The sequence below is a fragment of the Somniosus microcephalus genome, chromosome 9, assembly GCF_052327205.1.
Source record: "Somniosus microcephalus isolate GS21.2 chromosome 9, FLI_Smic_1.0, whole genome shotgun sequence".
NCBI lineage: Eukaryota > Metazoa > Chordata > Chondrichthyes > Squaliformes > Somniosidae > Somniosus > Somniosus microcephalus.
This window is the reverse complement of record NC_140995.1, coordinates 153,044,523-153,332,880: the sequence shown is the minus strand read 5'-3', so window position 1 is coordinate 153,332,880 and position 288,358 is coordinate 153,044,523. Positions and strand designations below refer to the sequence as shown.

Below are 288,358 nucleotides of genomic sequence, written 5' to 3'. Positions count from 1 at the left end.
ATGGAGTCCGGAGTCAATGTTGACGACTCCCTCCTGACTGTATACCACTGTGCCACCACCTCTGGGATGGTGATAGAGTCTGGGACATTGGCTGATGTAGGGTTCGAAAATCCACAACCACGTTTTACCAAAAATTGGATTGCCCTATACAGTTTAAAACCAACATTTTCGGCCAAGGCAGAGGTCCCAACAAGCAGGTTGGGATATGCCTGGGACATCCGAATACAGGGGACTGTGGCTCAGAGGCGAGCCATAGATGTCGGCCAATTGAAGCAGAGTGCATTCTCAAAGGCCAATCAGGGGACCGAGTCAGACCTGAAGTGAGGAAACCCCCGGCCAATGGGGACCACCCGGTCCGGGTTTGAATATGTGACTCACCCCTAATCGGGCTATGAATACAAGCCATCATCACCTTAATCAACTCGGACTAGGGACAATAGTCTTGGGATCACTACAGTTAAGCGGTGGCCCAAACTAATCAAGTCCCAGGACTGACACAATGGAGCAGCAGACTTGGAGGAGCCGATGTGCACTCAAAACAATACCCCTGTCCTCACACCTACCTGTATAAATATGGAACACGAAGGACCAACGCTGAGAGAGAACTATTACCAGAAGAACGAACAGGAGAGCGAGTTAAGATGCTGAGGGAAAAGACGAGCCCGGGAGGGACGAGCTGGGGCGAACTAACATCTAAAGAACTCCAGCCGCGCTGAGAAGATCCACCATCAGGCCCCAGGCTCAATCGGTATACTGAAGGTTTACTCTGCTACCAGACGGCGCAACATCGCCGCAAGAAGCCGTACCGTATACCGACTCCCGTTCCGGGGACCTCGACAAGAAGACACCAACGACCGAAGTGGCTGTGGAAGACGGTATTCACTCCAGTCATTTCGGGAACCTTTTCCATCAAGCACAAACCAACCAACGACAACCAACTGAAAGCGCAATCAACAAAACCAAACTTCGAGAAAACCCGACCAGACGCAGCAAGGCCCTCTCCGAGGTTCGGGGTACGGCAAACCCCGAGGCACAGGTCGAATTCCGACGATGACAGCAACAACAACAACCCAACAACCGCACTCAAAATTCCATCTGTCAAGGGAGGAGGCTGTGAGTATAATCCAAGGGCCTGCAACTGTCAGTCTAGTTTATGTAGGAAAGTGGGTTGGTGGGATTGGACTTGGTAAAGATAAAACTGTGTAAACATTCTCGTTGTGTCCGTTCTCTCTCATATTTTATTTATAGTTATAAATGTGTGCGTGTGTTTATTACGTTTGTGGTAGAACTTACCTTGGCAAATAAAATTGGTTGTCACCTGTTCTTTTTCCAAGGACTACTTGTCTCCGAGTGTCTATTTAAAGTGCATCATTCTCCACCCAAATTCTGGAGTTAGAACCAGATAGGGGCATTAGGGCGCTTCGAACCCGCCAAACAAGGGAACAGCAGACTAGGGAAAAGAGAGAGGACTCCAGGAGCACTTGGGCTCAGGAGTACCCCACAGATTAGGTATAAACTGTGCGGGTCGCCACCATATTTTAGTCCTCCTCTATAAGCTGTTGTTCTCTATCTCCTTAGAGGGTGTTTAGTGACACCCGACCTGCAGGCTAACATAAGCTGCAAGGGTATAAAGGAGATCGAGGCCCAATACATCAACAGGCACTAAAGACCCCTGCAATTGGGCAGAGCAGAGCCCCATCCCCCTACACTGATAGATATGATTCAGTGAGTATGATTATGTCAGGCTGTTGCTTGATTAGCCTGTGGGATAGCTCTCCCAATTTTGGCACAAGTCACCAGAGGAGGACTTTGCAGGGTCCACTGGGCTGGATGTGCCTTTGCCCTGTCCGAATCCGATGCCTAGGTTGATGATGGGTGGTCCGTCCAGTTTTATTCTTATTGTAACTTTTTGTAGCGGGTTGATACAACTGAGTGGATTGCTAATAAAAACTAAAAATGCTGGAAATACTCAGCAGGTCAGGTAGCATCTGTGGAGAGAAAACAGAGTTAACGTTTCAGGTCAATGACCCTTCGTCCAAACTGGAAAAAGTTAGAGATAAGAGATTTTAAGCAAGTGCAGTGGCAGGGAAAGGGGAGGAAAGAACAAAATGGAAGTTCTGTGATACGGTGGAAGCCAGGAGTGATTAAATGACAAAAGGGATGATTGTAGAAAGCAAAAGGAGATGGTAATGAACAAGAAATAAATGATGGGTCTAGAAGAGGCGTTCATGGGTATAGCAGAATCATTAACAGCTCTAGAGATCATCTCTCCATGGCCGCCACCCTCATAGTCCCCCAACCCCGCACAGCCCGCTTCTACATCGTTTCCAAGATCCACAAACAGGACTGCCCTAGTAGACCCATTGTTTCAGCCTATTCTTGCCCAACAGAAATAATTTCTTCCTATCTTGACTCTAACTTCTCCTTTGACTCCACTCACTGGTTGATTGGGTGAACGTTTTGTGGAACGCCTCCAATCAGTCCGCAAGCATGACCTCAAGCTTCTGGTTGCCTGTCACTTTAATTCTCTGCTCCACTCCCACTCTGACCTCTCTGTCCTTAGCCTCTTGCACGGTTCCAATGAAGCTCAACGTAAACTTGAGGAACAGCACCTTATCTTTCTATTAGGCACTGTACAGCCTTCTGGACTCAACATCGAGTTCAACAATTTCAGACCATAACCTCTGCTACTATTTTTTCAGATGGCAGCTGTTGATGATTATGCTCTGTTAAGTCTGTGTGTTATAGTGAGAATTACTACACAGACCACAAGAGTAAATTTTAACAGGTCTTTACTAGTCGAAGGTCAGGGCTGAACTACTCAATAAATCATTACACAGCACTTATATACCGGTGTGGTCACCACCGGTATTACAGTATACAGCAGCCAAGATAAAGTAGTGCATCTCTTAAAATAGTTCCCTTAAAAGTGGAACGGTTACATACACCACATGCTCTACCCATTTACACCTCTTCTAGGCCCATCTTTTGTTTCTTTACTTGTCCCATTACCATCTCCTTTTCCTTTGTACAATCATACCTTTCGTCATTTAATCACTCCTGGCTTCCACCCTCTCACAGACTTTCCCTTTTGTTCTTTCTCCCCTTCCTCCCCCCTTTTCCCTGCCCCTGTACTAGCTTAAAATCTCTTGGCCTAGAAATTCAGTATAGCCACTTTTGGGGCGGTAAAGTCGGACGGCCGCTAAAGTTTGCGCCCGGCGCAAAGTCGCGCCCCATTCGGCGATATTCAGTCGCATCACCCCAAGAGGTTGTTGCTGCGCTAAAACAGGCGATGCACGACTATCTTTAGGCGCTAAGCCGGCGGTGCTGAGCGATACCCCCGAGGCCGGGCGCAGCGCAGGTGCAGCGAGTTGTTGATTGATGGCAGACACTCTGGCGCCGGTCAGCTCTTAAAGGGGGAGGGTGGATTTGTTTGCCTGCCACGCCCTGCACCCCTCAACCTAGGCCTGACCACTTCAGCTTCACCTGCACAACGCCCAGGGCTATGGAGAAGGCCAGGGAGAGAGCGCAGCGCTTCAGCGACGGTGACCTGAGGCTGCTGGTTGGCGGAGTGGAGCGCAGGCGCCATGTTCTTTTCCCAGAAGGTGGCAAGAGGCCGCTGCCCAGCGCCTACCGGAAAGCCTGGAGGGAGGTCTCCAACAGGGTGTCTTCCAACAGCGTGGTTGCCAGGACTCCTGTGCAATGCCGGAAGAAGTTCAACGACCTCACTCGGGTTGTCAGGGTGAGTACCCTTTTCAGTGTCCTCCTCATCCCTGCATGTGCACCTCACTTTATGGGCAAAGGGACCTCAAAGCCCTAATGGTCAGCCCTCATCCAGCAGCTATGGGACTGGCATGAAAATCACTTGCACATTCAGGACTTTACACACTGTACAAGCTATTCCACCATGGGAGGCATTGCAGACAAGATCAGGGCTTCACACTGTTCAAGCTATTCGACCATGGGAGGCAGTGCAGACAAGATCAGGGCTTCACACTGTTCAAGCTATTCGACCATGGGAGGCAGTGCAGACAAGATCAGGGCTTCACACTGTTCAAGCTATTCGACCATGGGAGGCAGTGCAGACAAGATCAGGGCTTCACACTGTACTTAGAGGCCGTCCTTTCTCTTGCAGGCCAAGGTGGCGCACAACCGGCGCCAACAAATTGACACCGGCGGAGGCCGTCCTGACGTCAAAGAGCTCTCCGACCTCGACCAGCGTGTGGAGCGCATTATGGCAGTCCGGCTGATTGGACCCGTCGCCAGTGGAGATGCCGACCCTGTTCTGGGCACCAAAGGTAAGGGCATCACCTTTTTGACTTCGCTCGTTCCACTGGCGCCTCAGATCAGCATCCTTTGCCACTGTCCGACCAATGCAGTGAATGGCACCACTCATGCCTCCCTCGCTGCCGCCCTGTCCTCACTCTAAAGCTACTCTTGTGCCTTCCTGCTTTCAGATGGCGAATCGCCAGGTGAGGAGGCGGGCCCGCAAGCTGCCACTGTCAGCGATTCGGAAGACGAGGAGGAGGAAGAGGAAGCTGGCCCATCAGTGCCACCCTCAGCCGCGCCAGCCCATGGCGATGTAGGGGACACGTCTTCCCTGGAGGGGAGCCGGGGGGAAGGGTCGGAGGAGAGTGAAGCTCCGGGGCCCAGCGGCCTGCAGCAACGCGGGAGGGGTGGGGAAGCTCGGCGGACTTCTCCCCAGAGGGTGAGTGCGGCCTCCAGTCCTGCGACGGTGAGCGCAGAGGAGGTGCGCCTCCTAGAGGAAATGGCCGTCCAGGCTGAGCGCAGGCACACTGAGCTCATGGCTGTAGTGGCAAGGATGCCTGACTCCATAGAGTCTCTGTCAAGGAGTGTGCAGGAATTCGGAGCAGCACAGGCCAGGAGTCTGCAACAATTCAGTGCAGCACAGGCCAGGAGTCTGGAACAATTCAGTGCAGCACAGGCCAGGAGTCTGCAGGACTTCGCGGCAGCACAGTCGGCTTCTAGCCAAGTGCTCAGTCGTGCCGTCCATTCACTGGCTGGTGTCATGCGGACACAGACCAGGGCCACCCGGGCACTAACTGCTGCCACCCTCGCTGGATCAGCCAAGCATCGCCAGGGCACTCGCCGCGCAGCAGCAGCCCAGCAGTCTGTTCTTCAGCTGTTTGCTGCGCATGCTGCAGTGCTGGCCCGTGCGAGTGCCAATGTCTCAGGCGACCAGCGAGCACCTGCGATCTGCCAGGTTGGCACCATTCCTGCAGCCGACACTGCCACTCTGCCATTGCAGCTGCCACGAGCCGCTGGACAGACTGCTGCCGCCCAGCCAGAGTTGGAGCAGTCAGCAGCCGGCCACTCCAAGGCCAGAGCTGGTGCAGGCCGACCCCCAAGGGCATCTGCCGTCTCGCCATCTGCCCCTCAGCAGCCTTCCCCCAGCCTTGCTGCAGCCACTGGGCTCCCATTGAGGAGGAGCTGCAGGGCGGGCAGGGGCCAGGCAAGGATGCGCAAGGCATCGCCCTCGCAGGGCAAAAAGTAGAGGTATGCACAAATGCCTGGTGCTTGTTGTAAGGCCGAGACTGGTGCAGTTGTGTTTGTGTAAGGCCGAGACTGGTGTCTTTCTTTCTTTTTGTAAGGCCGAGACTGGTGTCTTTCTTTCTTTTTGTAAGGCCGAGACTGGTAGTTTTGTGTTTTTGGAGGGGGCTTCTCCACATGAGGATGTAATGTGGGAAGGGCAGAGGTTTGCAATAAATTATTGTTGTTAAATTGCAGTGTGCATGGTTTTTTTGTCAAGTCCTGGTTGCCCTGCTCGGCTGAGGGCTTGTGGAGCGGCTACATTCATCTGCTGACATTGGCACAAGCCATTCCCTGAGAGGGGGCCTAGAAGCGACGTTCAATAAGCCGGCGACGGGCGGCCCTTGCACTTTCTGCCTCCCTCCTGTGCTGGTCCTCCTCCTCCTCCTCCTGAGGTGGTCCTCCAATCTCTGGTGGCAGTGCCTGAGTCCTGCGGATAGCCAGGTTGTGCAGCATGCAGCAGACGACCATGAAATGGGAGACTCGCTCCGGCGAATACTGTAGGGCTCCACCGGAACGATCCAGACAGCAGAACCGTTGCTTCAGGACGCCGATTGTTTGTTCAATGATGTTCCTGGTCGCTTGATGGCTCTCATTGTATCCCTCTTCAGCAGGGGTGCTGGGCGCACGGAGCGGGGTCATCAGCCAGGTACACAAAGGATAGCCTTTGTCCCCGATAAGCCATCCTCGTGGGTGAGGCTGTGCCTGGAACATGTCTGCCACAGAAGTCTGTCGCAGGATGAAGGCATCGTGGCTGCTGCCTGGAAAGCGGGCATTGACAGCTCGGATGAGCTGCCTGTGGTCACACACCAGCTGGACGTTGAGCGAATGGTAGCCCTTCCGGTTGCGGTAATCCTCGGCATTCTCCAGAGGTGCCCGCAAAGCCACATGCGTGCAGTCAATGGCGCCCTGCACCATGGGGAAGCCCACGAATGCTGCAAAGCCCATTGCACGCTGTTGCTGCTTGGCAAGGGCCATGGAGAAGGAGATGAACTGACGTCTCCTTTTGAAAAGGGCATTGGTCACCTGGCGGATGCAGCAATGCACGGCGAACTGGGAGATGTTGGCAATGTCCCCAGTAGCGGATTGGAAGGAGCCGGTGGCATAGAAGCTGAGAGCCACCGTCACCTTCACTGCCACCGACAGAGACGTCCTGCTCCTCAGCTGTGGCATCAGATCACCGCCAAGCAGGTGGCAGATCTCTGTGACCACCTCCCTTCTGAATCGCAGCCTCCGAACACACTGCTCGTCAGACATGTTGAGATAGGAGAACTGCTGGCGGTATACCCTGGGTGGGTAAGGCCTCCTTTCCCGACGCCTGTTGCCCCCTCTCTGTCTAGCCAGGGCTGCCACTCTCTCACGGCGTCTGTGAGCCCTTTGGATGTAATTGAGAAAGCCAGCGTTGACACCCATTGCAGCCCCCATAATATGCTGGCAAACAATGAGATGTCAATGAAGGCAAAGACTAGTGGAAAGCTGTGGCCTGAAGCCAGAAGTACCTGTCCGAGTGTTGGGCCAAAGCAGAAAGCTCTCTACCTTGGTCTCTCTCCAAAGATCCGTTTCTCAAGAAGGAGTGCTGCGAAATGGCAGCAAATTAAAGAGGAGTGCCCTTTAATTTGCGCCCCCCCGCATCGGCTGAGCACCGTTCCACTCTAACAGTCGCTAGGGGCACCAGGCGCACAATGGGGCGGCGCGACTGAAGTTTCGGTTGGGGGCGCACAAAGGGCGTTGCACGAGGAAATGACGTCATGATCTGCGCGCGCAGCTGAGCGCGCGCAAAGACTTTGCGCCGCCGCTAAATCTCTAGTGAAGTTGGGGCGAGGCGCAGATCGCGCTGCGCCCGGGCGCTAGCCGCCTAGCGCCCGACATCTACTCCTCCTAAGGCGCTAACGGCTGGCGCAACCAACTGAATTTCTAGGCCCATATCTCTTTAACTTCTTCCAGTTCTGACAAAAGGTCATCGACCTGAAACGTTAACTCTGTTTTCCCTCCACAGATGCTACCTGACCTGCTGAGTATTTCCAGCATTTTCTGTTTTTATTTCAGATTTCCAGCATCTGCAGTATTTTGCTTATGTATGAGTGGCTTGCTAGGCCATTTCTGAGGACAGTTAAGAGTAAACCAAATTTTTGTGGGTCTGGAGTAACATATAGGCCAGACTGGGTAAGGACGGCAGATTTCCTTCCCTAAAGGACATCAGTGAACCAGTTGGGTTTTTACGACAATCTGATAGCTTCACGGTCACCATACTAGCTTTTTATTCCAGATTTATTCAGTTAACTGAATTCAAGTTCACAAACCGTCATGGTAGGATTTGAACTTACATCTCTGGATTAGTAGTCCAGGCCTCTGGATTATTAGTCCAGTAACATAACCACTATGTTACTGCACCCATAACAGATTTTTTGGTACTGATGTTTCTCTATTTTGCATTGAGTGGCTGCTTGGTGGAGTGGAAAACTGTAATGCCGGGTCTACGCCCTCTGCATTGGCCAGCAATTTCCTAAGGAGTGGTCAGCGTTATACCTCGATCAGGTGCAACCATACTAATGAGACAGAGGGAGGTAAAGGGGCCTCATTTTCCTGTTGTCTCTTTGGGTAAGCACCCATTTGCACTGAGAAGAATTGATATTTAGGCCTTGTGCCCAGCTCCACTCAGGATCTGAAAGAGGCAGGCAGAAAAGTCCTACAGGCCTTTTGTTTTGCAATGACAACAAGATGGTATCAAGGATGGAGGTCTTTGAGCTGTAGCTTTTGATAGCAAGCAAAAGACCCTAAGCTGGCAGTCATGCAGCGACACCTACATTTCCATCCCCTTTCCATTTGTAACACCTTGCCAAGGGGTTGCCCTATGCCTATGGTCTGGTCTGATAAATTATCCAATGTTCTTCTGTATCCTTCTCTTGTCCCTGATATAGTTAAAGATTACTTTGTTTTTAGCCTTTATATTGTCCGCTATATTCTTGTTTTGCTCCCTCTTTGCACCTCTTATCAGTTTTTTGACATTCATTTGCTTGATTTTATAGTTCATCCTATTCTGTGCTTGCTGTACAGTTCAGATCTTTATATTCCCTTTTTTTAGTCTTTAATGTCAGCCATTACTTCCCTTTTCATTTAATGCTCTATCTTTCTAGAATATAATGAACCCAGCAAATGGCAAGGAAATACCTAGTTGCACACCATTCTGAAATGGCTGACAATAACATGCAGGCTTACTGAAACTTTTCCTGTGACTGAACAGATTTCAAATACCGATGAAGGAGAACCTTAATCTAGATGCTGGTGGTGTTCAATAATCATGCCACCACATGAAAAAATTCTAGCTCTTGATGTGCAATATGACCTCCACCCCACCAGCTGCAAGAACAAGTCCTATCTGTGAGGTACATAAATACTGGTTCTGTTGATTGCTAAGATCTTCAAGAGTTATGGCTCACATTTGGGCACACCATTTTAGAAATGTACAGGAGTACAACTCTCTTGAACTTCTCTGGCTTCAAAATGAGATGAAGAGCAAAAATGGAACAGGAGTTTTCATCTGCTGCTTGGAGGGACCACACTTACTTTGGATGTTTAAATCGCGAACACAAGATCATGTAAATAGTCTGAGCATACTATCCCAAAAAGGGTGGAATCGCATCTGTTTTGTTTCCTCAGTTTTGACTATTTGACCACAGAAGAAGTCTGGTGTAATTTATATTAAAATGTTACTATTAAATTAAATTTAGCTCACAAGGGATTAAGTGCACAGACCAGCCCTGTGTGCTGGAGGATATGAAATGGATCTAGACGAACCAATTGGTGGAATTGTGCTTCTCATATACCACTTCAATGCAAGTTGATTTAGACATTCCAATGAACATTCATGCCCATGATGTTTGAATGGCCCTTTTTATTTCTGCTCAGGTTACAACACAGGGTATAGTCAACTAGGAGGGTTTAATTACCAGCTCAATGAATAATCCCAGGACAAGCCCTTGTCTTCCTGCCCCTATATGAGACACATAGGACAAATAAACATGCACATTTGCACAGTGAAGGTAATTGCTGAACTACATATTGTGCAGTCCAGGATAATTGGTAAGGAAGCGAGATCTAGAGGGCGAAATATTTTTTTTATTATTCGTTCCTGGGATGTGGGTGTCACTGTCAAGGCCAGCATTTATTGCCCATCCCTAATTGCGCTTGAGAAGGTGGTGGTGAGCCGCCTTCTTGAACCGCTGCAGTCTGTGTAGTGAAGGTACTCCCACAGTGCTGCTAGGGAGGGCGTTCCAGGATTTTGACCCAGCAACGGTGAAGAAACGGCAATATATTTCCAATTCAGGATGGTGTATAACTTTGAGGGGAACTTTGAGGTGGTGGTGTCCCCATGTGCCTGCTGCCCTTGTCCTACTAGGTGGTAGAGGTCACGGGTTTGGGAGGTGCTGCCAAAGAAGCCATGGAGAGTTGCTGCAGTGCATCTTGTAGATGGTACACACTGGTAGTGGATGGGGTGGTGGATGGGGTACCAATCAAGCAGGCTGTTTTGTCCTGGATGGTGTCGAGCTTCTTGAGTGTTGTTGGAGCTACACTGATCCAGGCAGGTGGAGAGTATTCCATCACACTCCTGACTTGTGCCTTGTAGATGGTGGAAAGGCTTTGGGGAGTTAGAAGGTGAGTCACTCGCTGTAGAATGCCCAGCCTCTGACCTGCTTTTGCAGCCACATTATTTAGGTTTCTGATCAATGGTGACCCCCAGGATGTTGATGGAGGGGGATTGATGGTAATGCCGTTGAATGTCAAGAGGTGGTGGTTAGACTCTCGCTTGTTGGAGATAGTCATTGCCTAGCACTTGTATGATGCAAATGTTACTTGCCACTTATCAGCCCAAGTCTGAATGTTGTCCAGGTCTTGCTACATGTGGGCATGGACTGCTTCATTATCTGAGGAGTTGCGAATGGAACTAAACACTGTGCAGTCATCTCAAGTTCAGGGTGAATCAGTTTCAGAAATTCTCTGGCCGGAAATATGCATTTAGCCTGCTAACAGGGACAGTGTGGCAGTGTTATGGAATCAAGTGGAAGGAAGATAAGATTTACTATAAATGTTACTCTGTCCGATTACTGTTTGTATAATAAAATGGCTTGATGATTTATATTTAGCCTCGTCTCACTGAAGCATTAATCAATTTTCTATCAGAAGATTGGAGAAGCATAGATGATGGCACACGTGGAATTACAATATTCAGTTCACATAACAGAAGTTTCTTTGTTAATTGTAAGACTAGATATTGCATAGTGAATGCAATTGTTGGACTAGATATTGCATAGTGAATGCAATTGTTGGACTCGGTATTGTATAGTGAACACAATTGTTGGACTAGATATTGCACAGTGAACATAATTGTTGGACTAGATATTGTATAGTGAACACAATTGTTGGACTAGATATTGCATAGTGAATGCAATTGTTGGACTAGATATTGCATAGTGAATGCAATTGTTGGACTAGATATTGCATAGTGAACGCAATTGTTGGACTAGATATTGCACAGTGAACGTAATTGTTGGACTCAGTATTGTATAGTGAACACAATTGTTGGACTAGATATTGCACAGTGAACACAATTGTTGGACTAGATATTGCATAGTGAATGCAATTGTTGGACTAGATATTGCACAGTGAACATAATTGTTGGACTAGATATTGCACAGTGAACACAATTGTTGGACTAGATATTGCATAGTGAATGCAATTGTTGGACTAGATATTGCATAGTGAATGCAATTGTTGGACTCAGTATTGTATAGTGAACACAATTGTTGGACTAGATATTGCATAGTGAACGTAATTGTTGGACTAGATATTGTATAGTGAACACAATTGTTGGACTAGATATTGCATAGTGAACACAATTGTTGGACTAGATATTGCATAGTGAATGCAATTGTTGGACTAGATATTGCATAGTGAACACAATTGTTGGACTAGATATTGCATAGTGAATGCAATTGTTGGACTAGATATTGCATAGTGAATGCAATTGTTGGACTAGATATTGCACAGTGAATGTAATTGTTGGACTCAGTATTGTATAGTGAACACAATTGTTGGACTAGATATTGCACAGTGAACACAATTGTTGGACTAGATATTGCACAGTGAACACAATTGTTGGACTAGATATTGCATAGTGAATGCAATTGTTGGACTAGATATTGCACAGTGAATGTAATTGTTGGACTCAGTATTGTATAGTGAACACAATTGTTGGACTAGATATTGCACAGTGAACACAATTGTTGGACTAGATATTGCATAGTGAATGCAATTGTTGGACTAGATATTGCATAGTGAATGCAATTGTTGGACTCAGTGTTGTATAGTGAACACAATTGTTGGACTAGATATTGCACAGTGAACATAATTGTTGGACTAGATATTGCATAGTGAATGCAATTGTTGGACTAGATATTGTATAGTGAACACAATTGTTGGACTAGATATTGCATAGTGAACGTAATTGTAGGACTAGATATTGTATAGTGAACACAATTGTTGGACTAGATATTGCATAGTGAACGTAATTGTAGGACTAGATATTGTGCCGTGAAAGTAATTGTTGGTCAAGTATTGCACAGTAAAGGTAAATTTCTGATCATAAAGGACTTGAGGTCTGCTTACAGGATGACCAGCAATGCTGAGCCTAAGAGAATATTTTGGCACAGACCTGAAATTCGTTACAATGTCCTTGATTTGAAGAGGTTACCCTTGGATGACTCGAGATAATTTCTCCCCATGCTGCTGAAAAATGTTGTAGGTCAGCTGTGGGCTGGGATGTCCTGCTGGATCAATGATGGCAGGCTGCCGAGAGAATGGATTCCTGAACAGACCTAGGGCTTGCCTTCCCATTCAGGTGGATGTAAAATAAATCCGTGACACATTTTTGAAGAAGGGCAGGAAGTTCTCTGGGTGTCCAGGCAACATCCCTCGATCAACACCACTTACTGCTCACAAATTGGCTACCATGTTTGCCTATAAAACAGCAGTGACTACAATTCAAAAGTAATTCATTTACCATGAAAAGCTTTAGAATGTTCTGAGGATTTGAAAGATGATATCTAAATGCAGGTTCTTTCTTTACACCAAAGGGGCAGGAGTAAGATCCTGAGAATTATAGTACTGCAAGCTTGGCAACTTGAGAAGGAAAACACTGAAGTCCTTTATGGATTTGCTAACATTCTTGCTAATAAAACATAAGGGGACTGAAATTCCATGGGGATTCTGCCAGACCCGAGCTGGGGTTACAACGGGAAATTGGTGGAAGCTCAACAGAATTTCAGTACCATGATAAATTGCCATTATATCAAGTCAAGTCTTATTTTTATAGTTACTATTTCAAATGAATTTTAAATTCATGTGTTAACTGACAAATTTGGTATAATTGAAACCAAGCTTTATTTTCCTCTGTTTACTAATTCTAGCAAAAAAAGTAGATGCAATTATCAAGTGAGGAATATTGCTTTATATCCATGTCTGCTTTTTCACCAAATTAGCAAATGGAGAATAATAAATGCTCATTTATTGTCCTTTGAAGGACATGGAAATAACATGTAATCTATTTGTTACGACAATGATTTTTTTCTTTGAAAGTAAACTTATTTTCAATATGACTTACTTTCGAAAGTCAGGTGATCTACTGATTACATTTTCAAACTGTACAAATGACAACATGCCGTCATTATTTAAATCTCCTTCATCTAAGATCTGTTAGGGATTTAAAAAAAATACAGTTACAAATGATATCTTTCTGAATTATTTGGCTTGCATACACAATGTGATTATCCTTAAAGCTTGGTACAGTAGATAAGGTAAAATATAAGAAAAGATATTTGAAGATTGTAATAATTTATACCATGATGAATGGCAGTTACATTTTATTTATTTGTTTTTTGACCAATTAAAAGATAAACTGGAACTCAAATTTATCTTTTAATCATTGGACCTATTTTCAATTTGGCAAAGCAGTGGGTCTAACATTTTGATCATTAGAGTCTAATTGTAGTCCGAGTTTAAAATTGGGATTAGACCAATGACATTTTATTGACAAAGTTCATCCCTTTAGTACCCAAACTCTCTTATTACAGTATTCAACCTCATTAATGCAGTTCTGCCCCTCTTTTGCTTTGTAGAGTTCTTAATTTTTTATTCATATTTTAGTCGCTCTATTCATCCATCTTGGAGACTGCTTATGTAATTCACATTTGATTTTTGGGGTATATATTTATCTTGCATGTTCAATATTATATTTTCAAAAGTGTTCACTTTTTCCTCAATAGTGATGCACTTCAATATTTCCTATTTAATTTCTGTTAGTTTATCCTTCATACCTCTGATGTTTGCTTTATACTGAAGGCTCAAAGTGGAAGTGAATCTGGATCTGGTTTTATGTAAGAAGTTTTGGTTAGGAGATACTTTGGAAACAGTGACCATAATATAATGGAGTTTGGTGTCAGCTTCATGTATAAGAGTGTAATGAAGACTCTTAAATTTTAGGATTGATTGAACGAGTACACATTTAATAGACATAGACTGGAATAGCTTGGCAAAGTGATATACGTCTAAATGCACAGTGCAGGATTTACAAGGTCAATTTATATTGTAGCACCAGCTTTCTGGCCATTTTTCTGAATCATATTTTATATCCAAAACCCCAAGAAAGAACTGTACTGTTGGGCAAGCTTGAAAGAGTGGCTTAGGGAATAAGATTGCAAGCCAGGCTAACCTGACTGAGGTGCATTCATATGCAAACGGCCATCTCACACTGACAGGCTGGGTGGAAGGGAACCCAGGCCGATTGATGACATCACCATCTAACATGATTACTGGGAACAATACCCCGAGGGGTAACTCAGAGACACTATGCCCTCACATTAATGAAGCACAGTCCCAACCGAAACTGGTGGAAGGCATGAGATGGCCAGGCCATTGTCTTCCAGGAGATAAGCCAGTTGAGCAATTTTGGTTTGAGATTGAAACCCATTACCTGCTAATGGGGGCATCAACTCAGGAAATGACAAGACATCCAGTAATCAGCACCCATAGGGCTGGATTTTGTCAGTGTGGGCGGGCTAGGGCTTGTCAGGTGGAAATCGTGTCAGGACCCCCGACTCCTAAGTGATGTGTTGAAAAAGTGGGATTTTCCCTTAATTGGGCAATTGATTTCCTGCATGTGGGAACCACTGGCCCAATGAGTCTTTTCATACAGAAAGTCGCCTCCGATGACGTCATCAATGCTGCTGGATTTAAGACTGCAAGCAGCTTTGCTTCCTCTGGAGACTGCAAAGGCTCTGCAAATTGTATGCCTTCCACCAGTTTCGGTTGGGACTGTGCTTCATTGATGTGAGGGCATAGTGTCTCTGAGTTACCTCTCGGGGTATTGTTCCCAGTAATCATGTTAGATGGTGATGACGTCAATCGGCCTGTCAGTGTGAGATGGCCATTTGCATATGAATGCACCTTAGTCAGGTTAGCCTGGCTTGCAATCCTATTCCACATGCAGGAAATCAATTGCCCAATTAAGGGAAAATCCCACTTTTTCAACACATCACTTAGGAGTCGGGGGTCCTGACACGATTTCCACCTGACAAGCCCTGATTTCCTGACAATGTCCACGATCAAGCAAAAGTATGCACCTCGGTTTGATGAGCCCTCCCTCCAAGCTCTGGTGCACGGAGCCAGCTGTAATAAGGAGGTGCTGTTCCCTTCCTCAGGGAGAAAAATGCCACCCCAGCAGATAAAAAGCTGTGTGGCTGCAAGTGGCCCAGGAGGTCAACTCCATTTCACTGAGCCGCAGAACCTGGCTGCAATGCAGGAAGAGGTTTCATGATCTTCTCTGCACAGGAAAAGTGAGTATGACTTTCCCATCACCCGCAATCTGATCCCCATCGCCTCTCCTCACCAGCACTCTGCTTTGCCAACCTCTTCCTCCACATGCCACTTGACACTTACATGCCTGCACCCTTGCCCATTCCCTCTCTCTCTCGAAGGTCACATTCACTTAACTATTTGACCATGCAGCCCTCACACTACCTATCACTGTGATGCCATGACAACAACAACTTTCAACACACAGGGATGGTCCTTTGTATCCTTCTAAGCATCTATGCTATGGTCCTCTACACTCACTCCTTCATTCTCACTCAAACTCCACTTGTGTCCCTCATTGCAGGAAAAGAGAGCCCACAATAAGAGGGAAAGAGCCATGACAGGAGGAGAGCCACCCTCAGTAGCCCAGCTCACCGCCTGGGAGGAGGCGGCCCTGGAAATTGCTGAGATCGAGGAGGATTCCCAAGTGCGGGATGGACAGATGGGCACATCGCAGCAAGCTGGTGACAGAATAGTTTGGCATCTCTCTCATTTAAGAAATCACACAACACCAGGTTATAGTCCAACAGCTTTATTTGAAATCACAAGCTTTCGGAGTGCTGCTCCTTCGTCAGGTGACGAAGGAGCAGCACTCCGAAAGCTTGTGATTTCAAATAAAGCTGTTGGACTATAACCTGGTGTTGTGTGATTTCTTACATTTGTCCACCCCAGTCCAATACCGACATCTCCACACCATCTCTCTCATTGACATTGTATGGGTCACTGATAATGAATCTGATGCTCTAACAGATTGACTTATGATCATCTGCACTATTCAATGTTCATGCAACCTTGACCTCACATCTCTAACTCTTTCCTTTACTCCCCCACAGGACCATCGAATACCCCTGTCCCCACTGTCCAGGAGGAAGAGCCTGAGCTTCCAGACTCCTCAGAGGAAGCTGCAACCTCTGAGGACGCAGCCTCAGCAGAATTCAGCGCACCCAGCACCAGCGCAGACACTCACACCTTGGTGGGACCTTCGCGAGATAGAGTAGTGTTGGCACCTGGTGTATCACAGCTCACAAGTGAGCATCAGCAGATGGTGGAGACAGGGACAGCAGTGGAGAGTCCTCGTCGGAGGGCGCAGGACTTTGTCAGCTCGGCTCAGCTGCATGTCGACCCTGTGCCTCCGGGTCCATCCAGAACGAGAGCGGTGCTGGAACTCCAGGAACAGGTGCAGAAGTCTCTGGCAGGTTTTGTCTCCAGGGTCGCTACGAGTGTCAAGCGAATGGAGGAGTCCATCGTGAACATGAGCAGAGCCTTTGTGGAGACATTGGCGCATGAACGCATCACCACGGAAAGGATGGCAACCTCTGTGGAAAGGATGGCTACAGTACAGGAGAGGATGGCTACGGCCATGGAGGAGCTAAGTCGCCAGACTGTAGAAAACATGGTCATTGTTCAGAAATAGACTGGCATCTCTTGAGGAGCGATGGTCAGCTACTCTGGAGTAGGACTTCCAGTGCAGAAAAGGGTCCTCATGGCCACCCTGAAGTGCAGCAAAGTGCCGTCAAGCCACTTGCTAGCTCTGAAGTGGGGCTGACCCATGAGAGGAATGTTGGTGGCAGACAATAAGGAAGTGGGGACGCCTCTCCAAGTGCTCAAACGACCATGCCACTGCAAAGCCCTCGGTCAGTGCCCCACCAGAGTCCTCACACAACTGAGATGGGCGTCTCATTCCCCTGCACAGCCGCAGGAGCAGCAGACTGTTGCCAAACCCTCACAGGTTCGCAAACCCAGAGGACGGTCGCCAACGGTGTCGAGACAGGAGCAGCAAGAAAGTAAGCAAGGGGCCTTCACATCTGCTGAAGCCACAGGGGAAGCACCATGCGTAAGAGGAAGATAATGCACAAGTAGTCACAAGGGTAGTCACTTGGGTGTTATGTTGTGTTTATTTTTGAAATGCCACCAGTTGCTTGTTGTGATAAAAAATTCTGATGGCAAACTGTTGAAGTGGTGGCCTGTGTCATTTCGCAAATGGGACTTCGACATTGAGGGCTTAGAGCGACTTGCAATTGTCAGTATGGTGGTCAGAGTGATAGGAATCCGTAGGTTCTTGTCCATTGTCAATGCTCTGGTAAGAAGGTGCGAGGCAAAATTGTTTGATTGTACAGGTTAAGCAAATGTGACCAACATGAGTGCATCCCTTGCAGCAATATGGTCGCGCTCTGGCGACTTCTGGCCTGTGCATCTTCAGGTGGGTGACTAGCAGCTTGGTGCTCCGGTTGATGCTCCTGCTGTTGCTCATGGTTCTGCTGCTGCCGCGGCTGGTCTTCATCTGAATCTGATGTCCAGGAGGAAAGGAATTAAATGGTCGCCATGCTTCTGGTATATGCCTCAGCTGAGGAAGCGCTTAGTCAAGGTGGGGAAGAGGGGTTTCCCAGGAGGTCACACTGGAGATGGGTGTCAGGCTCCAAACTTCCACAACACTGAGTATGTCTGCTAAAAGTTTCCCCAGACCTGAAACAACAAAGTTCTGCCACCTGCAAATGATCATTGGTGAAAACTCCTTTGTAATGGTGGAGCTGCAGCTGTTTGTAAACAATCCACTTGTGAGGCCGCCAGCATTACCTGGCGTGTTCCAGAGGAGGTGTGAGGGATGGGGGGAGTGACTAAAAATCAGAAAGGCCTCTCAAAATGGGATTATAGAGGCTGTTAAGGTTGTTAAGGGCCTATCTCACCTCTTGGAGGCGGAATGGAAAGGGGTCAGAAAACATGCTTTTGGGAAAATTGCTTGGAGGCGGGATTGGGCTCGCCCGCCACTTTTGGCAATTTTAACAACTCACACACCTCCATTCCCGCCTCCTCCGACCTGGCAAAATCGAGCCCATAGTCTCTCCAGGTGCCAGGCCTGGGAGCGGGGAAAGGGAATATAATTTTTCACAAAGATTTCAAAGGTCATGAGCCACTCCAGGCCACAGGGGGGTCCAGACAGATCACCTGAGTCAATACATCGATCAGTATTGGCGGGAGAAAAAGATGATGGGTTTTGGGTATATAAGGAGCCGTTCAGGGGCTGCTCTCTCTCTTCTCGGCGTCAATCTACAGTGAGTCTCCCGAGTGGGGCTCGGCTCGACGGAACACCGCCAGAAGCTGAGCGCTGCTCTTCATCCCTCACCAACGGACCTTGACTCAAACTGGAACTTGGATATCACGTCGGCGGTACGGAACCAGGAGCGAGACGTACAGGAAGAAGCTGCAAGCAAGACAACGGGCAATCGGGGTGAGCATATTGCCTGCGCCTACACATCCACAAGACCATTTAGCTGTGTGAGGGGGTGATTGTAAGTCCCAACCAAACCTTAGAGGGGTTTAGTGCTGGGGTCCTGTGTTAGTTTATTTCACGGGAAGGTTCTTTTATTAGACCGTGGTAATTTAGCATGGTATGGCTTGTTGGACAAGCCAGGGTTGTATTGTTTTGTACTGTTACAAGTGTTATTGTTAATCCTATTAAACACAATGCGGTTGAGCTCAAATGGGTGTCCAAGTCTGATCTGTCCATATAATCCCCATCGTCCAGAACTTGTAGTAAGAGGTGTGTTTTTGGTGCGCCCGAGAAAACCACTTACAAATATCATTAGGTAAGAAACACAAGGGGAATAAGAGGAAACCAATGCAAACAACAAATGATGAGGGCAAAAAGTGTTGGGTGGATACCAGTCCATCACAATGTCGGCAGCGTGGCAAGAAGGTAGTTAAGATGGAGGGGGCGTCGAATGACAGTGGACCATGGTGGTTTTGTGGATCATGAAGGAAATTGCCTTTGGGATCCTTTTCGGCCGAACCGCCAGCTGATACTGATCGGAGGGTGCATGGTGCATGCTCTGCCAAGTTCACACCAAAAATGGCAATTGGAGTGCTGTGTACGTCATAGCTTTTCAAATGGGCCTAGCACCTGAATTGGGGAGCACTCCGGCCTGGGTGAACATTGCCATGGCCATAGTGAGAGCGGCAATGGTCTACCATTTTTAAGATGCTACTACCCTGTTTCCATTGGGCAGGAGGCCTGAAAATTCAGCCTGGTGTTTCTCAAAGAGAAGGGTCAATATTTGTGTGTAGCATAGATTGGGCGGCAGTTCGTCTGATCTGCCCGCCCGATGCAGTCAGCGGGAAACCCAAGCTATTTTTCTGGTCGGGCCTCATTTAAATGTAACGGGTGAATTGTCACCACTAATCACACTCCTTATAGGCAGCTTGCAAATTGGGAGTGCAGGAAATCTGGCGGGGCGGCAGATACTAAAGGCAGCCTGCAGCCGTTAAAGGGCTGCTGCACTTTTCAATGGTGGTTAGTGGAAAACAATTTTATGATACAGCATGCAGCGTAACTTCATCCAGGGCCCCCAGATTTTCCGATGCAGCTGTGTAGGTGCTCATAGAGCAAGTGAGTATCAGAAAGAACATCTTCCATCCCTCTGATGGTGACATGGTACGTAAACAAATTAGTCAGCAGTAATGGAGAGAGTTGCCAGAGCCAATCAAGGCCACCAGCAGTGTTCCCAGGGCCTGGCTGCAATGCAGGAAGAAATTTAACAACCTCAGCAGGACTGTCAAGGGAAAACTTGTTTTCATATCTCTCTTACTCTCTGCACAGCATTGAACCACCCTATTTTAGCCCCAGCTATCAATCCTCCCATTGCCCACTTCCCCTCCCTCTTGTCTGATCACAATGGGAAATGTCATTACATTTTCTTCAGCTTGTACTGATACATTCAAGACCTGCTATTGTTTTCTCAACTACCTACCCCCCTCATCATCAACATTGTTGTCAGAGAGTGTGATGGAATACTCTCCACTTGCCTGGATGAGTACAGCTCCAACAACATTCAAGAAGCTTAACACCATCCAAGGCAAAGCAGCCCGCTTGATTGGCACCCCATCCACCACCTTAAACATTCACTCCCTCCACCACTGGCATACCGTGGCTGCAGTGTGTACCATCTACAAGATGCACTGCAGCAACTCGCCAAGGCTTCTTCGGCAGCACCTCCCAAACCCACGACCTCTACCACCTAGAAGGACAAGGGCAGCAGGCGCATGGGAACACCACCACCTCCAAGTTCCCTCCAAGTCACACATCATTCTGACTTGGAAGTATATTGGCATTCCTTCATCGTCGCTGGGTCAAAATCCTGGAACTCCCTCCCTAATAGCTCTGTGGGAGTGCCTTCACCACACGACAGCAGCGGTTCAAGGCGGCCGCTCACCACCACCACCTCAAGGGCAACTAGGGATGGGTAATAAATGCTGGCCTTGCCAGCGACGCCCACATCCCATGAACGAATAAAAAAAAAAAGAAATGGCATGCAAGATTGTAGATAGCCAGGGTGAAGGTCATGCACAGCAGGATGTTTGGGCACCTTCTCTTCCTTTTCTCTTTATATATAGCTCTCTCACTCATAGGGTCGATTTTCATAAAGTTGTCGGGAAGGAGGCGGGACTACAACTTTCGGGTTTTAGTCCCGCCTACATCGACGTTCGGCCAATCCACGCGATTTTCCCTTGATTGACCTTGTTAAGCCCGCCCAGCGGGCTCAGCAGGCCAATTAAGGGCCACCCGGCAACAGGTGACATCACAGACTGAAATTTCATCTGTCAAGAGGTCTTGGCAGATGAAATATCAGTGTTTCACAGCTGTTTGAAGTTGTCAAACACTGACAGTCTGACTTCTAACCTGAGTCCTTCTACACAGACTCAGTTAGAAGTCTCACCGGCAATGAAAGCTGAAAGCTGTCACTTTTGACAGCTCGCAGCCATTTTGCTTTCAGTGCCGGCTGAGTGAAGGACTCCCGAAACCTAGAGGAAGAAAGGCTGTTAAGGTAAGTACAGGTAATTTAAGCTTCTTTAGACACACCAAACACACTTACCTTTGCACTCATGCACCCATCACTCACCTATCACTCACCTGAACACCGATATCTCGACCCCTCCAAGTCCTTCAACCCGGCGGCCCGCCTGTTCTAACCTGGCGTGGTTTGGAGCCATCAGGAATCCCACACGACACCCCTGTTAACAGGCATTTAATTGGCACTAATCCCTTCCCGCCTTGGGTCGGCGGGTCCCAGTGCGGAGCGGGTACCCGCCTCCCCTGAAACTTACGTGGAGGCGGGTTTTGGGCGGGATGGTGTCAGGACCCCCGAAATCAGGATTTTCCCCCCACACACGCCTGAAACCCCGCCTGACGGCTCCAGGAAAATCGACCCCATACTCTCAGCATGACAACCTGGTAGTGCAAGAAACTGCCACTCGTGCTACTGCTTACCCTTGTCACTATGTGCTAACACTTGTTGGCCCCTTTTCTAGGTTCATCAGACAACTTGGGCCTTTCAGGAGCATAGACTGAGGGAGAGAACCCTCTCGAAGATGCACCATCATGTGTTCTTACCCATCCAAGTTGCAACACAGCAATCAGCAGCTGGCAGATAGTGATTTAGAGGGGTCTGCACTGGGGGATTCACTGAGTATTAGAGAGTAGGAGCAAGTGCAAGTGGAAAGATGCTCCTGGAAGTAGCTCACCACAGGACAAGCCCACGTCCTAACTCTGCTGAAGAAGACAAAGATGCAGACTTTAGGGGCCCAGTCTTTAAAAAGAAAGATGCTTTCTGTGCACCATTAATTACTTAATGCATTGGACTGCCTGCCAGGAAACCTCTGCTACATGTCACAAAGTGTGGAGGAGTCCACTTCCAACTGTGGGGATTTTGGTGTATGCCATTAACACTGCAGGCAATCATGGAACATGTGGTCACCTCACTATATACTGCAGCTGGGAGCTCCCTGCAGGAGTCTGTGGCACCAATAATAGCATCACTCAAGAATGCTTATATTGGGGCCATGTAGGCTCTGGACTTAACTAGCTCCTCTGCCTTGGACAGGTTGGGAGACCAAATGAATAGGGTTTTCCATTGGATCACAGATCTCCTACATTCTGCTCTTCCACAGATCAGTGAGAGTGCCGATTGGTAGTTCAATAACAGAGGCAGTCATGTAATGGGAAGGGAACATGTTGACCTCTCTCAAGGTGACAGCATGTTTGAATCCTCAATCAATGCCCATCCTGGTGCCAGAAAGCCAACTGTGCCAATTTCCCCAGCAGTTGTTGAGTTGTTGCTGCCTGCAGCCAAGCCCGAGATCCTAGAGGTCACAGACCACAAGCATCTCAAGACCTCTTGACTGAGCCACAGCAGCCTTCCTTTAGGGTGCACCAATTAAGAGCACTAGACTTAAGATAGGCACTAGGATCTCTCAACAGGGTGATAAAAAGGGTTAGGCATTTAGGAACATAGCAACAGGAATACGCCATTTAGCCATGCAATGAGATCATGGCTGATCTGTGACCTAACTCCACATACCCACCTTTGGCCCATATCCCTTAATACCTTTGGTTAACAGAAATCTATCAATCGCAGATTTAAAATGAACAATTGACCGCGCATCAATTGCCACTTGCAGAAGAGAGTGCCAAACTTCTACCACCCTTTGCGTGTAGAAGTGTTTCCTAACTTCACTCCTAAAAGGCCTGGCCTTAATTTTTAGACTATGCCCCCCTAGTCCTAGACTCCCCAACCAGTGGAAATCGTTTCTCTCTATCTACCCTAAAAGTTCCCCTTAATATCTTGAAAACTTGGATCAAATCACCCTTTAACCTTCTAAATTCCAGGGAATACAACCCTAGTTTATGTAGGCCTAGAAATTGGGTTGGTAGCGCCGGCGCTGAGCGCCTAAAGAGACCTAGAATTGAGGCGAAGCCTTATGTTGGGGCGGACGCTATGAAGATAGCGCCAACTCAGAAATTGACTATACATTTAGTGCCTGCGCTAAGTGTTTGCGCGCGCCCGCGAGCGCAAGCAGCTCATGATGTCATTTCAGCGTGCAACGCCTTTTAGGAGCGCCTGAGCGCATATTGGGTGGCGCCCGGAGCCTTAGCGCCCAGCGCTATTAGTGACAGTTCGAGGGAGGGCTAACAGGCCCTTCTCGGAGTAGGGGGGCGCTATTTAAAGGGGACAGCTCTAGTGCAGAATCTTCTGCCACTTGGCCTGCTCATTGCGATCGCTGCTAGAGAGAGTTGGCGAGCTAATGTGGAGCGGAGTTCTGGGATTTGAGCTTCACAGTACTTGGGACCCTCAACCCTGTCCGAAGCACTTGCAGCACTACACCTAAAAGCATTTTGACCAACTGGCATCGGAATGGGAGCTTGTTCGGAGGGCGACGGCCTCATCGCCCAACACTGTAAAGGGGCAGAGAGACGGCGGGAGAGAGGGCAGGGATTGGCCAGAAGGAGGAGGGGCAATCGAGGTCGGCCAATCCGACAGGATGCTGTGAGGGTCTTTAGGCAGCAGGTGACAAGCCTTGACATGTCGGAGGAGCAGTGTTTGGGAAGGCTCCGAATCTGGAGGGACATTGTTACTGATCTGTGCCACCTGCTTGGTCAGGATCTGCAGCCGCGTGAACGCTGCAGAACCTCTCTGTTCGTGATGGCTACACTGACTGATTGCCTCCATTTTTATGCCAATGGATCCTTTCAGTCAGCCATTGGGGACAATGCGACTGACGCTCAGGCTGCAGTCCGCTGTTGCATCCGGCAAGTGACAGAGGCCCTTATAGGCGAACGCGTCCATTCATTACCTTCCCTCGGACCCTGCACAAGCAGGCGGAGGAGGAGGAGTATGAGGAGGAGGAGGAGGAGGAGGAAGAGCAGGCGGAGGAGGAGGAGGAGGAAGATGGAAGGGCTGCTGAAAGTGGAAGGTCCATACGTCAGAGGCTCCTCTGGACTCGTCTCGACACCCCTGTGGCGCAATGATGAGAGTCTTACCTCATGCGCACTTTGGATGTTTGAGGGCCTCTGCATGCCAGCATCACTGAAAGTAGTCACATGCACCAAGCAACATTGAAACTTCTGTTTATTGACACAAAAGTCTTTCATTACAGCTAAACAAAGTAAAGTGAGCAGAAACCATAACTTACAAAATAAATTTGACCTGTTCGGCCAAGCCGCAAAACTCAACAAAAATCTGCAACTATAACAGCAGCTGAGGGTGTCCTTCAATTTGGACAAACAAACGTCTCAGCACCTCCCTCTACAACTGGCCCCTTGAGGGAGAACGACTTCTCTTTCGCGCCCGGCCCCTTCCCTCCCTGCTGCTCCTACGTAATTGCACCCCAGTGGCGGGCCTTTCAAGGCTGGGGGACGCTTGCTGACTGTCTGGACGCGCAGAAGCCCCTGAGGTACGGCCTGGCCGACCTCTGGGCTTGGAGGGTGCGGACGCAGGATGCTTGCTTTGAGCATGGCTGGAAGCAGTGTGGGCTGCAGGTGGTGGCAGCTGCAATGCAGGCGTCCCAGCGCTGGCATGTGCAATGGTCTCCTGACGAGAGAGGACACCTGCACCATGGTCGGACGACACACTGGCTATCTGAGGGGAGCGGCTCGGCTCATCCGCCACAATCGCAGGCTCCACGAATTCCTGGCATTGTACGGGAGAGGAAGGGCCCGGGGTGATCCTATCTGATGCAGAGAGGGTGGCTGCAGTCAGACATCGTGTTGTGTCAATCTGGCTGTGGAGGAGCCCAGCAAGTGACTGCGTGGCAACAGTGAGGACCTGTGTGCCAGGTGCCAGTGCTTCGGAGAACGCCTGGACAGTTCTTCCCATGGCTTCGGACAAGGCAGGAGCTGACCGCTCCACTGCCTCGGACAAGCCCTGCACAGACCTTTCCAGGGATTGTCCGAAGCCCTGAACAGTCCTTTCCATTGCCGACTCAAAGCCGTGGACAGTCCTCTCCATTGTTGGGCCGAAGCCCTGGATAGTCCTGTCCATTGTGGCCCCGAAGCCCTGTCTATTGTTTCCCCAAACACCTGGAGAGACCTCTCCATTTTTGCACCAAAGCCCTGCAGAGTCCTCTCCATTGTTGCCCCGAAGTCCAGCATACTCCTAGCCAATGAATCTATTGACTCAGGCATCTTCTCCACTGCAGCCATCAGCTCCGTGTGTCTGACCCGGGCCTGTTTGCTCATCTCTGCCAGGCGACGGACCACATCTGCACTCTGTGCAGCAGTCATGACGACCTGCCTTGCCCTGCGGGGAGACGGTGGGCGAACTTGCCTATCCCCCCTGCGTTGCTGCATGCCGCTTGGTCCGGCAACTGGTTCATCCTCAGAGCCACCCCCCCTCCCCTCCAGGGGACTACTATCCCCAGTCTGCAGATGTCTCAGCTCCCCGGATTCTGCAGCGGCTGGTCCGGATTCCTCCTGGTCCTCGCCTCCGGTGGCACTGGCACTGGCAGCTTCAGCGCGTTGAGCCCGAGTTGGTGCTGCTTCATCTGAAAGTGGGAGGTGGAAGAGTGGCTTTAGCAGAAGGACAGGTTTGCTGAAAGGCATGCCAGATTGCGGCAAGGCTCTGACATGGCTGCACACTGAGGATGCATGCTGGCGGGGGGACCAAGTGGAAGGCAACAGGTGGAAAAGGTGAGAGTTTTACCCTCGCTGTCGGTAATGGGGTCGGCAGATGCAGTGGTGACTGGACCAGACAGACGTTCTCCAAGTATCTGGTGCACTCTCTCCTCCAGATCCGTTAGAGTGACCACTTGTGCAGGTCCGCCACCGGTTCGACGCTGCTCCTTCCGAATCTGCGCCATCTTGGACTGCAGGGGAAAGAAGGGGAGGTTCTTTTACATGAGGCCTTGAGACCTCCTCGCATGCCCCCATTGTGCAAGAGCCCTTACATGAGGTCTTGAGACCTTCTTGTATGCCCCCCATGGTGCAAGAGCCCTTACATGAGGCCTTGAGACATCTGTCCATGTGTGTGCCCAGAAAGGGCCATGGGTGCATACTGACAGATGACCATTGGCGCATCATTGCAGCAGGGTGCCCGAAGTCAGCTGCAGATGGAGGGAAGCACAAGTTTGGTAAACCATCACTCACCCTAACGATCCGTGTGAGGTCGTTGAATTTCTTCCTGCACTGAACAGGGGTCCTGGTCGCCATGCTGCTGGAGTTCACCCTCACAGCAACCTCCCTCCAAGATCGTCGGTAAGCCTTCTGATTTGGCCTCTTGCCATTATCCGGGTACAGGACCTCTCAACGGTGTTCAACTGCAGCCACCAAGTGGTCCAGAGCCTCAGTGCTGAAGCGCTCTGCTCTCTGCCTAACCTTCTCCATAATGATCACCTTGTACCGCCAGACAAGGGCGAGCGCCGAATCTGAGGCCTGCAGAGCGTTGGGTGTTGAAGCTCAGTCTGACTGACCCACCCCTTTAAGAGCCGGCCGGCGCCTGTAGGTCTCGTGCTTTCCCGTAATTGAGTTCACCTGCGCTGCGCCCGTCCGCGTCGATATTGAGTAGCGCCTGACCTTTTGCGCCTTAAGAGCACCGTGCAACGGCTGATTTAGCGCCTCAATCCCCTTTGGGGGCGAATCAACCAAATATCGCGCCAGGCGCAGATAAGTCTCGTCTGGCTATAAACTTTGCGCATCGTCAGTTCTAACGCCTCAACCGGGGCTATACCCAATTTCTAGGCCGTAATCTCGCCTTGTAATTTAACCCTTGGAGTCCAGGAATCATTCTGGTAAATCTACGCTGCACTCCCTCCATAGCCAATATATCCTTCCTAAGGCGTGGTGCCCAGAACTGCTCACAGAACTCCAGATGTGGTCTAACTAGGGCTCTGTATAGCTGTAGCATAACTTCTACCCCCTTGTATTTCAGTCCTCCAGATATAAAGGCCAACATTCCATTAGCCTTTTTGATTATTTTCAGTACCTGTACATGACACTTTAATGATCTATGTAGATAGATCCCCAAGTTTCTTTGGACCTAGCTTTCACCATTTAGAAAATACTCTGTTCCATCCCAGCTGTCGTGCTGAAGACTCGTGCTCCAGAATTAGCTGCACCTCTAGCCAAACTGTTCTAGTACAGCTACAACACTGGCATCTACCCAACAATATGGAAAATTGCCCAGATATGTCCTGTCCACAAAAAGCAGGACAAATCCAATCCGGCCAATTACGCCCCATTAGTCTACTCTCAACCTTCAGCAAAGTGATGGAAGGTGTCGTCGACAGCGCTATCAAGCAGCACTTACTCACCAATAACCTGCTCACCGATGCTCAGTTTGGGTTCTGCCATGATCACTCAGCTCCAGACTTCGCTACAGCCTTGGTCCAAACATGGACAAAAGCAGTAAATTCCAGAGGTGAGGGGAGAGTGACTGCCCTTGACATCAAGGCAGCATTTGACCTTCTGTACCATCAAGGAGCCCTAATTAAGTTGAAGTCAATGGGAATTAGGGGGAAAACTCTCCACTGGCTGGAGGCATACCTAGCACAAATGAAGATGGCTGTGGTTGTTAGAGGCTAATCGCAGTTCCTCAGGGCAGTGTCCTAGGCCCAGCCATCTTCAGCTGCTTCATCAATGACCTTCCCTCGATCATAAGGTCGGAAGTGGGGATGTACGCTGATGATTGCACAGTGTTCAGTTCCATTCAAAACTCCTCAGATAATGAAGCAGTCCATGCCCACATGCAGCAAGACCTGGATGACATTCAGGCTTGGGATGATAAGTGGCAACTAACATTTGCGCCACACAAGTGCCAGACAATGACTATCTCCAACAAGAGTGTGTCTAATTTCCGCCCCTTGACATTCAACGGCATTACCATCACCAAATCCCCCCCACCATCAACATCCTAGAGGGCACTGCTGACCGGAAACTTAACTGGACCAGCCACATAAATACTGTGGCAACAAGAGCAGATCAGAGGCTGGGTATTCTGCGGCGAGTGTTTCACCTCCTGACTCCCCAAAACCTATCCACCATTTACAAGGCACAAGTCAAGAGTGTGATGGAATACTCTTCACTTGCCTTGATGAGTGCAGCTCCAACAACACTCAAGAAGCTCGACATCATCCAGGACAAAGCAGCCAACTTGATTGGTGCCCCATCCACCACCTTAAACATTCACTCCCTCCACCACTGGTGCACTGTGGCTGCAGTGTGTACCATCTACAAGATGCACTGCAGCAATTCGCCAAGGCTTCTTCAACAGCACCTTCCTAACCCATGATCTCTATTACCTAGAAGGACAAGGGCAGCAGGCGCATGGGAACATCATCACCTCCAAGTTCACCTTCAAGTTACACACCATTCTGACTTGGAAATATATTGCCGTTCCTTCATCGTCACTGGGTCAAAATCCTGGAACTCCCTCCCTAACTGTACTATGGGAGTACCTTCACCACAGGGACTGTAGTGGTTCAAGAAGGCAGCTCACCACCACCTTCTCAAGGGCAATTAGGGATGGGCAATAAATGCTGGCCTTGCCAGCGATGCCCACATCCCTGGAACGAATAAAAAATCACTTTGTCTACATTAAAGTCCATTTGCCACAGTTTTGCCCATTCACTGAATCTATTAATATCTCTTTTTAATTTTATGTTTCCATCTACACTGCTTACAATGCCACCTATCTTTGTGTCATTGGCAAACCTGGACATGCGGCTTTCTATCCCATCATCTAAGTCGTTAATAAATACAGTGAATAGTTGAGGCCCCAACACAGATCCTTGCGGGGACACCACTAGTCACATCCTGCCAATTAGAGTACCTGCTCATTATCCCTACTCTGTTTCCTGCTGCTCAGCCAATTTCCTAACCAGGTCAATAATTTGCCCTCAATTCCATGAGCTTCAACTTTAGCTAACAGTCTCCTATGTGGGAGTTTATCAAATGTCTTCTGAAAGTCCATATAAATAACATTCAGACATTTCCCCTATCCACTGCTTTAGTCACCTCTTCAAAAATTTCAATCAGGTTCGTCAGGCATGACCCACCTTTCACAAATCCATGCTGGCTCTCTCTGATCAACTGAAAATTTTCACAGTGTTCAGTCACTCTATCCTTACTTATATACTGTAGTAATTTCCCGACAACAGATGTTAGGCTAAGTGGTCTATAATTCCATGATTTTCCTCTCCCCTTTCTTAAATAGCGGAGTGACATATGCAATTTTCCAATCTAAAGGAACAGTTCCCGAATTAAGAGAACTTTGGAAGGTTATAGTTAGGGCACCTGTAATGTTCTCACCTACTTTCTCTAAAAACCTGGGATGGAAACCAACTGTCCTGGGGGTTTGTCACTCTTTATTGCCATTATTTTCTTCATTACTGTTATTTTGCTTACGTTAATTTTGGTGAGTCTCTGCCCCTGATTCAATATTGGTTTCCTTGGGATGTCAGGCATGCTATCCTCTTCCTCTACAGTAAATACTTATGCAAAGTAATTATTCAACATGTCCACCATTTCCTTATCTTCATTTACAATAATCACCATTATCAGTTATCAAGGGGCCTACATTGCTCATAAACACCCTTTTTCCTGATATAATTGTAAAAAAATGTTGTGTTGATTTTGATATCCCTTGCAAGTTTCTTTTTATACTCCCTTTTTGTAGCTCTTACTATTTGTTTTGTTACCTTTTATTGTTCTTTGTATCTCTCCCTGTCGCCAGGATCTGCGCTATGTTTTGCATTTTTGTACGCTTTTTCTTTTAGTTTTATGTTGTCCCTTACCTCTTTAGTCATCCATGGCTTTTCTTTTTGGTAAGTAGAGCTCCTGCTCCTTAGGGTTAAATGTGGGAAGTCACACAACACCAGGTTATAGTCCAACAGCTTTATTTCAAATCACAAGCTTTCGGAGCGCTGCTCCTTCGTCAGGTGAAGTGAAGAGATGCATATAGGCACAGCATATATAGTCAGAGAACACTGCCAGATGATTACAGGTAATCTTTCTAACTGCCCTTTATCACACCTCGGCAGAGAGATAATCACAGCAATCAAAGGTGTGAATGGTGTCCAAACAGGTCAGTCAGGAAAACATTACATCAAAGAACAATGAGGTGGGGTCAGAAGGGGTCAAATGTTGCAGATGCTGGGGTCTGTATGAAAAACAGAAAAAACCCAAAAAACTTTGCTGGAAATCACAGCAGGTCCGGCCGCATCTGTGCAGAGAGAACAAGCCAACGACGACTCGAGTCTGGATGACTCTATGTCAGGTGAGGAGGAACGCGATGGACACCTACAGACACTGAAAGGCGCCCTCGTAAGAACGGGATATGGCGCTCGACTCGTCGATCGACAGTTCCGACGGGCCACAGCGAAAAATTGCATAGACCTCCTCAGAAGACAATCATGGGACACAACCAACAGAGTACCCTTCGTCGTCCAGTACTTCCCCGGAGCGGAGAAACTACGCCATGTTCTCCGCAGCCTTCAACATGTCATCGACGACGACGAACACCTCGCTAAGGCCATCCCCACGCCTCCACTACTCGCCTTCAAACAGCCGCCTAACCTCAAACAGACCATCGTTCGCAGCAAATTACCCAGCTTTCAGGAGAACAGCGACCACGCCACCACACAACCCTGCCACGGCAACCTCTGCAAGACATGCCAGATCATCAACACAGATACCATCATCACATGTGAGGACACCACCCACCAGGTACATGGTACATACTCATGTGACTCGGCCAATGTTGTCTACCTCATGCGTTGCAGGAAAGGATGCCCCGGAGCATGGTACATCGGCGAGACCATGCAGACACTGCAACAACAGATGAACGGACACCGCACAACAATCGCCAGGCAGGAGTGTTCCCTCCCAGTCGGGGAACACTTCAGCAGTCAAGGACATTCAGCCTCCGATCTTCATGTAAGCACTCTCCAAGGCGGCCTTCAAGACACACGACAACGCAAAATCGTCGAGCAGAAACTGATAGCCAAGTTCCGCACTCATGAGGACAGCCTCAACCGGGATCTTGGGTTCATGTCACGCTACATGTAACCCCACCTGACGTAGAGTCATCCAGACTCGAGTCGTCGTTGGCTTGTTCTCTGCACAGGTGCGACCGGACCTGCTGTGATTTCCAGCAAAATTTTTTGGGTTTTTTTCTGTTTTTCATACAGACCCCAGCATCTGCAACATTTGACCCCTTGTGACCCCACCTCATTGTTCTTTGATGTAATGTTTTCCTGACTGACCTGTTTGGACACCATTCATACCTTTGATTGCTGTGATTATCTCTCTGCCGAGGTGTGATATAGGGCAGTTAGAAAGATTACCTGTAATCATCTGGTAGTGTTCTCTGACTATATATGCTGTGCCTATATGCATCTCTTCACTTCACCTGACGAAGGAGCAGTGCTCCGAAAGCTCGAAAGCTTGTGATTTCAAATAAAGCTGTTGGACTACAACTTGGTGTTGTGTGACTTCCCACATTTGTCCACCCCAGTCCAACACCGGCATCTCCACATCATCCTTAGGGTTATACACTGGTTCTGTATCACAATAAATGATTTTTTGGTCACCTCCCACTGATCTTCTGTCGTTTTACCCATTAACAGATTTGCTCAGTTTACCGTTGACAGTCTCTGTCTCATCCCATTGAAGTCAGCCTTACCTAAATCTAGAATTTTAGTAGCTTTTTCACATTTTTTCCTATCAAACACGACGTTGAACTCAATCATATTATAATTGCTGTTGATGTAATTTATCTAGATTTTCAAAAGGCCTTCAATAAGATACCCCATAATAAACTGATGAACAAGGTCAGAGAATGCAGAATCAGGGGACAAGTGGCAGAGTGGATCGCTAGCTGGCTTCAAGACATAAAGCAGAGAGTAGGAGTAAAAGGTAGCTATTCACAGTGGCAGAAGGTGGGTAGTAGTGTTCCACAAGGATCAGTGCTGGGACCACTGTTGCTCACAATTTATATTAACTATTTAGACTTTGGAATCAAAAACACAATTTCTAAATTTGCGGATGACACCAAATTGGCAGGGATGGTTTGTATAACGCTTATTTGGCCCACACACCCTAACCTGTCCTTCTGCTCTTAATGATTTACTCACACATTTCTTATTACTCTCTCCTGGTTTAATTACTTTACATCTTTTAGTCTACCCTTTATCTTTAGTGCCTAAAGCACAATTTCTGACTATTACTCTACTCTCTTCCCTTTTGTTTGTTTTCAAACTATTATTTATACTACCTGTTCCACCTGGGCCGTCCCCTCCCACCCATTTCCTAGTTTAAAGTCCTTGTGAGTGCCCTATTTATCCTTTCCGCTGGGACCCTGGTCCCAGCTCGGTTCAGATGGAGCTCATCCCAATGGCACAGTTCCTTCCTGTCCCAATACTGGTGCCAGTGTCCCATGAAATGGAACCCCCCTTTCCCGCACCACTCCTTCAGCCACGCGTTTACCTCCATAATCTGCTTATCCCTACGCCAGCTTGCACATGGCTCGGCTAATAATACAGAGATTATAACCCTTGAGGTCCTGTCGAATTCTCTGCCACAGAGGGCGGTGGAGGCCAGTTCATTAAGTATATTCAAGAAAGAGTTGGATATATTTCTTAAGGCTAAAGGGATCAAGGGATATGGGGAGAAGGCAGGGACAGGGTACTGAATTTGGATGATCTGCCATGATCTCATTGAATGGCGGAGCAGGCTCGAATGGCCGAATGGCCTACTCTTGCTCCTATCTTCTATGTTTCTATGTTCTTTAATTTGGCTCCTAGCTCCTGGTATTCTCCAAACAGGTCCTCGCCTACTCTTTCCGGTGTTATTGGTCCCAATATGGACCACACGACTTGAGCCTCCCCCTCCCCCTCTCCAATAGCCTTTCAAGCCAGTTCAAGATGTCCCTTACCCTGGCACCAGGTAGGCAACATACTATGTGTGACTCTTGATCCTGCTTACAAAGGATGCTATCATCCCCTACAACTACCACATTATGCTTCCCCTCCTCCTCCTTCTCCCCCCCTTTGGACAGCCTCCTGCAAGGTGCCATGGTCAGCATTCTGGCTGTCCTTCCGACAGCCTTATCCTCACAGGTAGAAAGTACATTGTGCCTGTTGGATAGGATCAGTTTCTGGGGATCCTTGTTCTCTATCTCACATGGGTTCCCCTTACTCTGTACACTATCGGCCACACCAACCCCATTCTGATCCTGCACCTCTCTACGAGGTGTGACCGAGGTCTGGAGCAAACTGTCCAGATACTCCTCCCCCTCTCTTATGTGTCGGTGTATCTCCAACTCACACACCAGCTCAATGACTCTGAGCCGGAGGGATTTGAGATGGAGACATCTACTGCAGACGTGTTCGTTCAGGACAGTCTTGCTGTCCACAAACTCCCACATACTGGAGTCCAGACACACAACCTGCTCTGACATAGCTTGGTCTATAATATTTATATCTATTTTTTAGTCTGTTGTAAGGTTTTTTTTAAACACACTAACTTGCACTAAGCAGTGAAACACTGGACAAAATTTTAAATACTGCCTCAAGCTTACACGAACCACTACAAGTATTAGAAGCAAAAAACAGCACCTCCTTCACCCTCTGCACCGAATTCCCACTCTCTTCTCAAATTATCAACTTTTATACTTCGTGATGCACTCCGTTTATGACAACTCTGTGCTCAGCAGATAACTCAGATTGGTATAAAGTTGTAAAACTATAATCCTTTTTGAAATCTTTCATCTTTCGGGTAGAAATTCCTTAGTGCTGGTTTCAGGCGTGAATTCGGCAATGAGGCTAGAATGCGCGCCCAAAACAGGAGGCCAGAGGCCAGCCTGAAATTGGGTTGGGGGCTCATCTAATCTGGGCAAGCTGCCAGTGCCTGTCGCTCCGCCACAGGCAGCTTGCCTACTGCATCAATGAATTTCAGGCCACCTGTCTCACTGGCAATGGGCACAGGTGAGTGCTGGAAGCGGGAAGGGGGAAAGAACGGCACGAGGGGCACCAGTTGTAACCAGCAGCAGCCAGCAGGACAGCTGTGGAACTGGGAGGAGCACTCCTGCTCCTCCTGGCTGCAAATTAATTTTTTAAAAAGTTACTCACCTTTTCATTGGCGGAAAGTTTCTAGGCTGCATCCAAGACAGATGAAGCTGAGCAGAGTGGGTCTGGCACCTGCTCCGCTCCTCAGGACGCATGTTTCCTGAGGAATCCTAAAATAGGCAGTGGGTGCTTCATTTACGTTTGTAAGTGCATGGTGTAAAACGGGCTGCCGATTCGCTGTGAGCCCATTTTACACTACTGGGGAAGACCTATTTGATAGTAAATGGGGGTGAGTGTATTGAAAGTGGAGCTGAGGGAGCGGTCAAGTAAATCAATAGCTGCAGAGGTATTGTGGTGAATGGAGGACCACAATCTAAATAGTTTGAGGGTGTAGTTGAAAATTACTTGGGGGAGAAGGAAGTTAAAATGAGATATGTGGGTCGTGAGAATTACAAAGAAGTGGTCAGAGATGGTCTTGTTGAAGATTGAGACTATACGAATGGAGAGACCACAGGAGATGTTGAGGTCGTGGTGGTGAATATGGGTAAGAAAGTTTATACAGAGGGAAAGGTTTAGGGAGGACAGGAGATGGGTGAATTAAGAGGAGAGAGGGCATGGCAAGGGGAACTGAGATGAAAATTGCTTGTTGCAGAGGTTGAAGGATGAAAGGAGAGTGTATAACTAAGGGAGAAACTTGGGGTGAGGCTTGAAGGGGCAATAGTTAATGAGGATTTTAAAAGAAAGATGAGAGGGGTGAAACAAGGTGAGATGCTCGAAGGAGTAGATGCCAGAAGAGTAGGGGAGGGCATGCTTTAACTTAGTGATAAGGGGCACGCTGTCAACTTGATGGTTTGGGTAGGTTTGGTGGTGGGGGAGAGGGGTGACAGGGAACATGACATCTATCTTTAAAAAGGACAAAATGACTCCCCTGGAAATCTCTGAGATTGGAACTAGCAAAAGGAATGCATGAAATTTTATGAAACCTAAAATTGTACCAGTTTGGTGTTTTTTTTTTTGCATGACTTGAACTTTGTATTATTGTGTTAAATTATGACAAATTTAAATTATACAATTACTTACATATTGAGTCAAATCTACTATGTTTGCTTCATCCATCATCCCATTAGTTAAGCGAAGTATGATGTTCCGTATGTCTTCTTGATCAATGTAGTTATTTCCATTTAAATCTATGTGCACAAGCAAAGGAGATTATTACAATTTAGTCTGCTAAACAAAAAAACAATTACAGCAGATAATATATACTAATTAGGCTTTACAAGAATTACATTTGCAAAAGTAGAATACAATGGGTATATAGGAATATGTCCCAGTGACAATACCAATAAAAAAAATTGAAATTAGCAAACCAAAAACTAAAGAAAATAGTTTACAATCCCAATCCTGTAGTGCTTGCTGGAACAGACTCATCTGTAATTAAGAAATCTGAACTGATAAATCTAGCCGAGGTTTTGATACCTCCTGGCAATAGCATTGCCACACTATACGTATCATTAACTATCAAAACTTATTTACAGCAAAAACAATAAAAAGTACACTAGTAACACTACATATTAGCCTGACTCCCTGTGCTCCACTATCTACAGCTCCATGGAAATTGATGTTCTATCTGTTTTCAAATTATCATGTTACAGGAAGCTTCATATACTGTAGTGAAAATCTTAGGGTGTTACCCGTGCCTCACCTGTGAATCAGAAGGGTGTGGGTTCAAGTTCCACTCCTGAGACTTGAGCATAAAATCTAGGCTGACACTCCAGTGCAGTACTGAGGGAGTGTTGCACTGTCAGAGGTGCTGTCGCACTGTCAGAGGTGCTGTCTTTTGGATGAGAGGTGAAACCAAAGCAACGCCTTTCCTCTCAGGTGGATGCAAAAAATTCAATGGCACTATTCGAAGAAAAATAGGGGAGTTCTCCCCAGTGTTCTTCAACCAACATCACTAAAATAGAGCCTCATTTCCTACATTACAACAGTGACCACACTACAAAAGTACCTCATTGGCTTTGAAGAGTTTTGGGACATCCTGAGTTCATGAAAGGGGCTATATAAATGCAAGCCCAACCACCTCCTTAAAAAACACCTCCTTGACCCCTCTGTCTTTATAAACTACCTCCCTATCTCCAATCTTCCTTTCCAAAGACTGGGTAAATAGTTGTTGGGAGAGTGTTAACCTCTGCAGCCTTGGCTACTGAGTCTGCTGAGAAACCCTTGACCATGGCAGATCAGAGATACAGTGAGGCACATGCTTCACCCAGTATTATAGTAGAACACATTAAGGAATTGAACCATTCTGCTGGAGTGCTTCTTTGTAACTCAGAAAAAGTCTGTGTGACAAAAATACACCTTTGGTCTGTTGAATTTTTAGTTTATATTTTGCATTGCTAGAAACAGCATGTAAGGGGTTAACACCCAAGATCACACAAAGCATTTTTCAACAGAAAAGTCATCAGCGTAGATCAAATAATTTGGCTCCATGGATTCCCCAAGGGGCAACTTTCTACAACCAACAGAATGGGTTGTTTGAGGTGTTAACTTTGAATTTAGAACAAAATCATAAATATTTTTACATTGACAAAGGTTGACTATCCATTCAATATTTGTGGCAGCACATGAGGCATTGCAATAGCAGGTGTACAGATTAAGGGTTCTCTGTTATGATCCCTGGGTCTCACTGCTGTTAGTTAGATATTGGGCAGAAAAAGGGATCTTGTGTCAAAAACTTCGGGGAAAGATCAGCAGAAACCCCAGAGAAATGGTTATAAGGGTAGATTTTACTCTTTGTTGTGCGTGAAAAACACTCCGTTCACAGGCACAAATGGATTGGCATAAATGGCTCTGCACCTCAATAGGCAGAGGCCTAGCTTAAACATTCTAAATCCCAGCCCTCCTGCCTCACTTTTGTCTGTGTGCATACGTGATGCATCCAAATGGAGGGCTGGATCAAAAAAGCTGTCAGTGGCACTCGCACCAGAGGGTTTGTGGGGCTCCAAGTGCACCCTGACAATTCCTGGAAGCCAGAGGCAAATCTGATGTTCATCCCGCACCTCCTACAGCATGATCTTTGGGTCTGTGCCAAGAGAGTTGGGTCATATAATTAACCCAGGCCAAGAAAATTTGGTGGACTCCTTCCTTTACATGTGCAGCATATCTGTGATATGCTGCACCTATCGGGAACCAGCCAGAGCTTGAGAATATATTTACTCCACTATGAATTAAGGTTGACATAGTCCTTCTTCCTCAATCATAATACAGGAAACTTTGATATATCCGGCACCGACGGGACCGAGCTGTTGCCGATCTATCAAAACTGCCGGACATACAAAGTTAATGTTGAAGCATACGAAGATTTTCATCTCCGTATCTGACAACAAATACTGTTGCTTAGCAACAGCTTCAAACAGTCGGCCCGTACCTTGGAAGCGTCTCTGTAGCTTAGCAACAGCTTCAGAGAGACTTTCCAAAGCCTGACTGTTGGAAAAAAAAAGCCAAGAGAAGAAAAACAACCTAACAGAACGGCTCCTGATTTCTGCCAGTAGATCGAGGTTTCCGGACATACAACCTCCGGATTGATTTCCAACCAGGTATTAACTTATAAAAAAAAAAGGTTGAACTTTTATGGTTATTATTGTCTATACTTAATTTAAAACAAAAATGCATTTTTAACAGTGAAAACGTACCATAAATTTGAAATGCATAGTATATTTTTACAGCAAGTGATGCATTTTCACTAAAGGCTGACATCATTTCCAGGAAGTCATCAAATGAAAATAATCCATCTTGATTAGTACTAAACACCTTACAGATTTGGTCTCCAAATGGATTCACCTGTTTCAAATCATATATGATAGAAGTCAACAATTAATATGGGTTAAATACTAAAATTTTGCTCAAGACTAATCAGATTACTAATGGCTATGTTTTCTTTTTTCAGGAATGCCAAACTCCCCAAATTTTCTTTAATTTTAATGACAACCAAATAAATTGTGACTCATCTCCACTTGGTGAGGTTGTGGTAAATAAATTTGCAATTATAAACAATCAGTCTTTTCAAACCCAATGCACTTGGCTACTCTTTGTTAGGTCACTTGTTTACTTTGAGATGTTGCACCATAGGAAGCAATCAACTATCAGGACATGCCTATTCTTATAATATTGATATCTTGGCTGCTGGTAGGGCAATCTGGCCCAGCTGAATTCCTGGAACCATGTTGGGTATTGAGAGGGTGGTGAAGGAGCAGACCTGCCAAACCATACCACTCCCATTGCACCACTGCCACTCACATGGGGCTGGGGCTCATCACTTCTACTAGCCTACGATCATCACCCACCTTTTGTGGGGGACCGGCTGCAGTGTCCTGCATGTGGCCGCACGCTCCCAAGGTAGACTGCAGAGTGCGGACCTTGCGAGCTGAGGCCACACAGGCTAGAAGCAGAATCCTCCATACTCAGCCATAGTGCTGAAGCTCCTTGGCAGGCTATCAAGTACATTATATAACTCCTTGTGTGATGCCATCAGTTTTCTTTTCATGACTGGGCCCCTGTACTCCACATCAGTGTCCTCCTCAGCAGACCCTTCCGTCTCACTATTTAACCCATTTGGAGTGCCAGTGTCTGAGCTGGTTTCGACAGCGTGACAGTGAATCCTCAGGACTGTCCTCCTCCGAGGTGTCTTCTGTAGAAAACTCTTGCTGCTGAGAAGGACCTAAAAAGGAGAAAAGAGAAAATAGTTAGGATGGCAGATAGAAGCTGGACATTTGCAGGTGATAGTTTTGAGAATTGAGCTTGAAGTTCTGAAGCTTGCTTTATACTTGACGAGGTGATGAATGGTTACAAGTAATATACAAATATTCTGCTGAGGTAAGCCACCAGCCTCGCCTTCCCCAATGCTGCTGGCTCTTCCTGGGCTACTGATCTGCAGAATGTCCTGCTCTGCTTGAGTGAGGACGATAAACTTGCCAATTCCTCCACCGTCTTGTTTTTCCTCTTCATTTTATGTACGATCTTGTTCTGCAGGAAGAGAGGGTGCGAGTTGGTGAATGGCTGTTCAAAAGGTAAGTGGAGATATGGAAGGCTTTTGCATATAGTGTATGGGCTGAGAGATGGAGAAAGATGCAAGATGAAAGATGCAAGATGAAAGCAAGATGGAAGGAGGATGGGGAGATGATGAATGTAAAGCCAAGTGTGTGGAATGTAGTGAGAAGGTGGTGAGAGGAGTTAGTGATTATGCAAGTGGTAGTATGTGAGAAGAGAATGGTGTGTGTGTGTGTGTGTGTGTGTGGTGTGAACAGAGAAAACAAAGAAGTGAGTTTGGTTGGAATCAGAAAGAAGTGTTGCAGTTTGTCTTGCGATTGTATGCTGAAGGATGTGATGGAGGGGAGGAACTGCTGAGAGTGGTGGGGTTGGAGGTGACAGGATTTTGTGAGGTGCTGTTGAGAGGGTGGAGTGGTGAAAGAGTTGTACTCACCCTTGCAGCTCTTGCGAGGTCACTGAATCTCTTCCTGCATTGAATCCAGGTCCTGGAGGTGATGCTGGTGGCAATGACTTTTTCAGCCACGGCTGTCCAGGCCAGTTTCATTGTGGCCTTGGGGATGCTCTTGTGGCTTTTGGCAAACAGTTTCTCCCTCCTTGCCCACATATCCTTCATCAGGACTTTCAGCGAAGCATCAGAAAAATGGAGGACAGCCCTTCAACTCATCTCTGTAGGCAAATGTTCATGAGGGGCTGGATTTTCATTGAGGAGGCGGGACTGCAACATTTGGGGTTGTAGTCCCGCCTCCATCGAGTTCTAGCCAACCCACGTGATTTTGACTTGATTGACCTTGTTGAGCCCGCCCTGTGGGCTCAGCAGGCAATTAAGGGCCACCCGGCAACAGGTGACATCACAGATTGACATTTCATCTGTCAAGACCTTTTGACAGATGAAATATCAGCGTTTCACAGCTGTTTGAAGCTGTCAAACACTGACAATCTGTACTCTAATTTAATTCCTTCCTCTCAGGATGATTTAGAGATCTCCCCAGAACAGAAAGCTGAATGCTGCAATTTTTGACAGATCGCAGCCATTCTGCTTTCTGTGCCGGTGAGATGAGGGACTCCCAAGACCTGAAGGAAGGAAGGCTGTAAAGGTAAGTACATGTAAGTAAAACTTCTTTAAACACTTTAAACACACCAAACACACTTACCTCTGCACTCATGCACCCATCACTCACCTGAACACTGACATCTCGACCCCTCCAAGCCCTTCAGCCCGACGGCCCGCCTCGCTAACTTGGCGTGGTTTGGAGCAGTCGGGAATCCCACATTTCACCAATGAAAATAGGGATTAGGCTAAAAACTGCCTGTTAACTACCTGTTAACAGGCAGTTAATTGGCACTAATCCCCTTCCCGCCTCGGGGAGGCGGGTCCCAGTGCGGGTGGGTTACCCGCCTCCTTTGAAACTGGCATGGAGGCAGGTTGTGTAGTGTATGTAACCTGTACCACCTTAAGAGGATACCTTAAGGTGATGGACTACTTTTTGATGGCTCCTGTACATTGTAGTACCGGTGGTGACCACACCGGTATATAAACCCTGCGGAGCAAGTGTATCCCAGTTCAGCCCTGACCCTCAATCACTAAAGACCTGGTTACTTACTTCTGTAGTCTGTGTCCTGTTATTCAGTATAACTGCAATTGAAACCACAGACTCAACAGTGGCGACGAGTTTGATCTTAACTTGCGGCAGTTTTGCATCAAAGGAAGCTTCGTCCTCAGAAACGGGCGTCGAAAAAGGGCATCCGCCCTCAACATCCTGCATCGCACAGGAGGCCATCGGAAACCCGGGTTGGTTTGCTGACCACGAAGTCAAGCATCAGTGAGCATCCCTTCTACGACAGCGGCGGGTAAGCCCGATCGAGCGGCATGGGGAGGGGGGAAGTCGGCCGAGTTGTCAGTGGGAGAAGGGGAGGGAAAACGATGAAAAGGGCGGAGAACACGACCGCAGCCGGTGTCAGGGGCCGGACTGCAATCGGGCAGAGATGCGCAGCAGCTAGAAAAGCGTTTATGGCCACAAGGACCGCGGGAGCGGCGGGGGGAACAAGAGCAGCAACGCAGGGGAAAATAAAGGACCGCTGGGAGGCGTGGACGGCAACAGCGCGGAAATCGCCATTTTGAGTGGGCGGGGGAAGAAGACAAGCGCGGGAAAAGCCGACATCTTGAAAAAAAATAATAATAATAATATCCAAAGGGGAAGGAGAAACTCAGCAAGGATGCCAAAAACGGGTAACATCACTGCTTTTGATAATGATGTGGAAGATTGGGCCACTTATGTGGAACGCATCGAAGTTTACTGTACAACGAATGAGGTACCGGATGATAAGAAAGCACTAACCCTATTAAACTCAATGGGTGCGAAGACGTACGGGTTATTAAGGAACCTTGTAACACCAGACAAACCGGTAGGAAAGAGTTTCGCGGATATTGTTACTATCCTGCAGGAGCATTTAAACCCCACGCCGCTGCTGATAGCGGAACGATTTAAATTCTACAAAAGAATTCAACTGAAAGCAGAAAGCAACGCTGAATTCCTAACAGAACTGCGCAAGTTATCAAAGTACTGCCAGTTCGGAACAGGACTAGCAGATGCACCGAGAGATAAGTTTGTGTGTGGGCTCCTCAGGGAAGGAACCCAGAAGCGACTGCTAGAGGAAAAAGACCTTACACTGGACAAAGCTTTCAGCATTGCAGCATCCCACGAGGCAGCAGCACGGGGCGCTGCAGAGATGCAGCAAAGGCCATTGGAATTCAGCACCAATGAAATGGCATTGGGCACAGTAAAATGCTATCGTTGTGGAAGGACAACGCATGACCAGAACCAGTGCTGGTTCAAAGATAAAGAATGCAGGCAATGTGGCAAACTTGGTCACATAGCGAGAGTATGCCGGTCCGGAAAGAAGACCAGCAGCAAGAAGTCACCGCAGGAGAAGTACAAAAAAGTACACAAGGTGACAGAGAACAGTTCGGATGAACAGAAGACGGATTCAGACTCCAGCAGTAAGCAACTGGGTTGTCTGAAAATACATAATGTGGGTAACACAGCAGACCACCAAACTATCTGGGTCATGCTTCGGATTGCAGGAGTCCAAGTGAAGATGGACTTGGACACTGGGTCGGCATTAACGGTCATGAATAAGCTTGATTACAAAAGGTTATTCTCGCACATTCCCCTGAGGGATACGGAGATTGTATTGAAAACATACACGGGGCAAATAGTATACCCCAAAGGAAAGATAAAAGTAAACGTGGTCTACAATGGTAAAGAAAGTCAGAAAATGGACTTGTATGTGTTACCTGATGGAGGTCCGCCACTACTGGGACGGGAATGGATCCGGAGAATAAATGTGGACTGGCATTCCATACAAGCACTGACTGTAGATGCCTGTAAGGAGGACGACGTCAAACCTAAATGACTGTCCAAAATCTTAGACGATGCTAAGGAGGTGTTCCAACAGGGACTTGGAACACTGAAAGGAATTACGGCAACCATCAAGGTTGAAGAACACGCAAACCCAACATTTTTCAAGGCCAGACCGGTGCCTTATGCGATACGACCTGCTGTGGAAGCAGAGCTGGAAGGGCTAGAATGTTCAGGGGTACTGTCCAAGGTGGACTGGAGCGAATGGGCTACACCCATTGTTCCTGTCATGAAGCGTTCGTTGAGCAACAAGCCGGGGGAACCTGGGAAGGTTCGCATCTGTGGCGATTTCAAGATCACTGTTAATCCGGTTCTTCGCACGGTGCAATATCCGCTTCCGCGGATTGAAGGTATCTTCGCTTCGCTGTCTGGCGGGAAACACTTCACTAAGATAGACCTGGCGCAGGCGTACCTACAGATGGAAGTTGAAGCGTCACATCAGTATCTCACGATCAACACGCATAAGGGCTTATATCGGTATAATAGACTGGTTTTTGGAGTGGCATCAGCTCCAGCGATTTGGCAAAGGGCCATGGAGCAGGTATTGCAGGGAATTCCAGGCACACAATGCTACCTGGATGACATCCTGATTACAGGAGATAACGATAAGGATCACCTCGTGAATTTGGAGCAGGTGCTCATCAGATTGAAAGAATATGGGCTCAGAGTTAATCGCCAGAAATGCGAGTTCTTTCAAAAGCGAATCTCGTACTGCGGCCACGTCATTGACTGGGAGAGGCTCCATAAGTCACCTGACAAGATCGAAGCTGTTGTAAAAGCTCCTGCACCGGAAAATGTATTCCAGTTGAGGTTGTTCCTCGGGTTGGTTAACTATTACCACAAGTTTCTTCCAAATGTATCCATGGCGTTACACCCGCTAAACACTCTTTTGCAAATGGGAATACCATGGAAGTGGAGCGATGATTGTAAGCGGGCTTTTCAAAAGAGCAAGGCACTGATCACCTCTAAGGAAGTGTTGGCTCACTTTAACCCAACGCTGCCTATTCGCTTAGCTTGTGATGCTTCTCCATATGGTATCGGGGCAGTGCTCTCACATAAGTTTCCAGATGGCTCGGAAAGGCCAGTCGCTTTCGCATCCAGATCATTGACCTCCGCTGAGCGCAACTATGCTCAGATAGATAGGGAGGCTCTCAGCCTCGTGTGGGGAGTTAAGAAATTTAACCATTACCTGCAAGGCCAAAAGTTTACGCTGCTGACAGATCACCAGCCGTTGGTTTCCACTTTCAACCCTAAGAAGGGTGTTCCGGTAATGATGGCGCAGAGGCTTCAGAGATGGTCCCTTTTCCTAGGGGCACATCAATATGATATTGAATTCAAAGGTACAAAGCAACATGGTAATGCTGATGGGCTGTCGCGCCTGCCACTACCTACAGCGGAAGAGGCACCGGCAGTTGACCCTGTCGAGATATTTCACTCGACCATCATCGAATGCTTACCAGTCACCAATGCGGGTATTGAGAGAGAGACCTGAAATGACCCGACACTGTCTCGGGTCTACGACTTGACAGTGAAGGGATGGCCAGCACATGGCGAACCACTGTTACCAGCATTCTCAGCCAGACGAGAAGAGCTGTCCGTATGTCAAGGAACATTGATGTATGGAACAAGGGTGATTATTCCTCCGAAATTAAGAGAGTTCTGAAAGAATTGCACGAAGGTCATCTGGGGGGAGTCAAGATGAAAAGCCTTGCTAGGGTTTATGTGTGGTGGCCAGGTATCGACAAACAAATAGAGGATCTGACTAAAAGCTGCTCAGGGTGCCAAAAAGTTCAAAATGCACCTCCAATTGCACCGCTGCATCCGTGGGAATGGCCTTCAGCCCCATGGCAACGTGTGCATATCAACTTTGCAGGTCCATTCATGGATTCCATGTTTTTGATAGCAGTAGACGCACATTCTAAATGGCCAGAAGTGATTAAGATGTCGACCACTACCTCTGAGAAGACGATCGCAGTTCTAAGAACCATATTTGCAAGGAATGGGTTGCCGGAGCAAATATGTTCAGACAACGGACCACAGTTCGTGTCAGAAGAATTCCAGAAATTCATGAAAAAGAATGGGGTGAAACACTATACATCTGCCCCATATCATCCGGCTACAAATGGGTTGGCCGAGAGATTTGTACAAACGTTCAAAAAGGCGATAAAGGCCATGAGTGAAGACCATATTCCACTACAACACAAGGTGGACAATTTCCTGATGGCGTATCGAAACGCCACGCATGCAGTGACAAATCAAAGCCCTGCCATAATGTTCTATAACAGAAGGTTGCGGTCCCGGTTGGATTTGTTAAAACCCAATGTGCGAAGGGAAGTCGAAAACAAGCAATTCCACCATGTAAATAACAAGGCCACTCGTAGTTTCGAAATAGGACAACCAGTGCTGGCCAGGGACTACAGGGATGATAAATGGCAACCTGGAACAATTCGTGCACGGCAAGGACCCATGATGTACACGGTAGACGTTGGAGAGAACGTAATACGACGTCATGCTGACCAACTTGTGGAATCGAGAACAAGGGTCGACCCCATGTCTACGGCAGAGACACCAGTTGAAGAACTTATTGAGCCTGTAGCATCTACCTCAGACTCGAACGTACCTGATGATGTTCAATCCATAGGAGATCAAATGGATGAGTCACCCCAGCAAGGAGAACCAGAGACCCCTGAAAGGCGTTATCTGGCCCGGATCAGGAGGCCTCCTCAGAGACTGAATCTTTGAACAGTTTTGTGCGTAAATTGTATATATGTTATCCATGTAATATTTAATTTGGGGTGTACACTGTTAAGCTAAAAGGGGAGGAATTGTTGTGTATGTAACCTGTACCACCTTAAGAGGATACCTTAAGTTGATGGACTACTTTTTGATGGCTCCTGTACATTGTAGTACCGATGGTGACCACACCGGTATATAAGCCCTGCGGGGCAAAGTGTATCCCAGTTCAGCCCTGACCCTCAATCACTAAAGACCTGGTTACTTACTTCTGTAGTCTGTGTCCGGTTATTCAGTATAACTGCAATTGAAACCACAGACTCAACAGGTTGGGGGCGGGATGGGTTCGTGCCCCCTGATTTCGGGATTTTAACCCCCCACATGCCTCCAATCCCGCCTCCATGGCCCAATGAAAATCCTGCCCGAGATGTCCAAAGAAAAATCCAAGCAGGGGATACAACCTTGGTTTAAGAGGTACATCCTGTTTTAAGTGGGCCTTGGGATTCGTGCCAGCAATTGTGCGCGTCACTTCTCTACGACACTGTGGAGTTGTACAGGGGTCCTATAAGACATCGCAGCACCATGCAACCCATGTTACCTAGTGGTAAACCATTCATCTTTCCTGCTCTTGAGAAGATTGCATTAGAATGCAAGTATCATGTATGATCTCTGGGAAGCATGCATTAACCTGGGTCCTTTTTTTGCTGGAGGTCATGTACCATTTGTGCAAGAAATAGAATTGTTGGTACAGGCACAAGTGGCCACATCGGCCGGAATTTTCCGGGGGGTCAGCGGGCGTGATCAGTGGTGGGTCTGGTGGAAAATTTGATTTTTTTGACAGTGGGGCAGGGCGTGTGTTATCTCCAATCCAACCCACAGAGGTGGGCGACTGAATTGACAGATCATTAATAATGCGTTTAACCTTACCTTTTAACTTTAACTGCTCTCCCACGGGGTCCACGCTGCTCGGGGACCACGTCTGTGAACTGAAGTGGGAGTTGAATGGCCATTGCTCCAGCTGATTACTTGACAGCTTCAAATGTACAGTAAAAGTTCCCACCTGACAGATCATCACTTTCCTCAGCCACACGCTGTTGCTCAGTCCATTTCCAGCACAGATTCTGCAGGCTTTCCACTTTCCACTCTTCGTCCACTCTCTCACCATTGACAGAATGCTTCTGTCATCTCTACTTCACCTGCCATCTATTCCATCAACATGGGTGCCCTTTATACTGTCTCACCTTGGTCCTCAGAATCCGACCACGATCAGCCCGAACACCAGCAGCACCAGGCAAACCAGCAGCACCAACAACACAAACCTTCTCTGCAATCACCTGATGCTGCACAAGATAGAAAGCACCAGCATCCGAGTACATTGCTGCCCAGGAAGCCAGGGATGGCCTCACCATAGCCAGATTTACTTCACTTGACGCTGTACACCCTGTCTGCCACATGATGCGCCAGGTTGGCACCACCCCACACCAGCACCATAAAGCATCCCTACAATGTCCAAGCCATTCATTTCACACTCACCACCATTGCGGGGGGTACTGTTATGTCTCACCATTCACTGCAACTCACTAAGCCACTTCCAAAGGCAGCGGGATGAAGCCAGCAGCGGGGCTGCAACCCACCATCGACATCGCCTGCACTGGACCCGCCGAGGTGAGCAAAATCCCGGCCATAGATACAGTAAATTATGCCTTGCACCGTGGGAAATTTGGCAATTAAAAAAAATGATGCTGAACCTTGCTGAACATGATGCACTTATGATTGTTATTTATGGTGAAACAGTATATCAGTGACATCCTTATTTAGTGGTGAATGCTTACCAGTTGACACATGTGATATCTCCTTTGGATGCCTGGAAATTTCCTGTGGTATAGAATTTGAGAGCAGGGGATCTTACTGTCACAGAAAGTGGTATGCAAGGCTCGATTGCACTTGCAGGGCTCAAGTGTGCTCTAAATGACACAATTCAGTCACAGCTAACTTTGTGTGGCTGAGTCTCAATATGCATTGCTCCTCTGTGAGGTCAAAGTAGCTGCATCCACCCCCATAGATTAACTTTATTGGGCAGTTTGTGTTCTTTGGTTATACTTCAATAAAGTCTGAGCTGCTATTCGCTTCCATTGGTGATACACAGTGAAACAGCCTAAAGGCAGCCTATAGCCCATTTTCCAAGTCGACAGATCACTCTGTCTGATACCTGCTGTCTACTATTAAGTTAATTTTGGCTCAGCACTTGAGCTAATTGTTATTTCATTGTTAACATTTCATCCACCAAAAAATACATCATTCATTAGTGTTGTATCATTAACATTAAAATGTCACCAATAATTTAATGATTGGCAGAACACTATTGTAGGCATTTAAGCACAATATAGCAGTAATAGTATTCGCTTATGTCCTTTTTGTGATAGAAATAAAATATTAAGATGAAGGCCCTGATTTTACGTCCCACTGCCTGGCGGAAACCAGGTGGAGGGAGGGCAGTTAGAGTGGGGAACTTACCCCCTCCTTTGCAGCCCCCATTCGACCGACTGCAATTTTAAATGGGGTCCTCTCTAAATGTGCAGATCGGGCTCTTATTATGTCATCGGGCCCAATCTGTTATTTTAACTGGAAGCCTGAGTGGGGGAGCAGTGATGGCTTCCCTGTCAGGCCAAACCTGCTGGAAGCTGGATTGTGGGCCAGAAGAGACCCAGGTAAATAAGTTTTTTTTTTAATGTAAGTTTCTTTGTGGATGTGGCTGCAGCACCAGAAGAGCCAGTACAGGGGAAGAATTGCCCCAAAGATTGGAGGCAATGTCCTACTGAAGGCTTCAATTGAGACAAAGGGCCTTCAGAAGTTAAGTGCTGGGAGCGTAATTGAAGACAGGAGGCCGCTAAAAGGCCACCACCCTCCATGGGAGCACCTCAATGACATTACCACTGCTACCCAGGACCTACCAGCACCTTCCCCATGGCGGTCCTAGGAAGCAGCTATAATACAGACATACGGGAGGAAAATCTGACCTAGGTTTTGCCCACTTACTGCCATTTATATGCTCTGGATGGGAGGAGAGCCCTGCAGCAGTCCTGGTGGGAGCCAGTGGAGGGAAATACAGCTTGGGTAGTAAGGTGGCTATAGGCCTCACCCCCTGCATGCTCCATCATTTTCTGCAGCTATCCTACCCAAGTTTGGGCAGGATCATGGGGGGAAATCCCATCCAAGTCGCAACTGTATTATTGCACTCCAGTTCAAAATAGCTGCTATATTCCATGCCTTATATAAAGAGCAGACTGTCCTATCACTGTTTACTAGCATTAAACATTTCAGTGGTAAATGCACTGCATAGTGATCCTGAGCCATGCAGACAAGAACAGTTTCAGGCTCTCTCAGTTGGTCACTACTGAGTTGGTTGGTTACAGGCAAAGTCAGCAGTTGGGTGCTACAATTGATCTCAATGTCCCTAAACTTGGGAGCTGAAAAACCTGCCAGAGTTCTTGCGTCTGATCACAGTCCATTAACCATTGCTGGAACGTGCTCATGTATGGATGTTGAGTAATAATACGATCAGGCTTAGTTGTAATGAAAACAGAAAATGCTGGAAATACACAGTAGGTCAGTCAGCATCTGTGAGGAAAAAAGACAGGTTATGGTGTTTTGGGTATATACCCTTCTTCAGATCTGAAGATTGAAAGACATTTGAGTAAGGTAGGAAAAAAAATGGAAAATAAATGGATAACAGAATCAACAGATAAACACAAAGGTGGAGTGGGCTAAATGATGGACAAATTGTTTAATAGGAAACATACAATATAAAAGATCATCAGTGATGGCCTCCACAATAAAATAGCCTGTTAACAATCTTTATCTGGGCTCACACATGGAAAATGGCCCCTTGGGTGCGTTACTGCTATGGCCACTAGCACAGTATCCTAGGAAGAGTTAATGCCTGCAAGGGAGAAAATTGAGAAGAAAACAGTTGAGGTGCAGTTCTCAAAATGATCTGTGCAGGTTAGATATCTGTTGTGATAAATAGGGATTTTTTTTTGTCTTTGCTAGTTGATCTCCTGTGGTGCTGCACATCAGGTACCAGGGCCTTCTCACAAGCAGCATTGTAAGCCACACAACTCAACATAAAATATGTAAATGTACTGCCATCATGACTGTAACTACAACAGGGACACATATCTGACATTATCTCTCCAGTCCAGCAACCCTCCATATTATATACAAAAAGACAGCTTGAATAACAAGATAGGAACTACAGTGTTGGACACTTTACAGTTAACAGATCCTTCCACATGCACCTTTATTGCTGGAATACTGTGGACCTGTTCCGATGTGAGATATTGTGCTTCACGAGCCAAATCAAGAAATGTCTGGTGAACACTAAAACATAAAATACATTTTTATGATAAAGTTGTTATCTGGAGTGTAAGAATATAATCACAATTTATTTTTCTCCCAATTCTCTCCCAACGAGACATTTGCCTATATTACAACAGTAACTACACTACATAAGTAATCCGTTGGGTGTAAAGCACTTTGGCAGATCATGAGGTTGTGAAAGGCACTATATAAAAGCAAGTTCTTTATTTCTTGCTAGGGTACAATTTCAAGAACACCATCAGTCCTCTGGCATCTCACTTAATGTAGCTATTCTTCACAAAGTAGCCAAGACAGTGAGTATCAGTGTGTTATTTGACCAGAGAGGTATCATAGCTGAGTCCAATCCTATCCTCACTTGACATTCACACACACAGGCATTTTTCATCAGGAAATCAGGAGACAGTGATCAATAGTCTGATTTTCCTTTCCTAGCCTATAGGTCTGCGGCTAATTATAGAACTCTATCTGCTACCCTGACTGATTTCAACTAACTCAGCATAGATCTGGAATCAAACCGGAGATCTTCTGGTGCGTATATCATAGTGCTACAGTGTCTTTACCTATCTGGAGAGCTTTTAGAACAGTGGGCAAGAATTTGATATGAAATTTAAATACAACCATTTAATTTTGATAAAGTTGGTAAACAAATAACATTCCATATGAAAGGCTGCTACATAAGCTCAAAGCAAAGGATATTATAAATTAAACTTGAAGGTGAATAAGGAATTGACTGACAATAAATATTAGCTATGGCAGTGCTGTCGGGCTGAAGGGGTACACTGAGTACAATGTCCCAGTGATTAGTGCTTGCGGCTCTTACCATTTCTGATCCATATCGAATCATAAAATGTTACAGCACAGAAACAGGCTATTCAGTGCATCAATTGTGTGCTGGCTATTTTATTCAAATAATCCCAGTCTTCTGCTCACCCCATATATCCTTTACTATTCCTCTTTTTCAAGCAACTAATTCCCTGTTAAAATTATTTATGGACTCAGCCGCAACAACAGTTGCAGCAGTGAGCTGTCCAGTGCAGATGGGAATAGGGGAATCTTGCTGGGTACCCACCAATAAAAACTGAAATAAACTGAGCCTGGAATTTTCACCAGGGTCAGCGGTGGGTCACTTGGACAAGTAGAAGTCTTGTCCATCACTCTTCCAACAGAAAATTCCAGCATGGTACCTTGCCAACAACTGAAGTAGGGCAAACAGGCCAATAATTTCCTGTCAAACCCTGTGGATCTGGGCTATCAATCAATAAGTTTGGATAGCTTATTAGAAAGGACAAACAATTACAAGCATTTGGGATATTATGATGTTTGTTACGGCATTGGAACAGGAGGTCATTTTTCAGAACCAACAGTTACATGATACAAATTAACACAGCATACATACCAATCATTAATAATTCAATTGAAGTGATAGCTTCTTAGCAGTTCTCAAGAAAAATTATCTTTTTTCACTGGAATTGGAGATTGCTCGTATCAATCAATCAGCTCACATAGAAGGTAGGACTGTACGCTATCAGAACCAATCAAATCAATTGGAAAGCAGGAATGAAGTATGTTAGAACCAATCAGATGAGTTGGAGAGCAGGGCTGGACCATATTAAAAAACAACTTGATTATAATTTCTCCCGCTGTTAGTTTCACATGAATTCAATTCAGAAAAGTTTTAAAATAGACTGATGGTTTTGAGAGTCAGTTACAGATTTATTGATTTAGGACTGTCACCAAAGAAGTTATAAGTAATAAAAAACATGCTAAAATACAACTGTAAAGGCCGGGAAATTCGATAAGGCCTGAAAATGGGTAGGGGCACTGTGAGGCGAGATTTGCTCGTGCCCGTTTAGAAAACGCAGGCAGCATGTTAATTTGGTGCTGCCTGCTAATTTAAATGATTTTAGCGCATAGCCCAGTGACTATCACGCCGCTGACAGGCTGTGCGCTCAGCAGAAGGCCCAAGGTCGCGTCACTGGATCGATGCTGTACTTTCTTAAAGCAAGGCTGTCAGTTTTGAAGGCAGTCTCTAGCCCTTAAAGCTGAACTGCCTTCTGCACATAAAAATGGTAAAAGTGCTTCATCACTAACACAAATGGCTCAACAGGACAGGGAAAGGGCACCCAGGTCTCGGACGCAACACTCCAGCTTTGAGCAGGGGATCAACACTGGAAGAAAGGTCCTCTACCCACAGGGGGTCAGGAGGCCCTCCAGAAAGAAGGATGTGGGACCAGGTCGTCAAGGCTGTCACTGCCAGCTGTGTTGCCCCCCAAGACCTGGCTCCAGTGCCCAAAGAAGTTTCATGAACTCAGATGAGTGGTCAAAGTCAGTGAATGCATCTTCAAAAGCTGTCTCCTATTAACTGCACCACTAGTCTCACACACTGCTCATTTCACGACACCTCCCCATCACTCACCGACCAACAATCTGTACCAAACACAAGGCACACCTCACATTCCTAGCTTTACCTCACCCCATTGGAGGAGACGGTGCTGGCCATTCTTGGCAGGGGCATGGCTGAGCCCTTGGCCAGCGGTGGGGCTGAAAGAATAGAAGATTCTGGTATCCTCATATGTTATCCTACTTCTCACATCCCACTTTAAGTGAATGGTAGCATTGTGATAATGTCATTGGGCTAGTAATCCAGAGGCCTGGACTAATGATCCAGAGATGTGAGTTCAAATCCCACCACGGCAGCTGGGGAATTTAAATTCAATTAAATAAATCTGGAATAAAAAAGCTAGTATCAGTAATGGTAACCATGAAACTACTGGATTGTCGTTAAAAACCCATCTGGTTCACTAATTCCTTTAGGGAAGGAAATCTGCCGTCCTTACCTGGTCTGGCCTATATATGACTCCTGACCCACAGCAATGTGGTTGACTCTTAACTGCCCTCTGAAATGACCTAGCAAGTCACTCAGTTGTAACTAACCGCTACAAAACATAATAAGAATGAAACCGGATGGACCACCTGGCATTGACCTCGGCACCAGCTATGGACACAGCAACGGCACAGCCAGCCCAGTCAACCCTGCAAAGTCCTCCTCACCAACATCTGGGGACTGATGCTAAAATTGGGAGAGCTGTCCCATGGACTAGTGAAGCAACAGCCTGACATAGTCATACTCACAGAATCATACCTTTCAGCCCATGTCCCAAACTCCTCCATCACCATCCCTGTGTATGTCCTGTCCCACCGGTAGGACAGACCCACCAGGGGTGGCGGCACAGTGGTATACAGTTGGGAAGCAGTGGCCCTGGGAGTCCTCAACATTGACTCCGGACCCCATGAAGTCTCATGGCTTCAGGTCAAGCATGGGCGAGGAAACCTCCTGCTGATTACCACCTACCGCCCTCCCTCAGCTGATGAATCAGTACTCCTCCATGTTGAACACCACTTGGAAGAAGCACTAAGAGTAGCAAGGGCACAGAATGTACTCTGGGTGGGGGACTTCAATGTCCATCACCAAGAGTGGCTCGGTAGCACCATTACTGACCGAGCTGACTGAGTCCTGAAGGATATAACTGCCAGTCTGGACCTGCGACAAGTGGTGAGAGAACCAACACGAGGGAAAAACCTACTTGCCCTCGTCCTCACCAATCTACCTGCCGCTGATGCATCTGTCCATGACAGTATTAGTAGCAGTGACCACCGCACAGTCATTGTGGAGACGAAGTCCCATCTTCACACTGAGGACACCCTCCATCGTGTTGTGTGGCACTACCACCGTGCTAAATGAGATAAATTCAGAACAGATTTAGCAACTCAAAACTGGGCATCCATGAGGCGCTTTGGCCATCATCAGCAGCAGAATTGTATTCCACCACAATCTGTAACCTCATGGCCTGGCATATCCCTCACTCTACCATTACCACCAAGCCAGGGGACCAACCCTGGTTCAATATGGAGTGTAGAAGAGCATGCCAGGAGCAGCACCAGGCGTACCTAAAAATGAGTTGCCAACCTGGGGAAGCTGCAACACAGGACTACATGCATGCTAAAAAGCGGAAGCAGCATGCTATAGACAGGGCTAAGCGATCCCACAATCAACGGATCAGATCAAAGCTCTGCAGTCCTGCCACATCCAGTCGTGAATGGTGGCGGACCATTAAATAACTAACGGGAGGAGGAGGCTCCATGAATATCTCCATCCTCAATGATGATGGAGCCTAGCACATGAGTGCAAAAGACAAGGCTGAAGCGTTTGCAACCATATTCAGCCAAAAGTGCCGAGTGGATGATCCATATCGGCCTACTCCTGAGGACCCCACCATCACAGAAGCCAGTCTTCAGCCAATTCGATTCACTCCACGAGACATCAAGAAACGGCTGAGAGCACTGGATACAGCAAAGGCTACGGGGCCCCGACAACATCCCGGCTATCGTGCTGAAGACTTGTGCTCCAGAAATAGCCGCGCCTCTATACAAGCTATTCCATTTCAGCTACAACACTGGCATCTATCCGACAATGTGTAAAACTGCCCAGTCCTGTCCACAAAAAGCAGGTCGAATCCAAACCGGCCAATTACCATCCCATCAGTCTACTCTCAATCATCAGCAAAGTGATGGAAGGTGTCATTGACAGTGCTATCAAGTGGCACTTACTCACCAAAAACCTGCTCACTGATGCCCAGTTTGAGTTCCACCCAGACCACTCGAATCCTGACCTCATTACAGCCTTGGTCCAAACATGAACAAAGGAGCTGAATTCCAGAGGTGAGGTGAGAGTGACTGCCCTTGACATCAAGGCAGCATTTGATCGAGTGTGGCATCAAGGAGCCCTCGTAAAACTGAAGTCAATGGGAATCGGGAGGAAAACGCTCCACTGGCTGGAGTCATATCTAGCACAAAGGAAGATGGTTGTGGTGGTTGAAGGTCAATCATCAAAGCCCCATGACATTGCTGCAGGAGTTCCTCAGGGCAGTGTCCTAGGCCCAACCATCTTCAGCTGCTTCATCAATGACCTTCCCTCCAACATAAGGCCAGAAATGGGGATGTTCGCTGATGACTGTACAGTGTTCAGCGCCATTCACAACTCCTCAGATAATGAAGCAGTCCATGCCCACATGCAACAAGGCCTGGACGATGTTCAGGCTTGGGCTGATAAGGGGAAGGTAACATTCACGCCAAAGAAGAGGGAGGAGAGTGAAGAAGAAGAAATACCGTCACTCAATTTCACACTCCCAGTCACCAGTTCCTTGAGGTCGTCCTTTCTGGCACATGTCTGACAGTTTTATGTAAAATTTTCTTTAATAAGAATTGCAGGTTCTTTTTTAAAGAAATGTTTCCAGCTATGAATGGTTTATTTGAACATTTCTATCACTGCATTTGCAGAATTACCTGGGCTTGGGAGTAAAATATGGAATGAGATTGAAATGGTCATGATTTACTCAATTCAAAAATGACACAGAAGTTTCCATATTTGAAGTTTAGTACAATTACTACTATAATGTGTGATGCAGACAATTTGCCTATTTGCAGGCGAGTTGTAGCACCTGGTTAAGCTCTGTAAATTTGAAAGCTGTTTTTTTTTGTATAAGGTCGTAGTGCATGTCTTTTTGTTACTGTGCTGTAACTGGAAGAAAGCATACTCAAAGTGTATTGGAATGGTTAACATCCATGGGGAATTATGAAGAATGGCATTAATGATCAATATGAATATAACAGAACCCAGACTAGAGGCAGCCAATCAGATTCACTTGAGCGCATAAAATACAGCACAGCTACGGGCTCATGCAAATTATATTTTTGAGCACTTTCTTTTTTAATGATTGCAATGCATAGTGGGAGTAATTTTGACTTTGGGCGTTAGTGTAAAATGGGTGTTATCAGATGAGCCACTGTTATACATCTCTCCTAATTTTCAAATTCGGAGAGATGTATAACGAGCAGCTGATCTGATATCACCTGTTTTACACTATTGCCCAAAGTCAAAATCACCCCCAATAAATCTTATTTCAGTACAAGAAATAAACTTTTTGTTTTTAACAGGGTCAATATAAGCTGCAAATTACAGCTGCTGATAATAACAGATGAACATTTAACACCTTTGTATGACATTCTATTTTAACAGCAATATTAACCCATTTATTTGAAATGGATTAAGCCTCTTGATATAATATTAACCCAGTTATTTGAAATGGATTAAGCCTCTTGATATAATAGAAGACAGGAGAATATCATACAAATGTATTAAGCTTCTGTATATTGTTGTCATCAACAGTTATTTCTAGCCTCATGTTTTGAGATTTTAAAACTGAAATTGTTTGAAGTGTACAGCAGATTGATCAACATCTAAAAGAGGCCGTTTTGCGTCCGAAAAGCAGGCACTGCGTAGCTGAATTACTAGGCCATAGTTACAGTAGGCACCAAAATGCTGGAAGATGCTGTAAATAAAGTATCACAAATCAAAATTTTCTGGTGGGGGACAATATATTAGTGCTCTTCTATAAATTCTGAAATAAAATTTAAACAAAATAAGATGCATTCACAAAAAAAAAATTAAAATCAAGCCTACTGGGTCTGAGATTACATGGTTATAAAATTGTTCAGAACAAAATGCAGGAGGGCAGATTTTTCCGATACTGGTGCGAAAGTGGCAAGACCAGTGCAGAGGAAGATTGGCACTCACCCACATCACCCAATATGACTTTTTGGGATTTCCTGAGGACTCCTAGGAGTCTACAGCTGAGCCACCTGCTCCTGCTTATTTGTGTTCTGTGATTCATCCAGGGTAGCTATCTCAAACAGACTCTCTAAATCCCCTGGGCTTAATGACCCTGTGCTGGTGCTTGCAACCTGTCGAGGACATGATGCTGACTGCAGTGAGGTGCTGGCTTCTTGGGCAACTCCAGGGTCAGCAGCTCTTCACTGTGGACGCCGAAAGAAACACAAGAAAAACATATGCCACAGTAGTGGACGAAAGCACCCACTGAAACAGATTAGATAGCTAAAGTAGAACATGGTGGATTTTTGCAAGTGTGAGAAAATAAAGGGAAGAATAAAAACTAGCTGTGAGCTTGGAGGAGGCCTCCAGCTTGATCATAATCCACTGCCTCTAGGTGCTCAGCCCCTACCTTTTCAGCATGACCTATTATATACGAAGTGAAGGGTCTAAAACGAATGGACATTTTCAAGTTCTGGTCCGCCCCCTCTTGTTATGCATCACTTTGTCCTGCAGGGAAGGACATGTTGGAAGTTTGATGTGGACAAATGACAGCCAAATTGTCAACCTGCATCCATCTTATGTGTGAAGAATTAAACATGCATCTTGCAGATTAGATGTGTACTAAAGTTAAGTTTGTGGGGTCATTCTTTCAAATGGTTATGCAACAACATTTCCAATTTTTAATGCCTGCAATAAAGTGTGCCCAATCAAGCAGCTTGGATATTTCTTCTGTGAAGAAGGTGTTCTGGAATATCAAAAAGGGTAACCCTTCATTGTTGCACTTCTTCCACAAGCACCATCAAACATGCCTCAAAAAATGAGCTGTGCTTTCCTCTGGCCATTTCTCCTTTTGTGCACAGCAGCAATAAATTTACCCCTTTAAAAACAGCTGCAACCTGTAATCGCTGCAGCCGCATGCTGTTTGCTATCTTTCTCTCTTGCTGATAGTGAGCTCTGTAGGCAGACCCAATGTAGGCCAGAAGTTTATAAGGCCAACCTCAGGAAATCCTGCAATAACGGCCTAGTCTGCTTGTGGCAACTGTTACACTCACTGCTCTGAGGTCCCACCACTTTAATGCCGAGCTTAGAAAATTTACCGTGTGGTAAACCACTGTTGTTAGTATTGTTGTACTTGTCTGTGCATGCCTCAGCTGACTCCGCCCCTGGCTCCACCCTCATGGCTGGGTATAAAGGTCGCTGCTCAGAAGCCTCCGGCCCTTTTGGATACCGGGCAACCCCAAGAGGCATGCTCTGTTCTTTGGTAATAAAAGCCTGTTTATTACTTACTCAATCTCCAGTCTTTTGTAGCAATTGATAGTGCATCAATTTTATTACCAAAGTTAAATGTTGGCTGCGGATGCTGATCAACCGATGGCGCAAAACGCTGAGCAGCAGGCGCTGCTGCGAGCCCTCAGACCAACATGCCTGGACCTAGACCCCCAAGAAGCGGGTTCGTCGACTAAATTCGCACAATGGCTGCGTTGCTTTGAGGCGTATCTGGAAGCCTCGACCGTGACTCTTGATGAAAATAAACTGAAAATCCTGGCCTCGAAGGTGAGCCACCAAGTCTATACTTTAATCCAAGATGCGACGACCTACGCGGCGGCTATCGACCTACTGAAAGGGCAGTATGCACGCCCGGTTAACACGGTCTATGCCAGGCACCTTTTAAGATCTCGCAGACAGCAGCCCGGGGAATCGGTGGAAGCCTTCCTACGGGCACTGCGGGTACTCGGACGCGGCTGCGACTGCAAGGAAGTATCGGCCGCGGCACATGCGGAGGGACTGATACGAGACGCTTTCGTTGCGGGTCTAAGGTCTGACTACTCCCGGCAGAGGCTGCTGGAGAAGGGTGAAATAGACCTGACAAAGGCAGTGTCCCTCGCGCTCTCGCTCGACGCGGCCCACAGAAATATGGACGCTTTCTCCCCTCATCGCCCCGCGCCGTGGACGCCGCAATCTTGGGCCATGGGACCGCCACCTCCAACTGCTGCAGCGATGTCCAAGGCACAAAAATGCTATTTTTGTGGCCAAGCTAAACACCCTAGAGCACGCTGCCCCGCGAAGAATGCTACCTGCTCCGGCTGCGGGAAGAAAGGTCACTACGTTAGCGCCTGCAAAGGGAAGACCGCTAACGCCAGCAGCGCTGCGTGCGAACCGTGGGCGCAGCCATCTTGTCCGCCATCTTGGGCTCCCCCAGCCGCGTGGGGACCGTGGGCGCCGCCATTTTGTCCGCCATCTTGGACGCCTCCGACTTTGGTTACGGGGGACCCGGACTCCACCACCGCCTCATCGGACGACCGCATCGACACGCTTGAACATACGCTGGCTTCCGTGACGCTGGATCAATCTCTCCCGCATCAACTGTCCAGGTCCATGATGGACATTACGGTAAACGGCTGCGCCACTACCTGCCTTTTTGACAGCGGGAGCACGGAGAGTTTTATACACCCCGACACGGTGCGCAGTTACTCTCTCCCGGTCCTGCCGACGCGTCATCGCATCTCTATGGCTTCCAAAGCCCAGTCAGCGGACGTCGGTGGCTACTGTATGGTGACTCTTTCAGTGCGGGGTACTGAATACAAAAATTTTAAACTTCTGGTCCTGCCCCATCTCTGCGCTGCCGTCCTACTGGGGTTGGATTTTCAGTGCCACCTTAAGAGTGTCACTTTAGCGTATGGTGGACCCCTCCCCCCTCTCACAGTCTGCAGCCAGCAGTTTTTAAATCGCCCGCCGCGCGCCATTTGCAGCCTCTCCACCCTTAAAGTCTCCCCCCCCTCCTTGTTCGCTAACCTCACCCGCGACTGTAAGCCCATCGCTACCAAAAGTAGGCGTTACAGTGCCGGGGATAGGGGTTTCATTAAATCCGAGGTAGCGAGACTCCTGAAGGAAGGGATTATCGAGAGCAGCAATAGCCCATGGCGAGCACAAGTGGTGGTGGTGAAGGCTGGCGGCAAACAGCGCCTAGTTATTGACTACAGCCAGACGATCAACCGCTACACCCAGCTGGATGCATATCCACTCCCCCGCATATCTGACATGGTCAATCAGATAGCACAATACCGGGTGTTCTCGACGATTGATCTGAAGTCGGCATACCACCAGCTCCCCATCAGGGCTGAGGACCGCCAGTACACAGCTTTTGAAGCTGACGGTCGGCTCTATCACTTTCTCAGAGTTCCCTTCGGCGTCACCAACGGAGTTTCTGTCTTCCAACGGGAGATGGACCGGATGGTTGACCAGAACGCGCTCCAGGCCACTTTCCCATATCTAGATAACGTCACCATCTGCGGCCACGACCAGCAGGACCACGACGTTAATCTAGAGAAATTCCTCCGGACGGCCCAGCGGCTGAATCTCACATACAACAAAGACAAATGTATGTTTCGTACTACGCGCCTTGCTATTCTTGGCTGCGTAGTGGAGAACGGAGTCATCGGCCCAGACCCCGATAGAATGCGCCCCCTTATGGAGCTCCCCCTCCCCCACTGCCAGAAAGCACTGAAGAGATGCCTGGGGTTTTTCTCTTACTATGCGCAGTGGGTGCCCAACTATGCGGATAAAGCCCGACCCCTCATCAAGTCCGCCTCCTTCCCCCTGACAGCAGAGGCCTGTGCAGCCTTCACTCTCATAAAAGGAGACATTGCGAAGGCCACAATGCACGCTGTGGATGAGTCCCTTCCTTTTCAAGTGGAGAGCGACGCATCCGACTTTGCCCTAGCTGCAACCCTTAACCAGGCGGGGAGACCCGTGGCCTTTTTCTCAAGGACCCTCCAGGGCCCCGAGATTCGACACTCCTCTGTCGAAAAGGAGGCCCAGGCCATTGTGGAAGCCGTGCGACATTGGCGGCATTACCTGGCCGGAAAACGATTTACCCTGCTCACTGACCAGCGTTCAGTGGCTTTTATGTTTCATAATAAGCAGCGGGGCAAAATCAAGAATGACAAGATCTTAAGGTGGAGAATCGAACTCTCCACCTACAATTACGATATCTTGTACCGGCCCGGGAAACTCAATGAGCCCCCAGATGCCCTATCACGTGGTACGTGCGCCAACGCGCAGGTTGATAGGCTACAGACCCTCCACAATGACCTCTGCCACCCGGGGGTCACCAGGTTCTTCCATTTGATCAAATCCCGTAACCTGCCCTACTCCATCGAGGAGGTCAGGACCATGACCAGGAACTGCCAGATCTGTGCCGAGTGCAAGCCGCATTTTTATAGGCCAGACAGAGCGAGCCTGATCAAAGCCACGCGCCCCTTCGAGCGGCTGAGCATCGATTTTAAAGGGCCCCTCCCCTCCTCTGACCGCAATGTGTACTTCCTCAATATAATTGATGAGTACTCCCGTTTCCCGTTTGCCATCCCTTGCTCGGACATGACCAGTACCACGGTCATTAAATGTCTGAATGACCTCTTCGCCTTGTTCGGTTTCCCTAGCTATATCCATAGCGACAGGGGCTCATCTTTTATGAGCGACGAACTTCGGCAGTACCTGCTCGCGAGAGGCATTGCTACAAGCAGGACCACCAGCTACAACCCCCGGGGTAACGGCCAGGTGGAAAGGGAGAATGCGACAGTCTGGAAGGCAGTCCTTTTAAACTTAAAATCTAAGGGCCTTCCGACCTCCCGCTGGCAGGAGGTCCTCCCTGCGGCGCTCCATTCCATTCGGTCGCTGCTCTGTACACCCACCAATGCCACTCCTCACGAGAGAATGTTCTCCTTCCCCAGGAAGTCCACGTCGGGGATTTCGCTACCAACATGGCTGACTTCTCCAGGTCCCGTCCTACTGCGGAAGCACGTGAGGACCCATAAGGCGGACCCCCTGGTCGAGAGGGTGAGCCTCCTCCACGCTAACCCGCAGTATGCTTACGTGGTGTACCCGGACGGGCGGGAGGACACAGTCTCCATTCGAGACCTCGCACCTGCAGCTGCTCCTGAAACACCCTCTTCGCCACCCACCGCTACTCCTGCCTACCCCCAGGACACAGTCCCCGCACGAGACCTCGCACCTTCGGGTGCCTCTGAGAGACCACCATCGCTACCTCCCATTACCCATGCTCTGACCCCTGTAGACGGCATGCAGCAGCCCCAGGGTCCGCCACCTGCTACACCTCCTCTGAACGAGACACCGGGTTCACCGTTGGATGCTGCACCATCACCGCCGCTGCTGCGACGCTCAGGACGGCTTACAAGGCCTCCTGATAGACTTCAGTACACGAATTTTTAGTGCACTTCACCCCGCCGGACTCAATTCTAAACAAGGGGTGAATGTGGTAAACCACTGTTGTTAGTATTGTTGTACTTGTCTGTGCATGCCTCAGCTGACTCCGCCCCTGGCTCCACCCTCATGGCTGGGTATAAAGGTCGCTGCTCAGAAGCCTCCGGCCCTTTTGGATACCGGGCAACCCCAAGAGGCATGCTCTGTTCTTTGGTAATAAAAGCCTGTTTATTACTTACTCAATCTCCAGTCTTTTGTAGCAATTGATAGTGCATCATACCGTACACATTTTTATGTAAAAAAGTGGTATAAGTGGGAAACATGAATTAAAAGAACAAGTTTATAGGATTAATCCAAGTTCTGAAGTGAACATGATGTCATCTGCGGCTTGTTTTCCTCAAAACCTCTTCTCCCTATTGTGTGTTGTCTATTATAATCAATTACATAACACAGGTCCAGATTGAGGGAAAAGGTATCTACACTGGGAGCATGTATCGTCTGTTTCATAGTATGGCTTAGAAACTCACCTTGTACAGGGTTAGCATAGAATAACAATCTCTGCTACAGACAAATCATACTTTGGTTCAATTACTCACGTGATACTTTAAACTGATTCCTGCTATGGTAACCACATTAACTGCAATGGAATTATGTGAGATTTAAACCACTGGGGGGCAGACAAGGTTTGGCTTGGTGAAAGAGAGTAAGAATAATGGAGAATAGAAAAGCGGGTTTGTGTGAAGCACATATGACAGATATTGACAGGCAATAAAAAACTACGAAACAGTTTGAAAGAGGATTTGCTGGGATAAAGAAATATGAGCTATACATTGAAGGGCTTGGAGGGATATTAAAGCAACTGTGATGAATGGTAAGTCAATAAAAAAGCAAGAAAGCATAAAAGAGAAATATATAAAACCATTCTTAAAATATGGAAATACTTGACGTTTTCTTATGTTAAAAGAAAAATGTATTAACTTATTTATAAATTCTTTTGTAGTATGGTAAACTATAGAGTATAATGGCCCCAAATTTCCTTGGGGCTTTCACCGGACATCTGCTGTAACTCTGGCGGAATGCAGTGGAAAACCTCAGGCATCCAGTTGTGCCAGGTCCCCGCTGTTTGAGATTTTCTGTGTGGCCGTATAAACAGCAGAACTTAAGACTTCGTCTTACAAGGTCAATGACACAGGGATTCTCTATGTCAGGAATTCCCACTTCCTGGCTCAGTTAAGGCCTGGCATAGGACAGGAGGCCAGTACGCCAAGAAAGATGAGATATAATGGCTTCCAGATGGGTTCAAGTGGGTCCCACTGAGGGATCCAGGTCAGGTAAGCAATCTGGACTTCTAAAGACTGGGAAATCTGGTTCAGACCCTTCCATCACGCTTTGACCAAGAAGATGTGACATACACTCCATTGCCAATTGCAAGGGACATTTGTGTTAAACTGATGCAGGAAATCTTTTTTCACTACTGGATATGCCCAATGCATATATGCCCTGTACATCTTCCCATTCCACCATAAATATGCATCATTTAGAGACCACTATCTGCGCGCTTCAATTCTCACAGTTCCAATTCATGCCACCTCATTAAAACTACTTGCAAACATTGCGAATGACAATGTCTGCATGCACAACTTTAGTGCAACCATAATTGTAATGAAAACCCATACTGTGGGGCAGATTTAAGCTTGGAGTGGGTATCTGGCAGGAACATGCTCCCACGAGTTAATTTCCAGCCCGGCAGTGGCAGCAGGACGCTACGACAATTTTAACCACTGGGCCTCATTTAAATGCTGCCAGTTCACTTCTTGCTTAGAATGGGCATAAAGAGATTGCAGAGTGGCTGCCAGCAGACAAAGATTGAGTGGCCTTAGACCACCCACTGGCTTCCAGATAAGTGGTGGGGAAGGGGTTTTAGGAGAGTGTCGCAGGAGGGAAGGTGGAGTAGTCCTACTCCTCCTAACCCAACTAAGGAAAGTTTTAGGCTTACCTGAAGGGCCTATTCTGTCTGCAGACCAGCTTCTGCCAAGCAGGAAACTACAGCGGCTTCCTCGCTTATGCCCTGGTTAATTATGTAAATTTCCTCTGATAATGAAGCAGTCCATGCCTGAATGCAGCAAGACCTGGATGACATTCAGGCTTGGGCTGATAAGTGGCAAGTAACATTCATGCCACACAAGTGCTAGGCAATGGCCATCTCCAACAGGCGAGAGTCTAACCACTGCCCCTCGACATTCAACAGCATTACCATCGCCAAATCCCCCATCATCAACATCCTGGGGGTCACCATTGAACAGAAACTTAACTGGACCAGCCACATAAATACTGTGGCCTCAAGAGCAGGTCAGAGGCTAGGTATTCTGCAGTGAGTGTCTCACCTCTTGACTCCCCAAAGCCTTTCCACCATCTACAAGGCACGAGTAAGGAGTATGATGGAATACTCTCCACTTGCCTGGATGAGTGCAGCTCCAACAACACTCAAGAAGCTCGACACTATCCAGGACAAAGCAGCCCGTTTGACTGGCACCCCATCCACCACCTTAAACATTCACTCCCTCCACCACCGGCATACCATGGCTGCAGTGTGTACCATCTACAAGATGCACTGCAGCAACTCGCCAAGGCTTCTTCGGCAGCACCTCCCAAACCCGCGACCTCTTCCACCTAGAAGGACAAGGGCAGCAGGCACATGGGAACACCACCATGTTCAAGTTCCCCTCCAAGTCACACACCATTCTGACTTGGAAGTATATCGCCGTTCCTTCATCGTTGCGGAGTCAAAATCCTGGAACTCCCTCCCTAACAGCATTCTGGGAGTACCTTCACCACAAGGACTGCAGTGGTTCAAGAAGGCAGCTCACCACCACCTTCTCAAGGGCAGTTAGGGATTGCCAATAAATGCTGGCCTTGCCAGCGACACCCACATCCCAGGAACGAATTAAAAAAAAGACCCCAATTTGCATAAATTTGAGTGTTCTGCTTGCTTGAGGTGAGAGACTGATCTATCTTCTAAACCCTGTAGGTTAATATAGGAAATGCATGGGATCCGAGAGGGTAAGTAACCGGCTTGTTTTTAACGACTCACCCGCCCATATCCACCAGGCAGGTAGGATTAAAATTTACCCTTCTGTTTGTGCGCCTTCTGCTTCTTACCACTGTCCCTTGGTGCGAATGTGAGGTGTGCATTCTTTAGCCTAGCCTCGTGTTTCTAAGTGTCAGTGGCATGAGTTCATCAGATGGGTGGCTTTTGCACAGAAGCCTCATGGCAGCTAAGTCCTGAGATGGACATTCTGCAGATTGCATTTCATACCCGGCTGCATGGGCAAACGAGCCCAGAGCCCTGTCAGCCACGTGTGGTATTTGAAGTGGTGTGAGGGTGTGCATGAACTGCCATCCTGAGGAGCAGTATCCTGCATGCCCATTTCTGCCATGTCAATAGAACTAGGTACTGTCTCGGAATGGCAACTGATCTGCAAGAAAGCTAATGATACCAATGAGGTTAGTGAAGCCCCATGAGATACACGTCTGCAACCCAACCAATCATTTGACAGCTGGAAGAAACAGCCCTCTTCAATCAGGCATCTTAAGTCACTACTGCAGCATTCATGGAAAAAGCAGAGTGCCCTTAAATACTCTGTCAAGGGGTCTCACCAAATGGCTTCACTGCACTGCAGTCTATCAGAGTATCGCACATGTAGATAATGGACTCTTCTATTTGATGTAGCAAGGCAAAAGGAGATGGTAATTGGACAAGTAAAGAAACAAATGATGGGTCTAGAAGAGAACAGCAGAATCATCAACAGCTGACATCGGAAAAAATGGGGGCAGAGGTTATGATCTGAAATTGTTGAACTCAGTGTTGAGTCCAGAAAGCTGTAAAGTACCTAAGAGAAAGATGAAGTGCTGTCCCTCGAGCTTACGTTGAGCTTCACTGGAACAGTGTAGGAGGCTGAAGACGAGGTGTCAAAGTGAGAGTGGAGCGGAGAATTAAAGTGACAGGCGACCAGAAGCTCGGGGTCATGCTTGCAGACTGAACGGGGGTGTTCCGCAAAGCGGTCACCCAATCTGCATTTGGTCTTCCAAATGTAGAGGAGACCACATCGTGAGCAGTGAATACAGTACACTATATTGAAAGAAGTACAAGTAAATCACTGTTTCACCTGGAAGGAGTCACCTGGGGCCCTGGACGATGGAAAGCGAGGAGGTAAAAGGGCAGGTGGTGCCTCTCCTGTGCTTGCACAGGAAGGTGACATGAGTAGGGGAGGGGGTGTTTGGGGTGATTGAGGAGTGGACCAGGGTGTTGCGGAGGGAACGGTCCCTTTGGAATGCTGAAAGGGGAGGGGAAGATGAGTTTGGTGGTGGGATCAGGCTGGAGGTGGCAGAAATGGCAGAGGTGATCTGTTGAATGTGGAGGCTGCTGCTATGGAAGGCAAGGACAAGGGGAATCCTATCATGGTTCTGGGAGGTAGGGGAAGGGGTGAGAGCAGAAGTGTGGGAAATGGAACGGACACGGTCGAGGACCCCATCAACCACGGTAGAAGGGAATCCTCGGTAGAGGAAAAAGGAAGACATATCGGAAGCACTAGTATGGAAGGTGGCATCGTCAGAACAGATGCGACGGAGATAGAGAAGCTGGGGGAATGGAATAGAGTCCTTACAGGAAGCGGGGTGGGAGGAAGTGTAGTCAAGGTAGCTGTGGGAGTCAGTGGGCTTACAGTGGATGTTGGTCGATAGCCTATCCCCAGAAATGGAGCCAGAGAAATCGAGGAAGGTATGTTCTTATGTTCTAAGGCGAGGGGAGGGTGGAAATTGGAAGCAAAGTGAAAGAAATTTTCCAGTTCGGGGTGAGAGCAGGAAACGGCACCGATACAGTCTAAAATGAAGTGGAGGAGGTGGAGAGGGAGGGAATTCCACAATGTGGGGCCTAGGCAGCTGAAGGCACAGTGGCCAATGGTGGGCAAAAGGACATGGGGGATGCACAAGAGGCTGGAGTTTGGACTGGGGCGGGGTGGGGGGGGTGGTGTGGTGCGGGATTGCACTGTTGGAGGAGGTTATAGAGGGATTTAAACACAAGGATGAGAATTTTAATTTTGATATATTGGGGGACCAGGAGCCAATATGGGTCTGTGAGGACAAAAGGTGATGGTCCAGAAGGACTTGGTGTGTATAGGATATGGGCAGCAGAGTTTTGAATGAGCTGAAGTTTACAGAGAGTGCAAGATAGGAGGCTGGCTAGGGGGGCATTCGAGTAATTAAGTCTGGAGGTGACAAAAGAATATGTATAAAGGTTTCAACTGAAGCTGGGCTGATGTAGGGGTAAAGGCAGGTAATGTTACAGAGGTGGAAGTGGTATTTGTTGTGTTGGAAGATGGGTGAATCCCTGCAGAAATTCCAGGTGCTTGTTCTGTTTATTTTCTGTTTTCTTACTGTAATCCTGCCTTTTTAATGTACTATTCCATTCATATATTTTTCTCTCTCTTTAAAGTTGCCTTTGTATTAATTTCTATTTTATTTAATCTATTTTTTCTCAATGTCCCATTTTTTTTTAAATCATTTTATTTTTGTGCCTAGTTTCTCTTTTTTGTTATTTACTTTTGTTTCATGTATTAATACTTTTAAAGTTTTTTTAATTCCTTCTGTATTACTTCAAGGTTCTTTTAATATTGCCATATTTTTCTTTTAATCTTTTATAGAATTCCTACACAAAATGGAAGGAAAATCAGACGGTAGATTAAGCAACACTGCTTCAGGTAGTCCAAATGGACTTTTCCTTCTTAATGTTGCTATAACATCGTTACAGAGCTACAGTTGGCAAAAAAAGCACCGCAGTTGACCTCCAAAGCAGTTGCTTGGTTTTCCCCACAAGACATTAGATGCAAAACTAGTTCATAAATCCAAAGACACAGCAACATAATACTGTTTTTACAGATTACAAAATTTACAACGGTCATTGTAGACCACTAATGAATTGATAAGTGGCTGAAGTGATAGCTTTTTAATTTATACCAAGGTTCATGGGCTCAGCTCATAGAAATATAGTACAGGTCGACACGGCTTGTACCACTGTATCTGTGCTAGTGCTAGCTCGACATCTGGAGTTATACTTCAATCACATTTCCTTGCTGATATAGAATCATAAAATGTACAGCACAGAAGAATGAGCATATGTAACAAAAATGCAAAGCAGCATAAATAAACATTCTTACCGTTGAATTTCCATTGTTGTCAAAAATGTTAGTGCCTGCAGAAATACAAAAGCAATGATTAACATACAGCATTTTTCTTCAAGGCACAATCAATTATCAGAGGTTTGAAGAATATTCTGGGGCCAATAATACAATGTCTGGTGTCTATTGTACTGAAACATAACAGGTAGTGGATCTTGTATTATCTGGCAATGGAGGCCTCAAGTTTCCAACCCTTCTCCGTGTTCTATGTGACTTGTCTTTCATGCCTAGTGAAGTGGGTCAATGCATAGCAAGCTAGGACCTGGGTAAATGAGTGAAGGTGGTGGTGAGCTGCCTTCTTGAACCGCTGCAGCCTGTGTGGTGAAGGTACTCACATAGTGCTGTTAAGGAGGGAGTTCCAGGATTTTGACCCAGTGACGATGAAGGAATGGCGATATATTTCCAAGTCAGAATGGTGTGTGACTTGGAGGGGAATTTGCAGGTGGTGGTGTTCCCGTATGCCTACTGCCCTTGTCCTTCTAGGTGGTAGAGGTTGGGGAGGTGCTGTCGAAGAAGCCTTGGCGAGTTGCTGCAGGGCATCTTGTAGATGGTACACACAGCAGACACAGTGCACCAGTGGTGGAGGGAGTGAATGTTTGTGGTGGATGGGGTGCCAATCAAGCGGGTTGCTTTGTCCTGGATGGTGTCGAGCTTCTTGAGTGTTGTTGGAGTTGCACTCATCCAGGCAAGTGGAGAGTATTCCATCACACTCCTGACTTGTGCCTTTTAGGTGGTGGAAAGGCTTTGGGGAGTCAGGTGGGTCACTCACTGCAGAACACCCAAGCCTCTGACCTGCTCTTGTAGCCACAGTATTTATGTGGCTTGTCCAGTTAAGTTTCTGGTCAATGGTGATCCCCACGATGTGGATGGTGGGGGATTCGGCAATGGTAATGCCATTGAATGTCAAGGGGCAGTGGTTAGACTCTCTCTTGTTGGAGATGGCTATTGCCTAGCACTTGTGTGGCATGAATGTTCCTTGCCACTTATCAGCCCAAGCCTGTATGTTGTCCAGGTCTTGCTGCATGTGGGCACGGACTGCTTCATTACATCTCCAGCTTTTTCCAGTTCTGATGAAGGGTCCCAGACCTGAAACGTTAACTCTGTTTCTCTCTCCACACATGCTGCCTGGCCTGCTGAGTATTTCCAGCATTTTCTGTTGTTATTTCAGATTTCCAGCATCCGCAGTATTTTGCTATTGTATTGTTGTAGTTGCAAATGGAACTGAACACTGTGCAATCATCAGCGATCATCCCCACTTCTGACCTTATGATGGAGGGAAGGTCATTGATGAAGCAGCTGAAGATGGTTGGGCCTAGGACACTGCCCCAAGGAACTCCTACAGCAATGTCCTGGGGCTGAGATAATTGGCCTCCAACAGCCACAACCATCTTCCTTTGTGCTAGGTATGACTCCAACCTGGTTAATATCCTCAGTATTGACTATCTCCCCTTCCAATTTGGAGTCATCCACAAATTTAGAAATTGTATTTTAGATTCCAAAGTCTAAATTATTAATATAAATTGTGAACAAGTGGTCCCAGCACTGGCTGGGTAGCGGGAGTGGGAGAAGTGAGGAAAGCGGGGCCAAAAACAAAATGGGAAATAAAAGTAGTGGGCTCAAGTCCAGAGTGGCAGCCAAAATGTGCATGCAAATGGTACAAGGGCAGTTCTGGGTTACGTAGGTATGGCAGAGGTTAAGCAAGACACGTTGTAAACAAATGACAGGGAGATAATATAAAGCAGTCCAAAGTTAAAGTCTGATGGCCTAGAGTGGGATGGAGTCAACTTGGAGTGTTTAGGAACCAATGTCCAGGTTCGGAATCAGTTGTGGAGAGAGGATGTCTCCAGAGGCTGTTTAAGGGGCAGAATATTAGCTGAGGTGCTGTTAAAAGATGTCAAGTGGATTCAGAGGGTAGAGGAGAAGCAGAGAGTCAGCCTTGAGCCAAGAAAGGTTGATCCTGGGTCCAGTGACGATGCATAGTGGCCTCAGGTGTTAGCAGTGCACACCCGGGGAATGGATAGATCAACTGAGGAGCATGGAGCAGTGAGAGTGAAATCCAGGACCAAAACCAGCAAGAACTGGGGACCAATTTCAAGGGAAAGGATTCCACTCTGTCAATGTCCAGCTTGTTTATGAACAGCATCATAAAAGTGAATGCTCACCTTCCTGTCAGGTATCACATTGCCTTAATTGTAAGACAGTCCACTATGCCAGCACATTTTCACCCAGAAAGGCAAATGTCCGGCGATCAGAAATACCCTAAATAACCTTCCCAGGACAACAGCTGAGATATAACAAGGTCCAATCATCCACCAAAGTCATCTTAGACACAATTAGCAGCTACAACAACTATTCATGCTAATCTGAGATGTGAGAGTACATCTTGCCTCTGCATGAATCCTTTTGACATCTTCTGCTTCCCACCACAAATGTACCATTGTCTACAAATATTTCTCTACTCAAATCAACTCCCATAGTTCCCATTCAAGCAGCTTCATCAACGCCTCTTCCAAACCCTGCCAAAACACTCTTTGCAAACACAATTTAGTGCAACCATAAGTTGAATGTGAGCTTGTGTATATGCCTCTACTTCTTTCTTCCATGCTTCCCCTTAGAGCAAGGGTGTGATGTTTCAGTGCAGTACTTATGACGAGAGGGGGAAACCAGGGCATTATAGACCAGTTAGCCTAACATCTGTTGTCAGGAAATTGCTAGAGTCTATAATTAAGGATAGGGTGACTGAACACCTCAAAATTTTTCAGCTAATCAGAGAGAGCCAGCATGGATTTGGCTGACATGTCTGACAAACCTGATTTAATTTTTTGAGGAGGTGACTAAAGTAGTGGTCAGGGGAATGTCTATGGATATTATTTATATGGACTTCCAGAAGGCATTTGATAAAGTTCCACATAAGAGACTGTTAACTAAGGTAGAAGCCCACGGAATTGAGGGCAAATTATTGACCTGGTTAGGAAATTGGCTGAACGGCAGGAGACAGGCAGTAGGGATAATGGGTACTCAAATTGGCAGGATGTGACTCGTGGTGTCCTGCAGGGATCTGTTTTGGGGCCTTGACGATTCACAGTATTTATTAACCACTTAGATGATGGCATAGAAAGTCATATATCCAAATTTGCCGATGACACAAAGATAGGCGGCATTGTAGGCCATGTAGGCAAAAGCATAAAATTACAAAGGGATATTGACAGATTAAATGTATGGGCAAAACTGTGGCAAATGGATTTAAATGTAGGCAAATGTGAGGTCATATACTTTGGACCTAAAGGGTACTTTCTAAATGGAGAAAAGCTAAAAACAGTAGAGGTCCAAAGAGACTTGAGGGTCCAAGTACATACATCATTAAAATGTTATGAACAGGTACAGAAAATAATCAAAAAGGCCAATGGAATGCTGGCCTTTATATCTAGAGGACTGGAATACAAGGGGGTAGAAGTTATGCTGCAGCTGTACAAAACCCTGGTTAGACCAAACCTGGAGTACTGTGAGCAGTTTTGGGCACCACACCTTAGGAAGGATATATTGGCCTTAGAGAGAGTGCAGCGTAGGTTTACCAGAATGATATCTGATTTCAAGGGTTAAGTTATGAGGAGAGATTACACAAATTAGGGTTGTATTCCCCAGAATTTAGAAAGTTAAAGGGTGATCTGATTGAAGTTTTCAAGATATTAAGGGGAATAGATAGAGAAAAACTATTTCGGCTGGTTGGGGATTCTATGGCTAGGGGGCATAGTCTAAAAATTAGAGCCAGACCTTATCAGGAGTGAAATTAGGAAACACTTCTACACACAACAGGTGGTAGAAGTTTAGAACTCTCTTCCGCAAACGGCAATGGATGCTAGATCAATTGTTAATTTAAAATCGGAGATTGATAGCTTTTTGTTAACCAAAAGTATTAAGGGATATGGGCCAAAGGCAGGTATATGGAGTTAGGTCGCAGATCAGCCATGATCTCATTGAATGGCGGAACAGGCTCGAGGGGCTCAATGGCCTACTCCTGTTCCTATGTTCCTAGTATTGAGGGAGTGTTGCACTGTAGGAGATGCCTTTCGGTTAAGACATTAAATGAGGCCATGTCTGCCCTCGCAGTGATGAGACATTGCAATTGTGCATGTCATAGGATATCCAAAGTCTAAGGTGTTATTGATGGCACCCATGTGGCCATCAATCCTCTGGATACAATATCATGGCATTTAATAACTGGAAGGGTTTCCACTCCATCAAGCCTAAGTGACCATTAACCAGTAGTCCAGGATTATGTAGGTCAATGCCCACTTTCCAGACAGCAGCCGCAATTCTTTTATTTTAAGGTACTCCTCCATGCCTGGGTTATTTGAAGAAGGTAGACTAGGATACCTTCTAGGAGATAAAGGTTATCCTTTGCACCACTGACTAATGATGCCTTTGGAAGACCCGTGGTTAGAAAGTGAACACAGATATGACACCATTCATATATTTATCAGGACGATTATGGAACTGGTATCTTGTAACAGTACTTGGACAGGTTAGGGAGCAAAGTGCAATATAGCTCTGGCAGGCTTTCCAAAATAAACATTGGGGGAAAAATTCGGTATCGACCATTTTGGTGTGCTAACATTGCCTGGGCCCTAACTTTAGCGCCAGCAAACGCGAAATTGACTTTTAGCGCCCCAAGAAGGAAGTGGAGCGCTAAATCAAGCGCTACACACTTCTCTTAGGACGCTAACGTCGCAGAGCGGGGCACTACTTTCAGAGCAATAATCAAGTTCCGGCGCTGTCAATTAGAGAGTCCTCAGACATATTGGCGCCTTCCAGTTTGTTAAGTCTGTGTGTCCCAGTTATGCTTATTATAAATCACTGGACACAGACCACAAGAATAACTTTTAACAGGTCTTTACTATTTGGAGGTCAGGGCTGAACTGCCCAGCAAATCCCTACACAACGTTTATATACCGGTGTGGTCACCATCGGTATTACAGTATACAGCAGCCAAGAGAAAGTAGTACATCTCTTAAGGTAGTTCTCTTAAGGTGGAACAGGTTACATACACCACACAGTTCTTAAAGGGGAGTTTCAATTATGCGGCACAGCTTATGAACTGGGCCTGCAAGGAGCTGCAAGCCTTCACTCAAGCAACTGATGACTGATCAGATGCCCAGAGAGAGAGAGAGAGAGAGCTGGTTCAGCGACCACGCCTTGGAGGCTCTGGTTACGGACATGGAATGCCGACAAGCAGTGCTCTTCCTGGACACTGGCAGGAGGTCATTGCCACAGGCCTTTAGGAAGATGTGGAGGGAGGTTGCCCGGCACGTGTCGGCCAGAAGTGTGGTCCCCAGAACTCCCACCCAGGGCTAGAAGAAATTCAACAACTTCACTCTGGTGCTCAGGGTGAGTAGATGCTTCAAAAACCTTTACATGCCACCATCTCAACCTCACTCTGTGCACACACTGTATAAACTGCCACATCCCCAACACTCACCCACCAACTATACCCACCTACTAAAAGTGACGGGTATCTCATGCCTTGCATACATTAACAGCCATTCAACTATGGTAGGCTCATCTGCCAAACACATAGCTGCACACTCACTCACATGCTTTCCTTTTTCTTGCAGGCCAAGCTTGCTCACAATAGGAGGGAGCAGCTACGAACGGTAGGAGGTGAGGCGGACCTGCACCCACTTACAGATCTGGCGGAGCAAGTGGGCTGCATCATTGCCGCCCAGGTCATGGGCGCTGTGGACGTCGACCCCCTTGGGGACAACAACGGTATGTTTATCCTCCCGCTCTTCTCTCATACCACTTCCCCCTCACACCACAAGCCTTTCCCACTTTCCATCTAAGTATACTGTCTCCATTCCTTGCTCCCTTCCTGCCCCCTCCCCTGACCTTAACCCCACTCTTATGCCTTTATGCTTCCAGATAATCAGCCACCACATGACCAGCCTGTCCCTCAGCCTCCCAGTGGCAATGACGCAGGAGAGGAGGAGGAAGAACAAGCCAGAGCCTCACTGCCCGTGTCCCCTGAAGGTGCTAGGTCCAATAATAGGAGACGCGGTCGCTGGAGGGGAGCCTGGTACATGGGCCTGATGTGGGTGAAGTTCCGGCATCCAGTGGGCTCCAGCAACACCACGAGGAAAAGGAAGCTCGGGGGCCATCTCCCCGGAGGGTGAGTTCACGCACACGTGTTCTGCTGCACAGGACTCAGATGAGGACCTTGATGTGTAGGCGATGACCAGACGGGCGATGGGCATGCACACCGAGCTCATGGGTGCAATGGCAAGGGTGTCCAAGAGTATGGATGCACTGGCTAGGAGCTTAGAGGAGTCTGCCTCCAGCATTGCACTCATCTCTGTGCACACCATCGAGCCCATCCTTGGCAGTTTGCAGAGGATGGTCGACTCGCAGAGAGACCGTGGGGACCCAGAACTCATGCCGCGTGTCATGGGTGAAGTGGCAGCAGCTATTGCAGCACAGGCCGAAGCAATGCAATGTGCTGTAATGGAGTCAGCGGTTGCTGGCATGCAATCTCAAAGTGCTCTCATGCAGTCTCAGATTGATGCCACGCAAGCGCTGACTGCTGCCATCATTGCTGGTCACCCACAGTCCACCGGGGATCTTACGGTGCCGCAGCAGGCCAGCAATCTATGCTCGAAAAAATTGTTCCGGATGCTGAGGGTCTGCCCCGGGGGAGTGGCAGTGTGTCGGTCGAGCAGGAAGGTGCTGTCCTCTCTCAGGATGACAGCATTCCTGCTCCCACCAGTGCCACTCCGCCATTGCACTTGTCGCAGCCTGTAACCCAACCATCACAGACTACTGCCACAAATGCTGAGGTGCTGCCGTCTGTAGCCGGGCCTTCCAGGCCCAGAGCTGGTTGAGGGCGTCCTGCAAGGCCATCTGCAGTCTCTGGCTCCCAGACTCAGCAGAATTACAGAGGAGTAGTAGGGTTGGGAGGGGGGGAACTCCAAAGGGGAGGGAAATCATTGAAGGGGAGTAAAGAATACTTTATTAGCAAATGGGGGTAGTGTATGTTAATAAATTGACGTGTTTGTAAGTATATTGTTGTGTTTATTTATGAATAGTTGTGTTCCATAAGAGAGAGTTGTGTTCGATAATAGATTGTTAATTTGACGTTGCACATTTTGTGATGTTTCTCATTTGAACTTTGCCCGGTGATAGGAGCTGCGAGGTGGATGTAATGATGTGGTTGTGCTGCGCAAACACCATGTGATACCTCATTTATTGGAAGCGGTGTATAATGAGGTGTTCACGAATGGCCCTTGCAGAAGCAAGATTGAGTGGCTCCCTCCTCTGTTGCTGCTGCTCCTCCTCCTCTGCCTCTTCCTCCTCCTCCTCTCCCTCTTCCTCCATCTGAGGTGGACCTGAAATGGCTGGGCCCTCAGAATGGCCAGGTTGTGCAGCATTCAGCACACAATGATGAAAAGGGAGACTCGATCAGGGGAGTACTGCAGGGCTCCTCCAGAGCGGTCAAGGCAGCGGAACCATTGCTTTAGCACCCTGGTAGTGTGTTCGATCAGATTTCTGGTAGCGCTATGGCTGTCATTGTATGCGTGCCCAGCAGGAGTGTTGGGGTTGCAGAAGGATGTCATCAGCCAGGTGGCAAGTGGATAACCCTTGTCTCCGAGCAGCCGGCACCAAGCTTCGTGTAGTGGGTGGATCAGTGCTGGGACTGTCGCAGGATGAATGCATCGTGGCTGTTGCCAGGATAGCGGACATTGATGGCGAGGGTGCACTGTCTGTGGTCGCACACCAACTGAACGTTCAGAGAGTGGTAGCCTTTGCGGTTGTATTGGGATGAGGTGCCCGCTGTAGTGTATGTGCCTTTAAGAGCCCCAGGTGTGCTGTAATGCCGGTAATGGCCACTCGGGCTATATAAGCCTGTATATTGTGTATATCCGTTAGAACCCCCCCCCTCCCAGACTTTGCTTAGTAAACACCTATGAACCAACTCCTGTCTTCAGTGTCTTTATCAACACACGGACACTACAGTGGCGACGAAGTGGAAACGGACTTACCTGCAATTCGGCAGCACCTCCAGGACATCGATTCCTCGGGCGTCCAGAAGACTCAAGAAAGTGGGAGAAGCTGTGGTTTCACCAGCTGGCCAAGCTGGTGGCAGGTACTGCGCTAATCCTTCCTGGGCGTCAGGGTGGGGCTCCAGCGGCTGGCTCTACAGCTGAGACAGGCAGCGAAATCGGAGGCAAGCAATAACGGACTGGGAGGGAGCACTCGGGAGACGGCCGGCGCGGCAAGCAGGTCAGCGTTCAGACCTGCAGAGAAAGTCCGGCGGGAACGAGTCTCCAACTGTAAGCAAATAATTTTTTTTTTTAAAAACAAAGAACGGAAACCGCGGGAAAAAGCGTTGTCATCGGCAGCAGCGGCGGGAAAGCGCCATATCTTTGCTGCTGAAAAGAAAGAAAAGCGCGGGAAGCGCCATTTCTTTTCTGAAATGCCTAAGTCTGGCAATATTGATGCTTTTGATAGCGAAATAGAGGATTGGACCACATATGTGGAAAGAGTAGAGGTATATTGCACTGCAAATGGAATAGAAGATGAAAAAAAAGCTTCAGTACTGCTGAACCTAATGGGCGCAAAGGCATACGGGCTGTTACAAAATTTAATCACTCCAGCCAAACCAAAGGACAAGAATTTTAAAGAAATTGTTGATACCCTGCAGGAGCACTTAAACCCAACACCGCTGCTGATAGCGGAACGATTCAAATTCTTCAAGAGAAATCAACACAAGAATGAAAGTAACGCTGATTACCTAACCGAATTAAGAAAACTATCAAAGTACTGCCAATTCGGGGCAGGACTAGCAGATTATCTTCGAGACAAATTCGTTTGCGGTCTCCTAAGTGAAGGAACACAAAAAAGGCTGCTTTCTGAAAAAGATTTAACATTGGACAAAACTTTCAGTATGGCTGTATCATACGAAGCAGCAGCAAGAGGAGCTGCAGAGATACAACAAAAGACACAGGACTTCGGCACCCATGAAATGACACAGGGTTTCGAAAGATGTTATCGCTGCGGCAGATCCACCCATAACCAGAAGGACTGCTGGTTCAAGGACAAAGCATGCAGGCAATGCGGAAAGATTGGACACATTGCACGGGTATGTCGATATGGACAAAATAAAGCCACAGACAGAAAAAAAAAATCAATAAAGGAAAGTACAGGAAGGTACAAATGATGACGGACAGTAGCTCCGAAGACCAGAAGAGCGATAGCGACTCCGAAAACAAGAGACTAAGCTGTCTCAAATTACATAATGTACTTGCCAAAGATGATTACCAAACCATTTGGGTTACCCTCACGATAGCAGGGTCCCCTGTTAAAATGGAGCTAGATACAGGATCAGCTCTAACCGTAATAAATCGACGGGATTACGAGAGGCTATTTTTGCATATACCTCTAAAAGACACATCCATTATCTTAAAAACATATACGGGGCAGAAAGTATACCCCAAAGGAAAAATAAGGGTGCCTGTTGTATACAACGGCAAAGAAATACAAAAGTTGTATTTATACATTCTACAAGATGGTGGTCCACCATTGTTGGGACGTGAATGGATCAGAAAGATACGTTTAGACTGGCACTCCATTCAGGCACTGACGGTGACCAGTAAGAAAATAAACAATGATGACATCATACCTGAACGATTAAAAGACATCTTGGCCAACGCCAAAGAAGTGTTTCAAGAGAAACTAGGAACCTTGAAAGGCATCACCGCCTCAATAAAAGTGGAAGATGCAGCAATTCCCAAATTTTTTAAGGCAAGACCGGTGCCATACGCAATTCGTCCAGCAGTCGAGGCAGAGCTGGAGAATTTGGAAAAGGCAGGCGTATTATCCAAAATAGATTGGAGCGAGTGGGCAACACCCATCGTTCCAGTCATGAAAAAGCATTGAATAATGATAAATCTGAAGAACAGAGAAAAATTCGCATCTGTGGAGACTTCAAGGTGACTGTAAACCCGGTCCTTCACACAGTACAGTATCCTCTTCCGAGGATAGAACATATTTTCGCCTCACTATCTGGAGGGAAACGTTTCACCAAAATTGACTGGGCACAGGCATATCTACAGATGGAGGTTGAGGAGGCCTCTAAAAAGTATCTCACGATAAACACACACAAAGGCCTGTACCAGTACAATCGACTGGTTTTTGGAGTAGCATCAGCTCCAGCTATCTGGCAAAGAGCTATGGAGCAAGTCCTGCAAGGGATTCCGGGGACTCAATGCTACCTACACGACATCCTTGTAACAGGAGAAAACGACAATGAGCACCTTGCCAATTTGGAGCAGGTGCTCACTAGGCTGAAAGAACGGGGCCTACGAGCAAATTGCCCCAAGTGCGAATTTTTCCAAAATCAGGTATCATATTGTGGCCACATAATTAATAAGGAAGGATTGCATAAGTCACCTGAAAAAATTGAAGCGGTCATAAAAGCCCCAGCACCTGAAAATGTTTCACAATTAAGGTCGTTCCTGGGATTAATAAATTACTATCATAAATTTTTACCGAACTTATCAACTCTTCTCCACCCTCTTAATGAACTTCTACAAACAGGAGTGATTTGGAAATGGAACGAAGACTGTAAATGTACCTTCCATAAATGCAAAGACTTAATCACATCCGAAGAAGTTTTGGCTCATTACAACCCATCACTGCCAATCAGACTGGCGTGCGATGCATCCCCTTACGGCATAGGAGCAGTATTATCCCATACATTCCCTGATGGCTCAGAACGGCCGATAGCTTTTGCGTCACGCTCATTAAACTCAGCTGAGCGTAACTATGCCCAAATCGACAGGGAAGCACTCAGCCTGGTATGGGGAGTGAAGAAATTCAACCATTACCTACACGGACAAAAATTTACCTTGTTGACTGACCATCAACCCCTCATCTCCATATTCAACCCTAAAAAGGGTGTTCCCATTATGACAGCACAAAGGCTACAGAGGTGGTCCCTTTTGCTAGGGGCACACCAATACAACATAGAATACAAAGGATCAAAACAGCATGGGAATGCTGACGGTTTATCGCGCCTACCATTGCCAATGGTAGAAGAGGCACCTACAGTAGACCCAGTAGAGATGTTCCACTCTACCATAGTGGAATGTCTACCAGTAACAAATTCTGCCATTGAAAGGGAGACAAGAAATGACCTGACTCTCTCACGGGTCTACGATTTAACAGTGAAGGGATGGCCAGCACATGGCGAACCACTGTTGCCAGCATTCTCGCAAAGAAGAGGACAGCTGTCAGTGTGCCAAGGAACCTTGATGTGTGGATCCAGAGTGGTGATTCCACCCAAACTTCAGGATAAAGTGCTAAAGGAGCTTCACGAGGGGCATCTGGGTGGAGTGAAAATGAAGAACCTAGCTAGGGCATTTGTATGGTGGCCAGGTATCGATGGAGACATCGAAGAAATGACCAAGAGCTGCCTAGGATGCCAGAAGGTCCAAAACGCTCCACCACAAGCCCCTCTACATCCATGGGAGTGGCCCTCATCTCCCTGGCAAAGGGTGCACATCGACTTTGCTGGTCCATTTATGGACTCAATGTTCTTAATCGCGGTTGATGCACACTCCAAGTGGCCGGAGGTAATAAAGATGTCCTCCACCACCACGGAAAAAACCATCACAGTATTAAGGACCATATTTGCCAGGAATGGGCTGCCGGAACAGATATGTTCTGATAATGGACCGCAATTTGTGTCCGAAGAATTCAGAAAGTTCTTAAAAAACAATGGGGTTAAGCACTACACGTCCGCCCCATACCATCCCGCCACCAATGGATTGGCTGAAAGGTTTGTCCAGACCTTCAAGAAGGCCATAAAGGCCATGGGTAATGAAGACATAAAACTTCAGCACAAGGTGGATAACTTCTTATTCGCATACAGGAATGCAACACATATGGTTGCCAACCAAACTCCCGCCATGATGTTCTTCAATAGAAACCTAAGATGCCGGCTGGATTTGGTCAAGCCCAACATCAGAAGGGACGTGGAGAACCGGCAGTTTCAAGGCATGAATGAAAGGCCAACTAGAACCTTCCAGATAGGTCAACAAGTTTTGGCCCGGGACTACCGTACCGAGAAATGGCAGCCTGGAACTATCTGCACACGACTAGGACCACTGATGTATACCGTGGACATCGGAGAAAGCATAATAAGGCGCTATGCTGACCAAATCATAAAGTCATCCAAAAAGGGACAACCTACACCACAACTCTATACGTCTAACGATGAAGTAGAGATACCCATATCTACCTCCGATCCGGTGATACTGGAACCCGATGAACCCAACACTGGCATTCAAGCCGAATCAGCCTTGCCAAAAGAACCTACTACACCACCAGAAACTACTACACCCCCGAGGCGTTATCCGGACCGAGTCAGGAAGCCTCCTGAGAGACTGACTTATAATTAATTAACTACAGCAATGTGTATATTATTTTTCTTATAACATGTAATTAATAATTACTTAAAATATGATGTACTGGTTAGCTAAAAGGGGAGGAATTGTAGCGTATGTGCCTTTAAGAGCCCCAGGTGTGCTGTAATGCCGGTAATGGCCACTCGGGCTATATAAGCCTGTATATTGTGTATATCCGTTAGAACCCCCTCCAGACTTTGCTTAGTAAACACCTATGAACCAACTCCTGTCTTCAGTGTCTTTATCAACACACGGACACTACACCCGCAATGCCACATGGGTGCAGTCAATTGCGCCCTGACCCATGGGGAAGCCTGCCATCCTTGCAAAGCCACATGAGCGTTCATCCTGTTTCTCTCTGGTCATGGGGAATGAGAAGTACTCCCTTCTCCTTCTGTAGAGAGCGTCTGTTACCTCCCGGATGCAGCAATGGATGGTGAACTGCAAAATGTTTGCAATATCCCCTGTTGAAGCCTGGAAGGAGCCGCTGGCATAGAAGTTGAGAGCGACGGTGACCTTAACTGTCACTGAGACATCCTGGTCCTGAGCTGAGGCTGGAGGTCTGGCTGCAGGAGGTGGCAAAGCTCTGTGACCACCTCCTTACTGAAGAGGAGCCTTATAAGGCACTGCTCCTGAGAGATGAATGTAGGAGAAGTGCTCCCGGAAAACCCATGGAAGGTAAGGCCTCCTGTTGAGAGCCCTGTTGGCCCTCTTCCCTCTGCCCACATTTTTCAATCTTTCTCTCTGCCTCCGACGGTGATGCTGGAGGGAGAGGTCCAGTGCCAGTACAGCCCCCATTAAATGATGGAGATGTTGCACGATCAAATGTAACCCAAATGAAAGTGATACATTTTTCTCAGCCAGAATACTCCTTCAAGTTGAAAACGGTCAAATGGGTCAAAACGCCTGTCTGTGTGTCAAACTTACAAAGCGGCATTGTTTGCCGACAAAAAACCCCCCCAGAAGTTGACCCCTGTAAGATTTCGCAATAATTTTGCAGCTCCGAAGATTAATTTTTGATTAAAGAATCCCTGGTTGATTTACCTTTAAGAAAAATTTCAGGGATCAAAAATGGCCATCAGACCGCATGGCCGAAGACAAAGGACTTGGAAAACAGCTTTCTGTGTCTGTGAGAAAGGTTCAATGGAGCTGCCAATCAAAGGGGAGTTCCCACCCCCCCCCGCCGCAGACAATCGATATGTTTACAGAAACTGCTACAAGATGTTTGCACAAAGGATTAACCACTTGACTGCGGTTTCAGCCTGACCACAAGAACAATGGCTAACAATGGCTTCTGTTTACACTAGCCTCCCAAGCTGTTTACATAGCAATCACAGAAAGACATGTATTTTTCAAACCAGGACAGCTCCATTCAAAACCCATCAATCATGAATGGAAATACATTCAAAGCTCAGCACAGACAATTGAAGAGACATTTAAACTGAGAAAAGGAACAGTTTAAAATGAATGGGTGATTCCTCCAAACCCATTACTGGACAATGGGGCAGTTGGATCCCTTTTGTTTTAGCCCAGAAACATCCGGATCTGGGCGGGCCCCAAATGGGGGTATAAAAGATAGCTTCCCAGCTCTCTCTCTCTCTGGCCTCGCCTCCATGTGCCTCTACAGCGTGGGAGCCTGCCTGAGGAAGTAGAACACCAGCAGTTTACTTTTAAAACACTGGGGTGTTTTTTTACTTTGGGGCAGTGAAGATCTAAGTTCGCAGGGCACGGAGCAGGCATTTCCAGTGGTGAGCATATATTTTTCTGGCCTTCCACAAGGCAAGTTAGGATAGGTATAGGGGTGGGAATTAAAGGGAATTTTGTTAAGAACTGTGATTTTAGTCGATCTTCCCTCGTTGTGTCCGTTTCTCCTCCCCTATTTAAGTAAGACAGTGTTGCACCTAGCAGAGAAGTGTTATAGTGAACACTGAATTCAGTATTTAAAACTGTATTAAAAGGGAGTAGCTGTTTCAAAGTACTGTATTTAAAACTGTATTAAAAGGAGTGTTGCACCGAGCAAAGAAGTGCTGTGGTGAATGCTGTTAACTGTTTTTTTTAAGTAACTGTATTTAAAGTGCTGTTTTTAAGTAAAAGCTACTAAGCTAAGGTGCTGTAGTGAGCAAAGTGTTTCTAAGCAAAAGGTGCTGGATTTAAAATAAAGTAGTGTTGCACTGAGCAGGGAGCGCTCTAGTGGACACTGAGTGTACTGCGTGTATTTAAAATAAAGTAGTATTGCACTGAGCAGGAAGCGCTCTAGTGGACACTGAGGGTATTCACACAGAAACACACACAGAAACCCCACAGTGCAGATAGAGGCCATTTCGGCCCATCGAGCCTGCACCGACACATGTCCCACCCGATCCCCGTAACCCCACGTATTTAATCCCCCTAACACTAAGGGTCAATTTATCATAGCCAATCAACCTAACCCGCACATCTTTGGACTGTGGGAGGAAACCGGAGCACCCGGAGGAAACCCACGCAAACACGGGGAGAATGTGCAAACTCCACACAGACAGTTACCCGAGGCCGGATTCGAACCCGGGTCCCTGGCGCTGTGAGGCAACAGTGCTAACCACTATGCGTATTGCGTTAAGCAAAAGTGTTGTACCAGGCATAAGGGCTATATCGATTTTTCTAAGTTGTTTCTTTCTTTTGTTTTCAATAAATACTGGTCTGTTTTGCACCCAAACCACGAGTCACGTTGTTTTCTGTCTACATTGCTACCGAATAAGTCTGGTGGTCAGAACTCAGGAATAGGGGAGCGCTTCGAAACCGCAAGGGGGTCCCTGGAGCAGCTCAGAGGCTTCTGACTGGCCAGAGACAAATAACCCCAACCCCGCTAGCGTGTGCTAATTCCTTACAAAAGACCCCTTTATATAGCGCTCTTCCAGTGCTCATCCAACTGCAAACCGCCTCCTGTACCTGTCATTGCTAATGGCAGGTGCTCAGGTAATTTCTGAGCCAGGGCGTTGCGCACCTGGATGACGTCATGATCTCCGGGCGCAGATCGTGGCGCTAGTGGTTACTGCTGCCGCAAACCTCCAGCTCAATCTCGCGGCTGTCGGTACTAGTGCCGCGCCCGGTCACAAAGCTGGTAGCGCCCCGTTGGCGCCCCCCGGAGGCGCTAACTTGAGGCATAAAGGTACCCAATTTCTCCCCCATTGTCTGTTGCATTCTCCACCCTTTTGCCATCCAAACAGACCTAACAATGAAGAGGAAGCCCATCTAGAAACAGTACCAGAGAACACCAAAAATAACCATGAGAATGTCACTGTAGAAACAGTTTTTCAGCTAGAAGTATGATATATAAGGCTCGCATAGAGGAGGCATTCAACTAAGTGGCTGGTCTGCCTACTTTACAATCATACCTTCTCATATGTACACTACAAGGCAGGCCAAAACACCACTCTCAATATTGTCATTTGCATTACCTAAACTGCTATGGAACCCCTATCTTTGTATCTTCTGCTACTGCTCTGGAAATAAAGTGTAACTAATTTATTTCCTTAAAAGTGATCAGATATGTTGTCAGTATTTTACCCTGGTGAATCCCTTAGTGATTATGCATGTCTTCTAGAATCTATTCTAGTAATACTTCTAGGTGTTTTCCCAGTGGAACGGGTAAGCGAGTTGGCTGGCTGCTGGATCTCAAGGAAGCCTCTCGAGACTGATGTGGCCCTCTGCTTCCTTGTGCAATTTCATGGCAGGGCTCTGTTATTGATTGCACCTTAAACCTACCTATTTGGTCACCCGTCTTAATCTCTGCTTTGGCTCAGCGTCCATTTTTTTCCTTATGCCTCTGTAGAATGGCTCGATCTTTATCTAAGTTAAAGGCACTAAATAAATATACGCTTAATAAGTTGTTATTGTGCAATGTCCACTGCTGTGGTGACTGCCTGGTCAACTTTGGAGCCAGGGAGCTAGATCAGTCCGATATGGCTTCACCCGAAAAGACAACAAGCTTGCCGCTGAGCACTCAATTTTTTCAATTCAATTCAATTCAAATCGCTTTATTGGCATGACAAGTTACATCTTATGTTGCCTCAGCATGTCCAGTCATCTGTGTGGGAGCGGATCTCCAACACCGCAGTGAGGGCAGTAAAGTCCTACATAAAGGCTGTCTTCATTCAATCTGGAATCATGTTCAAGATGGACAACACAGCCTACTGTAGGTTGGAATCCAATTCCTCTACAGTAGCGTTCACTCTGCCTAGGATCTCTGTCACTGAGGCTTTATGGCAGAGGCCTGTACAGATGTCACATTCTTCATTATGGAATCACAGAATCACAGAAACCCCACAGTGCAGATAGAGGCCATTTCGGCCCATCGAGCCTGCACCGACACATATCCCACCCGATCCCCGTAACCCCTACACCAACACATATCCCACCCGATCCCCGTAACCCCACGTATTTAATCCCCCTAACACTAAGGGTCAATTTATCATAGTCAATCAACCTAACCCGCACATCTTTGGACTGTGGGAGGAAACCGGAGCACCCGGAGGAAACCCACACAAACACGGGGAGAATGTGCAAACTCCACACAGACAGTCACCCGAGGCCGGATTCGAACCTGGGTCCCTGGCGCTGTGAGGCAACAGTGCTAACCACTATGCCACCGTGCCAATGTGGTACAAATAAGCCTTCCTGCACAACTGCTAGGTGTGGCAGGTGGACTCCTCCAGTCATCGCCATAGCCAAAGCGGAGTGCTTTGTGCAGCCTCAACCGATTCCATAAGGTGATCATGCTCAGATAAGAACCTTCTTTTATAAGCAGGTCCCATGAGGTCAGAATCTCTTGGCTCTGCAGCTGAGGAACTCCTACACAGCCATCTCCAGTTGCTTCTCCTCAGTGAATCACCTAGTGCTCTCTACTTCAGCTCACTATCTGTCCTGGCACATACAATAGGTAAAGTGCTGGCTTCTTCAAAAGAAATGGTGAGCTGCAACTGCTGTTGAGAGCTTTCCTGTGGGAGGGCGGTGCAGTCCTCTGTGCAAAAGTGGGTGACCTTCCCCTTACAGAAATAGAAATGAAAAATGTTAGAATGCTTCGTGCATGACACTCTTTCATATTTTACTGACATGGCAAATATGTGTCACGGTGTTGCGCTTGAGTGTATTCAGTGAGAGAGAATACGCAGAGCAGAACAGGAGGATTCTACTGGCCCTTTCAGCTTAGCGGCAGCCTCCAGCTTTACTCTGCCTGACTCCCTCTAATGCCAAAAATGTCAAGGATTTGCAAGGTGGTCTCCTCAAAGGCTTGATGCTACATGGCCCTCCTCCAATTCTGGTCTGCTCCCTTCTGTTATTTACTGGCTTGTCCTGCAAGTAGAGATGAAGGGATTGAATTTCCATGAGGGTTCTCCCGATCATACACTGTAACTTCAGCGGAAGATCAACGTAAATCCCAGAGCCGTTTACTCCATTTCTCTGGGGTTGTCGTGGATTTTTTGCCGAAGCAGACAACTGGGTGAATCCCTGTGGAAATTCAACTCCGGAATGTTGAGGTGCTAAAAGTGTCTGAAGCACATACAGTGACACCCAAGTGAAAGTTCCAGCCCATCATGCGTGCGAGTGCAAGAACATGCATGATACAGCTAGATTTTGTTGAATTAACGTTTTTGTGTGAAGGTGTCTGTCTGCCAGCAGTTTCAGTGATAGGCTGCAGCTGAAATTGGTATCCTCCTGCAGTAAGAGTGAACTCAAGGTTGCCTGAGGCTTTGGAATGAAACAACAGTCAATGTGTAACAGTGTGCAAGAAACACTTTGTAACAGTGTGCAAGAAACACTTTGTGGGTTGTACTGTTGGCATTTACTTGGTACAAGATACTGGTGGGTCATCTTACCGTCACTATTTTCTTCAGGTCTGAAAACTCCTGCCAGGGGCTGTTGAGAGCTTTCCTGTGGGAGGGCGGTGCAGCCCTCAGTGCAAAAGTAGGTGACCTTTCCCCCGGCAGAAAATACAGAGCGTCTGCCTTGGGGAGCTACATTACAGGTCTTGAAGCGCAGTGCCAGTTTTCTTTGTAGGCGAGTAACAAAGTTAGCAATTAAAGTGTAAGCAGTGTCCAGGTTTTCATAATTACAACCAGCCAAGCAGCTCCTCACCTACCTCGGTGGGTTTATGAGCGGGCGGATATCCCAGTGCACACCATCTGCGCAGCTTAGCACCACCAGCGGTAGATGGGCCCCAACAACCCACACCTACCCTATCCACCCGTCCACATGCCACCCCTCACCTTCCCTCCAGCCCACTTCAGTCCATCCCACCTCAATCCAGCCCTCCAACCCCAGCCCTCCCACCAGTCCACATCCCATCCCATCCCACCTGTCCCCTCCAGCCCACCTCAGTCCATCCCAACCCAACACCCGTCTACATTGTATCCCACTCCCCCAGCCGACCCTAACTTCCTCCCACCCAACCCGAGCCCAGCCCAGTCCCCCAAACCCATCTGCGCAATCCCATCCCACCCCCACTCCTCCCCTCCATTCCATTCCACCCCAGCCCTCCATCCAGTATCCCACCCTTGGCCTCTCCCACCCATCCACATCCCACTCCCCCAACCCACACTACTCCCAGCTCTCACCTCCACTCCAGCCCACCCCCTAGCCTATCCTCCCACATCTAATCCCAATCCCTGCCCTCTCATCAAAGTAAACTCCAGAACGGCTGCTTTGTTTGAAGAGTGACCTGGTAATCCCAGAGCTCCTCGGTGGTGAAGTGCTGGGGCGATCGGTGAGCCTGCCCCATGGCCGCCTCTCCTTCCGTGACTCTACCGTTAAACTGAGCACGAGCCGCCCGCGCGTCCCCGCCTCGCGCCAGGATCAGAGCGCGCGAGCCCGTGACCAGCAGGGACAGAGCCCTGGAGAGCGAGCCCGTGACCAGCAGGGACAGAGCCCTGCAGCGCGAGCCCGTGACCAGCAGGGACAGAGCCCTGGAGCGCGAGCCCGTGACCAGCAGGGACAGAACCCTGCAGCGCGAGCCCGTGACCAGCAGGGACAGAGCCCTGCAGCGCGAGCCCGTGACCAGCAGGGACAGAGCCCTGGAGCGCGAGCCCGTGACCAGCAGGGACAGAGCCCTGCAGCGCGAGCCCGTGACCAGCAGGGACAGAGCCCTGCAGCGCGAGCCCGTGACCAGCAGGGACAGAGCCCTGCAGCGCGAGCCCGTGACCAGCAGGGACAGAGCCCTGCAGCGCGAGCCCGTGACCAGCAGGGACAGAGCCCTGGCGCTCTTGCAGCTTGCTGTCCTTTTTTTTCCTCAGCAGCTACATATTGTATTGCCGTGTTGCCAGCTTTTTACTCTGGTCTTTCTTTCAACATCCCACTGGGAAATATTACCAGTATGATCACCAAGAGTGAGATAAATTACTAAGAGGTTTAAATAAATGGAGTTAAGAGGGTCATGCATCAAATTAAGTATATATATTAAATGTTCTCTCCACATTAGGGAGACTTGACGCTGACAGGCCTGCTTTTTACCTCTCACAGGTGCCACGCACCAACAGGACAGGTGTAACAGTTTCAGGCTGTGGTGAGAACAACTTTAGGTTCCTTCCAAGAGCAAGAGCTGCCACAAATCCTGGGTCTGCGCCCAGGCATACTGGAGCGCCTTGGCTCACCGAATATTGGAAAACTAGCCGGGCTGGAGTGCACAGATGTAAAGGAACTCACCTGCTTTCCCTTTACAGGACTGTCTTCTGACACACACCATTTTCCGATATTCGTTGTGCCCAGGTGACCTTGTGTGCCTGGCCAGCAGGGACAGAGCCCTGGAGCGCAAGCCCGTGACCAGCAGGGTCAGAGCTCTGACCCAGGACCCCCACCCATTGAATCTACGGGAAAGCCCTTAAGAGTATTGTTAGCATCAGAAGTCCAGCTCAATTCATAAGCACATTTCATAATTTCAATCGTCATACATTAATTAGAGCACACTTTCTGTTTCCTTCATAGAAAATATTTTGATAATGTGGTCCAATCCCCGAAGGACAGTACTTACGCATATGTTATTTAATTCTTGAAAATAGTTAAGTTACTGTTTCCTTGGATGAAATGGCAACAATTTGAATGACTTGATTTTTACATATAAACATTAAAATCACCACCATATTCTGATCGTACTTGAAGACAGTATAATAAAATGATAACTACCATTATGGATTTGAGAACAAAAGTGAAGAAACTTTGGAAATAACAACAGAAAACGCTGGAAAAACTCAGCAGGCCAGGTAGCATCCGTGGAGAGAGAAACAGAGTTAACGTTTCAGGTCGAAGACCTTTTGTAAGAAACTTTGGATCTCTGTTACTTCCAACAGTTCAGAATATTTTAAACTCAGGCTCAGTACTCCAGCTAATAATTTGATTTATAATCTCTCTGGTACCATATTACAATTTATAAACAGTTCCAGCTCTTGACTCAATTACATCAATGCCTCCAGTTCCCAAAGTAAGCCATTCTCCAGTTTTCAAATATTTTTTTCTCAAACACTTCAAGATTTTTAATAAAATCTTCAGATACAGAATGATGTGATAAATTATGAGTCAAAAATATCCTGCAAGTGATTCCTTTGTAGAAAAAATGCAATATTGTTAGTCAAGGAAGAGGAGGGTTTGATAACTAAGCTCCACATAAAATCTGATTTACACAGGCTGGATTTTAATCATTTGCCTAATTTTACTACAGTAATAATGCACTGAACTGTCATTTGTACATCAGCCAATTCAGTGTAAGTATTTAATTTGGCTACCATTTGTGGTGATATACTGGCCAACCTCAAAATGAGTAGCTGTGGTTAAAATAGCAATGCAGTCATGTTAAGTGCATTCAATAATTTATTTTGCTTCCAGCTTTCTAGTATGCATACATTATTTCATTGCAAATGTCAGTAGCATAAATTAGCTTTAACACTGCATTGAGCAAGTTGTCAAAAAAAAAATCAACACTACCACCATGACTTATAATATCAACCATTGATTTTTTTAAATTAATTCCTGGGATGTGGGTGTCGCTGGCAAGGCCAGCATTTATTGCCCATCCCTAGTTGCCCTTGAGAAGGTGGTGGTGAGCTGCCTTCTTGAACCGCTGCAGTCCGTGTGGTGAAGGTACTCCCATAAAGCTGTTAGGGAGGGAGTTCCTGGATTTTGACCCAGCGACGATGAAGGAATGACGATGTACTTCCAAGTCAGGGTGGTGTGTGACTTGGAGAGGAACATGGAGGTGATGGTGTTCCCATGCGCCTGCTGCCCTTGTCCTTCTAGGCGGTAGAGGTTACAGGTTTGGGAGGTGCTTCCGAAGAAGGCTTGGCGAGTTGCTGCAGTGCATCTTGTAGATGGTACACACTGCAGCCACATGCATCAGTGGTGGAGGGAGTGAATTTTAAGGTGGTGGATGTGATGAAATATTCCATTCATCACTGTCTGTGACTGTGGTTGGTTTCAGTTTCATTTCCCTGTTCCGTTTCCTCACCATTGTATTGTACTATGTGTAGGGCTCCGCCCATACCTGGCCCATTGTATTGTACTATGTGTAGGGCTCCGCCCATACCTGGCCCCTATGTAAGCTGGCCCAGCCTGCAGCACATCCAGTACGGCAGAGCTCTGGATGGAAGATACCTCTCTCCTGTGTGTTACCTTCTAAGTCAATAAAAGCCTTGTTTTGTTTCGCTAACATCGAGTCTCGGATTTATTGAGGCACATCAGTGGATGGGGTACCAATCAAGCGGGCTGCTTTGTCCTGAACGGTGTTGAGCTTCCTGAGTGTTGTTGGAGCTGCACTCATCCAGGCAAGTGGAGAGTATTCTAACACACTCCAGACTTCTGCTTTGTAGATGGTGGAAAGACTTTGAGGAGTCAGGAGGTGAGTCATTTGCTGCAGAATATCCAGCTTATGACCTGCTCTTGTAGCTACAGTATTTATGTGGCTGGTCCAGTTAAGTTTCCGATCAATGGTGACCCCCAGGATGTTGATGGTGGGGGGGATTCGGCAATGGTAATGCCGTTGAACATCAAGGGGAGGTAGCTAGACTCTCTCTTGTTGCAGATGGTCATTGCCTGGCACTTGTGTGGCACAATTGTTCCTTGCCACTTATCAGCCCAAGCTTGTCCAAGTCTTGTTGCATGTAAGCATGGACTGCTTCATTATCTGATGAGTTTCGAATGGAACTGAACACTGTGCAATCATCGGCGAACATCCCCAATTTTGACCTTATGATGGAGGGAAGGTAATTGATGAAGCAGCTGAAGTTGGGCCTAGGACGCTGCCCCAAGGAACTCCTGCAGCGATGTCCTGGGGCTGAGATGATTGGCCTCCAACAACCACAACCATCTTCCTTTGTGCTAGGTATGACTCCAGCCAGTAGAGAGTTTTCCCCGATTCCCATTGACTTCAATTTTACTAGGGCTCCTTGATGCCACATTCGGTCAAATGCTGTCTTGATGTCAAGGGTAGTCACTCTCACCTCATCTCTGGAATTCAGCTCTTTTGTCCATCTTTGGACCATGGCTGCAATGAGGTCTGAAGCCGAGTGGTCCTGACAGAACCCAAACTGAGCATCAGTGAGCAGGTTATTGGTGATTAAGTGCCATTTGATAGCACTGTCGATGACACTTTCCATCACTTTGCTGATGATTGAGAGTAGACTGATTGGGTGGTAATTGGATGGATTGAATTTGTCTTGCTTTTTGTGGGCAGGACATACATCGGCAATTTTCCACATTGTTGGGTAGATGCCAGAGTTGTAGCTGTACTGGAACAACTTGGCTAGAGGCGCAGCTAGTTCTGAGCACAGATCTTCAGCACTACAGCTGGGATATTGTCAGGGTCCATACAATGCTCCCTGTAATTTTTTGGGGGGCCTTTAACAGGTTGCACGGCCCATTAAAAATAACGCGCATGCACGTTTTTTCTATTTCAAAGCCGGCAAGCCAGCTGCGCGGGACCCCTGGAGCGCTGCACAGCCACGCAGCTTAAATGCAAGATTGGACCCAGAGCCTTTGCTATATCCAGCGCGCTCAGCTGTTTCTTGTTATCACATGAAGACTGGCTTCTGTGATGATGGGGACCTCAGGAGGAGGCTGAGATGGATCATCCACTTGGCTGAAGATGGTTGTGAACGCATCAGCCTTGTCTTTTGCACTCATGTGCTGGGCTCCACCATCATTGAGGATGGGGATATTCATGGAGCCTCCTCTGCCTGGTAGTTGTTTAATTGTCCACCACCATTCATGACAAAATGTGGCAGGACTGCAGAACTTTGATCTGATCCATTGGTTGTGGGATCACTTAGCTCTGTCTATAGAATGCTGTTTAACATATATGTAGTCCTGTGTTGTAGCTTCACCAGGTTGGTACTTCATTTTAAGTATGCTTGGTGCAGCTCATGGCATGCTCATCTACAGTCCTCATTAAACCAGGTTTGGCCCCCTGGCTTGATGGTAATGGTAGAGTGAGGGATATGCCGGGCCATGAGGTTACAAATTGTGGTGGAATACAATTCTGCTGCTGCTGATGGCCCACAGCGCCTCATGAATGCCCAGTTTTGAGTTTAGATTTGTTCTGAATCTATCCCATTAGCACAGTGGTAATGCCACACAACACAATGGAGGGTGTTCTCATTGTGAAGACGAGACTTCATCTCCACAAGGACTGTGCGGTGGTCACTGCTACCAATGCTGTCATGGACAGATGCATCTGCGACAGGTAGATTGGTGAGGACGGGGTCAAGTATGTTTTTCCCTCGTGTTGGTTCTCTCACCTCCTGCTGCAGGCCCAGTCTGGCAGCTATGTCCTTCAGGACTTGGCCAGCTCGGTCAGTAGTGGTGCTACTGAGCCACTCTTGGTGATGGGGCATTGAAGTCCCCCACCCAGAGTAGGTTATGTGCCCTTGCTACCCTCAGTGCTTGTTCCAAGAACTGTTCAACATGGAAGAGTACTGAGGGAAGGCAGTAGGTGGTAATCAGCAGGAGGTTTCTTTGCTCATACTTGACCTGATGCCATGAGACTTCATGGGGTGCAGAGTCAATGTTGATGACTCCCAGGGCCAGTCCCTCCCAACTGTATGCCGCTGTGCCGCCACCTCTGGTGGGCCAGTCCCTCCCAACTGTATGCCGCTGTGCCGCCACCTCTGGTGGGTCTGTCCTGCTGGTGGGACAGGACCTACCCAGGGATGGTGATGGAGGAGTCTGGGATGTTGGCTGAAAGGTATGATTTTGTGAGTATGACTATGTCAGGCTGTTGCTTGATTAGTCTGTGGGACAGCTCTCCCAATTTTGGCACAAGTCCCCAGCTGTTAATGAGGAGGACTTTGCAGGGTCTCTGGGCTGGGTGTGCCTTTGTTGTTTCCGGTGCCCAGGTCGATTTTAGTATTATAGAATAATAATATTTTAGCCCAAATAAAATTAGAAATTAGGTTGTGCAGTGGATAGACACTGGCCTTTACCTCTCGGACCTGGGTTCAAATCCAACTCAAAGAGATGGTATGAAAGTCCTTTAACTGCTGACTCCAGTCTGAATCCAGTTCCCAATGTGCACGAGTCTACAACATAAAACTATGCCTCAGTCTACATCACAAAAACAAAGTATCTGGTCATTATCACATTGCTGTTTGTGGAACCTTGCTGTGTGCAAATTGACTTCTGCATTTCCTACATTACAACAATGACTACACTTCAAAAGTACTTCATTGGCTGTAGAGCAGTTTGGGACATCCTGAGGTTGAGAAAGGCACTATATAAATGCAAGTTCTTTCTTTCTTTAACCCATGTCTGTAGTATCCACCAGCCCCAACATTCGATCCTGAATGCTCTGTTCCACTGAATCCAGCTTCATGAGCTTCCCCTCCGTTTGCTCCACAATGGCAACAGAGCTTTCAACTATCTCAATCACAGTCTTTCGAATTCCCTTCTTAAACCTTCCTGCCACTCCACCTATTTTGTCTACCTTTCAAAACCTCATCAAGATCCATCTCTCCCCTCTCCCTTCCTGGCTCAGTGTTCATTTTCCCTGTGTCTGTTTGTGAAGCACCTTCAGATTTTTTCTTTATAATTTAGGTGGTAAATAAATTAAAAACTGTTTTTTATTAAAATCCATATTTAATGGCATAGTCATATGATTTTTCAACTTTAATGTTTTTAATTTATATCTTTTAACCTTCATCATAACCAGACCTGCAGAATATTCTCCAATTTTCAGTGTCAAAATATTACGAGGGTCATTTTCAACTTTGCCGCCTGGATGGTAACCTGGCAGAGTGAATCACCTGCCCATTGTAGAACCCGCCCAATTTTCATCCCATTGATTTTGATGTGATGTGTATAAGACATGCACACAAAGGCTGTGCTGATATGGCAGATTGCCAAAGAACAATGAAGGACACTGGAGACAAGTGAATAGGAGTACAGGGAAACAGACATCGGCACTTATAAAGCATGCGATTAACTCTTGAAAATAAGAGACTGCTGAAAAATAACAATGAATAAAAACCTTGCGGAAACAAGTTAAGGAAGAAAACTGATAGTAAACAAGTGGGTTTTGAAAGCCTAATTGAATACTAGGCCACATGAGGGGTCTTATGGGTCAGATATCATTTGAACAAATAAATTACCTTTGGTGCATCGGGTGCTTGTGTGTGGCCAGCATGAGCTCCCTCTACACCAAAGACATTATTATTATTTAATTTACAACATCAGGATAGATGGAAATACTTTTTTTCCACCAAGTCTTTCATTGAAATGTTGGATATAATGGCAGGTAAAAGAGACCTAAAGCCACAAATTGCATTTATTCAAATATTGTGATTTATCTGAATTTGAAACCATTGTTACTACTTAGTTATGCCTTATATGAAAGGATAACCTTCAAATCTATTTTGCTAAAATGTCTTGGTTTGTTGTGTTTTTTGTTGACCTTTTAGAAAATCATTTTGTTGCTGTTGTATTACCAGCATTCTGTGCTATCCGTGCATTAACAAAAGTCAGTGCTTGTGTTACACAGTTGGTTTTCCAGATTACTACATTGCTAGTTGCTTAAATAAATTAGACCAGCCAATGAGATTTTAGATTTAATTTTACCAATTATGTTGCTTTCTATACTCACCATAAATAGTAGTTTAGTGCACACACTAATATTTTTAATTTTCTATATGCAGCCAATGATCTGGAAAGTCCACATTACATCATTGTATTATTTGGCCTGTTCTTAAAGTGGCTTAGTGATGTGCATAAATTTTTGTAATGAATCAGAGGAGTTTGAGCAATTGTGCATCGTGCATATATTAGCGCTGATGACAGGGTGAAAGACAAGTATTTTTACGTAAATGAATTATAAAGAGACCACTCAAAACAACTGAGATCAAAAAAGCCTCTCTTTGAAGATGCCCAACACATTGTAAAGTTTGATTACCAAAGAAATGTTTTGTCAGCTATAGATAACATTATCAATGTGTGCTCCAGTAACAGTTATGACAGTTCCCTATATGAGTCTGCAAACTCATTTTCATTTAATTCCTTTTAGTATTATATTACCATTAGATACTATAATACTGGAATACTTGAAGCAATCATATACATTATTCTCTTTTACTAAATTCAGTTTTGTGCAGTAGATATTGAACATTCAAACTATTGTGGATCAATGTCAACAAAAATGAGAATTCTGCTACACAATTCTGGCCCACCCTCTTTTACTCATCTTTTCAGTTTTTTGATAGCTCCCCTGATGGCTCAGCTGAGCGGTAGAGATTAGGAAGATCCCAAGTTTGATCCCTGGTCTGTGCTGAGTGGGTGGTCTCAGCTGGGATAGTGGTAGGGGTGCTACAATTGGTCTCAGGACCCCAGGGTTACTGTAATAGGTATTATGGTACCTTGCATATATTCATTTATACATGGCTCCCACTTGGTTTGCTATCCTGCAACTTCTCACATGGTTCCATTTTGTCACTTAGGATTCAACAGCAGCAATAAAGGGATGATAAATCCAGCTGAATTCTGAAATTTTCATTACCTTGCGCTTCTATATATGGACAAGGTCCCCAGCTGTTCCATGCTGCAGATTTCCACAGGTTATGTGCTTACTTGCTTACTTATTCATAAATGCTGAACTCATCTGTTTATCTGGCCAGTCTTTGAGAGGACACTTTCTTCCCATTAAGGTATACCATATTGTCAGCTGTGGCTCTTTACCTCTCACGCCTTAACATACTTTCTGAAGTTTATAGAATTCAAAACAAAAGCTGCTACAGGTGTGTAATCTATGTACTGTCATTATTTTCTCACTCTCTCTCACACAAACACACACAGCCTCTCTGTTTTTTCTCTCCAAAATATGCACAACCTGTTGTTAAATAAAATTATATAAACTGCAGCTGAATGAGGTTTTTGAATTGTGTCCTCTAGCTTTTCTTCAAATAATCTTGACAAATAAAGGCAGTTGAAAATAAATGTTCCAGAAGTTTAGCTGACTGACCAGTATTGATGCATTCTGAAAAATTGAGTACTCTGCACATGCTCAGATTGCACAATTCAAATTTGGTTGACAATGCCACAGCTCCTAGAAAAAAACATCAGGGGAGATTTTCTTGGGCTTGAGCCCAGGCGCACTGGACATCCTGTGTGCAGTGAATGTTGGAAAAATAGGCCTATTGGCATTGTTTTCTTCCCTTCCCCCTCTGCTTTCCATCACTCACGCAGTCTGTTACCTCCCCTTCCTCTCCCCCCCCTTGATATTCTACTATTCTACGGTGCGTATGCTAACTTGCATCAAGTCCCGTTCACCCATCACCCCTGTGCTCGCTGACCTACATTGGCTCCTGGTTAAGCAACGCCTCAATTTCAAAATTCTCATCCTTGTTTTCAAATCCCTCCATGATCTCACCCCTCCCTATCTCTGTAATCTCCTTCAGCCCCACAACCCCCCACCACCCCCAAGATATTTGCGCTCCTCCACTTCTGCCCTCTTGAGCATCCCTGATTATAATCGCTCAAGCATTGGTGGCCATGCCTTCTGTTGCCTTGGCCCTAAGCTCTGGAATTCCTGACCTAAACCTCTCCGTTTCTCTATCTCACTTTCCTCCTTTAAGATGCTCCTTAAAACCTACCTCTTTGACCAAGCTTTTGGTCACCTGCCCTAATTTCTTCTTATGTGGCTCGGTGTCAAATTTTTTGTCTTATAATACTTCTGTGAAGCACCTTGGGACATTTTACTACATTAAAGGCGCTTTATAAATATAAATAAGTTGTTGTTGTTGCCCTCTTACCAAATCATCCATTCCCTCTTCTCCTCCCCTCTCTGCTTTCTCCCCCCTTCCTTCCTCCTTCCCTCCCTCCCTCCCTCCCTTCCTTCCTGCGAGAGCAGCAGGGAACTTAAAAAGGAGCAGGTAAGTGATTGGTTGGTGAGTATTTCTCTCTTTTTTTCTAAACTTGGGCATTGGTTTAAATTAAGATCCGTGATTACAGATTAAAAACTATATATAGATAATTGATATTTCAAAACTTGAAAACCTAATTAATTAAATAAAATACAATCGAGATGGCAGGGCAGGTGATGTGTTGCAGCTGTAGCATGTGGGAGCTGGTGAACACCAGTGTGATCCACGGCTACCACATCTGCAGTAAGTGTTGGCAGCTCGAGGAACTTCGGCTCAGAGTTGATGAGCTGGAGTCTGAGCTTTGGACACTGCGATACATCAGGGAGGGGGAAAGTTACCTGGACACTTTGTTCCAGGAGGCAGTCACACCCCTAAGGTTAAATACTTCAGATTTGGTCCGTGGTCAAGGACAGGAGTGTGTGACTGCGAGTGAGGCAGGTATGGGGATCCAGAAGGTAGCATTGGAGGAGCCTCAGGTACGAGGTTCTTGCTCACTGTGTGGACAAGAGCAGGAACTGCAGGGAGGATGAGCAAACTGACCACAGCACCACGGTACAGGGGACCATTCAAGCTGGGGGAGTAAAAAGGAATGTAGTAGTGGTAGGGGACAATATAGTTAGGGGGATAGATACTGTTCTCTGCAGCCGAGAGCGTGAGTCCCAAAGGCTGTGTTGCCTGCCCGGTGCCAGGGTTAAGGACTGCTCCTCTGGGCTGGAGAGTAACTTGGAGTGGAAGGGAAAGCTCCAGTTGTCATGGTCCATGTAGGTACCAACGGCACAAGTAGGACAAAGAAAGAGGTTCTGCTGAGGGAGTATAAGCAGCTAGGGGCTAAATTAAAAAGCAGAACCACAAAGGTAATAATCTTTGGATTACTACCTGAGCCACGAGCAAATTGCCATAGGGTAATAAGATCAGAGATATGAATGCGAGGCTCAAAGATTGGTGTGGGAGAAATGGGTTTCAATTCATGGGGCACTGGCACTAGTACTGGGGAAGGAGGAAGCTGTTCCTTTGGGACAGGCTTCACTTGAACTGTGCTGGGACCAGTGTCCTGGAAAATCAAATAACTAGGGCTATAGATTGAGCTTTAAACTAAATAGTGGGGTGGGGGGGGGGGGGGAGGGTTCAGGTGGAGGGGAAATTTAAAAAGTCAAAGAGAAAGGAGAAGGCAATAGTGCAGGGTAGCGATAGGGGTAATGATAACCAGAGTGTGACAGGAAGGGACAGAGCGTATAAACATAAGAGTGCACCAGAAAGTAGAGTCAGAGTAGGGAAAAATATAAAAAGACAAAGTTAAAAGCTCTATATCTGAATGCGCGCAGCATTTGTAACAAGATAGATGATTTGACGGCACAAATAGAAATAAATGGGTATGATCTGATAGCCAATACAGAGACATGGTTGCAAGGTGACCAAGGCTGGGAACTGAATATTCAGGGGTATTTGACATTTCGGAAGGATAGGCAGAAAGGAAATGGAGGTGAAATAGCTCTGTTAATAAAGGATGAGATTAGTGCAGTAGTGAGAAATGATATTGGCTCAGAAGATCAAGATGTAGAATCAGTTTGGGTAGAGATAAGAAATAATAAGGGAAATAAGTCACTGGTGGGAATAGTCTATAGGCCCCCTAACAGTAGCTACACTGTAGGACAGAGTATAAAACAAGAAATAATGGAAGCTTGTAAGAAATGTACTGCAATAATCATGGGCAATTTTAATCTTCATATAGATTGGACAAATCAAATTGGCAAAGGTAGCCTTGAGGACAAGTTCATAGAGTGTATTCGGGATGTTTGTTTAGAACAATACATTGTGGAACCAACCAGGGAGCAGGCTATTTTAGATCTGGTATTGTGTAATGAGATAGGATTAACTAATGATCTCATAGTAAAGGATCCTCTAGGGAAGAGTGAGCATAGCATGTTAGAGTTTCAAATTCAGTTTGAGGATGAGAAACTTGGGTCTCAAACTAGTGTCCTGAACTTAAATAAAGGCAATTACAAAGGTATGAAGACAGAGTTGGCTAAAGTGGACTGGGAAAATAGATTAAAGGGTAAGATGGTAGATAAGCAGCAGAAGACATTTAAGGAGATATTTCATAACTCTCAGCAAAGATATATTCCAGTGAGAAAGAAAGGCTCTAAGAGAAGGATGAACCATCTGTGGCTAACTAAGGAAGTTAAGGATGGTATCAAATTGAAAACAAAGGCATACAATGTTGCAAAGATTAGTGGTAGACCAGAGGATTGGGAATTTTTTAGAAACCAGCAAAGGACGACTAAAAAAATAATAAAGAGGGAGAAGATAGATTATGAGAGTAAACTAGCAAAAAATATAAAAACAGACAGTAAGAGCTTCTACAGGTATATAAAAAGGAAGAGAGTAGCTAAAGTAAACATTGGTCCCTTAGAGGATGAGAATGGGGAATTAATAATGGGAAACAGGGAAATGGCAGAGACTTTGAACAAATATTTAGTATCGGTCTTCACGGTAGAAGACACCAAAAGCATTCCAATAATAATAATAGATAATCAAGGGTCTATAATAGATAATCAAGGGTCTATAGGGAAGGAGGAACTTAAAACAATCTCTATCACTAGAGAAAAAGTACTAGGCAAACTAATGGGACTAAAGGTGGACAAGTCCCCTGGACCTGATGGCCTGCATCCTAGGGTCTTAAAAGAAGTGGCTGCAGAGATAGTGGATACATTGGTTGTAATCTACCAACATTCCCTGGATTCTGGAGAAGTCCCAGCGGATTGGAAAACCGCAAACGGTTTCCTATTCAAGAAAGGAGGGAGACAGAAACCAGGAAACTATAGATCAGTTAGCCTAACATCAGTCATTGGGAAAATGCTGGAGTCCATTATTAAGGAAATAGTAGCAGGACATTTAGAAAATCATAATAAAATCAAGCAGAGTCAGCATGGTTTTATGAAAGGGAAATCATGTTTGACAAATTTGCTAGAGTTCTTTGAGGATGTAACAAGCAGGGTGGATAAAGGGAAACCAGTAGATGTGGTGTATTTGGATTTCTAGAAGGCATTCGATAAGATGCCACATAAAAAGTTACTGCACAGGATAAGAGCTCACGGGGTTGGGGGTAATATATTAGCATGGATAGAGGATTGGCTAACTAACAGAAAACAGAGAGTTGGGATAAATGGGTCATTTTCAGGTTGGCAAACTGTAACTAGTGGGGTGCCACGGGGATCAATGCTGGGGCCTCAACTGTTTACAATCTATATTAATGACTTGGATGAAGGGACCGAGTGTAATGTAGCCAAATTTGCTGATGATACTAAGATAGGTGGGAAAGCAAGTTGTGAGGAGGACACAAAGAATCAACAAAGGGATATAGATAGGTTAAGTGAGAGGGCAAACATTTGGCAGATGGAGTATAATGTGAGAAAATGTGAGGCTATCCACTTTGGTAGGAAGAATAAAAAAGCAAATTATTATTTAAATGGAGAGAGTCTACAAAATGCTGCAGTACAGAGGGATCTGGGGGTCCATGTACATGAAACACAAAAAGTTAGCATGCAGGTACAGCAAGTAATTAGGAAGGCAAATGGAATGTTGGCCTTTATTACAAGTGGGATGGAGTATAAAAGTAGGGAAGTCTTGCTACAACTGTACAGGGCATTGGTGAGACCTCACCTGGAGTACTGTGTACAGTTTTGATCTCCTTATTTAAGGAGGGATATACTTGCATTGGAGGCAGTTCAGAGAAGGTTCACTAAGTTGATTCCTGAGATGAGGGGTTGTCTTATGAAGAAAGGTTGAGTAGGTTGGGCCTATACTCATTGGAGTTTAGAAGAATGAGAGGTGATTTTATTGAAACATAAAAGATTCTGAGGGGGCTTGACAGGATAGATGCAGAAAGAATGTTTCCCCTCGTGGGGGAATCTAGAACTAGGGGGCATAGTTTCAGAATAAGTGGTCGCCCATTTAAAACGGAGATGAGGAGGAATTTCTTCTCTCAGAGGGTCGTGAATCTTTGGAATTCTCTACCCCAGAGAGCTGTGGAGGCTGGATTATTGAATATATTTAAGGTGGAGATAGACAGATTTTTGAACTATAGGGGAGTCAAGGGTTATTGGGAATGGGCAGAAAAGTGGAGTTGAGACCCAGATCAGATCAGCCATGATCTTATTGAATGGTGGAGCAGGCTCGAGGGGCCAAATGGCCTGCTCCTGCTCCTATTTCTTATGTTCTTATGTTCTCTCTCCCTCCCCTGATCCCTCACTTCCTCCCTCCCTCCCTTCCTCCCTTCCTTCCTTCTTCACTCCCTCCCTCGATCCCTCACTCCCTTCCTCCCTTCTCCATCCTCTTCCTCGTCTTCATATTTGGTCCCTCTATCTTTAGTTCTCCTTTTTTTCAAATAAAAAGAACAACCTAGCTGTCAGTGCCATAAATCTTCATGGTGGGTTGACGTTCCATCCACATTACAGTTTTACGATGAGAATAATGGCCCAGAAATTTGGGTCGGGGGCTTCCCGAGGGTGCAAGCCCCCGACCTGCACTTACCTACCACGCCGGCCATTGAGCTGTGGGCCCGCGTGGGATTCCAATCCTGGGCCTCCTCCAACTGCCGGCGCGCAGTACTTGTGTATCCCAGGGGCGCAGTTAGTTTGATGCATCCCCTGGGATCACGTGGGCCATGGAGAGCCAATGGTAGCAGGGCATGCTTCATTCATAAGTTTGACAGGAAGACCTGTCAAACCTATAAATACTATAAGCCCCAAAACATCACTAAATCTTCAAATAAATTTTTTTAAATCACATTTTTAAAATAAACTATAAATTACATGAAATAACTATTTTAAACAATAATTTAAATTTTTGAAAAAATTAATTACATTGTCTAACGGGGCTAAAAATAAACTTACCTTTCTTTAAAGTATTAAAAAATAATAAACCTGTGGAAAAAATGTTTTAATTTTAATTAATTCACCACTTACCTTGTAAAAAGCTGGCCTTGCGACTGCTTTTTACATGTCTAACTTCTGGAGACTTACCCTCCCGGGAAAACCTGCAAAAAGACCATGGCCCAGTAATTCCTCTCTGAACGCGTGAGTACGGTCGGGGTACTCACGCGTCTGGCCGGAGGAAATGCCCGTGTTCAGCATGCACAGCGTATGCGGGGAAAACCGGCATTTCCAGTCCTCTGAATGAAGGGGTTCAGAGGCACAGCGCGTGCGACTGCACAGGCAGCGCGTGCGCAGTGAACTTCGTCGATTTCATTCATGGATTCAGTGAGGGTAAGTCCTTACAAGTTACACTTGAAAAAAGCATGTGTAAAGTTGCTCCAAGGCTGCGGAGGAAGATATATTTTATCGTGGAGCTTCTGAAAGGCAATATTTTTGTTTGGGAAAGGGAGGAAAGTTATTTTAAGAAATGCTGAGGTAAGTTGTAAAGTTTAATTTTTTTTTTTTTTTTTTTTTAAACGGGTTTTCAGTACGGTAGGTAGAAGGAGCAATTGTGGCTGTGTGAATTGAATGTGAGAATGAGTGTTCTAAAATGAGTAATGTAACATTTCCAACACTTTTAAGAAAGAAACTTTTCATCAGTAATAAGTAATTATGTATGTATGTCCACATATATTCCTTTACGTATATGTATGTATGTTTTATATTCCTTTACTTATGTGTATGAATGTATGTTTTTAATTATGATTTTCCAATAAGTTACTTTCTCTGAAAGTCATAATTAAATACATACATTCATACACATAAGTAAAGGAATATATACATACACGCAAAGGAATATATACAGACATACATACATAATTACTTAAAAGAATATATTACTGATGAAAAGTTTCTTTCTTAAAAATGTTGGAGTCATTTTCACATTTAATAAACACAGCAAATTCAATTCACATAGCCACAATTGATCCTTCTACCTACAGTACTGAAAACCCGTTTAAAAAAAAAAAAATAAACTTTAAAACTTACCTCAGCATTTCTTAAAATAACTTTCCTCCCTTTCCCAAACAAAAATATTGCCTTTCAGAAGCTCCACGATAAAATATATCTTCCTCCGCAGCCTCTGGAGCAACTGTACTCATGCTTTTTTCATGTGTAAGTTGTAAGGACTTGACCTCACTGAAAGCATGAATGAAAGTGGTGAATTTTACTGCGCACGCGCTGCCTGTACAGTCGCACGCGTTCTGCCTCTGAACCCCTTCGTTCAGAGGACAGGAAATGCCGGTTTTCCCCGCATGCGCTGTGCATGCTGAAAACCGGCATTTCCTCTGGCCAGATGCGTAAGTACCCCGACCGTACTCGCGCGTTTGGAAGGGAATCACTGGGCCAACATTTTACATGTCAATAAAATGAAAAATTTAACAATTGCACGATTTGCCCCCTCGCATCTGCGACTGAGGGTCCAAGGAGGTGCATTGCGCAAGAGGTCATCGTCATACGTATCATAGAGTCATAGAGTCATAGAGTAATACATCACGGATAGAGGCCCTTCGGCCCATCGTGTCCGCGCCGGCCATCAAGCCCTGTCTAATCTAATCCCATATTCCAGCATTTGTTCCGTAGCCTTGTATGCAATGGCATTTCAAGTGCACATCCAAATGCTTCTTAAATGTTGTGAGGGTTTCTGCCTCCACAACCCTTTCAGGCAGTGAGTTCCAGACTCCAACCACCCTCTGGGTGAAAAAGTTCTCTCAAATCCCCTCTAAACCTCCCGCCCTTTACCTTGAATCTATGCCCCCTAGTTATTGACCCCTCTACTAAGGGAAAAAGCTCCTCAGCGTCCATCCTATCTATGCCCCTCATAATTTTGTACACCTCAATCATGTCCCCCCTCAGCCTCCTCTGCTCCAAGGAAAACAAACCCAATCTGCCCAGTCTCTCTTCATAGCTGAAGCGCTCCAGCCCTGGTAACATCCTGGTGAACCTCCTCTGCACCCTCTCTAACGCGATCACATCCTTCCTGTAGTGTGGCGACCAGAACTGCACACAGTATTCCAGCTGTGGCCTAACCAGTGTTTTATACAGCTCCATCATAACCTCCTTGCTCTTATATTCAATGCCTCGGCTAATGAAGGCAAGTATCCCATATGCCTTTTTTACCACCTTATCCACCTGTTCCGCCGCCTTCAGGGATCTGTGTACTTGCACACCCAGATCCCTCTGACCCTCCGTCTTGCCTAGGGTCTTTCCATTCATTGTGTATTCCTTTGCCTTGTTAGTCCCCCAAAAGTGCATCACCTCGCACTTTTCCGGGTTAAATTCCATTTGCCACTGTTCCGCCCATCTGACCAACCCATCTATATCGTCCTGCAGACTGAGGCTACCCTCCTCGCTATTTACCACCCTACCAATTTTTGTATCATCCGCGAACTTACTGATCATACCCTTTACATTCATATCCAAGTCATTAATGTAGACCACAAACAGCAAGGGACCCAGCACCGATCCCTGTGGTACCCCACTGGCCACAGGCTTCCAGTCACAAAAACAACCTTCGACCATCACCCTCTGCCTTCTGCCACTAAGCCAGTTTTGTATCCAATGTGCCAAGGCACCCTGGATTCCATGGGCTCTTACCTTCTTGACCAGTCTCCTGTGCGGGACTTTATCGAAGGCCTTACTGAAATCCATGTATACCACATCCACTGCGTTACCCTCATCCACACACCTAGTCACCCCCTCAAAAAATTCAATCAAATTAGTCAGACATGATCTTCCCTTGACAAAGCCATGTTGACTATCACTGATTAATCCTTGCCTCTCCAAGTGGAGACAAATTTTGTCCCTCAGGATTTTTTCCAATAATTTTCCTACCACTGATGTTAGGCTCACTGGCCTGTAGTTCCCCGGTTTTCCCCTACTACCCTTCTTGAATAATGGTACTACATTAGCGGTTCTCCAGTCCTCTGGCACATCCCCTGTGGCCAGAGAGGTCCTGAATATATGTGTTAGAGCCCCCGCAATCTCCTCCTTTGCCTCACACAGCAGCCTGGGATACATTTCATCCGGGCCTGGGGATTTATCCATTTTTAGGCCAGCTAAAACCGCCAATACCTCCTCCCTCTCGATGTTAATATGTTCGAGCATATCACAGTCCCCCCGCCCTATTTCTATGTCTACATCGTCCTTCTCCATAGTGAAAACATAACGGCGGGGATGCTTACCGCTGCGCAAAAGGTGACACCCATACGTTTCCTGCGCCTTTTCCCTCCCCGTGACTGGAGCCCTATGCTGCCACTTGAAAGACCAAGCTATCATCTGTCCTTTTTGCGGCGCCTTTGACTTCTCATTACCAATGATGAGCAGGCGCTGCGCCTCCACCTCGTTGAGGAGATTGCTGAGGTCATCATCAGTTCAATTGTGAGTTCTTTTAATGCCGTGAATTGTGCTCATTCCAGCCATTTCATGTTGCTAATCGGATTGGGCCTTTGGCGTAGTGGTAGGATCCCCACCGCTGGGCCAGACGGGGTAGGGTTTCGAACCCCGCTCCAGACAGTCCCGGCAAGTGGAGTCGGAGCTCTGGCTCTAAATTCTGGGTTGACATCCAGTGGGATATTTGCGTCCGTGGGTGTGGGTGGCCCCCCCTCCTTGTATAGCTTGTGGGAGCCCGTAAAACCCTCCCGCCATAGGACTAACCACCCTAATGGCTGGTTCAAAGATGGTTACGGTCACGGAATGAGCATTAATCATGGCCATAAATCCTTCCACCACTTCATACAGTTCCCCAAAGGGAACAGTGTGAAGACACGTATGACGACGACATTGCTAAATAAATAAATGGAATAAAAAAAATTCTTTTAGGGCTTTTAAAAGTCTTTAAATTGCTTTAATTCTGTTTAAAACTACTTCAGATTCTTCAAAATAATGTAAACGTTTTTAAAAGTTTATAAAAGTTACCAAAAGCTTCATAAAAATACCAAAAACCTATTTAAAATGCTGCTTTGCATGTAAAAATGCTTAGCAGCTTGTGAGAAACATTGGGGGCGTGTCCTATTAAACTGAGACCTCAAGGGGCGTGTCTCAGTTGCACAGCGCGCTACAGGCTTCGCGCTGGCTGCACTCCTGGGCGGCGTGACGTCAGACGCTGCCGGGGAGTCAACATTTTAAAACAGCAATTCCAGGCGTCCCTGAAGCTCAACGGCCGGCACGTCGGGTAAGTGCATATCGGGGGCTTGCACGCGCGGCAAGCCCCCGACCCAAATTTCTGGGCCCATAAGTTCGATGCGCACGCGCTGCCTCTCCTGCGCACGCGTTCCACCTCTGAACCCCTTCTAGGTGAAGTTCACATACAAACACTTTAAACAAGCATACTACATTCAATAGGTGAAATTCACATACAAACACTTTAAACAAGCATACTACATTCCCCTGTTCACTATTTGTATACAATAATTAACCCATTTGAAATAAACATGCCACTTGGGCAAAGTGCGAGAGGGGGTTAAGGGGTTAATAGAACTGTGAACACATGAGTCAGTCGGGACTAAATTCGTTAGCGACCGTTTTCAGACGTGAACCAGGCAGCGCTCTGGAATCGTGTGCCAGAAAACACAGGCCCAAAGATCATCCTAAATTCATCCACAGGCCTCATTATCTTCAAACCGGCTAGCTGTGGGCACCAATAGGGGCTCCTGATGCAGCTCGCTGGTTGGGGCCTGACGAGTTTTGGCCAGCTTGTACGCCAGCTCAGGTAAATCCTGGGAGGGGGAAGGTGATTGGGAAGTGGGTGAGCCAGAGCCATCAGCAGTATTAATGTGGAGGTAGGAGGAGCACTTGTGCTCTACCTGGCTCTACATTGAGGTAAGTGTAAAAAGCAATACATTTAAAGAGTACTGGTTAGCCAATGCAACTGCACAGTGTAAACTCAGACAAGTCTTAACGAATATAGCAAATACGTCCTGAAATGAGTGCAGGACCCTCATTTCAATATTAAAATGAGGCATGTGCTTATTTCAGGCAGCTGCTAGAGATGTCAAAAAAAAGAGATCCTGGTGAATTTAGCAGTACCCAAATGCACACGCATTGAGCATGTGCAGTCGCATTGCTAAATTTATCATTGCACCCCTTTTACGACTGTAAACGATGTTGAATTTCTCCCCCAGTGCCTTTCCGAGAGGAGGAGACAAAATGGAAGATACTTGAGTACTTTTATTATTATAATATTAGTGTTTGTTCAAGGTCACAATATGTGAGTTAAAACCTTAAAATTGAACCAGCACAGGGAGATAGTCATATTCCCAGACTGACAAAAGTATCACGGTAATTATTATTATTGTTAGACATTCTGGAGAGATGCATGTTGGACATCGTGGGGATTTAAGGGTTAACAGTCGAACTTCTTTGTAACTCAAAGCAACAGACTTTTTGATATAACATTTAAGTTGACATTGAAGTGTTGCAAAAGGAATGCATTGTCAGGCTTTCCGATATAAACAGGATAACTTTGAAGTGTCGTGAAGAGAAGGCATTGCTTGTTTTCAGAAATGTAAATTACTTGTGTAAGGGAATGAGTATTAGTAATGATGCCACCCACGAGTGGTTTAGTTTTAGGGTAATAAAACAGGGGTAGCGAGTCCTTTTGCTAAAGATAACATTAGGTAAAGGAAGTCTTGTTTAAGGGAAGTGGTTCTGAGGTAAGCAATTGCAAACTGTTTACACAGATATTGGACTGTATTTTGTGACCCCTACGGGTGCGTACGAGGTGTGTATGCGTCCATAGGGGCCACGCAAGTTCCGGGTTTAGGCATGCGAAGCGCATGCGCTGAAACCCGGCACTTGCGATCTGTCAAGAATCCTCCACATCTGCAGGAGATGGGCCTCTGCAGGTAGAGAGTTGCGTTATTTGCACAACTTCCACCCACTGAATGCCTGTCAAATTCTTACGTACTCACGTCGTTGGGTCACCAATGTAGCGATTCTTAAGAGTTTTAAAAAATAGAAAAATAAAATGTTATCACTCATTTATGAATTAAAAATACTCTTCAAAAATGTAAGTTTATTTATGGCCTGTAACAACATTTAATTTTTTTTTTCAAAGAATTAAATTTTTGTTTAAAATATTTAATTAAATGGCATTTTAATTAATTTTAAATATGGAACTAATTTTTTTTTTCCTGTGTTGGTATATTTTTTAAGTGATCCCTATTCATACTTATGACAGTTCCGTACATACAGAACGGTCAAAAGTATGAATGGGGATTCCCTTCTTTTATTGGTTGGGCTGGCCCAAGTGATCCCAGGAGCCCCTATGAACCACCTGCACCCCTGGGATACGTGGAGCTCTGCCTGCGCTGACCTGGAGAGGCCCAGGATTGCAAGTCTCCGTACCTCCTTGGCCACCAGTTACTTTCGTAGACCTTTTGCAAGTTGGAGGCATCCACCCGTGTTGGCCCATTCTGTTTTCAGAGGATTGGGGAAATAGATACTTCATTTTGATATTTTCCTTTGATGTAGTCAAAATATGGTGTAAAAAGGATTGTGGTTTTCAACAGTATCTCAAACTGTACTCGAAAGATACAGAAACCGGTAAAGCCACTCTTTGTATACAATTAAAGACCGATCACCTTTACTGTATATCAATAATAAAGTCTGTTCCATATACTCCATTACAAAGTCTCATGCTTACTCGAAACGTGTGTTGTAAACCAGATGAGAAAGGAGGTTAACTGCTTAACAATCTTTTCAATCATTTGATTGTTAAAATGATTGCAGATGGTGAGGCTTCCTCTTTAATCTGACTATTTAATAGTTCTAACAGACTGTTCTGCCGTCTGCTCAATCTATCAGTGTTTCAACACACCTATCTAATGAGTACACATATTGTTGCTAAACAAACCTGCATAATATGCACTTTATCGTTAAAATCAAATTGGTCACTTATGCAAAGGTTCAAATTGTAACACTGATGGCTGAACTAGTGCAACAAGCAAAAACAATGTTCATCTTCTAAATCATTTATTCAGCTTTAATTAAAAGTAAAATGAAGTATTTCCTATTTACCTTGAACAATGATACCCATTGTCAGCTGTGCCACAGTTGGTAGCACCCTTGCCTCGGAGTCAGAAGGTTGTGGGTTCAAGTCCCACTCCAAGGATTTGAGCACAAAACAAATCTGAGTTGACACTCCAGTGCAATACTGAGGGAGTGCTGTACTGTTAGAGGTGCTATCTTTCAGATGAGACATTAAACCAAGGCTCCATCTGCCCTCTCAGGTGGACGTAAAAGATCCTATGGCACTATTTTGAAGAAGAACAGGAAAATTATCCGTGGTGTCCTAGCCAATATTTATCACTCAACAAACAGATTATCTGGTCATTATTACATTCCTGTTTGTGGGAGCTTGCTGTGTGCAAATTGGCTGCTGTGTTTCCTACATTACAACAGTGACTACATTTCAAGAAATACCTCATTGGCTGTAAAATGTTTTGGGATGTCTGGTGGTCGTGAAGGCGCTATATAAATGCAAGTCTTTCTTTCCACAACCATAACCACCTGTCATTATACTACAGAAATAATATTATTATGTAATTGGCTGGCCACACGTATGGTGAATGCTTCTGTTATGCATTCAGTTTACTTTTTATGTTGTCATCTTTCCAGAATAATTGATGCTACTCTTTGTTTTGCTACAGTCTTCTACGTACCTGCCTTTCTGACTCTTCACCTCTGCAGGGAAGCCTTGCCCACCAAGAGTGGCTGAAAAATTGTGCACATTTACTTGAGTTTCTGAATTGTGGTTTTGGTGTGAGGTGGGTGGAGGTGGTGGGTGGGGACACGGGGCGGGGGGGGGGCACTGGGGTTGTGGAGGCAAAGCTCCTAGCCAGAAGAACAAAGTTGGAAAATTACCCCTGTATTCCAGCAAAAATACTTTTTGCACATATTTAATATTTCTCCACTTTTGTAAATGAATTTTGTTTATGTTTGAACAGTTACATGTATATTATAAGGTGACATTATAGTTCAGAAGAAAGGCAGCTGAAGTGTTTGTGATGAAGATTTAGTGCAAAAATACTGTTTTAAATGTATATTAAAAAGTTACAGTGGTGCATTTTTTTCTGTTTGTAAGTTGTCAAAATCAATCACTCCATAGGAATAACTTGGGACTTTTACCACACTTGCTATAATGATTGCTGATTTTAGATAAGTGCAGCAGTCAGACAGTTTTTTTTTCTGGGGGTGGTGTTGCGGTGGAGAGGCTGCATTAAATAGGAAGATATTGAATGGGATGAGACAAGAGCTAATGATCAAGAGGGAAATTAAAGGATATGAAGTTGCAAATCTGATCTAACTAGAATTACAGATCTTTTTATTTGCGTAACCTAACTTGGGCACTAAAGTTACACTTTGCATAACTGTCAAGAAATGTGGTAATTTTTGTCAGCAATGCAGTAGAAAGGGCTATTTACTGCCCAAGTGGGAATGCTGGAAGTTAGGATAAATGGTAGCTTAGTTTACTGTCATGCTTCAGCATAAGTCATTTGCTTTATGTTAGAAAGGGAAAAATTGGGGGAAAAGGAGAGCTGGATGAATGTATTGAAGGTGATAAGTGTAAGGACATAAAGAGTTGATCAAACACTCAATGGAACATGATAATTCCTGAGAAACTGGTCTATGGGAATATGTGCTCAGGGGGCGAAGCCTCACATGTTGAAAAATCGCAGACGTGCTCCCCTCAATTTTCTGTGCAAACATGAATAGAAAATTGTGCCAACAGGTGCTCCTGAGGGGCAAAGTGCCACACCAAGGATGCACATGCGGAAAACTGTCCATCATTTCATACCATGGCATAAAAAGCAATTGATCAGTGTTGAAAAATGTAGGTTCTCAGGTTAGCTGGATATTCTGGTGTTTCACTTGAATACTTGCAGGGAGAGGGAGAAGTATGCCAAACTTTTTCTGAGAAAATTAAATAGGTTGAGTAGAAATCAGGATAGGGAAATTGTAAAGGGAAGAAATGGGCTTGATGGATCGACTGGCTTTTATATTAATGCTTAAGTTTTTGTGTGTCTACATGCTAACCGTCTTCTTAAACCCCTCTCCCCTGTCTCCTCCACCTCCGATAACAAGTGTCAGGAGCTCATGGACTTCTTTGTCTCTAAGATTGAGAACATCTATTCAGCTGCTTCTGCCACTTCGCTTCCCTCCCCATGCCCACTGGGCCAAGCTTCCTCTAAGGTTCCCCTCTGCCCTAGCCCTGAACTTGCATCCTTCTCCAGTTTCTCTCTGATCTCCCCTCATGACCTCGCTGCGCTCATCTTGTCCCCGAGACCTCCTGTTCCCTCGACCCTATTCCCACCAAACTGCTGACCACCCAACTTCCTTTTCTGGCTCCCATGTTAGCTGATATTGTTAACGATTCTCTTTCCTCAGGTACTGTACCCCTTTCCCTCAAATCTGCCATCAACACCCCTCCCCTCAAAAATACAACCCTTGACCCCTCTGTTCTTGCAAACTACTGCCCCATCTCCAACCTCCCTTTTCTCTCCAAAGTCCTTGAACGTGTTATCACCTCCCAAATCCGTGCCCATCTTTCCCGCAATTCCATGTTTGAATCCCTCCAATCAGGTTTCCACCCTTGCCACAGTACCGAAACAGCTCTCATCAAAGTCACAAATTACATCAGCGGCGGCGGACCTGTGAGGAGCGAGGCGGCGGCGGCGGTGATAAAAGCAGCGGCGAGGCTCAGGTAGGCCTCAGAGCGGCGGCGGACATGTGAGGAGCGAGGCGGCGGCGGCGGTGATAAAAGCAGCGGCAAGGCTCAGGTAAGCTTACCAATCTCAGAGCTCCAAGCTCAGAGGGAGGGAGAGAAGTAAAAAGTAATCGAAGTGTGACGTCACCAGAAAGCAGGTAAGTGATTGGTTGGTGAGTATTTCTCTCTTTTTTAAACTTAAACTCTGTGGTTTATAGTTTCTAAGCTCTCTGTGGTGTAGCGGGGACTGTTGGTAAACCAGGGCCCTTAAGTATATCATTTAACTGTAGTGTAATTGGTGGGATTGAGTTGATTTAATTTAATTTGAATTAATTAAAGGGTAAGTCATGGCAGGAGAGCTCGGCCCCGTGGTATGCTCCTTCTGCGCTATGTGGGAACTCAGGGACACTTCCTGTGTCCCTGACGACCATGTGTGCAGGAAGTGTATCCAGCTGCAGCTACTGGCAGACCGCATTGCAGCGCTGGAGCTGTGATTGGATACATACTGGACCATTCGCGATGCTGAGGACGTTGTGGATATCACGTTTAATCAGTTGGTCACACTGCAGGTAAAGGTTGCACAGGCAGAAAGGGAATGGGTGACCAACAGGCAGAGTAGTAGGTGCAGGCAGGTAGTGCAGGAGGCCCCTGTGGACATCCCCTTCTCAAACAGATATACAACTTTGAATACTGTTGAGGGGGATGGCTTATCAGGGGAAAGCAGCAGCAGCCAGCTTCCTGGCACCAGGAGTGGTTCTGCTGCACAGAACTGGAGGAAAAAGAGGGGTAGAGCTATAGTAATAGGGGATTCTATTGTAAGGGGAATAGATAGGTGTTTCTGCGGCCACAAACGAGACTCCAGGATGGTGTGTTGCCTCCCTGGTGCAAGGGTCAAGGATGTCTCAGAGCGGCTGCAGAACATTTTGGAAGGGGAGGGTGAACAGCCAGTTGTCGTGGTGCATATAGGTACCAACAATATAGGTAAAAAACAGGATGAGGTCCTAAAAGCTGAATATAGGGAGTTAGGAGGTAAATTAAAAAATAGGACCTCAAAAGGTAGTAATCTCAGGATTGCTACCAGTGCCACATGCTAGTCAGAGTAGAAATAGAAGGATATTTCAGATGAATACGTGGCTAGAGGAATGGTGCAAGGGGGAGGGATTCAAATTCCTGGGACATTGGAACCGGTTCTGGGGGAGGTGGGACCAGTACAAACCAGACGGTTTGCACCTGGGCAGGGCCAGGACCGATGTCCTAGGGGGAGTGTTTGCTAGTGCTCTGGGGGAGGGATTAAACTAAAATGGCAGGGGGTTGGGAACCTAATAATAATTCAATTTTTTATTTGTCATATATGCAGCAAACGTGTGTACTGCACAATGAAATGTTGATTTTTTATGAGTCCTCCCAACATTGGAATAAATATGGCATAGCGATGATAAAAATACTAATAGAAATACAGTAATAATAAATAAAAACAATAATAAATAATAATAAATTATTCGTTCATGAGTCTTATGGCCTGAGGGTAGAAGCTGTTTCGAAACCTACTGGTACGAGACCATATGCTTCAGTATCTCTTACCGGACGGGAGCAGGGTGAAGAGGTTGTGGCTGGGGTGGCTTGCGTCTTTGATGATTCTCAAGGCCTTCCCCCGGCACCTCTCGAGGTAGATATCCTGCACAGTAGGTAGTTTAATTCCTATGGTATGTTGTGCAGCTTTCACCACCATCTGTAGAGCCTTGCGGTCTATGGCGGTGCAGTTGCCATACCAGGTAGTGATGCAGCTGGACAGGATACTCTCGATGGTGCACCGGTAGAAGTTGGTGAGAATCTTGGGGGCCATTCCAAATTTCTACAGCCTCCTGAGGAAGAACAGGCGTTGGCATGCCTTCTTGGTTATGACGTCGATGTGATGGGACCACGTTAAGTCCTCCATAATGAATACACCCAGGAATTTGAAGCTGCTGACCCCCTCCACCTCAGCCCCTTCGATGTAGATTGGGGTGTGTCCCTCCCCCTGCCGCTTCCTGTAGTCCACGATCATCTCCTTTGTTTTGCTGATGTTGAGGGAAAGGTTGTTGTACTTGCACCATTCTGCTAGGGCTCTTACCTCCTCCCTGTAGCCTGTCTCGTTGAACCTGAGCAGGGAGACAGAGGAAAGGAAAACAAGGATAAAAGCAAAAGATAGGAAAGAGAAAAACAAAAGTGGCAGTCAGAGAAATCAATGGTTTAAAGCAAACATGGCCACAGTAAATAATAATTCTAAAGGCTTTGTGTCTTAATGCGAGGAGCATTCATAATAAGGTGGATGAATTAGCTGTGCAAATAGAGGTAAACGAATATGATTTGATTGGGATTACGGAAACACAGCTCTAGGGTGGCCAAGGCTGGGAACTCAACATCCAGGGGTATTCAATATTCAGGAAAGATAGGCAAAAAGGAAAGGGAGGTTGGGGTAGCATTGCTGGTTAAAGAGGGGATTAACACAATTGTAAGGAAGGATATTAGCTCTGATGATGTGGAATCTGTATGGGTAGAACTGAGAAATACCAAGGGGTAGAAAACATTAGTGGGAGTGGTATATAGACCTCCAAACAGTAATGCAAAGGTTGGGGATGGCATTAAAAGGGAAATTAGAGAAGCGTGCAATAAGGGCACAGCAGTTATCACGGGTGACTTTAATCTACATATGGATTGGGCTAGCCAAATTAGTAACAAAACAGTGGAGGAGGAATTCCTGGAGTGTTTACAGGATGGTTTCCTGGACCAATATGTCGAGGAACCAACTAGAGATCAGGCCATCTTAGAGTGGGTATTATGTAATGAGAAAGGATTCATTAGCAATCTTGTTGTAAGAGGCCCCTTGGGTCGGAGCGATCATAATATGATAGAATTCTTCATTAAGATGGAGAGTGAAGTAGTTGACTCAGAGACTAGGGTCCTGAATTTAAATAAAGGAAACTATGATGGTATGAGGCGCGAGTTGGGTAGGATTGATTGGGGAATGTCACTCAAAGGGTTGACGGTGGATAGGCAATGGCAAACATTCAAAGACCGCATGGATGAACTACAGAATTTGTTCATCACTGTTTGGCATAAAAATAAAACAAAAAAGGTGACTCAACCGTGGCTAACAAGGGAAATTAGGGGTAGCATAAGATCCAAGGAGAGGACATATAAATTGGCCAGAAAAAGCAATAATCCTGAGGATTGGGAGCAGTTTAGGATTCAACAAAGGAGGACAAAGGGATTAATTAAGAGGGGGAAAATAGAATATGAGAGTGAGCCTGCAGGGAACATAAAAACTGACTGTAAAAGATATGTGAAGAGAAAAAGATTGGTGAAGTCAAGCGTAGTTCCCTTGCAGTCAGAATCAGGGGAATTTATAATGGGGAACAAAGAAATGGCAGACCAATTAAATACATATTTTGGTTCTGTCTTCACAAAGGAGGACACAAATAACCTCCCAGAGATGTCAGGGAACATAGGGTCTGATGAAAGGGAGGAACTGAAAGAAATCAGTATTTGTAGGGAAATGGTGTTAGGGAAATTGACGGGATTGAAGGCCGATAAATTCCCCAGGGCCCGATAATCTACATCCTAGGGTACTTAAGGAAGTGGCCCTAGAAATAGTAGATGCATTGCTGATCATCTTCCAACATTCGATGGAATCTGGAACAGTACCCATGGATTGGAGGGTAGCTAATGTTACCCCACTATTCAAAAAAGGTAGTAGAGAGAAAACGGAGAATTACAGACCGGTAAGCCTGACATCGGTAGTGGGGAAAATGCTAGAGTCCATTATAAAAGATGTAATAGCAGAGCACTTGGAAAACAGTGACAGGATCGGACAAAGTCAACATGGATTTACAAAAGGTAAATCGTGCTTGACTAATCTACTGGAATTTTTTGAGGATGTAACTGGTAAAATAGATAAGGGAGAACCAGTGGATGTGGTATATTTGGACTTTCAAAAGGCTTTTGATAAGGTCCCGCATAAGAGATTAGCGTGTAAAGTTAAGGCACTTGGGATTGGGGGCAAGGTATTGACTTGGATAGAGAACTGGTTGGCAGACAGAAAGCAAAGAGTTGGAATAAACAGGTCTTTTTCCGAGTGGCAGGCAGTGACTAGTGGGGTACCGCAGGGATCGGTCTTGGACCCCAGATATTCACAATATATATTAATGATCTAGACGAGGGAACTAGATGTAATATCTCCAAGTTTGCAGATGACACAAAGCTGGGTGGGCATGTGTGCTGTGAGGAGGATGCTGAGAAACTCCAGTATGATTTGGACAGGTTGGGTGATTGGGCAGAAGCATGGCAGATGCAATATAACATGGATAAATGCGAGGTTATCCACTTTGGTGTCAAAAACAGGAAGGCAGATTATTATCTGAATGGCAATAGATTGGGAGAAGGGGAAGTGCAACGAGACCTGGGTGTCCTTGTGCACCAGTCGCTGAAGGTAAACATGCAGGTGCAGCAGGCAGTTAAGAAGGCGAGAGGGTTTGAGTACAGGAACAAGGATGTCTTGCTGCAGTTGTACAGGGCCTTGGTGAGACCGCACCTCAAGTACAGTGTGCAGTTTTGGTCGCCTTATCTGAGGAAGGATGTTCTTGCCATGGAGGGAGTGCAGCGAAGATTCACCAGGCTGATACCTGGGATGGCAGGAATGACATACGAGGAGAGATTGGGTCGATTGGGCTTATACTCGCTGGAGTTTAGAAGAATGAGAGGGGATCTCATTGAAACATAACATTCTGACAGGACTGGACAGACTAGATGCAGGAAGGATGTTCCCGATGGTCGGGGAGTCCAGAACCAGGAGTCACAGTCTAAGGATAAGGGGTAAGCCATTTAGGACAGAAATGAGGAGGAATTTCTTCACCCAGAGAGTGGTGAACCTGTGGAATTCTCTACCACAGAAGGCAGTAGAGGCCAATTCATTAAATATATTCAAGAAGGAGTTGGATATATTTCTTAAGGCTAAAGGGATCAAGGGATATGGGGAGAAAGCAGGGACAGGGTACTGAATTTGGATGATCAGCCATGATCTCATTGAATGGCGGAGCAGTCTCGATGGGCCAAATGGCCTACTCCTGCTCCTATCTTCTATGTTTCTAAACTGTCCCTCCTCGTCCTTCTTGACTTGTCTGCAACCTTTGACACGGTTGACCACTTCATCCTTCTCCAATGCCTCTCCACCGTCGTCCAGCTGGATGGGGCTGCACTCGATTGGTTCCATTCTTATCTATCTAATCGTAGCCAGAGAAGCACCTGCAACGGCTTCTCTTCCCGCTCCCGCATCGTTACCTCTGGTGTCCCCCAAGGATCTATCCTTGGCCCCCTCCTATTTCCCATCTACATGTTGCCCCTTGGCGACATCATCCAAATGTCAGTTTCCACATGTACACTGAAAACACCCGGCTCTATCTCACTACCTCTTCTCTCGATCCCTCCACAGTCTCTAAATTGTTAGACTGATTGTCCGACATGCAGTTCTGCAATGAGGGAAAATTTTCTTCAATTAAATATAGCGAAGACCGAAGCCATTGTTTTTGGCCCACGTCACAAACTCCGTTCCCTAGCAACTGACTTCATCTCTCTCCCTAATGTCTATCTGAGGATGAACCACACTGTTCGCAACCTAGGTGTCATATTTGACCCTGAAATGAGCCTCCGACCACAAATCCGCAGCATAACAAAGACTGTCTACTGCCACCTCCATAACATTGCCCGTCTCCGCCCTTGCCTCAGCTCATCCGCTGCTGAAACCCTCATCCATGCCTTTGTTACCTCTAGACTTGACTATTCCAACATAAACCCTACATAAACTTGAGCTTATCCAAATCTCGGCTGCCCATGTCCTAACTCTCACCAAGTCCCGTTCGCCCATCTCCCCTGTGCTTGCTGACCTACATTGGCTCCCGGTTAAGCAGCGCCTCGATTTCAAAATTCTTATCCTTGTTTTCAAATCCCTCCATGGCCTTGCCTCTTCCTATCTCTGTAATCTCCTTCAGCCCCACAATCCCCCAATATATCTGCGCTCCTCTAATTCTGCCCTCTTGAGGATCCCTGATTATAATCGCTCAACCATTGGTGGCCGTGCCTTCTGTTGCCTAGGCCCCAAGCTCTGGAATTCCCTGCCTAAACCTGTCCACCTCGCTACCTCTCTTTCCTCCTTTAAGATGCTCCTTAAAACCTACCTCTTTGACCAAGCTTTTGGTCACCTGCCCTAATTTATCCCTATTTGGCTCAGTGTCAAATTTTTTGTCTTAAAATACTCCTGTGCAGCGCCTTGGGACGTTTTACTATGTTAAAGGCGCTATATAAATACAAGTTGTTGTTGTTGTATACTAAGTAGTTCAGGAATATACTGAGCAAATGTACATAATCCTTAAGAATGTATTACAATTACAGGTTGGCATAGATTAACACCAGATAGTAACAATTTGATTACTGTTGTCATATTGTCAAACCTGATTAAAGTTATTACTGTCACTAAGAATTTGCATTCCTATAGTAACTTTAATGTGAAGAAACATCCCAAGGAGCTTCACAAATAAATGAAGGACATAGGTACTGTCAGAAAGGGAGGAATTAGGAGGGGTGATTGGAGGTTTGGTTGAAAAGATGGACTTTGAGAAGGTTTTGAAAGGTGGGGAGAAATCTGGAGAAGTTTACGGACAGAGTTCCAGAAAGTAGGACTACTCTGCCATCAATAGTGGGGGAATTGGTGGAGGTGTGCAGGAAGCTATGGTCAGAGAAACAGAATGTTTAGGAGAAAATATGGAGTTGGAGATGATTGAAGAGATAGGGTGGGGCAAAGCCAAGCAGGGATTTAAACATAAGGGGGTATAACTTGGATAGCACCAGCCTGCCGGCATGAACTGCTGGCAGGGTATGCTGCATAAGAACATAAGAAATAGGAGCAGGAGTAGGCCATACGGCCCCTCGAGCCTGTTCCACCATTCAATAAGATCATGGCTGATCATCGACCTCAACCCCACTTTCCCGCCCAATCTCCATATCCCTTGATTCCCCTAGAGCCCAAGCAGGTAGACCCAAAGCCCAATCAAAATTGGACCTCGGGCCTCAATTTAATTAGACCAGCGAGCTGCAGATGCCTGTTGTGTATCCCCAGGCAGCTCGCCAGCAAAGCAGATATCAATTTTGGTCTGCTGCAATGCTGGCAGCAGCCCTCAGGCAGGTCCTGATTGTTTTGGGGGTTGAGGTTGGGGTGGGGGTTGGGGGGGGCATCAGGTGATCAGGAGGGGACTGATCCTGATCCACATTCAAGTAAACACTTTTTTACATATCTTCCCTTTCTGCTGGCAGCCTCCAGCGGTCCTGATTGCAGCAGGCCTGGCACCAGCTGTGTTCAGGTTGGAGTTCCAAAGCAGGAGTTAGGACCCCTATTTGAAAAGTCTTAGCACCTGTTTCTGGCGGGGGGCCCTGAAGGTCTATACTGGAGCCTTTACCAATATGTTGGATGCCGTACTTCCGGTGTGGAATGCATGCGCGTGCACGCTGACGTAATAAAACTCACTATGCACTTGGTTCGAGTATAAAGCAAGGCTTTAATCAACTTGTTTCAGAACATGGAGGTCTAGTTGTACTTCAGTAGTTCCTGTCTTACAAAATGTCCCTGGGCAAGCTGGGCCACGCCCGAGTATTTATACTCCTTGGACGGCGCCACCAGCTGGCCGTCCAGTGTTATTTCATGAGTCATTTCTTCAGGATGATGAGATTTATAATACACGCCAACCACCGTATTGGATGCTCAGATGCCCATTTTATGCCACCAAGTTTCTCAGTCAAGGATTTGAAAACAAGAAAAATTGCCCTGGTTACAATTTTGAAGCAGTCAGCTAACCTGTTTAATGAAAAATTAAGTGGTAGTGTGATTACTAACATTTCACCTTTAATGTAATGGTTCTCACACTAGACTAGTAATCTGAAGGTTGCAAGTTCAAATTCCCCCATGGCAAGTTGTGACAATTGAATTCAATAGATCTGGTATTCTGTGGGCTGGCACCAGAAAAATGATGATGACAGCTGCTGGATTGTTATAAAAGTCCAACAGATTCACTAATATCTTTAGGGAAAGGAACATGCCACTTGGCTCCAGTCTCAAACTATGCGGTTTACTCTAAATACCCTCAAGGTAACTAGAGATAGGCAATAAATGTTGCCTTGCTGCTGTTGCCCTCATTCCAAGAACATTTTTTTAAAACTGGAGTTGCATATAGCTTAGACAAATGGGGTGAAAGTTTCCTTTTCATTTCTAATAATCCTAAATCACCTCCAGACTTGATTATTCCAATGCACTCCTTACTGGCTTTCTTACATCTAACCACCATAATCTCCAAAATTGTTAAAAACATAGCTGTCCATATTCTGCCCGCTCTAAGCAAAGCTTACCCATCACCCTATAGAACTATATTGGTTGCCTGTCCTGTAATATATTAAATTTAAAATCCTCATTCTCGTCTTCAAATCGTCCATGGCCTTGCTCGACCCTACCTGCAACCTTCTGCAGACTTACTTCCCTTCCCATACCCTTTGGTCTTCCGACTCTGGGGCTGTGCGAGTATTCCCACCTTCATCCTCTCATTATTGGTGGCAGAACTTTCAATTGCCCAGGCAATGCTCTCTACAATTATCTCATTAAAACTCTCCACCCCGCTTATCATTTAAAAACCTTCTATAAACCAATGTTTTCACCCAAGCCTTCCTAAACACTCTATCTGGCCTAACATTCCATTATTATGTTATTACACTGTAACGTTCCTAGGGATATTTTGTACCTTAAAGATGCTGGGGCACATTTCCATTGGGGTTCTCCTACTCATCCATTGTGACTTTGACAAAAGAGCCAGGGAAACTGGAAAAAGCAGTGTAAATAGAAATTGACCCCTGCTGTATAAATGCAAGTTGCTGTTGTAAATTCAATTAATTCACAGTGTAGTTCATTGCTATATTTTAACAAATTAATTTCTCTTTTTAATTAACACTGCTGTTTTACAATATATTGTGTGAAAAATGTACATTTTTCAAAAAACGAATAAACCTGGATTTAGACAGGAGCGTAGATTTTCTGAATGATTACGTGCAATAAATACAAATATGGGTGGAGACTGGTCATGCCAGATCACTATCCATTTAGCACCCCACTTAATTTTCAGTTCAGGTTTTCAGTTGGTGACAGAAGTGTCCTAGTTGCATTATTCTAATGAGGCCCTGATGTATCATTTAGACATCCACGCAGTTTCCTGGAGTTTGCTCGGAATAGTCATTAACCTATCCATATCATAGGATTACATAGGATTACATAGGATATACACGACACAGAAACAGGCCATTTGGCCCAGCCAGTCCATGCCGGCGATTATGCTCCACTTGAGCCTCCTCCTGCCTTTCCTCATCTAAATCTATCAGCATAACCCTCTATTCCCTTCTTCCTCATATGCTTGTCTAGCCTCCCCTTAAATGCATCTATACTATTTGCTTCAACCACTCCCTGTGGTAGCGAGTTCCACATTCTCACCACTCTTTGGGTAAAGAAGTTTCTTCTGAATTCCCCATGGGTGGCCAGAGTTGCTAGAGACTGTGTTGTATGCTGAAGTGAATTTGAAGGGCCCTAGAAAAATATTTATAGCTGTGTTTCAAGACTATTTTTGCAACTTTTTGTTGCTTTCTGTTCCTTTTTACCCTGTTAGCATTTAGTTGCTCCAGAGGCTTTCTTTGGAACAATGTTAGTTCTCCCATGGGAATCTCCTTTTACTAATGTTTTTTTGCAGGAGGAAGATGCCATGGCAGATTTCTCCCACCCATATTTACATACAAAGGAACACCTGCCTGCATTTTTCAGGAGAGCTCTGCCTGCCAATGTTCTGCATCATCAAGGAAGCACAATAGAGCTGTGCCATCTGCTGCAATGACATCTATTACTAACAAGCACCATTGAGGCTGGCACTGCCAGTGGCAGTAACATTATCTATGCCCTCAATTTCTCTGCTTCTCCCTCCTTCCAGGCATGCTGTAATTCTGTGCTATAGGGAGGGTACCCCAGAATGACAATCAAGGCCAGTCTCCTCATTATCATCCAGTGCACCTCAGATGACCTCCACTTTGTAAGCCTTTAAATGGGTGTTTTGAGTATTCCACTGCTTCATCCAGGGTCTATATTTATTGGGCAAGTCTACAGGTTTTGGCAGCATTAATTCTATCCAAACAACCTTTGCAAAGTTAAAATATACATTGAAAATATTAAAAGCCTTTGTAAAGACAACCTCTATTTCCATTCCAATATGTGGCCTCTTACCTTTAAGTGACTACATCCTTTTAATTTTACCTATCATTCAATGTAAGCACCTTCTCTCTGACAAGCTCCCAGCATAGGCTGGGAGCTTCCCCATCTATTGTATAAAACAGTATGTCTCTCTGTCTCTCTGTCTGTCCGGCTATACAATCAAAAGTTATAGAGCGTACCTACACATATGTTATATCAAAAGAAAGCTTATCATTAGGGGACTCTCGTAGGCATATTTACTTTTTCGTCACACAAAAATTGTTATGACAATATACAAAAAAGGCTCAAAAATCCTACCTGTCATTAGCGTTGACTGACGTGCTGCTTGACCAATCCTACAGTTCACTCACCTGATGGTTGACCAATCAGTGCGTCACGGGCAGGTCCTAATCCTCCAGTCTCCCTAAACTTCGCCACCATTTTTTCCATCCCCACAGGGACAGCAACACCAAAACAAACCTCCACATTCCAGCTCCCGATCCCGCCCCGCCGGAGCGGCAGGTAAGTTGGGCTCACTCGGGCCGTGCCTCGCAACCGCTCGGCCCGACACACACAGCGGTCGGGGGAGCGGCAGTGGCCGGCCGTCAGCCGCGTGATCCGCGGGGGAGCTCAGCTCGGGTCCGTCTCGGCCCAACAGCCCGGCCGCGCCTCAACCGCTAGGCCCCGCACGGCCGCTATCAGAACGGCGCCGGGCCTCAGGCGCTAGGCAGGGAGAGGGGAGGGAGGGAGAGGACAGCACAGGGAGACGAGGAGAGGGACAGAGAGGGGGGACACACAGGGGCATGGAGACCGCGCGGCCCAAAATTACCCTGGCAACGCCGGGCTCCCCTGCTAGTATTATATAAATGGGGTCAGCACACCAAGTGTTGTGTGCGTACTCATAACACAGTGCCCAACTGACATCCGATTGGAAAACATATTGAAAAATCTACCCTAAATACTTTTAAATATTCAGTTATTGTTGTGAAATTTCTAAACAACATTATACTATTTGGGAATGGGTGCAAAGTAATGATGAATAGAATTTAAGATAAGCACTGAAAACATGATCATGGTTTATAATTATGGATTACTCCTGGAGATACCATATTATATATCAAGTTACTTTTATCCTTAAATTGAGTGCTACCATGATTTATGTATATTAGTATTCCATGGAACATATAATTACTACCAGAACTTTTCACCAGTGAATTATGGAATGATTTATGAAGGTAGAATCTGATTTCATTGAAGCAGAGGATATTAATCAGCTATGAGGTATTGCATGTCAAACAAGTAACATTTTGTTTGTTTGTTCAGTTGTGCCATCTGGTACCTTTTAATTACAATGGGAAACAATCATTTACTTTTGCTGAACATTATCCATATGCAGTAGCACCTACTGCTACATTAAACAAATGAACATCAAGACATGTGAAAGTCATTTACGTATAAATGATGTGAAGAAACTGTGACATGGTAACAATGTTGAACTTGGACATTTATGTTTGCACAAATCACACTGACTCAGTTCCCAATAATGTTGTTTAAACAAAATAGTTACCATTAGGGTGCATTTGCATTTTGAACATGAATGTATTTCCTCCCATTTCAAATGTACATATTTGTTCATTTTAGGCAACAGAAACTGGCATGACATCGAACTCGGAAGGATTTTTGAATTTGAATACATGCTTATTTGCAGATCAAACAGATGAAGCTCTTTTAAAGAAACACTCTCTTTGGAAACACATTTTGTTGGCATTGTTCCATTCTTTGTAAATACAGAAAGCAATAATGCCAGTATCACATTTTGTGTGTGTGGAATTGGGCTTGAAAAACTGCAATTCTACTCCACCACCATAAACAGTGCCAAGCTGGTCTTCTGTTTCACAAGTGACTTAAGTGATTGACCCTGTTGGAATTCCCAGGGTCAGCCAAATAGAGAATAGTGGACAAGCACCAATGCCAGTATTGGTGCAGCTGAGGCATCTGCTAGTTGAAATGGGGTCGGAATATATGACCGTGGGAAGCCACTGGGGTTCTGCCAGCTCTTGACCCAAGCAGCTATTCACTGCCACATATTCCTGGATACCTCAAACCTAGTGGGTGCCTGCCCATTATATGCTAATTGAATGCTTCTGGGAGTTATATGATGACATCCAGCTCTGCCACTCCACCACCTCTCATGACCACCCCCCCCCCCCCCACTGTCTCTGTCACCAGGCTGTTCGTTCAACATCCAATCTTGTATCAGGCTTAACTTCCTTCATTCCTCATTGGGAAGATCAAAACTATCATATTCAGCCCTTGACACAAACTCTGCTCCCTTGCCACTGACTCTATTCTCTCCTCAGCCACTGTCTCATGCAGAACGAGACTGTTGACCGTTTACAACCTTGGCATCTGGTTTGATCCGGAGCGGAGTTGCAACCCATGTCATCTCCATGCTAAAGACCATCTACTTCCATCTCTGTTACATTGTCCGCTTCCACCCTGATAAATTAACCAGTTATGAAATCACAGTATATATAATCCTAACCATCTTCCTTTGAAAGAAAGAAAAAAACAAACAGAAGCATGGGCTGCCTTAAACTGCACTCTAAACTGGACTGGATACAGGGGCCTAGAAATTCAATGAGGCCTGAAAATGGGTGCTGGCACCATGATGCGAGATATGTCTGCACCCATTCAGAAAGCGCGGGCAGCACGTCAATTTGGTGCTGCCTGCTAATTTAAATGATTGTAGCGCACAGCCTAACAGCTATCGCACTGCTGACAGGCTGTGCGCTCAGCACGGGGCCCAAGTTAGCATCGCTGGAGCGAGGCTGCCTTTCCTTAAAGCTTGGCTGTTCATTTTCAAGGCAGGCTCTAGCCCTTAAAGCTGAACTGCCTTCTGAAAAAAAAATCATTCTGAACTAGGCAGTCTGCAGCTCTTAAAGCTGAACTGCCTTCTGCACATAAAAATGGTAAAAGTGCTTCAGCATTAACACAAATGGCTCAACAGGCCAGGGATAGGGCACCCAGGGTCTCGTATGCAGCATTTGAGCTTTGTGCAGGGGGTCAACACTAGAAGAGAGGTCCTCTACCCACAGGGGGTCAGGAGGCCCTCCAGAAAGAAGGATGTGGGACCAGATCGCCAAGCCAGTCACTGCCAGCAGTGTCACCCCCAGGACCTGGCTCCAATACCCAAAGTAGTTTCATGGCCTCAGACGAGTGGTCAAATCAGTGAATGCATCTTCAAAAGCCATCTCCTACCAACTGCACCATTAACCTCAAACACTGCTCAATGCACAACCCTGATCCAATCATTCACCTACTTACAATCTCTACCAAACACAAGGCACACCTCACATTCCTAGCTTCACCTCACCCCCTTGGAGGAGACAGTGCAGGCCCTTCTTGGCAGAGGCATGGTGAGCCCTTGGCCAGCAGCGGGGCTGAAAGAATACAAGATGCTGGTATCCTCATACGGTATCCTCCTTCTCAAATCCCACTTCCCCCTCATCCCACAATATCTTCTGATGTACAAGCTGCACATAGTGTAAGCATGCACCTCTTGTTTCCCACCCTCCCCTCACCATAACCCTACCCTTGTGCCTTCCTCACTTCAGGCACCCAAGAAATGCAGCCTGCCTAGCCAGTGGTTGACCACAAAGAGGGAAAGGAGAGTGAAGAAGAAGCAGAAGAAGAAGAAACACCATCGCTCAATTTCACACTCCCAGCCACTAGCTCCTTGAGGTCAACCTGCAAGGCCATCTGCAATGTCCCCCACTGAAAGTCAGCAGCCTTCCACCTGCCATGCTGCAGCCACTGGGGTAGCACTGCATAAGAGCACTAGGAAAGGCAAAGGCAGATGCAAGAGAGTCACTAAGGGAATGCACAATAGTGATTAGTTGATTTTTGAAGTAATATTAGATACATACATGGATAAAGGTGGATTGGAAAGTTTGCTTTGTGGTGGCTTTTATTTCAGCATTGTGGCCAAGAGGACGCTGTGATGGTCAGTAACAGAGGGAAGGTAAGGTGTGGGACAAATGCTGAAAGTGGAATTAGGGATGTGGTCACTGGTACCGCAGGCGGATGATTTGATCCCGAATATCCTGGCCAGAAAGGGATTGTCTGGGTTGCCTCCTTCCTTCTGCTTCTTCTTCTTCTGCTTTTTCCTCTTCTGCTTCTACCTCTTTTCCATCCTTTTCTTTTGCTTCCTCCTCCTCCTTCTGCGAGCAGCTTGTCCCCTTTGCTGCCTCTGCTTCATCTCCATGTGATGTTGCAGCCCAAGGGGGATTGCAACTAGAGCCCCCCAGGACTGTGAGCAAGTGGTGTTCTCAGAGACCTTCCTTTAACATCCAAAGCCTTGCAAGCATCCAGCAGCACTCCCTGCACACTTGAACAACTTTTTAAATGTATTACACCAAGCCACTACTTCAATAAATGTAAAAAAAAGTCCAGAAGTTAAAATCTAAACTTACCTGAAAGATGTCTCTGTCCCTTTAAGAAGCAGACTTTCTGTAGTACTGCTGGACACACGTTCTTCCATGCGTGGTTTGGAGAGGGCGGTATCCAGAGCGGCGATGTCCAAAATCACAGTCGCGTGTCAATTCAGGCGTTACATGCCGATTGACGTCACTATCTACATAGTTACATGTGGGTGGCGAGCGCAGGCAATGGCAGCACTAACGACCTCCCCAAAATGGTGGCCGCCGCATTCCATGCCAGAAGCGGGTGGAAGTGAGGCGGCTGCCATTTTTTCAGCAAAGCCGGCCTTAATGGCCGGCGCTAGACCTCTGAATTTCGCAGCCATGGTTCCTTAGTATTGACCTTTAGGTGATGGTTTGTTGTTTAACATCTATAGAGCCTCTCTGAGAAATCCTTAAAAAAAACAGTGCAAAGAAAACTTAGATATGTATCTATTAACTCCAAACGATTTACCATTAAACATTGTACAAATAAAAACCATAAGATGTTTGCATTTGAATTGAATAGCTTAGGCCCTCTCTCAGACACCTGGCCAAACACAACATCTACATTTTGGATCATTTTCTTTCTGTCAACCTAATTTCTAACCCATATCCATTGTGGCAGAAGGAAAGAAACTCAAACCATGATACTTTATAGACTAAAATGCTTCAATCTTGTCACGCTGCTAACCTTAAAAAAAAACCTGCTGGTGCTTAAGAGATCAAACAAATGGCCCGTGGATAATGTTTACATTCTGTGACAGAGAATAGGACAGCTTCCTTAACAAGTTTTTTGAACACTGAAAAGGTGAAATCTCTGTACTGGGTTTTCTTGCAAGTTTTTACACTACTTAAAAACTCCAGGTAAAAAGAACTGAGGACAGGCCACTTGGGGGCACTATATAAAAGCCACATGAAAGGAAGTTAGAGGATAGAGGATGAAAATCTCTTATAGATACAAATAAATACATCATTAATTTTATATGCCACACCCAAATGTAATAAAACCATTTTGAACAATTTGCCCACAATTTCCCAAAATCAAGTAGTTTAAGCTTCCTTCCTAAACCTCTCCACCTTTCTACCTCTCCTCCTTTAAGACGCGCATTAAATCCTACTTCTTTGTCCAAGCATTTGGTCAGTTGTCCTTGTATCTCCATATGTGGCTTGGTGTCAAATTTTGTTTGATAATGCTCCTGTGAAGCACCATGGGATGTTTCACTATGTTACAGGCACTATATAAATACAAGTTGTTGTTGTTGTAAGTTGTCCATGAAAGGTTTAACAGATTGGTGCGAGAAAATGTTTTGGTTGAGCGCTTTTTTGAGATGCAGAACATTTTATTCCAATCTGTTGTGTAATTTGGCACAATGCCCCAATTGTTACCTTGGAGAAATTCAACATCAACAAGCTTATTCTTATAATAGAATGCAGGAGATTAAAATTCACAATGGCTCTGGGACTAATTGTTGAGTTTAACTTTTATATTTGGTGGTAAAGAATGCCTAATTCCTTGTACCTTTCAGTAGACTAGGGAAAGATTAGGTGCAGTGATTGAGGTTTAGTAGGAGCAGAGTTTTAGTCTCCAGAGTTGAAAATTTATAGCACTGCTAGTATGAAAAACATCTTCACAGTTACAAGACCACAAATTGTGCAATTATGAATTCTGCTAATTAGACATAAATTGAATATGTAAATTATATTAATTAGAAAGTAGTCTCCCCATAACTCAAAGACATTCTATGAAACTTGATGAGTATAATTATTATGTAATAAGGGATAATGTTATGATTAATTATACAAATTATACATGATTCACATAAGCAAATAAGGTAGATTCCAAAATAAACTTTCCCCTATAATTGAAGATCTGCAAGACATTAAGTTACAAAACTCAGAGGATAGAGCTCAGGCCACCAATTACCCTAACTATAATAGGTATGATATAGCCAATGCCATGAAAATGAATATCTGATAGGAGATTAAAAACTAACATTTGCAAAGTATTTTCTCTCAGCATTTATTGTACTTGCTTATTCCTGTTAAGTGTGAATACCTTTCCTGCCCATTTTACATATCTCATTATAGTTATAACCCAAATAACAATGTCATCTTCGAAATAAACGGTTCCTTCCCTCATTGTACCACAATGCACCAAAACACAAAGCATTCAAACTTATGATAATTTAAACAATTTCCATTTTGGAAATTATTTCAGTAAAATTAAAATAAAGTGTGCAACAGAAAATACTAGTATTTTGCATATACATTCCAGACAAAGGAGTAAAGTGTTGTGTCAAGCAAGCTATGTAGTTAACAGGAATGGGGCAGATTGTGGAAAAAGTATATTTGAAGTCTTATGCAAACCTCATCACGTCATTCTGCCAAATATGAACATTGCTGTTTAAATGCATTTTACACTACTTCTTTGTTCAGCCCTGCTGGCCACACTCTAGTACACTGAGAAGCTTTGTATGAAAATAATTTATTGAATTATGCTACTGCCCTTTTCCAGAAGGACTATTATGAAACTTGTCACGCTGTAACTGACAGATGGACAGCTGACACCCACAGTATCGGCCACATCGATGTGGCAAGACTATGAGATGTAGAAAATGAAAGCATCCTTAATTGACCTTCTGATGGGTGTACTCTTTTTATTTTTATTTTTTTCAATGCTTTCCTTTGCATAATCTTCCTTTCTCTGTAGTCGCACACCTATTTTTGTCCAATGGGCTCAAAATTGCTTCAACTGCAGCATAGCAAATTGAATAACAATTAGGATTAAAAATGTTAATTTATAGTAAGTCCCAGATTCAGAAGAGAAGGCTATTGCTGGAGATGTTCTGGCTACAATCGGATACGAAAGAGTGGAACCAAGTGAGTATAATCCCACTGAGCTGGACAATGAAGGAGAGGCATTGGAAGAGGATGGTGTGGTCAACCATATCAAATACTGTAGAGAGGTCAAGGAGGATGATGAGGGATATTACACCATGGTCACTGATATCATTTGCTATGTTAGTTAGGCCTGTTTCAGTGGTGTAGCAGGGGTAGAAACATGATTAGGGAGATTCTAACATGGAGTTGCGAGAAAGCTGGACGTGGATTTGGGAAATGGCAACATATTCAAAAACTTCGGTGAGGAAACAGGGAAATTGGAGATGGAGTGGTTGTATGCAAGAACAGAAGGTTCAAGGGTAGGTTTTTTGAAGAGGGTGGTAAGGACAGTGGTTTAGAGAGGCAGAGGGACAATACCTGAGGAGACAGAACCACTTACAATGCCAGTTAGCTTAGGGGCCAGGAAAGGAAATTGGGCAATTAGTGATTTAGTGGAAATGGGGTCAAGGGAGCAAGAGCTGGGTTGACTGGATGAGATAACTTGGAGAGGGCATGCGAGGAGATGGGAGAGAAACTTTAGAGAGACGTGGGTCCAGGGCTAAGACAGAAAAAGCCTAGAAAAGATCTGACTTGGTTGAGAAAAGGGAAGTTTTGGGGGGGGGGGGGGGGAAGCAGCAGAAGCAGCTGAACAGATGGTCTTAACCTTTGTGATGAAGTCATCTATGACCTCCTCACACTTGTTGTAGGTGAGGGTGCAAGGGGAAGAGGAGAGAGGTTTAAGGAGATGATCGTAGGGGAGAAGTGTAGCTGGGGTTAGTTTTGCTATTCAGGATGCTCCTGGAATAGTGGATGGAATTGGCAGAGAAAAATGAGTCACAATGATGTGCTCCTGCCGGATCTGGCAATGGATGGCTCAAGTCTGTGTCCCTTGGCCTTGAGAGCGCGAAGACGGAGGTCACAGCAGGGGGAATGACCAGGATGGGTAACAGTTCATGTTTTGGTGGGAAGAAAGGCATAAAAGTTGGAAATGAGGGAGTGGCTGAGCAAGTCAGCAGCTGCAGAAGTATTGTGGTGAATGAAAGGCCAGAGACTGGGCAATTGGAAGTTTGAAAGTGCTGCTGTAACCAATGTTCATTTTAAACTGCACGGCCACACGGTGCTCCAGGGAACCCGCACAGCCAGCTTCCCGGCTTTTCAATGTAAAAACCTTGAAGGGGCCACACAGAGCCAGAAATAATTACAGGGAACATTGGTTATAACTGACCTGGGTGAGAGTTTATTCCAGGGCTGGATGCAGAAAGATGTCGAGTTAGAAAGGAGTAGGGGAATGTGGATGGTGAGGGATACAAGGAAGTATTTGGAGATGGCTTTGTCAGTGATCGAGACTGTGGGAGCAGCAATGCCTCGGAGATGACAAGGTCCAAGGGGATAGCGGTCAACCACAGTAGAGCCCGGCACTCATTGTTTCTTTAATATGCTTTACAGTTTATATACTTTGTGATATGCCTATCAATTAGTCCAATAAAAGGCGACGAGTTAAGAACGTAACTGAAGGTTTTTATTGGCTAAATAACAGAGCCCACCCTCGTGGGTGATCCGATCCAACAGGGAGGAATACTAGCCAGTCAGCTACCTTTATACCTGGGCAGGTAATGGGCGGAGTCGGAGGTGGTCAGCCCAGGTATAACAGTGCGACAAGAGGCGACCTCGTGTAGTGATGTGACAGTGAGAACAATATACAGTGATAACTATAACAGTGGTTTACCACATTCACCCCTTGTTTAGATTAGAGTCCGGCGGGGTGAAGTGTATTACCAGCTCTGGTATGTCAGTCTGTCCGGAGGCTTCGTTAGCCTCTCCGATCGTCGCAGCGGCGGTGTTACATTATCCGGTGTTAAAGCTGGTGTCTGCGTAGTCGGCAAAGGCTCGTGGGGTTCCGGCATGCCGTCTACCTCGGCTGGACTCGGGGGGTTGGGAGGGGGGGGTGAGGGTGCGAGGTCTCGTAAGGAGACAGTGTCCTCCCGTCCGTCTGGGTAAGCCACATAGGCGTACTGGGGGTTGGCGTGCAGGAGGTTCACCTTCTCAACCAGGGGGTCCGTTTTATGGGCCCTCACGTGCTTTCGCAGCAAGACGGGTCCCGGAGAGGTCAGCCAGGTTGGTAGGGTGGTTCCCGTAGTCGACTTCCTGGGGAAGACAAACATTCGGGCATGGGGGGTGGTGTTAATGGCAGTGCAAAGTAGTGACCGGATGGAGTGCAGCGCAATCGGGAGGACCTCTTGCCAGCGGGAGGTTGGGAGGCCCTTAGACTTTAAGGCTAAGAGGGTGGCCTTCCATACCGTCGCGTTCTCTCTTTCCACCTGGCCGTTCCCTCGGGGGTTGTAGCTGGTGGTCCTGCTTGCTGCAATACCCCTCTCCAATAGGAACTGACGGAGTTCCTCGCTCATGAAGGAGGCGCCCCGGTCACTATGTATATAGTTCGGGAACCCGAACAAGGCGAAGAGTTTGTTCAGGCATTTAATGACCGTGTTACTGGTCATGTCTGGGCAGGGGAAGGCAAAGGGGAAACGGGAGTACTCATCAACGATGTTGAGGAAGTACACATTACGGTCGGATGACGGTAGGGGCCCCTTGAAGTCGATGCTCAGACGCTCGAAGGGGCGGGTGGCCTTGATCAGGCTTGCTCTGTCCGGCTTATAGAAGTGCGGTTTGCACTCAGCACAGATCTGGCAGTTCCTGGTCATGGTCCTGACCTCCTCGATGGAGTATGGCAGGTTGCGGGCCTTAATGAAATGGTAGAGTCTGGTGACTCCGGGGTGGCAGAGGTCATTGTGGAGGGTCTGAAGTCTATCACTTTGCGCGCTGGCGCATGTAATGCGTGAAAGAGCATCAGGGGGGTCGTTCAGTTTACCGGGCCGGTACAAGATCTCATAATCATAGGTGGAAAGCTCGATTCTCCACCTCAAGATTTTGTCGTTCTTGATCTTGCCCCTCAGCTTGTTATTAAACATGAAGGCAACCGAGCGTTGGTCGGTGAGGAGGGTAAATCGTTTGCCTGCCAAGTAGTGCCTCCAGCGCCGTACTGCCTCCACAATTGCCTGGGCTTCCTTCTCGACCGACGAGTGTCGGGTCTCGGGGCCCTGTAGGGTCCTTGAGAAGAAGGCTACCGGCCTACCCTCCTGGTTAAGGGTAGCGGCTAGGGCGAAGTCGGATGCATCGCTCTCCACTTGGAAGGGGATTGACTCATCCACTGCGTGCATTGTGGCCTTGGCTATGTCTCCCTTAATGAGGGAGAAGGCCGCGCACGCCTCTTCCGTGAGGGGGAAGGATGTGGTTTTCAGGAGGGGTCTGGCTTTGTCCGCATAATTGGGTACCCATTGGGCATAGTAGGCGAAAAGCCCCAGGGTTCTCCTAAGTGCTTTTGGACAGTGGGGGAGGGGTAGCTCCATGAGGGGGCGCATTCTTTCGGGGTCGGGGCCGATGACTCCGTTCTCTACTACACAGCCAAGGATGGCAAGGCGCGCTGTGTTAAACACGCATTTCTCCTTATTGTAGGTGAGGTTCAGCCGTTGGGCCGTACGGAGGAATTTCTCCAGATTCACGTCGTGGTCCTGCCGGTCGCGGCCGCAGATGGTGACGTTATCTAGGTAGGGGAATGTGGCCTGCAGTCCGTTCTGGTCAACCATCCGGTCCATCTCCCTTTGGAAGACCGAGACCCCGTTGGTGACACCGAAGGGGACCCTAAGGAAGTGGTATAGGCGCCCATTCGCCTCGAAGGCGGTGTACTGGCGGTCCTCGGGGTGGATAGGGAGTTGGTGGTAGGCCGACTTAAGGTCGATGGTCGAGAATACGCGGTATTGTGCAATCTGATTGACCATGTCAGATATGCGGGGAAGGGGGTATGCGTCCAGCTGGGTGTATCTGTTTATGGTCTGGCTGTAGTCGATGACCAGGCGATTTTTATCGCCGGTCTTAACGACCACGACCTGGGCACGCCAGGGGCTGTTGCTCCCCTCGATGATGCCCTCCTTCAGGAGACGCTGCACCTCAGAGCTAATGAAAGCTCTGTCCCCAGCGCTGTACCGCCTGCTCTTGGTAGCGACGGGTTTGCAGTCGGGGGTGAGGTTAGCGAACAGGGAAGGTGGCGGCACCTTGGGGGTGGATAGGCTGCAGGTGTTACGCGGTGGGCGGTTTAACCTTCGCTGGTTGTCGACTGTGAGTGGGGGGAGGGGTCCACCGTATGCTAGGGTTACACTTTGGAGGTGGGATTGGAAGTCCAGCCCTAGTAGGACGGCAGCGCAGAGCTGGGGGAGGACGAGGAGTTTAAAGTTTTTATACTCTGTACCCTTAACCGACAAGGTCACAGCACAGTAGCCGCTAATGTTCGTGGCGTGGGACCTCGATGCCATCGAGATTCGGTTGCGCGTTGGCAGGACAGGGAGGGAGTAGTGGCTCACCGTGTCTGGGTGGATGAAGCTCTCCGTGCTTCCGCTGTCGAACAGGCAGGTCGTGGCGTGGCCGTTTACTTTGATGTCCATCATCGACTTGGACAGGTGGTGTGGGCGGGCTTGATCCAGAGTGACGGAGGCTAGCGTGTAGGTAAGCGAGTCGTTGTCGTCTGCGGGCGAGGCGGTCGTCGGGTCCGGGGGCCCGGTGGCAGTCGGGCGTGGTGTGTAAAATGGCGTCTCCCACGAGGTAGGACAAAATGGCGGAGAAGATGGCTGCCCCCATAACTCACATGAGGCACTATTGGGGTCGGTTGCCTTGATCAAAGATGGCCGCCCCCATGACTCACGTGTGGGGATACTGGCCTCAGTTGCCGTGAAAGAAGATGGCCGCCCCCACAGTTCGCATGAGGCACTGCTGGCCTCTGAAGATCCGCTCCTGCAGGCCTTAGAGAAGTGGCCTTTCTTCCTGCAGGTTGTGCAGGTAGAGTTCCTGGCTGGGCAGCGCGACCTCGGGTGCTTCTCCTGGCCGCAAAAGAAGCAGCCGGCGGCCCGATCGCGGGTGCCCGATGTCGGAGCCGGTACCGGGGGTGGCGGGCCCGGTCGGGTCCGGGACGCCGACGCTGAGGTAGGTCCCGGGGGCGGCGCTGCGAAGGGTATTGCGGTAGGGGTCGGGCCCGAGTCCCAGGGTCACGAGCAGTACCTGGAAAACGCCTCCTGGTCCTGATGGGCCACCTCCAGGGAGAGAGCGAGGGCTTCAGCTTTGTCCAGGTCGAGGTCTTTAGCTTCAAGCAGTCTTTGCCGTGAGTAGTCGGACCGTAGGCCTTTCACAAAGGCATCGCGGATATTATCTTCCGTATTTTCAACAGCCGTCACCGCTTTAAAGTCACAGTTCCTGCCGAGTGCTCTTAGCGCCCGTAAAAATTCAACTACAGACTCTCCTGGCTGTTGCGGGCGGGATCTTAGGAGGTGCCTGGTGTACATGTAATTTACCGGGCTGCGGTACTGCTGTTTCAGTAGGTTGATAGCGGCCTCGTACGTAGTCGTGTCCTGTATGAGTGCGTATACTCTCGGGCTCGCTTGGGCGTTCAGAAGTCTTAGTTTGGATCTCTGCGGGGCGCCGGATTCTTCCAGGTAGGATTCGAAGCAGTCCAGCCAGTGTTTGAAGTTGAGGGCTGCGTTTGGTGCCTGTGGGTTTAGATCCAGGTATGGTGGTTTCAAGGCTTGCAGCCAAGCCGGCTGGTGTGGCCCGTTGTCTGGAGGCTGCTGTTGCTGTGCTGCTGGGTGAGCTCCTTGCTGTTGCTGTTCATTATCAGACATCTTTAAAATTTAGCCAATAAAATTGATATGCCTATCAATTAGTCCAATAAAAGGCGACGAGTTAAGAACGTAACTGAAGGTTTTTATTGGCTAAATAACAGAGCCCACCCTCGTGGGTGATCCGATCCAACAGGGAGGAATACTAGCCAGTCAGCTACCTTTATACCTGGGCAGGTAATGGGCGGAGTCGGAGGTGGTCAGCCCAGGTATAACAGTGCGACAAGAGGCGACCTCGTGTAGTGATGTGACAGTGAGAACAATATACAGTGATAACTATAACAGTGGTTTACCACACTTTGGTCCTGAAATGTTGCCATAGAATAGTAGTATAGGTACAGATAGGCGTTTCTGTGGCCGTAGACGTGACTCCAGGATGGTTTGTTGCCTCCCTGGTGCCAGGGTCAAGGATGTCACTGAACGGCTGCAGGGCATTCTCAAGGGGGAGGGTGAACAGGCAGAGGTTGTGGTTCACATTGGGACCAACGACATAGGTAGGAAGAGGGATGAGGTCCTGCAACAAGAATTTAGGGAGCTAGGTAGCAGATTAAAGAGCAGGACCTCAAAGGTTCTAATCTCTGGATTACTCCCGGTGCCACGTGCTAGTGAGTATAGGAATAGGAGGATAGAGCAGATGAATGCGTGGCTAAAGAGTTGGTGCAGGAGGGAGGGCTTTAGTTTCCTGGATCACTGGGCCTGCTTCTGGGGAAGGTGGGACTTGTACAAGTCGGACGGGTTGCACCTGAACCAGAGCGGGACAAATATCCTTGCGGGGAGGTTTGCTAGCACTGTTTGGGGGGGTTTAAACTAAAATGGCAGGGGGTTGGGAACCTGAGCAGGGAGACAGAGGAAAGGGAAACAGGGATAAAAGCAAAAGATAGGAAGGAGAAAAACAAAAGTGGCAGTCAGAGAAATCAACGGTTTAAATCAAATGTGGCCACAGTAAATAATAATTCTAATAGGTCTAAGAGCATTAAAAAAACAAGCCTGAAGGCTTTGTGTCTTAATGCGAGGAGCATTTGTAATAAGGTGGACGAATTGGCTGCGCAAATAGAGGTAAACGAATATGATTTGGTTGGGATTACGGAAACGTGGCTCAAGGATGGCCAAGACTGGGAACTCAACATCCAGGGGTATTCGATATTCAGGAAAGATAGGCAAAAAGGAAAGGGAGCATTACTGGTTAAAGAAGGGATTAATACAATTGTAATGAAGGATATTAGCTCTGATGATGTGGAATCTGTATGGGTAGAATTGAGAAATACTAAGGGGAAAAAAACATTAGTGGGAGTGGTATATAGACCTCCCAACAGTAAGGCGGAGGTTGGGGATGGCATTAAAAGGGAAATTAAAGAAGCGTGCAATAAGGGCACAGCAGTCATCATGGGTGACTTTAATCTACATATAGATTGGGCCAACCAAATTAGTAACAATACTGTGGAGGAGGAATTCCTGGAGTGTTTATGGGATGGTTTCCTGGACCAATATGTCGAGGAACCAACCAGAGATCAGGCCATCTTAGACTGGGTATTATTTAACGACAAAGGATTAATTAGCAATCTTGTTGTACGAGGCCCCTTGGATCTGAGCGATCATAATATAATCGAATTCTTCATTAAGATGGAGAATGAAGTAGTTGACTCAGAGACAAGGGTCCTCAATTTAAATAAAGGAAACTACGATGGTCTGAGGAGCGAGTTGGGTAGGATTGATTGGGGAATGGCACTCAAAGGGTTGACGGTGGATAGGCAATGGCAAACATTCAAAGACCGAATGGATGAGCTACAGAATTTGTTCATCCCAGTTTGGCATAAAAATAAAACAAAAAAGGTGACTCAACAGTGGCTAACAAGGGAAATTAGGGATAGCATAAGATCCAAGGAGACGACATATAAATTGGCCAGAAAAAGCAATAATCCTGAGGATTGGGAGCAGTTTAGGATTCAACAAAGGAGGACAAAGAGATTAATTAAGAAAGGGAAAATAGAATATGAGTGTAAGCTATCAGGGAACATAAAAACTGACTGTAAAAGCTTTTATAGATATGTGAAGAGAAAAAGATTGGTGAAGTCAAGCGTAGGTCCCTTACAGTCAGAATCAGGGGAATTTATAATGGGAAACAAAGAAATGGCAGACCAACTAAATTCATACTTTGGTTCTGTCTTCACAAAGGAGGACACAAATAACCTCCCAGAGATGCCAGGGAACATAGGGCCTGATGAAAGGGTGGAACTGAAAGAAATCAGTATTTGTAGGGAAATGGTGTTAGGAAAATTGATGGGACTAAAGGCCGATAAATCCCCAGGGCCTGATAATCTACATCCCAGGGTACTTAAGGAAGTGGCCCTGGAAGTAGTCGATGCATTGCTGGTCATCTTCCAGAACTCGATAGACTCTGGAACAGTACCCATGGATTGGAGGGTAGCTAATGTTACCCCACTATTCAAAAACGGTGGTCGAGAAAAAGCGGGGAATTATAGGCCGGTAAGCCGGACATCGGTAGTGGGGAAAATGCTAGAATCTATTATAAAAGATGTAATAGCAGAGCACTTGGTAAGCAGTGACAGGATCGGACAAAGTCAACATGGATTTACAAAAGGTAAATCATGCTTGACTAATCTACTGGAATTTTTTGAGGATGTAACTGGTAAAATAGATAAGGGAGAACCAGTGGATGTGGTGTATTTGGACTTTCAGAAGGCTTTCGATAAGGTCCCACATAAGAGATTAGTGTGCAAAATTAAGGCACATGGGATTGGGGGCAAGGTATTGACTTGGATAGAGAACTGGTTGGCGGACAGAAAGCAAAGAGTTGGAATAAATGGGTCGTTTTCCGAGTGGCAGGCAGTGACTAGTGGGGTACCGCAAGGATCGGTCCTAGGACCCCAGCTGTTCACAATATATATTAATGATCTGGACGAGGGAATTGGATGTAATATCTCCAAATTTGCAGACGACACAAAGCTGGGTGGGAGGGTAAGTTGTGAGGAGGATGTCGAGAAACTCCAGTACGATTTGGACAGATTGGGTGATTGGGCAGATGCATGGCAAATGCACTATAATGTGGATAAATGTGAGGTTATCCACTTTGGTGGCAAAAACAGGAAGGCAGATTATTATTTGAATGGCAATAGATTGGGAGAAGGGGAAGTGCAAAGAGACCTGGGTGTTCTTGTGCACCAGTCGCTGAAGGTAAGCATGCAGGTGCAGCAGGCGGTTAAGAAGGCAAATGGTATGTTAGCCTTCGTAGCAAGAGGGTTCGAGTACAGGAACAAGGATGTCTTGCTGCAGTTGTACAGGGCCTTGGTGAGACCACACCTTGAGTATTGTGTGCAGTTTTGGTCGCCTTACCTGAGGAAGGACATTCTTGCCATGGAAGGAGTGCAGCGAAGATTCACCAGGCTGATACCTGGGATGGCAGGAATGACGTATGAGGAGAGATTGTGTCGATTGGGCTTATACTCACTGGAGTTTAGAAGATTGAGAGGGGAATCTCATCGAAACCTATAAAATTCTGTCAGGCCTGGACAGACTAGATGCAGGAAGGATGTTTATGATGGCCGGGGAGTCCAGAACCAGGGGTCATAGTCTAAGGATAAGGGGTAAGCCATTTAGGACTGAAATGAGGAGGAATTTCTTCACCCAGAGAGTGGTGAACCTGTGGAATTCTCTGCCACAGAGGGCGGTGGAGGCCAGTTCATTCAATATATTCAAAAAAGAGTTGGATATATTTCTTAAGGCTAAAGGGATCAAGGGATATGGGGAGAAGGCAGGGACAGGGTACTGAATTTGGATGATCAGTCATGATCTCATTGAATGGCGGAGCAGGCTCGAAGGGCCGAATGGCCTACTCCTGCTCCTATCTTCTATGTTTCTATGTATGCAGATTCTTAACCTGAAATTCCTGTCTTCCCTCTTTTAACAGAGGGTTGGCTTATGTACTATTATTATCGTACAGCTTAATTTTAGTGCCTTTATAGTTTAACCGCTTTCCAAAATCTCAATCCTCTCCCCTCTCGATAAACTCACTTAAAACCTGTGATGGTCAACTTTAAATTCCTCATCTGAAAACCAATACTTCTGGCACAACTGTAAGCTGGAAGGAGACTATCCTGTTTCTACACGATGACAGGGCAACCTTTTGTCCTCATCGAAAATTTATGTTCTGAGTTGATGGGCAAGTTTCTTTCATTCTGCCATTTAATTATGAAAATAAATATTAATTGCATCAAGTGAATGCCTTTAGAACTCTTTACAGCTATTTAAACCAAAGTAAATTTATCTAAAAGTCCATTCTGTTGTTATGTCCAACTGGTGGATCTAGTGGCATTGCTCACAATGAGTCAGGATTACAACAGGGATGTAATATGTAATGTATTAACAATGATTCACAGTGATTGAATAAGTCAAACTGCAATTTTGTTATTATGGTAGTCTGGGATTTTTAAGTTGTTTAGTGATGAAATTCCATAGCCTGTGAATTAGGAAAACCATAAACTAGTGCCCATTGTGGCATCTGCAGTATTTTGCTATCGCCCATTATTATTATTTGTTCTTTTATCTGTGTACTCAATTTTTCCTTCGACCTTTTTGAAAGCCCAGGACACATTTAACAGCACTGGAGGGGGTTGTGCGGAGGGGGCAGGGGGTGGGGGGGTGATGGGGATTTAGCAACACTCTGGGAGTTTGGGCGGGGTTAGATTTGGGGAGCGATGATATTGAATTTTGACTCAGAATGTGGGAAATGCTGCCAAGACTGCATTTATTGTCCATCCTTAGTTGTGTTTAGTTGGAGGTGGTGGGCCTTCTTCTTGAACTGCTGCAGTCATTGTGGCGATGGTGCTCCCAGGTTGAGGTGGGTTCTTGGCTTGGTCTTTGGTAAAACCTGCCATTTTGCAACACAGGGGAGAGTCCAGGGAATTAGCTGCATGGCAGGAATCCTGGGGTTTAGCGGTACTGAGGTGGTGGTCCTGGGCCTTGGCAGCACTCAGGGAGGATGCAATTCTAAAGTCTGACAGCTGGGGGAATTCCCAGGATCTGGTTTCACTGGGTGAAAGTATTGGGGTATGGGGGTACGAGGGGACTTGTGGCATTCATGGAGGTGGGCCCCAAGCCTTTTAGCATCAAGGGAAGGTAAGCCAAGCACCATCCCTGGCTTGTAGTTCCAATTCCATATAAGCTCCTCGTCATAAATCTCATCCTCATAAAGAAACTACTCATGAAATAATGCTGGACGGCCAGCTGGTGGCGCCGTCCAAGGAGTATAAATACTCGGGCCTGGGCCCAGCTTTCCAGGGACATTTTGTAAGACAGGAACTAGTGAAGTACAACTAGACCTCCATGTTCTGAAACAACTTGATTAAAGCCTTGCTTTCTACTCAAACCAAGCACGTAGTGAGTTTTATTATGTCACTCCTGACATCCAAAAAATTATCACGTTTTGGGTGGACCAGGAATGGGGTGCTGTGGGCTAGGAACAGTATGCAATAGTTTGGGGTGGAGCATAAACTTAAGCTCTGGACCTGTGACACAGGTTAAGCTGTAGGGGCAAAACATAATGGTCTAGGAATTCGAGGGTTTAGTGCTGACCGTTAAGGCCCGTTTTGCTGAAAAAAATGGCAGCCACCTCACTTCCGCCCACTTCCAATGGGTCCCGCGGCGGCCGCCATTTTCATCAGGGTGGCAGCACTACTGATGCCCGCACTCACTGGAGATATTTAGATTAGGCAGATTGTGACGTCAGTGACACCCGATCTGCCATTTTCGCATTCACCGCTCCACTTACCAGCCTGTGTTAATCACGACCAGCTGACTCTGTGTAACTTTCTGCAACTCTTGCAGTTTTCTAAACTTGTTTCAAGTTCCTGAGGTGACAGGGACTGTTGGTACAAGTGGAGAACACCTTCATTCTCATTTAAAGGCTTCTGCTCACAACGCTTGCTCACAGTTACGGGGGCTCGAGTATCTTCGGGAGAGGGAGCAGAGGCAGCAAGGAGCAGTGTATTAGAAGGCTCAGAACTCTGCCACCTCCTGCAACCAGACCTGCAGCCTCAGAGCAGGGCAACCATGGCTCTCCCAGTAGCCCCCAAAGTCACCATGGCCATCAATTCCTTCGCCAGCGGATCCTTCCAGTCTGCAGCAAGAGACATAGCTAACATCTTCCAGTTTGCCATCCATTGCTGCATCTGGGAGGTCACAGTGGCTCTCCACCAGGAGAAGGGACTATGTTGTCTTCTCTCTGAACAGAGAGAGGCAGGAGGAGTGCACATATGGCTTTGCCAGGATAGCGGGTTTCCCCATGGTGTAGGGTGCCATCGACTGCACACACATGGTTTTGTGGGCACCGTATACCAATCCTGAGATGCTCCGTAACCACAAAGACTACCACTAACTTAATGTGCAGTTGTTGCGCGACCACGCCCGCGTATCATGATGGTCAATGCCTGCTATCCTGGCAGCATTCATGATGCCTTCATCTTGCGCCAGTCCGGTATGCCAGCAGTCTTCCAGCCACTGCGTCAAACCCATGGGTGGCTGTTCGGAGACAAGGGGTATCCACTCTGCACCTGGCTGATGACTCCCCTCCGCAACCCTACCACTCATGCCCAGTGTTATAAATCTCATCAAGAAACGACTTATGAAATAATGCTGGATGGCCAGCTGGTGGTGCCGTCCAAGGAGTATAAATACTCGAGCACGGGCCCAGCTTTCCAGGGACATTTTGTAAGACAAGGAGCTAGTGAAATACAACTAGGCCTCCATGTTCTGAAACAAGTTGATTAAAGCCTTGCTTTATGCTCAAACCAAGTGCGTAGTGAGTTTTATTACGTCACCCAGCACTCATATAATGAGAGCCGTGCTGCCACCAGGAACATCATCGAGCAGACAATCGGGATGCTTAAGCAATGGTTCCGCTACTTGACCATTCGGGAGAAGCCCTCCAGTACTCGCCGGAGCGGGTGTCCCATTTCCTGGTGGTCTGCTGCATGCTCCACAACTTGGCCATCATGAGGGCACAGCCCTTGCCACCAGGGATTGCAGGACCACCTCAGGAGGAGTACGAGGGAGAGGAGAAGGTGGAAGAGAAAGAGGAAGCGGAGGAGGACGAGGCATGCAGCAAATACCCGTTGCAGACAGGCTGTCCATGAATGCCTCATCAGACTCCAATTTGAATGAATGAAACCCCAGATCCCCATTGCTCACCACATCCCCACCATACCATTCTTCCGTCATGGAACATCACAGCATCCTCCTGGGTACAAAGCTGAAATGCGTGCCACCACAAAACATTCCAAACAAAATTAATAAATTTATCACTATTCAATCAACAATTGCGTGGCAGCAAGCTGAACCTGCAGGAGAGCAGACTGCGCTTCCACTGTAGCACTGAGACATTGGGTCACTTCCCCCTGTGCTGCAATGGAAGCCATGCCATTGCCTATCACATGCAGCATCATGGCTGGGTTCACAAAGTGTCTCCTGGAGTTGTCAATTATTTCCAGCTTGGAAATCATGGGACAAACCCCGTTCAATATTGGAGCCGGACTCCTCCATGCTCCTTGACATTGACAAGAGGCTCTCTGGGAGGCTTGTCATTGCACCTAGCATTTTGGTATGCATGTCAGCATCACACTTCATCAAGGTCATCATCTGATTCATGTGCGCAAACTTGCCCTATGGGGTGCTGACCACAGAGCTATCCTTTCTCCCCAGCCTTGCTGCAGCCCACTCGTGCCCGGTGCCTCACCATGTGCAGATCCTGCCTCTACATTACCCTTTACATTGCGCGCAGTGCCAGTTTCAGAGCTGGTGTCTGCAAGTGTCAGATGTAGTGATGGTGTGTCTTCTTCTTCTTCTTCTCCACTCTCCTCCACAGCATGAGGAACAGGCTGGCCTGCTGGCAGTTCTTGGGTATCTGAAAGCAGAAAGACACAAGAGTCAGGTTATGGTGAGGGGAGGGGGGGGAAGCAAGATATCCAAGCATACAGCATCAGCAGCTTGTAAGTGAGAAGAGTGTGGGATGAGGGGGAAGTGGGATGTGAGAAGAAGGATTAGGAATGACCATACCATCATTGTCAGTAAGAACTTCAACTTCTCCCATTGCCATGGCCTCAGTGACTTCCCCTCCAATGATATTGAGCACGGACTCCTCCAGTTGGCTCAAGGTCTGTACAGCGGCTTGGCCGCCTTCTGTCTGCCATTGTTCTGAGATGTGGGTGTGAGTGTTGCAGCAGTGGTAAGGTTGTGAGGGTGAAGTGAAGCCATGATTGTGAGGTATGACTGGTGATAGGTAGAGATTGTTGGTAGGTGAGTGTGATGCTTTGAGCAGTGTGTGAGGCTTGTGGTGCAGATGGTGAGATATGGCATTTGCTGAAGCCTTCACTCACCTTGACCTGCCGTGTGAGGTCATTAAACTTCATTTGGCACTGTATCCATGTCCTTGGCACGACACTGTTGGCTGTGACATAGGTAGCTATCTCCTCCCAGAGTCTTATACTGGTAGCCTTTGATGGCTTCCTGCCACCCTAAGGAAACAGGACTCTTTCACTCAACTGTTACTACCAAGGCCTTGAGTGCAGCATCCGAAAACCTTCTGGCGCGCGCGCGCGCGCGCTCTCTCTCTCTCTCTCTCTCTCTCTCTGGGTTGTTGTTGCTGTGCCATAGCTTCAGTCTGCAATGACAATGAGGTGTTGCTACACCAAAGCACCTCCCCTTAATGTAGTGCAGAGAGCCTAGGCCAAAGATTATTGGCCATTAGACTGCACCTGATATTGGCCCCCCTCCGTTGAGCACTAAGGCAATCAGCAGCGCGTTTAGCGCTGAAATCAGCACTGCAATCATCATTATCATGAGCAGGCAGCACAAATTTTGTGTGCTCCCTGCACCACTTTCAACAGGCACAGGCAATTAGTGCTGGCTCTTGACACCACCTGTTTTTTGGGCCTAATCCAATTTCTAGGCCAACATTTAGTTTCTGTTTATTTATTGGTTGATTTTGCTCAGTCTTATAGTTAAGAGTGCTGACTGGTTGACGCTGAAATGATTTGGATTCATTTACTGTTTGGGTTGATTGATTGAGGTTGTATTTGGCTTTATTGGTAGATTTTGGCTGCAATGTTTAGCCTATGAGTTGAGATTTGTTGAATGTGAAATTTAAGTAAATTAGAAAGAGATGTTGAAGTGAATCAGAAAGTGTACCCTTAAGTCTGACACAAGAAATGTGATGTTGGAAATTGGAAATACATGCTATTGTACCATTTTTACAATATTATAGATGATATAAGTCTAGAAATTACCATTGGTGGATATTAGCAGATGAATGTTTTTTAACACGTTCATATAATATTCCTCTGTATGTTAGTTTTGCAAATGTATAAACCCATTTAAAACCATCCAGATGAATGCCCGTATTAGAACAGGCTCTTTAGCATCTTTTAGGTGGACTCCCAAAAGGATTCCCACCTCCAGTGGGAAAGAGAGGGTGGAAAATATCAGTGGCAAGTTTTGGGCATCTTCTGCAGCAAAGCATAGCTGGCAGCTTGTGGGGATGCCCAAAATGTATTTATTTTTAATGTTTGACCCAATTCCTGCCTTAGTCTATGCAATTGATTGTAAATGAAGAAAAATTCACGATGGCAGATTTCTCATTTGCATATATTTTGAATATGCCCACCCCGATGAGGGCAGATGTATTCCACAGCCCCGTCATTTCTGGCAGGAAAGCTTGGCAGTGCCAGGGGCACCATTCCTCGGCAGCTGCACTTTAACTGGGGAAATCAGCCCCAATTTTTAAAAGGATGTCAGTAGTATTGTAATAAGCTTCGTCGAGGTGAAACCTTTGAGGGGGAAATTGTGTGCAACATCATAAATGTATTGAAGAACATGTTTACAGTCTCATGGCACTTAGCAACCAGAGCTATTTTTCCACCTAGGGTCCTCCGCAATAGCTTTCCCTGCAGTTCTTTTTGCAAAGTGAACTCACTGACATGTCTGGGACTTTTAAACAAATATTTTAAGGGGTGAGGTTAATGTTGATATAGTTGATTTAATTGGGGATTACCCCCTTAAATGATAGTGCCACTTAGCGTGGTTTCATTTGTTAACCAAATTATATTTTTAGGAAAGGGATTTGGTTCAATTTTTTTGCACGTTCTAAATGAGAAACTTGTGCAGACTAATTCAAATGAATGAATTGCCAGGTAAAATAACGGACAACAAATTTAAATCGCACAAATGTCCTAGATCGTTGTAAAGAGGGGAGGGAGGGGTTAATGCAAGGAAGAGTCTGAAACGCACGCGTCCTTCCAGCTGAAGGAAGGTGCATGGAGCTGATTGACGTGACGAGGGAGGAAACAAAAAAATCGATGAAAACAAAGCTGCCGGCACGATGCAAAATTAACAGATTGGTGCAAAACACAAGTCCCCGCCCTATAGATAGAGCAATGCATATTACTCTCGAATGCTGAGCAAAGCCTTACACATAAGTGCGTAAATTTACGATTGTAATAGTTAATAGGAATCAAAATAATCGCCAGTAATTTTAAAGTCCGTTCACATATAAACAACGAGTCCCATGCATAAAAACGAATCTCACGCACTCTAGCGAATAACGTTAATAACGCCCTGTGAGGCACGGGCATTAATTATGAAAACCTACGGTGCAGTTTATTATCCGGTATTTTTTTTCTATTCTTAGCTAACTAAAGGTTAAAAATACCCAACACTAAGCAATATTCAGGCACACACGGAGCCGACGATGCTCTTGTTTAACGAGCACTGGCGAAGTGGTGCTGAAGGATAGCTGGAAGCGCGCGGAGTCCAATTACAGACTCCAGCCCGGCACTTCAGATATGCGAGGAAGTGTGAGTGGAAACAATAATCACATCGATGCATTTTTTATTACCTCTGACTAATGATTGACATCACATATGATCACACGATGTTTATTGGTCAATTACGTGCATTTCTCGGATTACGACTTTCGAATGTAGCATCCGCCCAACCAATCGCCAACATTTCAGCCTTTCACTCTGGAAAACGAAGGCAAATAGTTCCTTTCAAAGGTGTAAAACCCATGCGGCATTGTGTACGCATCCGTATTCAAAATCCACGCTTTGGGGTGGGGGGTGGGAGGTGATCTGGAGATCCACTTTAATAGCTTTGCAACAGCTTACAGCTGCAATCGTAACACATCAATTTCCCTTCGATGCTTCTATATTTCCCAGCACAGGCACGTATGCAGTTGAGTGTTCGTGCCTTTTCCACAACTGCCCTGGTGTGAGTCAGCTCTCCCCCCCAACCTATCCTTCCCCTAATATGGCCAGCAACAGCAGCAGCAGCGCGTAGGCGTGGCGACATGGCTCGGCGGTGCTGAAAGACAGCTCCCAGCGCCGAGGGTGTGGGTCTGCTGCTCCGCCGCGATCTCCAGTCTTCTTCTGTGCACCATGAGTCCAGCGGCTCCCGCAGCGGCGCCATGAAGCGCCAGAACGTGCGGACCCTCGCCCTCATTGTCTGCACCTTCACCTACCTGCTGGTCGGAGCCGCCGTCTTCGATGCTCTGGAGTCCAAGCAGGAGACCTCGGAGAAGAAGAACCTGGAAGAAAGGAGGTTCGAGCTCATGACCAAATACAACCTGAGCGAGAAGAAATACGAGGAACTCGAGCTGGTTGTCCTGAAACTCAAGCCGCATAAAGCTGGGGTCCAGTGGAAATTCGCTGGTTCTTTCTATTTCGCCATCACTGTGATCACAACTATCGGTGGGTGTTATTTCCCCCCCCCCCCCCCCCGTATTACAGACCTGCACTTTTCTTTCTGCATTTATATAATTGATTAGTTAAGATAAATAATAGAGAAATCGTGGAAATAAAAAAGCTGATCTATCGGACCGCGTCTTGGCGCTGTTTTACTCAGAAGTTAATACCTGTAGCAGTTTAAAATATTAATTTCATAACATTTGTTTTAGTTCAAGGTTTTCTGTAGTAGTTTGTAAAGACATAGTGATGGAAGTAAAGTTTCAAGGTTTAAACATGTTACACAATTCCATGCACTAAATATCCACAATACACGGTAGGAATGTTTTCGTGACATCTCTGTCAAATAGGGATCTTTTGTATTTAAGCTCCAGCGCAGGGTACGATAGTCCGGAGTAACTGGTTCTGTCTGACCAATTTAGGAAGTTAGAATATCAAATTCATTCGCCTGCTGTAAGCCGCGGCGTCTCTTTATACATAATTCTTGCCATCAAGCCTAGGAATGTTAAAATGATGGGAATTGTTTTCTTCCAGGGGAAAGGAAATCGTGGAAATCGCTAAAATTATTTACGCTGAACACATTAACAAAGTCGTTTCCTTGAAATATTTTATCATTCAGTATGTGGGAATCCAGATATTTTCAACTGTTTGAACTGTGATTATTTATTAAACGTTGGGGAATTTGGAAAATAAGAGTCTAAACGGGGTAGAGGGGCAAAGGAACCTCGGGACACGGATTCACAAATCAATAAAAGTGCCAATGCAGGTTAACAACGTCATTTTAAAAAATCAAGCAAAACACTGGGGTTCATTTCTAGAGGGATAGAATTGAAAAGCAGAGAACTTATGTCAAACTTGTATCGAACCTTAGTTAGACCACACTTAGAATACTGTGCACAGTTCTGGTCTCCATATTACAAAAAGGATATAGAAGCACTGGAGTACAAAAAAGATTTACAAGGATGATACCAGAACTGAAAGGTTAGAACTGTCAGGAAAGACTTGAACAGGCTGGGGCTCTTTTCTCTAGAGAAGAGAAGACTGAGAGGTGACCTGATAGCGGTCTTTAAAATTATGAAGGGGTTTGATAGGGTAGACCTGGAGGAGATGTTTCCACTTGTGGGGGAATTCAAAACTAGGGATCATAAATATAAGATCGTCACTAACAAATCCAATAAGGAATTCAGGATGAACTTCTTTACCCAGAGAGCGGTGAGGCAAATAGCATAGGATGCTAGATAAATACATGAGGGAAAAAGGAATAGAAGGTTACGCTGATAAGGTTAGATGAAGTAGGATGGGAGGAGGCTCGTGTGGAGCATAAACACTGGCACAGATCAGTTTGGCTGAATGGCCTGTTTCTGGGTTGTAAATTCTATGTAAATCTATGCAATTTGCTTCAGTTGTCATCGGGACCCTACATTGGTGTCGAGCCTTCAGGTATCTGGGTCCTACTCCCTGGAACTACCTCCCCACCATTTTCTCCACCTTTGGAAACCTTCTCTAAATCCATCTCTTCAACCAAGTTTTAGTTCACCCTCCTAATCTTCCCCTTCCTGGCTTGACATCTATCTTTTTATGCCTATTTGTGAAGTGCCTTGGCACATTCCTATTATATATATTACATCAATGCAATTTGATGTTGCTGTTGTTGTTGTTTAGTGATGATCCATATTTTTAAGGGTGTGTAAATTAGGTGTAGGTTCAATTTGCTTGTATTGCTCTTCTGCAATATTTTCAGAAGCTCTGCCCATTTTAGCAACTGCTTAATCCAAGTGCATGTCATGTTAAATTGGAAAGCTGTCAGCTTTGTGAAAAATTGACTATTTATTTTGTTTGGACAGGTGCTATCTGTTACAAGTGATCAGATGGGCTATTTTTAACTGCTTTATTATACAGTTATTGTAACTTATTTTAGCTGTTTTATTTAGATGTGCCTGCTCTTATTCTGATAGTTCTCTATAGTTATTATGAATGAAAGGTGCAGAAAGTGATAAAAATTAAAATTTCTGTATAACTGTGGAATCCAATATCCAAATTAATAGTGAAGGTATCGGGGATAAGCATTGACTTCCACCCAAAATGGACACAAAGTCATCAGAGCAGCTGTGTGCACACCTATAGCTAGCACCGGGAGGCCCAAACCACTTTCCGGTTTGGTCCTCATTCAAATGCTGCCGATGAGCTAGGATGCACCAAACGGGTGCCCCTCTGCAGCTCGCTGGGTGCAGGGGGGCAGGAAATCTGCTGGCTCCCACGCTGAGCTGGCTAACAGGCTGGATGTTGAGCTGGAATATTTTTGTGAGCCCACTATTGCTCCTCCTGGCCCTTATCTAAAAATATTAAACATTTCTTCAGCTGTGTTTTTGAATGGCCTCCAGCAATCCCATTAAGGACTGTTACCAGGAAATATGTGTTCCATTAATTATTACATTTGTTTTTCTCATTTTTATGAGACGTGGGCGTCGCTGGCAAGGCCAGCATTTATTGCCCATCCCTAGTTGCCCTTGAGAAGGTGGTGGTGAGCCGCCGCCTTGAACTGCTGCAGTCCGTGTGGTGAAGGTACTCTCACAGAGCTGTTTGGTAGGGAGTTCCAGGATTTTGACCTAGCGACGATGAAGGATCGGTGATATACTTCTAAGTCAGGATGATGTGTGATTTGGAGGGCTACGTGGAGGTGGTGGTGTTCCCATGTGTCTGCTGCCCTTGTCTTTCTAGGTGGAAAAGGTCGCGGGTTTGGGAGGTGCTGCCGAAGAAGCCTTGGCGAGTTGCTGCAGTGCATCTTGTAGATGGTACACACTGCAGCCACGGTACACCGGTGGTGGAGTGAGTGGATGTTTAAGGTGGTAGAGAGGGTGCCAATCAAGCGGGCTGCTTTGTCCTGGATGGTGTTGAGCTTCTTGAGTGTTGTTGCAGCTGCACTCATCCAGGCAAGTGGAGAGTATTCCATCACACTCCTTACTTGTGCCTTGTAGATGGTAGAAAGGCTTTGGGGAGTCAGGAGGTGAGACACTCGCTGCAGAATACCTAGCCTCTGACCTGCTCTTGTTGCCACAGTATTTATGTGGCAACATGCCTATGTAACCAGAGCTTTTCCCGTGTCCATTTACATGCGCACTTTGGCTGCCACTCTGGACCCGAGCCATTTAATACTTTTCCACTTTTTTCCCCTATTTTCCATTTCTCTCGATCCCTCCCTGACTACTCTCTCCTGTTGTCATGCCTTCTTTCATCTCTCCTCTCTTGGATACTCTGCCGTCCCAAATCCTTCATTACTCTTTGACCTTACCATTCTCCTGCTGCCGACCCAGGCTTGATTCCCCCTTAGATAAGCCTATAGCTTCCCACTGTGCCTCTCCTGGCATCCTACGAAGGGCCCATTGAGGCGCTTGCCGTTGCCGCCTTACGAGCAGCAACCCCAACTGTCTCATCCCACTCTCTCGCCAACCTTCCAGCCCAGTGCGCCCACTGGGGGTAAATCTTGCAAATCTCTTCCCCATCCAACTCAACCCCACCCCCCGCCCAGCGCTGACCCTGTGAACGTTGGCAGTGGGGCAGCCATCACCGACTCTCTCTGCATCTCCCTCCAGAATATCCATTCACTTGCGAACAAGGCCCTTGCCATCCATGAGATTATTGTGGATGATTGCATCATCATCATGGCCCTGACATAATCTTGGTTGAGGGGTGATGACACCTTACCCTTAAATGAAGCCTCCCTGCCTCGCTATACCTTCCACCACTTGCCCTGCTCAGACTTCCATGGTGGCGGTGTGGCTCTTATCACCAAATCACACCTTGGTCAGTCCCCTACTCCTCTGGCATTTTCTCCTCCTTTGAGCATCTCACCTTATTCCATCCATCTCACTTCTCATTTAAAATTCTTGTTCTCTACGGCCCACCCAAGTACCATAAAATATTATTACCTCCTCCCTTAGCCTTTGCACTGAACGACTTCTCATCCTTGGTGATTTCAACCTCCTGCTCAATTCATCATGCTCTCTCTCCTCTGAGTTCACTAGCCTCCTATCCTCCCTTAATCTCTCCCTCCATGTAAACTCCCCAACTCATATTCATGGCTACCCCCTTGACCTTGCTATCTCTCGTGGCCTCGCTACTCCCATCGTGTCAATTGCAGATAAGGCCATCTCTGACCACTTCCTCGTATTGCTCTCCACCCACATCCCCCTTCCACCCTTGTCTTGTCCATGAGACCCACTTCCTGCTCCCTCAACCCTATTCCCACCAAACTGCTGATCACCCAACTTCCTTTTCTGGCTCCCATGTTAGCTGACATTGTTAATGGTTCTCTCTCCTTAGGTACTGACCCACTCTCCCTCAAATCTGCCGTCATCACCTCTCTCAAAAACCAACCATTGACCACTCCATCCTTGCAAACTACTGCCCCATCTCCAACCTCCCTTTCCTCTCAAGTCCTTGAAAGTGTTGTCGTCTCCAAAATCCGTGCCCATCTTTCCCCCAATTCCATGTTTGAACCCCTGCAATCAGGTTTCCGTCCTTGCCACAGTAATGAAATGGCTCTCGACAAAGTCACAAATGACATGCTTTGTGACTGTGACAAAGATAAACTATCACTCCTCATCCTTCTTGACTTGTCTGCAGCCTTTGACACGGTTGACCTTATCCATCCTTCTCCAATGCCTCTCCACTGTTGTCCAGCTGGGTGGGACTCCACTCGCCTGGTTCCATTCTTATCTATCTAATCGTAGCCAGAGAATCATCTGCAACAGCTTCTCTTCCCGCTCCTGCATCGTTACCTCTGGTGTCCCCCAAGGATCTATACTTGGCCCCCTCCTATTTCTTATCTACATGTTGCCTCTTGGCAACATCATCCGAAAACACAGCATTAGTTTCCACATGTACACTGACGACACCCAGCTCTACCTCACTACCACTTCTCTTGACCCCTCCACGATCTCTAAATTGTCAGACTGCTTGTTTGACATCCAGTCCTGGATGAGCAGAAATTTTCTCCAATTAAATATTGGGAAGACTGAAGCTATTGTTTTTGGTCCCCGCCACAAACTCCGTTTCCTAGCCACTAACTCCATTCCTCTTCCTAACATCTGCCTGAGGCTGAACCACACTGTTCGCAACTTGGGTGTCATATTTGACCCTGAAATGAGCTCCCGACCACACATCCGCAGCATAACTAAGACCGCCTATTTTCACCTCAGTAACATCACCCATCTCTGCCCTTGCCTCAGCTCATCTGTTGCTGAAACCCTCATCCATGCCTTTGTTACCTCTAGACTTGACTATTCAATGCACTCCTGGCTGGCCTCCCACATTCTACCCTACATAAACTTGAGGTCATCCAAAACTCATCTGCCCGTGTCCTAACTCGCACCAAGTCCCGTTCGCCCATCACCCCTGTGCTTGCGGACCTACATTGGCTCCCCTTTAAGCAATGCCTCGATTTAAAAATTCTCATCCTTGTTTTCAAATCCCTCCATGGCCTCGTCCCTCCCTATATCTGTAATCTCCTTCAGCCCCACAACCCCTCGAGATATCTGCGCTCCTCTAATTATGCCCTCTTGAGCATCCCTCATTATAATCGCTCAACCATTGGTGGCAATGCCTTCTGTTGCCTAGGCCCTAAGCTCTGGAATTCCCTGCCTAAACCTCTCCACCTCACTACCTCTCTTTCCTCCTATAAGACGCTCCTGATAACCTACCTCTTTGACCAAGCTTTTGGTCACCTGTCCTAATTTCTCCTTATGTGGCTCGGTGTCAAATGTTTTGTCTTTTAATACTCCTGTGAAGTGCCTTGGGACGTTTTACTACGTTAAAGGCACTATATAAATACAAGTTGTTGTTGCTGGTTAGGCCACTCAACGCCTGGTACAAATGGGCAGAGCACACACTCTTCCTGTTTGCACCTAAAAATCGCACTCGGAGTCCTACATCCAGCATAGAATACCACTTTGCATATTTAATCAGCTTCCCACCAGAAGCAGGCAGGTTTGCTGCTGGTCCATTTACAAGCCCGTCTCAAAATTGCATCAGGCAGACATTGGGCATCAGCGGTGAAGCTGAGAAGCTCCCCCTCCCAAAAATGCAAGGGCAGAGGTGTCAATGGTGTGTTTTTTGAGGAGGGGATGATGAAGGCAGATTTGAAAGTGAGGGAAACAGTACGTAAGGAGAGAGAGCTGTTTATAATATTAGCTAGCATGGAGCCCAGGAGGGGAAGTTGGGTTGTCAATAGTTTAGTGGGAATAGAGTTGAGAGAGCAGGAGGTGGGCCGGTTCGAAAAAGTAAGGGTTTTACTGGGGACAAGGGCATCAAAGGCAGAGGTGATGGTGTGATTGAGCAGATTAATAGCTGTGGAAGTATTGTGCCGAATGGAGGGCCAAAGGCTAGATATTTGGGAGTTTTAAAGTGCTGTTGTAAGTGACTTGGGGGAGAGTTGTTTCTGGAGGCAGATGCAGTGGGATTGGAATGGGAAAAGGGGATGTGAGTGATGAGGGTTACAAGGAAATGATCAGAGATGGCCTTGTCTGTGATTGAGATGATGGGAACATAAGAAGTAGGAGCAGGAGTAGGCCATATGGCCCCTCGGAATAGAGAGGCCATGTGAGATGGCAAGGTCCAGGGGGTGGCTGTGAGTATGAGTAAGAGAATTTATATGAAGGAAAGATAGGAAGGCAGTGAACTCAGAGGAGTGCAGGCAAGGTGAGTTGAGATGGAGTTTGAAATCACAGAGGATGAGAAGTCGCTCAGTGCAGAAGCTGAGGGGGTAAAGGAGTGAGGATATCTTAGTGTGAAACTTGGGGTGGGGCTTGGGTGCGGGGGTAGAAATTGAGAATTTTAAAGGAGAGGTGAGAGGTGGAACAAGGTTTGGTGCTCAAAGGAGGAAAAGGTGCCTGAGGAGTAGGGAGATATAACACCCGCCACCATGGCTGTTTGGGTGGGGTGCTGGTGGAAGGTATACCAGGCGGGGGGTTCAGTAAGAGGCAGGATGTCATCACCTATGAGCCAAGTTTCCGTCAAGGCCATACCACAACGTGTCACGGAGCCAGGTGTTGCACTGTGACTGTTACGTTTTCTGGTTCAATTTCTTAAAGAAAAAGAGTATTAAAAATACAAATCATTGAATTAAAAGCACACCCACATGCATACATACAGACACACCTGTACACACAATAACATCCACACCAGCAATAGAATTACTCAAAATTCAGTCTGTGAAAACGTTAAAATCCTCATCAGTCACATCAGTCAGTCTGAAGTTTGCAAAGCATAAAGAAAGACTTGCATTTATAGAGCATCTTTCACAACCTCAGGATGTCCCAAAGTGCTTCACAGCCAATGAAGTACTTTTTGAAGTGTAGTCACTGTTGTAATATAGGAAATGTGACAGCCAATTTGCACACAGCAAGCTCCCACAAACCGCTATGTGATAATGACCAGATAATCTGTTTTAGTGATGTTGAGTGAGGGATAAATATTGGCCAGGACACAGGGAACAACTCCCCTGCTCGTCTTTGAAATAGTGCCATGGGATCTTTTATGTCCACCTGAGCGAGCAGACGGGGCCCTCGGCTTAATGTCTCATCTGAAAGATGGCACCTCCGACAGTGCAGCACTCCTTCAGCACGGCACTGGAGTGTCAGCCTAGATTTTTGTTCTCCGGTCTCTCGAGTGGGACTTGAACCCACAATCTTCCTGACTCCGAAGTAAGATTGCTACCACTGAGCCACGGCTGACACAGGCGAAAGAGAATAGGAGAGAGCCATAGGAGTCTGCCAGATGTCCGGATTTCTCAAAGTTCATGGTGTAATTGATTGCATCCACATCGCTCTATGTGCTCCTGCACACAGTAATGCATCATACATGAATCGAAAGGGTCTATTCAATCAATGTTGTCTGTGGCCATCTGCATAGTAAGCCAGAAGCCTGAAACTAATCCGTTTGCAATATTGATTTGAAGTGATAATTAGTTCTTCAGAGGGAGGGTTGTTACCTACAATCCCAAGCAGTTTGTGCTATTGTGAGTAGATGACTCCTTGTGACACCTGATGGTTCAGAGCATCCTTCTTATCCATTTACACAGCAGGGAGTTTAGCCAGACAGACATTTGGAAGCCTCACCAAAAGGTAAGCTCTCACATCAAGGTAATAATTTATATTGGCAGCTTGGTGGACTGAGTCTGCATCTCAGAGATTTAAGGGAGAGCAGTTCACAGAGGGGCAGTCATTCTCCATCACAAAATGTCTCTAATCTTGACAGCCAGCAGGGAAAGGCTATCTGTCTTTTAAAATATGAGCCAGCATAGCTTTGAAGGATTAAGCTAGATAATGAAATCTTCCATCGTAGCGCCTATGTTTAGAGAGAAAACAAGTTAAGTTTTATTGTTTTTATAACTGAGGAGTGTAGGGGAATTTATGTTCTCACTATGAAAATTGTGTGCTGTTCATTATGTTATTGATCTGAAGCTTGTGCTTTGCCTCGGTAGAATGTATTGGAACATAATAGCAGGAGTAGGCCATGCAGCCCCCCGTGCCTGCTCTGCCTTTCAGTTAGATCATGGCTGATCTGTATCTTAACTCCGTCTTGGGTTCTATATTCCTTAATACCGTTACCATTACAAAAATCTGTCAGTCTCAGTTTTGAAATCTTCAATTGACCTAGTCTCAACAGCTTTTTGGGGAGAGAGTTCCAGATTTCCACTACCCTTTGCAGGAAGAAGTGCTTCCTCGCTCTAAATTTAAAGTTATGCACCCTTGTTCTAGACTACCCCACCAGAGGCAATAATTTCTCTCTATTTACTCTAGCATATCCTTTGACCATCTTAAACACCTCAATTAAATCACCTCTTAATGTTCTATTCTTGAGGGACTACAAACCTAGTCTATACAACCTGTCCTCATAATTTAATCATCTAACCCCCGGTATAATTCTGGTGAATCTGCGCTGCACTCCCTCCCAGGGCAATATATCCTTCCTGAGGTGAGGTGCCCAGAACTGAATGCAGTTCTCCAGATGCAGTCTAACCAGAATTCTATACAACTGGAGCATCAATTCCACCCCTTTGTATTCCAGACCCCTTCAGATAAAGGCTAACATTCCATTAGCTTTTTAAATTATTTTTTGTACCTGTCCACTAGTTTTTAGTGATTTCTGTGCATGAACCCCTAAATCTCTCTGCTCCTCTACAGTTCCTAGCTTCTCACAATTTAGAAAATACTCTGATCAGTCTTAGGTCCAAAGTGGATGACCTCACACTGCCCCACATTGAACTCCATCTGCCACAGTTTTGTCCACTCACTTAATCTATCAACATCCTTTTGCATCTTTCTGCTCCCATCTACACTACTTACTGTACCACCTAACTTGGTGTAGTCAGCAAATTTGGATATGAGGCTCTCTATTCTTTCATCTAAATCATTGATAAACATAGTGAAAAGCTGAGGCGCCAGTACAGAGCCCTGGGGGACAGCACTAGTCAAGTCCTGCCAATTGGAGTACAAACTCTCTGTCTCCTACCTTCTAATCAATTCCCTACCAATGCCTATTCAGTCCACCTTCTGTAAAGAGAGGAGTGGTAGTACGTGTTGTAGTTCAGTAGCTGGTATATGGAGTAAAGGCTTTGTTATGATCCTTGAGTCACGCTATTGTCTAGTTAGATATTGGGCAGAAAAAAACTGCCTGCTGGATAATATGGGATTTGCTTAAGGGAGTGACCAGGCTGCTGAAGATAAGGACATATCTAGTGTAAACACTCTTAAACTGTAACACATAGCCCTGCAGTGTTGGTGCTTTAAATCACTGCAGGCCTTTAAAACTCATAGCAGGTCAGAAATTCTGCCCTCCTAAAGCCCAAATGCTGAATATAAGGCAGTATCATGCTTGCCGACCTCATGAAAAAAACTGAACTCAGCTATACAGCCAGGTTCAGCGCATGCACATTAAGCGGCAGGAATTCATGTGCTGCTACAAGTTTTACATTTGTTTAAAGAGGTATGCTGCTGACTTACCTTTAGAGTTCTTGGGTCTGTTCAAAATCAGCCCTGATGATTTTTGTGCTGTTGGGCCCTGGGTGGAGGTGGAGACTGTTTTTTATGCATGCAGCAGCATACAAGTCATCCTCGAAACCTAGCAAAAGTGACCAATAGCTTCAAAAATCTGACAACTCAGAAACCAGTAATTACACTGAGAGTGCAGTGGGATACAGGGATGTAACTTACGCCATAGGTAAACACAAATTCCTTCATTCATATTGGAAGGGGAAAATAGCACATGAAAGTCTGATGGAAGATACAAGTGTTAAATGCACAGGATCTATTTTCTTTATTTGGTGTATTTTACTTGGTGTATTTGCCAGTATTTTGAACATGGACATTGGCATTTCTAAAATCTAAAATGGAAGGGGCATTTGTTCTATTTTCTTGAGAACTACTTTCTATTTGCCAGCTGGAAATTGATATATATTTTGAAACTTCTTTCTCCCAGTAGTAATAAGTAATCTATTATTGGGATGGAAAGGCCACTTTTTAAAAATTGCCTAACAGCCAATAAATGGTTCACACTCTTGACCATTCTAGGCAGGATACAGAAAGCAAATTTAGAATGGTGCAAACATGTTCCAAATACTGGCCCCTCATTCACCCCCTCTGCCGATGGTAATTGGTTATACACTTCTAGGAGGAGTCTGGGGGTCATGCTCATATGGAAAAAATTTGGATTTTAACTTTAAAATGGTGTATTCTGGTTAATTTTAATCATTTATACTTCGCAATTGATAGATGTTTAATCCAAAAATGTAGGAAAAGTTAGTTACATTTGGGTTATTAGCATGCCAACAAGAGCATCACTTTGCCTAAAGCTGTCTCAACAGTCTTTTTTCTCCGACGACTCCTGTTCCCACAGTTCACAGGGACACTTAACCCCTTACAACACATCACACAATTCACACAAGCCCTCTGTCTCCTTCCAACTAGTATTAGTAAAAAAATAGTACTGGAGAAATTAATGGGACTGAAAGCCGATAGATTCCCTGGACCTGATGGCCTACGTCCTAGGGTTTTGAAAGAGGTGGCTATAGAGATAGTGGATGCATTGGTTGTCATCTTCCAAAATTCCATTGATTCTAGAATGGTTCCTGCGGATTGGAAGGTGGCAAATGTAACCCCACTATTTTAAGAAAGGAGGGAGAGAGAAAACGGGGAACTACAGACCAGTTAGCCTGACATCAGTAGTAGGGAAAATGCTTGAATCTATTATTAAGGACGTGATAACAGGGCACTTAGAACATGATGGGATTGGTCAGAGTCAACACGGATTTATGAAAGGGAAATCTGTTTGACAAATCTGTTAGAGTTTTTTAAGGTTGTAACTAGCAAAATAGATAAGGGGGAACCAGTGGATGTGGTGTATTTGGATTTTCAGAAGACATTCGATAAGGTGCCACACAAAAGGTTACTAAACAAAATTAGGGCTCATAGGTTTGGGGGTAATATACTAGCATGGATTGGTTAACAGACAGAAAACAGAGTAGGAATAAACGGGTCATTTTCAGGTTGGCAGGCTGTAACTAGTGGCGTACCACAAGGATCAGTGCATGGGCCTCAGCTATTCACAATCTATATCAATGATTTGGATGAGGGGACCAAATGTAATATATCCAAGTTTGCTGATGATACAAAGCTGGGTGGGAATGTAAGTTGTGAGGAGGATGCGAGGAGGCTTCAAGGGGATATAGACAGGCTAAGTGAGTGGGCAAGAACATAGCAAATGGAATATAATGTGGAGAAATGTGAAGTTATCCACTTTGGTAGGAAAAATAGAAAAGCAGGGTATTTTTTAAATGGTGAGAGATTGGGAAATGTTGGTGTTCAGAGGGACCTGGGTGTCCTTGTACATGAATCACTGAAAGTTAACATGCAGGTACAGCAAGCAATTAGGAAAGCAAATGGTATATTGGCCTTTATTACAAGAGTATTTGAATATAAGAGTAAAGACGTCTTACTGCAATTATATAGGGCCCTGGTGAGACCAAACCTGGAGTATTGTGTACAGTTTTGGTCTCCTTACCTAAGGAAGGATATACCTGCCATAGAGGGAGTGCAACGAAGGTTCACCAGACTGGTTCCTGGGATGGGGGGATTGTCCTATGAGGACAGATTGAGTAGACTAGGCCTATATTCTCTAGCGTTTAGAAGAATGAGAGGTGATATCATTGAAACATACAAAATTCATACAGGACTTGACAGGGTAGATGCAGGGAGCATGTTTTCCCTGGCTGGGGAGTCTAGAACCAGGGGTCACAGTCTCAGAATAAGGGGTCGGCCATTTAGGACTGAGATGAAGAGACATTTCTTCACTCAGAGGGTGGTGAACCTTTAGAATTCTCTATCTCAGAGGGCTGTGGAGGCTCAGTCATTGAATATATTCAAGACAGAGATCGATAGATTTTTGAATATTAAGGGAATCAAGAGTTAGGGGGATAGTGCAGGAAAGTGGCGATGAGGTAGAAGATCAGCCATGATCGTATTGAATGGCAGAGCAGGCTTGAAGAGCCAAATGGTCTACTCCTGCTCCTATTTCTTATGTTAACTCTTCCAATTCATGTTGGCGGTCTTCTCCCTCTCTCCCCTTAATTTAACATGTCAACGTTTTCCTCCCCGACTCAGTTCATGTTGGCATTTTACTTACCCACCTCCGACCTATGGTTCATGCTGGCACTTTCCTGTACTTTCACTTCTCTCAACACCACTCCCTGGTTCTTCCCTCTCTCCTTCCTCAGAGGCACTCTGGCCATTCCTTCCTGAGCCCTGCTGCTGCCATAAGTTAAGGCAATTCAATACAGCTGCACACTGTGGGCGGGAATTCACATCAGACCAGCACTTGCTGCTCACCGTATGTATCGATCTTTGCCCGCAAATGTGGGCATGTGGATTGACCCTTAAAACACTGACTGTTCATGTCAAACGTAAACAGTTGGAATGTATGCAGCAGGCTAGGGGATGTGGGGATGCATAACATTTCTGTTGTTTTGCATGATTACCTTTGGGGATCAAGGAATATTTATGCTGAATTTTCTCTCTGGCGACTCAATAGTTGGGGTAGGTTCCATGATGAGGTAAATTGTACATATGTGGAAGGAGTGGGCTTGATGGGTCAAAGCACTTTATCTTGTTCCATACTTTCTTATGCTGCTATAACCCAAATGCTCTTTTTGTGCTGTTCTGAGACCAATTTTGTTTTGGAACAGTTTGCAATGTAATCATTTGATGGAGAGTGCATAAAGAGTTAAACTTAGCACCGATCCTTGTATCAAATTACTTTTTGTACAATTCCATTCACTCTACCTCATTATTAAAAAAATAATAAAGCCAGATACTATAATATTTTAAAGAGACAAATTGTTCACCAAACCACTTTTTAAAATGTGTTTACTAACTTGACACAATTATGCTAATATTTGTCATTCCATATGATATGGCAACTGACATACAGCTCTTCTGGCTCCTCTCTGTCTGGAAAAATTTGAAAATATTTTTACCAAGTCAGTCCCACTGTAAATGGCACATTGTGCATATGCATGTATATTTAGATACATATTTCAAATGTGATAAAGCACGAGATAAGGGGAAAACATTGAAAATGTAACTGAAACATTGTACTAGATATTACTCTGTACCAGGGTTACTGCTGGAACTGTGCCAACACTACCTCTGTTACCCCACCATGACCCTGCCCAATTTTCCTCAAGGGGCCTAATTAAGTATTCAGAGTGGGATCCCAACACTATTGGATCTTGCCTTGGTGGGAGGGGTGAGGGAGGGAAATTATGCTGTTACAACATTTAAGTGGCTGTAGCAGCTTAACGTCATTTTGTTAGTAAAACAACTGGAATCACAATAATATGTCGAGGCTGGTTCTGGCCTGATCATTGAGATGCTACTTTCAGAAATTAAGGAAAGGAGCCCTAACATTGTTGGGACACAGGGAAGCAGGTTCACAAAGGCAGTGGCCCAGGCCAGTTAATGGAATTAGCATTGACAGTCAGTGCTACCTCCAGCAACCCTTAGATGGCAATTCAATGTGAAAAGTTTAATGACCTAACAAAGTACATCAAGGTGAGAGGAGACCGTCATAACTTGAAATAAAACAAAGTTAAAAACATATTTTTGACTTCCACCCTCTTGCCCTCCCTGTATTCCACAACATGCTCTAATGTCCTGAAATGTCCACAAAGAAGCTTGAGACCTTCACACCCTCTTCCCCTGCAACTGTTCTTTACTCACAGCCTAAAGATCTAAAAGAGTCACTTTTGTATTTCCTGCACCTGTTCTCACCCCCATTAACCATTACTTATTTACAAATGGGTTGCATTCCGTATGATTGCAAATAAAGTTCCTTCAGACTTTACTCTCTTAAAGGAGAAAACTGCATATAACAACAAGCAGAAAAGTGCCACCGGAGAGGGCCCCAAGCCTTCACTCTTTCACTCCTTTTGAGAAGGATGGCTTGGAACTGCTGGACAGACACAAGGAGTAAGCATTGTGAGATGGAAAAGTAGGAGAGGTGTTAACGGCTACAGGTTGGTTAATAACATTCTTGTAACATCTCCTTTCAGTTCTTGCTACTCAAATGCAATCTCGCATCACAATGCATTAACAATGCTTAAGTTTATGACTTCTTCCAAAAGTGCACTGGCATTTCACAGCTCTGCTACTCCTGCTAACCTCTCTTTTTGTCCTGCTAGAATAACTCCAGCAACAAGAAGCAGCTTGAAGAACCGGGGTTCTGAGCTACAGCTCCACTCAACGCCACTTCACCCATTCTTTCATTATGTCTCACCCTCACAAGCAGCAACTCAGACACCCACACAGGAGAGCTTTGCTGGATTGAGAGGACAACACATGCAGATGCACAAAGTAAGAGGAGCTTTGGATGCCAGATGAGGAGATACCATTGCCGCTGAAGAGACAGGAGATGCCTACCCTTGATTGAGGAACCTCAGGACACAGATCTCAGGGTCCACTAAAAAAGGATGTTTACCAAGCATCAGACCCATGTGCAGGCAGTTTAGTCGGTGTCCCAGAAGTAGCAGCAGATGATGGGTCAGTTGTAGGAGTAAAGGGATATGGGGAAAGTGGAGTAAAGGTAGAAGATCAGCCATGATTTTATTGAATGACGAAGCAGGCTTGAAGGGCCGAGTGGCCTACTCCTGCTCCTATTTCTTATGTCCATTAGCTGCATCTGCAGCACTATGGTGGATGTATGCATAACTATGTAGTCAACACTGAAGTAACTGGCAGGTCCAGCATGATCTGTAGTAGAGGCTTCCCCAAAAAACAAGCTAAGATTAGTCATAGCTCCCAGCATGGTAGATAACTGCTTTGAGCAGCGAGCAGATAAGGCTATATCTCAGGGCTACCAAGATCTGATTGGTGGGAAAGCAGACCAAATTATTCCAATCAGTGGCCAAACAGTCCAGTACTAGTGGCCTGGCAGTTGTGCACATATAGAATGATACTGCCTCTCAGGACAGTGACATTTGTGCACCTTTGTTGCATGTCTTGGGTCAGCCTCCGATATTCTTTCAGCTATAGCAGTGCTGGTCACTCCCATAAGCTGTTTGAGCGACTTATGTTTAGGACTGTGCACGTCCTGCCTAATATCTAATTAAAGAAAAGTGTAACCTTGGGGTTGTAACAATAGAACTTGAACTGGATATTGTGGCTGTGAAATTGGGAGGTTTAGCGGGGCTGTTAAGGCCGGTTTTGCTGAAAAAATGGCAGCCGCTTCGCTTCCGCCCGCTTCCGGTGGAAGATTTTGTTATCTGGCTTAATCCTTCCATGCAATGCCTGAATTGATGCATTATCTGTGATTTTCAACATCACCGCTCTTGATACTGCCCTGTCCAAACCATGCACGGAAGAACGTGCGTGCAGCAGTACAACAGGGACACTGCCAGCACTTCTTAAAGGGACACACATATCTTTCAGGTAAGTTTAGATTTTTGCTTTTTACACTGTGGTCAGCATGTTATTCGAAAACAGATAAAATAGCCATGGTCTTCAGAATAAGAATCTAATTATCGATATTATTAAAAACTATGAGGTAAATTTTAGGAGTTAGCGCTCCTGGCATGAAGCCTCATTCAAGGGGAAGGTGGACCAGGCAATTGACGAGATTGGTGCACACATGTTGCAGCCCTTCCAATTTTCTGGCTGTTAATTTTAATCACTGTAAAATTGTGAAGGCTGTGAATCAGACCTCAACACCCATCTTCCCTTGGGAGCGTTAACTTGTAAAATTTACTCCCTTGTATCTGTGTGGCTGGAATGTATGTCAGTGTTTACATCTTGTCATTGCTGAAAGCATGATAGCCTGAACCAATCAGATCCCAACATTTGGTTCATGTTGCTCACATTACACAACTGATGCATATTTTTACCACTTTTTTTCTTTTTAGCTTTCTAATTTTTCATTATTTTTAGCTGATTTCTCTTTTTTTAACAAAGTTGGGAGCCAGTGGCAACAGTCTGTGGTCAGGAGCTTGCAGCGATGAACTCATGCTCTTTATTTCTTGAGAGGGCACTATTGTAAAGTGACATGAGATTAGGCTTCCCTCAATAGCTAAAAAGTATTTCGTTCTACTTCTACTTTATACATTAAAGGGTAGATTTTTCTTTTCATTGTACCTGGTGAATTTTCAGTTCCCAGGCACAACAAAGATGAAATAAGGAAGGAGACCCTATGGGGGGAATTTTTCAGGGGCTCAGTGGGCACGTTTGGTGGCAGGTCGGGTGGGAATTTTGTTTTTTCTGACAGCGGGTTCCTATCCTGCTGCCACGTTACTTTCCCAGATGTCAGGTCTGTCAGGGATGAACAGACCCGACACACAGGACTTGACAGGGAGCATGTTTCCCCTGGCTGGGGAGTCTAGAACCGGGGGTCACATTCTCAGAATAAGGGGTCGGCCATTTAGGACTGCGATGAGGAGAAATTTCTTCACTCAGAGGGTGGTGAATCTTTGGAATTCTCTACCCCAGAGGGCTGTGGAGGCTCAGTCATTGAGTATATTCAAGACAGAAATCGATAGATTTTTGAATATTGAGGGAATCAAGGGATAGGGGGATAGTGCAGATAAGATAGAAGATCAGCCATGATCTTATTGAATGGTGGAGCAGGCTCGAAGGGCCAAATGGTCTACTCCTGCCCCTGCTCCTATTTGTAAAGCGCTTTGAGACGTCCGGTGGTCATGAAAGGTGCTATATAAATGCAAGTCTTTCTTTCTTTTGTTCTTATTAGGAAGTACTTTTGAAGTGTAGTCACTATTGTAATGTAGGAAATGCAGCAGCCAATTTGCACACAGCAAGATCCCACAAACAGCAATGTGATAATGACTAGATAATCTGTTTCTTTTAGTGATGTTGATTGAGGGATAAATATTGGTCTAGGACACTGGGGATAACTCCCCTGATCTTCTTTGAAATAGTGCCATGGGATCTTTTACGTCCACCTGAGAGGGCAGACGAGGCCTCGGTGTAACTTCTCATCTGAAAAACGGCACCTCTGACAATGCAGCACTCCCTCAGTACTGTACTGGAGTGTCAGCCTAGATTTATGTGCTCAAGTCTCTGGAGTGGGAGTTGAACCCACAGCCTTCTGACCAACTGAGCCACTAGCTGACACAGATGCATTTAAGAAGAATGGTTTTCTTTGGAGAAGTTGGGCACCCTGTTATGAACACTGAGGTGCAGGCTGCCTGGATGGAGATGCCACAATGAATGCAGTCTCCGAGGTCTGTAGTATAACATGTTAATTCACTAAGAGGAATGAGGAAGAAGCTTTCTTCTGTCAAGTGGAATGTCAAAGTAAATGGCCCAGTAATTCGGGTCCCGACGCGTGAGTAAGCACCGTGTACTCACGCGTGGGCCCGTTGGAAGTGTCGGTTTTCAGCATGCACAGCGCATACACGGAAAACGGGCATTTCCTTTCCTCTGAACCAAGGGGTTCAGAGGTGGAACGCGTGCGCGCAGGAGTCTGCGCGTGCGCGCTGAAATTCCTTTTTTTACAGGGTTGCCCGTGCGATAAGGCCTCCAGTTTTTATGCGAGAAAAAAGCAGACGCAAGTACTTAGTTTTAAAAGGTAAGTGGTCTATCAATTAAAATTAAAAAAAAATTTCCACAGGTTTATTATTTTTAAAGACTTTACAGTAAGGTAAGTGTATTTTTAGACCCGATTTGTTAAAAAATTATTTTTTTCAAAAATTTGAATAATTGTTTAAATTAGTTTTTTACAGTTATTAATAGTTCATTTAATTAGTGGGATTTTTTTTTAACTTTTATTTGAAGTTTAATTACTGTTTTGGGCACCCGGAGTTTTCATGAGTTTGACAGTTCTTACTATCAAACTCATGAATGAACTTTTGCAACCTCCGATTGGTTGCCCAGTGCTCACATGATCCCAGCCAGCTCATCGAACTAACTACGCCGCTGGATCACGTAAGCACAGCGCGCCGGGAGCTGAACCGGGCCACTGACAGGAAATCCACGCAGGGCCAGGCTTCAACTGTCGGCGCGCTAGGTATGTGTAGGTCGGGGGCTTTCTTCTGCGGGAAGCCCCCGACACCAATTTCTGGGCCAATGTATCCATTTTTGCACATATTGGGCCGTATTTTGCGACCTCTATGGGTGCGTATGAGGTGCGCACGCACCCGTAGGGGCTGTGCAAGTGTCGTGCAAGTGCCGGGTATTATACACACTCTTTAATTGTCAAAAGTTGAACAGCACACTTTTTGTGGGGTACACAAATAGTTTGCACTGTGACACAGAAATGTTGAAAGGTGTGCTCAGAACCAATACTGCCACTAGAAACTGCATGCATGCTATATGGAATGCAATCACACAAGAGGGATGTGTGCATGATTGCCATCTACTCTGCCTTGGGCTCTTAGGAACCCTGGTAAAAGCTCTGTGCCCTGTCCAACTGATGCTTCTTTTTCAATGAAAGTGGTGAGCTTCACAACTATAGGAACAACCATCCCTGTGGCAGAAGTTGTCTGCAGGTTAGCATGCAGCAGAAAGCATACATCCCTTGTGAAGTAGCTACATCTGGCGTCCCAGCAGATAACCCACTAAATTCTTGAAACCTTTTTGAGATACTTATGTTCCTCATAGAATCTTAGATGTGGTCTCCGCTGACAAGCCCAGATGGAAGTGTCTGGTCTGTAAATGCAGTTCCTGGGATAAAGGTAGGCGCAGACATAATGCCGCAGGTATCTTTACACCTGTTTTTGGTATCCCAGCAATTGGAACCCCTGGGGGCACTAACAAGGGGCGCAAATCCCCTAGCGCCCAGGCGTGGCGCCGCTAATGCCTCATGCGAAATTCAGCAGGAGGTTAGTGGCGACGGTAGCCGGTAGCACCCTGTGGCACTGTGCTGCCGGTGATGACATCATCACTGTGCGCAGTGCCCAGCTTGCGCCCCGGCCGCAAACTACATGCGCCCCCCCTGACCTATCGCCGGACGATATGACCGACAGGATCAGGGGGGGTTTTTGCAGCGGTGGCGGCAGTAGTTAAAGGGGCAGGTGTCGGGTGGCCATTTTTATTTTGGCCAGCTACCAGCACCTGCCCCCTTTCCCTTTTTTGGGGTGCCGTTCGCGATCGCTCAGCCCGGCACTCCTCTTGAAAGCCGGGCTGTTTCCACGGCGCCCCACTCCCCGGTGGTCTAGCAGGGTCCTGGTGCGTGCAGCGCTAGGCCCCTCTTTAATCAGGGGAGGGAGGCCTGCAAGTGCGCAACACTACATGCCGACGAGCGTGGTGTCCACCTTCTGCTTGGGGCGCTACTACTGAATTTCCGGCAGAAGGGTGCTAACTTTTTCGGGGCAGTAAAGTTAACGCCCCGGTGACATTAGCGCCCCAAAAGGGGCACCGCCCAATTTCCCCCCCTTTGTTTGCTGCAACGTGAATTGCAGCAGTAAGTAAGAATACTGGAGAACAGTTTTGTAAAAAAAAATTTAAGATGCAAAAAATGATACCCTTCATAGGAACAGAAACCAATGGAGGAAGAGAACTGCATCAAAATATTAATGCAAAGGGCCTAATGTCTGTCCCAGGTGGCCAGCAGTAGGGTTGCCAACCCTCCAGGATTATCCCGGAGTCTCCAGGAATTAAAGATTAATCTTCTGGTCATTATTGCAAGCAACCCAGGAGAAAAAAACATTCAGGCAGTAAAAACATGCGCTTTTTAAAATTTTCTTTGCACACTTTTGTTTATTAGTTATAAAACTACTGAATATAGGAAAAAAAAAAAAAAGTTTGGCTTGACTGGGCAAGGCTTTTGGAGGCAGGAGGTCATGTGATGATTCCTCCAGGAATATGTATAACCAGAGACTCCTGAAAAATCGCCTGACCCGTACATGGGGTCAGACGCAGTCATGCGACTTTGGAATGTGGGACATAGCCCCATGAAATTGGTCATTTTCCCCCCCATTTTCCGCCCAGAAAACAGATGCAATGAAAACCAATTTCTACCCGAAAGACTCGTCAGCTATTTCTGATGTGAAATTGTGTTTCATTCTCAGCTGAGAGGTTTTTCTTTAGTTAAGATGTTAAAGAGTTAAGCAGACAACTAAGTGAGGTATTTATGATATTCTTTGTTTTTGCATCTATGGAATAAGTCTCTAGGCCAAGCAACCAGCTTTCATCCCACTTGAGCCTTTCACATTGTTTCCTTAATAACCTACTAAGCCTCAAGGGTCCACTGCAATGTCTGAAGGATTCGGTTTCAACACTTCTAGCTTTGATTTGAAGGCATAAGATGACAGCAGAATCATACTATATGCTGGGATGAAAAATTCACACATGCAATTATTTTTATTCAGTAATAAATTTATTTAAGAAGAATGTAAATCTGTAAGATCTAAAATATCCCGAGGGAGATGGTGAGAGTGAGAAAGAGAGACAGAATGGGAGGGGCGAAGAAGACAGGAGGGTGTCGTGCTGTAACACAGCCAGTATCCTGGAAGGAAGTGGAGTAACAATAACTTAGCTTGGCTTAGTTGTCATGAAAGGTGCTAACATAAGGAGAACAGTTATTTTCATTATAACCTGTTTAGCAGTAGTTAGGATTAAAGTATTTTTGTTTTATTATGATTAATAATGGACCGTATTTTCCGATCGGAGGCTTCCTGCACGCAGAGTCCTCCGATCTAGAAAAAATCTACGCCCTTACCTGAGGGCCATTTCCGCTCCTGGGCCTCTGCTCTACGAAATGTGCAGGACCCAGGTATCCCAGGGGTGCATGCAGTTCGCAAGCATCCCTGGGATCACGTGGGCCATGGGGAACCAATGAAAGAAGGGAATCTCCCTTCATACTTTTGACAGCTTAGACCTGTCAAAAGTATGAATGGAGATCACTCCAAAAACATATCAAAACATTAAATATATATTTTTTAAATCACGATTTTTAAAATTAGTTAAAATTACATTAAATTAAATATTTTAAACAGCTTGTACATACCCGTAGGGATCGGAAAATATGGGCCAATGTCACAGACTGTAAAATTGTCCAGCTTCCATGGTGGTTCAGTGAGATTATCCAGTCATTGACAACCATATAAATCAAGAAGGTTCAAGTTTGGTTTGCATTCGTACTGATTTCAGTGGAGATGACACCTTTGAGTCAGTGAGGAGAAAATCAGGCGGCGTTCCTTCTCCTGATCAGTAACCTCTGCTGGAAGTGAAGAAATGATATTGGGTCAAAAGATCAGGATAATGAAACAGTTTGGGTGGAGATAAGGAATAATAAGGGGGAAAAAAACACTAGTGGGCGTAGTCTATAGGCCTCCGAACAGTTGCAACTCTGTTGGACGGAGTATCAATCAGGAAATGGTTGAGGCTTGTAATAAGGGAACATCTATAATTATGGGGGATTTTAACTATCATATTAATTGGACAAATCAAATTGGGCAGGGCTGCCTTGAGGATGAGTTCATTGAGTGTATTAGGGATGGGTTTCTTGAGCAGTATGTAACTGAACCGACCAGGGGGCAAGCAACCTTAGATCTGGTTCTGTGTAATGAGACAGGCTTAATTAAAAATGTCCTAGTAAAGGATCCCCTTGGAATGAGTGACCATAACATGGTTGAATTCCATATTCAATTAGAGGGTGAGAAGGTTGGATCTCAAACAAGCGTGCTGAGCTTGAATAAAGGAGATTATGAAGGTATGAGAGCGGAATTGAGTAGAGTGGATTGGGAAAATGGATTAAAGGGTAAGACGATACATGATCAGTGGTGTACATTTAAGGAGTTATTTTACAACTTCCAAAAAAATATATTCCACTGAGAAGAAAAGGGTGTAAAAGAAAAGACAGCCATCCGTGGCTAAGTAAAGAAATTAAGGATAGTATTCAACTAAAAACAAGGGCATATAAGGTAGCCAAATCTAGTGGGAGGATAGAGGATTGGGAAAACTTTAAAAGACAGCAAAAAATAACAAAAAGATTGATTAAGAAAGGGAAGATAGATTATGAAAGTAAATTAGCAAAAAATATAAAAACAGATAGTAAGAGTTTTTATAGTTATATAAAAAGAAATAGGGTGGCTAAAGTAAATGTTGGTCCCTTAGAGGATGAGACTGGGAAATTAATGGTGGGAAATATGGAGATGGCAAAAACACTGAATGAATATTTTATATCAGTCTTTACAGTAGAAGACACTAAGAATATCCCAACACTGGACAAACAGGGGGCTATAGCGGGGGAGGAGCTAAACATGATCAAAATCACTAAGGAAGTGGTACTTGGTAAAATAATGGGACTCAAGGCGGATAAATCACCTGAACCTGATGGCTTACATCCTAGGGTCTTGAGGGAAGTGGCGGTAGGGATTGTGGATGCATTGGTAATAATTTTCCAAAACTCCCTGGACTCAGCAAAGGTCCCGGCAGACTGGAAAACTGCTAATGTAACACCCTTATTTAAAAAGGGCAGTAGACAGAAGGCTGGAAACTATAGACCGGTTAGCCTAACATCTGTGGTAGGTAAAATTTTGGAGTCCATTATTAAGGAGACAGTAACAGGACATTTGGATAATCATAATTTAATAGGACAAAGTCAGCATGGTTTTATGAAGGGGAAGTCATGTTTGACAAATTTGCTGGAGTTCTTTGAGGAAGTAACATATAGGGTGGATAAAGGGGAACTAGTGGACGTAGTGTATTTAGACTTCCAAAAGGCATTTGACAAGGTGCCACACAAGATTATTGCTTAAGATAAAAATTCATGGGATTGGGGGTAATATTCTGGCATGGATAGAGGATTGGCTATCTAACAGAAGGCAGAGAGTTGGGATAAATGGTTCATTCTCAGACTGGCAATCAGTAACTAGTGGTGTTCCGCAGGGGTCAGTGCTGGGTCCCCAACTCTTTACAATCTATATTAATGATTTGGAGGAGGGGACCGAGTGTAACATATCAAAGTTTGCAGATGATACTAAGATGGGAGGGAAAGTAGTGAGTGAGGAGGACATAAAAAACCTGCAAGGGGACATAGACAGGCTAAGTAAGTGGGCAGAGATTTGGCAGATGGAATACAATACTGGAAAGTGTGAGGTTATGCACTTTGGCAGGAAAAATCGTAGAGCAAGTTATTATCTTAATGGCAAGAAACTGGAAAGTACTGAAGTACAAAGGGATCTGGGGGTCCTGGTGCACAAAACTCAAAAGGTTAGTATGCAGGTGCAGCAAGTGATTAAGAAGGCCAATGGAATGTTGGCTTTCATTGCTAGGGGGATAGAATATAAAAAAAGGGAGGTATTGCTTCAGTTGTACATGGTATTGGTGAGACCGCACCTGGAATACTGCATACAGTTTTGGTGTCCATACTTAAGAAAGGACATACTTGCTCTCGAGTCAGTACAAAGAAGGTTCACTCGGTTAATCCCGGGTATGAGGGGATGGACATATGAGGAGAGGTTGAGTAGATTGGGACTCTACTCATTGGAGTTCAGAAGAATGAGAGGCGATCTTATTGAAACATATAAGATTGTGAATGGGCTTGATTGGGTGGATGCGGTGAGAATGTTCCCAATGAAGGGTGAAACTAGAACTAGGGGGCATAGTCTTAGAATAAGGGGCTGCTCTTTCAAAACTGAGATGAGGAGGAACTACTTCACTCAGAGGGTGGTAGGTCCATGGAATATGCTGCCCCAAAAAGCTGTAGAAGCTACATCATTACATAAATTTAAAACAGAAATAGACAGTTTCCTAGAAGTAAAGGGAATTAAGGGTTACGGGGAGCGGGCAGGAATTTGGACATGAGTCTAGGTTCGGATCGGACATGGCCCTGTGGGTAGCGGAGCGGGCCCAGGGACCGTGTAGCCTGATCCTGCTCCTATTTCGTGTGTCTAATTCTGTTAGATTCAGGAGATGGTTCTGTGATAGTAGATTGGCAGTTAGGATCAGATCAGCCATGATCTTATTAAATGGTGGAGCAGGCTCGAGGGGCCGATTGGCCTACACCTGCTCCTATTTCTTATGTTCTTATGTTCTTATCAGGTAAGGACATGATGGGACACAGCTGTAATGGCCTCCCTCTCCTCCATCGGTTCAACAACTTACAGACACTCACGGCCAAAACTCACAAATTACGAATGGATACTTGGATAAGGAACTGGAGGACGGCAGCACCTATACAACCACTCTTAGCAAAGAGGCAACCCCTTCAGGGGGGAGGGAAAAACTAAGTAAAGAAAATTGGTGAGAAAGTAAAAACTGGTTCTCAAACTTTCAGGAAAAGGGTTGTAGTTTGCAAGTGTGGGCTTTTCACTTGCGCATTTGTCCCAACATTATGGACCAATAATGCAATCCTGGCACAGCTGGTACGGCCTGTACCCCAAGAAGCTAACCTCGTCAGATAATGTGAGGTCAGCTCCTTAACATAATTTGCTGGCATTACCCTGACCCAGTGAGTGCAAAACAGGATTTAAGGGAGAGGGGGGAGATGGGATTTCCTGCCCTTCAAGGTGTACATCTTTTTAGGATGGAAACATGATGATTGGGGCAGAACAGCTTAATTAAATAAGCAGGCTCTGGAGGGCATGTTACAGGAGGTCATGCGGCGAAGGGTGGCTCTATTTAGAAGAGAAGAGTACCTTACAATTAAGAGTACAGCCAGAGCAGCGTGAATATTATAAAGTATGCAGCATACAGTTAGATTTTTCTGCCTTTTTCTGAGCAGTTCAATCAGTTGAACCATTGCTTTAAGCATTCTGAATGTTGGTTAACTGAGAACCCATCAGCCTGGTGCAATCTGCTACCTCCCAGGGTATGAGGATTAGACAGAGATGTCATTAGCTATAGTTACACTGCTTAACCCATATCTCTGAGGAGCGAACCCTTGAACATAAATCTTCCTTCAAAGAGTGCTGCCACGCTTGATTGATTCAGAATGAAAACACCATGTATGTTCCCTGGGAAATATGCATTGTTTTGAATGAATAATAGATCTGCCTATTAAGGTATGGCGTTGGACTGTTGCTAGGCTCATGATTGCTTACAGTCAGTGATGCCCCATACCTTATATGTGTGTGTGTCTGTATGCGCGTGCAAAACTAGGTGCTAATTAACTGCTCAATGCAACTGTGGATGAATATAGATTATCTGGTCATTTATTTCATTACTGTTTGTGGGACCTTGCTGTATACAAATTGGCTGCCACGTTTCCTACATTACAATAGTGACTACACTTAAAGTACTTTATTGGATGTATAGTGCTTTGGGACGTCCTAAGTTTGTGAAAGGCACTATATAAATTCAAGCCTTTCTTTCACTAATTACCACTGCAGATACTTAGAAAGCCCCTGTGGCATAAAACTTGAGAGCAGTGGTGGCCTTCACCACCATTATTAGTGGAATGCAAATCATTAATCATGCTTGAAGGTCTTCATGGGCCAGGCAGCAAACCCCAGTCATTGCGTCCCTACCAAACCTGATTCTCATTATGCTGTTGTTGTTCGTCATTATCAGCTGGTGTCCCTGGTGCAGAGTTCTCCTGCTTATTTTGTGAATATTGTGCTTCTTATGTCCTCTACATTTTCATCTAGCTCACTGCATTTTGAAATAGCCAGCAATGTCCAACTTCCACATTCTGTGCAGCTGAATAACATTGGGCCGTATTTTCCGATCGGAGGCTTCCCGCGTGCGGAGGCCTCCGATCTAGAAAAAAAGCTACAGATTTACCTGAGGGCTCCCGAGATCCGGACACTTCCACTCCTGGGCCTCTCCAACTCGAAATGTGCAGGGGTCACATATCCCAGAGGCACATGCAGTTCGCAGAGTCCCTAGGATCACGTGGGCCATGGGGAGCTAATCAAAGAAGGGAATCTCCCTTCATACACTTGACAGATAGACCTGTCAAATATATGAATGGAGATCACCCCAAAAACACTGAAACATTAAATAATTTTTTTTTAAAACATCACATTTTTAAAATGAGTTGAAATTACAATAAATTAAATATTTTAAACAAAAATGTAATTTTTTGAAAAAAATAATGTTTTTTTACAGGTCTAAAAATAAACTTACCTTTTTAAAAGTATTTTTAAATGATAAATGAGTGAAAAAAATTATTTTTAAAAACTTTTTTCAAATCTTATTCAAACCAGGCATAAGAAAGCAGAACTATCCACCCACAGAGGCCCTTCTCTAGGGCAGGCGTCCAATCTGTCAAGAGCATTCTTGACTGACCGGAAATACCGGTTTTCAGCGCATGCACTGTGCACGCCTGAAACCGGCATTTCCGATGTCCCTACGGGTGTGTACACAGCTCGTACACACCCGTAGGGATCGGAGTATCCGGCACATTATGTACTACTCACTTTTGAAAATACTGTACAGGCACAATCTAATCTTGCTCTTTGTACACTAACATCCATTCTGAATGGGTGTATGGGACTGCAAAGTTATGAGATTTTCCCCTATTTGGAGATAATTATTTCAATGCACAATGTTCAAATTAAAGTTTATAAACCCCCACCCGCCCCCCCCCCCCCCCCAAAAAAAATAAAACAGCAGGTGCCAAGCATGGACCTGGAAGGACTTTTGTTTTAATTTTATTAATTGGTTGCTGTGAAGTTAGATTTATGTAAGAAGTCACACAACACCAGGTTATAGTCCAACAGCTTTATTTGAAATCACAAGCTTTCGGAGCGCTGCTCCTTCTTCAGGTGAAGTGGAGAAATGCATAAAGACACAGCTTATATAGTCAGAGAATCATGTCAGATGTTTACAGGTAACCTTTCCAACTGCCATTTATCACACCTCGGCAGAGAGATAATCACAGCAGTCAAAGGTGTGAATGGTGTCCAAACAGGTCAGTCAGGGAAACATTACATCAAAGAACAATGAGGTGGGGTCACAAGGGGTCAAATATTGCAGATGCTGGGGTCTGTATGAAAAACAAAAAAACAGACAAAAAACATTTTTTTGGCTGGAAATCACAGCAGGTCCGGCCGCATCTGTGTAGAGAGAACAAGCCAATGTCGACTCGAGTCTGGATGACCCTGCGTCAGGTGGGGTTACATGTAGCGTGACATGAACCCAAGATCTCGGTTGAGGCCGTCCTCATGGGTGCGGAACTTGGCTATCAGTTTCTGCTCGACGATTTTGCGTTGTCGTGTGTCTCGAAGGCCGCCTTGGAGAATGCTTACCCGAAGATCGGAGGCTGAATGTCCTTGACTGCTGAAGTGTTCCCCGACTGGGAGGGAACACTCCTGCCTGGTGATTGTTGCGCGGTGTCCGTTCATCCGTTGTCGCAGTGTCTGCATGGTCTCGCCGATGTACCATGGGCATCCTTTCCTGCAACGTATGAGGTAGACAACGTTGGCCGAGTCACATGAGTATGTACCATATACCTGGTGGGTGGTGTCCTCACGTGTGATGATGGTATCTGTGTTGATGATCTGGCATGTCTTGCAGAGGTTGCTGTGGCAGGGTTGTGTGGTGTCGTGGTCGCTGTTCTCCTGAAAGCTGGGTAATTTGCTGCGAACGATGGTCTGTTTGAGGTTAGGCGGCTGTTTGAAAATGAGTAGTGGAGGCGTGGGGATGGCCTTAGCGAGGTGTTCATCATCATCGATGACATGTTGAAGGCTGCGAAGAACATGGCGTAGTTTCTCCGCTCCGGGGAAGTACTGGACGACGAAGGGTACTCTGTTGGTTGTGTCCCGTGTTTGTCTTCTGAGGAGGTCTATGCGATTTTTCGCTGTGGCCCGTCGGAACTGTCGATCGACGAGTCGCGCGTCATATCCCGTTCTTACAAGGGCGTCTTTCAGTGTCTGTAGGTGTCCATCGCGTTCCTCCTCGTCTGAGCAGATCCTGTGTATTCGCAGGGCTTGTCCATAGGGGATGGCTTCTTTAACGTGGTTAGGGTGGAAGCTGGAGAAGTGAAGCATCGTGAGGTTGTCCGTGGGCTTGCGGTAGAGAGAAGTGCTGAGGTGTCCGTCTTTGATGGAGATTCGTGTCTCATTCCTGGACACACGAATCTCCATCAAAGACGGACACCTCAGCACTTCACTCTACCGCAAGCCCACGGACAACCTCACGATGCTTCACTTCTCCAGCTTCCACCCTAACCACGTTAAAGAAGCCATCCCCTATGGACAAGCCCTGCGAATACACAGGATCTGCTCAGACGAGGAGGAACGCGATGGACACCTACAGACACTGAAAGACGCCCTTGTAAGAACGGGATATGACGCGCGACTCGTCGATCGACAGTTCCGACGGGCCACAGCGAAAAATCGCATAGACCTCCTCAGAAGACAAACACGGGACACAACCAACAGAGTACCCTTCGTCGTCCAGTACTTCCCCGGAGCGGAGAAACTACGCCATGTTCTTCGCAGCCTTCAACATGCCATCGATGATGACGAACACCTCACTAAGGCCATCCCCACGCCTCCACTACTCGCTTTCAAACAGCCGCCTAACCTCAAACAGACCATCGTTCGCAGCAAATTACCCAGCTTTCAGGAGAACAGCGACCACGACACCACACAACCCTGCCACAGCAACCTCTGCAAGACATGCCAGATCATCAACACAGATACCATCATCACACGTGAGGACACCACCCACCAGGTACATGGTACATACTCATGTGACTCAGCCAACGTTGTCTACCTCATACGTTGCAGGAAAGGATGCCCCGGAGCATGGTACATCGGCGAGACCATGCAGACACTGCGACAACGGATGAACGGACACCGCGCAACAATCACCAGGCAGGAGTGTTCCCTCCCAGTCGGGGAACACTTCAGCAGTCAAGGACATTCAGCCTCCGATCTTCGGGTAAGCATTCTCCAAGGCGGCCTTCGAGACACACGACAACGCAAAATCGTCGAGCAGAAACTGATAGCCAAGTTCCGCACCCATGAGGACGGCCTCAACCGAGATCTTGGGTTCATGTCACGCTACATGTAACCCCACCTGACGCAGGGTCATCCAGACTCGAGTCGACATTGGCTTGTTCTCTCTACACAGATGCGGCCGGACCTGCTGTGATTTCCAGCCAAAAAAAATGTTTTTTGTCTTTTTTTGTTTTTCATACAGACCCCAGCATCTGCAATATTTGACCCCTTGTGACCCCACCTCATTGTTCTTTGATGTAATGTTTCCCTGACTGACCTGTTTGGACACCATTCACACCTTTGACTGCTGTGATTATCTCTCTGCCGAGGTGTGATAAATGGCAGTTGGAAAGGTTACCTGTAAACATCTGACATGATTCTCTGACTATATAAGCTGTGTCTTTATGCATTTCTCCACTTCACCTGAAGAAGGAGCAGCGCTCCGAAAGCTTGTGATTTCAAATAAAGCTGTTGGACTATAACCTGGTGTTGTGTGACTTCTTACATTTGTCCACCCCAGTCCAACTCCGGCATCTCCACACCAAAGTTAGATTTACAAAGGGTTAACTCTCAAAAGAGATTCAAGTTATTTGGGATGTTGTTTAGGCCATTAATGGGATTACCAGCTGTCTCAGAATTGCAAACTAGATTAGTTCGAGACAATGGGGCAAAGTTGTTAGTATGCGCCAGAGAGAGGCATGTCTGTAATGCGAAAATCCCTTCTGTTGATTGCATCCAGCAAGGGTCATAACTAAACAGAAAACATATTTGCCACAGCTCCAACACCAAAGGGGAGGCTTCTCATTCAAGGTGGTAAGCGTTGATTGATGGTTTGACAAGCCTTGACACAGAAAGCTGAAGGAGGAGTCCGCTATCAAGCTTTTATCTGTCTGTCACTCTGATAAGGGTAGTCTTGTTCAGTTTTGAGTTTGGAACAGTCAAGCTGAGACATTAAGGTCTTGCTTTCTAAGGTTAGTGCCAGTTTTTTCTGAGAATGCTGACTTGTAAAGTGAGTTAGGCTCATTCTAAATAGCATACATAATTAAGGCTCACACTTGTGTTTTATGATGCCATCAGGAACCACTGGGGGGTAGCTAAAAACTTTGTCAAAGAGGTACGGTTTAATTATTGTCTTAAAGGAGGAGAGAGAGATGGAGAAGCAGAGAGGTTTAAGGAGAGAATTCCAGAGCTTAGGGCCTAGTCAGCTGAAGGCACGACCACCAATGATGGGGCAAAGTGAATGTAGAATGCACAAGAGGCCAGAGCTGGAGGAACACCGAGTTCTCTGAGGGATGTAGGGCTGGAGGAGGTTACAGCGATAGGGAAGGGTGAGGCCATGGAGGGATTTGAACATGATGGTGAGAATTTTAAAATCAAGGTGTTGATGGACTGGGAGCTAGTGTAGATCAACAAGGCAGCAGAGTTTTGGATGAATTCAAGTTTATGGAGGGTGAAAGATGGGAGGCTGGCCAGGAGAGCATTGGAATAGTCAAGTCTGGAAGTAGCAAAAGCATGGATGAGGGTTTCAGCAGCAGATGGGCTGAGGCAGGGGCTGAGTCGGGCGATGTTACGGATGTGGAAGTAGGTGGTCTTTGTGATGAAGAGAATATGGGGTCAGAAGCTCAGCTCGGGGCCAATTAAGGTTGCGAACAGTAGCCAGGGAGAGGGTGGAATCGGTGGTGAGGGAACAGAATTTGTGGTGGGGGCCAAAGCCAATGGCTTTAGTCATTCCAATGTTTCATTGAAGGAAATTTTGGCTCATCTAGGACTGGATGTCGGACTAGCAGTCTGACAACACAATGGCAATGGAGGGGTCGAGAGAGGTGATGGTGAGGTCAACTTGGATATCATCAGCATACATATGGATCCTGATGTCATGTCTTTGGATGATGTTGCCGAGGGGCAGCAGGTAGATGAGAAATAGGAGGGCGAACTTGCCTCAAAACTGCTGCGCAGGGCATCAGAAAAATTACTTAGTTCTGCTCAGGTGGAAATTGTTGTCTGCTGTGAAAGAGCAGAAATCTGGGGATCTGGGTTACACCCCAATCTTCGATGCCTCTGCAAACTCTGTACCAGAATTCTGCCCTGAGTGGGATTTGAGGGGTGGATTTTAATTGGAAGGATTTCCGGCGGGAAATCACTCAAAGGAATTGATTGCCTGACCACCAGTGGCAATAGTTGATTCTAGTTGTCGGTGCTCATTTAAATACTACTGGTCCACTCCCTGCCCGGAAGAGCTCCTTCTGTCCCCACAAAGGAAAGTTTCTGAATTATCTTTTGAGCCTCTTACTCCTTCCTGACTGCTTTCATCTGACAGGAAAGCTGCAGTGGCTTCCCGCTCAGGCCCAGGCTAAAATGTAATTGGGGTCCTATTGACATAATAGGACCCCAACTTGAATACATTACTGAGGCCCCTGCCTGCTTTAGGTGGGCTCCTCAGCCACCTGCAGAGCGCATTAAAACACTCTTTCCGAGCTACATTACAGACTTAGATTAAATTTTAATTCTATGTAATTAAAAACACGTAAAACCACTTCCCTCAAGCTAAGTTACAGACTTAAATTAAAAATTAATTCATGCTAAAGTCTAGAAGGGTTCTAATGACCTCTCAAGCTTTTCCAGTGGCATTTGTACTGCATCTATTTGTTGACTGCAAATCATGGCTTAAACTACCTTTTTTAATGCAAAAATAGCACTGGAAGAAATTTCCCCTATTCAAAGTTCTTTTTCCCCTTTCTTTGTATTTCTTTCTTCACTTTACTTACACAAAAAGCCATAGGTCAAATCATGCAAAATAAGCAATGAAATCTTTTTCTCCCCCCTCATTTTGGCCATGAGCTTGGAAGGAAAAAGGGACAGCTGTATTAAAAAAAAACATGCATTTATATAGAATCATAGAATCTTGCAGCACAGAAGGAGGTCATTCGACCCATCATGAATGTACTGGCTCTTTGAAAGAGCTACCCAATTAGTCCCTCTCCCCTGCTCTTTCTTCGTAGCCCTGCAAATTTTTCCTTTTCAAGTGTATATCCAATTCCCATTACTATTGAATCTGCTTCCACCACCCTTTCAGGCAGTGCAAACCAGATCATAACAGCCCACTGAGAAAAAAACATTTTTCATCTGCCCTCTGGTTTTTTCATCATAGTACCTTTACTGTGGAGAAACGTCACAATGCACTTTACAGAGGGAAAATGAAAATGGAATAGGCACCAAGTGGACCAGTTTGTCTTGAAGAGGACTCATTTGCAAGGTTATGGAAAAAAAGCTGGGGTGTGGAACTAAATTGGACAGCTCTTTCAAAAGAGCCGGCCTATGCATGATGGGCCGACTGGTCTCCCTCTGTGCTGTAAGATTCTATGGACACAATTTTGCCGGCACTCAGTGCGGGTTCGGAGGCGGGTCTGCTGTCAAAATTGAAATGATTGCCAGCGGGTTGGGAATCCACTGCAAACCCGCCTCCATGTAAGTTTCCAAAGTGTCGGGTCTGCGATTTCAGAACAGACCCGACACCAAGTGGTGGGGGAGGCATTTAAGATAGTTAACTGCTTGTTAAGTGCTTGTTAACTACTATTTTGCCAGCCTTTTTCTATTTTCCCACATTTTTAACGGGGTTCCCATCGTTCGGAGATCACGTCAGTTAAGTAGGTCGGGATCTCTATGTCTCCCCATTGCTGTGAATAGGTGACAGCTGCAAAAGTGGTATGAAAGCTATCATTTCACAGCTGGTCACTTTCTAATGTCAGAAGCTTGAGCCTTCAGGACTTGGAAGATACTTTTGAGCTGTATGCAGTTTGGAAGTGTTTGGAGTAATCTCTCTATCCACTGTCACCCCCTTGGAACAAGCTCTCTCAGCATTGACAGATCGCTTCTGTCATCTCAACTTCAGCTGCCATCTATTCCAGCAACATCAGTGCCCTTGAAAAAATCTCACCTTGGTCCTCTGAATCCCTCCATGATCAGCCCCAACACCAACATCACCAGGCACACCAACAACAATACCAGCCTTCTCCGCCATCACCTGATGCTGCACAGGACACACGGCATCTGCACCCTACAACATTGCTGCCCGGGAGGCCAGGGATGGCATCACCATGGCCAGATTTAGTTCACTTGACGCTGTACACCCTGGCTGCCACATGATGCGCCAGGTTAACACCACCCCACACCAGCACCATAAAGCATTCCTACAATGACCAAGCCATTCCTTTCATACTCCTCACCATTTTGTGGGGGATACCGTTATGTCTCACCATTCACTGCAACTCACTAAGACACTTCCAAAGGTGAGCACAGATCTGTATAATAAGGTAAACTGTTGAAAATAGAGATTTCAATATTTGACAACACATTAACAGAAAATTTACATGAACATTGCATAAGACACCCACGTGCCTACCCTTGTGTGTGGTTAATTGGCATGATTGGACTAGGATGAGGGTGTGTGTGAGGGGTGTCTACTGAGATGGGGAAGTGATAATGTAGATAGCGAGGGATGGGTGGAGGTGCAAGGTAAGTTGGTGTGAGTAAAGATGTGCAGGAGTAGGGTTGGGAAGGCAGAGTGATGGGGATGTGATGAGAGGCACAGCAGGATGAGGTTGAGTGTGGCTTTGTACTAACGTTTCATGATCTACTGAGATCATTGAAACATTTGCGGCACTGCACCCAGGTCCTCCTGACCACATCCCTGCTTGTGCCCTCCTGTGCAATCTAGAACCAGGCTGCTTTGATCCCCTGGGGAGATATATGGAGGGAGTCATACGATAGCCTGGGTGCAGCCCTGCACCTTTGTGCAGTGCTTGTCAGTATTTGCAGCACCTCAATGCTGCAGAACACTGACAGCACAACTGCCAAAATCAATTTGGCCGTGGTCCCTTTAAGGAAACCGGCTGATGACGCGTCATCAAATGACGTCATCAGACCCACTTCCTTTTAATTGGCCGGGAACCCCGCAGGGCGGGCTTAACAAGCCTTATTAATGGAAAATCCTTTTGACAGAGCGGCTGCAGCCTGGAGCAGGACCGGGACCCTCCAACTACCCCTCCCGCCACGATCCCACCTCCGCTGGGAAAATCCAGCCCTATGATTCTAAGCCATGGTAGTAAACTGTAAGCTTTGTTGAAAGAAAGTTGTTGTAGAAAGCTTTTAAAGGTTGCGGAGAGGTAGAGGATTTTAGGGAAGGAGTTTCAGAGAGTGAAGCCAAAATAACTGCGGGCTCTGCCACCATTGGTGGGATGAAGTGAGGAAGATGGAAGAAGGAAAGAAACTGAACAACAAATAAGGGACGATAGAGAAGGATGGCGTGGTTGAATGCTGTGAAGAGGTCAAGGAGGACAAGGAGGGATAATGTACTGTGTGACAGAGGATGCCATTTGTTACTTTGTCTAAGGCAGTAGTTGGAGAAGATGGATGGATCAAAGATGGGCTTTTTGAGGAGGATCATGATGAAGGTAGTTTTGAAATGGAGAGAGATGGTGCCTGAGAAAAAGGGCAATTAACAATGTTGGCAAGCAAGGCAAGGAGGAATAAAGATAATTGAATAATTAGCAATAATTTGAAAAGGTAATTAAGAAGATAATCAACTTTAACATTTTGTTTTGTTTCTTTATTTGAAACTGCTTAGTGGTGAATTCTTTTAAACACACTTGGAATCATTTTGTGAGTGAATTTGTTGCTTTATGCCTATTTTCAGTTACATTTTTTAAGCCCCTTGGATTTACTGTGACAGATGGTTTGGAAAGATCTGAAGGGCGATTTTCCTCTTCCTAGCTCAGTGCCCAGGTGGAGAAAAGAGGGGAAAAAGGGGAATGAGCCATTATGTCAGCTCTGCACCTCCAGAATGCTGCCTTGGTATAACTTGAGCATCCCCAAATGAGCAGTACTGTGGCTGGATGAGATGCAGATCCAGCACTGATATCACAATCAGTCTGGAAGATGCATTCCCAGCCTACCACCTCAGTTTATTTCTGTCCGACCATTGGGCACCCAAACAGACAGGTGCCCAAACAAATCTGGTGTGGGGGTTTATGCCGGGATTCCTGTGACCAAGGAATCAGTGGGGATCCTAGGACAGCCTAAAGGTGAATTGGGAGAAATGGGTACTCTTCAATTTTTTAGGAATTTACCCCTCTCAAATTTTTTGTGCCTCGGGGCCATCTGGCCGCTGCTGTCCAGCAATACCAAAAATGTTCCGATGCCGATGGCCTGGGGGACAACTTCAGGCCCCTCTGACCTGACGCTGTGCTCCTGTTTCCCTACTTTCCCAGCACAAGGCCTTGCCGGTAGGTGGGTCTGTACTGAGAGTGCATATGGCCCATGTGAATTTCCCAGACCTGGAAGTTCAAGGGCATCTCTCCCCTTTCAGGCACTCTGCACCTCAGATACCCTACATCTGTTGAGTAGAGGGCCTCCAAAGGGAAATTCATGAACTGCTCTGAATGCTGCTCCCTCACTGGTGGGCATGGGTTTTAGGTAAATGGATCAGAGTAAATAGCTCCAAATGAAGAGCTAGCAAAAGCACAAGTACGATACGCCAAATGGCCTCATTTTATGCTATAACTTTTAAGGTTCTACAAAAAAGCCATGCTGAGAATAAAGCTTTCCGAACTGCTGGTCCCACCAAGTTCAAACAGAAACAAGTTGCTGCAGGAGGTTAAGTACCAGAACACTGTGAGCCAAATAACAAGGGCTCATGACTCACACTTGGACCATGGGCTTTATTTTGGACACCTCTGCTCGAGAATAAGGGAGCTTTCATTTTTTTGCTGAAATGGTTAAAAATGTGCCAGGTCATTATTTTTAATACAAAGTCAATTCCCTTCTCATATCCTTTACAGATTACACAGTAGATTAAGTTTCCCTAATCTCCAGTTCAGAAACCACGCAGGGAAGAAATATGTTCACAAATCAAAACAACTTTCTGTTAACTTGTTCATTATATTCAGTTTTCCTGATTTAAAAAATATATTATTAGCCCTATATTTATAACTAATTTTCAAAATACATTTGTCTGGTATGTGGTGTACCCTATTTAGTAAACAAATCTCACAATTTACTTTTTGTTACTTCCATCGCTTTATCTCTGGTGATTATGCTTTATAATGCATTGCTCAAGTATTAGGATCAAATATTGTGCTTGCATGAGGATCAAAAGAGATATTTCAGTTTATGTGAAGAAATTCTGAGAAGATTAAAGGTTTATCGGTAATTTCAACATTTTTCAGGACAATATCTAATTCTTTAGGTGGAGGAAGCACTTCTTAAACTCAATTCAGTGTCCCTTACAATAGATTATACAGGAAGCCTGCATTATAGAATGATTTTGATAAGCTGGGAAATATACTAAAGCTCATTAAAAATGTATTCAGTATGTACTGTGTAAAAGCTGTCACTGGTGGATGTATTATAAATGTACCACATGTGTATATATATAACAAATGTCATTAATATAGGCAGCAAGCAATGGTGTTTGGAAGCTGTATATTTTATGGTTGCTGTACTTATCTAAGAAGCAGGACAAATGATTCCTGGCTTCTTCATTACAAGCACATAATGGGGCAGTAATTCCTCCCCAAACGCGTGAGTACGGAAGGGGTACTCACGCGTCTGGCCGGAGGAAATGCCTGTTTTCAGCATGCGCTGAAAACCGGCATTTCCTCTCCTCTAACCCAAGAGTTGAAGAGGCTAGCGCATGCGCTGTAGGGGGCAGCGCGTGCGTCTTGGATTTCCTCTGTTTTGGGGGATTTGCGCATGTGTAAAGGCCTCCGGTCTTTACGCTTGTAAAAAGCACACGTAAGTATTTATTTTTACAGGTAAGTGGTGTTTTAGTGTAATTTATAAAAAAAATTTCCACAGATTTATTATTTTAAAGAATCTACAATAAGGTAAGTTTAGTTTTAGACACTTTTTATTAAAAATTTATTTTTTTCAAAAAAAAAATTATTTAAATTATTTTTTTAAACTTATTTATACTTAATTTAATGATTAGGATGTTTTTTAAAAATTTTATTTAAAGTTTAAGTAGTGTTTTGGGGTGCAGTACTTCTCATGAGTTTGACAGTTCTTACACTCAAACTTATGAATGAAGTTTCCCCTCCCCTGATTGGCTGAACAGTGCTCGCCTGATCCCAGCCGGCACATCGCACTAACTACGCCGCTGGGTCAGGTTAGCACAGCGCGCCGACATCAGAACCTGGCCACTGACAGGAAATCCACTGCGGGCCAGGTTTCAGATGTCAGCGCGCAGGGTGAGTGCACATCGGGGGCTTGCACGCGCGGCAAGCCCCCGACACCAAGTTCTGGGCCATTGTTTTGCTCTTGATGATCAACTCCTTTGCTATGCAGAGTGTACACTAGGTGTAACTGAGACATACATTAGCTTTCTATACAATATAGAAAAAGAACTTTTATTTACATCACATTGTATTGCATCCTTTGGATGTCTCATATCATTTTACAGGTAATGGATTACTTTTTAAGTGTACTGTTGTTATGTAGGCAAACACAGCAACCGAGTTTCAGAACTGTTGGTTGAGAGAAGAATGTTGGCCAGGAAAATTCCTTGCTTTTCTTTGATTAGTGCCATGGGATCTTTTCTGTTCCCCTCTGCTTGGTTTACCATCTCATCTGTAAGACAGCACCTCTGGCAATGCAGCACTCCCACAGCACTGCACTGGAATCTCAGCCGAGATCATGTGCTCAAGCTTATAGTGGGGCTGGAACCCACAATCTTTAGACGCAGAGGTGAGAGTACTATTGAATGAACCAAGCTGACACATGCACCAATAAATTGTCAGCTTTTATTCATTGGTACTATTGTCATGGAAGTTGCTGATTAATTCAAAAGCATGACTTTTTTTTAAGCACAAAGTATCCATGAGTTGTGGGAGTTTGTTTCCTAATGTCTAGAATGCTGGAGCCAGACACACATTTGAGTTAATTATTGTCTGATGTTTCTGGAATGCATTAACAAGCTGTGAAGCCTTATGTTGTGGCTTCAGTGTTTGCAACTCAGGCATTCCACAGACTTATCAACTAGTTTGCAATTATGGAATGATGTGACAATAAATAAAGAATACACAAGTGATGTTGGACCCACTATATTTCTCTGATGAATGATATGACTGCGTAATGTGAATGAAATCAGATCTGCATGAAAGATAAACATATCCAAAAGAAATTCACCATATGGGATATGGGATCCTGGGCTTTATAAATAGAATCATTGAGTACAAAAGCCAAGAAGCTATGCTAAACCTATATAAAACATTAGTTTGGCTCTAGCTGGAGTATTGTGTCCAATTCTGCGCATCATACTTTAGGAAGGACGCAAAGGCTTTGGAGAGGGTAAAGAAGAGATTTACTAGAATGGTTCCAGGGATGAGGGATTACAGACACATGGATAGACTGGAGAACAGAGAATGCTGAGAGAAGATTTGATAGAGGTGTTTAAAATCATGAAGAGTTTTGTTAGAGTAAATAAAGAGAAACTGTTTACAATGGCTGAAGGGTCGATAACCAGAGAGCACAGATTTAAGGTGATTGGCAAAAGAGCCAGAGGCGACATGAGGAAAAACCTTTTTACGCAACGAGTGGTTAGGATTTGGAATGCACTGCTTGATAGGATGATGGATACAGATTCAATATTAACCTTCAAAAGGGAATTGGATAAATACTTAAAGGAGAAAAAAATGCAGCAATATGGGGAAAGAGTGGGGAAGTGGGAATAACTGGATTACTCTTCGAAAGAGGCAGCGCAGACTAGATGGGCTGAATGGCCTCCTTTTGTGCTGTACTATTCTATGATTCTATGATTTTCTGTTTACTATATAGATATATCTTGCAGTAAATTTAAACGCGGTTGAATCTTGAGCTGTGAGAAGCCAGAAGAATGTGAAAAGCCAGAAGAGTGTGGAGTTTAGCATCATTAGGAGTTCAGCTTTGAGGTGCAGTTCGACATGAGTCAGGATAAATGGATCATTTTCAGGTTGGCAAACTGTAACTAGTGGGGTGCTGCAGGGATCAGTGCTGGGGCCTCAACTATTTACAATCTATATTAATGACTTGGATGAAGGGACTTAGTGTAATGTAGCCAAATTTGCTGATGATACAAAGATAGGTGGGAAAGCAAATTGTGTGGAGGATGCAAAGAATCTCCAAAGGGATATATATAGGCTAAGTGGGCAAAAATCTGGCAGATGGAGTTTAATGTGGGAAAATGCGAGGTTATCCACTTTGGTAGGAAAAATAAAAAAGCAAATTATTCGTTAAATGGGGAGAGATTACAAAATGCTGAGGTACAGAGGGATCTGGAGGTCCTTGTACATGAATCACAAAAAGTTAGCATGTAGGTACAGCAGGTAATTAGGAAGGCAAATGGAATGTTGGCCTTTATTGCAAAGGGAATGGAGTATAAAAGTAGGGAGGTCCTGTTACAACTGTACAGGGCATTGGTGAGACCACACCTGGAGTACGGCGTATAGCTTTTGCTCTCCTTATTTAAGGAAGGATATACTTGCATTGGAGGCAGTGCAGAGAAAGTTCATGAGGTTGATTCCAGAGATGAAGGGGTTGTCTTATGAAGAAAGGTTGAGCAGGTTGGGCCTATACTCAATGGAGTTTAGAAGAATGAGAGGGGATCTTATGAGATTCTGAAGGGGCTTGACAGGGTAGATGCAGAGAGGATGTTTCCCCTCGTGGGGGAATCTAGAACTAGGAGGCATAATTTCAGAATAAGGGGGCACCCTTTTAAATCGGAAATGAGGAGGAATTTCTTCTCTGAGGGTCGTGCATCTTTGGAATTCTCTTCCCTGAGAACTGCGGAGGCTGGGTCCTTGAATAAATTTAAGGTGGAGATAGACAGATTTTTGAACGATAAGGGAGTCAAGGGTTATGGGGAGCAGGCAGGGAAGTGGGGTTGAGGCCAAGATCAGATCAGCCATGATCTTATTGAATGGCGAAGCAGCAGGCTCGAGAGGCCAAATGACCTACTCCTGCTCCTACGTCTTATGTTCTTATGAGATTTTGTCTATAAGCAATACATTTGTGAAGCAAGTAAGCCGATTTAGACTCTTGCAAGAGTTTGGGAGTTCAGACTAACAGTACCTGTATTTTTAAGTTAAACACAGAGAAAATTGGATGAATATTTGAAGCAGAGTAAGTTGCAGGACTATGGGAAGAGTGGGGCAATAGAAATAATTTTTGGATTGCTCTAACAAAGAGCCGGCACAGACACAATGGGCCGATTGCTCTCCTGTGCTATAAACTGCTATGGTTCTATCTCTAAGTTGAAAGTTGTGCTTGTATTACAGAGACTACTGTGCAATGCAAACTGTGACAAACATCTGTGATGTCCCTACTACCATCCAGTGTTCCATGCACTGAACAGTATTGTCATGGCAGTGAGGAATTGTAACATGTGGTGTTCTAGGCTCCATTGAATTACATGGACTTTTATCGCATCTGTTTAAATTAGACTTGTGGTCGCATGCCAATACATGTGAATAATGTAGTGTCAGGAAAAATCATGTCAAATTGGTATTATCCATCACTAGCAACTTAAACCACGGTATGAATGTAAGTCCCAGTGTTAAGGATTTAAATTAATTTCCAAATGTTGATATGTTCATACTGGCAAGCTGAAACACTTGGTATAAAAATGGCTGTAAGTGCAAACAAACTTGCCTTAGTTTTAACAGCACAAACGGTTCTGATTGATGAATCATTGTTGGATTCAGTCCTCAGTAATTAAAGTGGGAATTCAGAAACCACTGAAAAACATACTAGTGTTGAGGCAGAGAGCATCTGGAGAAAGTGCTAGGGTTTCAACTAATGGTCAGAAGCACCCTGGAGTCAGACATTATACATTACACGGATTTGTAAAAAGCAGATCGCGTTTGACTAATCTAATTGAATTTTTTGATGAAGTAACAGGGAGGATTGATGAAGGGAATGCAATGGATGTTGTCTACACGGATTTTCAGAAGGCGTTTGAAAAGGTACCACATAGAAGGCTGGTTAACAAAATTGAGGCTCATGAAATAGGTGGGTCAGTGGCAGCTTGGATAAGGAATTGGCTTATGGACAGAAAACAGCTAGTTGTGGTAAATGGCTGTTTTTCAGACTGGAGGATGGTAGACAGTGGTGTTCCCCAAGGGTCAGTGCTGGGGCCACTGCTTTTTTTTGATATATATATAAATGACCTGGATATTGGAATGCAGAGTAGAATTTCTAACTTTGCTGATGACACCAAACTTGGGGGTGTGGCAAACAGTGATGATGATACCAATCGACTGCAACAGGACATAGAAAGGCTAGCAGAATGGGCAGACAAGTGGCAGATGGAACTTAATACAGATAAGTGTGAGGTGATGCATTTTGGCAGAAGAAACAGGGAGAGGCAATATACACTTAATGGCACAGTTTTAAAGAGTGTACAGGGACAGAGGGACCTGGGAGTTAATGTGTGTAGGTCCCTGAATGTGGCGGGACATATTGAGAGAGTGGTTAGCAAAGCATATGGGATCTTAGGCTTCATAAATAGAGGTATTGTACAAAAGTAGAGAAGTTATGCTGAACCTTTATAAAATACTGGTTAGGCCACAACTGGAGTATTGCGTCAAGCTCTGGTCACCACACTTTAGGAAGGATGTGAAGGCACTTGAGAAGGTGCAGAGGAGATTTACCAGAATGGTTCCGGGGATGGGGGATCTTTGCTACAAGGACAGGTTGGAGAAGCTGTTAAGGATAGTCAGCATGGCTTTGTCAGGGGGAGATCATGTCTAACTAATTTGATTGAATTTTTTGAGGGGGTGACTAGGTGTGTGGATGAGGGTCGTGCAGTTGATGTAGTCTACATGGACTTCAGTAAGGCTTTTGACAAAATCCCACATGGGAGACTGGTCAAGAAGGTAAGAACCCATGGGATCCAGGGCAATTTGGCTTTGTGGCAAAAGGCAGAGGGTGATGGTCGAAGGTTGTTTTTGTGACTGGAAGCTTGTGTCCAGTGGTGTACCGCAGGGATTAGTGCTGGGTCCCTTGCTGTTTGTAGTGTACATTAATGATTTAGATATGAATGTAGGAGGTATGATCAGTAAGTTTGCAGATGACACGAAAATTGGTGGAGTGGTAAATAGCGAGGAGGGAAGCCTCAGGCTACAGGACGATATAGACAGGTTGGTTAGATGGGCAGAACAGTGGCAAATGGAATTTAACCCTGAAAAGTATGAGGTGATGCATTTTAGGAGGAATAACAAGGCAAGGGAATACACAATGAATGGTAGGACCTAGGAAGGACAGAGGATCAGAGGAATTTTGGTGTGCATGTACATAGATCCCTGAAGGCAGCAGGACAGGTAGATAAGGTGGTTGAAAAGGCATATGGGATACTTGCCTTCATTAGCCAAGGCATAGAATATAAGAGCAGGGAGGCTATGATGGAGCTGTACAAAACGCTAGTTAGGCCACAGCTGGAATACTGTGTGCAGTTCTGGTCGCCACACTAGGAAGGATGTGATTTCATTGGAGAGGGTGCAGAGGAGATTCACCAGGATGTTACCTGGGCTGGAGCGCTTCAGCTATGAAGAGAGACTGGACAGGCTGGGGTTATTTTCCTTAGAGCAGAGAAGGCTGAGGGGGGAACCTGATTGAGGTGTACAAAATTATGAGGGGCATAGATAGGGTAGATAGACAGGAACTTTTCCCCTTAGTAGAGGGGTCAATAACCAGGGGGCATAGTTTCAAGGTAAGGGGCAGGAGGTTTAGAGGGGATTTGAGGAAAACTTTTTCACCCAGAGGGTGGTTGGAATGTGGAACTCACTGCCTGAAAGGGTGGTAGAGGCAGGAACCCTCACAACATTCAAGAAGCATTTAGATGAGCACTTGAAACGCCATAGCATTCAAGGCTACAGACCAAGTGCTGGAAAATGGGATTAGAATAGACAGGGCTTGATGGCTGGCACGGACACGATGGGCCGAAGGGCCTCATTCTGTGCTGTAAAACTCTATGGGGGAGAAATTCGGTGGAGCTGCAAACGGGGCGCCAAGCTCGCCTGGGCGCCGGAATTAGCACAGCGATCGGAGCAGTTGCGACCGCTGGAAATTCAGCTTGAGCACCCCAAGAGGGACACGGGGCGAGGCTTGAGGCGCTCCGCGTCTCTCTCAGGGCGCTGAAACTGAATATCTCAGCGCAACGTGCCACACGCTGCGGCACTGTGCGCTGTGGTACTGCGGGCCTTCCTCCCATTCTTAAGGGGGAGGGGCCTGCACCAGCGCGATCAGAGATCATGAGTGCGGGCAAAAAAGTCTGGCACCGAGGAGAAGTGCCGGGCTCTCGGAAAACAGCCAGCACTGCCGCGGGGGGAGATCAGGAGGCCGGGGACTGAGGTGCTGGCAGGCGGTCGCCGAAAAAAAACGGCCGCCCCGCACCTCCACCTTAATTTGCGCCACTGCCGCCACAGGTAGGCCCCGTGAACTGGGCACGATTTGCGAATGGCGCTACAGAGGCGGGCGCTACCGAATATCGTGATCGGGGCAGTAGCGGGGCACTGCGCACACCGACGACGTCATCGGTGGCGGCGCAGCGCAACAAGCTAACTCTGCCATTAGCGCCCCAGCTAAATATCGCAGGAGGCGTGGCCAGTGGCGCTAAAGCCACTGAGTGCCCTCTTTAGGCGCTAACTGGTGGCGCAGCCCACCAAATTTCTAGGCTTATGACTCTAAGCTGGATTTGTTTTCAATAGAGCAAAGGAGGTTGCGGGGTGATTTGATAGAGGTGTACAAGACGGGTTTTGATAGGATTGATGGGGAAAGGCTGTTCCCACTAGTTTATGGTAGAAGGACTTGGGAACACAGATTTAAGGTTTTAGGCAAGAGATACAGGGGGGATGTGAGGAAAAACTTTTTTACGCAGCGAGTGGTGAGAACCTGGAATCGCTGCTGGCAGAAGTGGTGGAAGCGGACACACTCAATGTTTCCAAGGGGAGAATGGATAGGCACTTGAGGGAAATATACTTGCAGGGCTACAGGGTTAGAGCGGGGGAATGGGACTGACTGGATTGCTCTACAGAGAGCCAGCACAAACTCGATGGGCCGAATGTCCTCCTCCTGTGCTGTTATGACTCTCTGGGCTAAAAAATTGAGTAGCGCCCCATTTGCAGCACTAACTTTGCAGAGGCGCTACTTTTAGCGCCCCGGAAAAATTAGCACCCCCGCGCCAGAAATTGAGTGGTTGCGCCAGGGACGGGAGCGCTGGCAGGTGGCCAGCAACAAAAATGGCCACCCCGCACCTTGCCTTTAAAAAGCGCCTCCCCGGCCACAGGTAGGCCCCCCTGACCCCGTTGGAGATCGTGTCCGGTGGTATGTCAGGGGGCGCTCCCGGAGATCGTGGCCTGGGCGCGAGCGGGGTGCTGCGCATGGCGATGACATCATCGCCGGCGGCGCAGCGCCACAGGGCGCTACTGCTTAGTGCCACACGCTACTGCTTAGCGCCACACGTTACCGCTTAGCGCCACTACTAACCTCCCGCTGAATTTCGCGGGAGGTGTGGATGGCGCCACACCCGGGCGCTAGTTGCTTTGCGCCCTGTTAGCGCCCACTTAGGGTGCTAACAGGAGGCACAAAGCAACCCAGTTTTTCCCCCTTTGACTCTATTACAGTCACCATGGAATGCGTTGCTATTTCATTTTATTATAAGTCAAACTTAAAGCCCCATCTACTACTATGTCAGTTCATGTAAGCTGCATTATTTTAATCATTAGAATAGACTTTTTTTCTTCTGAGAATTTCTTGTTTACTAACTCTAATACCATAGTCAGTAATGTATAAACCTATTTACAAATAAAGCAAAATATATTCTAGAATTAACATTGATGTAATTTTAGGTGTTAAAAACATTACTAACTCAATACTATTTAATGATGCAATCTATCAAACATAATATTGGCCCAGAACTTCGGGTCTCCACGGGTGAGTACGCATGGGGTACTCACCCGTAGGCCCAATGGAAGTGCCGGTTTCCTGTATGCACTGCGCATGCGTGGGAAACCGGCACTTCTGTTCCCCTGAAAGCAGGGGTTAAGAGGGCGAACGCGTGCGCAGGAGAGGCTGCACGTGCGCATCAAACTTACGTTTTTTTGCAGGTTTTCCCGGGAGGGTAAGTCTCCAAAAGTTACACATATAAAAAGCAGGCGTAAGGCCTGCTTTTTACAAGGTAAGTGGTGAATTAATTAAAATTAAAACATTTTTTCCACAGGTTTATTATTTTTAAATACTTTAAAGCAAGGTAAGTTTATTTTTAGCCCCGTTAGAAAATAAAATTATTTTTTTCAAAAATTTAAATTATTGTTTAAAATAGTTATTTCATGTAATTTATAGTTTATTTTAAAAATGTGATGTTTAAAAAAAAAAAAATTATTTGAAGATTTAGTGATGTTTTGGGGCCCATAGTATTTATAAGTTTTGATAGCTCTTCCTGTCAAACTTATGAATGGAGCATTCCCTGCTCCGATTGGCTCCCCATGGCCCACGTGATCCTAGGGGGCGCATCAAACTAACTGCGCCCCTGGGATACGCAAGCACTGCGCACCGGCAGTTGGAGCAGGCCCAGGATTGGAATTACATGGGGGCCCACAGCACAACGGCCGGCGCGCAAGGTAAGTGCAGGTCGGGGGCTTACACCCGTGGGAAGCCTCCGACCCGAATTTCTGGGCCAATATAGGTTAAAAGAAATTTCAGCGGAGAAGGAGACTAATTGGCCCATTGTGCCCATCCCTGTACTAGTTTTACACTGGAATCAGTTTTATAAAATATAGGATACATTTTTCAAGGCTGTACTAGTGGAATGGAGTCTTTCAAACAGAGGAGGAGGATTGGGAAATTAGGGTTCTAATTTGCCCAATTTTTCAATAGGCAATTTTGGCATGAATAGGGAGGCCATGCTACCACCACAGACAGGCCTCGTTTGATTGTACAATATGTCAATGCAGTCTCTAGCAGTACCTCTTCATTATTGTGGATTGCTGCCGTCATTTAGATGGTTCTGTTCAAAGTGAGTTTCGCACATGCTAGATGGTTCAGATGAGGAAAAGGAATTCATGAGTGGTCACAAATGCAGCTGCAATGACACATAAGGGGGGTCATTTTGAATTTGGGTGATAGTGTAAAATAGACGATATTGATTCAGCTGCCCATTAGACATCTCTCCCCATTTTTATTCCTATTTCCATTCAAGTCAATCAGGGGAGATGTATAATGTGCAGCTGACACAAAATCAAATTATTCCCAAGGTGTTTTGTCCACATCTATCACAACGCCGAGATCTGTGTTTATAGATCCCACAACTAGCTGGGCATATCAGAGGAAATCTAACCTCATTGCCACAGTTTCACAAGAAAGGCTGATACACTGCTTTTTACATGGAATTAGATGGTAAATACAACATAGAAACAGGCCGTTCGGCCAAACCAATCTGTGGTGGTGTTTATCCACAGGGATCTGTCCTGGGCCCCCAGCTGTTCACAATTTACATTAATGACCTGGATCAGGGAGTCGGATGCAGCATTTCCAAATTTGCAGACGACACTAAACTAGGAGGTGGGGTGGGCTCAGAGGAAGAGACCAGGAAGCTCCAGAGCGATTTGGACAGACTGGGCGATTGGGCGGATAAATGGCAGATGCACTATAATGTGGACAAGTGCGAAGTTATCCACCTTGGGTGCAGGAACGGGAGGGCAAATTATTATTTAAATGGCAATAGATTGGGAGAGGGGGAAGTACAGAGAGACCTGGGTGTTCTTGTACACCAGTCACTGAAGGCGAGCATGCAGGTGCAACAGGCGGTCAAGAAGGCAAACGGTATGCTGGCCTTCATAGCAAAAGGGTTAGAATACAGGAACAGGGATACCTTGCTGCAGCTGTACAGGGCACTGGTGAGACCACACCTCGAGTACTGTGTACAGTTTTGGTCGCCTCATCTGAGGAAGGATGTTCTTGCCATGGAGGGGGTGCAGCGGCGATTCACCAGGCTGATACCAGGAATGGCGGGAATGACCTATGAGGAGAGACTATGTCGTTTAGGGATGTACACACTGGAGTTTAGAAGATTGAGAGGGGACCTCATAGAAGTGTATAAAATTCTGACAGGTCTAGACAGACTGGATGCAGAAGGAATGTTTCCCTTGGCGGGTGAGAACAGAACTAGAGGACATAATTTAAGGATAAGGGCTAAACCATTTAGGACAGAGATGAGGGGGAATTTCTTCACTCAGAGAGTGGTGAACCTGTGGAACTCATTGCCACAGAGGGCAGTGTACGCCAGCTCATTAAATATATTTAAGAGGGAATTAGATATATTTCTACGGGCAAAAGGGGTTAAGGGTTACGGAGAGAAGGCGGGGACGGGATACTGAATTAAAGGATCAGCCATGATCTCATTAAATGGCGGAGCAGGCACGAAGGGCCGAATGGCCTACTCCTGCTCCTATCTTCTATGTATCTATGTATCTATGTATCCTCCACATGACCATCTGTTGCAGGATGACCTTCACACAACATTGGAACAGGGACAGTTCTTCTCATAGCAGTGAAAGCTACCACAGCATGAAGCTTTCATGCAATTGGTTCCTTCTGAGTCACCACATGGTCATGTGCCTCATCAGGCAATCTGTTGTGCACAGCTATGTAAATGTTTACAAGGGGCAATACCTTCATCACTTTCCCTATTGAAAGGTGCCATCAACTGGACAGGATGCAGAGCTTTCGTTGGGTGGTAGGCTCCCCTGAGTGAAAGGTATCGCAGATGATTCCCATGTGGGCATCAGGGTTCCATATCTACCTAGAGGCAAAGAAAGGGCTTGCATCGAATTAATGTTCAGGTGGTATCTGGCCACAAAATATCTATGTGTATCGTTATTATCCAGGAAGCAGTCATCATGCCATCAGAAAGCAACTGCCCATGGTGATTGCATTTTTGAAAGGAAAAGAAACATTGATGTGGGGGAATGGCTCTTGGGAGATGAGGGCTAAACTCTGCATCCATGACTACTGACTATTGAACCAACTAAGAAACTCCCTAGCAGAAGAGGGCCTTAGGCTGGAAGACTATGCATCTATTTTCTGTTCTATATCCACCATCTTCCCTTGGATGAAAAGTGTGCTATGCAGCTTTTACACAATGAAAGAGTCTGTGCAAAAGCACAATGGTTGTGTAAAATGCTTGATATTGCACTTCCCAGAGGAGGCGGAAGCTTTCACTCTAGGTATGCCAGATGTGAGGAGTACCACAAGAAAATTCTACAAAAGTGAAGGACACACTCACCTTCACCTTGCTCCCGATACCAGCAAATCCCTTCCTTATCTGCTGCCAGGTGCGGGGGACACGTGTAACCGACCGACCTCCGTGCAGTTTGCACCTGTGCTTTTAATGGAGTGGTCTATAGCTCCAAATAGGACCATGCTCACTTGGGTTGGGGTCGGGCGGGGGGGGGGGCCGCGCGGACTTCCATTGGAAAATTCAGCCTGGGCAGCATTCTTTGAGCGAGTTTTAGCACTGGACCATCTGAACCCCATTTTTTCTATATTGGAAAATTAGGTTTTCAGGCTCCTAGCTTCGCGTCCTGGATGCTTACTGAGCAGCCTGATCCATTATGGCAGGCGGCGCATTTCCGGTGTGGAATCAGCACATGCGCACCGCCCAAGATATTGAACACTTAGGCACCCATTTTACGTTTGTAAAACAGGCAACGACACAATCAAAATTCTAGGCCAGTGTATGGTTGATACACAAAAAACGTTTAATACTATTGATGCTGATTCCAACTCTCTCCCCCTCCCCCATTGCTGGAGTGCTGACTTTTAAATTTGATGAAAAATGATTTCATAGAAAATTTCCCAAAAGTGTTAAAACTACAGTTTATTCTTTGCTGAAAAAATAACAATTACAGCTCACCCACATTAGTTACTTAATTAGTTTGTTAGTAACACAAACACCATCCATGTGAAATATAGCACATTAAGATTTTCTCTCAAGAGTAATGGTTGTAGTCTCCTTGGATGTGTGGAAATTGATTGCCTTCAATATCTATGTGTAACCACCCTGCTATCAGAATTGTGAAAAACAGAGAGAAAGGAAGGATTAAAACAGATGATGCCTAGAGACCGCTCTTTATACAATTACTGTATATTAGGAACAAGAAGGTGAAATGAATTAAATAACTGTAAGGCCGCGATTTTGCGTTTGGTGTCAGGACGGGTGCGGGTCAGCTGGTTTCCAGGTTCCGGTCCCGCCCCCAGCTGCCTCCGCTCCACAGACATGATTTTCCCTTAATTGACCTTGGTAAGCCCACGGGCTTACCGGACAATTAACAGGCAGCGGGTCTGATGACGTCATTTGATGACGCATCATCTGCCGGTTTCCTTAAAGGGACCATGCACAATTTTATTTTGACAGTTGATTTCTCAGTGTTTGACAGCATTGAGGTGCTGAAAACACTGACAATCACTGCACAAAGGTGAACTCTTGCACTCAGGCTCTCCAACGACTCCCTCCATATGCTGGAATAGATGGCAGCTTCAGGTGAGATGACAGAAGCGATTTGTCACTGGTGAGAGAGGTTCTCCCAATGAGGTGGCACTGGACATATAGTTGGATTTCAAAACTTGTAAGCTAAAGAAAAATGTATATGTTTTAAAAATGCAGTAACCAACATTTTCTTTGCTCTGAAACTCATCATATGCAACATTGCATCCTTGACACCACTTCTGCAGCTGTCATCTTTTCACAAACATTACAGCAAACTCACGACATACCACACTTACCTGGCATGGTGTCCGGACGTCGGGAAACCTGACCCAGAAGCGGGAAAATCGAAAAACAGGCTGAAAACTACTGACAAGTACCTGTTAATAGGCAGGTAATTGCCTTTAATCCATTTCCCGCCGCTAGGTGTTGGGTCCATTTGCAAATCGGGGACCTGACACTTGGAAAGGCTGTTTGGAGGTGGGTTGACGGTGGGTTCGGGACCTGCCGTCAATCAATAGCACTTTAATCTCTGACCCGCCTCTGAGCGCTGGCAAAATCACTGCCTTAGTGTCAGATTAGAACTTTCCAAAGAATCAGAATATAGCTAGGTGCAGAATCAAAATCATGAATAGATGGTAATTTGATGTGCATTCATTTTATCTGTTTCATTGCATTTACACCCACCACAACAAAAAGATTTGGGGCAATTGGTTGTACAGATGTGCATTGTGATGGGGAGTGAGAGAAAAAGACTTACTGTACCCTCACAGTTCTCAGTCTGATAAGAAGTTTATGTAATAGGAATATTGGAAGGTTGTAATCTAAAAAGACCATTTTGGTCCATTTGGTTGACCCCAGAATGGAAACAAAGAAAAACAGTGGGACTCCCAAATTTAGATTCCCCCTGGATGTCAAGGAGCATACAGGGTAGGATAAGGAAAAAAAGGGAAGTTTTTGTCAGATACCAAGAGCACAATACTACAGAAAGCCTAGAGGAGTATGGAAAGTGCAGGGGTGAAATTAAAAAGGAAATTAGGAAAGCAAAGAAAGGGCATGAAAAAATGTTGACAAGTAAAATCAAGGAAAACCCAAAAATGTTTTATAAATATTTAAAGAGCAAGAGAATAACTAAGGAAAGAGTAGGGCCTATTAGAGACCAGAAAGGTAACCTGTGTGTGGAGGCGGAAGACGTGGGTATGGTTCTTAATGAATACTTTGCATCTGTCTTCACAGAGGACAGAGACGATGCAGACATTGTAGTTAAGAAGGAGTGTGAAATAATAGATGGAATAAACATAGAGAGAGAGGAAGTATTAAGAGGTTTAGCATCTTTGAAAGTAGCTGAATCGTCAGGCCCTGATATGTATCCCAGGCTGTTGAGAGGCAAGAAAGGAAATAGCGGAGGCTCTTACCATCATTTTCCAATCTACTCTGACTACAGGTGTGGTACTGGAGGACTGCTAACATTGTGCCATTGTTTAAAAAGGGAGAAAGGGATAGACCAAATAATTACAGGCCAGTCTGCCTAAAATTATTGGAAAAAATTCTGAGCAACGGTATAAATTATCATTTATAAAGTCACTGATTAATCACGTTCAGTCCGCATGGATTTGTTAAGGGAAGGTCATGTCTGACTAACAGAAAATGCTGGAAAAACTCAGCAGGCCAGGCAACATCCGTGGAGAGAAATTAGAGTCAACGTTTCGGGTCAAAACCCTTTATCAAGACTAAAGAGGCACAGGGAATGAAATAGATTAAGAGGCCGGGCTGGGAGAGAACAAAAGAGAAGAGACATTAAAAAGTATTCAAAACGAGACGAGATGGTGATCGGACTAGTGGAGACAAAAGACAGCTCTAGATTAGGTGTGAAATGCACTGGCAGAATGGGAGACAGCTGCCATGTGGGAGAGAGGGGAAAAAAAAGGGAAAGGGGGGGGGAATCAAAACAAAGGTGTGGATAAAAAAATAAGTGAAAATGTAATAGGGGCCGAGGTTATGATCTGAAATTGTTGAACTCGATATTGAGTCTGGAAGGCTGTAAAGTGCCTAATCGGAAGCTCAACGTAAACCCGAGGAACAGCACCTCATCTTCCGATTAGGCACTTGTCAACATTTTTTCATGCCCTTTCTTTGCTTTCCTAATTTCCTTTTTAATTTCACCCCTGCACTTTCCATACTCCTCTAGGCTTTCTGTAGTATTGTGTTCTTGGTATCTGACAAAAACTTCCCTTTTTTTCCTTATCCTACCCTGTATGCTCCTTGACATCCAGGGGGAATCTAGATTTGGGAGTCCCACTGTTTTTCTTTGTTTCCATTCTGGGGTCAACCAAATGGACCAAAATGGTCTTTTTAGATTACAACCTTCCAATATTCCTATTACATAAATTTCTTATCAGACTGAGAACTGTGAGGGTACAGTAAGTCTTTTTCTCTCACTCCCCATCACAATGCACATCTGTACAACCAATTGCCCCAAATCTTTTTGTTGTGGTGGGTGTAAATGCAATGAAACAGATACAATGAATGCACAACATCAAATTACCATCTATTCATGATTTTGATTCTGCACCTAGCTATATTCTGATTCTTTGGAAAGTTCTAATCTGACACTAAGGCAGTGATTTTGCCAGCGCTCAGAGGCGGGTCAGAGATTAAAGTGCTATTGATTGACGGCAGGTCCCGAACCCCCCCCCGTCAACCCACCTCCAAAGAGCCTTCCCAAGTTCAACAATTTCAGATCATAACCTCGGCCCCTATTACATTTTCACTTATTTTTTTTCCCACACCTTTGTTTTGATTTCTCCCCCCCCCCCATTCCTTTTTTTTCTTTCTCCCACATGGCAGCTGTCTCCCATTCTGCCAGCGCATTTCACACCTAATCTAGAGCTGTCTTTTGTCTCCACTAGTCCTATCACCATCTCATCTCGTTTTGAATACCTCTTAATGTCTCTTCTCTTTTGTTCTCTCCCAGCCTGGCCTCTTAATCTATTTCATTCCCTGTGCCTCTTTAGTCTTGATAAAGGGTTTTGACCCGAAACGTTGACTCTAATTTCTCTCCACGGATGTTGCCTGGCCTGCTGAGTTTTTCCAGCATTTTCTGTTGTCATGTCTGACTAACTTGATTGAATTTTTTGAGGAGGTAAAGAGAAGGGTCGATGAGGGTAGTGCATTTGATGTAGTCTACATGGATTTTAGCAAGGCCTTTTACAAGGTCCCACATGGCAGGTTGGTCAAACAAAAGCCCATGGGATCCAAGGGAAAGTTGCAAGTATTGCAAGTAGGATCCAAAATTGGCTCAGTGGAAGGAAGCAAAGGGTAATGGTCGACAGGTGTTTTTTGTGACTGGAAGGCTGTTTCCAGTGGGGTTCCGCAGGGCTCAGTACTAGGTCCCTTGCTTTTTGTGGTACATATCAATGATTTAGACTTCAATGTAGCAGGCATGATTAAGAAGTTTGCAGATGATACAAAAATTGGCCATGTGGTTGAGCGTGAGGAAGATAGCTACAGACTGTAGGAAGATATCAATGAGCTGGTCAGGTTAGCAGAAGAGTGGCAAATGGAATTCAATCCAGAGAAGTGTGAGGTAATGCATTTGGGGAGGACGAACAAGGCAAAGAATACACAATAAATAGTAGATACCGAGAAGTGTAGAGGAACAGAGGGACCTTGGAGTGCATGTCCACAGATCCCTGAAGGTAACAGGACAGGCAGATAAGGTGGCTAAGAAGGCATACAGGATACTTTCCTTTATTAGCCGAGGCATAGAATATAAGAGCAGAAAGGTTATGCTAGAATTGTATAAAGCACTAGTTAGGCCACAGCTAGTGTACTGCGTGCAGTTCTGATCACCACATTACAGGAAAGATGTGATTGCACTAGAGAGGGTACAGAGGAGATTTGCGAGGATGTTGCCAGGACTGGAGAATTTTAGCCATGAGGAAAGATTGGACAGACTGGGGTTGTTTTCTTTGCAACAGAGGAGGATGGGGGGAGACTTAATTGAGGTGTATAAAATTATGAGGGCCGAGATAGGGTGGATAGGAAGGATTTATTTCCCTTGGCAGGGAGGTCAATAATCAGGGGACATAGATTTAAAGTAATTGGTAGAAGGATTAGAGGGGACTTGAGAACTTTTTTCAGCCAGAGGGTGGTGGGGCTTTGGAACTCACTGCCTGAAAGGGTGGTAGAGGCAGAAAACCTCATTACCTTTAAAAAGTACTTGGATTTGCACTTGAAGTGCCATAAATTGCAAGGTTACGGACCAAGAGCTGGAAAGTGGGATTAGGCGGGATAGCTCTTTTTTTCAACTGCCTCAGACACGATGGGCCGAATGGCCTCCTTCTGTGCTGTAAATTTCTATGATTCAATTGTATAAAACACAAGTCACAAAATTAGGTACTTATCATAACCAGTCGCGTTTAATCATTGCATAATTATCTCATCACACTATGAATCATGATGTTCGATTTATATGTTGATGTTGTCAAAATTTTGGTGGACAAAACTGCTTTAAATGAAAAAGGAAGAAAGCAAGGGCTCACTTTTTTTGTTGAGTGCTGGAAGGATGCTGTAGCTTTGCAGTGTAATTTGGTCAGCAATTTTGTTGCTGGAGTTGGGTCTTCAGAGCGTGCTGACATTGCAGAGGTTGTGGATGACCATGGGCTGTTTAGCTATTTCTGCTGTTCACAGTCAGTTATGGCACTGTGTGCAGAGCTTGCAGCACTCGGGAACAGGATTGTCACTGTAATGTTATCTTAATAACATAATTACAAGTCTCACAAGCAGTTGTAGAGGAGTGCCATTTATTCAGTCCTGACTCTGTTGCTAGTAGTGTGTCTGAAGCATGGCCAAGATGGCGTCGGATCCCGCCCCTGGATATGACATCAGCTATCAATCAAACCCCGCTGTCTTTACGACAGCTACGGTTATCCGTACATCTTCCCCCTTCAATGAAGACATAACAAAATAACAACATGACATAACATAACACATAGAACACTTGTTAACATCATATAGAACCAGTCAGTGTAACTACACCGTTGAACTAATTGCAGGTAGGTATAAACCTTACCCACACCCAGGAGTCCATTAAATGTTTACAGTCTTATCAATCCCTGTCTACAGGTCAAGTTTAACTACAGGCTTTCTGGTGCGTTGTGACTTGCGTGGCTGAACGGGTGTTTGCTGAACCACCCCAGTTGTATCCCTTAAGTTCATGTCTGTACCACACAGGTCCCTTGTCACATTATCACTATTGTGTCCTTCGTCACTTTGTGGCATTTCCCTCATCTCGTCTCTTTGTGGCATTTCCCTCATCTCGTCATCCTCTCTGTCCTCCTGAGGCTGAAAGGTCTCTCTGGTTTTCAGTAGGTGCCTCCTGTTTCTGCGAAACACATTGCCGTTCTCTGTCATGACCTGGGGGGCGACCTGTTGTAGAACGGTGGCTCTTGTAGGCCATGACTCAGGCCCTTCAATGCGAACTATATCCTTCTCCTGTAGAGGCACTAGTGTAGTGGCTGTGCGGTCATGAAGTGTTTTTTGTTTCTGTTGTAGTTTCCGAGCCTTGTCTGCCCACACCTCATCTCTGGTCAGGTGTGACATAACTGGGAAGTCGTGTACGGATTTTCCGACCCAGTAAGAGCTCAGCTGGAGACTTGCCATTTGCTAGCGGGCCCGCCCTGTACGACATCAGGGCCAGATATGGGTCAGTGTTGCTGTGTGCTGCTTTCTTTAATAGTCTTTTCACAATCTGTACCCCCTTCTCAGCTTTTCCATTAGCCTGAGGATAGAGCGGACTGGAGGTTACATGATTAAACTCATACTCTGAAGCAAATGACTGAAACTCATGACTGGCATAGGGAGGGCCATTATCAGAGACCAGGGTTAGAGGGATGCCCTGCCTGGCAAAGATTGACTTCAGGTGAGTTATCACAGCTCTTGATGTGGTACTGGACAAGAGAGCCATCTCCGGATAATTGGAATAATAATCAATAACTAACAAATAGTCTTTTCCTTCATAGTGAAATATATCAGTTCTGACCTTTTCCCAAGGTTGTGATGGGAGCTCTGTGGTAATGAAGGGCTCTTTTGTTTGCTTGTAGTGATACTCCTGACATGTAGCACACTCGCTGATCAACTGGTCCATATCAGAGTTCATGTTTGGCCAGTAGATTGCCTCACGTGCTCTCCTTTTTGACTTTTCTGCACCCAGGTGCCCCTTCATGTATCCTGTTGAGCATTTCTCATTGCATAGAGGTGGGCACTACTATCCTGTCACACTTAAGCAGTAGTCCGTTGACCACAGAGAGCTCAGGCTGAATGTGATAATATTGTTTACATGACCCTTTCTTCCAGCCCTCTTGAAGATTTCTCATTACTTTACTCAGGACTGGGTCCTTTGATGTCTCTGTAACTATCATTGATAGTTGTTCCTGTGTGGCGGGCAATGTTGCGTAGACCATATCCACATGAAGAGCCACATCCTCTTCTGATTCACTGTTTTGTGTGGCGTAAGGTGCAGCCCTGGATAGTGTGTCTGCAATGAACATTTGTGTCCCTGGCATATATGTTAGCTCAAAATCATAACGTTGAAGTCTCATCATTAGGCGTTGTATCCGTGGTGACATGTCACACAGATTCTTCTTTGCGATCCCTAGCAGTGGCTTATGGTCCATTTCTAGGATAACCTTGAAGACCATAGATGTAGGTATGACATTTTTCACACCCAAATGCCAAGCCAAGGCACTCCTTCTCGATTTGCACGTACCGGTACTCTATAGCCGTCATGGAGCGTGACACATACGCCACTGGTCGCCATTCTCCTTCATCTTCCTGTAGAAGGACAGCCCCTAATCCATTCTTGAAGGCATCTGTGGACACTTTTGTCCTCTTTTTAGGGCAGAAGAACTTCAGTAGGGGTTCACTTGCTAGAATGTGTAGCAGCCCCTTCCATTCTCTCTTATGTTCATGTCCCCATTGGAACTCTGTCTCTTGGTGCAGCAGTTTTCTCAGATGAACAGTTTTCACTGCTAGATTTGGAATGAATTTTCCTAGGTAGTTAACCATGCCAAGGGCCCGCTGAACCCCTTTCTTGTCCTTTGGTTTCCCCATGTCATGTATAGCCTTTACCTTTTGACTTGTCTGGCTGAATCCCCTCTGTAGAGATCTTGTCTCCGAGGAATGTGATTTCATTGACACTGAACTGACATTTGTCTTTATTTAGTTTGAGTCCATACTGCTGTATTCTCCAGTCTGGTGTCGTGCTCCCCCTGAGTGGAGCCCCATACTTCCAGATCATCCACGTACACCCGCACTCCCTCCAGGCCCTTGATGATTTGCTCCATTGCTCTCTGAAAGAACATAAGAAATAGGAGCAGGAGTAGGCCAATCGGCCCCTCGAGCCTGCTCCGCCATTCAATAAGATCATGGCTGATCTGATCCTAACCGCCAATCCACTATCACAGAACCATCTCCTGAATCTAACAGAATTAGACACACGAAATAGGAGCAGGATTAGGCTACACGGCCCCTGGGCCCGCTCTGCTACCCACAGGGCCATGACCGATCCGAACCTAGACTCATGTCCAATTTCCTGGGGCGGAGCTAATACCAAAGGGCAGACGCTGGTAGGAGTATCGACCAAATGGGGTGTTAAAAGTGCACAGCTTAGCACTTTCTTCAAGTTTCAACTGCCAGAAACCATGCGAGGCGTCCATCTTGGAGAAGACTTTCGCTTCTGTCATTTCGCTGACTATTTCCTCTCTTTGGAATTTGGTAGTGCTCTCTTTTGATATTGGCGTTAAGGTCCTTTGGATCCATGCAGACACGCAATTTATCAGTTTTCTTTGAATTGACGCAGACCATGGAATTTACCCAGTCAGTCGGTTCCTCAATCTTTTTTATGACAGCTAGTCCCTCCATGCGGTCTAGCTCTTTCCTCAGTTTTTCACGGAGAGCCACTGGAACTCTCCTGGGTGCGTGAATCACAGGTTGTGCATCCTCTCTCAGTTTGATGGAGTATGTAAAGGGCAGTGCTCCGAAACCCTGAAAGACATCTGCATATTTGTGTGCTATAGTCTCATGAGTCAGATTTGTACTATCTTGGGGGGCACTCTGTACACAGTTCTGTTCATTGATAGTATAGATTCATTTTACCAAGCCCAAATCCACACAGGCCTTATCCCCCAACAGTGACTTATGTCCTTCAGGCACTATAACAAAGGTCAAAGGGTGAATGTGATTTTTCACCTTAACCTTCAGCCTACACGTTCCTTTTGTTTCAATGCTTTGTCCATTGTATGCCTTCAAAGACACTGTCTTGTTCAGTATTTTAGGTCGCACTTTGAGATTCCGTGTATCACTCCAACTTATGAGGTTTGCCTTAGCACCTGTATCTAGCTTAAAGGGAACAATGGTGCCATTTACCAGCAAGGGAGCTATCCAAACTTCAGTCTTTGGTCCTACAGAGTGCACTTCATTAGCATTTTTGCCCTGTTTTGACTCATTTTGCACCATTCCAACAAACAAAGTCTCTGCTCCTGTCTCTTCAGTCTCAATAGCATGCACTGTCTTTTTACCTTCGGTTTTCTCTTCCAAAAAACACATCTTGGCAAAGTGATTCCTGCCTTTACATTTTGCACAGTTCTTCCCATAAGCAGGACACTGTCTGGCTACGTGTTTATTACTGCACCGTCTGCATTTGTAAGGCATCATCATCTTGAACTCCGTGGGCCCTCTTGTGTCCCTTTTGTGGACCACATCCACCGGCAGGTTTTTCAGCCCCAGGGCGCTCCCTTCTGCTGTGCTGCTCCCTTCAAAAATTTCCGTGTGCATGGCTGAGAGTTAACTAGCATGACATATTTTCACTGCTGCATCCAAATTTAGGTCATTGTCTCTAAGCATTCTCTCACTCACCTTCTTGTCGAGTATTCCAAAAATGACTTGATCGCATATCATCGATTCCTTCAGGTCCCTAAAGTTGCATGTTTGTGCTTTTATTTTCAAGTCTGTCAAAAAAAACATCAAAGGATGCTCCTTGCTTTTGCACGCGGGAGCGAAACACGAATCTCTCATACGTTTCATTCTTTTTTGGAGTGCAGTATTCATCGAACCGTTCTATTACCTTGTCCAGATCATTTTTATCATCTTCGGCTGCAAACGTAAATGTATTAAACAGCTCAATTGCCTGCGAGCCAGCCACTGTTAGCAACAAAGCTACTTTGTGTTCCAGAGCTAGTCGAAGCGTCAATCGCTGTGAGGTAGAGAAGAAAGCGTTGCTTGAAGATGCACCAATTTTCATCCACATTTCCTTCTAGTTGCAGGCTAGCCGGAGGTTTTATTCCTTCCATTGTTGTAGTATGTCCTTATCGTGAGTTCTATAAATCCTGGTCCTATGTAATGTTATCATAATAACGTAATTACGAGCACAAGCAGTTGTCAGGAGTGCCATTTATTCAGTCCTGACTCTGTCTGTCAGGGTTGCTATCACGGGGCCGTGTAGACACGGGGCCATGGTGTCTGGGCGAGGCTGGTTCTGGACCCAAGTGCAGACAGATGAGGCGAGAAGCAGATATGCAGTCTTAAATAGCAGTACTTTACTAGAATCACACACAAACAGTTACAAAACATAAGAGCTCAAGACAAGCTACCACATAGGCAAATGGCTAGTCAAGATAGGAACTCAAGACAAGCTACCATGAGGCAACCAGCTTGTCCAGACTGAGCACCTTATCAAGACTGAGCAACTTGTCAGCACCTTGTCAAGACTGAGAACAAAGGGAAGAACCACAGAACTTAAATACAAGCAAAACGTAACACAGATAAACAGTTATAGACATAGGAGCTCAAGACAAGCAACCACTAAGGCAACCGGCTTGTCAAGGCAAGCTACCACATAGGCAACAGGCTTGTTGAGACTGAGCACCTTGTCAAGACTAACTCCCTTGTCAGGACTGAGCCGAGGGAAGAAACCACAGAACTTAAATACAAGCAAAAACAGGTGAAACCAATGAACCTGATAAAAGGCAGTTAAGTAAACAACAATTTAGCAAAGGGAAACCAACCAGTGAAGGTGCCATCTAGGGGTTACTGAAGGAACTGACTGGCACCCTCAGTGTCGCTAGTACAGTGTCTGAAGCATGGCCAAGGTGGCGTCGGATCCTGCCCCCGGATATGACATCGGCCGTCAACCAGCTGTCACTCAAACCCCACTGTCTTTACGACAGCTACGGTTATCCGTACAGTCACCAGGTTGGTTTTTTTTAGCCAGGTCTTTGAAATGGCTGCTAGTTGCCAGTTGAATTGACAATACTGTAGCTGATTTTTCAGTATTACAGGTTCTCAGCTGGGGTGAGGGTAAGAGTGCTACAGTCGGCCTTAGCACATCTGGGCTAGAGAGGGAAAAAGAACATCCAGGACTTCCGCTTTCCAGTGACCCCCTGCTGGAATAGTGTGTGGAAATCGGAGGAGGAAAGGATTGGGCTGGGTCGGGTTGCTCTCTGCTGTTAAATGACCTGCCTGACATTCACTGTCAAGGTTCTCACAAGAAGAACATGCCTGTGCAACTGAAGAGAGACTGATCATGGAACTGCACCCCAGCCAAGAGTTACCACCTGCAGGAGAGGAAGAGGGGAGGAAAGAAAATGGATGAACAAAAGGAAGGGAAAAGCCCTTTCTTTAGTACTGGATGCCAAAATGGACAATATTTAATTCCCAAGAAAAACCCTAAATTTTGATGAGTCTCATTGGGCTGAATTGTGCCGGCACTCAGGGCGGGTTTGGAGGCGGGTCCGCTGTCAAAATAGCAAAGATTGACAGCGGGTAGGGAACCCGCTGTCAACCCCCCGCCACGCGAGACTCCCAGGTGTCGGGTCTGTCAGCGCTGAACAGACCCGATACCAAGCGGCGGGGGAGGCAATTCACATCATTAAATGGGTTGTTAACATCCAATTAACTGTTATTTTAAGCCTGCATTTCAATTTTACGTGCTCCCCCATGGGTTACCTGCTGCTCTGGGAACACGTCAGCTCCACATGTTGTGAGTGGATTCAGCATTGAATTATCTCATGACACGACAGCTGCCAAAGTTGTATGAAAGATCCCATGTTACAGTTGTTCACTTTCAAAGCTCAGAAACTATTGGTTACTGCATTTGGAAGACATATTGAGCTTTCTGCAGCTTGCAAGTGTTTGGAGCCAACTCTCTATCCAGTGTCACCTCATTGGAACAATCTCTCTCACCATGACAGATCGCTTCTGTCATCTCAAGTTCACCTGCCATCTATTACATCAGCATCAGTACCCTAGAAAATATCTCACCTTGGTCCTCAGAATCCCACCGTGATCAGTCCCAACACCAGCATCACTGGGCACACCAGCAGCACCAACAACAACACCAACCTTCTCCGCAATCAACTGATGCTGCACAGGACAGAGGGCATCAGCAGTCAACCACAATGCTGCCCGGGATGCTAGGGATGGCCTCACCATGGCCAGATTTACTTCACTTGATGCTGTACACCCTGGAGGCCAAATGATGAGCCAGGTTGGCACCACACCAACACCATAAAACATCCCGACAGTGCCCAAACCATTCCTTTCACACTCATCACCATTGCGGGGGGTACAATTATGTCTCACTATTCACTGCAACTCACTAAGCCACTTCCAAAGGTGCACACAAATCTGTCCAAGGTGAAGTGTTTGAAAAAAAGGTTTCAGTGTTTGACAGCACATTACCAGAAACCTCACATGAACATTGGCTAAACTACCCAAGTGCCTACCCTTGGGTGTTGTTAGTTGGTATGCTTGCAGTAGGGTGAGGGTGAGTATGAGGGGTGGCTAGTGAAATGGGGAAGTGATAATGTAAATAGAGAGGGATGGGTGGAGGTGCAAGGTAAGTTGGTGTGAGTAAAGATGTGCAGGAGTAGGGTAGGGAAGGCAGAGTGATGGGGATGTGATGAGTGGCACAGCAGGATGAGGATGAGTGTGGTTTGGCAGTAACGGTTTGTGATCTACTGGGATCATTGAAAGGCTTGCGCCACTGCAGCCTAGTCCTCCTGACGACATCCCTGCTTGTGCCCTCCTGTGCAATATGCAACCAGGCTGCGTTGATCTCCTGGGGAGGTCTCTTTCGCCCATGGGAAGGGAAGAGGACCACATTACGTGCTGTGACTCCCTCCATAATGGAGGGAGTTATGGGAGAGCCTGGGTGCAGCCATGCACTCTTGTGCAGTGTTTGCAGCACCTCAATGCTGTAGAACACTGACAACTAACTGTCAAGATCAATTTGGACAAGGCCCCTTTAAGGAAACTGGCTGATGACATATCATCAAATGACGTCATCACACCCGCTTCATTTTAATTGTCCGGGATGTCGCAGGGTGGGCTTAACAAGCCCAATCAATGTAAAATCACTTGGAGAGTGCGGGCTGCAGTAGGCAGCGGGCTGGGATCGCGACACCGATCCCGGCCTCCCCGGATTCGCCTCGGTCGGCGAAATCGCAGCTGTTGTGTATGTACCTTTAAGAGAATAACTGGTCTCAGACTGCAGTACCGGCAGTGACCACCCCTGTATAAAAGGCGCTAGAGAGCCTCTGTAGTTTAGTTTCGTTATTGCCTTTCACCAGTAAAGATCTGTTTGTTTTCACTCCTGCTAGTCCGTGTTTAAATCATTCACGGACTTAACACTGGCGACGAGTAAGAAACGAACTTACCTGCAACTCAGCAGCAGCTCTGACGACGTTGTTGAAGGTCGGAGCCAGAAGAAAGAGAAAAAAAAGAGACCATTGAAACTCGAGAAACGGGCGTCGACCGTCCATCATCGATTTAGAAACTTGCAGGAGAGACTGTCCAGAGCCAGGCTGGGTTCCTCGGTCTGTGGTTTCCCAGCTAGTCGGGCTGGTGGCAGGTAGTGCTCTGATCCTTCCTGGGCTGCTGCGGGCTGAAGCTCGATCGGGTGGCCTTTCAACAGGGCCGGGCAGCGAGTCGGGAAGCAAAGAGAGAGAGAGAGGGTGGAGCACACAGGGCGCGGCCGGTGTTTCGAAGCCGGGCAGCGTTCGGACCTAAGAAGAGGGAGGGAAGTGTCCCAGAGGGTCCGCTCCATGACGGGAAAATAATAAAAGAAAAAGAATACGCGCAAGAAACCGTGGAAAGCAACGCTAACAACAGCGGGGAAGAAGGCAAAGCGTGGGAGGCGCCATTTTAGATTTGCAAGATGCCGAAGACTGGCTGTATCACTGCTTTTGATAATACAATAGAGGACTGGACCACGTATGTGGAAAGAGTCGAGGTATATTTCGAGGCGGAGGGGAAAAAGGCATCAATATTGCTAAACTTAATGGGCGCTAGAACGTACGGCCTATTGCGGGATCTGATTACTCCAGCCAAACCGAAGGCGAAGAGTTTTAACGAAATTGTTGCTGTTCTACAGGAGCACTTAAACCCTGCACCGCTGTTGATAGCAGAAAGATTTAAATTCCACAGGAGAACTCAGCACAAAGATGAGAGCAATGCTGAGTATCTTACGGAACTACGCAAGCTATCAAAGCACTGCCAGTTCGGAGCAGGACTGGCAGATACCCTACGGGACAAATTTGTCTGTGGACTCCTGAGTGAAGGAACCCAGAAGAGGTTACTCTCGGAGAAAGAGCTGACGCTAGGTAAGGCTTTCAGCGTGGCAGTATCGTATGAAGCAGCAGCCAGGGGAGCTGCAGAAATTCAACATAAACCACAGGAATACGGCACCCACGAAATGACACGGGGATATGCAAAATGTTATCGCTGCAGCAGAACTAACCATGACCAGAAGGACTGCTGGTCCAAAGACAAAATATGCAGACAATGCGGGAAGATTGGACACATTGCACGAGTTTGTAGGTCTGGGAAGAAGACCAGCGACAACAAAAAGGCTACTAAGGAACCGTACAAGAAAGTACAAAAGATGACGGACAGTAGTTCCGAAGACCAGATGAGCGGTAGTGAATCCGAGAACAGGAGATTAAGCTGTCTCAAACTTCACAATGTAATCGCAAAAGAGGATCACCGAACCATTTGGGTCACCCTCACGATAGCAGGGTCCCAAGTTAAAATGGAATTGGATACAGGATCAGCGCTAACCGTCATGAATCGACGAGACTACGAGCGGCTATTTTCACACATACCCTTGAGAGAGACATCCATTGTCTTGACGACGTATACGGGGCAAAAAGTATACACCAGAGGAAAAATAAGGGTGCCTGTCGAATACAATGGCAAGAAAATACAGAAATTGTATCTCTACATACTGCCAAATGGTGGACCACCGTTATTGGGACGGGAATGGATCAGGAAGATAAACTTAGATTGGCATTCCATTCATGCAATGACGGTGGACGGTAAAAAAGATGAAGACGTCACTCCTGGACGATTGTCAACGATCTTAGCTAACGCCAAAGAGGTATTTCAACAAGAACTGGGCACACTTAAAGGCGCAACAGCCTCGTTAAAAATAGAAGAGAATGCAGTTCCCAAGTTTTTCAAAGCGAGACCGGTACCATATGCAATTCGCCCAGCCGTCGAGGCAGATCTGGAGAAGGCGGGCGTGTTAAGGTCGACTGGAGCGAGTGGGCGACACCCATCATTCCTGTCGTGAAGAAAACGTTAAGCAATAAGTCCGGAGAGCCAAGGAAGATTCGCATCTGTGGGGATGTCAAGGTGACGGTGAACCCTGTCCTTCACACAGTACAATATCCTCTTCCAAGGATAGAAGACATCGTCACCTCACTGTCTGGAGGGAAGCGTTTTACAAAAATTGACCTAGCACAAACATATTTGCAGATGGAGGTTGAAGAGTCCTCTAGGAAGTATCTCACGATAAACACTCACAAAGGTCTTTACCAGTATGATCGATTGGTATTCAGAGTAGCATCGGCTCCGGCGATATGGCAAAGAGCGATGGAACAAGTCCTGCAAGGGATTCCGGGGACTCAGTGTTACTTGGACGACATCCTTGTAACAGGTGAAGATGACGGTGAACACCTTAACAACCTAGAACAGGTGCTCACTAGACTACGGGAACATGGGCTGCGAGCCAACCGCCCCAAGTGCGAATTTTTTAAGAAACAGATATCGTATTGTGGCCACGTGATTGATGAAGAGGGGTTACATAAGTCCCCAGACAAAATTGGAGCGGTTGTTAAGGCCCCAGCGCCTGAAAATGTGTCACAACTGAGGTCATTCCTCGGGTTGGTGAATTACTATCATAAGGTTTTGCCGAATTTGTCGACAATTCTGCACCCACTGAACACCCTGCTACGAACGGGGGTAGCATGGAAATGGAGCGATGATTGTAAACGTGCTTTTCAGAAGAGTAAGGACTTAATCACTTCGAAGGAAGTATTGGCTCACTACAACCCAGCACTGCCAATCAGGCTGGCGTGTGATGCGTCTCCCTACGGCATTGGGGTGGTACTGTCACATAAATTCTTTGATGGTTTGGAGAGGCCGATCGCTTTTGCGTCACGCTCGTTAACTTCTGCCGAGCGTAACTACGCCCAGATTGACAGAGAGGCCCTCGGCCTATTGTGGGGGGTGAAGAAGTTCAATCACTATCTGCACGGTCAAAAATTTACTCTACTAACCGATCATCAACCTCTTGTCTCCATTTTCAACCCTCAGAAGGGCGTACCGATAATGACAGCACAACGGCTGCAGAGATGGTCCCTTTTCCTAGGGGTACACCAGTATGACATCGAGTACAGGGGAACTAAACAGCATGGAAATGCTGATGGATTGTCACGTCTACCATTGCCGACGGTGGAAGAAGAAGACCTTGCAGTGGATCCAATGGAGTTATTCCACTCGACCATAGTCGAATGTCTCCCTGTGACGAATGCAAACATAGAAAAGGAAACACGGAATGACCCGACACTATCACGGATCTATGATTTAACGGTGAAGGGATGGCCAGCACATGGCGAACCACTGCTGCCAGCATTTTCGCCGAGAAGAGAACAGCTGTCAGTGTGCAGAGGAACCTTGATGTGTGGATCCAGAGTAGTAATTCCACCTAAGTTGACGGATAGAGTGCTCAATGAGCTTCATGAGGGTCATCTGGGTGGGGTAAAAATGAAGAGCTTAGCCAGAGCGTTTGTGTGGTGGCCGGGAATCGATGGAGAAATCAAAGAGATGACCAAGAGCTGTGCAGGATGCCAGAAGGTCCAAAACGCCCCACCACAAGCTCCTCTGCATCCATGGGAGTGGCCCTCATCTCCATGGCAAAGGGTGCACATTGATTTTGCTGGTTCCTTCATGGACTCGATGTTTTTAATTGCGGTGGATGCACATTCAAAGTGGCCAGAGGTAATAAAAATGTCCTCAACCACCACGGAAAAAACTATCACAGTTTTACGAACCATATTCGCCAGGAATGGGCTGCCTGAACAGATTTGCTCTGACAATGGACCACAGTTTGTGTCTGAAGAGTTCCGGAGGTTCTTAAAGAACAATGGTGTTAAGCATTACACATCTGCCCCATATCATCCAGCCACTAATTGATTGGCCGAGAGGTTTGTCCAAACATTCAAGAAGGCTATCAAGGCAATGTGTAATGAAGATATACCCCTACAACACAAGGTGGACAACTTCTTGTTTGCCTACCGGAATGCGACACATGCGGTTACCAACCAAACTCCAGCCATGATGTTCTTCAATCGAAGACTATGATGCCGCTTGGATTTGGTTAAGCCAAACGTCCGAAGAGATGTGGAGAACAGGCAGTTTCAGAATATGAATGAAAGGCCGACCAGGAGTTTTAAGATAGGTCAACCAGTTTTGGCCCGGGACTACCGCACTGAGAAATGGCAGCCAGGAACGATTTGTACACGACAAGGACCTCTCATGTATACCGTGGACGTTGGGGAGAGCGTTGTAAGATGCCATGCTGACCAGATTCTAGAGTCACTGGAAAACGTCAACTCCACACCACGATCTGATACACCTGGTAATGAAATCGATGTTCCAATTGCAGCTACCGCAGAACCGGTAATATTGGAAGCAGATGAACCAAACAACGACATTGATCCCGACTCAACATTGCCTGAAGAACCTGATACCCCAAAGAGGCGTTATCCAGACAGATACAGGAAGCCTCCTCAAAGACTGAACTTATAATTGCTTAAACTTAACCAATGTATCTAGCAACAGTAATTGTGATTGTAATTAGTTATCATTTAGTTGTTAAATGAATGTTATGTACTATTTATCTAAAAGGGGAGGAATTGTTGTGTATGTACCTTTAAGAGAATAACTGGTCTCAGACTGCAGTACCGGCAGTGACCACCCCTGTATAAAAGGCGCTAGAGAGCCTCTAGTTTAGTTTCATTATTGCCTTTCACCAGTAAAGATCTGTTTGTTTTCACTCCTGCTAGTCCGTGTTTAAATCATTCACGGACTTAATAGCGGCCATTAGTTCTTAGTATATATTGCGTTATGATAATGTTAGGTAGCACCCTGGATTCTAAAAAGGGAACACTTTGATAAAATGTTTGCATAATTCTCATATTCTAAAACCCATTCTAGATTTTTGTCTTCCCTGTCTGGGTGGGAATATAATGGCGCGGAACACTGGCCCTGCAACCTGCTCAATTATCATCCATTGACTTCAACTGAATGGAAATCAGCGGGTTCTACAACTGGCGGGCCATCCACCCCACCAGATTATCGCCAAGGCGTGGAAAGATTTTTAGTGGTCATACTGATTCCTATCCCATCGAATCCAGAACCCAGCCATTAAATGTATTGGCTTTGTAGGATATTACTGTAGGATATTACTGTAGCACTTAATATGGGTGTCTGAAATTCCATCCTTTGCAATTTTAGTGAAAGCATTAACCTGTTTAAATTATTAAAATAACAGCGAGGGGAATTTCAGAAAGACATTCTTACAGCAGTAGCCCACACCATAATTTCACTAAAAAAAGGCTGAAAACCCTTTGCTTCCACCACCCTTTCAGGCCATGCATTCCAGATTACAGCAACTTGCTGTGTATATTAAAAAAAAAAAAAAAAAGTTGCCTCTGGTTCTTTTGCCAATCACCTTATTTCTGTGTCTTCTGGTTGCTGATTCTTCTACCACAGGAAACACTTTCTCCTTATTTACTCAATCAAAGCCGTTCATGATTTTGAACACCTCTATCAAACCTCCTCTTAACCTTCTCTGCTCTAAGGAGAACTACCCCAGCTTCTCCAGTCTCTCCACGTAACTGAAGTCCCTCATCCCTGGTACCATTCTAGTAAATGTCCTCTACACCCTCTCTAAGGCCTTTCTAAAGTGTGGTGCCCAGAATTGGCCACAGTACTCTAGCTGGGGCTTAACCAGTGTTTTATAAAAGTTTAGCATTAGTTCCTTGCTTTAGTACTCTCTGCCTCTATTTATAAACCAAAGAATCGATCCCCTAGGCCTTTTTAACAGCCTTCTTAACCTGCTCTGCCACCTTCAAAGATTTATGTACATACATCCCCAGGTCTCTCTGTTCCTGCACCCCCTTTAAAATTGTACCATTAAGTTCATATTGCCTCAACTCATTCTTCCTACCAAAATATATCACTTCACACTTCATTGTATTAAATTTCATCTGCCATGTGTCTGCCCATTTCACCAGCCTGTCTATGTCCCCCTTTAATCTGTTACAATCCTCCTCGCTGTTTACTACATTTCGGAGTTTCATGTCATCTGCAAACTTTGGCCAGAATTTTGTTTACCTGGGCGGGTGGGGTGCAGGCAAGCGGCGTGGCAGGTCGCGACCCCATTGTTGATTCCATCCCGGTCCTGAAATCGACTTTGCATTGATGGGGCCTATTAAGCACCCCCTGCGCTTTACCTGGCCCTATTAAATGGTGCGGGTCTGATGACATCATCGATGAAGTGTTTTCAACAACAACAACTTGTATTTATATAGTGCCTTTAACGTAGTAAAACATTCCAAGGTGCTGCACAGGAGTATTTTAAGACAAAAAATTTGACACCGCTCCACATAAGAATAAATTAGGGCAGGTGACCAAAAGCTTGGTCAAAGAGGTAAGTTTTAAGGAGCACCTTAAAGGAGGAAAGAGAGGTAGCGAGGCGGACGGGTTTAGGGAGGGAATTCCAGAGCTTAGGGCTTAGGCAACAGAAGGCACGGCCACCAAAGGTTGAGCAATTATAATCAGGGCAGAATTAGAGGAGGGCAGATATCTCGGGGGGTTATGGGGCTGAAGGAAATTACAGAGATAGGAAGGCGCGAGGTCATGGAGGGATTTGAAAAAAGGATGAAAATTTTGAAATCGAGGCGCTGCTTAACCGGGAGCCAATGTAGGTCAGCGAGCACAGGGGTAATGGGCGAATGGGACTTGGTGCGAGTTAGGACACGGGCAGCCGAATTTTGGATGACCTCAAGTTTACGTAGGGTGGAATATGGGAAGCCAGCCAGGAGTGCATTGGAATAGTCAAGTCTAGAGGTAACAAAGGCATGGAGGAGAGTTTCAGCAGCAAATGAGCTGAGGCAAGGGCGGAGACAGGCAATGTTATGGAGGTGGAAATAGGCAGTATTTGTTCTGCGGCGGATATGTGGTCAGAAGCTCATCTCAGCCTCAAATATGACACCAAGGTTGCAAACAGTGTGGTTCAGACTCGGACAGATGTTAGGGAGAGGGATGGAGTCAATGGCTAGGGAATGGAGTTTGTGGTGGGGACTGAAAACAATGGCTTCAGTCTTCCCAATATTTAATTGGAGAAAATTTTTGCTCATCCAGAACTGTACATCGGACAAGCAGTCTGACAATTTAGAGACTATGGAGGGGTCAAGAGAAGAGGTAGTGAGGTAGAGCTGGGATATTTAAAGGAGCCATGGCCACATTGCATTTGAAGGTTCATCTAGGAGTCTGCAGGCAGCACACTGCACCATTGGAGTGTTGCAAACATTTCCAGAGATGACTGCACCCAAGTTCTCCGATGACTCCCTCCATATGCTTGTGGAAGGAGTCAAAGCACGCAGGGAGGTCCTCTTCCCTTCTAATGGGTGGAAGAGACCTCCCCAGGAGACCAAAAGAGCCTGGCTCCAAACAGTAGAGGAGGTCAACAGCAGAGATGTTGCGAGGAGGACCTGGGTGCAGTGCCGGAAACGTTTCAATTATCTCATTAGATCAGGAAAGGTGAGTGCAAAGCCACACTCAACTTCATCCTGCTGCATCTCCCATCACATCCCCATCACTCTGCATTCTCTACCCTACTCCTGCACATCCTTACTCACACCAGCGTACCTTTCACCTCCACCCATCCCTCTCTCTTGTAGAGATTCACGTATCTCTGGTAAACAGGATCAAGTGCAAACCAATATGGTGGGTATATTGTGTTTAATCAGAGTTTAGGACGGAATATAACACACTAGTAATACAGCAAAAACATACAACCGTGACAAGCAGCTGATATCGGACCCGATCAGACAGACGGCTGGCAGGCGTAAACAGTTCTCTGGCTTCTGGCCTCCCTCTCTCTCGGGCCTTCGATGGTGAGCATGGGATCACTCTTAAAAGAGTGTTCGACCAGCTGTTCGGCTCTCCCTTCCACCGTCTGTGTGCAAGCCCTTGGGGTGTCACTTTTTATTCTCTTTTTAGGGGTGGGCCTGAGGCCAAGTTATTGACAAGACCATTTAACCTATAGAGATTCCTTCAAAACTTCATCAACCAATGACAGCTTAAGTTCTTTGTCTTGGTGCTTGGATGAAAGCCCTCCCAACAGAGGGTCTCATTACTTCATCCTTGTTTTTACATTTTGAAGGTTCCTCCATTGGAATCCATCTTATCTCTTTTTACTCTCTCCCCCTTAATCCAGCAAGTACAAGGCCCCAGTCAAAGCTGTCGCTATCTCACCATTCTGACCTTCACAAGTAAAGTCTATGATTTACTCCCTCTCTCTGCTGTGATCTTTTCGCTCACAACTTTTACATTCCCATGAATTATGGTTTTGTGCTGCTTTCAGTGTTTAATAGCTGTTGCTTTATACTTTTTTTTTCCCTTTCAAAAATACATAGCAACTTGCAGCTGCTTGGGCTATGTACATTTTTAGGCACCCCTAGTTTCTAACACTCTCCATCTACATACTCACATCCCCATCTTACTAGCCACCCCTCACACTCACCCTCATCCTAGTGCAATCATACCAACTAACAACACACAAGGGGGCCACTTGGCTTTGGCACCCCACTCCATCATAGTCTCCCTCTAAAGATGTAACCCATCCATCCCTTACACTCATTCCATCATGCTCACTCAACCTTCTCTTTTTTCCCTTCTTGCAGGAAAAGAGAGCCCACAATAAGAGGGAGAGAACCGGAGGTGGAATGCCATCATTGGCGACCCTAACAACAACAGAGGAGGCTGCCTTAAAAGTTTCGGGAGTCGCCGAGCAGCTGGAGGTGGGAGACGGAGCGAGGGGGACATCTTAGCAACCTGGTGACAGTATTACATATCATACAGCTGCATGGCATACATCAGTCACTCATATGGGGACTGATGTCAGAATCCAGTGAATGGTCATCATGTGCATAATGGTATCTGTACCATACTTCATAAGACATACCTAACTCATCTCTTTACTCTCCCGCAGGTCCATCAAAAGCCCCTTCCCCCTGCCCCCCCTTCCCCACTGTCCAGGAGGAAGAGGAAGACGACACCTCAGAGGAGCCACCAGCCTCTGAGGGTGCACCATCACCAGACATAAGTGCATCCAACACCAGCACAGATGCGCACACCTTGGTGGCTCCCAAACGAGATAGAGTAGGGTTTTCACCTAATGTCTCACAACTCATAAGTGAGCAAGAGCAGATGGTAGAGACAGGGACAGCAGTGGAGACTCCTCACTGGAGGGCGCACAGCACTCCCAGCTCTGCTCAGCTGCATGCAGACGCTGATCCTTGGGGGCTATCCAGAAAGAGGACGAGCCTTGGGTGCAGTAAGAAGTGCAGGAGGCTTTGACAGGTTTTGCAACCGCGATGTCTGCAAATGTGCAGAGAATGGAGGAGTCCATCTCCAACATGAGCACCACCGTGTCGCAGGCAATGGCAACTGTATGCTCTTTCATGGATAGGATGGCCACCTGCATGGAGCAGCTAATGCACCACTCACAGGAGAATAGATGGCTATCTATGGAGGATAGATGGCTATTTATGGAGAGTAGATGGCAGAGGCTCATAGCCCTCCTCTCTAGGAGGGGTGTCAACATAGACGTGGGTCGTCATGGCTCCACTGATGTGCTGCAAGGTGCTCTCCAGCTCCTTGCTAGCAGGAAGGTGCCAGTGGCCCATGAGAGGGATGATGGGGAGAGGGAAGTGGGGGCTCCTCTCAAGCGCTCACACTTCTCCCCCGTTGCCACCCCCTCAGTCAGAGCCCCAGGTGCCTCCTCGGATCGCGATGGCTGAGTCTGCTCCTGCACAGTCGCAGGAGGAGCAGACTTTAGCGGTGCCATCAGAGGCTCCAAAGCCCAGAGGACGTCCGCCATGAGTGTTGCAGCAGGGAAGTGAGCCGGCTGCCTCTACCTCTGCTGAAGCCACAGGGGTAGCTCCTTGTAGAAGCACAGGTAAGAGAAAGATGACACACAAGATTATTCACAAGAGTAGCCACTTGCGTGTTTAATTCAATGTTTCTGTGAAGTTTCTGTTACTGTGATGTCACACATAAAAATCTTTATTTTCACCACTTTTTGGTCTTGGACAAATTTGTGTGCATCTTTGGAAGTGGCTTAGTGAGTTGGAGTGAATAGTGAGATATAGGGCTGGATTTTGTCAGTAAGGCGGGCTGGGGCATGTCAGGTGGAAATCGTGTCAGGACCCCGACTCCTAAGTGATGTGTTCAAAAAGTGGGATTTTCCCCTAATTGGGCAATTGATTTCTAGCGTGTGGGAACCACTGGCCCAATGAGTCTTTTCATACAGAAAGTCGCCTCCAATGACGTCATCAATACTGTTGGATTTAAGGCTTGCAAGCAGCCTTGCTTCTTCTGGAAAGACTCTGCAATTTATATGAAGGAGTTGAATTGTGGAAAATGTCAACGATCAAGCAAAAGTGTGCTCCTCGGTTTGATGAGCCCTCCCTCCAAGCTCTGGTGTATGGAGCCAGCTGTAATAAGAAGGTGCTGTTCCCTTCCTCTGGGAGAAAAAAACCACCCCAGTAGATGAAAGCTGTGTGGCTACAAGTGGCCAGGAGGTCAACTCCATTTCGCTGATCCGCAGAACCTGGCAGAGGTTTCCGCAGAAAGAGGTTTCATGACCTTCTGCGCACAGGAAAAGTGAGTATGACTTTCCCATCACCCTCAATCTGATACGATAGCAAAATACTGCAGATGCTGGAAATCCAAAATAACAACAGAGAATGCTGGAAAAACTCAGCAGGTCAGGCAACATCCGTGGAGAGAAATTTGAGTTGACGTTTTGGGTTGAAGAAGGGTTTCAACCCAAAACGTCAACTCAAATTTCTCTCCACGGATGTTGCCTGACCTGCTGAGTTTTTCCAGCATTCTCTGTTATTTATTTTTTTACCCTCCATCTGATCCCCATTGCCTCTCCTCACCAGCACTCTGCTTTGCCAACCTCTTCCTCCACATCCCACTTGACACTTACATCCCTGCACCCTTACCCATTCCCTCTCTCTCTGGTCCCAGTCACTTAACTATTTGACCATGCAGCCCTCACACTCCCTATCACTGTGATGCCATGACAACAACTTTCAACACACAGAGAGGGCCCCTTGTCTCCTTCTAAGCATCTATGCTATGGATTCTCTACACTCACTCCTTCATTCTCACTCAAACTCCACTTGTGTCCCTCATTGCAGGAAAAGAGAGCTCACAATAAGAGGGAAAGAGCGAGGACAGGAGGAGGGCCACCCTCAGTAGCCCAGCTCATCTCCTGGGAGGAGGCGGCCCTGGAAATTGCTGGGATCGAGGAGGATACCCAAGTGGGGGATGGACAGATGGGCGCACCACAGCAAGCTGGTGACAGAATAGTTTGGAATCTCTCTCATTGACATAGCATGAGTCATTGATAATGATTCTGATGCTCTAACAGATGGACTTATGATCACCTGCACCATTCAATATGCATGTAACCTTAGCCTCACATCTTTAACTCTTTCCTTTACTCCCCCACAGGACCATCAAAAGCCCCCATCCCCACTATCCAGGAGGAACAGCCTGAGCCTCCAGACTCCTCAGAGGAAGCTGCAACCTCTGAGGGCGCAGCGTCAGCAGAATTCAGCGCACCCAGCATCAGCGCAGACACTCGCACCTCGGTGGGACCTTCGCGAGATAGAGTACTGTTGTCACCTGGTGTATCACAGTTCACAAGTCATCATCAGCAGATGGTGGAGACAGGGACAGCAGTGGAGAGTCCTCGTCGGAGGGCGCAGGTCTCTGCCAGCTCGGTTCCGCTGCATGTCGACCCTGTGCCTCCGGGTCCATCCAGAAGGAGAGCGGTGCTGGAACTCCAGGAACAGGTGCAGGAGTCTCTGGCAGGTTTTGTCTCCAGGGTCATTGCGAGTGTGGAGCGAATGGAAGAGTCCATCGCAAACATGAGCAGAGCCTTTGTGGAGACGTTGGCGCATGAATGCATCACCGCAGAAAGGATGACAACCTACGTCGAAAGGATGGCTACCTCCATGGTAAGGCTGGCTACTGTAGAGGAGAGGATGGCTACATCCATGGAGGAGCTTAATCGCCAGGGTATTGAAAACATGGTCATTGTTCAGAATAGAATGACATCTCTTGAGGCGCGATGGTCAGCTATTGAGCAAACAAACCAGACCTTCATGCAAGTCTTCTGGAGTAGGACTTCCAGTGCAGAAACGGGTCCTCATGGCCCCCCTGCAGTGCAGCAAGGTGCTGTCAAGCCACTTGTTAGCTCTGAAGTGGGGTTGACCCATGAGAGGGATGTTGGTGGCAGAGGACAAGGAAGTGGGGGCTCCTCTCCAAGTGCTCTCACGACCATGCCACAGCAAAGCCCTCAGTCAGAGCCCCTCCAGAGGCCTCACCCAGCTGAGATGGGCGTCTCAGCCCCTGCACAGCCGCAGTAGCAGCAGACTGTTGGCGAGCCAGCACAGGTTCGCCACCTCAGAGAATACCCCCCAAAGGCGTCGAGACAGAAGCAGCAAGAGAGTGAGCAAGGGGCCTCCACATCTGCTGAAGCCACAGGGGAAGAACCACATAGGAGCACGCGTAAGAGGAAGATAAAGCACAAGTAGTCACAAGGGTATTCACTTGGGTGTTGTGTTTTGTTTTTGGACCAGCCTTCATTGTGATTGTAATATAAAGTGTTTTGATGGCAAACTGTTGAAGTTGTGGCCTGTGTCATTTTGCAAATTGGACTTTCACATTGAGGGCTTAGGGCGCCTTGCGATTGTCAGAATGGTGGTCAGAGTGATAGGATTCCGCAGGTTCCTGTCCATTGTCGATGCTCTGGTAAGAAGGAGTGAGACTAAAGTGTTTGATTGTACAGGCTAAGCAAATCTGGCCAGGATGAGTGCGTCCCTTGCATCCCAGCAGCAGTGTTGTCGCGCGCTAGCTCCTTCTGGCCTGTGCATCTTCAGGTGGGTGACTAGCAGCTTGGTGCTCCTGTTGATGCTCCTGCTGTTGGTGCTGCTGTTGCTCATGGTTCTGCTGCTGCCGCGGCTGGTCTGTATCCGAATCTGATGTCCAGGAGAAAAGGAATTAAATGGTCACCTTGCTTCTGGTATATGCCTCAGTTGAGGAAGCACTTAGTCAAGCTGGGGAGAGGGTTTTCCCAGGAGGTCACACTGGAGATGGGTGTCAGGCTCCAAACTTCCACAACACTGAGTATGCCTGCTAAAAGTTTCCCCAGACCCGAAACAACAAAGTTCTGCCACCTGCAAATGATCATTGGTGAAAACTCCTTTGTAATGGTGGAGCTGCAGCTGTGAGTAAGCAATCCACTTGTGAGGCTGCAAGCATTACCTGGCGTGTTCCAGAGGAAGCGTGTAGGATGGGGGGAATGCCTAAAAATCGGAAAGGCCTCAAAATGGGATTATAGAGGCAATTAAGTGGTTGATAAGTGTCTTTAAGGGCCTATTCCACCTCTTGGAGGTGGGATGGAAAAGGGGTCAGAAAACACGCATTTGGGAAAATTGCATGGAGGCGGAATTGGGCCCACCCACCATTTTTGGCAATTTTAACAACTCACACGCCTCCAATCCCGCCTCCTCGGGCCTGGCAAAATCGAGCCCACAATGGTGGTCAGTGTGAAAGGAATGGCTTGGTTATTGTAGGGACCCTTATGGTGTTGCTGTGGGGTGGGGCCAACCTTGCGCAGCTTGTGGCAGCTATATGGGTGTACTGCATAAAGTTAAGTAAATCTGGCCATGATGAGCCCATCCCTGGCCTCCTGGAAAGCAATGTGCTAGGGCGTTGGTGGGATATCAGCCACAGGGTCCTCCTGCTCCACCTCCTTCTCGTCTTCCAGCTGATGCTCCTCCTCTGAAGAGGCTGTGCGCTCAGTGTCTTGCTCCTCATGCAGCACTAATCCCTGCTGCTGCACTATGTTGTGCAGGGGGCAGCAGACCAAAACAATTCTGGAGACCCTGGCTGGTACGTAGGGAAGGGCTCCTCCAGATCTGTCAGGGCATCTGAAGCTCATTTTCAGCATGTCTATTGTCTGCTCTATGACACACCTGGTGGAAATGTGCCTCAGCACTTGACCTTCTCAATGGTGTCATGAGCCACGTTGTCAGTGGATAGCCCTTGGGGGAAAAATTGAGTCGCGCCCCCTTTGGGGCGCTAACTTCGCCGGGGCACTACTTTTAGTGCCCCGAAAAAATTAGCACCCCCATGGCTGAAATTGAGTGGTAGCGCCCCAAGAGGGAAGCGGGGTGCTACTGGAAGCGCCCCGCCTCCCTCTTGGGGCGCTGCAAGGGAATATCATGGTGCTATGTGCCGCAGTGCCACGCGGTATTGTAGGCCTTCCTCCCCTTCTTAAAGGGGAGGGGCCTTGCGCAGCGCGACCCGGGGCCCAGCTGGCAGCCAGTACTCCGCGGGGGAGGGGGGCGGTTCTCAGGAGGCCAGGGACGGCAGCGGAGGCAGGTGCTTGCAGGCGGTCAGCAACAAAAATGGCCGCCCGGCACCTCGCCGTTAAATAGTGCCGCCGCGGCTGCAGGTAGGCCCCCGACCCCATCGGACATAGCGTCCGGCGGTACGTCAGGGGGCGCTACCGAAGATCGCGGCCGGGGCGCTAACGGGAAGTGCAAAGCAACCGAATTTTTCCCCCTTTGTCGCCAAGCAGCCAGCTGGTAAGTCTGTTTGGTGGTGCGAAGAGCTGAGGGAGGGTGGACTGGCGCAGGATGAAAGAGTCATCCAGCTGCCAGGGAATTTGGTGCACACATGCATGATGATCTTCCTATGGTTGCAGACCAGCTGCACATTGAGGAAGTGGAAGCCCTTGCAGTGCACAAACACTCTTGGGTGATGATGGGGTGCCCTGATGGCCACATGTGTGCAGCCGATGACGCCCTACACTTGTGTGAAGCCAGCCAGAGTGGCAAATCCCAGCGCCCGCTCAGTAACACTGGCTTCATCAGCGGCAAAGTTAATATAATTGGCAGACTTGTCAAACAGGGTATCGGTGAAATGTGTAATGCGTCTGTGAGTGGCCGACTGCGAGATGCCACTAATGTCTGCTGCAGATCCCTGGAAAGAGCCTGAGGTGAAGAAGTTGAGGCCACTGTCGAGGCCTCAAATCAAGGAGAAAATTAACGGGCATTTGGGGAGATTAAGGGGGCTAAATTTGGTTGATTTACGCCTAAGAGGGCGCTAATGGGGACAAATCAACTAGCGCCTGGGCACGGGGCGCTAACGCCTCCTGTGAAATTCAGCGGGAGGTTAGTGCCGGCGCTAACAGCGCTGCGTGGTGCTGCACCGCCGGTGATGGCATCATCGCCGTGCGCAGTGCCCCGCTCGCGCCCCGGCTGTAACATTGGGTGGCGCCCCCCGACTTATCGCCGGACGCGCTATCTGCCGGGGTCAGGGGGGCCTACCTGCGGCCGGGGCAGCGGTGGTTAAAGGGGAGGTGGCGGGCGGCCATTTTTGTCGCTGGCCGCCTGCCAGCACCTGCCCCCCTTGCTGTCCCCGGGCCCTGTTCTCCATGAGCCTGGCACTCCCGATCCCTGGTGGCCCAGCTGGGACGCACTGCACCAGGCCCCCCTCCTTTAATAAGGGGAGGAAGGCCTGCAGTACCGCGGTGTAACGTGCTGCAGCACATGCTGCTGCAGTACATAGCGCCGCGATATGTGGTGTTCCTCAAGGGTCAGTGCTGGGGCCACTGCTTTTTTTGATATATATAAATGACCTGATTTTTGGAATACAGAGTAGAATTTTTAAATTTGCCGATGACACCAAACTTGGGGGTGCGGCAAACAGTGAGGATGACATCAATCGACTGCAACAGGACACAGAAATGCTAGCAGAATGGGCAGACAAGTGGCAGATGGAATTTAATACAGAGAAGTGTGTGGTGATGCATTTTGGCAGAAGGAACAGGGAGTGGCAATATACACTTAATGGCACAGTTTTAAAGAGTGCAGGGACAGAGGGACCTGGGAGTGAATGTGCATAGGTCCCTGAAGGTGGCAGGACATATTAAGAAAGTGGTTAACAAAGCATATGGGATCTTGGGCTTCATAAATAGAGGTATTGAGTACAAAAGTAGAGAAGTTATGCTGAATCTTTATAAAGCACTGATTAGGCGGTTAGGCCACAACTGGAGTATTGTGTCCAGTTCTGGTCACCACACTTTAGGAAGGATGTGAAAGCCCTTGAGAGGGTGCAGAGGAGATTTACTAGAATGGTTCTGGGGATGGGGGATCTTAGCAAAAGGACAGATTGGAGAAGCTGGATTTGTTTTCATTGGAGCAAAGGAGGTTGAGAGGTGATTTGATAGAGGTGTACAAGATTATGACAGGTTTAGATAGGCTTGACGGGGAAAGGCTGTTCACACTAGTTGATGGCACAAGGACTAGGGGACACAGATGTAAGGATTTGGGCAAAAAGATACAGGGGGGATGTGAGGAAAAACTTTTTTACACAGCGAGTGGTGATGACCTGGAATTCGCTGCCGATGGACGTGGTGGAAGCGGAGACACTCAATGTTTTCAAGGGGAGACTGGATAGGCACTTGAGGGAAATAAACTTGCAGGGCTACGGGGATAGAGCGGGGGAATGTGACTGACTGATTGCTCTGCAGAGAGCCGGCACAGACTCGATGGGCCGAATGGCCTCCTTCTGTGCCGTTATGACTGGTGACTTTGATAGCCATTGGTAAGGCATGTTCACCCGTTCCTCTGTGCTGGAGGTCTTGCTTGAACAATGTGCAAATGTCTGTGAAGACCTGGCACGATAGCCTGAGCCTGTTTTGGCACTGCTGCTCAGTCATGTTGAGGAAGCTCATCCTCTGCCCGTATACCCTGTGGTTGGGAGTTACCACCTCCGGTGCGGTGCAGCCCTGCGCTGATGCCCTCTGTCCTGTGCAGCATCAGATGGTTGAGGAGAAAGTTGGTGGTGGTGTTGGTGCTGCTGGTGTTGGGGCTCATTGTGGTCCAATTTTGAGGACCAAGGTGAGACAGTATAAACCGCACCCATGCTGATGGAATAGATGGCAGGTCAAGTAGAAATGACAGAAGCAATCTGTCAATGAGCTGATAGGTTCTAACAATGAGGTGACACTGGATGGCAACTTTGCTGGAACCACTTGCAGCCTGTAGAAAGCTAAATCTATGCTGGCAATGCAGTCAGCAACAGTGATCAGCTGTGAGGTGGGAGTTTTTATTGTACTTTTCATGCTGTGCACTAATCAGCTGGATCAATGGCCACTCAACTTCCGCCTCAGGTTGACAGACATAGTTCCTGAGCTGTGTGATTCCCGTGGTCATCCAGGGAAATTTGAAAGTTAGGGTTAAAAAGACTCTTAAAGGTCTGACAACTACCTGATAATGATTTAAATTAGCTCGCCCACCTCTGCTATTTGGGTCATTGCCGTGTTGACAATCGCGCCCGAGGGTAAGGCATGTGGGGGCGCATGATGGTGGGTTACCGACCTGCTCCAAGATATTGCAAATTTCCCACCCGACCCACCTCCGATCACGCCTGCACAGGCCCCAGAAACTTCCAGCCTTTGAAATTGTGCCTTGTATACCCAAGTCCAGGTTATTAATATATATTAAAAAGAGCAGTGCTCCTAATACCAACTCCTGGGGACGCCACTGTATACTTCTCCCCCAGTCTCCAAAAACAACCGTGCACCACTACTCTGTTTTTTGTCCCTTAGCCAATTTCATGTCCACGCCACCACTGGACCTTTAATCCCATGGGCTTCAATTTTGCTAACAGGTTTATTATGTGGCACTTTATCAACTGCCTTTTGAAAGTCCATATACACAACATAAACCACAGTACCCTCATCAACCCTCTCAGTTACTTCATCGAAGAATTCAATTAAGTTAGTCAAATACAATTTGCCTTTAACAAATCCGTGCTGGCTTTCATTTATTAATCGATATTTTTCCAAGTGCCAATTGATTTTGTCTCAGATTATTGTCTCTCAAAGTTTCATACCACCGCCGTAAGGCTGACTGGCCTGCAGTTGCCAAATTTATCCCTCGCCACTTCTAGGGACAGATGTGGTGCCCACTGGCATCTGCAGGCTGAGGTCATGGTATGGAAGATCTCAGAAATGGTGGAAGCTGCTGCCTGGATTGGCCCTCCTATGAAAGGGGCCAATTCACCTTGCTGCCTGAGCGTCCCAGCTTCCCCTATATGATTTACACATAGTGTTGAGGGAGCCCACTGGCAGCATTCGGAATAAGTGACACCGCCTTGACCCCGGATCTTTTGGTGGGGTAAGGAGCAGAGGTCACCAGTGCTTGCTCCACTACACTTTCACCGGCGGTGTGGAGCTGAGGAGTTTCAACCCCATAAAGAATACACTTAGTTTAATCTCAATTCAGGCTGAGAAACCTGATTCACTTTCAAAATGAAAATCGTTCTGTTGGACTAATCTTTTCTACTCATTTCCCCTTTACCTATTCTCTGAATTAAGTTTAAACCAGTTTAGAAACACATGACAATGTCATCCTGATACTTTATGGGAAATAACAACCCTACATACCCAAGCTTGTCTACTGCACAGAAGCTTTGCTGTTTACATTATCCTCACACAGACTTTCTCACTATTCTGTGCCTTTGTGACTTTGTGGATAATATTGTGCCATTAAAAAAAACTGTGTTGTAATATAAAAGGCTAAAGTTTATTACTGGGTAACCTACTGCCGCCTCAATCACGTGCTGGGTTACGTCACCATCAGCTCTGTTACGGTCTCCACAGAGCGGAATTAAATGGAGTGCACGTAAACAGAGTGTTTCATTTGGGAATTTGGGAAGAGTGGGAATTCGGAGAAGTGATAAAGGAGTTGCTGCTTTTTGCCTACACTACTTGTAGTGCTTTGTGTTACAGGTAGATATTTAATTTTATTACCCATAACTTAATCTAGATCAATGAACTAGTCAAGAAACTAAACTGTAAACTAAGTTACTTAAATAAAATTTAATTAAATAGAACATGGTCATATAGGGATGGCAGTGCAGGTGGTGTGCTGCAACTGCAGCATGTGGGAGTTTATGGAGAGCATTGCGTTCCCAGACAACCACGTTTGCAGCTTGAGGAACTTCAGCTCAGAGTTATTGAGCTGGAGTCTGAGGTGCAGACATTGCGGGGCATCAGGGAAGGGGAGTTGGCCTACTCCTGCTCCTATCTTCTATGTTTCTATGACACTTTGATCCAGGAGGCAGTCACACCCCTTAGGTTAGGTAGTGCTACAGGACTGGTTAGTGGTCAGGGACAGGAAGGTGTGACTGCAACTCAGGCAGGCAAGGGGACATAGAAATATAGAAACATAGAAGATAGGAGCAGGAGTAGGCCATTCGGCCCCTCGAGCCTGCTCCACCATTTAATGCGATCATGGCTGATCATCCAAATACAGTACCCTGTCCCTGCTTTCTCCCCATATCCCTTTAGCCTTAAGAAATATATCTAACTCCTTCTTGAATATATTTAATGAATTGGGCTCAACTGCCTTGTGTGGTAGGGAATTCCACAGGTTCACCACTCTCTGGGTGAAGAAATTCCTCCTCATCTCAGTCCTAAATGGCTTACCCCTTATCCTTATGTAAGAAGTCACACAACACCAGGTTATAATCCAACAGCTTTATTTGAAATCACAAGCTTTCGGAGCGCTGCTCCTTCGTCAGGTGAAGTGGAGAAATGCATAAAGACACAGCTTATATAGTCAGAGAATAATGTCAGATGTTTACACACACTGCCATTTATCACACCTTGCCAGAGAGATAATCACAGCAATCAAAGGTGTGAATGGTGTCCAAACTGGTCAGTCAGGAAAACATTACATGTTTTTTGTCTTTTTTTGTTTGTCATACAGACCCCAGCATCTGCAATATTTGACCTCTTGTGACCCCACCTCATTGTTCTTTGATGTAATGTTTTCCTGACTGACCAGTTTGGACACCATTCACACCTTTGATTGCTGTGATTATCTCTCTGCCGAGGTGTGATAAATGGCAGTTGGCAAGATTACCTGTAAACATCTGACATTATTCTCTGACTATATAAGCTGTGTCTTTATGCATTTCTCCACTTCACCTGACGATGGAGCAGTGCTCCGAAAGCTTGTGATTTCAAATAAAGCTGTTGGACTATAACCTGGTGTTGTGTGACTTCTTACATTTGTCCACCCCAGTCCAACTCCGGCATCTCCACACAATGGCCCTTATCATTAGATTGTGACCCCTGGTTCTGGACTCCCCCGCCATCAGAAACATCCTTCCTGCATCTAGTCTGTCTAGTCCTGTTAGAATTTTATATGTTTCAATTAGATCCCCTCTCATTCTTCTAAACTCTAGCGAATATAAGCCTAATCGAACCAATCTCTCCTCATATGTCATTCCTGCCATCCCAGGTATCAGTCTGGTGAATCTTCGCTGCACTCTCTCCATGGCAAGAGCATCCTTCCTCAGATAAGGCGACCAAAACTGCACACAATACTCAAGGTGTGGTCTCACCAAGGCCCTGTACAACTGCAGCAAGACATCCTTGCTCCTGTACTCGAATCCTCTCGCTATGAAGGCCAACATACCATTTGCCTTCTTAACCGCCTGCTGCATCTGCATGCTTACTTTCAGCGACTGGTGCACAAGGACACCCAGGTCTCGTTGCACTTCCCCTTTTCCCAATCTATTGCCGTTCAGATAATAATCTGTCTTCCTGTTTTTGCCACCAAGTGGATAACCTCGCATTTAGCCACATTATACTGCATCTGCCATGCATCTGCCCAATCACCCAACCTGTCCAAATCACACTGGAGTTTCTCTGCATCCTCCTCACAGCACACACGCCCACCTAACTTTGTGTCATCTGCAAACTTGGAAATATTACATCTAGTTCCCTCGTCTAGATCATTTATATATATTGTGAATAGCTGGGGTCCTAGCACCGATCCCCGCGGTACCCCACTAGTCACAGCCTGCCACTCGGAAAAAGACCCGTTTATTCCAACTCTTTGCTTCCTGTCTGCCAACCAGTTCTTTATCCAAGACAGTACCTTACCCCCAATCATATGTGCTTTAACTTTACATGCTAATCTCTTATGCAGGACCTTTATTGAAAGCCTTCTGAAAGTCCAAATACACCACATCCACTGGTTCTCCCTTATCTATTCTATCAGTTACATCCTCAAAAAATTCCAGTAGATTAGTCAAGCATGATTTACCTTTTGTAAATCCATGTTGACTTTGTCCGATCCTGTCACTGTTTTCCAAGTGCTCTGCTATTACATCTTTTATAATGAACTCTAGCATTTTCCCTACTACCAATGTCAGGCTTACCGGTCTATAATTCCCTGTTTTCTCTCTACCACCTTTTTTAAATAGTGGGGTTACATTAGCTATCTTCCAATCCATGGGAACTGTTCCAGAGGCTATAGAATTTTGGAAGATGACCAGCAATGCATCTAATATTTCTAGGGCCAATTCCTTAAGTACCCCAGGATGTAGATTATTAGGCCCTGGGGATTTATCAGCCTTCAATCCCGTCAATTTCCCTAACACCATTTCCCTACAAATACTGATTTCATTCAATTCCTCCCTCTCATTAGATCCTATGTTCCCCGACATCTCTGGGAGGTTATTTGTGTCCTCCTTTGTGAAGACAGAACCAAAGTATGTATTTAATTGGTCTGCCATTTCTTAATTCCACATTATAAATGCCCCTGATTCTGACTGCAAGGGACCTACGTTTGACTTCACCAATCTTTTTCTCTTCACATATCTATAGAAGCTTTTACAGTCAGTTTTTATGTTCCCTGCAAGCTTACTCTCATATTCTATTTTCCCCCTCTTAATTAATCTCTTTGTCCTCCTTTGCTGAATCCTAAACTGCTCCCAATCCTCAGGTTTGCTGCTTTTTCTGACCAAATTATATGTCCTCTCCTTGGATCTTATGCTATCCTTAATTTCCCTGGTTAGCCACAGTTGATTCACCTTTATTTTTATGCCAAACTGGGATGAACAAATTCTGTAGTACATCCATGCGATCTTTAAATGTTTGCCATTGCCTATCCACCGTCAACCCTTTAAGTAACATTCCCCAATCCATCCTAGCCAACTTGTGCCTCATACCATCATAGTTTCCTTTATTTAAATATACAGGACCCTAGACTCTGAGTCAACTACTTCACTCTCCATCTTAATGAAGGACCCCAGGTGCAGTGCTGGAGGAGACTCGGCATTTGCTCTTATCCAACAGGTATGAGGTTTTTGCTGCCTGTGTGGATGAGGGAAAAGCCTGCAAGATGGATGAGCAAGCTGACCATGGCACCCTGGTGCAGGAAGCCATTCAAGAGGGGGGAGTGAAAGGGAATGTAGTTGTGGTAGGGGACAGTATAGTCAGGGGGATAGATACTGTTCTCTGCAGCCGCGACCGGGAGTTCCGAAGGTTGTGTTGCCTGCCTAGTGCCAGGCTAAAGACATCTCCTCACGGCTGGAAAAGAACTTGGAGTGGGAAGGGGAGGATCCAGTTGTCGTGGTCCATGTAGGAACCAATGACATAGGTAGAACTAGGAATGCGGTTCTGCTGAGAGAGTTTGAGGAGTTGGGGTCCTAATTAAAAAGCAGAACCTCAAAGGTAATAATCTCTGGATTGTTACCTGAGCCATGCGCCAATTGGCATAGGGATAAGCAGATTAGAAGGTTAAATGCGTGGCTCAAAGAGTGGTGTGGGAGGCAGGGGTTTTGCTTCATGTGGCACTGGCACCAGTGCTTGCTGCACCTGCATGTTTGCTTTCAGTGACTGGTGTACAAGGACACCCAGGTCCCTTTGTACATCAGCATTTCCCAATCTATCACCATTTAAATAATACTCTACCTTTCTGTTTTTCCTACTGAAGGGGATAACTTCACATTTATCCACGTTATACTGCATCTGCCATGTATTTGCCCACTCACTCAACTTGTCTAAATCGCCTTGAAGCCTCTTTGCATCCTCCTCACAACTCACAATCCCACTTAGTTTCGTGTCATCAGCAAACTTGGAAATATTACATTTGGTTCCCTCATCCAAATAGACAAATAGGAGCAGGAGTAGGCCATTTGGCCCTTCGAGCCTGCTCCGCCATTCAATATGATCATGGCTGATCCTCTATCTCTATCTCAATACCATATTCCCACTCCCTCCCCATACCCCTTGATGCCTTTTGTGTCTAGAAATCTATCTATCTCCTTCTTAAATATATTCAGTGACTTGGCCTCCACAGCCTTCTGTGGTAGAGAATTTCTCCTCATCTCAGTCCTAAATGTCCTACCCCGTATCCTGAGACTGTGACCTCTCATTCTAGACCCCCCCAGCCAGGGAAACATCCTCCCTGCATCCAGTCTGTCAGAATTTTATATGTTTCAATGTGATCCCCTCTCATTCTTCTAAACTCTAGTGAATATAGGCCTAGTTGACCCAATCTCTCCTTATACGACAGTCCTGCCATCCCAGGAATCAGTCTGGTGAACCTTTGCTGCACTCCCTCTATGGCAAGTATATCCTTTCTTAAGTAAGGAGACCAAAACTGCACACACTACTCCAGGTATGGTCTCACCAAGGCCCTGTACAATTGTAGTAAGACATCCTAGCTCCTGTACTCAAATCCTCTTGCAATGAAGGCCAACATCCTATTTGTCTATGTTTCTATGTATACAAATTAGTTTTCTAGATCAGTATGTTGAGGAACCAACTAGGGAACAGCCTATTTTAGATCTTGTATTGTGCAATGAGAAAGGGTTAATGAATAACCTTGTAGTAAAGGAGCCCTTGGGGAAGAGTGACCATAATATGATAGAATTTTATATTAAGTTTGAAAGTGATTTATTTAAATCCGAAATTAGAGCCTTAAATCTAAACAAAGCAAACTATGTAGTTATGAGGGGTGAGTTGGCTAAGGTAGATTGGGAAACTACATTAAAAGATATGATGGTAGACAAGCAATGGTTAGCATTTAAAGAATTAATACATAATTTACAACAAACATACATTCCTTTAAGGCACAAAAACCCCACAGGAAAAGTGGTCCAACCGTGGCTAACGAGAAGTTAAAGATAGTATTAGATCAAAGGAAGAGGCTTATAAAGTTGCCATAAAGAGCAGTATGCCTGAAGATTGGGAGGATTTTAGAATTCAGCAAAGGAGGACCAAGAAATTGATAAAGGAAGGGAAAATAGGATATGAGAGTAAACTAGCGAGAGACATAAAAACAGACATTAAAAATGTCTTTAGGTATGTAAAAAGGAAATGATTAGTGGAAGTAAATGTGGGTCCCTTACAGGCTGAGGCAGGAGAAATTATAATGAGGAATAAGGAAATGGCAAAGAAATTAAACAAATACTTTGGGCATGATTTTCGTTGCGGAGGTGGGATGGCAGCGGCGGGAGAGCTGGTTGGCGGGTTCCGGTCCTGCTCCTGTCTGCAGCCGCTCTCTGAAAAAGATTTTCTGTAGATTGGTCTTGTTAAGCCCACCCTTCGGGGTTCCTGGCCAATTAAGGAAGCGGGTCTGATGACGTAATTTGATGACGTGTCATCAGCTGGTTTCCTTAAAGGGACCATGTGCAAATTGATTTTGACAGTTGTGCTGTCAGTGTTCTGTAGCATTGAGGTGCTGCAAACAGTGACAAGCACTGCACAAAGGTGCACGTCTGCAACCAGGCTCACACATAACTCCCTCCATATGCTTATGGAGGGAGTCACAACATGCAGGGAGATCCTCTTCCCTTCCCATGGGCGGAAGAGACCTCCCCAGGAGATCTGCGCAGTCTGGTTGCACATTGCACAGGAGGACACAAGTAGAAGTCCCTGGCTGCAGTGGCGCCAACCTTTCAATGATCTCAGTAGATCATGAAACCTTACTGCAAAGCCACACTCAAACTCACCCTGCTGTGCCACTCATCACATCCACATCACTCTGCCTTCCCTACCCTATTCCTGCACATCCTTACTCACACCAACTTACCTTGCACCTCCACCCATCCCTCTCTAGCTACAGTATCACTTCCCCATCTCACTAGCCACCCCTCACACTCACTCTCATCCTACTGCAAGCATACCAACTAACAACACACAAGGGTAGGCACTTGAGAGGTTTAGCCAATGTTCATTTGAAGTTTCTGTTAATGTGTTGTCAAACATTGAAATCTATATTTTCAACACTTCACCTTATTGGACAGATCTGTGCGCACCTTAAGAACTGTCTTAGTAAGTTCCAGTGAATGTTGAGACATAACTTCCACCCCCACCCCCCTATAGTGATAACTGTGAAAGGACTGACTTGGACATTATAGGGATGCTTTATGGTGCTGGTGTGGGATGGTATCAACCTGGCGCATGATGTGGCAGACAGAGTGTATAGCTTCAAGTGAAGTAAGTCTGGCCATGGTGAGGCCATCCCTGGCCTCCTGGGCAGCAATGTGGTTGGGTGCTAATGCCCTGTGTCCTGTGCAGCATCAGGTGATGGCGGAGAAGGTTGGTATTGTTGTTGGAGATGTTGGTGTGCCTGGTGATGTTGGTGTTGGGGCTGATCGTGAAAGGATTCAGAGGGCCAAGGTGAGATTTTTTCAAGGGCACCGATGTTGCTGCAGTAGATGGCAGCTGAAGTTGTGATGACAGAAGCGATCTGTCACTGCTGAGAGGGGTTGTTCCAATGAAGTGGCACTGGACATATTGTTGGCTCTAAACACTTGCAAGCTAAGGAAATCTCTGTATGTCTTACAACTGCAGTAACCAACACTTTCTGAGCTCTGAAACTGAACATCTGCAACAAGGTATCCTTTATACCACTTCTGCAGCTGTCAGGTTATCAGATAAATCAAAGCAGACTCAACTCACACCAGGGTGAGCTGGCGTGTTCCCCAAGCAGCGGGTAACCCATGGGAGAACCTGTAAAATTACAAGGTAGGCTCAAAATAGCATTAAATTGGCTGTTAACAAGCCACTTAATGAGCTCAATTGTATCCCCCACCACTTGGTGTCGGGTCAGTTCTGCGCAGACAGACCCGATACCTGTGAGACTCGTGTGGAGGCGGGTTGACAGTGGGTTCCCTACCCGCTGTCAATCTTTGCTATTTTGACACCGGACCTGCCTCCAAATCCGCACTCTGAATGTCAGCAAAATTCAGCACTTTGTGTCTGTCTTCATGGAAGAAGACGCAAAAAACCTCCCGGAAATAGGGGAGAACCAAGGGTCTACTGAGAATGAGGAACTGAAAGAAATTAATATTAGTAAAAAAACAATACTGGAGAAATTAATGCGACTGAAAGCCGATAAATCACCTGGACCTGATGGCATACATTCTAGGGTTTTGAAAGAGGTGGCTATAGAGATAGTGGATGCATTGGTTGTCATCTTCCAAAATTCCATAGATTCTAGAATGGTTCCCCCGGATTGGAAGGTAGCAAATGTAACCCCACTATTTAAGAAAGAAGGGAGAGAAAATGGGGACCAGTTAGCCAGACATCAGTAGTAGGGAAAATGCTAGAATCTGTTATTAAGGATGTGGTAACAGGGCACTTAGAAAATAATAATAGGATTTGGCAGAGTCAACACGGATTTATGAAAGGGAAATCATGTTTGATGAATCTGTTAGAGTTTTTTGAGGTTGTAACTAGCAGAATAGATAAAGGGGAACCAGTGGATGTGGTGTATTTGGATTTTCAGAAGGCATTCGATAAGGTGCCACACAAGAGGTTACTAAACAAAATTAGGGCTCATGGGATTGGGGGTAATATATTAGCATGGATTGAGAATTGGTTAACGGACAGAAAACAGAGAGTAGGAATAAACGGGTCATTTTCGTGTTGGCAGGCTGTGACTAGTGGGGTACCGCAAGGATCAGTGCATGGGCCTCAGCTATTCACTATCTATATCAATGATTTGGATGAGGGGACCAAATGTAATATATCTAAGTTTACTGATGATACAAAGCTGGGTGGGAATGTAAGTTGTGAGGAGGATGCAAAGAGGTTTCAAGGGGATATAGACAGGCTAAGTAAGTGGGCAAGAACATGGCAAATGGAATATAATGTGGAGAAATGTGAAGTTACTCACTTTGAAAGGAAAAATAGAAAAGCAGAGTATTTTTTAAATGGTGAGAGATTGAGAAATGCTGGTGTTCAGAGGGACCTGGGTGTCCTTGTACATGAATCACTGAAAGTTAACATGCAGGTACAGCAAGCAATTTAGAAAGCCAATGGTATATTGGCCTTTATTACTAGAGGATTTGAGTATAAGTGTAAAGATGTCTTACTGCAATTATATAGCGCTCTGGTGAGACCACACCTGGGGTATTGTGTACAGTTTTGGTCTCCTTACCTAAGGAAGGATATACTTGCCATAGAGCGAGTGCAACAAAGGTTCACCAGACTGATTCCTGGGATGGGAGGATTGTCCTATGAGGAGAGATTAAGTAGACTAGGCCTATATTCTCTAGAGTTTAGAAGAATGAGAGGTGATCTCATTGAAACATACAAAATTCTTACAGGGCTTGACAGGGTAGATGCAGGGAGGATGTTTCCCCTGGTTGGGGAGTCTAGAACCAGGGTCACAGTCTCAGAATAAGGGGTCGGCCATTTACGACTGAGATGAGGAGAAATTTCTTCTCTCAGAGGGTGGTGATACTTTGGAATTCTCTACCCCAGAGGGCTCTGGAGGCTCAGTCGTTGAGCATATTCAAGGCAGAGATTAATAGATTTTTGGATATTAAGGGAATCAAGGGATATGGGAAAAGTGCAGGAAAGTGGAGTTGAGGTATAAGATCAGCCATGATCGTATTGAATGGCGGAGCAGGCTTGAGGGGCCGAATGGCCTACTCCTGCTCCTATTTCTTATGTTCTTATGTTTAATTCCAACATCATCATTTCCTTGGTAACTGCATAATGGTTCAAAGTACAGTAAATCAAAAACTCACAATTTGAAGATACATCATATATTATAGAGAATAGCAAATAGCTTTCAGATAGAATTTGGAGCAATTTATTTCTTGGTGTTCTTCGGATAATCTAAAACCACTCAAGGTTTACTGGTTATTTATGACATCATCAGAACTATCTGATTGAATTGCTGCCGCCTTGTAACTCATTGCCAGCTGTCTATCCTATAAATAATGTAACACTTGAGGGAGGAATGGCAACATATGTATTCATCACGCACATTCTCTCTATTTTAACTTGTAGAGAAACAAGTAACATTTTCAAGCCCAAAAAAATACAACTGTTATTCCTTACGTCTTTGAAAATTACCAAACTTGTCAACTTACATTCACAATATGCAATTAATGACACTGGTTTCTTTCATTATTAGTCTCCCTTTACCTTTGCTTAGCAAAATCAACAGCAACAACAAACTGCATTGATATAGTGTCTTTATTGTAGAACAATGGCCCATAATTTGCGATCAATGGCGAAGCAACGGCGATCACCGCTGGCCTCGAAGTAAGCTTCCCACAACGAGCTCACGATCTCTGTGGCGAGAAGTTCAGCTTTTTCGACGTTCAGTTGAGATCAGTGCTCTGTAATGGGAATCCCATCGTGCGAGCTGCTGTGACATCAACAAGCTGCCTAAGCAGCCAATCACAGTGCAGAATTCTCACAGACAGAGAACCAGGGAATAGAAAGCACTAATAATCACTTTTTAAAAAAATTAGAGAGTGAAATAAAGATTGGGACATAAACATTGGGTTAAGGTAGAAGCTGAAATATCGTGAATAAACTTAAGAATTTTTTTAAATTAATTTTAATATCTAGTAATTTTTAACTTAATGGAGAAATTTGATACTCCATCAATATAAAATTAGTTTTTAGTGGCCAGAATGGTTGTTTATCAGTAGTTATTACTCAGATCATCATTAAAAACCCAGTTATACTTCACTTGAATGGGACTAACATTTTATGGGGTTTCTAACAGCGATATTTGTTCGGAAAAGGGGAAATCTTCACAGATCAGTGATTTCACTGCTGGCTCTGGGGGGCGGGGTGGGGGGTCCGCAGCACAGCCTGTGAAGGAGCAGTGAATGACAGACTACAACTTCAGGATTTATGTGTTAGGCTGTGCATGCGTTAAATCCTGAAGTTGTGGTCAGTTTCAAAGGCGAATTGATAGCGAACGCTGCAAGTTCACTGTCATCTGGACCGCAAGTTCCGGGCCCAATGTCCCAATCTGACAAAAATTTACATTTTTCTTTACTTGCTTGTGGGATGTGGACGTTGCTGGCAAGGCCAGCATTTATTGCCCATCCCTAATTGCCCTTGAGAAGGTGGTGGTGAGCTGCCTTCTTGAACCGCTGCAGTCCGTGTGGTGAAGGTACTCCCACAGTGCTGTTAGGTAGGGAGTTCCAGGGTTTTGACCCAAAGAAGGCATTGAGCCAAAGAAGGGGATATGAGGAGGGATGCCTAAAAGCTTTGTCAAAGAGATTTTTTTTAAGGAGAGTCAAAGAAGGAGAGGGAGGTAGAGGGGCGGAGAGGTTTAGGGAGGTTATTCCAGGGTTTAGGGTCTAGAAGACAAGTCACGGCCGCCAGTGGTGCGACATGGAATGGGGGCTGCACAAGGCACCAGAGTTGAAGGAACACAGAGTTATCGCAGAGCTGTGAGGCTGGAGAAGGTTACAGAGATAGGGAAGGGCAAGGCCATGAAAAGATTTGAACGCGAGGCTATGAATTTAAATTTTGAAGTGTTGGAGGACAGAGAGCTAATGTAGTTCAACAAACACAGGGGTGATGGCTGAGCGGGATTTGGTTTAGCATAGTATACGTCAGCCGAGTTTTGGATGGGCTGAAGTTTATGGAGGTGGAGAATAGGAAGCCAGCCAGAAGAGGAGGGTTTTGACAGCAGATGGGCTGAGGTGGGGTGGAAATAGGCTATGTAATGGAGGTGGAAACAGACGGTCTTTGTGATGGAGAAGATATGGGGTCGGAAACTCAGCTCCGGATCAAATAGGATGCCGAGGTTATGAACAGTCTGGTTTAACTTGAGACAGTGGATGGAGAAGGGGATAAAATTGGTGGCGAGGGAACAAAGTTTGTGTCGGAGGCAAAGGACAATGGCTTTGGTCTTCCCAATGTTTAACTGGAATAAATTGCAGCTCATCAAGCAGTCTGACAACACAGAGGCAGCGTAAGGGTCAAAAGAGGTGTGGAGAGGTAGAGCTGGGTGATGTCAGTGTACTTGTGGAACCTGACCTCATGTCTTTGGCTGTGTCACCAACAAATAGCATGTAAATGAGCAATAACTAGGGGCCAGGGTTAGCTCCTCAGGGAACTCCAGATATAATGGTGCAGCGACAGGAAGGAAGCCATTTCTGCAGATGCACCATTGGAGTGGAATCAAGCAAGGGCAGTGTCACTGAGCTGGACAACGGAGGAGTTGCATTGGATGAGGATGGGGTGGTCAACCGTCTCAAAGGTTGCAGAGAGGTTGAAAAGGAGAGGATGCTGAAATTGTTCAGATTTTGCTACTTTAAGTTTCACACAGCTTTATAACTCGGATTCAATTAATTTGTGTCCTGCAGACATGCCTGGAGGTTAAAGTATGGCTTAACCATGTCTCATTCTCTATGGATCTTAAAGACAGGGAAACTTTCATATTAATGGCATTAGTTGAACTGTAACCAAGTTCTACTAAAGATAAAATAGACTTTAAAGAAATACTTTGGGCCTTCATATAAGAGATTTTCTTTGCTAATGTGCTTGCTTTTGTATGATCAAAACTCATTTATGCAAAGTAATTGACTGGGTGTCCGTTAGCATTTATACTACCGATTTATTATTAAACATCACTGTAATTGGCCACACACTGTGATAAAAGGAACAGGCTGGATTCAGAAGTGTCATGCTGTACATTTACACAACAACATTTTATGTTACATTAATTGGAAGGCATTTATTTAGTATTTATGCATCCAAAAGAAACAGAAGATTGTAATTGCTATGTTGAAAGTATACTGTTTTTTAGGAACTATATCCTTCCACATACATCTCAAATAGTGCTTTTTAACATATTTTTGGATTTTTTTTTAGCTTATTAAGCTAAGAGATATCAGGGTTGGGGAATGAATGATTTTTTTACACCCATGGCAAAACCAAGTATGCCCAAACCAGGTTAAATGCAATCTGTTCCAATAATGTGGCCTAACACATTACAATACTGAGGAAGTCTGCAACAAATTACAAGAAGACATTAATGGGCCAGAAATTCAGTTTGGAGGCTTCCCGCGGGCGCAAGCCCCCGACCTGCATTTACATAGCACGCCTGCCGTTGTGCAGTAAGGCTGCGTGGGATTCCGATCCTGGGCCTCCTCCAGCTGCCACTGTGCAGTGCTTGTGTATCCCAGTGGTGTAGTTAGTTTGCAGCGTCCCCTGGATCACGTGGGCCATGGGGAGCCAATCGGGGCAGGGAATCTCTATTCATAGATTTGACAGGAAGACCTGTCAAATCTATGAATAGAGATCGGCCCCAAAACCTAACTAAAACTTCAAATAATTTTTTAAAATCATATTTTAAAAATAACTATAAATTACATAAAATAACTATTTTAAACAATAATTTAAATTTTTGAAAAAATTAATTAGTTTTTAATGGGGCTAAAAATAAACTTACCTTTCTTTAAAGTATTTAAAAATAATAAACCTGTGGAAAAAATGTTTTAATTTTACTTAATTCACCACTTACCTTGTTAAAAGCAGGCCTTGCGCCTGCTTTTTAAACGCGCAGCTACTGGAGACTTACCCTCCCGGAGAAAACTGCAAAAAAAAACAGAAGTTCCAGGCGTACGTGCTGCCTCTCCGGCGCAAGCGTTTGACCTGTGAACCCCTTCCTTCAAGGGAACGGAAGTTCCGGTTTCCAGCGCTTGCGCAGTGCATGCACAAGACCGGCACTTTCGTTGGCCCTACGCGTGAGTACACAGCGCGTACTCACCATGGGGACCCGAATTTCTGGCCCATAAAACTTGCAGAATGGGCATATAATTGGCAAATTAATTTCAACACAGATAAATATGAGGTATTACTTTTTGGTAAGAACAATGAGGTCACATATTACTGTACTTGGAAAATAAGAATCTAAATGGGGTAGAAGAGCAAAGGGATCTCGGAGTTACAAATACACAAATCACTAAAAGTAGCGATGCAGGTTAATAAGGCCACAAAAAAGCAAACTAAGAACTAGGGTTTATTTCTAGAGGGATAGAATTGAAAAGTAGAGAAGTTATGCTAAACTTGTATCGAACCTTGGTTAGACCACACTAGGAGTACTGTGTACAATTCTGGTCGCCATATTAAAAAAAAGTATATAGAGTCACTGGAGAGGGTGCAAAAAGATTTACAAGGATGATACCAGAAATGTGAGATTATACCTATCAGGAAAGGATGAACAGGCTGGGTCTGTTTTCTCTTGAAAAGAGAAGGCTGAGGGGTGACCTAATAGAGGTCTTTCAAATTATGAAAGGTTTTGATAGAGTAGATACAGAGAGAATGTTTCCACTTGTGGGGAAGAGCAAAACTAGAGGTCATCAATATAAGATAATCACCAAGAAATCCAATAGGGAATTCAGAAGAAACTTCTTTACCCAGAGAGTGGTGAGAATGTGGAACTCGCAACCAAAGGGAGTGGTTGAAGCGAATAGTGTAGATGCATTTAAGGAGAGGCAAGATAAGCATATGAGGGAGAAGGGAATAGAGGGTTATGCTGATATAGTTAGCTAAGGACAGACGGGAGGAGGCTCAAGTGGAGCATAAACGCCAGGATGAACTGGTTGGGCCGAATGGCCTGTTTCTGTGCTTCTGCTGCTCAGGAAGGGAGGAAAAAGAGTGGGAGAGCAATAGTGGTAGGGGATTCCATCGTAAGGGGAACAGATAGGCGTTTCTGTGGCCGTAGACGTGACTCCAGGATGGTTTGTTGCCTCCCTGGTGCCAGGGTCAAGGATGTCACTGAACGGCTGCAGGGCATTCTGAAGGGGGAGGGTGAACAGTCAGAGGTCGTGGTTCACATTGGGACCAATGACATGGGTAGGAAGAGGGATGAGGTCCTGCAGCAAGAATTTAGGGAGCTAGGTAGCAGATTAAAGAGCAGGACCTCAAAGGTTGTAATCTCTGGATTACTCCCGGTGCCACGTGCTAGTGAGTATAGGAATAGGAGGATAGAGCAGATGAATGCCTGGCTAAAGAGTTGGTGCAGGAGGGAGGGCTTTAGTTTCCTGGCTCACTGGGCCTGCTTCTGGGGAAGGTGGGACTTGTACAAGTCGGACGGGTTGCACCTGAACCAGAACGGGACAAATATCCTTGCGGGGAGGTTTGCTAGCACTGTTCGGGGGGGGTTAAACTAAAATGGCAGGGGGTTGGGAACCTGAGCAGGCAGACAGAGGAAAGGGAAACAGGGATAAAAGCAAAAGATAGGAAGGAGAAAAACAAAAGTGGCAGTCAGATAAATCAACGGTTTAAATCAAACGTGGCCACAGTAAATAATAATTCTAATAGGTCTAAGAGCGTTAAAAAAACAAGCCTGAAGGCTTTGTGTCTTAATGCGAGGAGCATTTGTAATAAGGTGAATGAATTGGCTGCGCAAATAGAGATAAACGAATATGATTTGGTTGGGATTACGGAAACGTGGCTCAAGGATGGCCAAGACTGGGAACTCAACATCCAGGGGTATTCGATATTCAGGAAAGATAGGCAAGAAGGAAACAGAGGTGGGGTAGCATTACTGGTTAAAGAAGGGATTAATGCAATTGTAATGAAGGATATTAGCTCTGATGATGTGGAATCTGTATGGGTAGAATTGAGAAATACTAAGGGGAAAAAAACATTAGTGGGAGTGGTATATAGACCTCCCAACAGTAAGGCGGAGGTTGGGGATGGCATTCAAAGAGAAATTAAAGAAGCGTGCAATAAGGGCACAGCAGTCATCATGGGTGACCTTAATCTACATATAGATTGGGCCAACCAAATTAGTAACAATACTGTGGAGGAGGAATTCCTGCAGCGTTTACGGGATGGTTTCCTGGACCAATATGTCGAGGAACCAACCAGAGATCAGGCCATCTTAGACTGGGTATTATGTAACGAGAAAGGATTAATTAGCAATCTTGTTGTACGAGGCCCCTTGGGTCGGAGCGATCATAATATGATCGAATTCTTCATTAAGATGGAGAATGAAGTAGTTGACTCAGAGACAAGGGTCCTCAATTTAAATAAAGGAAACTATGATGGTCTGAGGAGCTAAACACGATCAAAATCACTAAGGAAGTGGTACTCGGTAAAATAATGGGACTCAAGGCGGATAAATCACCTGGACCTGATGGCTTACATCCTAGGGTCTTGAGGGAAGTGGCGGTAGGGATTGTGGATGCATTGGTAATAATTTTCCAAAACTCCCTGGACTCGGCAAAGGTCCCGGCAGACTGGAAAACTGCTAATGTAACACCCTTATTTAAAAAGGGCAGTAGACAGAAGGCTGGAAACTATAGACCGGTTAGCCTAACATCTGTGGTAGGTAAAATTTTTCCATTATTAAGGAGACAGTAACAGGACATTTGGATAATCATAATTTAATAGGACAAAGTCAGCATGGTTTTATGAAGGGGGAGTCATGTTTGACAAATTTGCTGGAGTTCTTTGAGGAAGTAACATATAGGGTGGATAAAGGGGAACCAGTGGACGTAGTGTATTTAGACTTCCAAAAGGCATTTGACAAGGTGCCACACAAAAGATTATTGCTTAAGATAAAAAATCACAGGATTGGGGGTAATATTCTGGCATGGATAGAGGATTGGCTATCTAACAGAAGGCAGAGAGTTGGGATAAATAGTTCATTCTCAGACTGGCAATCAGTAACTAGTGGTGTTCCGCAGGGGTCAGTGCTGGGTCCCCAACTCTTTACAATCTATATTAACGATTTGGAGGAGGGGACCGAGTGTCACACAGCAAAGTTTGCAGATGATACTAAGATGGGAGGGAAAGTAGTGAGTGAGGAGGACATAAAAAACCTGCAAGGGGACATAGACAGGCTAAGTAAGTGGACAGAGATTTGGCAGATGGAATACAATACTGGAAAGTGTGAGGTTATGCACTTTGGCAGGAAAAATCGTAGAGCAAGTTATTATCTTAATGGCAAGAAACTGGAAAGTACTGAAGTACAAAGGGATCTGGGGGTCCTGGTGCACAAAACTCAAAAGGTTAGTATGCAGGTGCAGCAAGTGATTAAGAAGGCCAATGGAATGTTGGCTTTCATTGCTAGGGGGATAGAATATAAAAATAGGGAGGTATTGCTTCAGTTGTACAAGGTATTGGTGAGACCGCACCTGGAATACTGCGTACAGTTTTGGTGTCCATACTTAAGAAAGGACATACTTGCTCTCGAGTCAGTACAAAGAAGGTTCGCTCGGTTAATCCCGGGGATGAGGGGATGGACATATGAGGAGAGGTTGAGTAGATTGGGACTCTACTCATTGGAGTTCAGAAGAATGAGAGGCGATCTTATTGAAACATATAAGATTGTGAAGGGGTTGGATCGGGTGGATGCGGGGAGGATGTTCCCGATGATGGGTGAAACTAGAACTAGGGGGCATAGTCTTAGAATAAGGGGCTGCTCTTTCAAAACTGAGATGAGGAGGAACTACTTCACTCAGAGGGTGGTAGGTCCATGGAATATGCTGCCCCAAAAAGCTGTAGAAGCTACATCATTACATAAATTTAAAACAGAAATAGACAGTTTCCTAGAAGTAAAGGGAATTAAGGGTTATGGGGAGCGGGCAGGAATTTGGACATGAGTCTAGGTTCGGATCGGTCATGGCCCTGTGGGTAGCGGAGCGGGCCCAGGGGCCGTGTAGCCTGATCCTGCTCCTATTTCGTGTGTCTAATTCTGTTAGATTCAGGAGATGGTTCTGTGATAGTGGCTTGGCGGTTAGGATCAGATCAGCCATGATCTTATTGAATGGCGGAGCAGGCTCGAGGGGCCGATTGGCCTACTCCTGCTCCTATTTCTTATGTTCTTATGGTAGGATTGATTGGGGAATGGCACTCAAAGGGTTGATGGTGGATAGGCAATGGCAAACATTCAAAGACCAAATGGATGAGCTACAGAATTTGTTCATCCCAGTTTGGCATAAAAATAAAACAAAAAAGGTGACTCAACCGTGGCTAACAAGGGAAATTAGGGATAGCATAAGATCCAAGGAGAGGACATTTAAATTGGCCAGAAAAAGCAATAATCCTGAGGATTGGGAGCAGTTTAGGATTCAACAAAGGAGGACAAAGGGATTAATTAAGAAAGGGAAAATAGAATATGAGAGTAAGCTATCAGGGAACATAAAAACTGACTGTAAAAGCTTTTATAGATATGTGAAGAGAAAAAGATTGGTGAAGTCAAGCGTAGGTCCCTTGCAGTCAGAATCAGGGGAATTTATAATGGGAAACAAAGAAATGGCAGACCAACTAAATTCATACTTTGGTTCTGTCTTCACAAAGGAGGACACAAATAACCTCCCAGAGATGCCGGGGAACATAGGGTCTGATGAAAGGGTGGAACTGAAAGAAATCAGTATTTGTAGGGAAATGGTGTTAGGAAAATTGATGGGACTGAAGGCCGATAAATCCCTAGGGCCTGATAATCTACATCCCAGGGTACTTAAGGAAGTGGCCCTAGAAATAGTAGATGAATTGCTGGTCATCTTCCAGAACTCGATAGACTCTGGAACAGTACCCATGGATTGGAGGGTAGCTAATGTTACCCCACTATTCAAAAAAGGTGGTAGAGAAAAAGCAGGGAATTATAGACCCGTAAGCCTGACATCGGTAGTGGGGAAAATGCTAGAGTCTATTATAAAAGATGTAATAGCAGAGCACTTGGAAAGCAGTGACAGGATTGGACAAAGTCAACATGGATTTACAAAAGGTAAATCATGCTTGACTAATCTACTGGAATTTTTTGACGATGTAACTGGTAAAATAGATAAGGGAGAACCAGTGGATGTGGTGTATTTGGACTTTCAGAAGGCTTTCGATAAGGTCCCACATAAGAGATTAGCGTGCAAAATTAAGGCACATGGGATTGGGGGCAAGGTATTGACTTGGATAGAGAACTGGTTGGCGGACAGAAAGCTAAGAGTTGGAATAAACGGGTCGTTTTCTGAGTGGCAGGCAGTGACTAGTGGGGTACCGCAAGGATTGGTCCTAGGACCCCAGCTGTTCACAATATATATTAATGATCTGGACGAGGGAATTGGATGTAATATCTCCAAATTTGCAGACGACACAAAGCTGGGTGGGAGGGTAAGCTTTGAGGAAGATGTCGTGGAACTCCAGTACGATTTGGACAGGTTGGGTGATTGGGCAGATGCATGGCAAATGCACTATAATGTGGATAAATGTGAGGTTATCCACTTTGGTGGCAAAAACAGGAAGGCAGATTATTATTTGAATGGCAATAGATTGGGAGAAGGGGAAGTGCAAAGAGACCTGGGTGTTCTTGTGCACCAGTCTCTGAAGGTAAGCATGCAGGTGCAGCAGGCAGTTAAGAAGGCAAATGGTATGTTGGCCTTCGTAGCAAGAGGGTTCGAGTACAGGAACAAGGATGTCTTGCTACAGTTGTACAGGGCCTTGGTGAGACCGCACCTTGAGTATTGTGTGCAATTTTGGTCGCCTTACCTGAGGAAGGACGTACTTGCCATGGAAGGAGTGCAGCGAAGATTCACCAGGCTGATACCTGGGATGGCAGGAATGACGTAAGAGGAGAGATTGTGTCGATTGGGCTTATACTCACTGGAGTTTAGAAGATTGAGAGGGGATCTCATCGAAACCTATAAAATTCTGTCAGGCCTGGACAGACTAGATGCAGGAAGGATGTTTCTGATGGCCAGTGAGTCCAGAACCAGGGGTCATAGTCTAAGGATAAGGGGTAAGCCATTTAGGACTGAAATGAGGAGGAATTTCTTCACCCAGAGAGTGGTGAACCTGTGGAATTCTCTGGCACAGAGGGCGGTGGAGGCCAGTTGATTAAATATATTCAAGAAAGAGTTGGATATATTTCTTAAGGCTAAAGGGATCAAGGGATATGGGGAGAAGGCAGGGACAGGGTACTGAATTTGGATGATCAGCTATGCTCTCATTGAATGGCGGAGCGGGCTCAAAGTGCCGAATGGCCTACTCCTGCTCCTATCTTCTATGTTTCTAATCCTATGTACCACCAATCCCCGAAAAGTATTGTTATTGGAGGTTGGGTGGAGCAGTGGCTTAGTTTTCTGTTCTTTCTAACTCCTAGTGTAAATCTAAGTCATATTGGTAGGATTAAATTCTGTGCTTTTTGCCACCTATATGGTCTAAACCTTTTTAAGAACAGGAAATAACTAATTAGATTAATCTCATGTAGCCATTTTCTCTGTCCAGAAATAAATCGAATTGTCTTTGAAACCCATTACTTTGACTATTTTAATGACCTTCTTTGATAGCTGTTTCCTCAACTCACATAGATGCAAGTTCTTTTCTGTTGGTAAAAAAAGGTCTGATTAACTGCCTTTCTGTTGACTTTCCTTCTTACTCCCAACTTGAGTCTGCCTATTATTTGAAAAAGTTACTACATGCAATATTAAAAAGAAACTGACAACTGGTTTGACAGTTAAAGCTGTTAATCAATGGCAATATCAAAAACCTGGGAGCGCCGTGAAAAATAGACTTGATGGCAAACCTATCGGCAGTGTTGATTTAATACTAAAGAAAGCATTTAAGGGCTAGTCTCTGAGTGTGGAGTCCTCACCCGCAGTGTGTGCATCTCAGGAATTGGCAGGCCCACTGCCTGTGGCCTTCTGTTCATTAATTTTAATGAACGGAAAATCACAGCAAACCAGCTGTGATGTCCCAAGATGTGCCCCATGTGAGCGCCACTTCCTGCTGCAAGTGTTGAATCACAGAATCACCCCTTTAATTTCAAGAACTGTTTGAGTGAACAGTTTGCTTCCATTGTGCAATCTTTACTATCACCAGCATATTTGTTATAATATATTAACCTACATAAAGTGCTCATTCTTGCTTGCTGATACAGCAGATATGAATGATTTCAACCAACTTCTGATTGGGTATCTTAACTTACCACTTTTTTTGATGCTCCATGACAAGATAAGGCTTTCACCACCAGAGAAATATCTCATGTACTTTGTCAATCCCTTGCTGGAGATCATCAACATAATGATTGGATTTATTTTATCTCCTACATTTTTGAAAACCCCATGGCAAAAATGGAAAAACAACTACTGTAAATCATCTCAGTGCAAAATAGCACCTAGTTAAGCTATTTTAACACTGTAACTTGATATATATGAAGAAAAAATAAAATATTAAGATGGAAGGTACGCACATTTTTGTTCCTGGCAATTTTAGAATAGGTAATTGTACACCCATTGATTTGAACTAGGGGATGAATGGGATATGATGCCCATAAAAGTTTTGGATTACTGAAATCATGGAAGTTTGTGTTCATACATATAGCTAGTACTCTTTTTATTATATTAATTTGGTGCAAAAATCAAAGAGGTAGCAGAATGAAAAGGTGACACAAGCGTAGAGTAAAGACAGATAGTGGGAGACAGAGAAGAGGATGAGAGAGAGACAGACAGAGAGAGAAGAACAGGGAAGAGGATGTGAGAGAGAGAGTGAGAGAGAGAAGCAGAAGCGAATCTATTCAATAACTTTTTGCCTAACATAATTATTCCAGATATTGCATTGTCCTGAGGCAAGGTATTAAACACAAAAAATGCATTCCAATAATTATTATGTCAGTTATGAATAGGGAACAAAAGGAACGACTATGAGAATTTTTGTACATAGCAGGTTGTTAGGACATGGTCTGCTGCACAAGAAACATTGGTGGAACCAGAAATCCGTAATAGCTTTTAAAAGGGCAATGGATAAATACTTGAAAACATCTGTCATTGGGAAACTGCCGGAGTCCATCATTAAGGAAGTGGTAGCAGGACATTTAGAAAATCATAATATAGTTAAGCAGAGTCAGCATGGTTTTATGAAAGGGAAATAATGTTTGACAAATTTGCTGGAATTCTTTGAGGATGTAACGAGCAGGGTGGATAAAGGGGAACCAGTAGATGTCGTGTATTTGGATTTCCAGAAGGCATTCGATAAGGTGCCACATAAAAGGTTACTACACAAGATAAGAGCTCACAGGGTTGGGGGTAATATATTAGCATGGATAGAGGATTGGCTAACTAACAGAAAACAGAGAGTCAGGATAAATGGGTTATTTTCAGGTTGGCAAACTGTAACTAGTGGAGTGCCGCAGGGATCAGTGCTGGGGCCTCAGCTATTTGCAATCTGTATTAATGACTTGGATGAAGGGACCGAGTGTAATGTAGCCAAATTTGCTGATGATACAAAGATAGGTGGAAAAGCAAATTGGCCCAGAAATTCGGGTCGGAGGCTTCCCGCTGGTGCAAGCCTCCGACCTGCACTTACCTAGCACGCCGGCCGTTGAGCTGTGGGCCCGCGTGGGATTCCGATCCTGGGCCTGCTCCAACTGCCGGTGCACAGTGTTTGCGTATCCCAGGGGCGCAGTTAGTTCGATGCGTCTCCTGGGATCACATGGGCCATGGAGAGCCAATGGTAGCAGGGAAATGCCCATTCATAACACTGACAGGAAGAGCTGTCAAAACTATAAATACTATAAGCCCCAAAACATCACTAAAACTTCAAATATTTGTTTTAAAAAACATCACATTTTTAAAATAACTATAAATTACATAAAATAACTATTTTAAACAATTTAAATTTTTGAAAAAATTATTTACATTTTCTAACGGGGCTAAAAATAAACTTACCTTTCTTTAAAGTATTGGGCCAGAAATTCGGGTCTCCACGGGTGAGTACGCGCTGGGTACTCACGCGTGGGCCCGATGGAAGTGCCGGTTTCTTGCATGCACTGCACATGCGCGGGAAACCAGCACTTCCGTTCCTCTGAACGAAGGGGTTCAGAGGTCGAACGCGTGCATACGGGAGTCTGCACATGCGCTTTGAACTTACTTTTTTTTTACAGGTTTTCCCATGAGGGTAAGTCTATAGATTTTAGAAATGTAAAAACCAGGCGTAAGGCCTGCATTTTTAAAGGTAAGTGGTCAATTAATTAAAATTAAAACATTTTTTCCACAGGTTTATTATTTTTAAATACTTTAAAGCAAGGTAAGTTTATTTTTAGCCCCGTTAGAATATAAAATTATTTTTTTCAAAAATTTAAATTATTGTTTAAAATAGTTATTTAATGTAATTTGTAGTTTATTTAAAAAGTGTGATGATTTTTTAAAATTTATTTGAAGGTTTACTACTATTTTGGGGCCGTAGTATTTATATGTTTTGACAGGTCTTCCTGTCACTACTTATGAATGGGCTTTTCCCTGCACCGATTGGCTGCCCATGGCCCACGTGATCCCAGGGGACGCTTCGAACTAACTACGCCCCTGGGACATGCAAGCACTGCGCGCCGGCATCTGGGCCAGGCCCTGGATCGGAATTTCACGGGGCCCTACAGCTCAACTGCTGGCGCGCAAGGTAAGTGCAGGTCGGGGGCTTGCACCCGCGGGAAGCCCCCGACCCGAATTTCTGGGCCAATAAACCTGTGGAAAAAATGTTTTAATTTTAATTAGTTCACCACTTACCTTGTTAAAAGCAGGCCTTGCGCCTGCTTTTTACATGTGTAACTCCTGGAGACTTACCCTCCCGGAGAAACCTGGAAAAAAAACGTAAGTTCCATGCGCACGCGCTGCCTCGCCAGCGCATGCGTTTGACCTCTGAACCCCTTCCTTTAAGGGAACGGAAGTTCCAGTTTCCCGCGCGTGCGCAGTGCATGCACGGAACCAGCACTTCCGTTGGGCCTACGGGTGAGTACCCCTGCGTACTCACCTGTGGAGACCCAAATTTCTGGGCCATTGTGTGGAGGATGCAAAGAATCTCCAAAGGGATACAGATAGGCTAAGTGAATGGGCAAAAATCTGTCTGATGGAGTTTAATGTGGGAAAATGCAAGGTTATCCACTTTGGTAGGAAAAATAAAAAAGCAAATTATTATTTAAATGGGAAGAGATTACAAAATGCTGAGGTACAGAGGGATCTGGGGGTCCTTGTACATGAATCACAAAAAGTTAGCATGTAGGTACAGCAGGTAATTAGGAAGGCAAATGGAATGTTGGCCTTTATTGCAAAGGGAATGGAGTATAAAAGTAGGGAAGTTCTGTTACAACTGTACAGGGCATTGGTGAGGCCGCACCTGGAGTACTGCGTACAGTTCTGGTCTCCTTATTTAAGGAAGGATATACTTGCATTGGAATTCAGGGTAGGTTCATGAGGTTGATTCCGGAGATGAAGGGGTTGTCTTATGAAGAAAGGTTGAGCAGGTTGGGCCTATACTCATTGGAGTTTAGAAGAATGAGAGGGGATCTTATTGAAACATATCAGTTTCTGAAGGGGTTTGACAGGGTAGATGCAGAGTGGATGTTTCCTCTTGTGGAGGAATCTAGAACGAGGGGGCATAAGTTCAGAATAAGGGGGCACTCTTTTAAATCGGAAATGAGGAGGAATTTCTTCTCTGAGGGTCGTGAATCTTTGGAATTCTCTTCCCCAGAGAGCTGTGGAGGCTGGGTCATTGAATATATTTAAGGTGGAGATAGACAGATTTTTGAAAGGTAAGGGGATCAAGGGTTATGGGGAACGGGCAGGGAAGTGGGGTTGAGGCCAAGATCAGATCAGCCGTGATCTTATTGAATGGTGGAGCAGGCTCGAGGGGCCAAATGACCTACTCCTGCTCCTACGTCTTATGTTCTTATATAAAAAGAAAACAAATAAAAGCTTCTGTGGAAAAGACGGGAGTGAGATTAAATGGATATATTTTTCAGAGAGACAGTGCAGGTCTGATGAGCGGAATGGCCTTCTTCTGTGCTGGAAATTTCTATGACTTTATGTACAATATTTTCCCTAAAACAGCAACTTTAAAATATAATTTCACATCCTTCAAGTGTACAAGAGATACCTATATATACTAGTGGATAATATATCAGATCTTAACATAAGAATTAGGAGCAGGAGTAGGCCATTCAGCCCTTCGTGCCTGCTTCACCATTCAATAAGATCATGGCTGATCATCCACGCCAACTCCACTTTCCCACCCGATCCCCATATCCCTTGATTCCCCTAGAGTCCGAAAATCTATCTATCTCAGCCTTGAATGTACTCAAAGACTCAGCATCCACAGCCCTTTGGGGTAGAAATTTCCAAAGTTTCACAACCCTCTGAGTGAAGAAATTCCTCCTCATCTCAGTCTTAAATGGCCAACCACTTATCCTGAGACTATGCCCCCTAATTCTAGACTCTCCAGCCTGGGGAAATAACCTCTCAGCATCTACTCTGTCAAACCCCTCAAAATCTTTTATGTTTCAATGAGATCACCTCTCATTCTTCTAAACTGCAGAGAGTACAGGCCCATTCTACAAAAATCTCTCCTTATTGGACAACCCTCTCAGAAGTATGTCCTTCCTCGGATAAGGAGACCAAAACTGTGCACAGTACTCCAGGTGTGGTCTCACCAGCGCCCTGTACAATTGTAGCAAGACTTCCTTACTCTTGTACTCCAACCCACTTGCAATAAAGAACAACATGCCATTTGCCTTCCTAATTGCTTGCTGTACCTGCATGTTAACTTTCCGTGTTTCCTGTACAAGGACACCTAAATCTCTCTGAACACCTGTGAAGGAATAAGCCATATAACCTATTCAGAAAAAGACACCATTCTATGAAAGACTTCTGGCCTTATTAAAACATGACAAACTGGGTCTAGAAATCTAGAAACCTAACGGTGAAAAAGCTGTGATAGTATTCTGGCTATTGAGATAAGATAAATTGTTGACAATGAATCATATAACCTTATTGAAACAGAAGGTTAAAGGCTCCTGAAGTCTGAACCTTTGGGAACAAGACAATAGTTCACCCTGTATAAGGTGTTCTAAATTACACCTTGTAAAGGAGCACATAAAAGTAACAAACATCTGCCTTCATAAAAATGATACCAAGTAAAGTGCACCTGCTGTTACACCGTTTTTTATGATAAATTTAGAACACCTAGAGGAGGGACATGGTTCTGTAGTGCTACCAGTTGAGGTGACTGTAAGAACTGCAGGGGTCGGCAGAAAAGTGACTAGAGATAATTAGCTTACATCAGCAGAAAACCTTAAAGGAAATACCACTGGCAAAGGGTATAAATATTGAACTCTCAAATGGGATAATAGACTCACTTAAAGGGGCAAAGCGATTCTCGGCGTCAGAGCCAGCTCTAAGTCTCCAACTCTTTGTACCTCGGGGATCAAAGGTACTGTATTTGATTTTGGTGGATAGCCTGAATAAAATTAAGAACTGTAAAACTGTAGTGAAGTTAAGATTTGAGGGTAGGTTCTCTGATAATAGAATTGTAAAGCTTTCTTTTTTTTGGAACTGTTAATGTTGCGATTGACTCACCAACTGTAAATTACATGTTGGTTCTTTAATAAATCTATATATTTTTAGAATTGTCTCACTTAATACTTCTGTATCAAACTCGCAAATTCAATCTCTGTACACTCTTTGGTGAGGAGTTGCAGAATTCTGGGGGAGTTTTCCGGACCCTCATAATATCCGGATCGTTACAGTCTAGCTAAACTTATTAAAAGTGCTATCTGGAGGCCGGTAACATTTTCAGGTTGTTCCTTTCCTTTAGGGAGAGATAGTCCGGAGCTTTAGACCCAATTAAGCATCTTTAGGATTCGGCTACCTCAAACTTTAGTTGAAAGTGAACGTCTGAGGAATACGCCTGATCCGGGGTAGCCCTAAAAGGGCTAGGACTAGTAATTATTCCTTCACACCAACATTTAATAGTTTCTCATCATTTAAAAAATATTCTGTTTTTCTCTTCTTCCTACCAAAGTGAATAACCTCACATTTCCCCACATTGTACTCCATCTGCCACCTTATTGCCCACTCACTTAGTCTCTCTATATCCCGTTTGCAGACTCTTTGGGCTGGATTTTCATTGGGCCGTGGAGGCGTGTGGGGGGTTAAAATTGCAAAAACTGGTGGGCGGGCCCAACCCCGCCTCCATCCCGCCTCCAAGCAATTTTCATTAATTCGTGTCTAATGGTCCCATCTCCGTCCCGACTCCAAGAGGCGGGATAGGCCGTTAAGGACCTTAACAGGTACTAAATTGCCTCTATAATGCCATTTTGAAAGGCCATTGCAATTTTAACCCTTTTCCCACATGAAACACGCCGGATCTGAAACACGGCGGTGAAACCTGGCGGGAGCACAATTGGATTGCTGACTATCAGCTACAGGTCAACCATTAAAGAGGAGATTTGATCAGTCATCATTTACAGGTGGCAGGACATTGTAGTCTCAGGTCTGGGGGAACTTTTAGAAGGCATAACCACAGCTGTGGAAGTTTGGAGCCTGACACCCATCTCCAGTGTGACCTCCTGGGAAACCCCACTCACCACCTTCACTGAGCGCTTCCTCAACTGAGGCATATACCAGAAGCATGGGAGCCATTTATTTCCTTTCCTCCTGGACATCAGATTCGGATGAAGACCAGCCGTGGCAGCAGCAGAACCATAAACAACAGCACCACCAACAGTAGCAGCAACAGCAGGAGCGCCAAGCTGCTGCTCACCCACCTGAAGCTGCACAGGCCAGAAGGCGCCAGCGCGCGACCACATTGCTGCCCAGGATGCAAGGAACGCACTCATCTTGGCCAGATTTGCTTAGCCTAGCCAATCAACCACTTTTGCCTCGAAGCTTCTTACCTGAGCATCGACAATGGCCAAGGACCAGTGGATTCCTAGCATTTTGACCACCATACTAACAATTGCAAGTAATCCTAAGCCCTCAATGTGAAAGTCCCATTCGCGAAATGACACATGCCACAACTGCAGCAGTAGCCATCAGATTTTTTAATTTACATTATTCATCTGATGGCTTTTTCACATAAAACATCAAATTTCACCCAAGTGACTAACCTTATGACGATTTGTGCAGTATCTTCCTCTTACGCGTGCTCCTACGTGGTGCTTTCCCTGTGGCTTCAGCAGATGTGGAGGCCCCTTGCTCACTTTCCTGCTGCTCCTGTCTCGACACCTTTGGCGGGCGTCCTCTGGGGTTGCGAACCTGTGAAGGCTCGTCAACAGTCTGCTGCTCCTGCGGCTGTGCAGGGGTTGAGACGCCGATCTCAGTTGGGTGTGGACTCTGGTGGGGCTCTGACCAAGGGCTCTGCAGTGGCATGGAAGTGTGAGCGCTTGGAGAGGAGCCACCACTTCCTTGATGTCTGCCACCAACTTCCCTCTCATGGGTCAGGTCCCCCTCAGTGCATGCAAGTGGCTTGAGAGCACCTTGCTGCACATCAGGGGGGCCATGGGGACCCGTATCTGCACTGGCAGTCCTACTCAGAAGGACTTCCATGAAGGTCTGGTTTCTCTGTTCCATAGATGCCCATCACTCCTGCAGAGATGTCATTCTATTTTGAACACTCACCATGTTTTCTGCACTCTGGCGACTTATCACCTCCATGGAGGTTGCCATCCTTTCCATGGTGATGCGTTCATGCGCCAATGAACTCTACAAAGGCTCTGCTCATGTTCGCTATTGATTCCTCCATTTGCTCCACACTCGCAGCGACCCTGGAGACAAAACCTGCCAGAGACTCTTGCATCTGTTCCTGGAGTTCCAGCACCGCTGATCTTATGGATGGACCCAGAGGCAGAGGTTCGACATGCAGCTGAGCCGAGCTGGCAGAGTCCTGCGCCCTCCAACTAGGACTCTCCACTGCTGTCCCTGTCTCCACAATCTGCTGATGCTCACTTGTGAGCTGTGATACACCAGGTGACAACACTACACTATGTCCCGAAGGTCCCACCGAGGTGTGAGTGTCTGCGCTGGTGCTGTGTGCGCTGAATTCTGCTAACGACCCTCAGAGGTTGCAGCTTCCTCTGAGGAGTCTGGAGACTCAGGCTGTTCCTCCTGGATAGTGGGGATGGGTGCTTGCGATGGTCCTGTGGGGGAGTAAAGGAAAGAGTCAGAGATGTGAGGCCAAGGTTACATGCACATTGCATATTGCAGATGATCATAAGTCCACCTGTTAGAGCTTCAGAATCATTATCAGCGACTCATGCAATGTCAGTGAGAGAGATGGAAAACTATTCTGTCACCAGCTTGCTGTGATGCACCCGTCTGTCCGTCCCCCACTTGTGCGCATCGTCCTCCAGTCCTACCATCTCCAGGACCGCCTCCTCCCAGGAGGGTGAGGTGGGCTACTGAGGGTGGCCCTCCTCCTGTCCTCGCTTTTTCCCTTTTATTGTGAGCTCTCTTTTCCTGCAATGAGGGAGACAAGTGGAGTTTGAGTGAGAATGAAGGAGTGAGTGTAGACAATTCATAGCATAGATGCTTAGAAGGAGACAAAGATAGAGTGAGGTGGCAAGACCAAGGGCCCTCCCTGTGTGTTGTCAGTTGTTTTCATAGCATCAGAGTGATAGGGAGTGTGAGGGCTGCATAGTTGAATAGTTAGGTGAATGTGACCATAGAGGGAGAGGAAATGGGTAAGGGTGCATGGATGTCAGTGTCAAGTGGGATGTGGAGGAAGAGATTGCTAAAGCTGAGTGCTGGTGAGGAAAGGTAATGGGAATCAGATTGAGGGTGTTGGGAAATTCATACTCACTTTTCCAGTGCGCTGAAGGTCATGAAATCTCTTCCTGCACTGTATTCAGGTTCTGCGGGTTACCGATAAAGAGTTGACCTCCTCTGCCACTTGCAGCCACACAGCCTTGGTCTGCTGGGGCGGCTTCTTCCTCTCTGATAAAGGGAAGAGCACCACCTTATGAGCTCTTGCTCCCTCCACTAAAGCCTGCAGGGCAACATCGTCAAATCTTGGAGCAGACCTAGGTCTTTCACTGGCCATTCTGCCTCCAGGTCCCTGTAGCAGCAAAGGCCAAAAGGTTGGCAGTCTGCAGAAGAAGCAAGGCTTGTTGCAGACCTTAAATGCAGCAGCAGCAATGATGACGTCATCGGATGCGACTTTCAGACTAGAAAAGCTCATTTGCCATGGGTTCCCATATGCTGGAACTCAATTGGCCAATTAAGTTAAAATCGCATCAATCTTCCACATCGATTTATATTCGTGTGGATAACATGAAATGCGGGTTACACGACCCCAACCCACCCCGGAATTAAAATCCAGCCCTTTGTGTCCTCCTCACAGCTTACTTTCCCACCTAACTTTGTATCATCAGCAAACTTGGCTACATTGCCCTCGTTCCCTTCATCTAAGTCATTAATATAGATTGTAAATAGCTGAGGCCCAAGCACTGATCCTTGCGGCACCCCACTCGTTACAGCCTGCCCACTGAAAAATGACCCGTTTATTCCTACTCTCTGTTTTCTGTCCATTAACCAATTCTTTATTCATGCTAATATATTACCCCCAACACCATGAGCCCCAATTTTGTGTAGCAACATTTTACGTGGCACCTTATCGAATGCCTTTTGGAAATTCAAATATACTGCATCCACTGGTCCCCCTTTATTTACCCTGCTAGTTAAACACTGATTCCCTTTCATAAAACCATGTTGGCTCTGCCTAATCATATTATGATTTTTTTAAGTACCCTGTTACCACTTCCTTTATAATGGATTCCAGCATTTTCCTACTACTGATGTCAGGCTAACTTGCCTGTTGTTCCCTGTTTTCTCTCTCCCTCCTTTCTTGAATAGTGGGGTTACATTTGCCACCTTCCAATCTGCTGAGACTGTTCCTGAATCTAGGGAATTTTGGAAGATCACAACCAATGCATCTGCTATCTCTGCAGCCACCTCTTTCAAAACTACCAGATGTAGGCCATCAGATCCAGGGGATTTGTGGGCTTTTAGTCCCATTAATTTCTCAAGTACCTTTTGTCTACAGATCTTAATTACTCTAAGTTCCTTGTTCTCATGCGCCCCTTGGTTCCCCACTATTTTTGGTATGGTTTTTGTGTCTTCTACTGTGAAGACAGATAGAAAATATTTGTTTAAAGGTACCAGATTTAATTGTATATGAGAAATATCAGAGTTTGGTCATGGTACAGAAATAAAACAACACAAATTTAATTTTTGTTATCTTCATATTGAGTCATGAAATGATAATTTTATTTTTGCTCTATGACTCATTACTCTAACATGCTCCATCTTGTACCAAGATAGCCCATAAATTTAATTTATTGTGTGGGTCAGGGAAATTCTTAAGCTAGCCACTACTCATTTCTCGAGCGGGTTAGGCAACACATTACAATATCTACTGATGAGAATTAAAGCACCGTCTCTGTTTAATATAACTTAGATATTAATTAATTATCTTGCTTTGCAAAATAATTTGTACAAATTGAGTAAACAGGATACTAAGCAAAGAACTGTGGCATTAACAGAAACAGTATATACTTCACAAATGCCACACATGAAGTTCTGCCCTTTCCTGCTTATGGAATGAATTCTACAGCCCATCACTAAGTTTTCACATAAAAACAGAAAATGCTGGAAATACTCAGCAAGTCAGGCAGCATCTGTGGAGAGAGAAACAGAGTTAACGTTTCAGGTCGATGACCCTTCGTCAGAACTGGAAAAAGCTGGAGATGGAACAGGTTTTTAAGCAGGTGCAGGGGCAGGGAACGGGGGGAGGGGAGGAACGAACAAAAGGGAAGGTCTGTGATAGGATGGAAGGCAGGAGAGATTAAGAGACATTAAGAGATGGTGCAAGGCAAAAGGAGATGGTAATGGGACAAGTTAAGAAACAAAAGCTGGCTCTAGATGAAGTGTAAATGGCAGAATGAAAGACAGCTGCCATGTGGGAGAGAGAAAAAAGTAAAAATAAATAATAAATAAAATAAATGAAAAAAAAAGGAATGGGGCCGAGGTTATGGTCTGAAATTGTTGAACTCTATGTTGAGTCCAGAAGGCTGTAAAGTGCCTAATCGAAAGATGAGGTGCTGTTCCTCGAGCTTACGTTGAGCTTCATTGGAACAGTGTAAGAGGCCGAGGACGGAGAGGTCTGAGTGGGAGTGGATCAGTGCTCGGGATCACCCTTACAGACTGAACGGAGGTGTTCCGCAAAACGGTCACCACTGTAAAGGAGACCACATCGTGAGCAGCGATTACAGTATACTAAATTGCAAGAAGTACAAGTAAATCGCTGTTTCATCTGGAAGGAGTGTTTGGGGCCCTGGACAGTGGGAAGGGTGGAGGTAAAATGGCATGTGTTGCATCTCCTGCGCTTGCACGGGAAGGTGCCGGGCAAAGGGGAATTGGGGGTGATAGAGGAGTGAACCAAGGTGTTGTGGAGGGAGCGTTCCCTTTGGAATAATGAAAGGGGAGGTGAGGGGAAGATGTGTGGTGGTGGGATCACGCTGGTGGAAATGGCGGAGGATGATCTGTTGAATGTGGAGGCTGGTGGGGTGGAAGGTGAGGACAAGGGGAACCCTATCGTGGTTCCGGGATGGAGGGGAAGGGGTCAGAGCAGAAGTGCGGGAAATAGTTGAGACCACACCTTGAGTATTGTGTGCAGTTTTGGTCGCCTTTGCTGAGGAAGGATGTTCTTGTCATGGAGGGAGTGCAACGAAGATTCACCAGACTGATACCTGGGATGGCAGGAATGACGTATGAAGAGAGATTGGGTCGATTAGGCTTAAATTCCTTAGAGTTTAGAAGAATGAGAGGGGATCTCATTGAAACTTATAAAATTCTAACAGGACTAGACAGACAAGATGCAGGAAGGATGTTCCCAATGGCGGGGGAGTCCAGAACCAGGGGTTACAGTCTAAGGATAAGGGGTAAGCCATTTAGGACTGAGATGAGGAGGAACCCAGAGAGTGGTGAACCTGTGGAATTCTCTACCACAGAAGGCAATTGAGGTCAACTTATTAAATAAATTCAAGAAGGAGTTAGATATATTTCTTAAGGCTAAAGGGATCAAGGGATATGGGGAGAAAGCAGGGACAGGGTACTGAATTTGGATGATCAGCCATGATATTAAATGGCGGAATAGGCTCGAGGGGCCAAATGGCCTATTCCTGCTCCTATCTTCTATGTTTCTATGTTTCTAGAACGGACACGGTCAAGGGCCATGTTGACCACAGTAGAGGGGAGTCCTCAGTTGAGGAAAAAGGAAGACATATCGGAAGCACTGGTATGAAAGGTGGCATCGTCAGAGCAGATGCAGCGGAGACGGAGAAACTGGGAGAATGGAATAGAGTCCTTACAGGAAGCGGGGTGGGAGGAAGTGTAGTCCAGGTAGCTGTGGGAGTCAGTGGACTTGTAGTGAATGTTTGACAAAAGCCTATCCCCAGAGATGCAGACAGAGAAGTCAAGGAAGGGAAGGGAAGAGTCAGAGATGGACCATGTGAAGGTGAGGGAAGGGTGAAAATTGGAAGCAAAGTTAATGAAATTTTCTAGTTCAGGGCGAGAGCAGGAAACAGCACCAATACAGTCATCAATGTATCAGAAAAAGAGGTGAGGGAGGGGACCTGAGTAGGACTGGAACAAAGAATGTTCCACATATCCCATGAAAAGGCAGGCATAGCTGGGACCCATGCAGGTTCCCATAGCAACACCTTTAATTTGGAGGAAGTGAGTGGAGTCAAAGGAGAAGTTGTTCAATGTGAGAACAAGTTCAGCCATATAAATACTGTGGCTACAAGAGCAGGCCAGAGGCTGGGAATTCTGCGGCAAGTGTCTCACCTCCTGACTCCCCAAAGCCTTTCCACCATCTACAAGGCACAAGTCAGGAGTGTGATGGAATACTCTCCACTTGCCTGGATGAGTGCAGCTCCAACAACACTCAAGAAGCTCGACACCATTCAGGATAAAGCTGCCCGCTTGATTGGCACTCCATCCACCACCTTCAACATTCACTCCCTCCACCACCAGCGCACTGTGGCTGCAGTGTGTACCATCTACAAGATGCACTGCAGCAACTCGCCAAAGTTCCTTCAACAGCACCTTCCAAACCCGCGACCTCTACCACTTAGAAGGACAAGGGCAGCAGACGCATGGGAACATCACCACCTACAAGTTCCCCTCCAAGCCACACACCATCCTGACTTGGACTTGTATCGCCGTTCCTTCACTGTCGCTGGGCCAAAATCCTGGAACACCCTTCCTAACAGCATTGTGGGTGTACCTACACCATATGGACTGCAGCGGTTCAAGAAGGCGGCTCATCACCATCTTCTCAAGGGCAATTAGGGATGGGCACTAAATGCAGGCCTAGCCAGCGATGTCCACATCCCATCAATGAATTTAAAAAAAGGGTGGTGGTGGATGGGGACTGGTTGGGCCTCTGTTCAAGGAAAAAGTGGAGCACCCTCAGGCCATCCTGGTGGGGGATGGAGGTGTAGAGGGATTGGACGTCCATAGTGAAAAGGAGATGGTTGGGGCCAGGAAACTGGAAACTGTTAAAGTGACGGAGGGCATTGGAAGAGTGGCGGATGTAGGTGGGAAGAGACTGGACAAGGGGAGAAAAAATAGAGTTGAGATAGGGAGAGATAAGTTCCATGGGGCAAGAACAGGCTGAAACGATGGGTCTACCAGGGCAGTCCAGTTTGTGGATCTTGGGAAGGAGGTAGAAGCAGGCTGTGTGGGGTTAGGGAATTATGAGGTTGGCAGCCGTGGAGGGAAGATCTCCAGAGGAGATGAGGTCAGTGACGGTCTTGGAAACGGTGGCTTGATGGTCGGTAGTGGGGTCATGGTCCAGGCAGAGGTAGGAGGAGGTGTCAGTGAGTTGATGTTCAGCCTCCGCTAGGTAGAGGTCGGTTCGCCAAACAACAACAGCACCACCCTTGTCAGCAGGTTTAATGACAAGTTTTCACTCTTCAATTTATTAGTTTTTTTTCATAATTTCAATAAACCATAAAAGCTGTTCTTTTCATTTGATGGCATAACAATAGGATATAGATGGAAATAACTATATCTCTGGAGTTTGACTTGGCTCAGAGCACAGGAGTTCTTAGAGAACCTGCAGGCAAACTGTTGACTTCTCAGGTTCACGACTTGATTCCTGGGATGACGGGACTGTCGAATAGAAACATAGAAACATAGAAGATAGGAGCAGGAGTAGGCCATTCAGCCCCTTGAGCCTGCTCCGCTATTTAATGAGATCATGGCTAATCATCCAAATTCAGTACCCTGTCCCTACTTTCTCCCCATATCCCTTGATCCCTTTAGCCTTAAGAAATATATCTAACTCCTTGAATATATTTAATGAATTGGCCTCAACTGCCTTTTGTGGTAGAGAATTCCACAGGTTCACCACCCTCTGGGTGAAGAAATTCCTCCTCATCTCTGTCCTAAATGGCTTATCCCTTTTCTTTAGACTGTGACCTCTGGTTCTGGACTCCCCCGCCATCGGGAACATCCTTCCTGCATCTAGTCTGTCTAGTCCTGTTAGAATTTTATATGTTTCAATGAGATCCCTTCTCATTCTTCTAAACTCCAGTGAATATAAGCCCAATCGACCCAATCTCTCCTCATACGTCATTCCTACCATCCCAGGTGTCAGTCTGGTGAATCTTCGCTGCACTCCCTCCATGGCAAGAACATCCTTCCTCTGATAAGGTGACCAAAACTGCACACAATACTCAAGGTGTGGCCTCACCAAGGCCCTGTACAACTGCAGCAAGACATCCTTGCTCCTGTACTCAAATCCTCTCGCTATGAAGGCCAACATACCATTTGCCTTCTTAACCACCTGCTGCACCTGCATGCTTACCTTCAGCGACTGGTGCACAAGGACACCCAGGTCTCGTTGCACTTCCCCTTCTCCCAATCTATTGCCCTTCAGATAATAATCTGCCTGCCTGTTTTTGCCATCAAAGTTGATAACCTCGCATTTATCCACATTATACTGCATCTGCCATACATCTGCCCAATCACCCAACCTGTGCAAATCATACTGAAGTTTCTCGGCATCCTCCTCACTGCACACGCGCCCACCCAGCTTTGTGTCATCTGCAAACTTGGAGATATTACATCTAGTTCCCTCGTCTAGATCATTTATATATATTGTGAATAGCTGGGGCCCTAGTACCGATCCCTGCAGTGCCCCATTAGTCACTGCCTGTCACTCGGAAAAAGACCCGTTTATTTCAACTCTTTGCTTCCTGTCTGCCAACCAGTTCTCTATCCAAGTCAGTACCTTACCCCCAATCCCATGTGCTTTAACTGTGCACGCTAATCTCTTATGCAGGACCTTATCGAAAGCCTTCTGAAAGTCCAAATACACCACATCCACTGGTTCTCCCTTATCTATTCTACCAGTTGCATCCTCAAAAAATTCCAGTAGATTAGTCAAGTGTGATTTACCTTTTGTAAATCCATGTTGACTTTGTCCGATCCTGTCACTGTTTTCCAAGTGCTCTGCTATTACATCTTTTATAATGGACTCTAGCATTTTCCCCACTACCGATGTCAGGCTTACCGGTCTATAATTCCCCGTTTTCTCTCTACCACCTTTTTTTAATATTGGGGTTATATTAGCTACCCTCCAATCCATGGAAACTGTGCCAGAGTCTATAGAATTTTGGAAGATGACCAGCAATGCATCTACTATTTCTAGGGCCACTTCCTTAAGTACCCTAGGATGTGGATTATCAGGCCATGGGGATTTATTGGCCTTCAATCCCATCAATTTTCCTAACACCATTTCCCTAAAAATACTGATTTCACTCAGTTCCTCCCTCTCATTAGACCCTATGTTCCCCGACATCTCTGGGAGGTTATTTGTGTCCTCCTTTGTAAAGACAGAACCAAAGTATGTATTTAATTGGTCAGCCATTTCTTTGTTCCCCATTATAAATTCCCCTGATTCTGACTGCAAGGGACTTGCACTTGACTTCACCAATCTTTTTCTCTTCACATATCTATAGAAGCTTTTACAGTCAGTTTTATGTTCCCTGCAAGCTTACTCTCATATTCTATTTTCCCCCTCTTAATTAATCCTTTTGTCCTCCTTTGCTGAATCCTAAACTGCTCCCACTTCTCAGGTTTGCTGCTTTTTCTGGCCAATTTCTATGTCCTCTCCTTGGATCTTATGCTATCCCTAATTTCCCTTGTTAGCCACGGTTGCGCCACCTTTTTTGTTTTATTTTTATGGCAGACAGGGATGAACAAATTCTGTCGGTCATCCATGCGATCTTTAAATGTTTGCCATTGCCTATCCATCGTCAACCCTTTAAGTAACGTTCCCCAATCCATCCTAGCCAACTCGCGCCTCATACCATCGTAGTTTCCTTTATTTAAATTCAGGACCCTAGTCTCTGAGGCAACTACTTCACTCTCCATCTTAATGAAGAATTCTATCATATTATGATCACTCCTCCCCAAGAAGCCTCGCACATCAAGATTGCTACTCAATCCTTTCTCATTACATAATACCCAATCTAAGATGGGTTCTCTAGTTGGTTCCTCGACATATTGGTCCAGGAAACCATCCTGTATACGCTCTAGGAATTCCTCCTCCACAGCATTGTTACTAATTTGGTTAGCCCAATCTATATGTAGATTAAAGTCACCCATGATAACTGCTGTGCTCTTATTGCACGCATCTCTAATTTCCTGTTTAATGCCATCCCCAACCTCAGCATTACTGTTTGGGGGTCTGTATACAACTCCCACTAACGTATGAGAAGAGATTGAGTAAACTAGGCCTGTATTCTCTTGAATTCAGAAGAATGAGAGGGGATCTCATTGAAGCATACACAATTATTACAGGGCTTGATAGGGTGGATGCTGGGAGAATGTTTCCCTTGGCTGGGGAGTCTAGAACCAGAGGCCACAGCCTCAGGATAAAGGGTAGGCCATTCAGGACTGAGATGAGAAGAAATTTCTTTACACAGAGGGTGGTGAATCTTTGGAATTCTCTACCCCAGAGGGCTGTGGAGGCTCAGTCATTGGGTATATTCAAAACAGAAGTCGATAGATTTCTGACTAGTAAGGGCATCAAGGGATATGGCGATAGGGCCGGTGAATGGAGTTGAGGCAGAAGATCAGCCATGATCTCATTGAATGGCGGAGCAGGCTCGAAGGGCTGAATGGCCTGCTCCTGCTCCTATTTCTTATGTTCTTATATTCATCCGCTGTACCCCACAGCAATCCTAGCCCATCGAATGATGGTTTATGCTACATTTGAATTTTTGTATGCGAGGGATAGTCACAGGTGAAAACTCCACCTGATGAGAGTTCAACAGGCAAGAGAATGAACAAATAAACTTGCATTTATGTAGCACCTTCTATATCTTCTATTAGCATGTCCCAAAGTGCTTCAGGGACAATTACTTACTTTTGACATGTAGTCACAGCTGTTTTGTAGACACACATATTTGCACACAGCAAGGCCATAGAAACAGCAAATGAGATGAATATAATTTTTTTTGTGATGGTGCTGTTTAAGAAAGGAAGGTTGGTCAGGAACATGGCAGAATTCTTTATTCTCTTTGAATGTTGCCATAGGATTTTTTACATCTACCAAAATAAGCTGACGGGACCTTGATTTAATGTCTCATCAGAAAAACAGCATCGCTGACAGTGCAGCACTGCTTCAATACTGCATTGTAGGGGGGCTTTTTCAGGGGGTCAGTGGGCGCGTTTGGTGGTGGATCGGGTGGGAAAAATTTTTTTTGACAGCAGGTAGGGAACCCCCTGTCAACCTGCTGCCACGCTAGTTTCCCAGATCTCGGGTCTGTCATCGCTGAACAGACCCAACACCAAGCGGCAGGGGAGGCAATTTAGATTATTAAGAGCTTGTTAACGGGCACATAAAAACTATTTTAAGCTCGCCTTTAGATTTTAAGAGTTCGCCCACGGCTTCCCCACTGCTCGGGGATCACGTCAGGTAAGGAGTCGGGAGGTGTGTCAGCATGGGATCATTTCTTAAATTGACAGCTGCAAATGTTCTATAAAAGCTCCCATTTCATAGCTGTTCACTTTCCAAGCTCACAAGCTGTTGCTTACTGCATTTGGAAGACAGATTGAGCTTCATGCAGCTTGCAAGTGTTTGGAGCAAACTCTGTATCCAGTGTCATCTGATTGGAACAACCTCTCTCACCATTAACAGATCGCTTCTGTCATCTCAACTTCACTTGCTATCTATTCCATCAACATTGGTGCCCTTGAAACTATCTCACCTTGGTCCTCAGAATCCCACCATGATCAGCCCCAACACCAGCAGCACCAGGCACACCAGCAGTACCAACAGCACCAACCTTCTCCGCAATCAATTGATGCTGCACAGGACACAGGGCAACAGCACTCAACCACATTGCTGCCTGGGACGCCAGGGATGGCCTCACCATGTCCAGATTTATTTCACTTGATGTTGTACATCCTGGCTGCCACATGATGCACCAGGTTGGCACCACCCCACACGAACACCATAAAGCATTCCTACAATGCCCAAAACATTCCTTTCACACTCACCACCAATGCGGGGCCGATGGGGGTGCGGTGGGGTACCGTTATGTCTCACCATTCACTGCAACTCACTAAGCCACTTGCAAAGGTACACACAAATCTGTCCAAGAACACAGTGTTGAAAATAAAGATTTCAATGTTTGACAGCACATTTACAGAAACTTCACATACACATTGGCTAAAACACCCAAGTGCCTACCCTTGTGTGTTGTTAGTTGGTATGCTTGCAGTAGGATGAGGGTGAGTGTGAGCAGTGGCTAGTGAAATGGGGAAGTGATCATGTAGATAGAGAGGGATGGGTGGAGATGCAAGGTAAGTTGGTGTGAGTAAGGATGTGCAGGAGTAGGGTAGGGAAGGCAGAGTGGTGGGGATGTGATGAGTGGCACAACGGGATGAGATTGAGTGTGGCTTTGTAGTAACGTTTCATGATCTACTGAGATCATTGAAAGGTTTGCACCACTGCAGCCTGGTCCTCCTGACGACATCCCTGCTTGTGCCTTCCTGTGCAATGTGCAACCAGGCTGTGTTGATATCCTGGTGAGGTCTCTTCCGCCCATTGGAAGGGAAGAGAACCTCCCTGCGTGCTGTGACTCCCTCCATAAGCATATGGAGGGAGTCATGGGAGAGCCTTTGAGCAGCCGTGCACCTCTGTGCAGTGCTTGTCAGTGTTTGCAGCACCTCAATGCTGTTGAACACTGACAGCAGAACTGTCAAAATCAATTTGCACATGGTCCCTTTAAGAAAACCGGTTGATGATGCATCATCAAGTGCCATCATCAGACCCACTTCCTTCAATTGGCCAGGAAATGTGCTGGGCGAGCTTAACAAGCTCAATCAGCGTAAGCTCACGTTCGACAGCGGGCTGGAGCCAGCAACGAAGTCGCACCCCACCACCAACCCCGGCCGCACTGGACCCCCCTCGGTAGGCAAAATCGCAGCTGTGATGTCACCTTATTCTCAAGAGTGGTACCAACCAAATGAAGCTGACACAGAAACAGTGTTCAAAGTTTTGTTACAGGTTATCTAGGCAGAGTTTCAGTTTGATAGAGATCAGTGAAGTGTAGGTGCAGCTGTTTTGGTTTTCCTGGCACAAATATAGAGCTCAATCTTAAGCAACCATGACTCTTGCGTTACTGCTCCAGTCATAACTTTACCAACCCCCTTGCAGTAAAGGCCAGCGTGCCATTTGCTTTCCTAATTGCTTGCTGTACCTGCATGCTAACTTTCTGTGTTTCCTTTACGAGAACACCTAAATCTTTCTGAACACCAATGTTTAATAGTTTCTCAACAATTAAAAAATATTTTTTTTCTTCTATTCTCCCTACCAAAGTGAATACCCTCACATTTCCTCACATTATACTCCATCTGCCACCTTATTGCCCACTCACTTAACCTGTCTACATCCTTTTTCAGGCTCATTGTGTCTTCCTCACAGCTTACTTTCCCACCTAGCTTTGTATCGTCAACAAACTTGACTGCATTACACTCGGTCCCTTCATCTGAGTAATTTAGATTGTAGATAGCTGAGGCCCAAGCACTGATCCTTGCCAACTGGAAAATTACCTGTTTATTCCTTCTCTCTGTTTTCTGTCCGTTAACCAATCCTCTATCCATGCTAACATATTACTTCATGAGCCCTTATCTTGCATAGCAACCTTTTATGTGGCACCTTATCGAATGCCTTTTGGAAATCCAAATATACAACATCCACTGGTTCCCCATTATCTACCCTGCTAGTTACATCCTCAAAATGGCTAATAAATTTGTTAAACACGATTTTCCTTCCATAAAACCATGTTGCCTCTGTCTAATCATACTATGATTTTCTAAGTGCCCCGTTACCACTTCCTTAGTAATGCATTCCAGCATTTTCCCGACAACTGATGTCAGGCTAACTGGCCTGTAGTTCCCTGTTTTCCCTCTCCCTCCTTTCTTGAATAGCAGGGTTACATTTGCTACTTTCTAATCCACTGGGACCATTCTAGAATCTAGGGAATTTTGGAAGATCACAACCAATGCATCCACTATCTCTGCAGCCACCTCTTTTAGAACCCTAGGATGTAGGCCATAAGGTCCAGGGGATTTGTTGGCTTTTAGTCCCATTAATTTCTCAAGTACTTTTTCCCTACTGATATTAGTTACTTTTAAGTTCCTCACTCTTATTTGCCCCTTCGTTCCCAACTATTTTTGGTATGCTTTTTGTGTTTTCTACTGTGAAGACAGATACAAAATATTTGTTTAAAGTCTCTGCCATTTCCTTATTAACCATTATAATATCACCTGTCTCAGCCTCTAAGGTACCAATATTTACTTTTGCTACTCATTTCCTTTTTACATACTTGTAGAAGCTCTTACAATCTGTTTTTATATTTTTGCTAGTTTACTCTCATTCTATTTTCTCTCTTATCAATTTTTTGGTCATCCTTTGCCGGTTTATAAAGCTCTTCCCAATCCTCAGGCTTACTACTATTCTTTGCAACAATATAAGCCTCTTCCTTTAATCTAACACTATTCTTAGTTCTTTAGTTAACCACAGATGGATCACTTTTCCTGTGGAGTTTTTATTTATCAATGGAATGCATATTCATTCAGAATTTTGGAATATTTCTTTAAATGTTTGCCACTGCTTATCTACTGTTATACCTTTTAATCTAATTTCCCAATCTGCCTTAGCTAACTTGCCCCTCATACCTATGTAATTGGGTTTATTTACGTTTAAGACACTCATTTCCGACTGAAGTATTTCTCTCTCAAACTCAATGTGAAATCTTATCATATTATGATCACTCTTCCCCAGAGAATCCTTTACTATGAGATTACTAATTAACCCTGTCTCATTACACAATACAAGATCTAAAATAGCCTGTTCCCTGGTTGGTTCCATGATGTATTGTTCTAGTAAACTCTCAAATGCATTCCATGAACTTATCCTCCAGACTACCTTTGCCAATTTGATTTGCCCTGTATATATGAAGATTAAAGTCCCCCATGATTATTTTATTACCTTTGTTACAAGCTCCTGTTATTTGTTGATTTATACTCTGTCTAACAGTATAGCTACTGTTTGGGGGCCTGTAAACTACTCCCACCAGATTTTCTACCCCATGTTATTTCTTATCTCCACCCATACTGATTCTACTTCCTGATCCTCCAAGCCAGGATCCTTTCTCACAACTGATGCACATACCCACTACCCTGACAGAACAAAAGATTTTACTAATCTCTAACCTTACTCAAGGCTTGTGAGTTTTGCACTTGTGCCTTTTAGTCCTATGGTCATGATATAATTTTAATAGCTTTGCTTATTTCATCCTTACATTATTGACCTGCATCATGCCACTCTTCAGTATTGTCTCCAGTGGAAATATGTTTAGTCACTTTAGCCTTTTTTCATAACTTAACTATTGTGGTAATATCTTTCAAACTGCTTTTAAATATGGCATTTTCTGCAATCATGAAGTAAAGTGAATAAAATTCAAATATTTTAAACTTTCCATTGATTTTATTAAATAATCCAAGTGCAAATTCTAGCAGTTAGTATCTATTCAATCTGGTGTATTTGCTTCTGTTTGCTATTTCTAGCAAGAAGTTTACATGTATAAAAGTGGGTTTTTCCTGTTTTGTACTCACAGCAAATTTTTCAATGACAGTGAGAAAATATGTCTCATTTAATATTCTTGTAAAACTGCTTTGCAGCAATCACGTTATCAGGTACCTCAATGCTAAGTTTCAGACTAATGTAGTAAAATTAGTTATTATTGGTATTGAATCCTATATGATAACAAATGGATGATGATGTACATTTTTCTTTGCAGGGTATGGCCATGCTGCTCCGAGCACTGATGGAGGGAAGATTTTCTGTATGTTTTATGCCCTGCTTGGGATTCCACTCACCCTGGTCATGTTTCAGAGCATGGGAGAGAGAATCAATACATTTGTCAAATATCTCCTACACAGAATCAAGAAGTGCCTTAGGATGAAACGAACAGAGGTCTCCATGGCAAACATGGTCATCATTGGCTTTTTCTCCTGCATTAGCACCCTATGTATTGGGGCTGCTGCATTCTCATATTACGAGGATTGGACTTTTTTCCATGCATATTATTATTGCTTCATCACACTCACCACCATTGGTTTCGGGGACTACGTGGCTCTGCAGAAACATGATGCTCTTCAAAAGAACCCTCACTATGTGGCATTTAGCTTTGTCTACATTTTGACAGGCCTGACAGTAATTGGAGCTTTCCTCAACCTGGTAGTTCTGAGGTTCATGACGATGAATGCAGAGGATGAAAAACGTGATGCAGAACAGAAAGCCTTGCTTATAAGAAATGGACAAACTACCATCCGCACAACAGAAACCTCTGGCAACTTCCGGAACATGTACGCAGAGGTTCTTCATTTTCACTCCATGTGTTCATGTCTCTGGTATAAGAGTCGCGAGAAGTTGCATTATTCAATTCCTATGATCATCCCCAGAGACATATCGACGTCCGACACTTGCATCGAACAGAGTGATGCATCTCCAAATAGGCTTCCTGAGACCTTTTCGAATGGGTGCGTATGTAATCTGCACAGGTCTACTATTAGCTCTGTGTCTACAGGACTTCACAGCTTGTCTGCCCTCAGAGGACTAATGAAAAGAAGAAGTTCTGTGTAATAAGAATTCAACAGATTAATTCAGATATTAATGGATGTGATGTACATAATTAACTGTATTTAGAAGTTAGTAAGTCAATTGGACCATATTCATTTTGTTTAATATATTACCAGGCGAAAATCACTTGGTGTTTATTCAAAAATGCGGCATCGAAACCTATCAGTTATGGTGTTTGCTTTGGGCTTCATACTAACAAGTTTGAGAAAGAATGCAAACAAATCGCCTAACACACTTGCAAATACAGGGATGGAAACAATTCTTAAAAAGAGCATCTGTCTGTGGAAGTGGTACTAGAAAACTACAGCTTGCCTGATTAAATACCACCTGGGATAAACATTAGACAGTCAACTACACTTAACAACTACCCTGACTGAATGAATCACCACCTATAGTGTACAGATTTAAAAGTCTCAAATTGCTTGCAATGTTACTTAATGGTAATTCTGCTCGCATATAATGAGCAGTGTTGTTATGCAGTTCAGGATATTCAAATCTGTCAAAGCCGAAGCTGGTGTCAAAATGTTTGCTTTTATGTCGCGTTTATTTCCAACATCAGATTTCTGATGGATCGCCTTGGAGGACAAGACTTGATTTCTGATTGGTCCCCTTGGAGGACGAGACACACCCAGCAGTTTCTCCAGAATGTGTAATTAGATCCTGCCTGCCTAAGTAATCAATTACTTTGCAAAGTGTAATTCGAGCCATTCTGACTGCTAGGCTCCAGACAGAACAGAGCTCACATAGAACAGACAGGACTCACCCTCGCAGATTAAGACCTTCTCCCACCCCCCTAAACAAGTTCCTGCACCCACCCCCAACAAATTCCTAACCTTTCTCGCATCCCAGAGTTTCTGACCTTTTCCCTCCCCAACAAGTTCCTGACCTTCCCCCCCAAGTTCCTGACCTTCACCCGCCCCCCACAGAGTTCCTGACCTCCTCCCCCACCCAAGTTTCTGACCTCCTCCCCCTGCCCAAGTTCCTCCTGGCCCCCCCACCCGCACCGGTTCCTGACCCCCCCACCCCCCGCCACAGATGGGGCATTGTGTGTGGGTCACAGATTGTTAAACATAGAAACATAGGAGATAGGAGCAGGAGTAGGCCATTCGGCCCCTCAAGCCTGCTCCGCCATTCAATGCGATCATGGCTGATCATCCAAATTCAGTACCCGGTCCCTGCTTTCTCCCCATATCCCCTGATCCCTTTAGCCTTAAGAAATATATCCAACTCCTTCTTGAATACATTTAATGTATTGGCCTCTACTGCCTTCTGTGGTAGAGAATTCCACAGGTTCACCACTCTCTGGGTGAAGAAATTCCTCCTCATCTCAGTCCTAAATGGCTTACCCCTTATCCTTAGACTGTGACCCCTGGTTCTGGACTCCCCCGCCATCGGGAACATCCTTCCTGCATCTAGTCTGTCCAGTCCTGTCAGATTTTATAAGTTTCAATTAGATCCCCTCTCATTCTTCTAAACTCCAGCGAATACAAGCCCAATTGACCCAATCTCTCCTCATACGTCATTCCTGCCATCCCAGGTATCAGCCTGGTGAATCTTCGCTGACCTCCTTCCATGGCAAGAACATCCTTCCTCAGATAAGGTGACCAAAACTGCACACAATACTCAAGATGTGGTCTCACCAAGGCCCTGTACAACTGCAGCAAGACATCCTTGTTCCTGTACTCAAACCCTCTCGCTACGAAGGCCAACATACCATTTGCCTTCTTAACCGCCTGCTGCACCTGCATGCTTACCTTCAGCAACTGGTGCACAAGGACACCCAGGCCTCATTGCACTTCCCCTTCTCCCAATCTATTGCCATTCAGATAATAATCTGCCTTCCTGTTTTTGCCACCAAAGTGGATAACCTCACATTTATCCACATTATACTGCATCTGCCATGCTTCTGCCCAATCACAGGTTTATTGGGTATGAAGTGAATAGTGACAGTGTCATGACTTCTGGATTTCGTCCAGTCCAATGATGTCACTTGCCACACACACATGGAGCTTTCCGAGAAATCAACCAGGGGGTAGAGAGGGAGAACGTGGTGCAGGTGTAAAGGGGGTTGGAAGAACGTGATCCGTCTTACCATCTGGATCACATTCCCGCTTTCATTCCCCCCACTTTAGACCTGGATCACGTTCTTCCCCCATCGCCACCATGCTCTCCATGCTCTTTATCCACCACCAGTTCCTGACCTCCTCTCCTCTCTCCTCCGATTCCCTCTCCCCCTCCCCTCTGATTTCCCCTCTCTCTCCCCTATCGATCCTCTCTCTTCCCTCGGCCATCAATGGATCTACTGACCCAGTGACCTTCTCCCATGAAGTGGAGGAAAGCGTGGCCCACGCTGCCGGCCGCAACTACTGGGTGCTGCGCGTGCGCAGCTTCGGTAAACAGCACGCAGGCACAGGAGGGTGTGGTGCGCATGCGTGACCCAGGGATACCGCATGCATGCGCAGAAGGCCACAAAGGTGTTGAAGATCATCGCTCCGTTGTTTTCAACAGCAGCGAGTGGGAGCCTGGAACGGAACTGGTTGACTGAGCTCCCAATATGGCGGGCAGGAAGCGCGTGTGCGTACGCATTTCTGGCTGGCGTTGCACTGCCCACCATATTGGATAAGGTAGATGCGCTGGCGGATAGAGCGCACGTCGGGAATATTTAATGGGCAGAATAATTTATTAAACTTAGGGTTCTGCGCATTTTACAGGATCAATTTTCGAATGCCCCAGTGCTTCACTCGCCATGTGCTGAACTTACACAGTACAACCCGCAGGGAGGCCCCTGAGGGCCACTGTGACACCAGGCGGCAGCTCTGCACTGCTCACCTGCTCCATGGAAATGAGGACCCAGGCCCAATATTGGGAGCGCGTCGGGCTTCAGCGTTCAGGTGCAGGGATTATGCCCTTTTCATTGTCAAGACTTGAACATGAATAATGGCCACTTAGAAGAGATACTAAGGACAATCTATGGCTGTACATCAAGCAGCCAGCGCCTTCAAGAGAGGAGGAGGGGGAAAAAGTTGGAGAGAAAAAATTGAAAATATCACAATGCTGGAATAGCTGATAGGAATATTAATACCCAGTTAATAACCATTTTCTTGCACTTCTACAATGTGCAATGCATTCTATGTACAACTGGTGACTAGTTGAATTTAGGAAACAATGATACAATCAATCCCACATTTTGCAAACTCCCACATATAACAAATGTTTAGCTTGGCAAATAGTTGTTTGTTATACTTGGGGTTGACTATGTAAATAGTTTCACAAAATGTTAACTCATTGCTGGCTGATTGGTTCAGCCCAATTCAAATCAAAATGACGTCTCTTTACTCTTGTACATGATTGAATACTTCCGCAGTTTATCAAGAATGCCACTTTCCCTGTTGTCTGTCCAATTCAGCATCCCACTGCAGACTTGATTAGCTCATTCAACTATTAAATCTTATTAAACATTACCAGACAGATTTTTTTTAGCAAAGTCACTTCCACCTGTGGTGCTTATTTCTTAACTACTTATTGCCAACATAATTTGTAAATATAGTGAACGCCATAATAGGATGAGATCCGCTGGATGAAATAAAATTACAATCTACAGAAATATATATCATGAATTCACCCCCCTATTGCACTGTTAGTTTGATAGGAATAAAACAGGGCTTTGAAAGCTAAAAACAGAAAATTCTGGAAATACTCAACCGCTAAAAAGAGAAAAGACTGGTCAATGTTATTGGCAGAACCTTCTAGATGTGGACAGGCCTGCTGCGTATTACCAACATTTTTTTCTCATTTTATTTCAGATTTCAGTTTTTCTCTTTATCGGTACTTTAAAATGGTTGACATAAAGCTATTTGTGATATTACACCATGCCATCTTATCAGGTTATTGACAGTTGAGGACATTGCATAAATGCACTTGTGTTACTGGGTATCTTAATGGTCACACATTAGAGGTCATTTTCTAACCTAATGCTGCTGGCAGCACATATCAGAAATTCACAAGCCGAGAGGCTCCTTGCAGCAGTGCAAGTGCAAAAAATAACCTGATTTAGTTTAACTATTTTCAGTCACCTAAACATGAGTAAACTGACAACTAACATACACCATTTTGCTAATGTAGATACAACTAATATAAATAAAAACATATAAAATTGGGCTGGAAATTCAAATATATGGTTGCAAAATGCTGAGAGGTACTGATGAAGTACTGATCGATAATTTTCTTATTTCATCCGTGGTGATACTTCTTCTTTCACTGTTTGGTATCTTATTCGTATAGTTATAATTTAACGATAGGGAGGACCACAGTGTCAAAGAACAACAATATACTGAGAAGAAATAACAACAAAAAAAAGCTGGAAAAACTCAGCAGGTCAGGCAACATCCATGGAGAGAGAAACAGAGTTAACGTTTCAGGTCGAAACCCTTCTTCAGAACTGAGAAGGTTGACTTTAGGGTTAAAGATCTAATAATTATGAAATTCTCTTATATTTTGCTTAAGGTGCAGCTAATAGAATCCAAATCTCCTGGAAATGTGCACAGGGCTCCTTATTCTATGTTGGTCCCTCCTATCTATAAAGAGTTCTGAAATCAATGGGATAGATTTTTATTTTGTGCGATAGTGTAAAACGGGCGGTAGCAAGTCGGCAGCCCGTTTTATATCTCTGCTGATTTAAATGGAGATGTAAAACGGGCTGCTGACTATCATCCCATTTTACATGATCGCTCAAGGCCAAGATCTGCCACAATGTCTCCAAAAATAGATGAAAATGCACTCAGACCCCTACAGTGTTATTCGGTGGAAATTTCCCATTTTAATCTGTAGTTTAATGTTATGCAGCATTTAAGCTGTAGGCTAGTGTTTGTGGGGTAGATATGTTTATTTGCATTTTGCGATGCATGAAATTTATCCGTATAAATTGCATGTTATATCAGATTGTTCAGATGACTTTTCAGTAATTTTGAAACACTAGCCTATTTTTCTCTGTCAATTGAATTGCTGTGCACTTCCAGCATTTTTGTTTCTTTTGTTCTTTCCGTAAATCTAAAAATGTTCTATATCAAGAAGCCAGATATTACAAACAAACAATTTACAAGTTGAAACAGGAAAACTAACTAATATTTAACAATAAATGGACCAGGTATGAACAATTCTTTAAGTTTAACATTAAAAAAAAAACTACATAAGAGCAAATCACACACTGGTATTCTCAACATGGCATTCACAGAAGGGCACAACAGCAGCATAGCTGTGTCAAAAGTGCATCAGATCTTCACAGACATGGAGTGGAAGCACCATACTCAGACACGGAGGGTACATAGGTATGACTTGCCCCTCTTGGATGAATGCTGGGACAGATGTGGGCATTTTGGAAAACAATTTGGGTGCCTCTTAGGGCATGATCAGAATCGATGTCCTCTCCAATCCATGCCCTTATCTGTTGTGCGTGTCCTAAGGGAGGTAAGAGCCACCTGAGATGCATAGGCTGGCACAGCTCTCACTGCTAGTGGCAAAAAATGCATCCCTCCACTAAAGCGAAACCCTACTCCTCCCACCACAAACATGTGGATTAAGCATCTGTGGGACATACGCCAGTCAAAGCCTGTGACGTATGGCCTCTGCTTCAAACTGCGAAAGCAGTTTCTGTTATTTCTGACTTCTTGATTGTTCTTTCTCTCTCTATCCAGTAGCCTCTAGCTGTAGCAGCACTGCATGCCTGTGTTCTACATTCCAATGACCTCCTGACCAGTAGAATCAGCAGGGCTCAATGCCCTTTTTCATCAATATAAATCAGGAAGAACAGTATTTTGTACATATATATATATATATTTTAAAAAACTGGTCCGTGAATAAATTGTAGATGTATAAATATCCTTCATTGGTTTGAGGCTTTTATGTGCATGAGAAGTGATTGACCTAAAACTAGCTCGGGATCACATACATGTGCGTCATTCATCCCTAACCAGATTTTATTCTTAATCTCTCACCTTAATTCGGTAAATTAGTTTTCGTCCAAGAGTCTGCAGCTTGCACTGAATTGCAATTGTTGTTGCATGATTTATCGTGTAAAGTTAAAATATACGTATCTAATTCTGAAGGATAAGTGAAGATTTCCCATTTATTGTTTCCTAATTTTAAGATTTAAGAATTATTTTTATCCCTCAGCAAATTAAAATGGCCAACGATCTTTGCATTGCATTTTTTTTCTGGTGGACTTATTACATTTATTAAACCACATCTGTTCTGTTTCCAGCTGAGTAAAACTATGGATTAATTGCACTGCCTGAAAGGGTGGCAGAGGGAGATTCAATCGTGGCTTTCAAAAGGAAAAAAATTTGCAGAGCTACGGGGAAAGGGCAGGGGGAGTGGGACTAGTTGAAGTGCTATTGCAGAGAGCCGGCATGGGCTAGATTTGCTGAATGGCCTCCTACTGAGCTGTAACCATTCTATGATTCTAATTGGAGGGCATATCTGCTTTATGTCCCAGGGGATATAAAAGGTGTTTGAAATCCTGAGCATTTTGATACATTGTGCTATCAAAAGTCAGGTAATCAAGGTAACAAAAGAGCAGATATTTTGGCCTAGAAATTGGGTATAGCCCCGCCAGCTCGTTTGCGCCGTAAATTTTGCGCCCGCCGCGGAGCCAGTTGTGCCCGCCCCATATTCACTTTCAGCGCCCCAAAGCGGAACCGGGCGCTGTTCCAGGGTTTGGCCGCCCCGCTTGGGGCGCTGAAAGTGAATTTCAGCGCTGCCGGTCCCGCTGCGCCACCCGATGCGGTGCGGCAGGCTGCTGTACTGCAGGCCTCCCCCTTCTCTTAAGGGGGAGGTGCCTGCAACGGCCGGAGCCCCGATTGCAAGTGCCGGCAAAGAGAGGCCGGGGAAGGAGGTGCGGGCAGGCGGCCGCCGAAAAAGCGGCCGGCCGCACCTCCACCTTAAAGCGCCCCGCTAAGGCTGCTGTAAGGACCCGGTCTCCCGATGTTGTTAGCGGCCGCCACGGATGAGGTGGCCGCTACTGAAGATGGGGATCGGCGTGGTTTTGGGCGGTACCGGGGCACTGCGCACACCGATGACGTCATCGGTGCCGGCGCAGCGCTACCGGCTAACGCCGATGTTAGGGCCCACCTAATTTCGGGCGCGACGCAACTTCCGGCGCAACCCACTCTTTCGCCCCTAATTGGGCGCAAACGCAAGTGAATTTCTTATCTTTTATAAGTTACTATAAAGCATGTCTGTTTGTCCATTGTTTTCATTTAATGTTTAATGCTGATAAATACAGGAAACTTTGTGCTATCCGGCACCGACAGGACCGAGCTGTTTCCGTTCCCTCAAAACTGCCGGACACACCAGCGTTAATGTTGAAGCATACGGAGCTTTTCATCTCCATATCTGACAACAAACACTGTTGCTTAGCAACAGCTTCTAAACAGTCAGCCCGTACCTTGGAAGCGTCTCTCTGAAGCTGTTGCTAAGCTACAGAGACTTTGCAGAGCCTGACTTGAAAAAAAAGCCACGAGAAGAAAAAAAAACAAACAAAACGGCTCCTGATTTTTGCCGGTGGCTCGAGCTTGCCGGACATTTAGCCACCGGATAACACAAAGTTTCCTGTAGTTATAATTTATTATTTGTAAAATATACGAAGTGCACTACTGGTCTCTACGGGCTTTGTGTATGGACTATCACTTTCTAGTGTTAGATTTTATGCTGTTATGGGATCTTCACAGAAGCATGCCCCTCTATAATGCCGAAAGTACTTGGCTTCCAAAGAGCATGCTATAATCAGGACAGAGTGTACTTTCAATCATAATGTTTCACAATGAACTGAAGAGTGTACTGAGGCTTATAAAAAAATACTTTACAAGCATACAAGCACATGTAGCACTTTCAGACCTATAAATTCATCTCGGGCAGTGGTGTAAAACAGGTGGTATCGGATCGGATGCCCGTTATACACAGTGCCTGATATTCAGTTACATTGACTGCAATGGAACCGAATATCAGACGCTGCGTATAACGGGCGACTGCTCCGATGCTGCCCGTTTTGCGCGACCGCCCGAGATGAATTTCTAGGCCCAAGTTCCACAACTTAATGCGAGATTCAGAAATAAAATGTCTTGCAGTCTTCAATGGAATAATACTGGACTGATAGCTTGTACAAGAGGAGCGCGTGAGGGGAAAACAAAGCATTATTTCAATTTTCTTTTAGGGCTTTAATCGTGAACGATTATGTTACTGAAAAATACATATCTTGAAAATTGTAAATTAAGTTTAGTATTCAAAATTCACATGATAATGAACCAATCACACTTTGTGATTTATTATTGATAGTGGACTGATGACTGGCTCATCTGCAGGTGGTGTAACTCTCAGCCACTGAAGGCCTCAATATGTATTGAATAGGGACAATTTAACACAAGTACATACATTACATTCCAAATAGTCTGCTGGACACATACTGTAAATTTCAGATGTACATAAAATAAAAATTAAACTGATGTGAATAAGTTTACATTAATTTTTAAATATATTTACATATCAAGTGAATCATCAGCACACATATTTGTCCGTCTACTGTATCTGACTTTTTTGTATTTATTTGTCTTAAGTGAATTACATTTTTATTTACTCATTAATTTACACCAATATTAAGCAACTAAAAAGTCATACACTAGACATTTTGGGGGAAAAATTCAGTTGATTGCGCCTCCCGTTAGTGCCTTAAGAGGGCGCTAATGGGGCGCAAAGCAACTAGCGCCCGGGCGCGGCGATGTTTGCGCCGCTCGTGAAATTAACTAGACATTTTGCGGCGGTGCTAAACACTACTGCCACGATTTCCTGCGCCGGCAGGTCGTGACGTCAGTCGAGTGCGCAACGCCCCGGTAGCACCCCGGACCGGATATTGAGTGGCACCCCGTGCCTTACTGCCTGCCGCTAGCAACGACAGGTTGAGGGGAGCGTTTTGCAGTCAGAAAGAGACTGGGGGAGCGCTATTTAAAGGCGACTGTTCCCTGCCTTTTTTTTTGGTGACATTTTTGCACCACGCATTCTGAGAGAGAGAGTGATAGACTTCTGGAGAGATTCAAAGCTGTGTGAAGGAGTTTTGGGTACTGAGCAGCACTATGCAGGTTCATTTTGATTTTCCCTTCCTTGCTTCGCCAGCGCTCTGAGGTAGCGCCTCGCTCCTCGGCCTTTGCGCCTTAAGACAGGTGTGAAGCGCCTGATTTAGCGCTCCAATCACCTCCAGGAGCAATAAAAGCCAAGTTTGCTGTCGGAGGCGATAATTAGTGGCAGGCGCTAAACTTTACGCACGGCCGATAATGGCGCCCCAAAAGGGGCGACACTGAATTTTTCCCCCTTTATATTTTCTGTTACGTTGAGCTGAAAAGATTTATAATATGTTTAAAAGCCAGAAAATGTAAAGCAGAACTTTAGAGAATAGCTAAGTGTAATTTCAGATGTAAATATAGGAATTCTATTAACTGGAGTTGGTAACAAAAATATTGAACGATTATAGCTGCAGGGATCATAATGTACTTTTGAGAAAAATAAAGCAAAAATGAATCCAGAACTCACAATATATGACTAGGGTGGCAAGCATGAGAAATGGTGCAAAGTAAGTGTTTTTGCCAGAAGTTTATTCATTTTAAGATACTAGATATTTACCTGATGAACAAAAATTGGCCTATTTGGAATCAATTACATCGAACTTCTTTTCCAGTTGTCTTTCCTGAAAGCTCATATAGTACATGCACACATATCTGTTACTTATTTGTGTTTATAATCTCCCAGCTTTAGAGTTTGGCATCCTATAAATATTTTATTTTTTTATCAAGAAACCAAGGTTGATAACAGTAAAAGAGAAGACAAGGTAAACCAATCAGTCGTGATTAGGTTGTGTTTTAAGACCCTGAATATTGGAGCAGGAAGAAAAGACTGAATGAAAGAGGCAAGGTAAACTGATTTTGAGGAAGAATAGTGTACGTTGCAAATAAATGCTCAATATGAGCTAAAAAATAAAGTAACTGTTCATTACCTGTTTGGTCTTGATGTTAATGTAAGTAACAGCTGCTTCTACTGGGATGATCCTTTTAGAGTAGTCAGTGCATAAAGTGAGCAGCATGAGCAGGTATAGTAACATCTATATTTTCAGGGAGTTATTTTATGAATTGCCAATGGGGAGTTTTGTCTGCTGACAGCACAAATCTGGGTGCACACTGCCCATGGTTTTAATATTCAGAGAATAATGGGCAGCGCACACCTAAATTTACGATTTGCACTACAGTTGGGTGAAACTCCCCACTGGCAGCATGTATTGATAAAAGTACCCCCTTAAAGTGAATGCCAAAACTGCACTTTTAATCTGAGAGTCAGGCATAACTGGTACCTTGGGACCATTCCACCACTTTCTCTGCACCTTTGTAGCCAAACATTGGCTCACCACTAATTAACTTAAGGGTGCCTCACAACTATTAAAGGAGCATGCTGATTGACAGCATATCACCTTGTAATGTATGTTCAAATTGACTCAGACAACATCATCTTGTACATTGAATAGTTAAATATATCTACAGGAACTCACAAATGCCAAATTCTCAGTGCATCACTGTGAATTGCTGCTGCATATTTAGAGCATTAATTCATGCTAAAGGAATAAAGATGGATGAACAGTTTGCATGAATTTTGCATGAGAGGTGTTTTAAACTTGTGTACTGCCTCTGAAAATGCCCTAAAGCATGATTAGTCAAAAACTTGTGTAATGAGGCACAATAAACCACACCTTGTCATTGTAAATATACAGTGTATTTTTCTTTATAACTGGGTGTGGGATCATCCAAGTTATAATAGCAATAATGAACAGCAAATGGTACAATAATTGATGATGTATATGTCAACATTGCTTGAATTACAGCAAGGTACAGGGCTATGTGGACAGAGCAGGACAGTGGGATTACTTTTGGAATGCTCCAGCAAAGAGCTAGCATAGACTGATGAGCTGAATGGCCATCTTCCGTGCTGTAAACTGCTATAGCTCTATAGACATTCAACAATTAATGCACAATGCTCATGTTCATTGTTGTTTATTGAGCTTTTGCATTCCAGTGCACATGCCCTATAAAACTACACTGCATAATGGCAATCTGTTTTCCCATGGTATTTGTTATTATGAAGCATATTTCCATGATGTACTGGGATAAATAAACACATTTAGCATTGTCTCAATCTATGTTGTACATAACTTTACCGATAATGCTAGAGTACCTAACTTTGTGTGTGCTGTTTCTGAATATACCCAAGATGTTTTGTGCTATACTTCGTTGTAAATAAAATTCTTAGTTTAATAAAAATGATTTGCTCAACAGTTTTCAAATGACTATTTTGATTAATAGATATTCTACTATTACTAATTCTACACCATAGATTTTTGGAGACACTTAAAAGAACAAAATCAATAATCCTTGGTAATTGGGAATGCTTACTAAAAAAAATCTGACTTTCTTTGTTTAAAGAGGCACTAGATTCACAAAAAAACAGGCTTTCTGCTTGGGCAAGAGGAGCTTTGGATCATTTTCTTCACATTGCCATCCCATGCAGTTGGTGTAATGATGCATTTCAATATGATTTACGTCATCATATCATGTGTTTGTAAACAAATGATAAAAGATTTGCCAATCATACTTTTATGATGCTTTTTCATGTAATATAATTTGTCAGTGTTTGCAATGTACAGAAGCAAGATAATAGCTGCAAGCTTTATACATTATTGTAAAAAATAAAAGGTTTTATAGTACATGGAGTTTCCATTCGGTAGAATGTTTGATGAGGGGGTGATGTTGATAGTATTATCTGGGCATTTGAATTATTGTCCAAACAACACAAGGAGGACAAAAATAAATGGGACAGCCAACTCATAATGTCACTACGTGGAAAAGCGCTCACTAAATTTTCTCAGGTCAATTCGGCACAGATTTAAGAAACTAAAGAAGAATCTGGGCATTATTTTATAAAGAATTGGTTATTTAGCTTAGAGATAAGTGGTTAGAAAACAAAGGCATAACAGACTACGAAGGGTTTCACATTTAACGCTAAGGGATGGGAGGTGCAGCCAAGCAGCATTTCTGAAGACAACAACAAGTGTTTGAAATGTGGTGAGGTGGGTCACAAGGCTGGTTTCTTAGAAGTCCTGCTGTGCAAACCTGGAGGCCGTATGAGCTCAGACGGTATGGGACGGCCATTTGTGTGGTGACTGCTGATCTAGATAGGTTGACTCCTTACCTTCAACTAGAAATGTTGACTGGGATACACATAAAGGAGTTTGCGAGACACTCGGTGCTCACAATAATGCATGGTGAACACAGGAAGGAAAGTAGACTGTATTCCGGGCTTGTGGATGATCACATAATTACCCATGGTCAAGAGTTTGGCTGGAGTATTGTGATTACAGGGGTCACAGAGTTGAGAATTTATTCATTTATTCACCATTGCTGTTTGGTGTTTTAATAGTGACGCAGACAGGGGAGGGGGGCAGGTTATAGACAAGCAGCTCAGGGTGACATTTGTCACATTTTGGGATTTTTAAACTATTTTTCCACAAAATATGATTTGGAAAATAGATTTACTTTGTATGGTTGGGTTCTTAAAGCAAAGCTTATTCACACTTGCTTTTCATAATAATAAAATATTAATGACCATGCTCTGCTACTGCACTTTAATGGATCATCTTGCTTGACTTAATCAAAGTAGTTGCTAACTACCTGACTACATTCTTTTTCTGCCCTCAAATCTTTCTGTTTTAATGACCCGACTGACTGACTGTGTCTCTGACTTGTTTCTATTATCCTATGTTCACAACCAGCAGGGAAGGCCTGCCAGAACAAAAGCTGAGCTCTTGGGACAAGAGACTTCCCAACACAATGAGTGTGAGATGTTTATCGATTAATGAAGCAGATTAGTGCATTCCTTTTCATTTGTACTCTCTGGGGAAGCAACACCAAACTTAACATATTAGTATTTTAATCTCCTTCCATCTTAGTGCCGTATTTTTTAAATGTGTGAATGCACTTTGCTCTAAAACCCTTTTCTATGATTGGCATATCTGTTAATTCTCTCTTTGTCTCCCCGTCCCCCTTTACATTTCTTTATTTTTCTCAACCCTATTAAAATAGCTACTTAAATTTCAGTCTTCAGAAAGATCACACAAGTGAAGGCTCCGTAAGCAGTCTTTTCTCATTACTGAGACTGACACACTGTGCATTTTCAGATTTCCAGCATTTGCAGTTTCTTCTTTTTATTAAACTCCTGTGTACAATTCACCTGGAATTTCCATGGGGTTTCTCCCAAATCTTCTGCCTTAATTTTTCGCACAAGATCGGCAGAACCCCCGGAGAAATGGCGTAAACAGCTAAAAACAGCTGTTTCTCCAAGGTTACAGTTGGAAATACTCAAAAACCACATGGAAATTCTGCCCCATTGACTTCTCTCGCTGCAGCAGTGATACTTCAAAATCATCTCATTCATTAAGCTCACTAATGCTAGGTCTGATCTGGAGTGAAATACTCTACTGCTGTGGAATAGTGCACTAGTTCATCATGAGATGACTGTTATAAATCTCATCATTCATCAAGAAACTACTCGTGAAATAACGCTGGACGGCCAGCTGGTGGCGCCGTCCAAGGAGTATAAATACTCGGGCATGGCCCCAGCTGTCCAGGGACATTTTGTAAGACAAGGAACTAGTGAAGTACAACTAGACCTCCATGTTCTGAAACTAGTTGATTAAAGCCTTGCTTTATGCTCAAACCAAGTGCGTAGTGAGTTTTATTACGTCAATGACCTTTAACAAAACCTTACCTGGTTAAATTGGTCTTTTTTCTTGCTTTTCACTTCCTTTTTTTGCTCCCTTTTCAGGTGTATGAATGCTCAGAACTGCACTAAACATCCAAAGAACATCTGTTCATGCTGCCTCCCAATATTCCACAAACCTTTGCCCAAATTTTACTTTCTTGAGAAGATTAGAGGATACTGACATAAACATTCTTGTCTCTAACCCTGCGCTTGACTGTCCTGAACGAGGATGTACCCAGTGCATTCTTCTTGTATACAAAGGGCTGTGTAAGCTGCTTAAAAGAAAAAAAAAGACCTAATTGGTGAATTAAGTTTCAGAACATGGCATGAGAAATTACTTTTCATTGATTATGTTATAGGATAATATTTGCTAAATAATGTTGTACGTTCTTAGGGCTAGAAATTCAGTAGTGCCCATGAAGGCGCGCTAACTTTTGAGAAGTTGGAAGTTTAGCGCCAGGCGCTAATCAATCTCGCTGCCTGCTAAATTCAGTCTCAGTGCTCAAAGAATGCAGGGGAGTGCTAAATCAGACACTGATAGTGTAGGTCAGTGGCGTTAGGCTCCAAGCAATAATGATTATGAGGTATTGTGTAATCGGGAGTGAGCATTGGCGAAGGCAACTTCTAGCCATTAAAGGGGCGGGTCACTGGAGTCTGCACACCAGCCCCTAGTGATTCAGGGGGTGCAGAATGCTGATATGCTGTGGGATGACATGCAAATTCCTTTGACGGCCCACAACACTCCGGGACTAAGCAGCCTTTCTTTGACCGCAGATACATCCTGCGCTCTCTGCCACTCATAACTGACCTTTGGAACGGAAGTTCCTTGACAGCTGGGGCGCATCCCTTTAAGTAGCGCCCCACCAGCCGGCTGATTCACGCCTCTGCTCCCTGCCGCTGTCGGTGCGAGGCAGTAAGGTGGGGGGGCGCTACTGAAGTTTGCAGATCGGGCGCCCAGTGAGCACTCACTGACGTCACGAGCTGCATGGCGAAAGGTGCCGAGGCGCTACAGGGCCAGCGAATTTGCCATGCGGCGCAGGATTCGCCCCACCACGGCGCTACTGCCTGAGTGCCCCGTTAGTGCCCCTGCCAGGCACTAACTGGGGGTGCTAACATGCTGAATTTCTCCCCCTTAGAAGCTTATGTATCAATGCAGAACTAAGGCAAGAATTTTCCAGGGGGGCAGTGGGTGGGATCGGTGGTGGGTCGAGTGGGAAAGTTTTTTTTCCCCCAGTGGGTCGGAATCCCACTGTAAACCCACCACCACACACCTTTCCCAATGTCGGGTCTGTCAGTGCTGAGCAGACCCGATACGCAGCAATGGGGGACCCAATTAAGCTCATTATGATCTTGTTTAGACATCATTAAGAATATATTTTAGCTTACCTTTTGACTTTACATGCTCGCTCACGGGATCCTCGCTGCTCGGGGATTATATCTGTTTGGTTGAGGCGGGAGATGAGTGGCCATTGAATCAGCTGATTACTTGACAGCTTGAAATGTGCTATAAAAGCTCCCACCTCACAGCTGTTCACTTTCCAAGCTCAGAAGTTGTTGCTGACTGCATTTGGAAGACAGATTAAGCTTTATGCAAACTCTCTATCCAGCACCACATTGGAACAACCTCTCTCACCATTGACAGATTGCTTCTGTCATCTCAACTTCATCTGCCATCTATTTCATTAGCATGGGTGCCATTTATACTCTCTCACCTTGGTCCTCAGAATCTGACCATGATTAGCCCCAACACCAGCAGAACCAGGCACAGCAGCAGCACCAACAACACCGCCAAACCTTCTCCTCAACCACCTGATGCTGCACAAGGCAAAGGGCATTAGTGCAGGGCTGCACTACGCCAGAGGCGATGCCCCCAACACAGGGTATACAGGCAGAGGATGAGCTTCCTCAATATGACTGAGCAGCACTGCCAAAGGAAGCTCAGGCTACCGCAGACATTTGCAGCTTGCTGGAGCAAGACCTGCAGCCCAGAGGAGCGGGTGGACACCCCTTACCAGTGGCTGTCAAAGTCACCAGCGCCCTCAACTTCTTCACCTCAGGCTCCTTCCAGGGATCTGCAGCAGACATTTGCGGCATCTCACAGTCAGCTGCCCACAGATGCATCACACAGGTCACCAATGCCTTCCTTGACAAGTTAGCCAATTATATCAACTTTGCAACTGATGAAGCCAGTGTTACTGAGTGGGCGTTCAACTTTGCCACGGGCTTGCTTCCCACGGGTACAGGGTGTCATCGACTGCACACATTTGGCCATCAGGGTACCCCATCATAACCCAGGAGTCTTTTTCAACTCGGCTTTGTGGCTCTGGCTGGCTTCCCACAGGTGCAGGGCATCATCGACTGTACACATGTGGCCATCAAGCCACACCCACATCACCCAGAAGTGTTTGTGAACCGCATGGGCTTCCACTCCCTCAATATGCAGCTCGTCTGCAACCATAGGAAGATCATCATGCATGTGTGCGCCAAATTCCCTGGCAGCTGCCATAACTCTTTCGTCCTGCACCAGTCCACCCTCCCTCAGCTCTTCGCACCTCCAAACAGACTTACCGGCTGGCTGCTTGGAGACAAGGGCTATCCACTGAAGATGTGGCTCATGACACCTTTGAGGAGGCCAAGTACTGAGGCCAAGGAGTGTTATAACGAGAGCCACATCTCCACCAGATGTGTCATAGAGCAGACAACAAGGTTGCTCAAAATGTGCTTCAGATGCTTTGACAAATCTGGAGGAGCCCTTCAGTATGCACCAGCCAGGGTCTCCAGAATCATTGTGGTCTGCTCGCCCTGCACAACATAGCGCAGCAGTAGGGATTAGCGCTGCATAAGGAACAAGGCGCAGAACACACAGCCTCTTCAGAGGAGGAGGAGGAGGAGCATCAGGTGGAAGACGAGGATCAGAAAGACCTGGAGGAGCTGGCAGTCCAGATTCCATCAGTACACGACCACATTGCTGCCCATGAGGCCAGGGATGACCTCATCATGGCCAGATTTACTTAACTTAATGCAACACAGTCATGTGGCTGGCACATGCATCACCAGGTTGAATACACCCCACATCCATACCATAAAACATCCCTACAATGACCAGTCCATTCTTTTCACAGTCACCACTATTGCTGGAGCTTAATGTAGCCCTGCCCGTTCACACAGCCACTTCCAATTTTGCACACAAATTTGTCACGGACTGCA

At 45.6% G+C, this 288,358-nt stretch overlaps 2 protein-coding genes across 2 annotated transcripts in view; one reads left to right on the top strand and one right to left on the bottom strand.

Moving 5' to 3' along the window:
- The window catches only part of LOC147112787 (calcium and integrin-binding family member 4-like), an 89,844-nt gene extending 3,463 nt beyond the window's left edge, over window positions 1-86,381 (bottom strand). The window contains exons 1-6 of the mRNA XM_085997404.1: window positions 86,302-86,381; window positions 67,968-68,002; window positions 49,784-49,865; window positions 37,980-38,127; window positions 35,368-35,474; window positions 13,208-13,296 (exon numbers count right to left, since the gene is read on the bottom strand). Coding sequence (XP_085853530.1) covers window positions 13,208-13,296; window positions 35,368-35,474; window positions 37,980-38,127; window positions 49,784-49,865; window positions 67,968-67,981 — 440 coding nt within the window. The 5' untranslated portion in view covers window positions 67,982-68,002; window positions 86,302-86,381. The remainder of the gene's footprint in view (window positions 1-13,207; window positions 13,297-35,367; window positions 35,475-37,979; window positions 38,128-49,783; window positions 49,866-67,967; window positions 68,003-86,301) is intronic.
- A 59,258-nt stretch (window positions 86,382-145,639) lies between these two features.
- On the top strand, window positions 145,640-273,151 carry kcnk3a (potassium channel, subfamily K, member 3a). Its single transcript, XM_085997403.1, has 2 exons — window positions 145,640-146,605; window positions 270,468-273,151. Exons 1-2 carry the CDS (start codon window positions 146,323-146,325, stop codon window positions 271,310-271,312), a joined length of 1,128 nt encoding a protein of 375 aa, XP_085853529.1. The 5' UTR covers window positions 145,640-146,322; the 3' UTR covers window positions 271,313-273,151.
- The last annotated feature ends 15,207 nt before the right edge of the window (window positions 273,152-288,358 follow it).

Excerpts from the sequence above, each read along its gene's own strand:
- kcnk3a (XM_085997403.1), top strand. The coding sequence starts at position 146,323 with ATGAAGCGCCAGAACGTGCGGACCCTCGCCCTCATTGTCTGCACCTTC. Across the intron at positions 146,606-270,467 it reads CACTGTGATCACAACTATCG|GGTATGGCCATGCTGCTCCG; the intron begins GTGGGTGTTATT and ends TTTTCTTTGCAG.